Raw genomic sequence first — 247,717 nt, 5'->3', positions numbered from 1 at the left:
GAATAATGAAAATATGACAACAACCTCACTGTGAGACAGTTAAAGGAGAAAGTTCTTCCAAATGATTGGAGACACCTATCCATACCGAGTTCTGAGTGGAATGGTCTGTGGTAGACTTAATGGGACTGTACTCGGGTGGGTGTAGCAACCTCTACTAGAAGTCTATAGAACTTACTAAATACATACAATAAAAGCCCTTCTACTGCAAAAGTAAAGCAAACAGTCATTACCAATGTCATTTTCTATTTGGCTTCGTGAAGAAGCTGCTTCAGGATGAGATAAGCTGTGACATTGTAGCATGGCAGTCACTCAGTACTAACTCCACAAATGAATGTTTTCATTCTATACCAAGACCTTTGTGGTTTAGCTTATCCACTTCTAAAGAGAACTATAATGATTCCCTTAGAGCAGACCAAACACATAACTAGTAGAGGACAGGTTATTTGCAAAAGCTATGCCAGCCATTTTAAGTGCAGTCAAGCCTTTACGTTTGATGTCATGGTTTAAAAATTCTACAGCAAGAAAAAATTCCTGCTCTATCACTATGGATTTTTTCCATAGGAGCCATCTAGGAAAAAAAACCTGAATGAATGCCATAAATGGAGCATGCAATCTCATGGATGACTGTTACTATGGTTTCTTTATTAAGAATTGCCAACTTCCAGTCAGCCTGTAGCTGTTCTTGAGTTAAATATTACCCAATGAGTAAACATAGTGCTGCATGTCCCCTGAGGCAGCTGTAGGACTGTTTCTACTTCCAGTGAAATCAAGGTAAATTCCACATTTCTGTAAAGAATGAATTCCTTCACTCCCTTATGGATGTGTGCCCACAGCACATGCTGTCTGTACATGTAAGTTGTTTCTCCACTGACCACTTGACAGTAATCCAGGGTTTACAAACAGAAAATTCCTACCCTCCTATAAAGAGAAAAACATTAGTTTTGTAACAGTAAATAAACCCACCACTTCTCCTGCTTGTCAAACATGTTTCCTTACTGTAAGAGGAATTATATCACTGCACTGATGGGAAGAAGAGAAAAGGGATTTTTTTAAATGGTTCTTTTATCTATCACTTTCACTGACACAGAAATTCTAGACTGATTCAAATATGGAAACCCCAAATGCCATGCAGCAAAGCATTCATCTATGGACAGGAAACAGTATGGGTTTTATAGGCTAGGGTAAAGGTTATATCACTTTTAAGCACATTTTAAAAGACTGCACAGATGCTTTCCTTAATATTCAACTGACCAAACAGGCCACACATAAAAGCCTTTAATCATGTACAAGGTATACCAGTGAAGTGCAATTTCTATATGCTTCTGCAGATTAACCTTGATAATCTGTAGAGATAGCCTCTAATACTGATTCCATTAAGTGATGTTGTCACCAAGCGATGTAGGAAGGGAAGGAAACAGGAAGAAGGAAAAAAAAGTGGCACTATACAAAGGCAAATACCAAATGCAGATGAGATCAAGAGGCGTTGCAGAAGGAGCACTAAATGACAGTAACTGGTACCAGGGAAAAGAACAGAAAGACTGTAGAATAGGCTGTTTTAAATCTGTTTTTTAAAAGATGTACTTTTAGCAAAAATTCTGGATGAGTACATGATGTTCACAGACATAAATGTAAAGTAGCAGTGGGAAGAAGCAAGGCTTTCTAATAAGCTCTCTTGAGGTATAACAATTGATCTCTTTTATACTCACACAAACAATTTTGTGAAGTTTGACTTTGCCTTTCTGTTGATTTTTTTTTTAGTTTTGAAGGCTAAAATTATCTTTTTAAAATATGATCATTTTAAATCTGACCCAAAACCCAAAAGAAATTAATAGATAAATCGCTGAATTGGACCCAGTCTGCTCCTGGAATGAATAATTTTATCTGTGGGTAAGTTTGCACTAAGCATTTTGCTTCTCCATCAGTCACAGAAAATACAAAAAAGAAATCCACACCAGCTGAATCTAGACAAACTGTAACCTTCTCTGTGAGCCTAAGAGGCAAAATCCAGCTTTCTCAGCAGCCCTCATCTACAATGTGCATCCACAAACAAGACTGCAATTCACAGTATGCCTCACATGAACCACAACCCGAATGTATAAAAGATCTTCCCTACGTATCTGATTCTGAAAATCACGTGAATGCAATACAGACCACATTTTTGTGGGGAACAAGTCAAACCAACTGGAAGCTTTCTGAAGCTAGAGTATGTCAAGTGGTACTTTAGCCATATATAGGTATGAAACATTTTTTGTGATGGTGTAATACTCTGCTGCAAAAGGAGAGGTTAGGATTTGAAAAAACTCTCTGTTGTTCCTTAACAAATGGACCTTTTCCTTTCTGTTCTCCTTTCTGGTTCCCTATTCACGTAACAATTATCCCAGGCTCCAGAACACACTTTCTGTTTTGAGACTTCCTGTAAATCAATATTCTTATGAGCAGCTCCTGCAAAGAGTGTAATCAGTATGTATACATACCGATTGCTTAGGGGTACATAAGCCTGTGCTTTAACAGTTTGTTGTCCTTTTTGACCTATGATTCAGCCTTTAAGTTAATTCTACAAATATATCAAAATGTTTGAATTATTTGCCTTGGGACACCCGTTTTGCTCACTTCTTTTACTTGAGGATCCCAGCTGCCTTTGAACATTAGTCACACAGTATCCTGATAGGCAAGATGCCTTGGTTAATCTATTAAACAGAAGAATGATGCAAAAGGCCCTTTGGAAATATTGCTGGGGGAAAAAAGTGACGCAAGAAATTAAGGAGGAAGAAGCAGTCCGGGCTCCAGAGGGTTCAAAGCCTGCTGTTAGTAATGGAAATGATCCACAGGCTAGAGCTACACCCTGTGGTTGTGGGAAGAAACTGGGGAGAGTGAGGGCCCATGCGAGGCTCCCAGTTCTTCCAAAGAAGAGCAACATAACCTTGGAGTTGGGTTGCTGTTGCCATCACAAAACATTTCTGTGAATTCAGCTGTCTTCCCCTGTACACTCCAAGGCAGAAATCATGGACTAGAACTTTTATCGCAGAACAAGAATAGTGTTTGCTGATGAGGAGTGTACAGTAGAACTTGGATATGCCAAACGATAAACTGGAGTCAGTTTCTAGACAGATGTATAGAATAATAAATGTGTAAGGAGGAGGATTTTACACAGGGAACTAGATCTCTACTTCTAGAAGTAAGCATCTATAGGTCAAAAATCTTTAGAGGTTTCTGGTGGGATGGACTGTCTTGCATTAGGTTGTTGATCTTTCCTTCCATTTTCAAGGGTCCACAGGGCTCCATATAAGAGACCACGCTTTTGTACAAGTCCTGACCTCAACTAGATACTTTCCAGTCTCGGCTCAGTCGCACATACCTGGTTATGAGATGTGAGACATTCTCCCTCTGCCTCCATCCTAGGCTATAATGAATTTTTCCAGAGTGAATGTTGTTAATTTCCATCATGCTACTCCTTCTTCATTACATCTCTATTCTGCCCAAATTACACAGTGGCAGCCAGGGCCTGAATGAATGTGGATGTGTTGATGAAGATGCTCAAGACAGCTTCCTTTCTTAAGGGTGACACAAATTCTTTTGGGAACAACCTAATGAAATATTTAAAGAAGTCAACAGCTCATGCCTATTATCTTCAGTTTCTAGCCTAAAACAATGTCACAAGAGGTGGAGTTGACTACATCATTTCCCCAATTCTACCTTGGCAGTGATTAGCAATGCAACATTCTACTAAAGAAGCTTAAACAAAACCAAAAAAAATCAGACATTTCAGATCATGTTTTGCTGATAAACACTGTGATCCTGGCAAGGGGAGAAATTAATCCCAGGAGTTGAACTTAAAAAAAAATCCAAATGCTGAAGTGAGAGAGTTGGCAAAGGGGTGGAGCTTTTTATTATCCAAAGACCCTCTTTGACTGGAAAATACTGTGAGAAAAACCCTCTTTGCTGGATTCCAGGCTACAGCACTCACATTTCTAGAGCTTGACACTAATAAGAACCTTCAGAGAAAGGAATCACATTTTTCAGTACATTTCCCATTAACATTGTCATACTTCTTTTTTGTAACTAAAAAGAAAAATTTAAAGAAAACAAAGTTTTTCTTGCAAGCAGTTATCAACCACCTTCAGTGTGGACACAGAACAAAATGCTTACTGAACTCAATTTGTTCTATCCATGGTCATAGTTTTTAGTAGCAATAAGCAAGATGAAGGAAGGATAAAGATATTTGTTCATTTCCAGTGGGTGCCTAAAAAGTGTAAATTTTAAAATCTGATTTTTAAAACAATGTGAAAACCAGCTAACTCTGTTTGCTTTTCCTCCACACAGAGCAGACAATCATCATTAGAAACTGGTCAAGCCATATTTTGGGATATAAAACACTCCAAGAACTAATGTCAGCAGAGCTGATTTGGGTTAACAAAGAAATAAAGATAAGAAAACTCTTTTGTTACACACACTTCAAAAGAGGAACAAATGAAAAGGTGACAAGCAAATGATAGAACAACTGATGAGAAGATTAGCATTAGACTTTGGATTTGACCAGCAAAGAAACAGTAGAGATGTTGTAAAGACATTGATTATTGAAGAAGTTGGAGAACATAATAAAGATGGGACATGGCTTTTATTAACCAAACGTGTTTAGCGAGATAAAAAACAGCAGCCAGAATATGGTATACATGGATGACAAGTTACAAAGGGTCACTGGCAGCAGATGTGCAGGAGAAAGGCATCCCGGTCCGAGGTCGGCACTTTTCCCTGTATACATTCCATCGCTCGATAGTGGGCTGCACGGCACTTTGACATTTCTGAATGCAAAACCATGGCTTGAGATTCTACCAAATAAGAAGTTGCTCTTCCAATTATCTTTTTTCCTACTGGTGTTATCCTGAGATTCAGAGGACTATAACACTTCAACATGGAGAAGAGCTGCGTGGTCAAGTCCAGACCTCTTAGATGGAAGACTTGCACCATGAGTAGGCAGTTCTTGAACAGTCCTGTAAATGGCACTTCCACACATCACATTTAAAGGTGATTGAGGAGAGCACTCATCTTGGCAGGCAGCTGGCAAGTGCATCAGGCCGTGGTATGGTCACAAAGTTCATGGTGCAGTGCAATAGTGGACAGATCTTTTCATGATCCTTCAACACTTCACTCAAGTGTTTCATTTCATCTGTTAGCTTTCCAATTTCTCTTTTTAAGGAGGTATTTTCTTGCTCAAGAGACTCATATTCCTGGAAGGAGGGGAAAGAAAAATAATTTAGTCAAAACATTTATTTCAGTGCTTCCACCTTGAGTACATTCACATAACTGTGTGGTTTCCTACTACAACATGCAAAATGCTAAGGAAAGACAGACACAGCCTGGGTGCTATAACAGGGCAAGTGCTTTATAACCTGTGCCCTGACCACACTGCAATTTCTCTTGTGACCCTGAAAACCAGGAAGTGCTGCTGGCCCTCAGGAGTCCCCCAGTAGCCCAGGGCTGCAGACATGCATGGGTAGCTGTGTCCCCATGGTGGCCCCTTCCAGCCCCGGGCTGCCTCTGCTGGGAAGGGCTGAGCCGGACTCTGCACTGTCAGATCAGAGAAAATGAAAGCACTGACTGCAGATAGATGCTGGGAAAACCCGGTGCCTGGCATTGCTGGTGAGAAAACAGCAGCCCCTGCCTTGGGCCAGTGCAGGGAAAAGCCATTTACCCCAGAGCCAGCTGAGATGCACACCTAGCACAAGGTGTCCAGTGCTCTCCTCCAGGCTGGCCAGAGCTTGTAGCTCCCTGCCTAGATGCCTGAGAACTCAGGAGCAGGAGGAGGGGAGTGTTATGCCAGCTTGTTGCCAGACTCTGTCACCACAAGGCCTTGGTTATCCCTGACCTGTGCTGCTTTTGAGCTAAGGCTTCTCTGGCAATAAATAAGCTGCTGCTAACTGCAGGGGAGTTTTGAGTTGTTTTGCAGCCTGCATCTGTGATGGATGCAAGGCTCCCATGTCACATTTTTTGATAACTGTATGTCTCAAGTGTTCCTGCTGCCAAGCCTTCTCATCCCAAAGAGAAGAGAGTCAGCCCACTGAAAACTTGCAAGTGTCTTGCTGCTGGCCCAAGGCTCAACACTCACCCACTCAATCTCACCTCCCTGGGAAAGCTTCAGAGCAAACTTCAAAGCCTACACATGCCTTAAAAGGCTTGTTTCTCAGGCAGGAGGGAGAGCCTCTCATGCAATGGTCCTCTGGGCAGCCTGGCACTGCCTCTGCTACCCTTTGCATCAGAACTTTGGATTCCTTGCCCTCCCTCACACCCCTCCTCTCACACACAGAGTAAAACAGGCACAGTCCTCCTAACACACTACCGTACCCAAACTCCAGCCAAGTGTCCAACACTGATTCTGGTTGTGCTCATCTCTTGTTGCCCCAAACCCCATGGGGTTGAGTTTTGGAATATGTTACTCTCCTATTTCTCTGTCCCATTTTCAGGGGTGAGACTATCAAATTGTTCTTCCTAAGAATGAATGCCTATTCAACCAGATCTGCCTGCAGCCAGAAAACCTGTGTGCCTGGTAATGAAGATTCCCAGCAGAAGGAAGATGCTCAGGTCCAGGAGGAATATTTGAGAGGCTGCAGTCTGGCACAGGGCCCAGAAATTATTCCAAAAAAGCCAGGGGTTACCCCTTTACAGAAGTACTCTGCACCTGGCTTTTTCAGGCGCTGACTCAGAGGAGATCTGGGAAAAACCAAACCCAAAACTCCCCACGTTGTCCCTCTTGGTCTCTCATGACTGTTGGTAGATCCTTCCACACTGAGAAAGACAAAAAGCCTGTGATGAACCTTCAGAGCTGAACAACTGACTGAGCCACAGTTGCAGCAGCAAAACTGACACCCTAAAAACTGACACTCCAAAAGCTGACACTGACCTGGCTACAACAGAAGCATTTTTGTGAGGCAACATCCAAAACCAGAGAAAGGGGATTCCTGTCCTCCAGTGTTTGTACTGGGGACACAAGAAAGCTACACTGCATTGTGATATTAAGAGTTTCTGGAAGAATCAGTTACTTTTTTTTTTTTTTGAAACATAAAATGTTATTTATCAGGGCATACAAGTACAACGGCTAATCGAGCCGAGCTCTCACAGTTGCAGGTGATAAAGTTCCTACGAATCCTTTTGAACTGTGTATTCTGGGGACCATGTTGATTAGTGGCCGTGGTAGCACCATAGTTATAGAACTGATTCAGATCAGCACTGCCACTGCATGGTCGTCTCCTCCTCCATCGCCTTCTCCCTTGTAAGGCAACAAGGATTCATCTACTACCACAGCAAATAGGGCAAACTTAACCCTAATTTAGAGGAAAATGGGTATGTTTCATCACAGAGGAAGCCTGTGATCTCATTCATTGGGTGGTCACAGGAACAGCAAACGAGGGAGATTGAGGTGAGGGCAGGACCATGTCTCTCTCCCCGGTAGTGTCCCTGATGGCAGAGCTGCACTGTCAACAGGAGCATCAATATCTGGGAGTTCCCAGCTAGGCATCCCACAGCCCACCCGTCTCTGCCTCACACCCACAGATATCTGAGCTGGGTTAGCATGAAGACTGGCTCACACCTGCTTAAGAATTCCCATTTACTGTAAAGTCCTGTGCTCAATACCCGAGCTGTGCTTGCAAAACACCAAGTACCCATTCACCTCGTGAAGTTTATCTGCTTTCTGAGTTTGCTTCTTCCGGCTCCTCTGTGCAGCAACTCGATTTTTTTCTCTTCTCCTTACCTTCCTGTCATCTTCTTCATGACTCTGGAACACATCAGCCAGAAACACTTTGTTAGTTTTTAAAGTGCATGTGGAGATGCCCTAATTCAGGCGTGCAACTGTTTCTGGGAACGAGCATATACTCTAAATAGTACCGACCGCCGGCATCCCACTGATCCCATAGTCATTGCAAAGGGCAGAGCATCCCCATGACCCACTGCACAGGTGGGACCCGAGGCGGAGGGATGGAAGCCCGCAGGGCTGCCCGGGGGGAAGCCGCAGAGCCCCGCGGGCACACGCGCTACCGCCGATGGGGGAACGTGGGCACCGCCGGCACCCGCGGCAGGAACCTGCCCAGCAGGCAGCACTTGACACCTGCTTCGCCCCAGCGCTGCCTACGGGGCGGAGGTGCGAGCAGCGCGGAGGGAAGCCGGGCTCCCGCTGTTCCCGCGCCCGCTGTCGGCGGGGCAGCCCAGCTCCCTTCCCGGATGCCGGCGCCCGTGGAAAACCCTCTGACCGCGCCTTGCCCCGGCGGCTGGCAGCTTTCCGCGCACCGCCGGCGGTTCGCCCGCTCTCCCACCTGGAAGAGCCAGCACCGCGGCCGCCTCCCGGGAAAAGAAGTGCCGATGGCCAGGAGCAGCGGGCACCCCCGAGGCGGCGCTGCCCGGCGTGACTCATCCCCATGTGCCCGCCCGCCTGCAGCGCAGAGCCCCTCGGCCTGGCCCTACCTGCTGGCTGCCCTCGGCCGTCGCGCCCCGGGGCAGCGCGCTGGCCCCCGCCGCAGCCGCCGGGACGGCGCACGACATCCCGCCGCTGCGGAGCCGCCCGCAGGGCTCCCCCGGCCCGCGGGGGGTGGGATACAGGGGAGGGGAGGGCAGAGAGTAGAAGGACAGGGCGGGCTGGGGCGGGACAGGGCAGGGGACGCACCGCCCCGGCACCTGGCAGCCGGCACCCCCCGGCCCGGGGGCGGAGCTGCCGCCCCGCCGCCCGCATGGCCCTCACATGGCGCCTGCCGGGAGCCGCGCCGCGCCCGCGGAACTGGGAACTCCGGGACCGCCCGGATCCCCCGGTCCGCACTGCTCGCCCCCAGGCCTGAGCCCCCGGCGACGGCAAGAGCGTCCAGTCCCCGGGACCGCCGGGGCTGCTCAGCCCCCGGGAGCCGGGGGAAAGCCCGCACCCCTGGGGCACGGCGCTGCCGGGCAGGAGCTACCTGTAAATCCCCCGGAGAGCCCCGGCCTCTGGGGCCGGCTGGGCTCGACGCCCCTCCGGGCGGCCCGACTCGCTCTTTCGCCTGCAAGAAATAAGCTCCCCGCAGTTTCCCTTCTCCCCGAATTTCCTGCCGGCGGCGGTGCCGGGAGGTCAGGCTGCCCCCCTGGGAGCCGGCTGTGCCCCCCCCATGTGTCCCGCTCCCGGCTCACCTCCGACCGCTCCTGCCCGCCGCGCTCCTGAGACATCGGCTCGCGGCGGGAGCTCCAGATACGGGACAGCCGGCTCAGCCCGGGGTCGTGGGCGTGAGGACACGGCATCCGTGCTGGGATAAAGAGATTTTCACTTTCGCTACTCGCCCTGTTCCTTTAAATAATAAGGAAATGCCACAGACTTCTTGTAAAGGCGAAGCCAGACAGGGTTTGCTGAAAACACAGTTGCTGCAGACAAAAATCTGTTTCACTATTCTGTCGAGAGTATTTTAACAGACTTAACAATGTTTCTTTTACCCTTTTGAACACCTTCCTTGCATTTTAATTGCACTGTTACCTTGGCCTTCTGCTCTGAAAGGGATGTTTGCACTGACAGGTACTTCAACAACATCCATGCTCTACTGCAGAAGTATTTGTAACTAATGTGCCCTCATGACTGTGCTCTACTCACAGGGGCAAACACATGGCCATGCAAGGAGGGTACACGCCCCCAAACTGCAGGGCAGTCAGTCATAAAGCCCCAGGTATCTTAATAAATCAGATACTTCCCTATTTTTCTGGTTTCCTCAGAAGCCTGAGTCATCTAGCTTAGACGAAGATGAGGTTAAAATGTTTGAAAAGTGAGTAAATATAGACTATCCTTTCAGGAAGATCTGGCTAACAGTTCATGCTGAAGGTGAAAGAACTGTGCTGCCCAGGAGTCCAAGAGTCAAACAGAAGTTTGCACTCTGCCACATGTTTCCTGGTAGGCTCTGGGATCATCAGATGACTGAAAGACCTGAGCACGACTTCCCTGGTGGGAAGCACTTCTCCCCAGCTGTTCCACCTCAAAGCATCTTGTGTCTCCATCTTCCAGGCTACCCACAACTTTGCTTTTGCACTTTCTCAGAGCTCCTCCAATCCCAGAGGAGCTCTGAGAAGCTGTGAGTCTCTCCCACCCTTATAGCCATGGGGACCACAACTGGGATGGGCACCCTTGCCAAAATACCCTGACCTCAGCTACGTCCCCAGGCTGCACTGGGTCTCCCACACATCATACAGGATGTTCCTTGGTTACTTTAAAATCATTTTTGCTTCTTTTCTCCTTTCCTCTGTCATCTAACATGCCGAGAGCAGGATGTTCACCAAGGGGGTGCTCATGGAGGTGGCAGAAGGTGTGGGTTCAGTGCCATTCTCCAGCTGAGGGGATCCAAACCGGCATCTCCTGGAAGGCAGTCCTAGCCACCAGGCAGTGAGTTATTAGAGGGTGAATTGCTCTCAACTGCTCCTTCAAAACAGTGAAACAGTCCAATTTTGCATTAACTACACGTCATGCACTTAAAGAAGTGTGGGCACAAGCAGAGACTTAATCGGGACAGTTGCATAAAAAGGAGCAACTGAACTCTTGCTGCCTTTGTAGCTAAAGCACAGTTGAAATTAACAGGACTAGGAGCTGGTATTTTTGTAAGCTCGAAGAACAGGTATAGTCTTTTGCAATAAAACCCATGAACCATGCAGATAAAACACCTCAACAGCCCTTCAGTGTGATCTGTGGGACAACAAAGCCTGTTCCACAGAGGGACTTTAGAACTGATCCCACATGAAGCTCTCGGGCTGTTCTAGGAGCAATGCTGCCAAGCATGCAGCCAGCAGCTGCAGAATAAGGTTTCCAGGACACCACAAGTATGGGACAAGCCAGGGGACAGTACCCTTGAGCCTGAATAGTCTGTTCTTGTTCAGAACAAATGGCAAAGGAAATGACAAGTCAAAATTTGCTTGTGGGAACAAGTTTCTACTTAGTATTAAAGCTATCTCTGGTACATCTGTAGAAATGCCTACACAGTAATTCCAGGTAGTGCAGCAGTAAAGGCAGAGTGTTTCTGTGCAGGAGAGAAAACAAACCCAGAAAGCAGCCTAGTCAGCTGAGTTTACATTTTATAATGGCAGTTAATCAGTGAATTTTGTCTGCACTGAAGCAGCCTACACACACACAGACTAGAGTCACTGATTGCAGCGTAGCACAGCATGGCTCTTCTGGAGAAAGGCACAGATCAGAACTGGATCTCAGAGTGCTGTCAGTGTCCACATGAAGACTTATAGGAGAGGAGCTTCCCTGCACCATTTGCAATCCCCTTTGTTCAGAAACCATACACAGCAAAAGTGTGCTTGGATACTGCTCCAATTTCCAAGTTTTTCTCGGGTGGGGATGGCCCAGCCTCACCAGCAATAAGCACCTTACAGACAGCACAAACTAACGAACAGCGAGATGTGCCACCTCACCCCAAAAGGCAGAGAAATGCAAACTCAGTTTGCAAATGTTGCCAAGCATCCATCGCCATTGAGCTGTCTTACAAAATTCAAAGGCTATATAAAGAAAAACTACCAGACATTTCTTGATGCAATACTGATTCGCCCCAAGTTAAAAATAAGAAGGTTGGATGTTGTGACATTTCAGTAGAAGCCTGATTAGACACTTGTCTTGCACAACACTGCCAATTCCTATGAAAAGTTAACTGAAGGACATAAGGCTACTGGAATGGGGAAAAAATGAAGTCTTTTGTGTATTTCTGCTAGTGGGAAGAACAGACCCCAGGCACAGCTAGCTGCATGTATCACTGGCTGTAGAAAATTTTAATAACCATTTGAAAACCACCTGAACATTCAGGTGAACATTCAAGTGTTGAGTTTAGCTCATCACAGAATTTGTATTTAAAGGGAAGTTCTCTGACACCTTCTAGTGCTGCTTGGCCAAAAGTAGTCATCAAGAGATTTTTAAATTCATAGTTTTTATGTTGCACTTAGAATCTTGACTGGTTTATCTTTCTTTACACTATTCATTTGGCCAGGGTTTCCAGATGCATTTGTTTTCTTTTTCCACTCAGTATAGTTGAAACAAAGGCCATGGAACAAAGCCCGACTGCCCTAGCTCGGGGCATCCATTCCCACTTACTTCAAATCCTGCACAGACCAACTATCCCACAATCTCTTAACATGAACACACACTGTAGCATGAATCCAGTAATTCTATTATTAAGTCTTCATCCACAGTGCTCTCTCTGTATTTTGTAAGGATTTTGTCCTACCTTGGCCATTTTTGATGGGACTCCTTCAAAGAGATGCACCTATTTTCTGTACTTACCTATTATTCGCAGAGAAGAGCAGAGAATCTTCCTATTAAACAGAGAAAATGTTCAAGTACTATAATGGTAGCCATGCAAAATCCTGCAGGGCTCACTTTGTCTGGGAACACTCAAAGAGTATCGGTGGATCTTGGTGAAGAAAGCCATGGTGGGGATTTTCAACGCCGCACAGAGCACAGGCACTCAAAGCAGCTAAAATAGCAAGTTGCTGCGTGAAAAGCCATCTCAGTCACACGTTTCACAGCTCTGCACCTCCAGTCCCTCTCACATCCTGTCCTCTCTTACATTAGATGCTTTGTAGCCCTGAGATTAATAACAGCCATGAGTTCAAAGGCAGTAAATGGAACTACTTCAGTTACTCAAGCCAAAATTTAACTGTCTTCTGAAGTACTCTCACTGCTCAGTCACCATCTATTCCAGGATTAGAACTGACAACATTATTTGAAACTCTGATCTTCCTCAATTGATTTTATTTACTTCATATAAAAACACACATTTGTATTTACAAGAATGACGGGAAAAATATTTACATATGATTACATACATAAAGTCTAATAACAATGCTAAAATCTGTCACATTCTATTGAGAATTTTCAGTCTCAAACATCGGGTTGGACCTATCTTCTTACCACAGTACATTTCATTAATAAAGCATCTAAAAACCCCCTCCATTTACTGTGTAAGGAATGTTACATATCAGCACGTGAAACTATAAACCAGAAAAGTTTATAAATAGTTAAGGCACAATGCTCAATCTAGTAATACTGTGCAATCCTCTAGGTACTAATGGGTAAAGAAAACAAAAGTGAGCAAGCTCAGCTGAATACAATTTACTGGTACCCTGTACTGATCTTTAGAGTTTAGTCAAACATCAGAAATGCATACACGACCCAAGTCAAGATCCTGTAATGTGTAGACACAGTGCCCAGGAAACCCCCAGAGTGCACAATTGGATTACATGAAATGAAACATCACACCCTAAAATGTTGATGGTTAAATTTCTATTTAGAAGAGCACACTGCAAGTAAATACATACAATTACTAAAAATCCAAGTTTAAACAAATATGACTATAAATAAGCCTAAATAACCTATATTCAGGAAAGGCAGAATAGCAGGGACCAATGTCACATTTGTGCATGGATTTTCTAAAAACTCTAACATCCTATGAAATCTGGTATTTGCAATATGGTCCAGTGTGAATTCATTTATTAAAATGAAAGCCACACGACTCAGTAATTAATGAAGGTGCATTAGGAGAACTAGACATCCTCCAACCTCTTTAGAGGCACGCTGAATGTAAATGAGCATTCAGTGGTTTCCTAAAGACTGCCCACATACAAAAAGCATGCGCATGAACTCTGAGAAGCGCAAGGAGTCGACCTAAGTGCTGCAACATAAGAGCAAAAAAATGAGAGCTAAATGGCGATACATTTGCTGGATATTGAATGCTACTGGTATGCACAGGCTTTCATACACCATCAGCATGACAGTAAAAATACAAATATTGAAGGATACAAAATACAAGGGATTGAAGGCTAATTAAGGAAGCTCCCATACACAGCACTGAGAGGAGACGAGTTTTAAGAGAAACGATGGAGCAAACGGAACAAGAGTACAACTGAGATTCCAAACTGAAAACACAAAACGAGAAATTCACGCACGGAGAGCAATCTTCCTCTGTCGAAGAGGGTAGCGCTTTCTTTCTGGTGAATCTGCAGCTTTTCTTCTTTTTAGCAAAACATAAGGATTTTTACTGGTATTAGCGTCTGTTGGTGTGACTTCTCCTGGTGGTACAAAATTTTGGACATTATTTTCTTCCTTTGCCTGGCCACCAGCAAAGATTTCTTGCCGCAGCTTGCAGAGTTCCAAGGTTGGTTGCCAAGTCAACACATGGGAAAGACCTTCTGCTCTTTCTGTGAGTGCTGGAAGAGACTGCAAAAACAAACCCAAGTATCTCAAGTTACATAGGAAAAGTAACAGTTACAATGAATGAAGTATGTTTATTAGATTCTGACAGGGACAAAAGTTTCCAAGTCTGCAGAGATGATCCTTAGGATGGTGGGTGAAGGTTGGGAATGCAGACTTACCACCCCAGTGGTGACAAGAGTCTGTGCCCAGAGGCAATGCAAAGAGTATGCCAAGGTTAAGTGTTCCCTCATGACATCTCTAAGCAGAGTAAGTATCACAGGAACACCACAGCTGATGCCTAAGCAGGTACTGAAGTAACACGTCACACTCTACATGATGTTGTACAGGTCTTCAAAAGATGTGTTATTTTCCAGATGCTGCAGGTTCCAAAATCTCTGTAAAAAGTATTTCCTATAGCCACAGGGTAATCTTCCTTACTACCACGTGACAGGGAATGCTTTATAGACAACTTCAGCAGTTGTACCTACTTCAGAAGTACACGCACAGGCTTTTTTGTAAAAAACTATCATGAGGGTGAGTTAGAAAGCCTGTTTTGTGACATATTATCAGATCAAGAAAATAAAAACATGTCCTCTTGGAGCACACAGAGATCTCACCTTCATTGCTGCGCTGATCTGTTTGGATACCATTTCTGCCACCTGCTTCAGATCCGCGATGTGAGCATCTACAGAAAAACATAAAGCCCAAATCACCTTCTGAAACGTAGCTCCCTCCCTCCACTACTTGCTATCAGAAACTGGACAGAGAAGCAGTGGAGTCCCTGTATAAAACTTAAATCTGCAGCACATGGCTTTCATTATAGCGCTGAGGATGACAACTGATATGCTTTATCTCACTAGTATTATTCTTTATCACTCAAAATGCACTACTGTCTAGCAGTCCCAACTATGACAAGCCACGGAGTTCTTCCCTAGAAAACCTACAGCTTATGCAAACCATGAGACACAAAGCCATTATTTGACATAAAGGAAGAGAACAGTTGTTAAGAAATAAATAATTATACAGAAAGATTTGTTTTCAAAACTTTCAAGCTCACATTACATTTGATAAAAACCACACAAAAGAAGGCAAATAAACGCAACTGTGGAGAAAATGAGACGAAGGAAATCCTTTTAAGGAGGGGAAATAAATAATCTTATGTCTCCAGCAAGTTGGCTTTTACAATAAAGGCTACTTTTTTTTCTTCTGGCTTAATTTACCAAGGATTACCACCAAAAAGAACCAAGCATAAGCAACACAAACTGCATGAATTCTGCTGTGCTAATGAGGAAGGAAAGAGGAAGGGGAAAGGGAAGGGGAAAGAAGCTTTCAGTAACACTGAAGCAGGCAGCAGGTGCAGAACACTGGGAGGAATATGGCATATATTTGATTGCAGTAGCAATATGATAAGATCATCAACACAATAATTCTTTATTCAAGAGTTAAACCCTCAGCTATCATAAAACTGTTTTGCATGTTCTCCACCATCCACAAAACTTAAAATAAGCAGACCAGTGTGCTTCTGGGAACTAAGCAGCCTCATCTCCACTCCGATTACTTTTCTGTAGGGTTTTAGTGTCTGCAGTAGGACACAGTGTTAGAGGGTGCACACACCCCTAAACCCTGTCAGGGTTAAACACAGCATTCCACTCTGAAGTCAATCTCTCTACTGCTGCTGGAGATAATTTAAGTCAGTCAGTGTATTCCAGCACAGGGTTACAGTGGTTCCCTGCTGAAAGGTGGTGAGCAGCGAGAGACAGTGTTTGTTAAACTGTCAACATGTCCAATGTGCAGATCAGACATGGTTTAGGAACATATAATCCATATATGAACATGAATACTAAAATGTATCATCAGAGTTTAGAAGAATAAACAGTCCAACAGCAGCCTCATAAAACACACCCCAGAGGCATGGACATTCCCTAAAAGAAAGCTATATCCATAATGAAGCAATCTTACATTAGAGTGCTGGGATGAGAAGACTGGTGATGCTATGAAATGGCAAGAAAGGAGTTAAGTAAAAATAGAAGTAATTATTTGGATTATTATATGGAAAGGCTGACACACAGTTAAATGAAATTTGCCTGCAGGAGTTCAGCTTGACATAGATGGCATTATATTCCTCAGTGTTCAAGGCTTTCCAAAACATAGGGAAACGAAAAAAGGAAACGAAAGGTACTGAGTAATCTAAACATTTTTAGTTTCTGGCCACTGTACTTGCTAAACTGGGATACACAAACTTCCCAAAGAGTACCTAATACTAAAATTCAGCACAAACTCTATGCTATCTTTGCTACAACTTTGCTGTTACCAAACCTAAAAAGACAATACCATAGTGCAAACTGCTACTAACTTTCAAGAAGTAGTTAATTCACATCAGAAAAGCATAGATCTTGGAACCCAGATATGAACTGACACTCCTACTAGCTGCTCTGCACAGGCTGGCATTTCTGGAAGCAATGTCTCCATTTACAAAGAGGAAATGATGCTTAGAACGAAGTTAGATTAGCAGGGTGAGAACTGGAAGATTAAGCTCAGCTTCTCAAACTTTTAGCACCACTGCTTGTTACACCAGCTTTACATCCTGGCAGTAATCCGTAGTGAGGGTTCTCTAACCAAGCTTTTCAACTTAGAACTGCACGGGCAAATTCTGTCATTTTTTCATACTTAGGAACAGGCAACACAAAACTTTCCATTTCTTAAGGCCAGCCTCAAGAAAGCACATCCCAATCACCCACTGCCAAATCCACCACCTTGTTCCATAGACTTTGTACAAGGCATCTTTCACAAGCATGCAGCAAACTTATGATGCTGTTTGCAGTTTTGTGCCTTCATCAACCCTTACATGTGACACAGGCAGGATAAAATCTGTGTCCTACTCTGCAAGTTACTCCTACTTTGCAAGCGACGTCAACAGTGCCATCACTGAGTACTGCACAACAGCTTTCAATTCCCTGAAGAAACTGTCTGATTAGGAAGAGAGATTGAAGCATTTCTAGTATTCATGTACAAGGAACACAAGAATGGCCAAAGTATAATGTCAGTGATCCAACTAGTTCCCCATCTGGCCTCCACCAGTGGTGAAGGAAAGAAGTAAGGAAAACTACTGGGGGTAGCTCTGTGACAATTCCTATCCAACACACACATACAGAGTGGCCAGTTTTTGCCTTTAAGTACTGCAGACTGCACTTAGAACAAGAGAAATGGACACAAGAAAACTGAGGCAGCAATACACTAATTTATGAGAAACTTGTAGCTATTTTAGTTAATTATATTAACAGCCAATAATTTAAACAAGTTCAAAGAAAGAAAACTTCTTAAACATTTACAGCTAGCCAGTAAGTAGGCAGTGTTTCCTAGTACAGCTGCTGTCCCCACGAAACCTTTACCTTGAGAAGGCTGAGATCTTATCTCTTCTGGTGTTACCACGGGCTTGTAGAGCTTCTACATATTCAAAAAAAAAGGGAAAAATTCTTAAATACCCTCTTGCTTTAACAGATACCTAATATACACACAGCAGTCAGAACAATGGAGACGGTAGTGGAATTATTTACATCAAGAATATATTAGAGGTTCAGTTACTGAAAACAGTACTCTGGTTAACACAGTTACATTCTCTGTAAACATATCTCCAGACTCTGCTTTAGTTTGCAGAATTCTAATTATTAAAGCAGAACTGAAATCCAAGCATTTCAGAAGAAGCATTGCCACCTGCTGCATGACCGAGGAACAAGAGCTGCTCTGGCTTCTAAGGGGCCATTCACAAAACCAGTGCGCTTTCACAGAGGCACAAACTCCAACAAAGGGTACATTAAGACAAAAAGCTAAGAAAATGACTTAAATGACTTCATTCTAGCCCTGCAATTACTTATGCAAAAGTAAGAACACTGTGCTTCACAAACTGTGAGTCTTGTGACTTGACAGCAGTTAGTTGAGACGTGAAGTAAACTAATAATAAATGAACACAACCAATATTTAGCTATATTAAAGGTGGAATTAGAACTAACTAACAGAGAAGAAGGAAAAAATACCAAAGATGTGGGAACACAAGTTATATCATCAGCAAGTTAGTATTCTCCAGTTCAGGAGCTGTCCCTCAACCTTCTTCAAGCAAAAACAATTCCTCCTCGTAGTTTTCCCAGAGAAATTTTTTCACAGTTCACACATCTTTTCAGCAGAAGAACAAACATCGCTTGCATTAGCCTCAAACACTAGAGAACATATTGACTGAAAACCCACAGGGTGATTTCTTGCTTTGGCAATTACATGGAGATCACCACCATAAATTAGTAGTTCCCTCCAGATAAACCAAATCTTCATAGTTGCTCTTTATGCCTCAGAAAACACGCACCACAGGGTTAGCTAGGGTCAAGAAAGAACACAAAACATCCTCAACCAAAAGCAGAGAAATCACTAGTACCTTCACAGAAGTAGCTCTGAGAGGAAAAAAAAGACACTTCATTTACAGAGACAGACTAAACTTTCTCTATTTCTATACATACTTACAGAGAGATAACTAAACTTTCTATATTTGCAGCCACTTTTAATTGAAATAATCTAGCTGTAGAGTGATGTAAACTTTGAAGAGATCAGCAAGAGTAAAAAGGTAGCATGAGAGGCATTCTAAATAACTAATCCACTGTGGAACTCAGGTAGCATATAGCTTTCCTTTTGCAGAAAAGTTAAATTGCCTTGCTAAATCTTGATGTTCCGTAATAGCATGTTTTATTTGAGCTGACTTTGTTTGTTTAACACACTTGATATAATGACAAAACAGAGATTTTCTAACATATATTGCCTTTTATGATATCTCAGGTTTAAGACAAATATGTACCTATGCCCTTTTCCTTACTGTAAATCATCTCTGCCTGGCTAACTAGAGAGTTAATGTTTGTTTAGTCCTCAGAAATGCAATGCAGGCTCTTAACTTTGGAAAAGCATCCCCATCTTCTTTAGTACAGAATAACTGAAGTTGGAAAGGGCCTCTAAACACCCTACAGAAAGTAGGGCCAACTGGTGCAGGTTGCTCAGAGCCTGAATCTCTCCAAGGATGAAGACTCCACAGTTTCACTGGGCAACTTGTGCCAGTATTTGCCTCTAGTCCCTTTTTTTTTTGCCAAAGGAATCCTAATTAATCAGGAGGTAAGCAAATGGTAGGCCTAATGTAACTGCAGGGAAGAAATGTAGCAACCAAAGACAGGACTGGGTTGTTTAATGTCAGTAATAACTTTACACTGAGTGTCAAAATGTTACAGTGTAGCAAAAAGCACTTAAGAAGTCACAGACATTCTTTTTAACCACCATATACTGTGCATGATACTATTTATCTGTATGTAGTGTAACATTTGGCACTTCAACCAGCCTTTGGGCAAGGACTTCAGAAACATGTGACAATAGGTGCATACTGGCTTGTAAATCATGAGGCACCAGATTGTTTCAATCTGCTTAAGTAACTCGCTGAACTGTGCCACAGACCCAATTCACTCATAGCTTTGTAGAAATCCTCATTTTACTGAAGAACCAATTAATGCAACAAACCCATTTAATTATATGACAAATAACCGAAAGCAACCATGGGAAGAAGCTTAAAGGTCAATATCAGATGATTTATTTCTTCAAGTTACGCATGGTCAGCAGCTACTATATGCAAAGTTTTTCTGAAAATTTTAGGTTACTCACCAACATCTCTTGCTCAGCTTTCATGGTTTGGATAGCATGCACCAGTATCTTTTTAGTCCACTGTTTACGCTTTGTTGCTGTCACTACTATTAGTTCATCAAACTGATCTTCGAGATTTTCCATGTTGGAACCTAAAAATGACAAACACACAAAGTTGTTGCAGGAATTCTCCTACAATTTTTTTTGGAGACTAATTTGTAGGAAAAAAAATTATATCTGAAATAAAAAAATCATGCATTATTATCAACAAAGAGATGCATATATGTCTTGAATCTCCTTGTTAAGACAATACAGAAATTGGAGCATAACTTGATGCTGGCCAGTTATTTTGAAGTAAATGCGCTGCGGGCATGAAGGGGGAGAATCATCTGGGCAAAAATAAAAAATGTTTTATGAACATTCTATGAACTCTGAATCTACGAAGAAAGTCTTAAAAAGAAATAGCTGTCTTTTGAGATCACATGTTTTTCAACTGAAGAAAAGCAGTGCAAGATGCAGAAAGAAAAATGCTTTATCTGTATGATCTACAAGTATTAAACAAACTCCAACTGTACAAGCAGTAATTTGAAGCCTGACTGATTTTATACCACACAGAGCACAAACATACAGTTTAACATGACAAAATACAATGCCACCTTAATGAAACACACTTCCTGGAAATACTCTATATCCTGACAACATCTACAATTTCTAGTCACAACGAATTTGCAAAATATATACATGCCTGCTTTAAACACCTGAGGACCAAGAGAAAACATAGTAGGAGCTACCTTTCATAGCTCTGTTTTCCAATGTCAGGGTCAGACTAAACACCTAAAACATATTTTCAGCTGTGAACTAGTGTTTTTATTACCGCTACTCTACTAAAGGCACTTAACTTCTCCAGGACTGCAAATTAAACTTAACAATTTTAAAAGCTTAAGATACTATTTTAAAACTAGTCTCAAAATTTAGACAAGTAAACGTCTGCACTTTCCTGACATCACACGTCATTGTTACAAACCGCAAAAAATAAGTTACAGAAGAAAGCAGAATGAACTCTCAGGGTCACTCTGTGCAGAATCAGGTCGTTGCAAACCTCCAAAAGGCAAAATCAAGGTTTTAAGAGTTTATGGGTTTGTTCTGGTTGTTCGTTCAAGGATCACCATGAAATCATTTAAGTATAAATAGAAAAGACTTGAGCCACTGGCTAATGTAAACATGGAAGGCACAAAATGTCAGATCTCTTAGTGATTCAAACGACATCGGAGATAGGCACACAAGTAAATTTTTGCCAAATTAAAAAGCACAACATAGTCCTTACATCTGTTTTATGCCAGCTGCAGGCGGATGACAGTACCTCGGTTTAGCATTTTGCATCATGAGACCAGTGCATTTTTGACCTTGTAGTCAAAGGAGTTGGAGTTCTGTCATTCTAGAACAACAACTGCAAAAGCTTCATAGAGTCAGAGAGTGGGCTGGAAGGGACTTTTAATGGTAATCTAGTCCAAGCCCCTTGCAACGAGCAGGGACATCAACTAGATCAGGTTGCTCAGAGCCCAGGTTTGCTCAAAGCTTCCTCACTAAAAACCAGTTCAAGGAGCTCTTTCTCCATAGTTAGTTCACTATATCTGTATTTAGCTTTATGCAACTGTAAAAAGCATCAGGTTGCAGGTAAAGGACATCTCATACCAATACAGGTGAGCAAATGAACCACACTGAAACTTTATTTGGACACCAGACTACCAAGAATCTCCACTAATATTATTTAAAAGACAATCATTACAATCACACTGTGTACATTACATATGTTTATATATTATTATACATCAATAATTTTCAACACTTACTTAATTTGTATATTAAATAGCAGCAACAGACAATCTCTTAGGGTCCCTTCATAGGAAGGTATCTTGGACAATGCCTTCAACACTCAGGGCTGGGAGGGCCCTCAGCAGGTGACTTAAACCTCCTGCTCACAGTAGGGCCAACACCCAGTTCAAAACAGGTTGCTCAGAACACTTTTGTCCAGCTAATTTTTGGAAGCCTTCTGTGCTGGGGACTACACAACCTCCCTGGGCAGCCTTTTCCAACGCCCAATTAACCCAGTAGCGAATTTTTACTTCCGTACATTAAGGCAGAACCTCCCCCTTCAACCCCACCCTTTGCCTCTGGGCAAAGCCAAACCGAACCAAAACAAACCCGCCCAGCAGGAAATCAATGGAAACCAGCGCGTACCGCTCGGCGGGCTGGGGTCATCCGTGGCCTCCTCCCAGGGCTGCCCGTTAATGGTCACGTTCTCCCGCAGCGCCGTCTCGAAGTTCTGCAAGACACGGGAGAGGCTGGAATCCATCCCTCAATCCCTCCATCCTTCCCTCGGGAAGGCGGGAAGGGCCACCTCGGGGCGAACAGCCTCCCCCGCCCCGCCGGCCGAGGGCCGGCCCCAGGGCCGCTCTGTGCCGGCACCGGCCGAGCCCGCTCCTCGCTCACCCAGAGCGCGTCTCCCTCGGCGGCGGCCCCGCCGGGCTGTCCCTCCAGCACGGTCCGCACGAAGGGCGCGCACAGCTCCATCACGTCCCGCAGCCTGCGCTGGGAGCAGCACCGCACCCGCCGGTCCCGTCGCGCCGCCACCGCCCCCTCTACATCCATACCCGGCCCCGGCCCGGGCTCAGGCGGCGCCGCCATTTCCCGCCGGGGACGCGGGGAAAATGCCGGCCCGGAAGCGGAACCCGCGGCCGCCCCGGCGCTCCCCCCGGGGCGCGGCATGGCGGGGCCGGTGGACTGTCACTGCCACCTCGCCGCGCCCTGCTTCTACACGGTGAGGCGCGGCGGCCGGGCGGGGCTGGGGGTGGCGGTGGGTGGGTGGGTTGGTGGGTGTGCGGGCCGGGCGCTGAGACGCTGCGTGTCTCCTGCAGGACGTGGCGACCGTGGTGCGGGCGGCGGAGCAGGTGAGGCGGCCGGCGGGGACCCCCTGCCCGCTCCCCCGTGGCCCCGCCGCCCGGGGTGTCTCAGCAGGCCGGGGGTCTCTGTGTGCCGTAGGCGGCCGTGTCGGCGCTGGTGGTGGTGTCGGAGCAGGCAGGCGAGTTCCGGAGCGTCGTGGAGCTGTCGGAGAGGTGCGAGGCCGGCTGGGGGGTCCCGGCGCCCACCCGTGTCCCGGGCGCGGTGTCCGCGCCTCGGCGAGAGGTGACGGGGGACGCGCTGCTCTCCTCCTCCTCCATCAGGCCAGCCCTTTTTGGCTTTAAGCTTGGGTTCTCTGGGGTTTCTTGGGCTTAAACTTGGGTTCTCTGGCGTCTCTCACACTGCCTATCCCTGTTCCGTGTCTAGGTTCCCAGGATTTGTTTTGCCATGCCTGGGCGTTCATCCCGTTCAAGAAGTTTCTCCAGAGGAGCAGCGCAGTGTTACTTTGAAGGTAAAACACAGGCTATAAAATACAGCTGGGACTTTTCAGGACAGACGACAGGATGCTCCAGTCTGCCTGATTTACCTTCAGTTCTGCCCAGTGATTTTTCTGCTCCCTGTGATGCAGGAGACCCAGTGGACCAAACCCCAGGTTTGTCCATATTAGTCCTAAAGCAGAATTGTTCACTGGAGTCATCTGGCCCTATTACTGCAGTGAAACAGTTTAAAAAATCCCGAGTGAGTGCTTTGCTTACAGCAAACAGCATTTGCAGATGTCCCTTTGTTAACATGGGAGCTGGAAGGCTACTGTTTGTTACCTTAACCTGAAAAACTCAGGGAGCTGTTTGGCTGTTTGCAGCCATTTAATCTTATCGGATTGTTTATGGGCCTCGTTTTAATTACCTCTTCTGCTACTGCGAAAAGATAGCTAGAAATTAGGAGTATTTCAAATAAATATTATATACATATATGACGAGAGGGTTATTAAGTAAAGAAGTCAAATCCTGGAGTTTTCTAAAATCTGACTGCAGAACTTGCAATAATAGCAAGTTCTAAAGTACAGAATTTAAGAACAATGAAGAACAGTTTAATCATCATGCTGAGTTCATAACCCTTCCCCCTTGTAAAGGCATCTTTAACTTGTTCCCGCAGGATCTGGATGCTGCACTGCCACTTATAGAACTCTACAAAGACAAATTGGTGGGGATCGGAGAAGTGAGTAGAATTCCACAACTTGTTTAAACCTCTTCAGCAGCAGCTGTCACCAGAATTACAAAAACTTATCGAATGCTTGGTTTTGTGTATGCTCGTATAAGTATTGCTTTCAGTCTGAACAAGCACTAAGTCTGATTTGTAATTCTCTTAATGTGCTTTCCTCCATAGATTTGCCTGATTCCCTCCTTTCCTTCCTTGTTATTATTAGAAAATAGATGGAATTTATGTTGGTGGAGTAGTAGGAAGATTGCGTAATTATGTTGTATCGTCTTACACCTGAAGGCAGAGCCTTCCTGCCTTCTTCCCTGACAAAGTTAGGCTAAGCTGTGATTTCAGTACACCTCACTGACTTGTACAGTTCTTTTTTTTGATTCCTCATCTATTTGTATCCACGTATTGTCCCCTGTCTAACATTTGTTTATAAAGGAATTGAAGCTTAAAAGCTTTAGGGTAGACTGCATTTGTTTGAGTGTTGGTACTGGAGGGACTTATATCTGGTTCTGCAGTGGCTGCAGAAAAAGCAGTTATTGGCAGAGCTTTGTAGCTGAATTTGCCATGTTGTACTATATATAAAAGACTTTGGTTGGTGTAATTGAATGGGGCTGCTCTGACAGACTTTAAATTTTGCCTGAACGTGTTTAGATCAAAAAAATATAGAAGTAATGGGTTATTTTTGCTAGAGTTTGGACTAAAGCTATGGATTCAAGTCAGAAACTTTACTTATACTGGAGATCCAGATTTGAGACTTATTCTGAAATAATATTCAATAGAATATAAAACCCAAGAAAACCAGTTGCGGATTAAAGTGTTAAATACCCTTGTTAGTAACTATCTGCCCACCAATGCTTTTGCAGTTGGAAGAGCTTATGGTTGAGAATGGATTTTTTTCTGAGTTAAGCTACAGTTGAGCTTGTTTTAATTTCAGTCTCTAGTATACATACTTTGAAATGCTTTGCAATTTTGAAGCATTTTTTGCTTTTATATATGAAATAATGGTTTTGTTAAGTGTTAGGTCTGTAAAATTTTTTTCCCTTCTCCTCTTGTACTGTAGGTTGGACTAGATTTCACTCCCAGATTTGCCAGCACCGATGAACAGAAGGAAGGACAAAGACAGGTTTTGATCAAGCAGATCGAGTTGGCAAGAAGACTGGATTTGCCTTTGTAGGTTTTATTTATAATAGTAGGAGAATTTGCCAGATCTCAGTAACATGTGGAAATATTTCCCAAGATTTATAGTTAGTAAGTGCCCACAGAACTTTTCTTAGATGGATTAAACTGGCATTAGTGTCCAGTCAATCTCCAGTTTAAGATTTAATTATAGAATTTTCTCTGTGTTTACACTTCAATACTGTCACCTTCTGTTTCCTGTCCTTGGCTATGTTGTCCCTATATCTTCACTAGCTACAATGATTCATACATATATCTCCTTTTTTTTTTCCTGATAAAAGGTGTAATACAGATTAATTACTTCCGTGCCAAGGTGCTGTTAGTTTGTTCATGTTTGCAAAAAAAAAAAAAGTATTTGGCTGAATTTCCTAATGCCAGGCCTCTCCTTGCTGTGCAGAAATGTTCACTCCCGCTCAGCTGGAAGACCAACCATTAATCTCTTGAAGGAACAAGGTATGCTTTTAATGCATTTTCTCTGTCACGGCTTTTGTCAACAGAATTTCTTCAGCTGTGCCATGTCCTCACTTCAGTTTGTGTGCAATAGTGCAGATATTCTGTATTCATTCTTTGTGGGACCAAGGTCCCATTGGAAGCTGACACAGCAGCCCTGCTCTGTAACCCTGCCGATCATTTGTTTTGCTTCGTTTCTCCAAGGTGCTACAAAGGTGTTGCTCCATGCGTTTGATGGGAAGCCATCTGTAGCGATGGAAGGGGTGAAAGCTGGATACTTCTTCTCCATTCCTCCTTCCATTATAAGGAGTGAACAGGTAACATTTTGTCCTGATTGCAGCTGGGGTCTGCTCCTTCTCAGTGCCTGGGAATTGGAGGTAGTAGCTGACAGCTTATCATGATGGCTGATGAGACCAGCGGTGCCTGCATACAGTTACTGTAACCTGACACTTCTCAGGAGAAGTTTCAGTTGCTATAGCATTGCACATTTTTACTTTGGCTGAATGTCTGTCTGGGACTTTTGCCTTAGCTAGGCTTCTGAGGGGAAATTTTGGCTAAAAGAACTCAGCTGTTCCTGAGAAACAAGGGGGTTTTTTCTTCTCATTTAATGTGGTTTCTGGTGAACTCTTCTTTGGCAGCTTCTGTCACTGTACTGTTTTAGAGTAGGGACATGACACATGGAAAACAACTAGTTTCTGTCTCAGAGCTGTGGCACTTTCTGTTCTAAATGAAATCCATTCACAATTGGCTAAGTTGCAGACTTATGAAGAATTCTGATTATCACAAGTAAAGAAGCAGCTAAATTGCTTAAAGATGGCATTGTTCAGATTCAGTGCTTTATATGGTGAGAGTGCTCTTTTAATTTCTATTCTGGGCTGCTACAAACTTTGCTAACCTCTTATTTTGAGGTGGCAGTCTGTTTCCATCCTGCACAATCATCACTTTCTGTCATAAGCTCAGGAAAAGGCTTCATTCAAGTGGAGGAGGTTTGAGAGATGGATATAGATGGGGTGAGGTTGGAAACTTGGAGGAAGGAAAGCAAAGGTACACACATATATACACAGAGAATAGCAAAATTGCATTGGTAGCTCTAAATGCAGTGTGTTTACTGCAGTATAACTGCATTATTATATAACTGCATGATTTAATAAGTAACAATGGATTCAGTGTTGAGATAACAGTACTTCAGATATTTAGGAAACAGGAGAATCCTAATTTGAAGGGACTTCTTGAGCAGCTCCTGGTATTCTTGTTTCCATTCAGAAATTGTTGCTAAAGTGCAGGCAGTGGCACCAAAGTCTTTTGATGTTGCTGTTAAATGCAGGAGATGTCCTCCTTTCATAATTTTTCCCACAGGTTTAAGTACATAAAGCAATTAATAGCTGTCTTATTTTCTTCAAGAAGCAGAAGCTTGTGAAACAGCTACCTCTGGAAAATATGTGCTTGGAAACTGACTCTCCTGCTCTGGGGCCTGAAAAACAGGTAAATGATGAGGGGGGAAGGACTTCTGTGTATGTATATCCAAACCCACACCTCATGGAGGTCAGTTACTGGTACAGGAGAGTGAAGTAGTGTAAGCATGGATACAAGAGGTGAAAGAGGTTACCAAGGGAATGTAATCAAGAAGAACAGATTCGTGTAATTTTTCTGGAACTCATGCCGCAATGTGACTGAAGTTGTGTCAGGAAGTACTGACTCTGAAACACCTGTGGTCTGTAGGGATCTGTAACTTGGTTGGTTTGTTTCTTTGTTTTCAGGTGAGAAATGAACCCAAAAATATTTACATTGCTGCAGAATATGTTGCCAAAATTAAAGGAATTCCAGTTGAAGAAGTTATAAAAGTGACTACGCAGAATGCACTAAAAGTATTCCCCAAACTTCAGAACTTTCTTCGGATATAGATTCAGAAACTGAAACATATGATATTGCAGAAAGTATTATTTATATTGTAATTAATAAAACCAACATGCATCTTGTGTTAAAGTGGAGTTTTGCTCTTGGAAAGTTCAAGAAGTGAGCAGTGTTATATAGCTGTATAGGGTGAAAATAGGGAATTTCTCAAAGACCTTTGGTATGCACCATACTAATATCTTGAATGTGATAAAGACGTGGTGTTCATTTGCATCTCTCATGTCTCTGAACAAGTACTTCATCTGCCGTGGGTTGATTCTGCTACTTTGGCCAGTGTCCTAAAAGCTGAATCTTGTACTCCCTCACAGCACCTGTGTGCATGTGGGCCTGCGAAATATTGATCAGAATTTTGCTGACTATAAACCAGCAATTGAACAAGGTGAGTTTTGCATGACACCTAATTATTCTAAGAGCCACTAAGCAAGTGGAGATGTTGTCTCTATGGGGAGTTTTACCTGCTCAGCCAAGAAAATACACAAGTACTGACTTAGTCCATAACCACCTCAGGTATAAAATCATGTATCATAGCAGCTGATGGTGAAAGAGTTTGGCTTTAAGATCTGGGCATGTTTCTTTAATGTCTCATGTGCCTATGTGATTTTTTTTTTAATTGTAATCCTTTCTTTCTTCCCAGTTTAAGCTTCTTACTGGTTGCCCCTTTGCAAAATGGTTTTATAATGCCCTGTTCTGAAATCATGTTGATGTCTGCCTTCTGGGGTGGAGGACTGCAAGGCAAGAATTTGGGGTTTTTTCCTGTTTTGAGGAGCATGTGGTTAGAGAAGAGATCAGCTCCCAAATACGGGGAAAAATAAGGAGAAAAAGCTTGTGATGTAAGTGATGCATATTGAAGTTTTGTTTTCCTCTACGTTGTTTTCCTCAGTTTCTTAAAACTGCATGGTCAGGAGGGTTTTTTGCTGTCTTTATCAGAACAGCTGTGCTGTTCTGCTTTTTGACCTGAGTTAGCATACTGAGTTTAAATGTACGTTCCTAAACAGTTCTTGGCCTGCAGCAAACGACCAAACTTGCATGATTTGTCTATATTACAACATGTATTCAGAGCAGCAAACACCTGAATCTTTGCTGAGAGTTTGATCTGGAGGAGCTGGAGCCATTTGTTATCCTGGATCTACAGGCACCATTTCCACTAAATTGGGCGAAGGACTAAGTTTGCCTCCAGATGGTGCTAGGGAACAGGTGTGTGATAGTCTTAAGAATATTAATGCAATTGACTTAATGATTAATAATCATGTCATTGGAGATACTAAACATGTGAGGCAACCTTACCCGTGCTTCCTGCTGCCTGTGTGATGGGAAGGCTCCCACTATTGCTTGGGAATGCAGTTATGTATGGAGATGCTCCAGGTAAGAAGTCAGGCAGCATCCAAATGTTTGTGGAGTTTTGACCTAGTTATTTTTCTCTATGGAGTTCTCAGCATTGCATGAAAACACTAGTTTTGCAAAAAGGGGAATATTAAGTATTCAGACTGCTCAAAATCCCTGTCTCTGCAGGGAGCATTGCTCTGGTTTGGGTTTAGCCTTGCAGACGGGTGATACCTGGCTGAGCATTTGAATCCTTTTGCTGCTGCAGTGCTGCAAAAACCTGCAGACATGCCCACATCCTGCAGCTCCCATCTGGGATGGCACTGCCAAGGGTGGCCAGTCCCATATGGGCTGTGGGGGCTCTGTGGGACAGCCTGTGCCCCTGGTCCCTGCATCAGCAGAGTCTGGCAGTGCTCATGGTTGTCTGGGAGCATGGTTGGGGCTTGGGAAGGAGACACGGAGTTGCTTCCCCCTGGGCCAGAGAAAGCTGGCATTGCAGCAGCCTTGGGCAGGGCGAGCCTGGCAGAGAGCCCACAGCAGAACAGACCGACTTTGTCCTCTCCTTAGACCTGCGGCGCCTCAGCTAAGTCATGGAGTAGATGGCCTGGTGCTCCAGAAAAGGAAAATGCAGTGTCATTCCCACTCTGCCTTGGCATCCCTGACACCAAACAAGGGTCAGAAGCACCACCCTTTCCCTGGTGCCATTTTGCTGTATGAGCTGTGCCCAAGTCCCCTGCAGTCAATGCTGGGGGAGCGGGCAGCAGGCACTGAAAATAAAGTTGTTACTTTGCACAGGAAGCCCAACTTTTTAAGGTGCTCACTCAGGACTGATGGCACTAATGTGCGTGAGAGAGGAAGTGGGGTTTCTAAGCTGGAAAACATCACTGATCCCTCAGCAGTCATCCTGTGACATACCTTGAAAGGAGAATTTAGCGAAGAGCTTGCATTTCTGCCTGCAGTCCTGAGCTGATACCTAGTCCCGAGGGGCTTGGGAAGTCAGGATGGCTTTTGGGGAGGAGCTGTGTGGCTGTACACCATGAAGCCCTCCATCCCCACAAAGGTTGGCCTTAATATCAGTGTGTGCTGAACCCTGTTGCAGCTTCTCAGATTGTATCAACAAACCATGTCCCCTCCTACATAGCATAAGACACTGAGGTGGTCAAGGACATACTGGAGGAAGGACCCAGTGCAAATTTAGCTGGATGGCATGTTTAGCTCTCAGGAAACCTGAGGAGAAAGGAGAGAAAAAGTACGGAATTAGTGGGGACCCAAATTTTGTTTTCAGTTATGCCATTAATTTTGGGGGACATAAATGGCCCTGGTGACCTCTCACTGAGAGAGCTGGAATGGCACAGATGTTCTGCAGCTGTATGGAAAGTGGTAGGTCCCAAGCTCCATCTGATACCTATAGCCATCTGGTACAAACAGCAGATCTGGTTGCACTTTGTGTGACTCCTCATGTCTCTCTACCTTGCAGGATGCACGTGGTGCGATAGAAAAATCAAGAAAGGTTTGTGATTTCTTTGACATAAATAATGCCTTCAGAGTGCCTTGTGTGTTAGTCAGTACTTGTTATTGATGCAGCTCTGGCTGTTACAGCTTCTGCCAGAAAAAAAAAAGCCCCACATCTCTTTCCAGACTTAAAATAATGCTCACAGTGCCCCAGGACTCCCACACGTGCAAGGGCTTACAGTGAGTGTGTAGCTCAACACCAAGGCAAAGAAATGAGGGGGAGACAGGGTGACAGTAATAACGTGAAGGTACTTTCCATAGGCTGAGATGCACAGCCTGGAGATATAGAGAGCTTCTAAAGTGGATTTTATCTGCTGATAGAGACAAAATATTGGATCAGTGTATATTGTCAGTGGCAGAGGTACTTTGCTCAGTGAGCACCATGGGTCAGCAGCAAGGGTTGGAAGGACACTGAAATTGTGACTCCTTGGCAGGCTGGTGGCATTGCCCTTTTGCCACCCATGCCAAGCTGCTTGCAGGGCTCCTGGGGAACAACACTAAAGTGATTTTTCCTGAAGGCCAAGTGACTTCTAAGAATGGAGTGGGCATAGAAATAAAAGGTTGCATGTGTCACTTGAACTCAGATTCTGAATTTCCTCTGAGTTCAGGCCTGACAGCTAAGAGTTTGTCTAGGGACTCTATCCGTGCTCACTTAAATAGTCTTTGGAAGGCTGCAGCTGGATCATCCTCCCAGGGTCTTTCTTCTGAAACTTGTTTTCAGTCATGGAGTTACAGGACCTGAATCTGCTGAATTTTGGGACAAAGTGTACTGAGTTTTTCCAGGCTTCAACATGGGAATAAGTGAGGAGATGGTTATGAGGCCTAGTGGATGAAATGCTGTTTAATGTTGCTGTTTATTATTATAAGAGTTTAAACAAATTGACTAAAGACTTTTACTGGAGGTGCTTCCAACAGACTCCTATGCAATGCATAGATAGGCTCTGTAGAAGCAAAAGCAAATAAATAATTGCCTGGAAATGCAACTTTTATCACTTATGAAGTTATGCTTGTGTTTGTTTTTTTCATTAATGCAGGCTGGGAGTCGATCCTCTGTTCCCATTATGGAGCAGGAAAATGAATTTGAGAAACTCAGTGGTTTAGCATAAAGCTTAATTGTTTTTCTCTTTGCTTTCTATATGCAGTACAAAGATAAAGCTGAGATCAAAGGAAGTATACAAATTGCCATAACACCTAGTTGTATCAACATTTTCCTTTTCAGCAGGTGGTTATCCATCTGTTCATTTCCCCTGCTGGGCCTGGCATTTCTGTCAGTGTGAATGGCTCAGGACATGGACATCACCCTCACTGCACTGTGTGGCGGCCCCACCATGCAGTGAGTGCAAAGTGCCTCTTCCAGGGGCTGGTGAATTTTTATGCCGCTTTGAGCTACTGTGAATGACAAAACAGTGACAAACCACAGTGAGGATCGTGGCCCTAACGAACCTGTGCCTGGAGCAGGAGCTGATACCCATCTCCCCAAATGCTTGGTGCTGTTCTCAGAGAGATGCTGCCCATGGGCTGCTTAATGCAAACATAGGAGACCAATGCCACTACCCCACCCGCCTCTGCTGGTGAAAGTGGTGGTGTGGTTCATCTGCAAAAGCAGAAAAGATGAGGCACTGGGACAAGGAATCTGCAGGAGCAAGGGCCTCTCTTTGCCCTAGAAAACAGCATAATGAGCACTGCTGATATTCATCTTGGCTGCCTCAGAGAGCCTCTGGCACATGGAGCACTTGTATGGAGTGGGTGCACAGGTGGCATCAAGGAACTTAAGGCAAAGCTGAAAATAGGTGTAGAGCAGTGGCACATCAGCAGAACAGGAGGTTCTAGGATGTTGTCTGAGGAGCAAACAAGTTCTGCACTGATGCCTGGGGACATATCTGGTGTCCTACCAAAGTGACAGAGTCAAAATATATGGATTTTGTCTGCAATGTCTGGGTGAGGCGATATGTCTAGTTACATTGCCTTCAAGGACAGGTGAGGCAGCTGCGTGATGTCCATGGCTGGTGGCTGCATACAGATGAGCCCAGCCTGCCACGGCAGAGCACCAGTGTTGTGTTGTGGCTGAGCAAACCTTCAGCTTCTTGGCACAGGAGTGAGTACAGCTGCCTGAAAGACCATGGAGCAGCACTGACATGCGGGGAAGCAGGGCCACATCCCCCTGTTTTGGAAGTGCAGGGTGTGAGACGTGGAAAAGTGATGGTATTGGCAGTGTGATTGAACCCCTGATGCCCCAGAGGTACCACCTGGCAGGCAGGCTGGGTCAGCACACAGACTGTGCCTTGGGCTTGATGCTAAAGCCTGACTGCAGAGCGGGGAGAGCTGTTTGAGGTCCCTATTGACAGAGCCCATAGTGCTGAACTGCAGCAGAGCCCTGCCCTGTGGCACCATGACCACTGTTCTCTCCATCTGCTGCAAGGTCTCTGCAGCTGCTGGCACTTACTGCACCTGGGCCATGCTTGCTGACAGGGAATAATAGCTGACATGTCCCTGCTGCCTCCTGCCCCCCAAAGGTATCCTGACTCCATCACTGCATGTTGTGGGGTTCATCCAATTTGGAGCAGAGCAAAAGGGCAGTGCAGGGCCACATTCCAGGTGAGGTGCCTGGCTCCTTCCCACATGTATTTTCTATTTCTGTGACTGAGTGTGGACACCATGTTTAACTTCTTTAATATGCATATTCAGATTTTGCATCCACTGTTTTGGCTGTGCCAGGGCTGTATGCTTTATCACCAGAGAGTGTAAACAGATGCTTGGTACCTTGTTAGTGTCCAGTGGCAACTTAGATAAAGCACATGGCCCCATATTGATAGAAGTTATTTCACAAGCAGCACAATCAATAATGCTTTTTTGCCCCAGGGATTTATGATCTCCTCGTCACATCAATCCCAATCTCCTACTCTCCTACTGGGCTTCTATTACAGCCCAGCACCCCCAGTGCTGCATTTCCAGCTCCCTGTGTGTCTCCCAAACCCCTGCCATGGTATCACCAGCTCCTCCATGTATGTTCTGGGCTCTGCCCCCCACAGTACCTTGGTTTTCTTCTTTGTCCCTGTGACCTCCCTGTAATTCCCATTCTCTCTTCCATGTTGCCTCCCTGAGCTTGTTGGATTGTCATTTAGGCAAGATTAGTCTGGGTAGATCATATTTGGATGGCTGCTGGCATCAAACCCAGCAGCTGGGTGTGTGACTTCTCTTGCTAGCCTTGAGAGGGAATGAAGGGGGTCGGTGTCATCTACATAACAACCAACTCTCACAAACCTTGTAGGAATTTTGCATCTCCAAAAGGTGTGTGGACAGGGGGACGGCATGACCACGTTAAGTGAATTCTGTAGAAATATATTGGATGCTATGTTTTCCAGACAGAATTGGATCTGTTGCTTGGAGCCTCCTAGTTCTGCTCAGCATATGACCACTGGTGAACCTGTGAAATGGACCTGGGATTATCTAGCAGGAAGGTCTGCCTTTGTGAAGTGCAATGCCTGGAGAGGGCAGCTTTGAAGTGCTGATTGGCACTGGCTTATTACTATAAATATATAGAGTATTTTTGTGCTCAGAACATTTCTGGATGCACAACAAAGGGTAAGGAAGAGAAAAAATGGAACAAGTTAAAGGGAGCAGCATGCAGGGAGTTCCAATCAAAGCATCTCTAGATAACTTCCCTTCTCTTTAGGCATCATTATTCCGCCTGGAAAAGTCAGGGTGGAAACTCAGCTCCATACTACACAGGACCTCTGTGCTGATTTGAAGCAATGGCAAGTGCATGTGCAGAGGGCTATTGTGGTATATAATATAAACAAGCAGAGTTTAGCACTTTCAGAAATAATCCCTTCTGCACTCCCAGTGAGTGTAGCACATCCATTGACAAACTCTGTGTGTGTGATGCCATTTATCCAAAGATGATGTTTCTTGACCAGCACATGGAGGCTGCTGTTGTTGTCCCAAAACAGGTTCTGTCATGCAGTGTGCAAGGGGCCAATCCACACACTGAGTCGAGGTATTTGATTTATTTACAGTTCTGCACAGAAAGGGGTGACAGGTGGCAAATGCACAAAGCCAGCATGACGACTACCAAAACTTTTTGCTAATTTATACGTCTTAGCAAACAAAGGCATGAATGTTCATTGGCTACAAGTTACCTATTTCTCTTAGTAATTAATATTCTATCTTCTCTTGGTTAATAATCCTCTCCCTTCTCATGCTAATTAGTCTGCTTTCTGAGCCTTTCTCTTTGTTTGGGTTGGTGGGTTTCTTGCATCAGTGGGCCATGAGTTGGCAGTCATGCTCTCCCCTTGTCAGAATTACCTTTTACCCAGTCGGAGCTGATCCAGCACAGTTGTTGTCTTTATTAGTTTCTACCTTATCTTGGAAGCTCTTCCAAATATCCTTGTGGCCTATAAGTTCTACATTATTTATGTTCACCTAGGTCTGAGATGTTTAGCCCTAAATCTTAACAAGGCAATTCTAATGACAAGTAATTTATCTTTCTAACACCTGGACATCACTAAGAGCTTGCTTGTTACCTACTATCTGTTTCATGGATTAAATCTCCTTCCATGTTGATTAGGCTTGAAAGTATACAAAGATCAAACATCAAAGAATATCCTTTCTTAAGAAAATTTTTATATATTCCACATTTTGCAACACTGTGGTATCAGGATGATCAGAGCTGCCTCTTGGCATCCTTAAGCTGACCTGTTTTTTGGAGAGGTGCAGCTACACACAGTGGTGTCACTCCATCCCTGCTGTCTTAGTGAATGCATATTGTGGTAGACGAGGGTGAATGCTGGGGCAAAACTCGAGGAAGGGAAGTGCTGACCCTGTGGCAGACAGCATTGAGGTTCACCGGAACAGTAGAGGCTGTCTTGCTCTCATCTCCCAGGGATCAGAAGTCTCCTTCCTTCCTAGCCTCTGTCCCGGATCAGTGGGGGTCTCACTGCTGGAAGCCCACAGTGAAGTTTTACAATTGCTGAGGGCAGGTGTATTCAGAATTGTTGTGTCTGTGTGCTGTTGGCTGGTGCAGCTCTTGAACAGGAGCCTGTGCTCTTGAACAGCTATTGTGGTTTAACCCCAGCCAGCAGCCAAGCCCCACACAGCCACTTGCTCACTCCCCCACCAGTGGGACCCGTGAGAGAATCAGAAAGATAAAAGCTAGAAAACTCTTGGTTGAGATCAAGACAGTTTAGTAGGAAAGGCAAAAGTCATGCACACAAGCAAAACAAAACAAGAAATTAATTCACTGTCTCCCATGGGCAGACAGGTATTCAGCCATCTCCGGGAGAGGAGGGCCCCATCATGTGTATTGGTTACTTGGGAAGACAAATGGCATTCTCCAAATGTCCCCCCTCTTACTCTTTCTTCCCCCCTCTTTAGATCTGAGCATGATGTCATATGGTCTGAAACACCCCTTTGGTCAGTTTGGGCCACCTGTCCTGGCTGTGTCTCCTCCCACACTCCCATGCACCCCCAACTTGCTTGCCGGTGTGGCAGTACGAAAAGCAGAAAAGGCCTTGGCTTTGTGCAAGTCCTGCTCAACAATAACAAAAACCTCTCTATATTATCAACCCTGTGATCAGCACAAATCCAAAACACGGGCTCTTTCTAGTTACTGTGAAGAAAATTACCCCAGCTAAAACCAGCACAACAGCCCAAAGTGATGAAGAGCTTGGCCGAAAAGACAGTGATTCATGGGACTGGTATGGGAGGTTGGTTCAACAAGACCTGTTCGCTGGCACTGACAACTACCTTTCCTCTGGAAAGGACACCACTCAGGACCAGGCTGCCAGAGAGCTATTAAAATGCCTTTCTCAGAGGTTTCCCAGCTCTTAGAAGATGAGGCTCGGTTCAGCCAAATGAGGAAGAATGGGATCTTTCTTCCTCTGCTCACTAGCAGAGTTACCTGGACCAACATCACTCCAACCCTCTTTGAATCTATCTTTTAATTTTGTTCTGAAAAGGATGAGTAATTAGGCTCTTCAGAAGCTGTTAGTAACACAGTAGACTGATCCCCTCTGTCCTGGACTATCGTTTTCAAGGTTTGCTTTTCAAGATGAACAATAATACAGTTGTGTGTGGTTTTGTTACAGTTGTGTGTGGTTTTGTTTGCGATGGCTCAGCTTAGCACTCATCAGTCTTTACAAAACACACAGGCTAGTTTATTACAGGTCATGGAATCTGTCCTGCTCTTCAAGAAACACAAAGATAAGCTGCTGACCATTGGTGAGGTAATCTGCTCTGATTTCTGCACAGCCAGATCTTGCTTGATTTGACTATATGGAAACTGTCTGAAGTTGCATGTAACTCATTGTAATCTCTGGCTGCTTACATTCCTCTTCATGGATAGATAGGAAATGAGTTGAGATTAAAACCCAAAACTTTATTTTCCTGGCTAAATACCTATGTAGGAGTAAAATGAAGGTTGCAAAATCCTAAAAGGGGAGCATATTGTCATATGTCTGAAACACTGGTTTCCTTCAATGAAGATATGGTAGGGATGCTAGAGAAGTTACTTTAGATCTTTACCAGGAGTGTTTTCATAGCTAGTATCACATTTTCTTGATTTTTATTTTTCTTATATTAATATATTTCCAGGTTTGTTGCCTTTTGGAGGTTGCTGTCTTTTATTCTGTTGCTTCATTGCTAAAAGCTTCTGCCACTCTCCTGAGAAAATTAAACTAGCGTTACATCCCCACAGTTTGAAGTTCATCACATTTTGTTAAGTCTTAGGTGACTTTTTGTGTGGATTGGGTTGGACTTCATGAATTGTGTCCATGCCTCAGCAATGTGAGGAACAGCAGAGAGCCCTTGGCTGCGGCTGGCACAGCAAAACAACTGGGCTTGCCAGTGTGAGCCAGAAAACATTCACACAGTGTCTCCTTCATACATAGGACTTTAACTTGGCTCAACACCTGTTTCCTGCATCACAGCTCCACAGGCATTCCCTAAAGAACACTAATGGTTGTTTTGAAGTTTGAGTTTATCCAAGTGTTCAGTGTTTTGAGTTGAAAGAAATAACAATTCTTTGTAAGCACTTACATTTACGAGCATGGTGTCTTTGTCAAATGTGAACTAGAAAACTGTTCCTTTCTGGCTGTGCTTCTGGTGAGGATGTGGGAGACTTCCTAGCCTTTTCACCAAGACTCTCCCAAAAGAGACTTCTTTTTGTGATTCTACACCCCAGGGGCTATAGGGTGCTACTTAGTACTGACCTAGTAACATAAGGAATTGCAAAGTCCACCTGAACAAGTATGGCAGATGGAAAATTAGTGAAACAGAGACAAGTACTGTAACTTTGTGGGGGACAAGTGGTGAAGGTAGTGGAACAAAACAGCTACTGCCCCAGCATTACCCAGTACAGTGTGGTTTTTTTTTTAATTAGGATAGGAAAGTATGATTTCATGAAACATTTTTTCTTCCTGGGGATTACTTTAGGCAGATGCGTATATTCCAAATTTTACTTACCTAATGGGGAAAAATATATCCTTTCCACTCATCTAAAAACAATTAGGTTTATGCATACCTTAAAATAGAGCACGGCAGAAGACAACAGGACAGAAAAAAGGCTGAGCTATTGCAGCAAAGACTTTTCCTGTATTTGCAAGTCCCATTGTGCACCAGGTAGGTGCTAACTGAAAAATGTGCCCATTACCTGTCCTCTGGTGACTGGTAAGTTAATTTGGTGGTCCTTGCCTACCTACCAGTAGGCTGAGGGAATCTCAGTAGCCATTTCAACACCTGGAGGGCAGGGTTGACAAATCCAAGCTTTGTGGGTTTTTTGGTGGCTTTTGTACTGCCTATAATCTTGAAGTCTTCTTGTCCTGCTGTAAGAAAACCTGATACACGGGGTTTGGGCTGCTCAGCTCTGCAGCGTGATCCCAGCTCCCTGGCTTTCTTACGTACATCACAGATGTTCAGGACATACTGCTCCGTAACTTTGCTAGGACACAGTCTGTCACTCTGGAAAGGGTACAAACTGCTTATTATTTTTCTTTTACTCTGGTTTATATTTTTCTTTTCCTCTTGCTGTTACAAGGCTTGATCAGTATAGTCCTTGCAGAGTTCCTGGAAGACATTTCAGCAGAGTTATAACTGGATTGTGTGAGCTTTGGCCTTTTGCCTTCTCTTCCAACTATCATTTTCACTACTGAATCGATGTAGAAGGAAAAGTGATACTAGCAGGGATGAGGGATTGGCTGTGCCTGTCTGGGGGATAACTTCAATACCATGAAGTGTATTAATGCCCATGTTTTCCTTTGGAGTGAAAACAAAATACTGGGATTTTTTTGATTTTGGAAAAAAACACGTGAAATACAAGTCACATAGCAGTTTGAAGCTAAGCCTCCTAACAGGCTATGGGGTTTTCAAACAAAACTGCTCATTTTGAAACAAGAGGCCCATTTATTTTTCTGTATTTCCCAGATGAAAACAAACAGTCTCACACTTCTCAACAGAAAGCTCAGTATGACTTTCTCAGTAAAGTGGTTTGATGTTTACAAGTAAAAGAAAGTTTCCCAAACATGTAAGTAACTTTGGTCCCTTGAAAAATGCAGCTTCTCCCAAGCCAACCCCTTGTCAGGGAGCAGTGTGAGCTTCACTCTCACTACCAGCCATCCCAACAACACCCAGCTCTGTTTTTGCCCCAGGCTCTGGCTGCCCCATCACTACTCTCTGACCTGATGGGGGACAAGGGCAACAAAGCCTTCTGATTCCAGCACTCAGACATTTTTCCTCAAAATAGCTGAGCTAACAGGAGAGTCATCAAGAGTGCCAAATCTGCCAGGGTAAAATGAGGCAATAATGAGCTCTCTCTGTCCTTTCCCTTAGGCTGAGAGGAGGGATGCAGGACTGTTTCTGAGCACAGCACTCTGAAGCTGCCAGCAGAGTCATGGCTGTGCTGGTTTTTCACCTGTGTTAAACTGCCCTGTGTCCTTTTAGCAGCTTTGTGAGTCTGCTTTCTGGCATCCAGCATTACCTTTGTCCTGTGTGTGGCTCCCAAGGTTGTTGTACAGCCAGCAGGGAGGAATAAGCACTCAAAGCAGAGTTATTCCCAGAACCCAAGTTATTTCCACTTCATTCCCCTCCCAAGGTTTCTAAAAGCTATAAGCCTCAACTTGGTACTGTCTGAAGTCTAAAGGGACACAAATACTCTGTTCTCCCTGTGTTTGCAGTTAATTGGAAATACAGGATTATCTCCAAAGACTTAAACAGTCTGAATGCCATTCTGGCAGAACTGGTATGTATGGGCTATTCTGTCATGTTCATTTTCCTGGTTGCATCGATGCAGACGAGAGTAGATGGCCTCAAGTTACACCAGGGGAGGATTAGGTTGGATATTAGGAAAAAACTCCTCACTAAAAGGATTGTTGAGTATTGGAACAGGCAGCCCAGGGCAGTTGTTGAATCACCGTCTCTGGAGGTGTTTAAAAGACATGTAGATTTGGCACTTAAGGACACGGTTTAGTAGCAGACCTGGCAGTGGTGGGTTAACAGTTGGACTCGATGATTTTAAAGGTCTTTTCCAAAATAAATTCTGTGATTCTATATATAAGAGCCACAGGGTTCTCACAAGACAGAGAAACAATTTATAAGGCAACAGTTCAGCTGTTGGGCTGACATCATATGACTGCTGCTCCAGTAAAACACACTGACGAATGTATTTGTGGATGTCTCAGGGATATCAGGTGCTGGGTGAGTGCTGGAGGTGCTGAGTGCCCTCCATTCCCTGTGGTGCCATCACGAGCTGGGCATAGTGTTGAGTTGGTCACTGTGCAGGCAGGAGGTGGAAGCAGAAGGCCATGCTCTCCCCTACTCTCTAAACATGTGGATGAAGTAGATGATGTCACTCACATGCAAAAAGCTCTAGATGCTCCGGGGTTGTCCTGGCAGAGGAGCTGTCCACTGGCCAGTGGTTGATAGGCACACTAAGTTTGCCTCTCTTGATAATAAAAAGGTGGGGAATTTTCTGTGAGAAATTCTGGGTTTACAGCTGATCTGAAACAGTTTATATCTTGTAGCTGTGCTGCAAAAGACAGCAGTTCAAAACGGTCTTCGGAGAACACTTGGAGTGCTTTCCCAACAGAGGAGCTCCAACAAGGAGAGTCCCCAGTGTCTTTCTGTCTGTCTGACTTCCTGTTAAAATGATTAAAACTGTTGGAATGTTAATGCATTTGCCATAATTTACTCTCACAGCCAGGGTCTTGGGCAGGCATCTTTTATTGTTATTCAGTCTAAACAAAAAAATTCCTGCTGATTTTTATTTAAGCTGAGTTAACATTCCCCATCGAATAGATGTAGATGTTTAAAGAACGTGAGTCCCTTCCGGCTGATAACCTCTTCAGAGAGAAATTGGGAACTTCAAGCTGTTACTAAATGTTTGGTTTTCCTCAATAGTAAAAGCAGCAACATTTCTCAAGCTTGGGTGAGCAATCTGTCTCTGAAATAGAAGCACATTTCTGTACTAGGCCCTTAATGGCCTAGTATGGAATGTCCCTTCCATTTAATTTTCAAAGGATCTGCATGCATGGACCAGGCAGGTAAGTTGTAATGAATCAAGTAGTGAAAGAGAAATGGGAAATTTAAGACGTATACATTGTGGTGTTTTTTCGAGAGTATAGTGCTTTTTGTTGTAACTCTGATCTGAGATCTCCTAGAAGGGAAAAAAACATTTTATCCTTGTTGCTCTGAAGGGTAATTTCTCCAGCTAATTTCTTCAACATTGCTGTATATTCCTATGTGGATGGGGCAGGGAGCAGGAGCTCTCAGTGGACTTTGCATCCATGGAACACCACTTGTGATCCTGCTAGAGCCAGCAGAGAAAACTCTTATGGAGTAATTCCTCTCACATTACTGAATTCTTATACTCTGAGTTGCTGACTGCATTGTGTTAGTGGAAACCCGCATTATCTCCCAGCTGTAGAGCCAGCTTGCTCAAAATGCAGCTGGCAGCATCTGTGTGGCTTCTCGAATCACTTCTGTCCCACAGCCCTTTGATGGGTCAGGTTGGTGTCACTCAATCTTTCTCACAAAACAGCTTTGTTGATTATCTTTTAGGAAAGAAACAAACCCAACAAATCAGGATTGCCTGCCAGCAGATTGCTGTGGTGAAAGGCATATCAGCTGAAGGAGTTTGTGATGTAACAATGAAAATGCCTCCAAGCCCTTCCCCAAACTTAATAACTTTTGAGGGAATGAGTGCTGGCCAAAAATAGGAATGTTCATCCAAGATAACTCTTCTGCAGATTATGCATTTTATTAATTTTTTTTTTGGTAGGCATACACATTTTTCTCATTGTTTATAAAGGATTCAGATGGTAGTTACATTTGTTATAATATATGAAGAGCCTGTTAATCTTGGAGAATAAGAATCACTTTACCTACTGTATTTGTTCATATTATTTTTTGTACCCAAAATTTATTTTACATACGTATGTTTTTCCTGCTTGCTCTGGTAGGAAACTCAGGGGTAAAATTCCATTACATATATGAAATTGATAGCTGACTACAAAAAGAAAACCAGATGGCAGCCCAACAGAAGTACCAGATGTACATTTCTGCAACTTTTTTGTGAATTGAGACACTCAGAAACACAAATATCTGTTGTTTACAGTAGAGGAGTTCACTACACATATTTCAAATTCAGAACTTTTCTCTGATACTTAAGAGTACGCTTCTGTACTTCTGTCAGTTCATCAAAAATTGAATCCAGGTCATTGGCAAACATACCTACTGTGGGCAAATTCCCAAATTGGAGTGGCCAGGCAAACCCTTGGAGATAGATACAAACAAATTTCAGACAAGTGCCTTCTGTTGCAAGTGCTTTTTCTTCAGGTGGGGTTATGACTTTATCTTATGGGGAGACTGGGCAAATTTTGCTGGAATGAGGACTGCATAGGAGGAAGAGGATGTTTACATTTTCCCCTGCATTCTCTCAGAGCTTTCAATTAAGATATTTAAGGCATATGACTCTCCAACTAATTTCTTTCAAGTGCAGCTTATTGAAGTTTGTTTAATATCCTGCTAAAATAGTTCATTTCTAGCCCAGTTGGAACTTCAGATCTTTTGTTCTGAAATCCCTTTCTTAAACTGCTGTCGTTTTCTTGTTTAAACAACTCGTCTGGAAGACAAGTACCTGGTGGACTCCTGCCATGTAGGTTTTCCCTGCATGAAGAGGTCAATTTTTGCATTGAAAATCATAACCAAGACTTAAATAAATAAAGTTTAATTTGTTTCATTTAGAGACTGATGTACTTGATTTGAAACATTAAAACTAGAAAAATCTGGAAGTCTTAACTGTGTGCCTGGTGTACATAAAAATTCTAGGTTTTTTTAGAAGTGTTGATATTTTGGTAACATCCCATCTCTTTGTTTCAGACTCCTAACCTTGGTCTCAAGTTTTACAAAGATGGATTGACATGTGTTTTTTGGGTGGTGGGCTTAGATAACATTTTGAGATTTGGAAGAAGGATTTAACTAGGAATTAATACCACTGAAATAACCCAGCTAGGGATATCTGAAAATTAATTACACCCTGAAAGCAACACTGTAGCTGAGTTTCCTTTATTTTGTGAAATTCCCTGGACTGAAACAAAAAGGCTGTTTCTGAGCCTTTTTTTTTTGTACAAAGATTCAGTACCTGCAAGATAAAATTAAAGTTTGGAAATATTATGAAAATATATTTTCTTTTGATGGACCATATCCAATAACACCACTACAAGTAAGGATACTGCATCTCTAACTGCCTTTTAACTTTCTCCAACTTGGAAATTTGAGTGCTTGGCCCCTGCCTGACTTCTGGAATTTGGGTAGAAGAAAATAATTTCTAGGGAGTAAATTAATATCACCTGCTTCCCAGTGACTGGGTGATACATAACATATTTTAGCGTTTTCACAGCGTTCAGGAAAACAACTTCACTAACATTTGGGTATCCATGAGCAATTTCTGGCACTAACACTAATAGGAATATTCAGGAGAGCCTAAATTTTCAGTTAGAGGGTAGATTTAGAAGGGACAGCAGCAGTTTTAAGCTAAACTTATGCTGTAAACCTTGACATCAGTGTTCCATTTTTAGCTTTATAAATTGTCCATGAAATGTAGAAATCCAGGGACTCACATTTTAATGCCATAGACATTTTCCAAGGGCTAACATTCTCTTGCTGGGCAACTATGTCCTTGGCCCTGCTTCTCATACAAATGGCTATAAATCAGAAGTAATGGTTGTGAAGCTGATGAAATACAGCAGTGTCAAAAGACAGAAGATAAGTATCAAGGCGTTGCCTTGATGCTGTCAGTTTGGTTTGCCTTTTCTTTTTTTTTTGTCTAGGAAGATACTTCTGGAGATAAATGTTCCCGGGATGGAAATGTATTGGCCGCACCTCATCGAAGTCAACCTGATTTTATTTCACTGAGACCAGTGCAGCTGTAGCAAAGGTGGATTTGCCTCCACGTTGATCTGCTGTAAATAAACTTGTTTCTTTCTGGAAAAAAAGTCTCTTCTCCTTATAGGAGTTAGCTGTCATTGAGGTGCTCTTTCCACTACCAGACTTCACCTCTTTTTATCTACAGTTCCGTGGTGTCTAGTTATTTCTTCCATGTGGGAAGCAGATGATGTTGTTTTGTGCTGAACCACTGGCTGGATAGAGAAGACAGATGATACTCTGTGGGCACTGTAGCAGTGAAACCCAAGGTGTGCTGGCCATTCTAGCACAGGCTGGATTCAAACCTTTCACTGAGTGTATTAGCTGGCAGCAGCTCTGCCTGCTGTATGCAGCCAAGGGTGTAACAGTAGGAAAAGAATAACAGAATCAAAGAATCACAGAATATGCTGAGTTTCAAGGGACCCACAAGGATCACAGAGTCCAACCCTTAGCCCTGCACAGGGCCATTTCCAAGCGTCACACTATGTGCCAGTGAGTATCATCCAAATGCTTCGTGCTGTGACCTCTTTTCTGGGAGCCTGTTCCAGCACCCAATGGGTGAAGAAAATTTTTCTACCTAGTATCTAACCTAAACCTCCCCTGACACAACTTGGGTCCTGTCACTGATCACCACAGAGAAGAGATCAGTGTCTACCCTTCTACTTCCCTTCATGAGGAAGTTGTAACTGCAATGAGGTCTCCCCTCAGACCCCTCTTCTCCAGGCTGAACAGAACAAGTGACCTTGGCCACTCCTCACACAGCTTCCCCTCAAGATCCTTCACCATCTTCAAAGCCCTCCTTTAGACACTCTAATAGGTTAATATCTTTCTTATATTGTGGTGCCCAGTATTGCACACAATATTCAATGTGGGGCTGCACTAGTGCAGAGCAGAGAGGGACAATCCCCTTCCTCAACTGGCTGGTGATGCTTTGCTTGATGCCCCCCAGGACACGGTTGGCCCTCCTGGCTACCAGGGCGCTGCTGACTCATATTCCCCGGGTTCCTTTCCAACGTCTCATTCCCCAGTCTGTACGTACATCTGGAGTTGCCCCGTCCCAGATGCAGAATCTGGCACTTTCCCTTGTTGAACTTCATACAACTGAGGATTGCCAATCCTCTAATTTGTCAAGATCTCTCTGCAGGATCTCCCTGCCTTTGAGGGAGTCAACATCTCCTCCGAGTTTTGTGTCATCTGCAAACTTGCTTAGTATTCCTTCCAGTCCTGGGTCCAAGTAATTTATGAAGATATTGAAAAGCACAGGACCTAAGATAGAGCCCTGTGCAACCACACTAAAAGAATGAGAGAACAAAGCCTACTTTCCTCTGCTTTTAAGGAGTAAATGTTATCTTTGGATGAACTTTGAGGTCATCCAAAATTCAGTGGGAAAAAATGTTAAATAAAATTGGATGTAGATCAATGTTTATACCTTCTTCCAAAAGAACAAGAGTAATTTAGGATGTTAAAGCTACATTTATGCAACCCAACCAAAGTGTCATGGCACTTTTCCTGACCCTAAAGCCAAGCTACAGCCTGTGCCAGGGATCATAAACAGCCACTGCTGGAAGTACTAGCACAGACATAGTCACAGGTGCGTTTTCAGCTTATAATGTATAATATGGACATACATTCCTGAAGTGAAAGCCAGCTATTCTGTTGCTTTGATACTGTTTGTTTCAGATCCCACTACACTTCTTTCTCCTGAACACGTGTTTGAAAAAGGCTCCATTGCTACAGTATATAGAACTTGAACTGTCAAGTCAGGCAGAGGATTTGGAAGAAATTTACCCAGCATCTGATCTCACACAGGAAAAGTAGAAATAAATCAGGCTTTTTCTTGGAATGAATGACAGAGGCAAGAAGAGCCTGAATCTGTCATGGGTAACTTTATTTTTAAAGAGCCAATTTCTAGCACATACCTCTAATCTGCAAATTCGGGATATACTTCCAGTAGTCTCTAAAAATCCATGGTGTCTGCAATCATCACTACCGTTGCTCAGCTAAGTGCTCAGGGAAAGAAAACATAGCCAAATTAATAGTTTGAAGCATGTGTTCATATTATTATTCATGCTGTAAATAAGATCAGGAACTGTGGCTTACATAGGTCAACTGATCCTGAGTAAAATACCAACTCATAATTAATGAGGGTACTTAAGACTGGTGGCTAAGCATATCTACCACACAGACAGATCTGATTAGGCTCTGACATACCCGTGAACAATGTGCGATGTGCTATTTGCTGAACACACGCCAAATGATTTCCCACACAAACCAGTAAAATACTATTAACATTGTTAACAAAATTAAATATTTCTATATTTTCCTGTTGCTCTTTGGAGAACAATCTGTCTTTTTATTAGGGGACACTGTCTGCAGGAAGAGAATTACAAACTGTGACAGGGGCTGCCAGACACTGCTCCTGTGTGGGCACATACTGAGTGGGGTTTGAGTGAAGATTGCTTACTGAAGAGATATCTACCCGCCTCTGCACAAGGCCAGATGGCCAGTTTTCTGGGGTATGTGTCAAATCAAATTTCAGAGGTTGAGTGGAAACAAGGAATGTTTTGCCTGCGGCTCTGGAGGCAATGAAGGGCTGGGGTGGATGCACACACCCTGGTGATGCACTGTACTAACCACCCTCTGCTTCAGTTTGGGTCTCTGTCTCTGCCCATCCATCTCTTTTCACCCCAGTACATTTCTCTGCATCACTGTTGTGAAGAGACGAATCTTATTATGGCAGGGGATGGCCAGGGATCTTATTATGGCAGAGGAAGGCCAGGGATTTTCTCAGAACGTGCTGGGAGTGGTGTGGCCTGTGTGTCTGACACAGATGGTGCAGCAGCCGAGGCGACCTGACCTGTGCCAAGGAAGAGGAGCAAGGAACGAGCCACAAAGCACTGGTCTGTGATCACCCAGCCTTGCCTGGGTCAGGCACACCAGACACCAAAATGGTTACAGGAAGGAAGTGATGTTGCTTGTTCCTTGGGGATGTCATGGGGATTATTTACACCACTGCCATCTCCCTATGATTTTCAGTCACCCATGTGGACAACCCTTCCAAGTTCAGCTTAAAAGACTGAAAGAAGTGTGTGCGTGTACATATATATATATGTACACACACACATATCACTTGGATGTTGAGATGTTGGGGTTGAAGTGGTGCAGGACAGGAGCAGGAGTGCAGGGATTGTGTGAATAGGAGCTGTGAGAAAGATGGATCAAGAAAATGGGAGCAGAGGTGTGAACAAAATAAATACCTCTATGTATATATGTATATATATATAGATGTGTATATACATGTGTGCCTATATATATAGATATATATATAGAGAGAGATACAGATGTATATACATACATCCACACTCCCGACAGCCTCCCAGCAATCAGGGCTGCAGTCCTAGCTTTCTAAGATCACCTCTGCCACAGCAGCGCCGCCCCGCCCGGCGACGCCCGCCCGTGCTCGGGGCCGCCCCCCGCCCCGCCCGCCCTGCCGAGCTGCGGGGCCCGGCCCCGGGGCGGGGCGGCGGCGCCGGCGGCGTGGGCTCGGCAGCGGAGCGGACTCGGAGCCAGGTGACCTTGGCCGACAGAGCCGGACTGCGCCCGCCGCCGCTGCTCCCGGGGAAGCTGGGTGGGGAGACGGCCGAGATGGTGGAGGACGGCGGCGAGGAGGAGGCGGAGGGGGAGAGCGGGGAGATGCCGGCAGCCACCGCCGCGCCCCCGCTGCCGCGCTGCAATGGCTTCCTGCCCGGCAAGGAGGCGGCGGACGGCGGGCGGGCGGCCCCGGCGGGCGGCGAGGAGCAGCCCGCAGCCCCGGCAGCGGCCGAGGCGATGCTGCCGACGGGCGGCGGGCGGGTGGAGACGCGCCTGTCGCGGCGGCGGCTGGTGGTTCTGGCCGTCTTCAGCTGCTACTCGCTGGTCAATGCCTTCCAGTGGATCCAGTACAGTATCCTCAGCAACGTCTTCTCCGTCTTCTATGGCGTCTCGTTCACGCAGATCGACTGGCTCTCCATGGTCTACATGGTGGCCTACGTGCCGCTGATCCTGCCGGCCACCTGGCTGCTGGATGCCCGAGGTCTGCGTCTCACCGCCCTCCTGGGCTCGGGGCTCAACGCGCTGGGCGCCTGGCTCAAGTGCGGCAGCCTGGCCCCCCAGCGCTACCCCCTCACCCTGGCCGCACAGACCGTCTGTGCCATCGCCCAGGTCTTCATCTTGGGGTTGCCGTCGCGCATCGCCTCCGTCTGGTTCGGCCCCACCGAGGTCTCCACCGCCTGCGCCGTGGCTGTGCTGGGAAACCAGGTAGGGGAGGAGGGGAGCAAGGGCGGCTTTGGAGAGGTGGGCTTCCTTGGAGTTTGGTATTGAGTTAAAAATAAGGTGCTTAAGTGGGAAAAGATATTCTCCAGGAAGCGGTTATGGGGCGACATTGGAGAGTGGAAAGATGAGGGAGTGGGGACAAGTGTGCGGTGATGCTGCGCCGCGCCCTGCCCTGCCCGGCCAGCCTCGCTGTGCCGGACCCCGGCCGTGTGGCAGCGTGTAGCAGCTCACACGCTTCCACATCAGCTGCCGGGAGTACACCAGTCAAGACCCTTTTCGGAAGTGGTCTTATTCCACTTTCTCTTCCTCTTGCATTTTGACATTTGGATTCATATGACTGAAGCCACCCCCGGTTGGAGGGGTGTGAAGTACGTGAACTTTCATGAAGAGCCCCAGCGCCAACATATATTAGTTTCTGCTTTTTAAAATATGGCCTCTAATTGCCAGGTGCCAGTAGTCAATACCCTGGTGGCTCGTGAAGTTTTCTGTTACGCTGTGATAGTTCACATCACTGTGGGGAGCTGATAACTGAGTCCTGGATTTCCTCAAGCTCCCTGGTCCTGGCCAGTTTCAGAGAGCTGGAACAGGTGCATCTGAAAGCACAGGTGCAGGTATGATACTTGGTTTTTTTCCTCCTATAGCCTTGTTCTCACACTGTGCCACTGTCCCTGCTTTTTTTTTTTTTTTTTTTTTTTTTTTTTTTTTTTTGGTGGCAAAATATTGCTAAGGTTCCAATCAGCGTCACTGGTGCAGGCTGAGGTCCTAGGTAGAGTTTGATTAAGGTAGTGGGGGATTTCTTTTTTCTCATGTGAGAAAAAATGATTTTATGCTTGTGCCACTTTGGATTATTACAACGGTACCTTTAATGTTACATATTTACGGTTAGGGTTGCTCATTAGCTTATACCTGTCTGCAGTTTTTTCAAAACAATGGTTTTTTCCGTTCAGGTCTTTCAGTGTACAAGTCATCTATTCACTTTGGACTGAAGATTTCAGGCGTTGTTGGTTGTTTCAGCAGTTGAGCAAAAATTTTGGATCTACATCCTGGAATTAAGTTAAAGGTTTCTTTGGCAGCTAAATTTCCACTCTTCGAAACATGCACCAGTCCTCTCAAGTACCAAGGAGTTACTGGGTTTTCAGTTCTGCAGTACAGTGCCAAGGATCCAACTTGAAGTCTGAAACTGATGCTTTGTTTGGATGCTGAGATGAGGGGGTCGAAGTGGTGCAGGACAGGAGTAGGAGAGCCGGGATTGTGTGCATAGGAACCACGAGAAAGATGGACAAGGGAAACGGGAAGAGAATGTGAACAAAATAAGTCATAGTTATTTCTGGGGCATATTCCCCTCCAGAAGGTAGAACTGATCTCAGTGTGCTGAAGTGCTTGCTGGTCCTCTGCCAGGGAAAAACCTGTGAAATGCACTGACAAGGTGTGTTTCGTCTCCCTCCAGCAGTCCTGTGCAGAGGACAGTGGCTTATTCTGCAGCTGTGTCACACACTGCTACCTCAGAGCTCTGTGCTACAGAGGTCTGAAGATCCTGGTTCTGCTTGTGACGCATGAAGTCTGATATGGTGTCAAACAAGGAAATTTCTCTGTTCTCAGTTTTTGCTTTCTTAAAAAACAAACGCCAAAACCAAACTAAAAATTCCTCCCCTCCCCACCCAAACCCTCAAAAGCTAGATCGAAAGAGTGAGATGGCAAATCAGAAATTAGAAGTAATGTTGTCTGTATATTCTACTGCAGTTCACTTCTTTATACACATTCTGTTAGGGTCTCAGTGTATTTATTTAATTGCACAAGGCAAACTATGTAACAGAACATTTTGCTATAATCCACTGTGCTGTTGGTCATGCGATTTCTTATCAGAAACTTTTTATAACTTCAGAGCTGCAGCAAACAGGGCTGGGACTGCAGGCAGGGGAGGACAGGGTAGTTATGAAAAATCAGATTGTACCCATTACCTCTTTAGATGCTGATCATTTGCAGTTCAGCGCAAATCACTGGGAATGCAGGGATGTACCTGCCAAGGGTTGTTAGGAGTGCCAGATTGCCTCAAGTATTTAGCATCTTAAGCAAGGCATACCAAAGTCATTGGAATGCTTGATCCTTCTGGCCTTAACCTCTCTAGATGTAAATGGTGAAAAATGGCATCACTCCACTTTGTTGGAATATTGTGGGTGCTGTATTGGCTCCTACGGGGGGAGAAAAAAAACATACCTTGAGGAAAAAAAAGTAACTGTGTACTGTGTTCATGTTTGTAGAGTTATATACTGAAGGGTGAAGACAAAAAGAGACACAGTCTTTATGTGACCACTGGATACTGTGTAAATCCGATGGTCTGTGGGGGGAAAAAAAAAGTAGCAAACCACACATCAGGATATGCACGAAGGATGCTTTGTAAGCACTGTGGCACACCTTAAATGTACTTTCTAAGTGTTAGACTTCAACAGTCTTTTGTGCCCTTTTTTTTTGTTTTATTTTACCTAAAATCGATGCAGGTTCTTTAATTACAAAATAAATGTTCTAGCACTTTAAAAAGCAGTTTAGTTTTGGAGGAGCAGAAGAGAGAAATTGGAGAGTAGTCCAAGACGGTTGTTTCTTCATGTTTTAAAATGCTTTATATATATACCCAAAATTTCAGTCCTTGGTTTTTTGTCTCTTTAATACAAAATCGGTTGTTATGTTGGAATTTACTCCAGATACAAATCAGATACTAGTTCATTCCGTGATTTTTCTTTAGGGTTTTGTTTTGTATTTCTTAAAAAGGATGATCCTTTTCTCTTGCTCTTCTCAGCTCAATCAGTAAACACTGCGTGTCAGTCTTTGTTACTATGGCGGCAGGAATGTGACATCAAATGGAGAAGAGCATTTCTACAAAAGTAGCTTGAGTGTTCTGTCAACTCCAGCCCTTCAGTTGCAGGATGACTGATACAAATTTATGTGCATGCACAGTGTTTTTCAGTGAAAGATTCTTAGATATGTGCTAGGTGTAGTATAGATATACACAAGGTGTAGTATTGGAATCTAATTTAGAAATGAAAAGGTTAAAACCTGAGTTATGGAAGCTCGGATTGTAAAACATCATCAAGAGAAGATGGCTCAGAAGTATGATACCAAAGGAACACTTTTCCTTGATAGTTTTATTAATACTTATTATGATAAAAATTCTAAATTCTACCCGGTAAGACTTTTCACTTCTGTTAATTTCCCTATGAACATAAAAATTATTTTTGGTTTTCTTGCTTTACAGCTTGGCACTGCAATTGGGTTTTTATTGCCACCTGTTCTGGTTCCAAATACACCTAATGATATTGATCTTATGGCACATAACATCAGCATCATGTTCTATGGAACAGCAATAGTGTCCACACTTTTGTTCTTCTTAACAGGAGTTGGTAAGTGTTTCATTCCTGGAATTTAAATGCTGACCATAGGGAGTGTTAACAACATCTCACTTAAAGCATGTGACTGTTCAAAGTATTTGAGGTTACATTTTCTTCAGTTTATTTGTGTACACTCAGCTGTTGTGCCAGAGTTAAGCAACAACCACTTCACTGTATGTCGTGCTTCACATGGGGTGATGTCTTTCAGAATATTTAGTTCTCTTATTTTTTTTGCTACAAGGACATTATGATATAATGTGAATTCCCTCTGTTAATCTAAAAGTTCAGATTGTTGGTAGCAATCAGATGTGACTTGTGGCTGTGACTTGATCCTTTAATGACAAAATCTAGAATATTTTTTTATGGAAGTCTTAGAATCACAGGTTAGTCTTCTGAAAATCATCACGCTGAAACACTTAAAAAACAAAAACAAAAAAACCCCACATTAGTTTGGTAAAGATAAATCCAAATTGTTTTTTCTTCTTTTTCCCCAGTGTTTGAAGAAAAACCCAAATATCCTCCTAGTCACTCTCAAGCAGTCCTGCAAACCAAACCTCCTGAGGATTATTCCTACAAGCAGTCCATTACTAACTTGTTCAAAAATACTCCATTTCTACTTTTGCTGATCAGTTATGGTAAGTGGTGCTGCCCAGCTGTAGTCTGGCAGAACAGTTCAAATGTGTGCTGAAAGCACACTGAGTTTTAATTGTGATGGTGGTTTTTTACAGGGGAGGGAGTATCAAACTTTTATTTATTCAGCTGCCAGTTCTGGAAAATCTTGCAGGATGCAAAATACCATTTATAGGTCCAGCGAAGAGATTTCACCTGGCAAATAAAAGGTCTTGCCTCTGACATGGGTCTTAAATGTCAGAAGAATATTTCTTTAGGGCAGCAGATCTGCTTGGCTACCCCTGGAATGACTGAAGTATTTATTTTGGTACTGCAGGTATTATGACTGGGACATTTTATTCTGTCTCCACGTTATTAAACCAGATGATAGTAACTCATTATGAGGTAAGTTTCTCATATCTTCTTTGTCTTTTTGGGTTTTTTCACTGTACATTTGCAGAGGTGATGTTTGTTATTATGTAGGTGCTATGTGTGCTCAGATGTTTGGTGTCCTTTATACATCTCTACAGTTTCTTGTACCATACTGCTATGGGAGTCATAGAAATGTTTGTTTGCACTTTTGACTGCCATGAGGTCTGAACTTGACTCTGAGTGGAAGCAAGTTATTAATGAGCACCATATAAATATTTGTTGAAAGGGAGAAGAAGTGAACGCTGGGAGAATTGGCTTGACACTGGTGGTGGCAGGAATGGTGGGTTCGATTATTTGTGGTTTGTGGCTGGATTACACTAAAACATACAAGTAAGTGTGGGTAGGCATGTCTGGGGTCAGGGGTAGGAGAGTGTTGCAATTGCATTCGAAAAATACTGCAATGTAAGGGCTGAAATGAACTGATGATAAAATGCAGTTCATCCCTGATCTTTTAGTGGCCTTGATGGACACAAGTTTCTGAGGCTACAGTGAAAACTTGAGGCTCTTATTGGTTCTTGACCAAAAGAAATGAGGGAGAGGAATGCAAAGATGCAAAGGGGTTTTCCATCTACCCCTGTCTCTTCAGGAGTATAAGGCTATCGAGGAAAGCACTGTAAGTCCTACATACAATGGCCAGGTGGCCCAGGGGGCTTCTTCTCCTAGGAAAGCATAAAGGCTTAAAGCCTACTCTGCACTGTTTTGCAAGATGGACAGGTGATGGATTCTCAATTTTTTTATACTGCTCCTGGTCCCATTAGTAAGCATAACATCAGCTTTAATTCAGGAGGTGACCATGGAGCTGAACTCTGTTCAGCTAGAAGGCTAGGAGCTCCCAGGTGCAACACCCAAGGCCCCCAGCAGCAAGCACTGGCCTGGAGCACTGTTTGTGATGGAGTAGTTCTCCCCTGTGACTCATAGCACATTATGTGCGAGAGCTCTAGAAACCTAATGGATGTTAATGCTGTAGATTGGCTTTGTTTCTGCATGTGTTTTGGCTTATAAATATGTACTTTAAGAGTTTGGATGACATCCCTTATTCCAGATTTAAAATAAATAGAACATTATAATGAGATTTGTTTGACTTGCCTCTTAGTGGGCTGACTTTTATTGTTAAGAGTGTTCAATTTGGCTGCTCCTATGTTGATGTGTCATGTAAAGGGCAGCACTGCAGAATGATTGAGAGGTACAACATAGCAGAGAACTTAAAATAGTCTTGGGGTAGTAGTATCTACTGTGATTGTCCACTCTGAGAGTCTGAGTACTGAGTGTCTTAAGCCTTGAGTGAAGCAGCCATATAACCAAGGCACTGAAGAGGTCAGGAAGGAATCTATTCTCATTGCATGCTATGTTTGAGTCAGAATTGGATGAAGCAAATTTTATAGCTTTGGAATGTCTGTTGTTAGAGAGTAAGTAATGTTTATGTTGCTCTTCCATGCTTCAGCAATGTGCTATGACCTTCTGTTAAGAATGTTAACTTTTTTTTTTTTGGTTGGGTTGCAGGCAAACTACTTTGATTGTTTACATTCTCTCTTTCATTGGGATGTTGGTATTTACCTTCACCCTGGACCTCGGATACCTTATAGTAGTGTTCGTGACTGGAGGAGTACTTGGGTGAGCAATTAAAGAGCATTAGAAGACTTACTTTTGTTCAGAAACGGTATTTAACTGTTTTAATTAGATGATTCTACTGTGTATTCTGTCACCATGGTCTCAACCTACGCCTATAGCTCACAGTACAGGTAGGGTTTACTAGGATTTCACCTTCCGTTAAATCAGAATAAATCTAAAGTAACTCACTTTTCAGTAAATTTCATTTAACATTTTTATGGACCTAAGTCTCTATACGGTCAGTTCATTTGGCTGCAATTCAAAAAGCTGTCTGCAGTAAAGTTGCAGCTTCCTGTTGACCAGTGGAGAAGTGATTAGAATGTGAGCAAATCCAGAAAGACTGGCTTCTTTGCATTTTGATTAATCTCTACTTTGATAGCCCAAGCAACATGCTGGTTACTTTGATCACTCAGAAGAGCATGAGCTCTCATCATAGATACATGGTCTAAAAGCCTCAAAAGGTGCTGAGGGAATGGTGCTGTATTTAGACACAGCAGACCAGGTAAAGCCAGAAATGTCTTGACACAACCTTAACTGCATTAAGCCCCTTCTCTTCCTGTCATCTGTCAGTCCCCTCAGCTTATTCCATAGCAGCTTCTAGCAGATGTTCCAGTGTACAGCCTCACTCCCTACTGATAGTCTGTCTTTGTCCTTCAGCATGGATATCTGTGCTGATCAAATGATGATGATTCTGTGTGTCTTTCATTTGAGAGGAATTGGCTTCAATTATGGAGTGGCTTGTGGACTGGTCAGAAAAGGTTGTTTCGTATGTATGGAGTGGAATGCAGGTGGTTATGGGAGATAGGACAAATATGTTAAAACATCTTTGTCCTAAAGAGAGAGATATGTTTGGCTAAAATTCTTGGATGTTGTTGAGGGAATGAAGCAAACAAAAGAATTATTGAATTATGTTGTCATGAAAACATGACAGTTCAGAGTACCAGCTAATTCCTAATACCCAATGTGTATGTTAGATTTTCTTAGCTGTAGTAATAGATGAAGGCCACACCTGCCATCCTTCTACTCTCCTCTTCAACAGGTTCTTCATGACTGGCTATCTTCCACTTGGGTTTGAATTTGCTGTGGAAATTACGTACCCAGAGTCTGAAGGCACTTCCTCAGGTCTCCTTAATGCATCAGCACAGGTTGTATCATTTTATTTCTTCAAGCAAAGTAATTTTGGGAAGACCACTATGTTCAGGTCTAGGAAGGCTTTCTTAGACTTGGCTACTAAGTTTCTGTTGTGTTGCTGTAGCCCTTGTTTTTTGTAATTTGGTTTCTATAAGATGTGACCTGAAACTTTTAAAGGTAAAGTGATGACATTTTTCTGTGTGATCCTGACGAACTGACTTGTTTGTTTATAGATATTTGGAATTCTCTTTACACTTGTTCAAGGAAAACTCACAACAGACTACAGTCCTCGTGCAGGAAACCTCTTTCTTTGTGCTTGGATTTTTGTGGGCATTATCTTAACAGGTAATTAATTAGAAATACAAGTAATGTTTACTCTTTAATGTAAAAATGTGGAGGTTTTAAGGATGATGTTGCTAATATAGCAACAGCCATTTGGCATCCATTTCTTGGGTCATGCCTTGAATTGGAGACATAGATATCTATCTCCTGAGTAGGATGGTAAACGGAAAGAAATGCATAAAGGCAGTTTGCAGTTTTCCAAATGCAAGAAACTGCTGATGTGTTCCAGAACTGTACCAGTGACTTACGCATGTTGATACTTCCAAATGTGCTGAAAGTGCTAAAACTATCAAGCTTTGCTTTAAGTACTTGTGCTTTAAAAGCTTTTATTGTCATTTTCTGCTTTGTATGCTTTGTGGGGAGCAAGTTCAAATGGGCAGTGAGTTCCAATCGCAAAAGAGTGAATACAGGTATTTTGAAAATGTGCTGAAAACAGCTTTCATGTCCTTGCACTGTGCAATCATTTCCCTTGACATGCATGTCATTGCAAAGTTGTGAACCAGCTTTCTTTTTTCGGTTTTTTTTTTTTTTTTTTGTTTCAGCCTTAATAAAATCAGATTTGCGAAGACACAATGTGAATTCAGGGATTATGAATTTGGATGTTAAAGCTGTAAGTGGTGACTCTGTGATTGTATTACCTACTTGAATGCTTGGCTTCTATTGGCATAACAATATTAACTGCAAAAGAGTAAATACAAAATCTTATGACTGTTTCCATGCTGTTTTGGAACAACAGAGCCACATGGGATGCTGCCCTCAGATATCTGTTTTTCCCCTTAGCTCCCATGAAAAAACCCTAAAGTACCTTCTGCTCCCAGATTTTCCTGAGTTTTAAGTGGCTAATATTATATTTGATTGTATTGCTTGAATCTTGCTTTTTCATATTTGCAGGTACCATTGTAAATTGTGAAGCCTTTTTGGCCATCCTATAGACTGTGCATTTTATTTAAAATATCTGCAGTCCCTTCAAGTGAAGTCAGTCTGCTGAATAAAAGCCATGCTGCAGTTTCTGTACTGTGCTGCATAAAGAGCTGGGTTCTTATGCTAAGCACCCTCTCAATTTAAATGAAGAGTGAGCATAGCCCTTTCTGCTGTTCATGAGGTTCCAAGACCACGTTTCAGCAACTTTTCCAGATTACCACAGTTACTAGTAGAAATAAAGTTCTCACTGAAAACTTTTTTCAGTGGATCAAAACATGAGACAGCTTTTTAGAGTCAGATATTGCCAGATCCTCTGTCGTACTTCTTTTTACGTGTAGGTGTCTTACATGTACAGCAGCTTTTGATCATCTGTGATCAACTGCACGCAGTTAGTGTCTGCAGGAGGTTCAGAAACTTCTAAGCTGGTGCTGTATGAGCTAACTTGAACCTAAAACCTGTGCAGCTGTGTGTGCAAAGTGTGGCATCCTGTGGGTTTGCCGGCCTGAGTCGGGGCTGTCTTGGGGCTTATATGCTGCTTAAAGGCAGTGGCCCGTGACTCGTCTGATTTCTGTTATCACCTTCCTAATTAGCCTAGGTTGTCACACAACTTCATTTATATTAGCCAAGATAAAAGAAAAGTTGGAGTCTTTGCCCTGGTATTACCATAAATAATTGAAAACTGTCTGTGTTAATAATGTACAATAGCACTTTGATACCAAACCTTGATCATCGAGATTCTACAGTGTTTAAATGTAATGGAGAAAAAAACTGGAAGTTAATCCATATGTGCCAGACATCTATATGCTATAAATCCATGCTTTAGATTTATACTAAGAAACTAAATTCTAAGGGGTTTTTTGTTTGGGTTTTTTTTGGGGGTTTTTTTGTTTGTTTTTTTTTTTAGGGGAGAGAGAGAAGGGAAAATAGGGCTTTCTATAATTGCTTAATTGGTCTAAATGACTAGATATACTACTAGAGTTTAACTTAACAATTAACTAAGAATACTGAGGTTGGGAATAGTTCTGCTGCATAACAGCCTAATTCCTGTTGTGTTTGTGTTTTTTTGTTTTTTTTTTTATCTCTCCCTAGGTACCAGTTGACAGTCCTGTAGAACCTGAAAGCACTACGTTAAAAATTCAGTCAACTTTATAAAGCTGAAGGAAGGTGACTTAGAAACGCACAAGTTTGGTTGGATATGGAACAGTATGAACTAGTATAATCACTGGATTTGTGTGTATGAGTAGTAAAATGTGTTTGTTGATATTGGTGGTAGATGTGTGGTGGAAGCCATGAAGATGCTCAGTTCATTTTGCCCACGATGCAAACAATTCATCTTTGTATGGAATATTTATTTTAACGGTTTTCAAGTTTTGCAGTTTCACTAGTGAAGAACTGTGTGAACACTCTCCACACTAGGGAGACATGTACATTCAGGATACATACTTGAAAAAATCTGGAATCCTGAAGTACAATTGTCATGATTGGAAGTATTTAATCTTCTCTTCTTGCTCAGTCTTTGCTGGTGCATTTGAAAAGTCAAAGAGTAGGGAGCTGCACAGCAGGAGGATGTTCACGAGTTCCTTTTTTATTTTAAATGTATCTGTATTTTAATATAAGCCAATGATTCCTTCTGGGAAACTGATAGCACAATACTGAAAACAAGAGATGATGTGTATGTTTCATACTGGCATCTGACATTTCCTTTGCCTTGAAACTTCTTGATAGGTATCAGAAGGCAGATAAGAGAGAACACTGTCTCATACGTTCATTGTAACATTTTTGGGGAGGTTTAAAGAGTTTCCCACTAGATAAATTGAAGAAAAAACATTTCATATTAAATATAGTAAAAAGGAGGAGAAAGGCCTTTGATATCTCTGTTGTGAAGTACAGGCAATAAGGAACACTACCACATGGGTTTCCTCCATGGAATATTTTGAGTGCTTTCTCAGTTAAAGCGAGAAGAGTACATGTTTACAAAGAGCTGGTGCCTTTACTTTGTAAAGATCTTTGCCTCATCTTGAGTTTAATCAGTGCTGCTGAAGAAATTCCATTTTGTCTGTTAAACTTTCTCTGAATATATGTGGAATATCAGAAAATGTTTTCTATCCTTTTTTTGCATTTATTTTTCTTTGTTATGAATTGTATCACTTGTCTCGTGAAATTTTTGTGCTTGTATAACCTAAATCATGTCTTTTGCAGTTTGTTAAAAGCTGTAAGGATGACTGAAATGAAAATAGTGATATTTTCACTTTGTCTGATCAACTGTTTGCTTTTATACATACATCTTAGCTACAAAATGAGCAGACTGGTAACATTCACTTTGTGATCACATTTATCTGAATTTGGGATGTGGGTTTCTCACTGTAGGGCTTCTGAAAAGTTTCTCCTTTACCTTGTGCTTTACCTACACACCTACAGAACTGATAGCACTACAATAATACTGAGGTCCTACTATTACTGGAAGAGTCAGACCTGAGCTAGCGGACTTTTTGCAAACATTTAAGTTTTAGCAGTTTGTAAGCTGAGCCTGCAGATTCAGTGCCATCAATGATGCTGTCTCTTTAAATTCCCACAGATGTAGTGCCATCCAGAAGGTAGAATAGAAGCCTACTCGAAGTTTTCCATGGATTGTTACAGTTGAGTATGGGGAACTATTTAACTCTGTGCTGGTTTCAACAGGGGTAGAGGTAATTTTCTTCACAGTGGCTAGTTATGGGGCCGTGTTTTGGATTTGTGCTAAACACAAGGTTGATAGTATAGAGATGTTTTTGTTATTGCTGAGCAGGGCTTGCACAGAGCCAAGGCCTTTTCTGCTTTTTGTACTGCCACTCTGGCAAGGAAGTTGGGAATGCATGGGAGTGTGGGAGGAGACACAGCCATGACAGGTGACTCAAAATGACCAAAGGGATATTCCAGACCCTATGACATCATACTCAGTATATAAAGTGTGGGGAAGAAGGAGGAAGTGGGGGCATGTTTGGGGTGGTGACATTTGTCTTCCCAAGTCACTGTTACATGTGACAAGGACCTCCTTTCCTGGGAATGGCCGAACATCTGCCTGTGGGAAGCAGTTAATTAATTCCTTGTTTTCCTTTGCTTGTGTGCATGGCTTTTGCTTTCCCTATTAAACTGTCTTTATCTCAACCCATGAGTTTTCCAGCTTTTACCCTCCTGATTCTCTCCCCTGTCCTGCTGGTGGGGGAGTGAGCGGGTGGCTGTGTGGGGCTTGGCTGCTGGGGTTAAACCACACCAAACTCCAAGATAGCCTTTCAGTACAATAAGTATCATGAGATGCTTTTCTTTTCCTTGTTTCACTGTAGACTTAGAGAATCCTTTTGTATGAAAAGGATCCTGAAAACTTATGTTTCTAAACTTAGCCTCTAAACTTGATGATCTTGATTTAAACATTTTGTATGGGAAGACCTATTGGAGTAAGCTAAGCATGCTTGGAACACTTGCCAAATAGGGTCCATGTGTCTTTGCCAGGTCAAGTGCTAGCAGGCCTTGCTGGTCCTAGAAAGGTGAGCTCAACAAGAATAGTCTGCTACTGAGGTAGCTGAATATAGGAAAAGTAAATCATGGATACTGAAATGGCAGGCAAGGGTATAGGAGTGGAAGTAGAGATGCTTTCATTATGTCAGTTCTTTACATTTAATGACTTGCAGTGGTATAAACTGCCCCATCAAGGGATGTACACATTTTCAGCCTGAGTGAGAAAAGTGAAAGTTTCTCCCTTCTGATATATGTGGGTGGCTTTTCCTCTGGAAAATTTATAATACTGTGTGCCAAAGTATATTTGTGTTCTTCGGCAAGATACAGATTCAGAAAATATTTATGTTCATGGCCCCTGGGTGCTTTGACTTTTGCCGTTGCAAAATCCTAACAAGATAATATTTTTGCAGTTTTGGGGAATTGTTTTCAAATATCCAGTAGAAAGTCTTTGGCAGTATCCAGAATGTTTGCTAACCTCTCCAGTAAACACTGTCCAAATTCAAAGATGGAGCCTTTTTCTTTCTTAAAATTTATTTTTAATTCCTTTCTTCACTACTAGTTTCCAGTTTCTTTAGTTATGTTCAGCTGATTGTTGAAAAAATATTCTAGTTCTGGTTCCCTGTGTTTTTATCTCCTGCCAAATTACTTGGCTACCCTCGGAAAAGGTTCAAACAAGATTTTGGCATGCTGGAAACCCTGTTGGGTCCCTGAAAAGAAAATATTTCTAATAATAAAGGCTTAATTATATCCTGGATTTAAAAAGAGCTTGAAAGTTGGAAACCTGTGAGCTATTTCCAGGCAGTGATAAAAGGCTCAGCAGCAAAATAAAGAGCAAATAAAGAGCAAACCAGTATTTTATGCAATAATCTTATCATCTGTCAAGAAACTGAGGTTCTAGCTCATGGCAGAAACAAATTTGGGGTAGTTGAGGCTTTGTGTTTTTTGCTTTCCACTCAATCAAACATAGAATCATAGAATGTTAAGGGGTTGGAATGGACTTTAAAGATCATCTAGTTCCAACCCTGCTTGCCATGGGCAGGGACACCTCCCACAAGACCAGGTCGCTCGAGGTCTTGTCCAGTTTGTCTTTGAACACTGCCAGGCTTGGGGCATCCACAGCCTCCCTGGGCAACCTGTTCCAGTGTCTAACCACCCTCAGAGTAAAAAATTTCTTCCGAATATCTAACCTAAATTTTCCCTTTTTCAGTTGGTACTCATTATGCCTTGTCCTATCACCACAGTTCCTGACAAAGGATCCCTTTCCTGCTTCCCTATATAGGACCCCTTTCAGACACTGGAAGGTTGCTATGAGGTCTCCATGCAGCCTTCTCTTCTCCAGGCTGAGCAGCTCCAACTTTCTCAGCCTGGAAATTCCACATCCATCTGGCACTGGAAATAGGGTTTCTGACTCTCTTAGCCTTGAGATCCTGGCTCAGCTGTCCAGTAAGAGTAGAGGTGGGTGCTAAAAATCATAACTGTTTAAAGAGGTAATTGTATCATGAATGGAATAACATGTCAACTACAAGAGGATGGCGTGAGAAACCAAGTGAGGAGAAGCATTCCAATCCCGTGCATCAGTTTTTGCTTTTCAATTTGCTTTTCTTTTAAGTGTTTCAAGAGAGCTCTAGAGGATGAAAGAGAACTTACGTAATGGAACGTAAGCAAGGGGACTGCCCCCAGGTTCCCAGGGGCCCACCAGGGTGTGCAATTGATAACCTTCAGCTACAAGATTCAGAGATTAGCCTTAAAAATAACTCTTATCTTTGCATTTCTTCCAGACCGTGTCAAACTTTTGATAACCTAAGTGGGAGAGATCCAGCAAACATTGACCCATTTTTATTTAGCATTCCTAACATGGCCTTAAACCCCTCATTTCTGTTGCCTGGGTGTGAAAATATCGGATCTGTAAGGCATAGTCTGGAATTGCTGCAGTCAGGAGCTTTCTTAAGCTTAGGACTGAGATAAGTCCTTCAGAGCAAGTATTTTGTAGATGGGTGCTTGTCTGTAATAACATCTCTTTCTGTTGCTGAATGTCCGTGTTTTACAAGGAAGAAAGAACAAGGGAAGAAGTAGGAAGAATTAATGTGAAACAATTCAGGTTAATAGGTCTTTCCTAACTTCATCCTCTTGATCATCTCTTTTGTTCAAGGCAGTCTGTTGTTTCAGAGACAATCACTGGAGTGTGTAATTAGAGCTGCCAGCCCATGTTGCCTAATGAAAAAATGTTTTTTGAGAATTATTTGGACTATCTTGTGCATCTACAACCAAGTGAAATTGGGTTAAGCTGTAAACAGTTATTGTTTTCATTTTTCATTCTGTGAACTCACTAGTTTTCCTGTGTAATTGGGAATGTGTGCCCTTTTTAGTTGCTGTCTTTCAATACTTGGATGTACCACCTTCCTAAGTGTTATAGGCTACTAATGTTTCTTGGACCACAAGCTGTTATTGTACCCCATGTGATTGCTCCCAGCACCACATTCAGTCTGAAGTCTGTAAAGAGGGCAAAGTGGTGTTAATACATGAACTAGAATGAATTAAGCAAAACAAAATTCCTAAAAGAAATGTATTTTTGTGTAAGACCCATGTTATTTACTGCTCATGTCTTTGTTCTACTCATGAAGATAACAAATATTTTTGCTGTAATATTTCGGGTTTGTTACTGTACCATTCTTTGTTTCAAGAGAAAATTAAAAATTCTTTAGGAATATTCTCTGATTGCAATATTGTCTGTATGTGTATATGTGGATGGCATCATTACTTACTGTTATATGTAACTAATAAAGTGTATAATGCAAAACTTGATTGAAGCCAAGATTAGCATTTTTGATAGCTGCTGATACAGCTGATGATCTAAAAATGATTCATTTTTTTTCCTTAGAAGCTGCCTTTTAATCTAGGGGAATTTAAAGTGAATGACTGACTGTGTCATGAATAAACATGCATGCACATGTACATGCAGAGTGCATGTATGCAGGGTATATAGATTTATTCTACATAAGAGTATTGGCATCCAGAGAAATTTTCTCAGGGCATGGAAGGAATTAAATATTAGCAACAGCTGAGTTGCTCCACTCTAGCATAGTGATTTCTCCTTTGCTTTGAAAAAGGTCTGTGAGGAAAAGGAAGTTTAAGTTAACCCCTAAAGCAGAGCGATCCAAAGGCAGCTTCTTGAGGGTAGTGCAAATATTATTTTAACAAAGCACTTGGTTGCAGAGAGATTATCTGGGGAGAGAGAGTAGATTAACTTCTTAGAGAGGATAGAGTGAGACATTATCTTCAGTTATGGCACAACTTTTGTTTCTAAACCCAGAGTTGTCTTCGGTGGTAGCACAGCAGAACCCTTGTGAACACTCTGCAAGGGATCTGTCACTTACCCTCAGACATTTAGCCCAGCACATCAGCTGTGAACCAGGTAAGTTTGAGTAACCTGCTTCAAAGAAAATAGAGTCAGTGTAAGAAAATGGTTTAGGGTTTTTTAATCTCATTTCTCCACAAAACTGGGATTCTCTCTCAGCTATTTTTATATAGAGATTCTTCTCAGAAGGAGGTTGCAGGTGCTGCAGAGCACAGCAAACACAAGCCTTTTGTTATATAAAAATGCTAACTTCCAGTTCAACACTAGGTTGAACTTTTAGATGGGTTCTTCATTTTACAACCATGACTACAGGGTCATGTTCCTCTATGAAATCTGCAGGCAGTATCTCCATTTAGCATTGTAATTTAAACATTCATGCAGCTAGGAAGGAACAACCCCAGAAAATTACTATTGTCTTAAAATTTCTTTTGGTTATTTGATTTTTTGTTTTGTTTGTTTGTTTGTTTGTTTTGGTTTTTGTTTTTTATCAGATGCTCAGTCCTTCTTGAAGGAAAACACCAGAAGCCTCATCAGGTAAGTGGAAGATGTGAATCCACCCTGACTATGATTAGTCAGATAATCATTTCTGTAGTTGGGAGGAGGGCCTGTTTATCCAAAGCTAACAAGTGCTACCCTTTCCAGAAAGGGATGTGGTTTGTGTATGGATAAAATAGGCAGACGCTTAATAGTCCAGCTGCTTCCTGGGCTGAAAGCTCTCTTAGAAGCCTGCTGGATTTCCTTCTGGTAGTACTTCACAATGAGCTAACCTTATCTGACTGTGTTCTAAATCAATATTTATAGCTTTATTAAACAACAACTTTCAGAAAATAAAACAATAATATCCTGAACTTTACAGAAAGGACTTCAGCAGGTATGTCACAGTAAAAAAAATAGGCTAAGTACTGGCAATGGTTAGGCATAATTATTGATTTGTGAGTAATTTGTGAGTAACTGGCTAATGTCTGCTTAATAGCAGGGATCAAAATTCAGCCTCTAGGATGCTAATTTCCAGTGTTTTCTCAGTAAACTGCTTCTGCTTGTAATAATGCTGAGACCATCCAAAAGGTTATAAATAATATCTAAAGGACATTGTCAGTATTGTGGCCTTGCGTTACAAGTTTCCAGAAACAGACACAAGACCCTACAAAAGCTATAAACTCCATGCAGATGGAAAAATCCCAGGGAAGTTTTGCTAGACTGCATTAGGCTGACCCAGAAAGTTCTGAATTTCTTTTCTCAGAATGGGGCAGTCCTGAGGTTTCTCGGATGCTGATCACTAGTTTGAATAAGGTAAAAGAGGGAGTGCAGAGGAGTGCAAAGTTAGTTATTTTTTTAGAAATCAAATTATCCAGCTTGCTACCAAGAGAAAAAGAACTTAAAATATAACAGCACAGTTTCTAAGGCTGTGCATGCTGCTTTCTCCATTAAATATTGGAAGGCAACTTGATTTCTTCAGAATAATTCATCAGCTGATTCTGAACAACCCTACGGCCATTAGACAGAATGTACATCCTGTGCGGAATGAAGAAGCACTGTCCCATGGGGGTGAGAATGACTCACCCGTGGATGATTAACTGTCTCTATGGGACTTGAATTTGTGTTATCTTCTGCTCCCAATGAACAACTGAAATTTCCTTAGGGCCCTAATGCTAAAAACCTGAAGTTCACTAAGAGGCCACTGCCTAAAGCCTAGATAGAAATCCCATGATTTTGCATCTTGTCACTGCTCCACAGAAGCTTCAAAAAAGTAGAAGAGTCTGCAAAGGCTCAGAAGCTTAACAAAGTTATCCAAACCAGGCTGTTGCCAGGGGAGATGCAGAGGTTCCTTGGCTTTTGGGGAACAGAATGCCCCACAGTTTTCCTCTGACTTACTCCAACTGCTTAGGCTAGAACTGTAAGAATCTCATGAGGGTTGAAATATCTGTGTGCAGGAAGAGTACAGAGAGCATTATGGAGCCTCCTCCAAGTTTGCAGCTTGCATGATCACACAACATTCCCAGTTTTGATTCCAAAGTCAGAAAATGCTCTATAGGCTTGACTTTGCGAGTCAGTGCCGACAATGAGTATCATTTCTGTGATGGCAAATAATGAAGATGACTGAGAAAAAGTAATTTTGCTCCAGATTACTATGCTTCCTTTAAGAACTTTGTTTATAAAATGACCACAGTGTTTGAATTTTACTGTCACCTTCAGGTGCTTCTGCAGTGTTTTGATTACTCTTCAATCATGCTCTAGAAAGGGGGACTCAACCTGCGGAGCACTGTTTCCTGGGGATGCTTGAAGTGATGCTTCAGATCAAAAACTGTTTGATGAAATCATCAACTGATGACACCTTGTTGTACCATAGTATTGAGAACATCACACATTTCTCTTTGCAGGTTTCACACAGCATCTAAATTCAAAGGCTGTTGTTTTTTGGGCTTGTGATATGTTCTACTGCTAGATTTAATAACTTTTTCAGTCCACTTCTCTTTCTTCCTAGAAAGAAAATGTGTTTGAGGAATTTTAATATGTAAGGGTGACATCTGGTCAGAGCATTTCTAACTAGCATCATACTGTTCATAGAGGGCACAGAGTATCCCATAACAGAACTAGATTGATTAATTTATTTCTGAACAGCACCAACAATTATGCTTCTAACCTTAAGCAGGCAGAGTTTTATTGCAGTACATTCCTCTCTCCACGCAGGCAGGGATGACTCAGGTGCTCACGTGGCAGTGGAGGTAAGTCCTGACTCTCACCTTTGGTGCTGCCACTGGCAGCTCCCTTGTAACAAGGGCTGCAGCTGTGAATGATTGCTGAAAAATCTCATTTCTAGTAGCAGATTTTTTTCAGCCACCGCCTTTCTTTACTCCCTGCATTTTTATTATGCAGTTCCACTGAAAAAAAAAATAAATGATTGTGCTGGGTAGTTTACCCTCTGACTAAAGGTTAAAGAAGTAGTTGGTAAAAAAAAATGGATTGTTGATATTTATGGAAGGTTGCATTAGTGTTTCCTTGTTTGTATAAGCAGAGCTTGCTGCAGAGACCAAATCATGTGATATGCCATCAAAGTAAGACCTTCGCAGCAATCTGTTTTGATGTAATTATTTTCCCAAGCTACTGCAATGTTTGAGACTGAAACTTTGCAATGAGACAAGGATTAAGGCAGGCTAGCAAAGGGACGCTGATGTTGTACCCCTCAGAAACAAGTTTCACTTGTATCTGGTGCTATCTGTTGTAGACCAGAGTGAGGTGACTATAGTAATTATGGAAGAGGCTATTTCACTGTCAGCGAAGGATCAGTCAGGCCAAGTGGGACATGCTGACCTGCCAATGGGGAGTGGAAAGTGAAAACTTGCAAACCAGTTTTGGGGGAAGCCTGATTTATAGGCTTTTCCCAACACTTTGATTTTTTTTTTTTTTATCTTTGTTAATACAAGCAAATCTTGCCTGTTGGATTAGTCTGAGGACAACTGGAGCCCAGTTAAATCCATCTAAAATAAACACTGTAACAATTTGTTGCAGTAGAATTACTGCAGGAGGTCCTGGACTTGCTCATGCAGAAATTGAAAGATGCCGCTGAAGTTCTTCGTTGGTTCAGCCAAACCAGCTGATGGCTGTTTTTTCTGCTAAACCACTGTAAAATAAATAGTGTTAAGAGTTCCCAGAAAGGGTTACTTTGGGGAAAGCTCCAAGGAAGCACACCCTCAAAGCATTCCTTTTGTAACTTGCTTTTTTTTTTTTTTGTTTAAGTCTGCCTCACATTTTTATTTTCCCAGTGATCACATGGAAGTTTTATGAATACATAAAGTTGTTCTTAGTGGTTACGCAAATCACTTCTGCAACCTTGCATCAACAGCCCTTCCCACATTACCATGGTTACATCCTTATCACAGTTTGACCTTGCATTTCATTACTAAAAATATCCCCTTCCAGTATAACGTCCAATTTAGGAAAAAGCCCCAAACAAACAAATTTTATTTTCCTTTTCAAGGATCAAATGAGGTCACTATGGTCTTTCCAGGAAACGGGCTCACGGTTGCATAGGAATAATGCAGTTCATTGACAGCAGGCAAACTTTCCTGACCTCTGTTTTTCTGCTTCCCCCTGCAAAACTAAAGCACCTTTGTACGATTAACCATTTCAGACTGCAGCTGCTCTTCTGGTTCCTACGTTCAGAAAAAGCCATTAAGATCACTTGACCCAGCTTTAGTAGAACAGTGTGCCCACCCTGGGAACACTTTGTGAGGTACCCAGGCTTCAGGCTTTTGACCACTGCCAACTGGAGGCACTGGGCATATTTCCTGCTCCACCAGTAACTGACCTGCTCTTGGGTACTGGTACAGGGACGTTCAGTGAGTGCAGAGCACTTCGCTCCACTTTTGGTGACCTGGAAAACAACCCAGGTCCAGAACTGTAATGTTGTCATCTACCTGATGCAAAGAAAGCTTTTGATTGGTTGCTGTAAGACCATTCCTTGACTATTGCTTCCCAGTCCTGGCTTGGACAGCAGAAGACTTGAACACCCTCTTCTTGCTCAAAAGAAATCTTCAGCTCTCCCTAGTGGGGTTGTAGCAATGTCAGTAGTGTGGGTCCAGTGGACTGCTGGACCAGCTCCCCACTGCCTGCCTGCAGAGGCAGCAAAGAAAACGCACCAGGAGAAGATTTATGGCATGGCTATGGCACTGAGAAGGGCACTGGTGTGGACTAGGACCAGGAGAATTGCCGTATGGCCTGGTCTGAAGGAGTCCAGAAGCCAGGCAGGGCAGGGTCAACGGCAATCTGCCAACCACCCCATCTTTAGCTGCAGTGCTGCTGCTGGTCTTCTTCCACTTCTGGGTTTGGTGCTTCCCTTATGTGCTCTGGGAGCATAGAGTAGCATTCCCATTCACAGTGAGTATTTTAACACAGATGTGTTGATAGTGGAGTTGGGACAAGGCCTTACAAAGATCTTACAAAAGGCTGGAGCCGTACTGTCAGAAGACCTGCAGAGCAGGAACCCACTGAATTTCAAAGCAGAAAAGTGGGAGCATGGGCAGTGCAAGAGTCCTCACAGGCGCTGATCACACCGGTGGTCCATTCCCAGCCTGGCTGCAGCTCCCTGTTCTGAGGCTGGGTCAGGCTGGAGCTGCTGGCCAGACAAACCCTCTCCTGCTGGCTCCTAGCTCAAGAAACGCTGTTTGGAAACAATGGGTAATAAAGGAAGTGTTTTCTCAAATAAGCCCAAATAAATACATCAATGAACTGCCTCTGTCCATGAGGAACATCAGAGGGCAGTGAGGTTTTGCTACACGGCAGGGCTGATTCTGTTGCTGTGTGCAAGAAAATGCTGGGGAAGGGGCTAGTGGGACTCCTTGAGGGGGTTGGGGGGGGTGACACTTTGGAGAAGTCTGCTTGGAAAAAGTACCAGTGCTAATATCACCTTGCTGCCATGGTACAATTAAGAGCTATTAATTTTCCCACAGTTGATTTTGTAATTGCACTGCAGGGCCTTTTGAATATTGCATTTAAATGAGTCTGCAATTGGAAATAATGAAGGTTAAAACCCTCTTACATGATTTTATGATCAAATTAGTTCCTTTGACCCAGAAAGCAGCTGTGGTAGCAACAAGCCCCACATTAGGAGAAAGACTGTAGGTTTGAGGTGTTGTTCAGAGCTAGCTTTAGAAAGGTACATCCGTACAAAGTGACCTCAAAGTCAAAAAGGTCTTGTGCTCCAGGATAGAAGCTGGGCAGGAATCTGGTGTGAGAGTAAGAGCTGTGAACAGAGTGGGGAGCAAAGTGTCTCTGCTGAGACTTACGGTATCAAAATTAGGTGATCCCATGAAGTGAAAGCCATTGGATGCTGGGGACATGCTGCATATCTCACCCTGCTCTTACTCATCTTGAATATCTCTCTGTTTGTAACTAATACCAGGGAGGACTTTGGCTAATCCAGAGCAGCGTTCTTCTATTTTTATTCTTAATTTGTAGCTGGCAAGAGAGTTATTAAGATGTTCCCTTAGTTGTTGGGACTTGGGGATTCTACTTTTATCTCCTTAGGCTGTTGTTCCAAAGTTGCTGTTGGCTTCAGGACCTCAGCTAATTTCAGCCCTGCCTGTCCAGCCCACAGCTGGCCTTGGACACATCAAGTGACCTCTGGGAGTTCAGATTGTCCCTCTTCATCCTGAGCATCAAGGAGTTGGTAATAGTTTCTTTTTCTTTCAGTCCTGATTGGAAAGGGTCTGAGTGCTGCAAAGGGCTGCTATGGACAGAGCTGTGGTGTCCCAACCTCACCACACCCCTTTTTTGTCTGGCCAGGGAGAGTCCATCCCTCTGGCATGGAGCACGCCCTGACGTGGTAGATGCAGGAGGCTTTGAACTGCAAAGCACGTAGCATCACTCTAAACTTCATCCTTTCAGGGTGGGTGTAGGAAAGCATGATCTGACAGCTCCTGGCTGCTCTGGGCAGTGAAGCAGCACTGAGTGAGGCTGTGACAGCCTCACCATGGTTGCCTGTTCCAACAGTGAACAAGGCTCTGGGACATACGTGACTGCCAGCTTGTGTATCAACATCCTCGGTGATGACATTCTGCTGTGTAATCCCAGTGCTCCAGGCTCTGTCACATGCAATGTGCCCCTGGGCTGCTCACACATGGATGCCACCGCCTGCACAGTCCCATTGGTCCCAAGATCCAGGTCTGAATGATTTTCAAGCTTTCCCCTGGCTCTGCTCCAGTGAACTTACAGACTTCCTCAGCATTCCTTTCCTTACATTGCCTTTCCTGAGCCTCCCTTGGCTCCTCGAGAGCCCTCTCCTCCATGTCTGCAGCCATCTGCAGCCTCTCTGGGTCTCTGTGCTTCATCAGCTCCCATCTGGAACTCATCTTGGTGCTCTCACATCTTGCTGATGTGCAGCTTCATCTGTGCTCTAGGAGGAGAGACTGTGCTTCCCCTGGGATCCTGCTTCAAAACCCAGTGGGGGGTGTGTGTGTGGATTGCCTCTGGCCATCACGGGGGCATATTTGCCCTCCAGTTGCAGTGTTTGCCTGATGATGAGGGAAACGCAGGACATAGTGGAGAAGGTGAAGGCTTCACGGTAGCTCTAAATCCACTCTGACCTTTCCTCCTGTCCCCCAGGTTGTGTTGCCACTTGCACACAGAGCCCCCACATTCAGCTCAAGGGGCTCCCTAGACCAAAATCTCCTGGGCTGAAAGCTGACACTTGGCAAGCAATGTAAGCTGGAGCTCTTAGTTTGCTTTAGCTGATGGAACAGCTTTTCTTGGGCCTCCCTTCCATTAAACCTCCTGATGAGATTCTGGCATATGACAGGGCCAGGGTACAGCAGGGAGGATTACTGGTAGGACTCACAGAGACATTGACTCCTGCGGAGAGTGATTAGCAACTCAGCCTACACTCCTGGCTACTGAGAGCCTTCAGGAAGCCGATTAGGGCACTGCAGAAATTTATTTATGTCTGGGAACTGAGGAGATCAGAGTGGCAGCAGTATTTGAGTTGCATGGGTAGGGGATGGGACTGTTTGTTTCTGATGGGGAAGTCATCTCTAGCTCCAGAAGTTCCATTACATCGACACTTTTGTGCTTGATATAAAGAGCTGCAAAATACCCTCTGAGCATGGAGGGTATAGCCATCAGGGAGCAGCCATCAGGGAGCAACCAAGTGCTGGAGATGGCAGCAGCATCAGGGAGCTGTCTACCCGACCTGGGGCGCTCCTTTGCCCGCCGGGCACAAGAGCCCTGGTGCCTCCCTCGGGAGCGCTTTGCCTTTAGGCTGGGATCTCACTGCCACCACCTTAACACTCAGTCCTTAGCAATGGATTGTCCAGCTCTATTGGGAAGAATGGAACAGCCCAGCTCTCTCTGATGAAGAGTTTGATCCTCAGGCTCCCGTCATGCAGTGTGGGCCGGGATGCACGGTTCGGCTCGGGCCTGGCTTGGTTTGGCTCTGCTTGGCGTGGCTGGGCTCAGCTCAGGCTCTACTGGGTTGGGCTCGGGCTGGGCTGCGATGGGCTCGGCTGGGTTCTGCTGTGTTCGGCTAGGCTCAGCTCGGTTGTGATCGGGCTCGGCCGGGCTCTGGCTCGGCTCGGCTGGGTTCGGTCTGCTGGCTCGGCTCGGCTGGGCTCGGGCTCGGCTGGGCTCGGCTGGGCTCTCGGCTGGGCTCGGGTGGGCTCGGCTCGGGCTCGGCTGGGCTCGGGCGGGCTCGGCTGGGCTCGGCTGGGCTCGGGTTCGGCTGGGCTCGGGCTCGGCTGGGCTCGGCTGGGCTCGGCTTCGGGCTGGGCTCGGCGGCTCGGGTTCGGCTGGGCTCGGGCTCGGCTGGGCTCGGGTTCGGCTGGGCTCGGGCTCGGCTGGGCTCGGGTTCGGCTGGGCTCGGGCTCGGCTGGGCTCGGGTTCGGCTGGGCTCGGGCTCGGCTGGGCTCGGGCGATTCCGCCCTGGCCGCGCCGCCGGGCTCCTATGGCCCGCTCTGCCCGGCAGGGGGCGCCTCCCGCCGGCCCCCTCCGCCGGCCACGCCCCGCTGGCCCCGCCCCTCTTTGTGTCGGCGGCCAATGGGGGCGCGCGGCGGGCGGCGGTCGCGCGGTCGCGCGCGGCATGGCGCGGGGCGCGGGGCGCGCCCCCAGCGCGGCCGGGGCCGGTACCGGGGGGAGCGGGGCCGGGACGGGGCGCCCGCGCTGCCACCGCTGAGCAGGGGCCGCCCCGCACGGCCCTGATATACACACACACACATACATACATACATACATACATACATATATATATATTTATTTATATAAAGAGGGACCGGGCGGCGGCGAGGCCGCGGGGCACCTCCCGGCAGCGGTCCCGGGCTCGGGCATGGCCGCGGGGCCATGACGGGCGCGGCGGGCGGCGGCGGCGGCCGCGGGAGCAGCCGCCGTGCGGCGGCCGGCAAGGAGGGGGGCCGGTCGCGGAGCGCCCAGCCGCGGGCGGCGGGCGGCGGCGGGAGCGGCAGCGGCGGGGGCTCGGAGGAGGAGGAGCAGGAGCAGCAGCGAGACGGCGGGTCGCTCTTCCTGGTGAACAAGAGCGGCTTCCCCATGGACGGGCAGACCTGGGAGCGGATGTGGGGGCACGTGGAGCGGGTGCATCCCGACGGCGGCGCCGTAGCCGCGGCCATCCGGAGCGCCGCCCGCCTGGCTCGGGTAAGGCGGAGCCCTCGCGTCCCCCTCGTGCGAAACGGGAGGGTGTCACAGAGCCCGAACCTCGAGGTCCCGCGGCTGCTAGCTCTGAGGTCGTCCAGGGGCCGGGGAGGCTCGAGGGCGGGTTGGGAGGGTGTGACAGCTCCGCCGAGAGCGTGCTCTCGGGGCTGCGAGGGGCAGCCAGGAGAGAGCTGGAGCGTCTGCGCTCCGAAAGCGTCCGGAACGGGCTGCGGGATGCTTAGGAGCTGGAGTTCGTATCTTGGGAAACGAGTAGGAAGAAAATGACTCTTTTTTATCCTGGGGAGGAAAAAGTAGAAAACAAGAGTTAAAAGGAACTGAACGAAGTGCTTTGTGCAGTTTAAATCACGTTTTTCTCAGCTCTTTGAAACACAGGCATTTTCTAAAACACAGCCTTGTACCCGAAGTGTAACAAGAAATTTAAAACTCAGACATTTCATTTCCAGTACGTGGAAAGATTCCAAACGCTTTTGTCTTGTACGTTCCTCAGTACAAGCTCCCAACAGCTCTGCCTAACCCAAGTCTTTTTCCTCCAGCCAGGAAATGAAATGGTATCTGCTGTTGTTCAAAGGCTTCTCACCACTGCGCCGCATTACTGATCACAGTGTCTTTTACACACTCTGCTTTGGCAGACTTTGAGCTTGATTCATTCCTCCCATCAAGCAGCATTAATCTGAGCTGACCACTGAAGTCGGGGTTGATTTGCACCCCTCTGCATGCTAGGGTGAGATGGTCAGGCTGGTGCTGTCACAGTCCAGATTGTCAGTGATATTTATATACGTATATGCCTTTTCTCTGTGGGGTAGAAAGGAAATTTTGTGTACAGAGAAGTTGAAAGAGTATTGAGTAGGACTTTTCTGAGAAGGTGCTTGTCAAATAAGATGCAGGCTGAAAAGGCCTTTTATCTCTTCTGCAGTGTTTAGTTCAGTGTAAGTGCAAAAGGGACAATCTCTTTCTCTCTGTTCTACTCTCCTTGTTCTGGAACCAGCCTTTGTTTGGATAGGCGAGTAGATTCAGCTAAAGAATAGTCTGGTTGTATTGAGTTTGTTTGTGGTTCCTTAGTGTGATTAATCTTGTACTTGTACAAGGGCTTGAGGTAGAACTGAAGGAGTCAGGGAGAGGGTAAAACTTGTTTCAGCAGCATGACCGTCTTACAGACAGCCTGCAGATCTGTTTGGTGTTAAGGGATGGCAAAGCAACCGCTAGACTTAACTTCCATCCCTTACTTCCCAGCACTGGCCGACTCTCTGTGGCATGTGTGCATGAAGTCGATTTGGACAAAAAATGTTTTGAAATCTGCTTGGCAGAATCGTTTGTTGTTGGTGATCAGTGGAGGGTGATTTAAGAGTTGTACTCCTCCAGTACTGTCTGGAAGGAAACTCCCTGTTGCAGTGATTAATTCCCTCAGGGACAGGAGGACTTGGTGACCCCTGTGACTAAGTAGCTCTTGCTGGCTACGCCTGGAACCCCTGGGGTCAGAGGGCAGTTTGAGGACCACCTGGTCCTTCTTAGGGCCAACACAGCTCAAGTGAGCAAATGAAGGTTAGGAGCATGGGGTTTTGCCACAAAGTGATAGTGGATTGCTAAAGTGATGATGGTAATTTCGGGTTCAGAATAGAAATGTGAGGGGAGACTTGTTCCTTAAATAGTGGTACAGATTTTTTAATTGACTTGTGCTGCTGGATATGTGCCACCCTACAAAAGACCATGTACTGCTGATTGGGAGTGACAAGAGAAACTTGTGTCTGTGAGAAGATGATTTGTAATCCGCTTGCATTCATAGTTGGTTCAGGCTGAGTGAGTGGTGTGTGCAGCTGCTCCATTTCTGCATCTGATCTGTTCTTAATCCCTAGTGATGGGGAGAGTTTTCATCAAGAAGCTCCACTTGATTGCTCTAATCATCTTGGTATTAGTCTCAGCAATCATACACTCAGAGCGGTTAAGTAGCTTCTTACCGTATTGGTGAGGTTGTCCTTACAGGAACAAAAACAAACTGCAGAGATGGAGAGCTGCATCTCTCTCAAGAGGCAGAATCCTCTCAAAAAGCTGGCTTGTCTGCAAGGAGGCCAGTTCTGGAACCTCGGGGATGTCCCACCTCTGACTGCTGGCTTGAGCTCTTGGAAGAGTTCAGGCTTATGGTTTGGAAGGACTGTGCAATGCTTTACGTGTCCTGTGATCATGGAGATACTTGAAGATCTTAATGAATTAAACCTCTAACCAGCTTTGAGGGCTCTTGCCTGTCAGCTTCATTCGTGCTAGCTAACAATGTACTTGCAGGGTGAGCTTGTAGAAAATTACTTTATGGTCATTAAATGAGACAGTAGAATTGGGCAAGACCAGTTTCACACAGGATGTCTGTGGTGAACTGAGACTACAGCATTTCCAGCCATAGGATGATGGTGTCGGCTCTGCCACATGGTCTTGTGCTGCAGTGCCTTTACTGTCTCTAGATCTCTGGAGCTGCTGTTGCTTGGAAATACTGATATAAGGTCAAGGCTTTTCATCTGCCTCGTCTCAGTTTCACTCGCTTCACAAATTCATGGTCTGTAGTGCTGTGTCTGCAGTTCCTCTTGACGTCCCTGATCTCCTGCTACAAATCTTCACCAGCGCCTTGCCACTGAACTGAGATGCACACTGTTAGCTGGAAAGCTGCAGCCTCAACAGCATTCTAATGCTGCACGTTCCTTTGCTTGTGGTGGTGTCCTACAGCCCTGGCTTCTGCTCCATGCTGGGTGGGTGCCCAGTATTGGTGCTCCTGCAACTGGGGCAGGAATTGGGGGGTGGGAAATGTGTTTTGTATGGAAGGAGTGGGAGTGGCAGGTGGCTGTCCTCTGCCTGGCCTGGCTGGTGGCACAGTTTGTGTACTGCCCAGTTGCACTGGAGAGATGAGAGCAGTGCGATATCCTGTGTGGGGGAAGACTGATGGCTTCTCTGTCGTGTCCTGAGATCTGGAGGGACTTGGGACTCCTGGCTCAAGGAGTTACCTCAGGCCTGCTGAGGTAACTTTAACAATCAAGTTATGTGTCAGCCATTGGGAAAACCGTGGTTCTCTTTACCAGATCATACCTTGGTGTCTGACATGATCATGCTCCTTGGATGATGTATCACCCACCTTGGAGATGGGGAGCACCTTGCCTGGAGGTCCAAACCTGATCCCTATGGTAAGGGTGGCCACTCTGGGTTACAGGAAGGGCCACATCTGTTCATGCTGGTGTGATCCCTATGGCATCCTGGGTCCCACAGCTGTGCGAGGGCTGGAAAAAGGATGCTGTCTGTGCCTCTGCAGCAGCTGGGCCTCTCACTGACTGGGGCTCCCATTGTCGTCTTGTATTGTGTAAGTGCAAAACATGCACCTAAGAGGTTCTGTATCTTCAAAGAAAAGGAGTGTTTATACTGGAGCAGCCCAGCCCTGGGAAGGTGCGACAGCCCTGCTGTAATTCCCTTAATCAGCTCCTTGCTGCTCCTGAAACTCAAGCCTCATCTGGTGTGTTGAGTCCAGGTCTGCCTTCATGCTAGGAGGGACAGGTGAATAATTTGTCTAGACGAAAGGGACTGAGGGAGAAGGGAACTTGTGAAACCAAAAAAAAAAATGCCTCTAATGAAGAGCTTGGGCATGGAAATCATGATTAAGAAGTGCTATTGAGTCTTGCTTGTAACTCCCACTGGTGAGGAGAGAAAGCCCATGTGCGTGCTCAGGCCCGTGTGGGGCTGGAATGGCGGGAGCGAGCTGGAGGCCTCGCCATCTGCTCGCTGCTTACGGTACTTTTCTGTGTGCCAGTAGTGTAGGAGTCTCTGGTTTTTTTTCGTTTGGTGTTTCGGTTTTTTTTCCTTTCTCATAAGTGTATTTACTGTTTGACTGTAGTAACTAGCTACATGTAGTAAATGCTGGGTTTTGGTCACCTTGGTATTACCGGTGCTCACTCCCTGAAAGCAAAGGCACAGTCCCTCCCTCATAAGTGGAGATGGGAAGTGGAGAGGAAAATCTGTGTGGTGGAAATGACCCTGTATCACCTGAACTTGCTCTTCTTACCTGTGATTGCTGCCTTGAACTGTATTTAGGACAATGATATGTCACTTTATGTGTTTCAAACTATTGTAGCAATGATGTGGGACCACAGACGCTGCAAGCTTTACTTTGCATCTTGTGTCACGGCTACCCAAATTGCTGGTTCCTGAATTTGGGTCTGCATTAATATTCAAATAAACTGTTTCTTCCATTGTGTTTTTGAGAATTGTACTAATCTCTTTTTAGCCATGCTGCCCACTTTAATATCTGCTGATCCCATGTTTTGCAATGTCACCCCCAAAATAATGGGACTTGGGACAAGGCTGTGCCCCTTTCCTGCCTGGCTGCAGGCTCAGGAGCCACATAGCTTTGGGGATTAAACATGGATTGAGGGCCTGGATTCTTAAAATGCTTAGGCACAAGCAGATGTCGTATGAGATTTTGGAAAAATCCCATTATGTTGCCAGTCTATATCTTTACGTGTCTTAATATCATTAAATATCTGGGTCGCAGGTGGTCTTCTAGGTACCATGCATTCCCTGCCCAGCAAGTCTGCTGCAGACACATGGCAGATGGGAATTTATGCAGCCTGGGATCCTTATCCCCTTTTCTCTTGTGGTAAAGGAAACCAAAAATCAGACTTGAAATGGCTTCTTGGGGAAGGGGGGACAGCAGAGCCAGTGCTGGGACTCTGCTCATCCAAACTGCCCTGTGCTAAGGGGGAAAAATGGGTAGTATTGGCTTTCTGTGCTGGACTGCCTGCCCACACAGGGATGCTGGTGGCTCTAACGATCAGCCTGCCGTGGGGGGGCCTGCGCTGGGCTCTCTGTGCCGGCAGGGATGGGGCTGGCTTTGGTGCACAGGCAGCCCCCATTGTCAGCAGGATGACTTTGCCTGATGCTTGAGTTCACGTGGGGTTTAAGCCATCTGTGCTGCTGCGTTGCGTTGCACTAAGCACATACCGCTGCCCGAGTAAATCACTTATCCGCTCTGCGGGGAGTGGTAACTATCTAACCTCTTTATCTCTTTTTTTTTTTTTTTTTTTTTTTTTTTTTTTTTTTTTTTTTTGTGTCCAGCCCTCAGTGCCACCTGTGCCAAACTACAAGCTCTCCATGTCAATCCCAGAATGGCTTCAGGCAATACAGACCTACATGAAGATGCTGCAGTATCCTTCTCGAGTGTGTGGTTCCTGGAGAGAAGGCTGACTTGTGCCTGGCATGAGTTAACAGGAGCTTAACTGAAGCATTAGCTGGTTATGAGGGCTTGGGATCATTTGGGGGTAAAAGGACGCCTCCAAGGATTTGTGATAGCACCAGCAGCGCTGAGCTTGTCATAGCAATCCTCTGGGAGATGTAATTAGCTTTAAATGATACTGAAAAATTTAACTGAAGTGGCGTTGGTGGGAGTAGAAGTGCTTATTTTGAAGTTGATTTATGCAGATATTATGATTGGATCATGATGTCTGGAGAAATAATATGGCATCTTGTCATAAAGCAATGGAGACGGTGTTGTGGCAAACCCTTTCTCCCTCTGCCTTGGAAGCCCCTGTGGGCTCACTGAGGACTGCCCGTGTGCTCAACTTGCAGGAAGTGCTTGTCATTGGGGTGAGGGGCATAAGCAGCTGTTCTGACCCCAAGGTGGGCAGGCTTGCCTTTGACACAGGAACTTGCCTGGTGTGTTCATCAGGGATGGACACATCTATCTAGCTTCCCTGTCACTGCCCCATGCCTAATTCCTGACTGTTTCCCTTGCTGACTGATAATATCAAAGAAGGTTGCTGGCCCAGATGCTGCTCTTCTGGTTTCCTTTTATTCTGAACTCTCCCTTTTTGTGTGTGTGGGGAAGCTGTGGGGATGAGGAATGAGTGTAAAGTCCTGGTAAGGATTAAGAAGGGATATGGGTGGCAGCTGAAAGAGCATCCAAAAATAGCAGGCGTGGTTAGCCTGCTGAGGAGCAGTGGTTGGGATCAAGGCAGCAGCAGGGCTTGGAGCCGCAGCTGCGGTGGGGAGGGAGGCTGGGGCCTTCCTGCTCTGCAGGGGGGTGGTGCGTTTCTCTTCTGTATGTCAGCCACTTGGGCAGGACAAGAGGCTTGTTGCTTGCTGGAGTTGTGCCAAAGAGGATACCATGTCGCATAGAACTCAAAAAATTGTACTTTTCCCTACCTCACTCTGCAGTGGTTTTGAAATCCTGCACTCTGCTATGTAGCAGGAGCAGGCCTCAGGGGACAAAGTTTGGATCTGTGTTCAGAAAAGCTTCAAAGTGGGCTGGGGGTTAGTGTCTGGGCTTCCTTTGAGGGCTGAAAGAGGATGTATGCTTTGTTCAGAGCACCCTGAAAGGGCCTCATGAATTAGGTTTTGAAGGCGGGAGGGGAAAAAAACCCTTGTTTCTGGAGAACTCTGAACTCTAATTGAAGTCAGTTCAGAGCATCCTGGTGCAAGCTGGAGTTTTTATTTAGACCATGGTTATGCAGCCAGCAGCTGTGCTATTTATGCCTTGCAAGGCACCCTTTGCCTCCATGGGGTAAACTCTTTCTGCTCTTGTATTGCCACTATAATTTTACTGGCATGAATATTCTAATGGCCATGTTATGAAATAGGTTAGGAAAGAGATTTAGCTGGAAAGATAACCTAGAAAATGTAAGTGAATAGTCTTGGGGTTTTTTAGTTTCTTCTTTTTCTAATTTTGTTGGATTTTTTGTTTTGTTTTTGAACAGATTGGTATCTTGATCTGATTTACTACATTGCTGCTTGAACAGCTGTGCTTGAGGAGCAAGGAAGAGGCTGCTTTTGGTGATGCTGCTGCATGGTAGCTTGTGCTTCTAGGCAAGTGGTGCTGAGATTTGGTTGACTGTCTGCAGGCATCATTTGTGATGAACTTTTCTCCTATCCTCATAGTGTTAACTAATGAGCTTGAGTTGCATGTAGCTGGTTATTTTAATTTCAAGTGCATTGTGGTTTTTTAGAGAATGATTTCTATTTCCTAAGTGTAAATGGATGCACTTGCCATGGTTTTGGTTTACAGATCATATGTGAGCTATGTGGCCAAACTTGTAACCCAATAGTGAGTGAGACCTGGGAGATAAGTGACTTAATAACCCTCAAATGCCAAATTTGAGTATCATTTTAGACAGACAGCCTTTTTGCTTGACTCTGCACTGGATGGTGGTTAATAGATCATACAAGAAGACAAGTAAAAAGTTTGCTTTATTTCACTTGCCAGGGTTCCATCTCTGAGAGTCAATGGCTTTTACTGCTTGTTCTATGTTTCAGCAGGAAGTGAGAACTGAAATTCACCTTTAGAGCATTGTCATCTTATTGTTTGACTGTTCAAGTTACTTTCCTTTAACAGAGAAAATTCAGATATAATCACACAGGAACACAGTTCTTCGAGATCAGAAAAAGCAGACCTCTAAGTGGGTAAGTGTCTCTAGAATTGGTCTAGTGCCCTTGTCCCACATCCTGCCAGTTGATCCCCTGGCATTTAAGCATCTGTGGCACCATGGCACGGGAGGGCTGTCTCCTCTGTGCCATGGCTCCTCTGGCAGGGCCAAAACTGTGTATGTTGCTGAGTGGAAGGGCTGGCCTTGCTTGGCAGCTGTGTGGGAGCTGCATAGTTGCAGGCCAAAACTGCATGCACGGGGTGGGAAAACTCTAACTTTGTGCTTGTTGGTGTTGGGTTGGGAGGGCTGGGCTGCTTTTATGAAAACTATGTAAGTCCTGATATTCTGGTTGTGCTGTAATGCCCTTTGCTGATGGTTGGAAGAGATCAGATTTGAAAAATGCTGTAGGAATTTTGACGTCTTGGGCACAGTCCTTTCCTCTGGAGGCTCACAGTAGACTGTATTAAGTTGCATCTGTGTTCTCCCATTGCCTCTCATCTTGCTCTTCCTTCCATGTGGTGGACTCCTGTGCTGAGTGGTGATGGGTTGTGCAATGCAAGTACGAACATGTGCCCAGGGAGCCTGCCAACAGAGAACTGGGGTCCCTTGCATGTAAGAACTGCATCAGACTTAGGATGATTCTTTAATAGAACCCAATAAATTAGCAGGTTAGGGCAGGAAGTGATGTTGACAACATTATGCTTTTATTTTAGGGTGAAATTTAGATAAGCAGAATATAATTACTTCTGTAGACTAGCCTGTCTCTAGTTCTCCTCAGCTCTCTGTCATTAATCTAATGGTCCATCACTGTAAATTCCGGTTCCCACCCCAGCTTTGTGCTTCAGGTTTTCATCTTACTGACAGCAATCTTTTCCCACTTCCTTTTTTTAATGTTCACTGCTCTGGTGGAACTAGTTTAAAACAAATCTTGTGCCTTGAATGATAGATAGGTTTACAGAAGCTTAAACCAGTTTTCAAGCTGCTCGCTCATTTTTAAATTTGTCCCATTACTTTTTTTCACGGAAGTGGAAGATGAAAATGAATTGTGTTCAGCACTTACCACTTAAAAGGCTGTCATCTTCCTGGGCTGGATGAAAGCCTGGCTTATGAGGATGGGTACTTTTTCCTGGAAGGGAACCAATATAGTGCTCACAGCTGGAGACCTACCCCTGGCTTTGGATCCTCTCCATTTCCTGTAATTATCTGCCTTACTGTGTTGTCTGGGGACTTGTGTCTGACTTGTCTCCTGGTTTTGTTGCTATTAGGACTTCTGTGAGTGACTTGAAATGGGGTTGCAGGACTTCTATGGAGTTAAGGAGAGTACCCCTGGAAATGGTCCAACTCCTCAGGGCAGCTGCTGCCAGATCTCCAGGCACAATAGTCTGAACCTGGTGTATGCTGGACTTGCACAGTGAAGAGTCCTAAGACCTGTGCTGCTTTGCTCCTTGATCGTGTAGGTGGGAGTGCTGCCCACATCCTGTTGTACTGCAGTATGGCTCAAATGCTTGCCCTGTCTTGGTTTCTCCAAATTTGAGAAGGGGAACACATAAAAGACTATCTTAAGTTCCTGTCATTTTTATGAAACTAGGTTTAGATTTCAAGTAAACAGATAATTGTGTACTCACATACTAGCATTTACTGTGGTCAAACAAATACAAGAAGAAGTGAGCTTAAAGGGTCATGTGTCCTAAACACACATAATACTCTGAAGACCCAAACTTTGATTAGCTGAGATTTTTTTTCTGAATAGATAGCACGAAGATACAATTAGCTTTTGTGAGAAGTAAATGTAGCATACTGAATGCAAATATACTGAAATGAAAAGGAGAACTAACTGATCTTTTTAAATTTACCTGGGCGGGTGTCAAGGAGGATAGGGCCAGACTATTTTCAGTGGTGCCCAGTGACAGGACAAGGGACAATGGGCACAAACTGGAACACAGGAAGTTCCATCTGAATATGAGGAAAAACTTCTTTACTTTGAGGGTGACAGAGCACTGGAACAGGCTGCCCAGAGAGGTTGTGGAGTCTTCTTCTTTGGAGATACTCAAAACCTACCTGGACATGATCCTGTGCAACCTACTCTAGATAAACCTACTCTAGCAGGAGCGTTGGACAGATGATCTCCAGAGGTCCCTTCCAACCCCAGCCATTCTGTGATTCAGTGTGAATAATGCATTGATTGCCCTGTAATGTTGAGTTGTGCCTGAAAGCTTTCCTTTCCTTCATCTGGTGTGCAGGTCAGTTTTCATCAAAGCTCAAAAATAACCTACACATGCAAGTTTTTTTTCTGGGGGGCGTGTTCCACTTTGCAAGAAATCCGCTTCCAGCGTGGTGACAACAGGCACCTTGCACTGAGGCAACAAGCGCTGCTCTGAGCAAGTTTCTGTGGTGTGAGAGGCCTCACTTTGCTGCAAGACAAAGTTTGCATTTGCAAGTCGGTTGGACAAGATGCCAATTGCCACTGGCTCTTGAAAAATGAGACTGTTCCCAGAGCTTTATTGATACGAAATGTATTGCTTATTTCATAATGCGAGGGCTCAAAGCTAATGGAAGTATTACGAGATCTTTGGCAGCCTTTCTTCAAGAGAGCAGTGGCTGGACACAAAGAAGCTTGAGTACTAGATGGAAATTGAATATTCATAAATTCATGTGAAAGTGTCCTAAAGCAGCTGGGGCATATTAATGAATTTTTCTATTATGGAGGGATAACTAGATATTACAGAGATTTAGTGCCAGCATCAGTGTGATGTATGAGAAAATAAAAATGTGTGGCTGCATGTAGAAAGACAAGCATAAATTATCTATAGGAACTCATTAACGGACACAGTCTTGCTATAATTCAGTATTTAAAATCTCTTTAAGAAAAAGTCACTCTTATTGTCAGCTTAACTTCTAGACTGCCAGACACTCCATGGATTTGTCTTGACTACAGATAACACTTTCGGAAATGTTAGATTTCTGTTGGCATAGTTGTGTGAGTCAGGGTGGTAGAGCTGTGAACCTGTAAACTTTGTGTGGTATTCTTGTTGTACTGGCAGACTGTGACTGAAAATGTGTCTGTGTCTAACCTTGCCCGAGTTTGCTGTATTTGTACAAAATCCAGAATTACAGGTGTAGCTACATCCACCATAGGAGTGCTTTGCTGATAAGACTGTACAGGTATCCTGACCCGGGACAGTGACCTTCATAGGCTTCGTGATGTAAAGGTAAAGGGCACTCCATGGAGTTCAGCTCTCATGATCCATGGAATGTGTGTGTGCATATGATATGAGTGTTTCAGGCATCAATAGGGCTGGTTTTCCTTTTCCCACACAGGATTATGCTGGTCAAACCTATATTACAGCTTCCTGTTGGTACAATTAATTGGTCTGATAAAAAAAGCCAATTTTAATTGAAATAGTCATTATTTTAAAAATTTCCAAGCTTAGATCACTTAAGAACTTCAGGAAAAAAATGTATTTCTGGATATCTAGTAACTTCTGTAATTGTGTATGCAATGTCAACAAGCTGTTATTACTGGCTTTACAAAGAGTGATAAGCCCTCTGGAAGCTTCTGTTCTGAGATGCAGGTATGAGCCACAATGAGAAACAAATACCTTTGTCCTGCACAGAGTATCTGGGGAAGTGTGGTATTGTACTGTTCCCTCCAGTTAAGTGCCAGCTGATCAGTGGGACCTACAACTGAAGCAAAAACTGATGTTTGAGTAGGTTCTGGAGTCTTTGAGGAATTGCAACCCTGAAGCTGCTGTGTGAGGATGGAGAGACATTCAGTGACTGCTGATATAATGGGTAATCAATTGCAATAAAAGACTGTGAGAGGAGCAGTCACGTGGGAACGGTGCAACCAAATAACAGGGAAGGGGGAAAGGAAATTATACTGTTTCAACACACTATGTTATTAAGGAAACCTGATGGGGCTGCAGAGAAAAATAGGCTCATACCATTTCCAGACAATAGACTGCAGAAGGCATTTGAACATCTGCTTCTCTCTCACACAAAGGGGGAATGTTACAGATACAGTGCTATGTGCAGCATGTGGTAGAAATGCTTTTGCTGTTGAAGCAGACTGGTTTTGAGAAGATTCATGAGATCAGTATCTGCTCTGCTGTTTTTTCTCCTTTTAATCCTGTTGGTCCCTTTCACTTCTTTCTTGGCTTCATTGTCATGAATAAAACTGCCAGGAGTTCTAGAAAAGCTTGGGAGAGGGAGATTTTGTGCACCTCATGCAAGCACAGGGGTCTGGGAAAGGAGAATTTTGTGCAAAATGTGCTGGAGGATCTCACTAATTAAAAATGTTATTGAAGTCTATGGTAGTCTTTCTGGTGAAGGTAATAGGCAGCCTCTCCTAAGCATGGTCATCTCTGAAGGGAGTCCAGTGTGACGGGTGCCAGCTCTGACATCCTCCTGTTTTGGGCATACTAAAAGGTTTGAAGATTTTTCTAACCTCTATATGAAACTGGGTGCCTGAGTGAAAAATGTGGGAGCAAAAGGAATTCATTCTTCCCATGAGTTGTCTGGAGACACTGACAATTTAAACAGAAAACATCCTAAAGAGGCAAACCCAACTCCTTTACAGGCCCTCTCTTACTGCAGAAAGCAAGGGAGTTAGTCAGGTGGGCTCCTGAAAACACTGAAAGAAATTTGAATCAATTAACAAAGAAATATCATCATCTGCCAAGGACTAGATCTCAAGGCAGGAACAAGCAACTTGTGCTGTTGGCTGCATTTGTAAGAGGCAGAAGTGTTCACTGTGGTCTGGAATAGAGATCTGTGTGGCAGACTTTAGATAGTGTTGTAAGTGCCATAAAGAGGGAAGCTGCATGACACTTGTCTTTGACTGTAGCAGTCTCCCTTGGGTTACTGGAAGTGATGGGCTGCCCTCATGCTCACTGGGGTCTGTGGAGAGGGTGACTGTGGGCGAGTTCTGTGATATAAGGTTGTAAAGATTAGCTGTACATGTGGAATCTTTTAAGGTAACTGCCAAGATTTAAAGAAAATCCTGGAAACAAACCCTTCTCAAGTAGGAAATTGAAATGCTTGATGCTATTTTTAAAATTCTTTTCTGCCTTCCTTAAATCTTCTTTCATGAGTTTAACTGTGCGGACTTTTTGGTCCCTGTTAACATCTGAGACAGCATGGTAAGAATTCAGGAGTGAAAAAAAAGGGGGAAAGGACAAATCAAAGAGCATCTGTCATGAGTTACTTTCAAATGAGCTGAATGCTCTGTCATTTGTTATCTCTTAGAGAACTGACAAGTGATGTCCCACCATTAATACTTGTGTTAGAGAGCATGGGGAGGATGGGTATTCTTGGAAACTGGGGAAGGCAAAGATATCAGCCTTTGAAAACAATAAAGGAAAAGGTAAGTTTGGGAACTTTCTGAGTTTATCTGCAGTTTCAGGGGAAAGGCAACATTAATTTCATTTGGCACAATTTGTTTCTGACAATTTTCTTCTGTGAGAGTGTAAGAGCTTTTGTCAGTCAGAGAGAAGTTGTGTGTAATAACTCCTTGCTTTAGTATGGCATTTGGCAGCCTGAGGATAAGGCAGGGGCCTTGAGTCTAAATAACACTATTCAACATAAGGGCCCAGCTTGGTGAAAAGCAGCATGTAGAAAGTGGTACTTACCAATAGGTTGCTCTTGCCCAGCAGAGGTTGTCAGTTGTGGTGTGTCATGTCTGTCCCAGCTCAATGGGCTTTTTACTAATGGTATGGATAACACTAATGGTTTGCTGATGGATGGTGTACAGTCCAGGCTGGACAAGGTGACAAAGCTTTGCAAGGTGAAGTTGGGATTCAAAGTGATCTCAAAGGATAGGAGAAAGCTGGGCTGGAACAAACAGAAGATAATTTAGTAAGGGCAGATGCAGAGAAGGGTTTTGGGAGTAGCCAGTTGTGGAGAACAAAAGGCTGATTTTGCAAAGAAGGAGCTGATCTTAGAAACCAAACAAAACTTATCAAAAAAAAGGCCAAACCAAAAAACCTCACCCCTAAAAAAAAAACCCCAAAACCCACCAACTCAGCCCCTCCCTCCCCCCCAGTAAAAGAAATCCACAGAGCCCCACAAAAACCTATTCAGGGTGGGCCAGGAGGGAAAAAGCCAACAGCACACTGGGTTGGTTGCAAAAATGCACTGAAAGTTGGATTCAGAAGGAAATTGGTGTTTTTCTACTGTGGTGGACTTAGTTGAAGGACTGTGAGAAGTGAGTTGATTGAAGGGACTCCGAAATTCAAAGCAGCAAACTTTTTGTTTGAAAGGTATAGAAAACATAACCTAAGGGGGAAGTTTTGGGGGGAGTGAGGGAAGGATTAAAAAAAAAGAAAAGATTGGTGTCTGCTTTCTCATATTTACTGAGGAGAGGGTGGATTATAATCTGTTGCATATCCAAACGTCTGTAGCAAGAGGAGAGATAATAAATGGTCTCCATGCTCACTGTGCAGAGCAGAAATAGCTCCCGATTTAATTTGCAAAAAGGGAAAGATTTAGTTTAAACATTAGGGGACCTTCTTAGATGCAAGGTTAAGTATAGGATAGATTAACTGGTGGGTTCCCAGGCCTTTGAGAAGCCAGTTGAAAGTGGGTTGAAAAATTGTCTGTGAGCAGTGATTTAGATTTGGCTTATGCTACCTTGGGCAGAACAGTGGCTTGGGGATTCTCCAAAGGCTCTGCTTCCAGTGCAAACACAGGGTTTAAGGCCATGCTTTGTCTCAAGCTTGTTAAAAGTGGAAGAAAAACTCTTAAGTGGCTGTTGAACTGGATCATCCATGCAGAGATAAAGCAAACTGTTTGTGGAGTATTCCCCAGGACTGTGGGATGGATGTGTGCGAGGGCATGACCTGCCTGTGGATGTAGATGGACACTTGTTCACTGACCACTGCTGATGCCTCCTGACTGATGCTCCCCTTGCACAGATCCTCATCCTTGTCCCGGTCCGGAGCACCTGCTGCAGCTCCTGGACCCGGGTGCAGGTTCCTGTGTGTGCCTGCAGGCAGCAGGGCCAGCGCAGGTGCAGACCTGAGGAGGAGGTGCTGGCCCTGCCCCTCAGATTATGTTAACCAGGCATATGTCTCACTAAATGGCTTGAAGCTAAATAGCTTAACAACTCAGAGCTTTTTCCTGATGATGCAGGAAAAAATGTTCATTATCAGCTATGACTTTTTTTTTTCTTAACTTTAGAAGATAGGCAATTCAGTGGGATGCCTCCCATGCATCATCTACATGTAATGCCTCCGGATGGAGCTGGGCCTTTGCAGAGGCTCCTTCTGCGACCAGCACTGAAGAGCCACTGTGGGGGATGAAGGAATCCCATTGTGTGCCCTTGCTGGAGCTGCTCTGTGCTCTGTGGGGTTTCTGTGGCTGATTGTGAGTGTGTAGGAGGCAGGCAAACTCTAATTAGTCTTCTGTACTGAAGGCCGAGTGTAAAGGGTGGTTGTTTACAAATGAAAAGATAATTTCTAACTTGGATAAATGGGACACGGAATGGCTGTGACAGACTGTAATAGCAGTGGAAGCTGTATTGCCATTTGCACTCAATACAGGGTTTAAAATGCATGAAGAGGCTGAATTAGAAAGTGGGAGAAAAAGACTGATGATTTCAGATGCATATTTTCATAATCTTGTCTAATACAAATATTTTTGTCATTTAATATTGTGTTTCCTTAGAGTAGGGATTTGTTTACAAAGCTCTTCCCAGGGAAAGGATATGGATAGAGAAGACTTCAAAACAGACTTCATCCATTTGGCTTAGTTTTTAGCTGCCTTTTTTTTTTTTTGGGTGTGTCATTGGATGTGACTCTTCTGGCCTTTTTTAGTCTCCTTCCAGTATTTTTCTTAAACTATCCTAAGGATTTCAGGATCTGCTTGTGGAAGGAGATAGGTTACCTAGTTGGTTAATGGTACAGTATCAATCTGGGACAACATCTTTCTCAGCTGAGCTTGTTTCTTGTCACAATGTTGTCCCTGTCAGATAACTGTACTCCAAAGATAGTCTAGATTGTAACTAAACTGAACTTGCAAAATCCTAGGCATAATAGTTTCCTGCACTCATGCAGGAAATGGTGTGGTTTTTGCCTCTTTCCCCATCCACAGGAGGTGAGGAGCAGCAGCAAGACAATACCTCAGCTTGCAGTGGTGTGAAGTGTCTGTGCTGGTAGAGTTTTCTGTAGAGAAGGGTGTGATAAAAAGGCATTACATTCTTGTCCAGCTATAGCTATAGACTCACAGAGGCATTTGTAGCTTTCAGGGGCCATCATGTAACCATCCTCTCTCCCCTGTTATTGTTTTGTTTGTTTTTCCTTTTTGTTTTTTTTTTTTTTTTGCAGAAGAGAAGCAGGGTTATTTTGAAAATAAGCTACTCTTAGTCCTGCTGTGAGAGCTTACATGTTTGCCAGCTTTTCCAGTTCAGCAGGGATTTGTATTACAGTCTGAAGTGATGCTCATGGAGTTGCTGGGAGAGGCAGCATTCCTTCAACCCATCTTCAGAGGCTGGAAGGCACTGGGATGCCAAACATTTTTTTTTTTCTTTCTTTTTTGTTTTTTCTCCCCCCAGTCATCCTCCAGAAGTCAACAGGGCTCTGACAAGTCACTGTAAAGGATAATCAAGTTCATCAGCTCTTGCAGAGATAAGAACTGGAGGCACCTGGCCCTCAGTCTACGAGAAGGCCCTTTGATTCCAGTCAACTGCTCTAGATGGAAGGACTCAAAATTGTTTTGTTTCTGTTCTAGGTTAATGGAGACAGCAAGAGAAATGACCAGGGAGTCCTTACCTATCAAATGCCTTGAAGCAGTTATCCTGGGGATGTATCCTTTCACATGCCTGTCTGCTGCAGTGCTGTTTAATATATTGCCCTTCCTGAATGGTGTTTCAGAGGGTCACAGCCAAAGGTGAGTGCCAGCAGCTTGTTAAGCTGCCATGGTATTGGTCAGCAAGTTGCTGAATTGCCTGGGCTTGTTGGTAGGAGTTTGGATGCTGTATGCCCAGTTCACAAGTGTTATGATTTGGCTGTGCAGACTTTGCCTTCTGCCCTGGTAATCTGCATAACGTCAGGATCTGACCCAAAGTGCCCAGATAAGTATCTACCTACACAATCTTTGTTTTCTTTGTTAGTATTTCTCTGTTGGTTATTGTTGGAGCTTGGTAACACTTGAGGAGCGTGGGTTCAGTTCTCGGTTTTTGATGTGTACATGGCCAAGTCTTGTTAGTTTTTGTCTCTCAACCCACAGCTGTGCTTTGTGCAGAAACATATGTGTATTATAGTTAAACATTTAAGCTTTACCTTAACATAATGCTTGCTTTCTGTTCAGGCTCAGAAAAAAACCCAGAAGTATTTTCATTTAGAGGCTGACTCCTTTCTTGACCCTCTTCTGCTGTCACTGATAAATCAACCTGCACCATGCTAAACCACTACAGGGGAGAGCAAGGCAGGGCTACAGGAATAGGTTGCCAGATAAATCTCATCACAACTGGTCAAGTTTGATTTAAAACAAAAACACAACCAAAAATAAGCCCCGAAAACAAACCAGCTTCTGGGATGTCTCTGCAGTGTTTTGCTTGCTGCTGCTGCCCCCTCCTGTGGGAGAAGGAGCTGGCAGAGCCTGGCAGGTAGTGCCCGCTGTTGGCTGGTGAGGAGGGGTGGCTGCTGGGGGAGGGGAACGGGATGTGGGCTGACCAAGTGCAAGGGTATGGTGTGCCAGACTGGTTGCTGGATACAGTCCTCACTGTGCTGGGAGGTTTGTGGTGTGCTGCTGTGGCTCCGCTTTGCTCCCTGTGCACCAGGGATAAGCCTTGAGTATGAGTTGAAAGGTGGCTCTGGCTGACAGCACTTCCCCTGCAAACGCTGGAGGGTCTGCATGCAGCTAGAGGGATGGGGTCCTGGGGGCTTGATGTCAACAGAAGACTCAAACCAATGCCTTTCCAGAAGCAGAAATCATAGAATATTCTGAGTTGGAAGGGACTCACAAGAACCATTGAAGTCCAGCTCCTGGCCCTGTGTTGTCCAAATGCTTCTTGAACTCTGTCAGGCTTGGTGCTGTGGCCGCTTCCCTGGGGAGCCTCTTCCGGTGCCCAACCACACTCTGGGTGAAAAAAAACATTTCTTAATATCCAACCTAAACCTCCCCTGACACACCTTCATGCTGTTCCCTTGGGTCCTATTGCTGGTCACCATAGAGAAGAGATCAGTGCCTGCTCCTCCACTTCCCCTCACTAGGAAGTTGTAGACTGCAATGAGGTCTCCCCTCAGTCTCCTCCAGGCTGAACAGACCAAGTGACCTCAGCTGCTCCTCAGATGGCTTCCCCTCAAGACTCTTCACCATCTTCATTGCCCTCCTTTGGACACTCTAATAGCTTAATATCCTTGTTATATTGTGGTGCCCAATATTGCACACAGTATTCAAGGTGAGGCCGCAGCAGTGCAGAGCAGAGCAAGACAATCCTCTCCCTTGCCCGGCTGGTGATGCTTTGCCTGATGCCCCCCGGACTGGGTTGACCCTTCTGGCTGTCAGGGCACTGCTGACTCATATTCCCTTTCCATGGTGCTGCTCTCCAGCATCTCATTCCCCAGTCTGTATGTAGACCCAGGATTGCCCTGTCTCAGGTGCAAACTCCAGCACTTGTCTTTGTTGTATTTCATATGGTTGGTGATTGCTCATCTCTCTAATTTGTCAAGGTCTCTCTGCAGGGCCTCTCTGCCTTTGAGGGTGTCAACAGCCCTCCTAATTTCATGTCATCAGCAAATTTACTAAGTATACCTTTGAGTCCTGCATCCAAGTAATTTATGAAGATGTTGAAGAGAACTGGCCTCAAAATGGAGCTCTGCAGGACCTCACTAGTGACTGGTCGCCAGTCTGATGTAATCTGAAACCTTTATGTTTGACCCATGAGCCTGTTTTTCACCTACTGTGTTATGTATTTCTCTAGCTGTGTGCTGGACATTTTGTCCAGGAGGATAATGCAAGAGACAGTATTGAAAGCTTTCCTCAATTCCAAAAAGTTTACATCAACTGTTTTCTCTTGAAATGATGTCAGTGGATATGTTGTGCTTGTCCTTGTGTCAGGGTTGTGTCCCAAACTATTTGGGGATGAAAGCAGTGGGGGAAATAATCCCCAGGTGGAGTTGATGCTGCTTTGCAGCGTCAGTGTGACTTGCAGTGCTCTACTTCTAGTAGTGAACTGATTATTCCCCATAACACTTGAACAAAAGGTGATTAGTGGCCTACAGATAACCATGTGTTGTGGTTTTAAGCCCAGCTGGATATTAAGCACCACGCAGCCCCTCACTCAACCTGCCCTCTCTCCCACCACCCTGGTGGAATGGGAAGGAGAATCAAAGTAAAACTTGTATCTTAAGATAAGAACAGTTTAGTAGTTGAAAATAAACTAATATACAGTAATAATGATAAATGATAAGAATAATGATAATAAAGAGGGGAAAACAAGTGATACACAATTAAATTGCTCCCCACCCGCTGACCGATGCCTTTCCTGAATGCACATCGCCCCCCCTTCCAGGTAACTCTCCCCAGTTTATATACTAGGCATAACATTCTATGGTGTGGAATATCCCTTTGTTCAGTTTGGGTCACCTGTCCCAGCTATGCTCCCTCCCAGTTTCTTTTGTGTACCTCCTCACTGGCAGAACATGAGACAAGAAAAAAAATAAATCTGTGACTTAGGATAAACCCGACTTAGCAAAGAAACAAATCATCAGTGTATTATCAACAGCAATATCATTCCAGATCCAAAACACAGCACTGTAACAGCTTCTGAGAAGAAATTAACTGTTCCCTAGCTGAAACTAGGGCACCATGATAACCTAAAAGCGTTGCTGATTTTTCTGCTTGCTTCAGACCTGACTTGTGTTCAGTTTGGTGGGTTTTGATTTTGGTGGGTTTTTTTTGAGCAGTGAGGGAAGCAAAAAAGTTGAAAACTATGTTTTATACTATTTGGTGTCATTCAAAGTTTCTTCAGAGTTAAGATTTGTATGAATCTTTCTGTCTCTAGATGCTACTTAAAAAACCCCAAACTTATGCTAGACTTTTAAATTGAGAAGGTTTAGTCAGGGGACAGTATGGGGCAGGCTTGTCTTTCTAGGACTTGTACTTATTGTCTTGGAAGTCTCTGTGTGAGAACAGGGACTGTCTGCTGGGTGGTGGTCCAGTAACAGATGCATTAAAGTTTAAAAGATTCATGCAATAGAAAACCTATGTATTTTGCTTGAGATGTGGGTACACAAAGCATGTAGAGCGGTGAGGTGATGGGCCATCTGAATATGTGTGTCTGGAAAGGGGCTGGTACGAAGCCTGTGCAAAACCTTGTGCTGTTATGCAGGTGCACCATGAGGGTTTTTGGGAGGCATCTTTGTCATGGTACATGGCGAAGTTTGCTGGTTTTTCTCAGCTGTGAGATTTTGATCTTCGGCATTGCCTTCTCTATGCAAACACGGTGAGGCCAACAGCTTTCCAAGGTCAGGTGGCTTCCAGAGAAGAGGTGTGCTTACCCTCTCCTAAGTGTCCAGCCAGTGTCTTCACGTAGACCTGAGCTGAGCAGCCCTGCCTGTGTTTGTTAACCTCTGACTCCATTCCATATCTCTGGAAATAAGGTGCTGCTTGTAATTCATGTGCTGGCAGGCTTTGCCATGTTGCTTGGATACCAAAAAAAGCACAGCCCACTCCGGCGGACCCTCGGCATGAGCCTTCATTCAAGGGCCAGCTCTCAGAGCGGCTTAGCGAGATGTCATTTTAATTGAGCTGCTCGCTGGCTTGTGCAGCTGCCTTTTACTATGTGACTTCTTATAAAATGCTTCCCTAATCCCTCTTGGTGCAGAATTAAGTTTGGCATAATTGCCTGTGCACTAGATCTTGAAGCGTTTTTATAGGGCAGTGAGTTAAAATACTGAGCTACCCTGTCTGCATGCACCAAGGAAGCAGCTGCTGTGAGATGACTGAAAGCTCGTACAGATCTTCCCATATTATTTTGCAGCAGTCTGCACAGCTCTTTTTCTCTGTGTAGCTGTCTGAACTGGCTTCATATCTCTCTGCTTACATGATCTGCTTGTCAGTGCCTAAGCAGAATCATTCCTCCTGCTGTCTTCCCCAGGGCATTTCTCAGTTCATTTGTAAATCAGCTGAGTAATGGTGCGTTCAGCCCACTCTTTCTGAGCAAAGATCCAATCCACTTGAGCTCAAGAAAGGCAGTAGTAAACCAGAAAGTGCCACGGGAATTTTACGCATGCTGTATTCACTTTATTAAAATGTGGAGAGCAAAATATCAGCGGGGGAGAGAGAAGCGGCACAGGGCATCCATCCTAAGGTGTCCTGTGGAGCATGTCTGCGTCAGCTGAATGTAACTCACTCCCATTGCCTTCAGCATGCTTCTCCCAGTTCATGTGAGGTAATGGTTAGACCCATGCAGGGTATTAGAGCCCTTGTCCAATAATATGATTAAACAAGGAAGAGGAGAGCAAAAGTGTCTCACGAGGGAGAAATTATTTAATACACATATACATAAAATATATATATATATTTAATATATATATACACACTCCCCTATACCTTCTGTGCTTTTAATTGTGGATGATGGTTATCACCACTGGAGACCTGGGTCCATCCAGCTCCTCTAGCCTAGCAGGTACACCCCTCAACATGAAATGTTTTCAGTAAGGGGGAGAGTTTCTTGCAGTTATTGCAGGATATTGATGTCCTTGTAGTGCCCCTCTTTGTCTCCTGCATGCTTGTCTACAGCTTAACCCACTTGTTATCTGAAATGCAGGAAGGGATGATCCTGCTGAAATAGTCCCTCTGGTAGCTGGGAAAAGCTGGGAGAGAGCTTTTAATTGCTTGCATTGTCACGGTCTAATCTTATGATAGTCTCCTCTGACTGCAGCCAGGCACTGGAGAGTAGGTTTCTCAAAATGAGGAATGTAAGCCTGGCAGTCCACTTGGGGAGTCTGAACCAGATGCTCAGGCCTTTCTTCCATGGACACTGGAGCTGCCACGGGGAACTCTGGGCCCTCTGTGTAGACAAAATCTATATATGGGCTCGGTAGTACTCTGCCTTAGAGTGAGCAGTCCGAAGCCTGTGGGAAATCCGTCTGACTCCAGGCTGTGGCTGGAAACTTCTCTCAGTGTTTACTGCTGGTGGTTGGAGGTCCTCTGAGCAGTTGCTTGGTTGCTCAGAAAAACAGCTCTTCTGTTTCTGCTGAAGCCTTATCTGATGGTTTTGAAGCTGAGGTTTATTTTCCTCCTGTTACACCTCCTCACTCTGAGCTAGCAGCTTCAGCATTGCTAGTGTAAATAAAGCTGCCTCCTCGCTCCTCAGCCTGCCATCATCCCTCCAGCTTGCTGGTGCCCAGTGGCACAGCCTGCCATGATGGTTTGGGGCACCTGCTCGTGTCTCCCCAGCCCATGTGGGTGGCAGAAGAGGAGAGAACCAGACACCCTGTGGTTTTCTGTGCTCATCTCGACCAGACTTCAGCTATACCCACCCTTGCTGGGCTCTGAGACATGAGGCACTGCCATACCATCTTGTCTGATTTAAATAAGGGAGAATTTCAAACTAATAAATAACAAATTGATTAGCACAAGCAGTGCAATGGGCACTTATTTGCTCAGTAGTAGGTTCATCTGGCTTTCCCTTTTTTGTCTTTGGTTTGCAGCAGTGTTAGGTATGGTGCTGAGTCTTCTTGCAGCTGGAAAAGCACTTATGAGTCTGGGCACTGGGACAGCTGGTGCTTAGATTCACTCGGGCGTCGGTGTTGATGGGCTGGGCTGCTCAAACAGTTGATGCTGGCACTTCCATCTGGAACCTGAGCAGGCCTTGGTTTGGCTCTGCAGGGCCTTGGTGTGCTCTGTTAACGTTTGGGCTTTTTCCCTTTGGGGATCAGAGGAGGGTCTCGCCATGTCCCCTGCCCCAGCAGTCTCTGTTGATCTGGGTCCCTGTTGGTGCTGCAGGCACAGTGCAGGGACAGCATTAGTCTCCTCACCTGCCACTGGCACATCCCTTGCACAGTTGTGGCCTGTCACCTTGTCAAAGGCTAAAATCCCATTCAAGCTGGTTTAGACACAGGTGGGCTGTAGTGCTCACAGTGTGTTCCCTCACCTGCTGTACAGCTGGCTGTGCTTCCTAGCAGTGGTGGGAAAACTGCTGGTAGCAAGTTACCTGAGCTCACCTAGCCGTGGGGAGCTAGCTACTCTCTGGTGGGTGCTGTCAGCTTCTAAGACAGAGTTCCAGCAGTGTTCAAAGCCCAGAGACACGGTGCTGGCCACATTGAAAGATCCTGCTCTGATTATTTGGTAATAAGTGTCCTGATTTAGGAAAGGTGCTTCTCAGTTCAGTGCCCCTACTGAGGGGGGCTCTCCAAACCATGGCTCCTCTCTCTCACTCCCCTGCATTCCCCTTCCCCTTCTCACTGCCGAGGGATGGAGTTGAGAATTGAGGGCAAACATAATGGGTTGAGATAAGAACAATTTACTGGAAACAGCAATGAGATAAGAAAATGAACAGTAACAGCAACAATATTAATAACAAAAGTGAGGGTGATTCACTTGCAAAATGCTCACTGAGCTGGACCTGACTGCAGTCATGCCACCCCACCACTCTCTGGCTCAGGACCAGTGCCACACTACACCAACTGTCCTGTCCACCACATTTTCTTGACTAGAAGGAACCCCTTCCCCCAGGAAGAGAGTCCATTTCCCTGCCCCTGGCAGTGACATGAAGTGTTATAGAATAACATCTGTGTCCTAGCCATGCCCCCTCCTGGCTACTGCAAAAAATGAACCCTGTCCCGGCTGGAACCAGGACAATAAGGGGAAAAAAAAAAAAAGCAAGGGAGAACGTTTTTTTTCTAAAAGATGCTGCTGGTAAGTAAACAAGGTGAAGGGCTTCAAGTCTCTCTTCTGGCTGGGACCTGCTCTGTGCTCTGCAGTGGGGGCACCTGTGTAGGGGAGGGTCTCTACTGGGAGGAAGATGGTGGGACTTCTTTGTAGGATGTTGTTTATTTTAGAGTCCACCAGGAGATGAAGAAAAAAAACCAAAACAACCCTAAATCACAGAAGGCCATTGCTTGAGTTATTATGTGAGTATGCGGATTTAAAGAAAACCCATCCAGATGCTTTCTGCTCCAGAGTTTTAAAACTGAGGGGTTGATTCAGCTAACACCTTAACTAATTCTCCCCTTTGGAACTGACTAAGGATACTGCTCTGCTTTTCCCTACTGCCTAGGAAGATCCAGGTGATGGCCAAAGGGCAGGTTTTGTGTCCTGGGTCTTGCTTGTACTTGAGTCTGGGATCTGAACGTCTCCCAAGTATCCATGCTAGGTTGTGCATGAGCCTGGGTGTTGAAGGCGAGGGGACTATGGGAAGCAAAACAACCTGTGGCTCAGAGGGTAGTATGTTTGGAGACTTGCAGATCCCTAGGATCTGCATGCTGCCATGGGAAATCTGGCCCTTCCTGCAGGCTGCTAGCAGTAATGGTGTGCTCAAGAAAGCCTACTTGTTAATAAGCCTTTTTTTTCCCAAGTCACTGTTAAGTGTGATGGAGCCCTTCTTTCCTGGAGAGGGCTGCACACCTGTCTGATGTTTGGAAGTGTGAATGAATTCCTTGTTTTGCTTTGCTTTGCTTGTGTGCACAGCTTTTGTTTTACCTGTTAAACTGCCATTATCTCGACCCACAATTTTTCTCTTCCGGTTTTGTCCCCCATTCCACTGGTGGGGGTGTGAGTGAGCAGCTGTGTGGTGCTCAGTTGCCAGCTGAGGTTAAACCATGACAGCTGAGTTTGGGAATCTCCGAGGGATGGGGACATGCCATACTAACCCATTCTGTGAATACTCAGTGGAGCTCCAGGTATTGTCCTGGTGCATATCCTGGGTATGGGGAAAGAGGAGGGATACTGGGGCAAGAGGTGGCTAGCCAGAAGATTAGAATCCCTCTTGTGTGATCTCCAAGGAGATCAGTATCCCTCAATACTATTTTTCTGCTGCTTTGATTTACGTGAAGACCCAGGATCGAGAGGCCACTGAGCTTTCACTACAGCTGCTTTTGCCCTCTCCTGCTCTGCCCTGCTTTGCTATTGTGGCATGTAATTTACTCCCCGACTCTCCATCCTGCAGTTACAGTCCTGGCTCAAAAGTGTGATTACAGCTGCGGCGTTGCTGTGTCGTTGCCTTTTGTTTGCCACAATACAGCTCTCCTTGGGCAGAGCAGAAAGGAAAAGATATATAATGATGCATGGATGGAGGGGAAGATCTGACGTGCCTTTCCAACCCGTTTGCTGTGTATTTCATCTCGGGTGGGGACTCTCGTTAACTATCGCTCAGCGAAGCAACCTGTACCTAAAGGTTAATTTCCACAGCAGTTGTTGCTGGGTTATTTGATGGTGGGTAATTTCTGCCCTCAAAAGATTCTTTTACTCCTACTTGGTATTTAATGAGATTAAATTGCAACTTCTCTGAGACCTCGTGGCAGAAGTGTGTATGTGTAGCAGGTGGCCACCAAAGCTTTGTGTGGACTTAATAGAAAGGCACTCGGGGAGCAGAGAGAAAACTCTTTCATAATGAGGGGGAAAAATAGTGGCGATGTTTGAAAGCTTCACAGGTGTTAATAAAAGATACTGCTTTGTCAGTTACATAGAATGATAAATATAATGGGCTTTTGCAAGAATCTGTAGGACACAAATTATTGTAACTTGACTTTGATGTACACAGGATGCTCCTTTTAAAGCCTGAAGCAAGGTGACCTTTTGTATGAGGTGACTGTGGGCTGAGTTTTCCAGTTGACATAATGGTGCTGGGCCCCAATCCTGGCTTTGCAGTGAATTTATTTAATTTATTTAATTCTACTGACTGCATGTTTTTTTTCTTGGAGAACCTAGTCCTAAGGCAACAGTGATCCAGTGAGACCACCAAAGGCAAATAGAGCTGCTTCTGTTCTGTGTTGATGTAGTTGATAGCGGAGTGGGCTTTGACAGTTGCTTCAGGGTGTTTGTGTTTGATGTAGGTGAGCAGGAGGTGGGTGCACGTAGCCTTGGTTGAGTGAGGGATGTGTGTGTGTTAGGGAGGTCTGTGCTCTGCTTGCTTATCCAGGCTTGTGATCTGCAGACAGTGAAGTGCACCGTGAGCTGGGCCCGTAGTGTTGTCCATTCCTATACCCTCTCTTACATTTTCTCCAGGCTGCTAAAGCTGATGACATCTAGCATTGAATGTAGTTAAACTTGTTTGGCATGGAACCGAAAAGCTTTCCTGTGGCTGTTCTGAAAGATTTGTGCCAATGTGTTTTTCTTGACTGTTGGGTTTTTTTGTTTGTTTAACTACTTGCTCGACCTCGGATTCTGGGCAGTTCATAAATCTCTTATTAGTTGGTTTCTGCATTCACTTGGGGGGCGAATGTTTGAATATGTGAAATTCAACAGGGATCAGGTGAGTGAAATACTCCCCTGAGAAAATGCTTTAGAGACAGATGAGAGCCACTGGATGCTTTTCCTGCATCTCTGTAGAAGAGAAGAGGTGAAACACTGGGTGTGGGTGGGCAGGGATAAACATCCCTGGGAGTTGCACTGGTGGTGAGGTGGTGGCATGTCAGGCTGGTCAGAACCAGAACTGAGCCCGAATTGTGTTTTATGGTGTTGGTACAAAGGCTTTTTCTGTTCTCAGCTTCCCAGCAGTTGTCAGGCAGCCATGCTATGCAGGCAGGGGAGGAAGGCTGGCCACAGTAACATCCCCGGACATCTCAGCTGTGCAGTGGCTCTTGTTTCGCTGCCCTTTTTGGGTATGGGGTGGGGAGAGGAGGGGATGCTGCAGATCCCCAGAGCAAAATCCCAGTCTGAGCTGGTTCCTGCAGCTCCAGTAGAATGTAATGCCACTTCTCCATCCGTCAGGATTCCCTGACACTATCCTGGCAGCGCTGCCCTTTGGGGCAGTGTATTTGTAGTGGCAGCACCCTGACTGACTGCCTTGACTGCATCTGCTTCCGGGGGCGGCTTCAGGGTTGCAGCAGGTGCCTCTGGCTGGAGTAACCCCAGGCTGGGGAGTCTTGCTGCAGCCTTTTCTGGTCATCCCTCCTCCATTCCCCAGGCGTGGGTGGGGGCCTCAGCTGCAGAGGGGAAGGGCACCTGCTGTCCCAGGGGCCAGGTGCCAGCCCGTGGAGCCAGGGTGAGTTTCAGCTGTCCCGGTATTAGCAGCAGGGAGCTGCATGCAACGTAAGTGCTGACGCAAAGCTGTTTGCATGAGGGATTCTCAGCCGGTCCTTTCCCTGGCACAGGCCAGCAGCCTCCCAAGGAGATGGCCCCAGACCTGTGTGTAGTTCCCCTCTGAGATCACATACTACAGTGTTATGGAGCTCGTTCCTGGACTCTGCATGTGCTGCATTTGAAATGGGCAGACAGTGATTCCGGGGACAGGTTTTGCTTTTTGAAAGCCTTTGTTCCTGACCATGTCTCTGTGCTTATCTAATTACCCATCTGGTGATTTTGTTCATCTCAGCTATGTGTGACAAGGGTAACATGCAAAAACACTATTGTATGAGGTGTGGCAATGTTGAGGGCCAATTTACAGAAGGGAAGGCAGGCTGTCACCTTGGAGAGGAATAAATTCGGATTTTTTTTATAGTACTTGAAGATGTGAGAAAATGAGGCTCAGTAACCTGAGTCGTACCAAGCCCCCCGTGAAAGGTAAACACTTTTCTCTTTTGGGAGTTTGATGTTGGTATCAAGTGGGGGAGTTCCCACAGATCTAGGCAGGGTGGTCTCTCTTTAGTCATGCTGACTTGAACGGTGTTGTGGTTTTTTCCCTTCCCCCTAAGTGTGATTAATAGTCAGGCCCTTCCCTATCTGAACCATCGCGTCTTATTCTCCAAGCAATGAAATGGGCTTTGGCAGCATTGACTGTTTCTGGATCAGAGTGAGAATAAATTTGTGTTTGCAAGAAAGCCCTTGCCCTGGCAGTTCAAAAAATCAAACCAAACTGCTGAACATGTTTTACAGGTATCATTGTGAGGGCCCCTTTCCCAGTGCTGTTGTTGCCTTAACGCAGTGCACATCAGATACTTAACGAACGGGCAGCCCTCCGTGGAACGATTCCCCATCAGCTTTAAAACCCACTTCTCAGGGAACTATTTTCATCATGTGGTGCTTGGGATTTACTGCAACGGCCGGTACGGCTCGCTGGGCATGAGCAGACGATCAGATCTGATGGACAAACCTCTAACTTACAGAACTCTGAGCGACCTCATCTTTGAATTTGAAGACTCCTATAAAAAGTACTTACATTCAGTCAAAAAAGTAAAAATTGGATTATATGTCCCGCACGAGCCGCACAGCTTTCAGCCCATCGAGTGGAAACAGCTGGTCCTCAATGTATCCAAAATGATGCGCACAGAAGTCAGAAAGGAGCTGGAGAAGTTTGCCAGGGATATGAGGATGAAGGTAGGCCTGTGCACCTGGGTGGTGGGCTCAGGGGCAGCTGTGCCTTGTCCCATCCCCCAGAGATGGGTCTTGCCCTGTGTCAGCAGACTGATCCCAGCCTGAGATGAACCAGATATCAGGTGGACTGGGCGTGTGCTTAAATCTGTCTTGGTGGTGCTCCCCCAGGATTTGGTGCATTTTCAAACCCTTGTAGCTATTTAGTTCAAGGATCTCCCCTTCAGCCTGAAAAACACTTGAACCCATACTTGTCCCTGGCCATCAAGGACCTATTTCCCACTTTGCTTTTCTCAATGACTCCAGAAGAATGTGGCTGGGAAGAATCAGCATGGCTGGGGCTGGAACTGGTGGGAAGGGTGGCCTGGTAACAGGTAGGAATCTGCTCTTTGCACCTGAACTGCAAGGGATGCCACAGGACATCCGTGTCAGTGGTTACCTCTCCTTGCAGGGCATGCCAGTGGGCTTGCCCTGTGCTGCCTGATGTCCACCACCCTCAGCTAAATCACAAAGTGGATTACATGGGAAAGGTGAGTAAAGCAAGTCATTGGCAGACTGATGCTTCCCTGCCAGTTGGTTGGACTGAAGAGCTCAGAGAGAAACAACAGGGAGATAGGGCAGGCTGCCAGGGTGGAGGAGATTTTGGCTGCCCTTGGGGATGAGGGGTGTCCCTGACCGTGCCTCTGAGCCTGGCATAGGCCAGGAGCTGTTTGTGGTCATGGTGGAAGGGGATTTGGTGCCTTTCCAGCCTGCTGCTGGCAGTGAGAGCAGAGCAGGTGTGTTGCTAAGTATGGGTTCTGGCTCTTGTGGAGAGGTATGTGGCATCGTGTCCAAGTTATTCTGGGTTCCTGTCCCCTTCCCTGCTAAAGAACGGCTCCTACGTAGCAGCCACGTGCCTTCTTGGCTGAGGCACCTGCCCCTTTGCCCTGACCTTGGGGTGAACATTTCCAGTGGCATCGTAGCCCCTGTGTTCTGCTGCCATCTCTCCTGCCCTGCCAAGGAGTTTTGAGGGCTGTCTTGTATCATACTATCACCTTAAGAATGTGGTCTTGATTACTGATGTAATTACATTTTTTCTTCTTTTCGCTTCTAATCTATTCATACACTTTTAATACTACCTAGAGAACAAACAGCTGAAGCATGCTCTAGTTGAAGAAGTCCATATGGGTGGGTGGGTGACTGAATTTTATACTTGCTTTTGATAGAGGGACCAGCTCTGTCTGTGTGCTGAGCTGTGACGTTGAGTCCAGTCCTTTTGAGCGCCTCAGGGCCAGGACCAGAGCCCTGAACTCTTGAAGGTGGAAGGCCCTGCATCTGACCTTTCCCTTGAGTTACTTCAGAATTTGAGCCACTTGATTCAGAGGGCTCCTGTTGTGAGGGGGCTGACTTTGAAGGGTCAGGTCTTTAAAAGAGCCTGAAGCACGAGTGTCGTGCTGATGGCCTTCTGAGGTTGGAGGGCCTGGAAGATGTGGGCAAGGTGGAGACCTGCTGAAAAGTCTCACTGTCAGAGAGTTCAACTGCCAGCCTGAGAGATGGTCACCTCTGTGTAGAGAAAAGCTGGAGAGGGCGATTTGGCTGCCTGAGTTTCCTTCAGCTGAGGCTCAAAGTCATTTTTCTTATCCTTTGCTGTTGCCAGCTCTGAAGAAAGCCGTGGATAAGACAGTATTCAGCTGGGAACTGAATTGGTGACACTGAATTTTTGCAGGAGGCCCCAGAACAGCTATCACATGATAACAGCTTTGGGTTCCTCTTAACCTGGGCAGGGTTTGAATAAGCCCCAAGGGACTGAAGGCTCTTTGTGTGCCATCCCTGCTACTGTATGAGGCCCTTTATTTTAATTTTTTTATTTTCAGTGAATCATTGCCTTTATTGAAGGCCAATTCCTTCCCTCCCCCATCTCTCACAGATTCTGAAACCCTCAAGTGCCCATTCTCCGATGAAAGAGAGATCACGGGGTAAGTCGCTGTCCCCTCGTCGAAGGCAAGCGAGCCCTCAGAGACGGGCATGCAGAAGAGATAAATCGTGAGTATTCCTGCCACCATCACTGCTGGGTCAGAAATGGAGGGTGATGATGCGTTGTTTGGCTGTACAAAACTTACATGCTCAGTGGCATATATAGCAAAACTGCCCCAGGTACCCTTTGTTACCAGAGAGGCTCCAGAAGCCGCTGGTACTGCTGGTCTCCTGGCATTCCTGCTGCCCGATGACCCCTCTGTGCAGGGTCCTTGGACTGTCCAACTTACAGGGATGGTAGAAAAGTAAACCTTTTCTCTTCTTTCAAAAGGGGAAACATCACTTGCATTGCATTCTTTGATTTTAATCACCTTAAAAAAATCCCAGACCACTTCCCTTTTGTGTTGTAGCTAACAGTTGTTCCTTAGCTGTGTGGGGAAGCGTGGACTAACTGCATGTAATACCTCTAAATGGATAAAACTGAGCTTCCAGATCACAGGCCTTTTACAGCCACTGGCAATTCAGACTCCCTTACCTTACATGTGGAAGAGTTGAGTTTTAGCTATACTGCCTCGTGCCAGGAACCTGACAACTGTGAAAGCCTATACATAACCCGGATTAGTCACATATTTATGATCATCATTTTTTAAATAGGCTCCCAGACTACTGTCTCAGCACTTATTTATTTATTTTAAAGCAGCTAACAAAGACATTAGACTAACCTTCTAAAGATAACTTCAAGATACTTTGGCAGCACATGATTTCACAGCAGGCTTTTATTTTTACGTGTGAATTCACACTCAGTCCACGATGCTGTACTTTGGGCTTCATCACTGAGAGCTCCTTGTTTAGTGCAGAGATAATTATAGTTGTAATGGGCTCAGCTGTTCTAGGCTTTTTTACCTCCTGGATTCTTTTTGAGGGACAGTTTCATTTTTGGGTTTCTGATACTGTTTCTGCAGTTGCTGGAGTGGATTATGTATTTATGGAGAGGAGTGTCTCACTGAGCTTGGAGACTCTCCAGTTGGGCTGGTTTCCTGAGAGAGCTGCTGGGCATGTGGCTGCTCTGCAGTGACTGATTCCTCCTTGGCAGCTTTGCTTTTCTAGGACAGAAAGGCAAGTGACGTATGGATGGCCTTGCAGTGGCTTCAGCACCTGTTACCTGCTGTGTTGCTCTGTATCTAGAGCAAACCCTGAGTCACCATGACACAAGATCCAGGACCCAGCTGTAGCATGATGATCTCTGAGCTCTGAAGGGGGAATGGCAGCCCCTCATCAGGGATGAGCTGAATGACACACACCAGCTTGTACAGCAGTTGACACGGGGTGAGAAATACAAGAGGAGAAACTGGGTATTTTCTTCGGCATATTGATGGATCTCCAAGAACCTGATGGAGTGAGAGGCCTTTGTGTTACACAAAGAAGAGGAAAGGCTTTCAGGTTTGCTAGGCTTTAGGCTGGAATCCTAGCTAAAGAATGGCTGTGATTATCAACACTGTGTTTTGTTTCTTTGTGGATGTCTTACTCACATGCTTTAATTGCAGCTTTTCCAAGCTTGCAGGGGAGGGGGAGAGAAGTGTTTTGCTCTAGTGTGAGCTGGCAGGGGCTGTATAACACATTCATTTGAAAGGCTTCACCTGCTGATGACAAGCTGTTATTACAGCCTGCGTTTTGTCAACAGTAAAATTATATGGGCCTGCTGGGAAAAATCTCCCACTGAAGAATATATGAACTGGAATGGTGAACTGGAATGTCTTTGCTGGATTGTTTCTGAAGGACAAAGACTGAAGCGGTGCTTCAGGACAGAAGGGGATTTTACAGCCTCAAACCTTTTAACTTCTTATCCTGGTTCCTTGCTAGATTATTAGGTGGTGGCTGCTAGCAAGCCCATGATAGCCTTTTAGCCTGGAAATGCAGCTACAAGGCAGATAGGGCGCATTGCAGGAAGCAGGTGGTGATGCACTATGCAGTACATGCCTGTCTAGGAGGCTGGTGTGTGGTCAAATTGCAGCTCATTAACTGAGCTATGTAAGAGTCCATGTGCTCTTAGCCCACAGCTGGTGTGATCCTGCTAAGAGGGGACAGCATGAATACAGAGGATATAGGGTGGAGTGAATCTGGTAAGTGTGAAGCTTTACTGTGTCCACTTGTCCATCCTCTGAAGTCCCAAAGCGGGAGGGTCATGCAGCAGCCTGGAGAATCTCTGCTCCTAAATGTCAGTTCACCAGCTCTATTTCCTTTCAACTTCATATTGAGACTTAACACATGCATGCTCTGGGAGTGTCATGGCAACACTGGCCTTGTGTGCTTCCAGCCCAATGTCACTGTTGAAAATTCTGTTAGTCTGTTTTATTAGGATGTGCAAGGAGGCAGGATTATATTAGGATCATGTAAGGATGTGCAAAATCAGGCAGATCCAGTGCAGACAACTCATGAATACTGTGTACTCAGCAACTAGGCACAGCTTGCTCACCTGCTCATGGTCAAGGCACTTTGGACAGGAGGTGTGATCTGACAGGCTAGTACAGCAGAGATCCCTCACTTCAGAGGACAGGTTTGGTGTAAGGTCATTTGCCAGCCAAGAAGATTGGGATCTGTGGTGCCTCTGGTCCAACAAATTCTTGTCTTTTCCTAAACCTCATGGAGGACAGTGTGTTTGTAGCTAGAAGCTACAGAGAATTGTGGTGGATGGGTGAGTGGAAATGGGTATGTCACCAGGGGTGTGCAGGGACTCCCCATCTCTGTTGGATAATCAGAGAAGGTAGAACCATCCAGACATACTTTAATTAAAACCATATTCTAGCTTTAATTAAAGGGAGAAAAGGGTGTGAAGAGCATCCATAAATTGGAGGGAGGGAGGAAGGATGCTGGAAATTTCATACAATGCATCTCTTGCTGGTCTCTGACTCTCTGCAAGCTCTGATGGATGCAGCTTGTAGCTTGTTTACTGGCTAGTCAAATCCCATCTGCTCTGAAGGAATAAAGTGAAAAATCCAAACTATCTTACAGTGATTTCTTTAAGTGTGATTCCTTCTAGCAAGTGAGAGAGACCAGTGAGGACTCCTTCACATCTGTGAAGTACTTCCAAACTGAGATAAACACAAGGGTGCAGGGCAGTACTGCAAAGAAGATGATGAGGTTATTATTAGAGGTGCTTGGGTAAGTGGCAAAACAACAGGTTTCATTCATTCAGTGTGACTAGGCAGAAGAGCATTAGCTGTCCATAGCAATGTCCCCAGCTCTCAAATGCTGTGTAGAATCTCAGCAGAGATCTGGTGTTAGCAGTTCTGCTCTTAAAAATAAATATCAAAAAATTCCCTATTGAATTAAAGAATTAAAAAAAGATTTTGGAGGCTCTGCCATACGCGTGTATGTGTAAGCTGTACACCCTCACCTCTTAGGGCTGCAGCAGTACAGCTCTTCCACCAGTGCATGCACCCAGCACACTCCATGGGCAGGGCCAGGCTTTCCCTGGCCTGCCAGCCCGCCTGTGGCATGCTGCCTCTCCTGAGCTGCCTCTCCCGAGCCCGTGCTGGCTGCCCTGAGCAGCTTCCATGGAAATGGGCCGGCAGCTGGAATGGGGAGATAAGCGCCAGCCTGGCAGTGCAAACTCAGGGGTCACAGCTGCTGCATAATGAGCAAAGAGTGAGTGCACAGAGCTGAAAGCCAGGTCTGAGGAGCTGTAGGAAAGCACTGGAGCCATTACCAGCCTCACATCGTACTACTCTGGGCTTTAGCTGTGTTTCTGCAAGGAAGCAGACCTGCTGTAGAGTACTAGGAGAAATGTGTGTTTTAAACAATATCTGCCTTAAGAAAAGCAAACGTACGGCTTAGTGTGAAAGCAGCTAGGAGCCTGGAATAAACTCAGATTAGACACTTCCATGGACTATAAGTCAGCTGGAATGTTTTGGTTTGCCAAGTGTTGCAGGAGCTTTTCCACTGCTTTCTAAAGAGGGATAGACTGATTGCTCAAGGTTTCATTTGGTTCAGGCTGTTGAGACACTTAAATGATCTAATAGCATCTGTGTGTGCGTGATTGCTCAAGTGAATGGCTGGACGGGGTCAGCATGTTGGGTGCCAGGAGACCCCTGAGATTAGCTCAGTTGGTTAGGGCATAATGCTACTAACACCAGGGTTGTGGGTTTGATCCCTGTATGTGCCATTCACTTAAGACTCGATGATCCTTGTGGGTCCCTTCCAACTCAGAACATTCTGTGAAATGAGAGGAGGGGGAGACTGAAGGAGTTCACCTTGTGTTTTCTGTTTGGGGGGCTCTAGCCCTTCACACAGACCTAGCCAAGAAAGGCCAGGCTCGGAGAGAAGACACAGTGGCCATGTGAGAGGCCCTGCCTGTTTGTTCTCAGCTGTTTCACCTTTATTCTAAAAGCTGGAATCCTGCTCTGGGGTAGATGACAGAGTAGTAGGTGGAATGTGTCTAGTCCTGTCTACTCATTTAGGCCCTCTCCCAAGTCAGGGATGGGTGCTTCCAGGCTCAGATCATGGACCCGAGCATAGGACAGCTTGTTCTTTGCTGGAACGTGGCTTCAGAGGCAGCACACAAGTAGCTCAATCACGTTAGTTCCATTGGCAGATTCAGCAGGACTGTGCTTATGATGAGAAAATTAGAAGTAGTGAGGCCTGTTTTGAAGTGAACCTTTCCCTGTGTTCCCGTTGTGCTGTCCACACCTGTGGCAGCATGGGATTGCTGGTCAGCAGCGCCCTCTTCCCTCTTTTGCTCGCAGGCCTGCGGTGGTGGACAAGAAAGGAGACCTGGCGACGCTCAATGAGGTGGGCTACCAGCTCCGCATCTAACAAAGCCATACTGGACAGAGGGCTTCCTGCTGCTTCCCACTGCACTTTACCTGCACTCCGTTGGAAAGGAAAAGGAATGGACTATTTATTAACTTATGTACTCCCACAATAAAAGTTTTACCTAGAAAATAGAAGGGGGGGATTTTTTTTTTTTTTTTTGGTGGCAGTATTTATTTCAATTTATAGAAAAGGCATCAGCAAAGGGAACCTAAAATTAGGTTTGCCAGGATAGGAGATTTTTCTTCCCCTCCCATCATGTAGCAGGTGACTCTGTGGTGTGAGTTTCTTCAAATATCATTTCCCTGTACAAGTGTTAATTGAACTTGGCACTGTGCTGGGTAGTAGCATTGGAATAACTAAGGAATCTTAGTTTTAAGATGTGCTGGGGTGCAGTGCAGTTAAAAGAAAAATCATATTCAGTATTAATCTTTAATTCAGCAATAAAAGCAAGCAGTGCAGAAGTGGCATAAGTTTTTAAAGTATCAACATTACCTCACTAGACTTAATAGATATGCAAAACTGTCAGTATTATTGTTTTCTCACTAATTTGTACTGTCTCCCAGCATTTCTGGTAGTATTAAAACAGCACTGGATATTTTACTGCCACCTGTATTATTTTCTGCATGTTGCTGTAAGATGTTAAGTAATAGTAATATGCAAGTGTATTCTTAATACTGACATCTTATTAGGCAAGATATGAGGTTTTGGGTTTTTTAAACGATGACAATTGATGAATAATGGATTTTTAAACTTTCATAATTTTTTTTATACTTTTGTCACAAACTTTTAGTCTTTCCTGACTACACTGCTAAAGCACAAAACGTAGAGATTGCTGTTTTGGAGAGACAAGTGTTCACCTATTAGTCAGTTTTTTTCTCATATATGTACCTGGAATAATGGAAAAACTGTCAGAATTGCTAACTTGAGTCTCTGTGCTTTTCTTTCCACATTTGTGTGTAAATTTGAACCTTGTCTTTGAAAGGCTGAGCAGTCTCCAGTGGTGATGCTTTGTCATCTTATAGTAAATCAGAAATGGCAGGCTGAAGTTAACCTTCTGCTGTGCTGCTGTAAGGGGGTTTTCCTACATGTGTTGTAGGTCTCACTGCTTAGTGAAACCTGAATAAGGAAGTGTGCCCGAAATAGCTGCAAATCAAGCTTTTCTGCTTCTTTCCAACTCAATCCTTTTGTTCTAAGACTTGGCTAAGGACCTGTGACCGACAGCAGCGTTCTCAAGTGACATGGTAAGACTTACTGGGGTTCACCATTCACATTAGTGAAGTTCTCTGGAACCATTCGAGTGCTGCATTCCTGGAAATATTTCATTAGGTGCCTAAACATAAACTGGATTATTGTGCAAGTCCAGCCTCTACCCTTTGTGCTGTGCTTACAGATGATACTGCCATGGGCCTTGTGTACCTCCGCTCCTGGGCACGCACTTTTTGGGATCTCAGTGAAGACAGGACATTGTAACAGACAATGATGCTTATTCAAATGGAATGATTTAAGCTCCTAGAACACTTGTATCAGCCAGCAAATGAATGAACACAGAAGGAGACAACTGCTTGTACACAAACCTCATTGCCCAAAAAAGTCAATGAATTTCACCTGCCTAGGACAGGAAGAAAAACACCAGGACCCTGCAACCTTCTACAACCAGTGAAAGGCTTTGTACCAGTTAGACTTCAGAAGGTCGAAGAAGAAAACTTTTCAAATGTATAACTCTTCTTTATCCAAGTTTACCATATCAATTACAGGGAGGCCTTTCCCATCCCTCTTTCTGTAAACTTTTCCACTCCCGTGTTCACAATAGGGATTTTTTTTAGTTAATGAGTGAATTTGAAGAGAGGGAAATACTCTTTTAGTAGAAATTATTGTGTAATTTGACATCAGCTGCAGAGTTTCAGTTTTAAACTTTGTGCTGCCCAGTGTCTTGCGACCTAAACAATGTTTTTTTCATGTATTCCTTAGAATTTCTCATGCATAAAAAACGTGGAAAAACGTTTGATAAGCTGTATCCTATAGCACAAGATTATCTGATATGTGGCAAGTTTTTTCTATGAAACCATGGTTTACTTCAGCTCAAGTAATGTCTGTATATAGTTTTTACTATTGTCCAGCACAATTTATTTTCTCTTAACTTACACTGAAGCTTTTTAATGCTGTAGAGGTGTTTGACAAAGTGCTTTTGGTTCTTGTTTTGACGTTCAGCTGAAATATTCTCTTGAAATTTGCTTATGATGGCATTTGTCTTAAGTGTGGTTCAAGTGACAGCAAAGTGGTCAAATAGTGTAGAAAACATGCATGACTTTTTGGGCTTTTTTTCATCACTTGTATATGCACAGCATGAAACTTCAATAAAAATATCATTGTAGTCTTTTTTTTTAATGACTTACTTTTTTTTTTTATTCTTGCTCTTAACACAGACTGTAAAAGTTGCTACAATTGAACAATGTTTTTAGCTGTAACCTGGATGTACCCAGAAATTTGTTGCATCTGTTTAGATATGAGGTTCAGCTTTGAGATTACTCAGATACTTGCAATCAGACAGCACCCAGTATCAAAGAGGTAGTCAGCATTAACCTGACTGTTAACAGGTGAAAGAAATATCTTTAACTGATACTACCTCAGAGTAAAATAGCCCCCTCCAAATCTCAGCAATTTAAGCTGAATGTTTTAGGTTTTGAGGAACTTTTTTAATTCAGCTGGTTTTGTGATTACTACCACTGTACTTCCTGCGTTATTCTCAAGGCACAAAGTAATTGCAGTCGTTTGCCTGTAGTCAGGAAAAGGGAACAGAGATGAAAATTCTACAAGTGCTCCTGAGAGACAACTGCATCTGAATGTGATTTCATGAACATGGGTGCAGGTTTTCCAGCACTACACTGAAATGCAATTCTGTTACTTTTAAGTGGGTTCTACATACATATCCACATGTAGTTTGACCTGTTTTCAGCCCCTCTCAGTTTCCTATGCAGGAAGTCTTTGGTGTTTTTTTAATTACTTTGTAAATTTTATTTTGCAAAGAATGTTTATGAGTCCATCATGAGAATAAAGTCTTGATCATGTAATACCTCAGGATCTGTCATTTCAAGATACAACCTGACATTTTTAAAATGGAAAAGAAACCCTGTCCTCTAGTTGTTCAATATGTATGAAGCCTCATGATGTCAAGAATTGTTTTTTTTTTTGTTGTTCTAGAATATATTAATTAAGTTTCCTGTAAGGTAGTGTGCTTGTTAAGGTTGGGTTTATTTCAAATATTTTTTAAAAGATTCCAGTGAATGCTGCCCATATTTAAGCTTTTAGAATTTTAAGAAGCAAATTCCAAAAGCATAAATATGCAAAGCTGTCTTCTTCCTTTGAAAGTTCAATCTTGCAGCCTCTGCACTGACTACACTCTAAACAAATTCCTTTGCAGATGTGTTTAGACAGAAGTGTCCAGAGCACCGTTGCAGTAAGACATTATTTTCAGCTCATTATAGAATGTCACAGGCACACAAACACGTTCCCCTTTGATTGAAGAAGCACACAGTTCTCAGAGCAGTCCTTTTTATTATGATTAACAATAAAAAACATTTACAACATCTCCATGAAAAATAATGCCATTTTGAGTCTAGCACAGATGTTTTCCTTTATCAAAGAGAAAGTTAATGCAAAATCTTTTCTTTTTTGCCTTAAAGACTTTGAATGTTTAAAAAGTAATTTGAATGTTTAAAAAAAAAAAAGTCTCTTTAAAAAGTCTACTTTACACAACACTAACAAATCTGCATGCAGGCAAAGTTATTTAAACCGAACCAGCAGTGCTTGAATTAACCTTTAAAAAAAAATAATAATCATCCCATGAATAGAGAAGGTGAAGGTAACTTTACCTACACAAAAAGTCCTTTGGGTATTACCGTTCAATAAGCCTGAACTCTGCTAGCAATGGCAGGTGGTCAGAAGAGTTATTTTCATTGGGAAGACCATTAACAGTCCAGAGATCTTTCTCTGTTAGAAGTGCCAGCCTGCCAAGAAGTTTTAGACCTCCATGAGAAGAATCCTCTGCTCCTGGTTAAAAAAACAAAACACAACAAAAGGAAATGTTCATCAGTGTGGGCTAATTATCACACATTCATACATATGTAGAAAGAGGAAAACAGTATGGGAGCAATAATCTGACGTTATTATTGTTCCATGCAAGATCACCACTAAGTTCAGAAATTCTTCTTGTTTACTATGACTTTCACAGTAGAGCTTATAATCAGTAGAGCTCCAAGTATTCAGAAGGACACTATTTTGTGGAGAGATAAATTGAGGTAAAAAAGAAAAGGCATGTATTTGTTCATTGTAACTCTCCTGAAAAAAGCCTCACATAATCCAGTCCTTTTAGCACAACAGCACTGCAAACAGAGCCAACCCTTGCAAAATTAATTATCTTTTTAGAGCTACTGATTCACATGACATTTTGTTTCTGTATTCTCAAGTACACAGTTCTCCAGCAGGCAGGTCATACAGAAACTCTTACTCATAAGGATGAAAGTCTTATAGCATTTCCCTTTCTAACTGTTCATCATAGGAAAGGGATCTTCCTCCATTATTTCCTGCTACCTATTTCTATAATTGCCCCCCCTGACGAAACACCCTATTGCTCGTGCAAGAGGGGAAGGTGACTCACAACCTTGTCTTTATTACAGAATTATATAGAGTGGTTTGGGTTGGAAGGGACCTTAGAGATCATCTTGTTCCAACCCCCTGCCAGAGGCAGGGACACTTTTCACTAGACCAGGTTACTCAGAGCTGCATCCACCCTGGCCTTGAACACTTCCAGGGATGGGGCAGCCACAACTTCTCTGGGCAACCTGTTCCAGTGCTTCACCACCTCACTGTAAAGAATTTCTTCCTAGTATCTAATCTGAACCTACTCTCTTTCAGTTTAAAGCCATTCCATTGTGTCCTATCACTACCTGCCCTTGTACAGTGTCCCTCTCCAGAGCCTTCTCTTCTCCAGGCTGAACAACCCTGACTCACAGCCTATCTTCACAGGAGAGGTGCTCCAGCTCACTGATTATCTTTATGGCCTCCTCTGGATTCACTTCAACAGGTCCACATCCCCATGCTGGGGGTCACAGAGCTGGACACAGCACTCCAGGTGGGGTCTCATGAGAGTGGAGTAGAGGGGGACAATTACCTCCCTCGACCTGCTGACCACGCTGCTTTTGATGCAGCCCCATATACAGTTGGCTTTCTGGGCTGCAAGAGCACACTGCAGGACTCTGCTGAGCTTCTCATCAACCAGCACCCCCAACTCCTTCTCCTCTGCGCTGCTCTCAATCCATTTATTCATCCCCGCCCTAATACTGGAGTTCTCCTGACCCAGGGGCAGGACCTTGCACTTGGCCTTGTTGAACTCCCTGAGGTTTGCATCACTTCAAGCCTGTCAATGTCATTCTGGATGACATCCCTCAGTGTGTCAACTGCACCACACAGCTTGGTGTCATCAGCAAACCTGCTGAGGGTGCACTCGATCCCACTGTTCATGTTGCTGACAAAGGTGTTAGACAGCAACAGTCCCAATACTGATCCCTGAGGAATGCCACTCATCACTGGTCTCCACTTGGAAATCGAGCCATTGATCCCAACTGTTTGTTTCCCACCAATTCACAATGTGGTTCACCCATCAAATCCATCTCTCCAGCTGTCTTGCAGGACTGTGTAAAATGCTTTGCACAAGTCCGGGTAGATGATATCAGTTGCTTTTCCCTTATTTACAACTGCTGTAACCCTGCCAGAGAAGGCCACTAAATTTGTCAGGCACAATTTGCCCATCAGCAAAGAACAACCAGCTTTTTCAACTCTGGTCAAGAAATTCCACTGCGATCCTTCCATGATGTGTCAAACTTTTAGACTTCTTAAGCTATGTAGTCAAGTGAGACAACTATTTGTCAACCCTAGCTACTGCTTTCGGAGTGCAGAGATGATACCGAGCCAAGCTGAGTGCCTTCAAGACCAGCACAAACAGCAGCTGTTAACTTTTGACAGAAATGCTTTCTGTATGAAAGTGATCAGCAATTTCAGAACTTCCTGGCTGAGCCTGGTACTGGCTTACCATAAAACATACTTTAAAGGACTATCTAGCAACTGCTAAACTCCTCAGATCAACAGCTTCATCCTTTGCCATCTGCCAGCTTTCCAGCCCTCTAACAACCCAGCAGCTGTCAACTGCTGCTCTGAAGAAAAGCTTTATTAGTGCAAAGATGTCTTGGCAGCTCCAGTGCACACATCCACCTGGGTCTTGAGTCAAATTTATCATCTGAGGCAGCACCTGCATGTCTACAAAGGAGCAGTTTGTCGCCACAGAGCTTGGTCCGCGTGCAGTGATTAATGTCAGCTCAGAACACTCTGGAACCAGCAAAACTGTGCTCTGCAGGACTCAGGTAGATACTGAACCCTGATTACATGCAAATCCTGAACACCAAACCAAATACTTGGCTAAGCATGACAGATTGAAGCACAAAAAATTTTCAAAAAAAGCCCCTTTAAAAAAAAACAACAGTCAACCCCGACCACATTTAATATTCACCTGTTCAGACAGTGGCAACTTTTAATACAGAGGCCCATTAAAAAACTGAAAATCCAGACCATTACTTAGTTTCTAAGACATAGTGACTAAAAACTATACCAGTTTAAACTACTTGGTAAATTCATTCCGTACTCTGATGTGGGGAGAAGAATCTATTTGAAAAACAAGTGCAGAAAGAAAAAAGTGCTATTATCTCTTCTGGGGCAATGATGGTGCAACAAAATATATAAGCAGATGAATTAGGATTAAATTTTGTGCAGGAATGCACTCTGAAATCACACTGCACTCTGTTAGAACACATGGCATTCAGAAGTCATTTAAATACTTCTCATACCTGTTTTTCAGTCAAAGCTTTTATATTTACTATTTTACATTAATACAGCATTTACTGTGCATGTTATGACAAATGAGACTTTCATGAACTGACTCAATCAATTTTAACAATCAGGTATGAGAGTTGAAGGTGGTATTTTAATTTTACATACTGAGAACAATGTTAATTTATAAAAATCAGTTGCAATCTACAGTGGGAGCAGGAAGAGAATCCAGCTTTCATTGCTCTGAGTTCTGCAGAACCATTTATCTGATAGCGCTGCACTGTGGAACGACCTCTGTCGATGGCATAAAACACAGAACTAATGAGGGCATGGGAAGCACACTGCTCAGAAGTACCCACGGTTCGAATACAAACACAGTAAAGGATAGATAAACACTGCGTTCCCGTCACGAAATTCCCGCAGAGATACCGTGACTTTCTTGCACCATCTGGTGAGTTTTAGCTGCAACTGCAAACCAGAGAGGGACAACTGGGCATGTGTCAGTGACCATGCTCAGAGCAAAGGCCACAGAGTCTGTTACTTGACAGAAATTACATCAGGACAAGCTGAAAAGTAAATTGCCAAGAAACAGTTCGTTTATCAGTTTTAATGCACATCATAAGTTGCTGCTCAGCAGGTTGTTGATTAGATGACTGGAAATACTGCTTTGTTGTAGGTCTGGCCTGAGCTACTGACAGCAATATTTCTCAGGTGCTACTTACATTGCTGCTTTTCTGTACCCTCAAGTCTTGTCTCCATGATGACAACTACAGAGATGTTCAGTCAGGTAAAACGTTTGCCCTGTGTGGCACTACAGGTTCATCTGTGGTGAGCTGACAAGGCCAGCCACATTTCTCAGGGAGCAGCTGGCATTGAAAGCACCACCACGAACCTCTGAAGTACTTCATATGGATTGAATTATCACTACATTTCTCTTAATCTCATTTAGCATTTGTGGAAAATAATGACAAGTTGGTTTCTTTACCTGGCTGGGCAGCAGCGTCATCGTTTGCTGCAGAATAGAAAATATAATCCACAGTGACAGCACTTCGGGAATGACAAGTTGTTACTTCTGGTACCCCAGTTTCAGGAAGGTAATGAGAATAGACTGAAGACAATTTAAAATGGTGCCGCAATTTTGAAGACAACCTAAAGCGGAATCAAAGAAAATAATTTTGTTTTCTTGTGTGTCCTACAAGGTGTAAGCAATGAAGAAATACCAAATAGTTCCTGGTTACAAACAAAATGAATTATCTGGATATGCAAACCAGTGTTTCTCTCATGCAAGCAATAGCCTTTTGTGTGAGTGGCCTAAACCTCAGAAGGCAAAATTCAGGCAGTATTTTCAAGGCAGAAAAAAGGCAGATACCTAAGAGCTTATCCAAACTGGCTTAACTGACACTTTAATTACAGGTAGCTTTCACCTCCATATACACTTTGTAAACATTCATGTGCTCTCATTCAGCAATATCTCCCTGACACACAGGTAGAGACATCCATGAAAGCAGCTTATATGAAAGCAACACTCATGCATGAACTCATCTAACCAGGCCCTTTAGCATATATAGAAATCAAGATTTTTAGCATTTTTTTCTCCCCTAAAGCTACTAAGTGCTTCCAAATTAGGCTATGTCTAGTCATCTTTCCTCCACTCATGCTCCCATTTTCTGTCTCCCGGTTACTTGCTTGCCTGTTCCTCTTCAGTTCAGCCCATCTTGCCTCACCTGTCTTTTCAATCTTGAAAGCAAACTGCACCTTCAGCAAAAGAACTCTCTCCCAGCCATTTGCTTCCATCGTCTCTGCAAATCATCCATCCCTGAGCTGTACCTGCCTCATCTCGCATTTTAAACCTGAGCTGCAATGTGTTCTCGTTAAAAACCAAGCAATTAATAAAAAAAAAAAATCAGCACGTTACCTGCCTGATTCAGAGAAGAGACAAACATGCCAGTTGGTACAACACGGGCAAGTAATAATTTCTGCTCTTGTTGCATGACATCCTTTTTAAGACAAGGGGAAAAAGCCCTGCCAAGCAGCATTCAACACGTAGCATGCTATGGATTTACACCACAGCGTAGGGCCTCCTGTCTTTTTATCTACTTCTTTACTCAGAAATGCCATTGCTCACCTTTTTCATCCCCAAGAATCACCAAGAGTTCTAATATAACTATCTGCAGTGATACCAAGATCTCACATCTGATAAGAAACAGCTAACTTGTAGCCTGACATCATACACATACGGTTAGGGCAATTTCCTTCTTCTGTGCCTTACTTTATAGAGTCACAGATTATTCTGAGTTGGAAGGGACCCACATGGATCATTGAGTCCAACTCCTAAGTTGATCCCCCTGTAGGGGGATCAAACCTGTGACCTTGGCATTATCAGCACCATGTTCCAACCAACTCAGCTAATCTCAGTTGTTATATGCCTTTTCCAGTTTGGTAAGTGCAAATATATTCTTCCTTTCAAAAAGCAGTTACGTTTTCCTTCCCAGCATTCTAGTCATGGCTTCCTCCTTCAGTTTAACAAGCAAATGTTTTGATCTGAGCGAGAGTTGTACTACCAAATCCATAATACTCCACACATTTCTCAGACTCAAAAAACTTAGATGCTCCCACAGAACTCCCGACAAGAAAGATTTTATGACCTGTCCAGTTCCTTTCCCTCCTTCATCCCAATTTCACGTTGTAATATAGGATTTAATATAGGATTATAGAATCCATAAATCAGTGTCTCAAAAACAATAAAAGAGGGAAGTGCCATCACTTAAGCAGCTGGACACTTGATTATGTCAAGAAGTGACAAAAAAATGTCAAAAGCATTCCTTTAATAAGACAGAAAGTACCCTCTAAACAGCACTGACTCCTTGCCCCGAATTCTGAAATAATATCTGCAAGTTCCTGAAAGAACACACACTCCATTATTTCCAGTTCTAGTCTTTTGCTGTCTGATCAGCCTTTTCATGTTTAAATGGACAATGTTTTTTTTCCAAAAGGGCAGACTGGGTTGGGTGAGCATCTTGTATCCACGTCTAGAATCAAATACAAGTTTGGTCTAAAATCAAAACCAACCCCCAAGTAACCAGCCAAGGGTTTCCATATTTTTCCCTAACACGTACTTTTCAGATGCTACTACAATCTCCTGAGTGTTGCCCAGTTTTGCTGCTTCCAATTTTTCTCCTGCAAAATAAAAATACATTCAATTTACATTTTAAAATAGGATACAGCTGAGACCAATACTGAAGAGCTACATAAAGAAAAGCCACAGAAAAAAAGTATCTGTAAGTACACTTATTTTTTTGCAGCAGGCAAGATACAATTCACAAGGCTGGATTGAATTCTTCTGTTCCATTAGTAAGATCCCCTCTAAAGACTCTTTCAAATTATGTCCCATTCATTTAAAATTGTTTTTTCCGTCAAAGAAAAAAATGGTGGATGAAAAATATAGCAATACCCAAAAAGGAATCACTTGCTTTTCCCAATTGCTCCATAAAGTGCCAACACCATAACACATACACACTGAAGCAGAATGTAGGTTCACACTAGGTACATGTGCTGCATTCCTTTGTCTCTCTCTTCCCAGTCACAGCACAACTGGCTTTCATGATGCAAATACAGGAGTTTAAATATTATGCATCGAGTCCTGAATGGCAATTTCTAACTATTATCTTCTAAAGATTCAACTTTGCAAATGTTTATGTGAATAAATCACTTTACACTCCAATGAGCCCAACAAGTAAGTTTTGCAAGCTCAAAACTCACTGTTCTTTCCCCACTAGAAGAGAACATCTGGTTTTCAGTGCTACCTGAATGATATTTTTAAAGGTTCACAAAATTTGTCAACCCAGAAACTGACCTGCATTTTCTTCTTTTTGTTGCTGTTTTATTTCATATACACAGTTTTGTGAAATACCTAATTTTTTTGGCCAAATAGGGATAGATAAGATTCTCTGTCCCCTTGGAAACTGTTCTTGTCCAGAGACCTGAGAAAGACAACATGAGCTTTTTTTTAGACAGAAATCTTACTTAAAAAATAAAGAACCCCAAACAAACCTGAAATAAGTGAACATTTTTTGTAAAGTTTAAAGCAAAAAAAAAAAAAGACCCGGCCCCTTAGAATAAATCTTTTATAAAGGCTTGCCAAATCCCTGTAAAAATACCACCCTTTATGTACATCCTCTTTGTTTATGCTTTGCAAGTTCTTTGCAGCTACCCAGTTTTTCCAGATAGTTCTTGTGACAATGAGAACTACCCAAGAACATTTTTAGCAACATGACAGGACTGGCTGAGCATATAGAGCTCCCTAGCTGACACTTACTTTAGCTTCAAGATGCTTATTCTTCTGGGAGCAAGTCAAGTCAAAGAGGGGCTTGAAACAACTTCCCACTAGCAAAGAACACCAGTGGGGGTATTATTTTGTTGTGTTTTCTCATTGTACGTGTTCCAGTTACTTGCTGATAAATAGCATGTGACACATCCAACAGCTAGATACAAGAGCTCACAACAAGACATCATTTAACATAAAACAGTTGAGGTTCAGCATCTAATTGCATTTCTGCTCTTACAATTATTCCAGACACCAAGTTTATCTAAAGGAAGAGTCATCCTCCCATGGAGTCCACAGTAGGTATTTGATTAAGTAGTTATTTTCTCCTACTTAAAGACTGGGACACAAACATAGTGATACAATGATCCTGTGGATAACTACATTTCAGGAACAACTGTTGCTGAGTTTTGCCTTTCAGAATACTGGAAGTGGAAACAATATTTTGTAAGGCACGGTTAATACACCCAAGCTTATTTAAGTAACTCCACAGTAACTTTTGCTTTGAAGGCTGTGTAGAGGGCACTAAGATAGGCACTGCAATGGAAATAATCAGAGATACTGCATGCTAGCACCACTCAAGTATTTCTCTTCTTAATTTTTTTCTTGGTGAGAAGTGAGAAGCATAGCCTACCTTCCCTATAGCAAGTCCTTCATAATTTAACTTTCCTTCCTTTATAAATCTGTACAATGGAGAACCAGGAACAGAATTGAAGTCACCACAGATGATAATTGGGCAGAAGGAACCATCCTTCTGAGGGGCGACACTCGCGATCTCTGCCAGGAGCATTGCCAGCTGGGTCAGTTTGATGTCCCCTCGCCTGGGGTTGTACAGCAGATGTGTGTTGGCAACACAGATTGCAGCATTAGTTTTACAGTGAAATCTAGGCTGCAAAAGCAACACCAGTCCAACGTTGTCCCTGTCCAAGAGTGGAATATCACGGCGAAAGAATTCCACGGGGTTTGATGAAATCAGGCTAAATTTGGAAGTTTTGAAGCAAATAGCGCAGCCATCAGGTTTTCTGCCTGTCCTCATTTTATACTCACAGTGATACCCTGCAAGAAAGGCAATTAAAAACATAAAATACCATAGTATAAATAGAGATTTTAAAACAAAAAAATTAGAAACACCTCATGCTACTTTTCTCACGACAGCCAACACTCATTCTGAAGTACCAAAGCCTACATGAAGTTCACACAGAAAAATGAACACAAACGTCTTTCTGTCCTATCTAAACTGAAGTGAGATGGGACAGAACGCCTGGTCTAATACCTTTTGTGATGTATAAGCATCTACATACATTAAGACACCACCCATGTTCTTCTCTCCTCACGTGGAAAAAGCTCAAAACAAAACAACAAAAAAACCCCACAAGTCTCATAGAAGTGGACTTGTGTATTGAAGATTTTTCTGGATGTTTACCAGAATGGTTTAGGAATAATACCAATGAAGCATTCCAATCAAAAACCTTAATCACTCTAAGTCATAAATCAATGTCTGCAATCATTCCTAGAACAAAGGTCTTGAATACATTTACAAAATTATGCAATTATCCAGTTAGCAGCAAGTGGCAAGCTTTCAACAGGGAAACTGAGACACTTGTCAAATGACAGCATTGGAGTTCAAACAAGTCCACCTAAAAATAGTGATTTGCCAATTTCTTCACTTTATGTAGAGATGAAACGTAGATATGAGATCTTATCTATGTAAGGAAAAAAAATTAAATCTTGAACCAATGTCTAGGTTTTTTTGCCATTTTGAAATACTTCTCTGTCCTGCCCATACCATATGATTTCACGTAGTACAACCTCAGTGAAGTGGGGCAAGTTGACCTCTAAGTTCACACCAGTGCCGGAACAGGGGAGTCCCACTCCCCTCTCCCAGCTTCAGGCCATGTTGCTCCTGCCGCTTGTTGTGGCACTTTAGTCTGGATAGTAGACTTGATTCTATAATCTAAGAAAGGTTTTTTTTAGGAAAATAGTACTGGGGCAGGGGAGAAGACGATGTTTTGGTCCTAAGAGTTTCATCATACCCAGGGATTCCAAACTTGACTTGATCTCTGTTCTATAGTGGTCTTCTTGGACTTCTTGTAAACAGAGCACCTAAGGCAAAAGTTTACAATTAAAATATATTAAGTACATCGAAATATTACCATAGCATATCTCTACATTTGTTGGCCAGTCTGAATAGGTATTAGAATAAATAAATCAGAAGCTTTTTGACTCCATAATCCCACAGTAGGATTCACTCTCCTACAGAAAATGCTCCTCAAAATTATGAAGAGGGCTCCAAGTTCCTCCACCCTTTCTCAGACATATATTTTCAGAAGTGAGATTAAATTTAATCAAAATAATGACCTGCTGATACATTCTCAGCAGTCAAGGGGAGGGCTAAGTGTTAGAATGGTGAGATGAAGAAGCCAATGGCACACTTCAGAGTGGACAAGCAGCTTCCATATTACAAGAACCCGAACCAAAGATCAACCTCAAAATATTCTATTAGGAGAGTTCTGAGCCTTCTCCCTGCACACTGCATAAGACACAGATTTACAACCACCTTGGGACTGTGATGAAGGACTGAGTTCCCAAAGGGTAACAAGTAAACCCCGCTTGCTGAACTGCAGCAACAGACTCCACTCACCCAGCTGACACTAGCTCATTCAAGGGCTCAAGGGAGAGCCAAACCTCCAGCAACATTCTGAAGTCTCTGCTTCACTTTCAGGTTACAATTCAAACCAATGAAACAGTTAAAAATCTATGTGCTTTAGCAAGAAATTTCTCTGTGGAAAGGGCACTTGGACCTACCAGGGTCTAAGAGCAGCTGCTCACCATGACTAGTGCATGCAGTACAGGGCATCACCTCTTTACCCCAGTGCTGTGCTCTGTGGCTCTGCAGACTTTAGCAAGTACCCTGAACTGAACTGCTCTTGGCTGGAAGGACTGGCTTCAGCTCCAACCCTTCTCTCCTGAAGAATTGTCTTGTTGCCTCTAATAGTACCAGGCAGATCCTCACCAAAGTCCCTCTGCCTGATGCTCCTCTCAGAAAGCCCTCTAAGGTATGTCACTGTAAAGATATATGTATATATATATATATATATACACACTATGTATAAATTTATTAGGAAGAAATGAAGAGCGTGAAGGGGACTTTAATTTCCAGATTCCTGGCTACGGACCAACATAACTGCATTTTTCAATTTTTCAAGGCTGTTTTTCTGTGTTTTCTCTAATACAACTACAGTACTGTTTTCTAGCACAAAGAAGTTGGATTCTATCACTGAACTTTTGCTGGTCTGAATAATGACTGAAGCAAAAAGTTTACTGACTTGATTTCCTGATTAAGACTAACAATGTGTCCTCAAAACCAAACAAAAAACTCCAACCAACAAACAAAACCCAAACTAACCAAACCCAAAGCAAAGTGTTCTTCCAGACCCCAATATAAGGAGAATTTGCTACTCCAGTTACCAGTTCTTAAGAAATATCCACATGCTCATTTTCTACTCACATCTGCATCCAGCTGTTTGATTTCTTGTAGAATGTTGGGAAATCTGTATGTCCAAAATAGCAATCGTTGCCTGCAGTGTTTGTACAGGTGAGAGTTGTCTTCCAACAAATTCTGTGAGAGAATATTGTAGGACATGACCGTAAAGTCAAACGTTGCCTCACTTCCTTTATTGCTTTGGTCAGATTCTTTATTTTCAGAGATTTTCATTGTTCTACTCTGCTGACAGAAATATTCCCAGTGTCTTTTGATGGTTCCTGTTAAAAGAACATGAAACAGAAAAAAGTTATGCAATGGACCATATGACTTCTTACCGCTCTTAGAAATCATTCTATTGAAAACTATTAGTCTTTCAAATTGCTTAAGCAATTCTAAAAGCTTATTTGATGAGCAGTGATTTAGACCCTCTGTTTAAGATGAACTTTATATAAGCATCAGTAAAAAAACCAAACAAACAAAAAAATCAAACAAACAAAAAAAACCAAGCCCAAAATACAGCACAAAACCATTTTATGCCCTGGATTTCAACTGCTTTGAAACTGGGAAATTGGCCCCATTCTAAGGAGATTGTTGCAGTCAGACAAAAGCCCCCTGCTCCCTGTAGAAGGGCTGTCAAACTGGTAAGCCAAGTCCAGTCTGTTGAGAGACTTATGCTGCGCTCTGCCACTACCTCCTCAGCAGAGACGGTGTATGTCAGTCTAGGGTGCACTCCTTGGAGCAGCATATGGGCATCTTGTTGATCCCTCTATCCATAGCTAACAGGGTTAGCAGTCAATCAATCAATCACCTCTAGCCTCTGTACAGACTGTAAACTTCAGCCACAAACTGCAACAGGGTCCACTACAGGGATCCCAAACCAAATAATGCACCCAACCTTCCTCAGTGAGGTTGGGAAATAAAAAAATTAACAAGCCTCAGAATTACCAAGAACTTCTGAAAAGGCTTCCTTTGCCTTTCTGCCATTTCTAATTTCATACTTACTATTAGTATCAAGATATGAAAATTTATAATCACATAAGTGCCCATCATTAAGAATCCAATTACTTTTTAAGATATGTATTTCTCCACTTACAAAACTCATGCACAGAGATGCCTTTCACCCTTTATATCTGAACTCATGTGAGAGCAAGCGAAGGTCCAGTTACCCGTGATACCAACCAGTGGCAGACTGCAGCTATAGCTGTCACCATCTGCCCTATTTGGGTAGTAAATCTCATCAGTGTGCTTACATTATTCAGGACTTTATCTAGTGTTTGCAATGAATACAGCAAAGCTTTAAGTACTGTTTCTACTGTGGGAGAGAAGCCCCACTGCTCCTCAGCAGGCATCTTTAATTACCATCACCTTACAATATGTGAACAAAAGGAACACAATGCTAATCATGCTCTCAGATAAAGGTATGTCAATGAGGGTTAAGAGAGGACTCAGCAATTTAGGCACAAAGCAAACTCCCTTCCTTCAGCTGCTAAAGATGGATATGATGTTTCTAAGCCTTATGGATATTTGTGTAGAAAATTCCCTTCGGGATGCTGATAGCATCTGTTGCCCTTTTCAGTTGTAATATACCTTCCAGTTTTTTTTGCTAAGGAAGTGATTTATACAAGTGGGCCATATTTTGTCTGTGTCCCTCAATTTGCTCTACAGTAGACAAAACTGTTAATATACACAAAACTCGGTAAAATACTTGGATGCTATGTAGAGGGTTGTATCTGTAATAAGGTAACACAGAACTGTAGTCTCAATAAAGTCTGCTACTGAACTGGGTAGACAACTCTGCACTTCCTACTGTATTTATCTGGATAAATGCACTTGCTGCTTGCTCTGCCACACGTGGTCTGACACAAAACTTGCGAACATGCCAGTGGCAGAATACAATTGTAAATACAAAAATCACACAATCACACTGGAAGCAAACACCATTAAACCTCAGTCCATTAATTCTCGGTTATCTAGGTCATAGGTAACTCAACCGGTCTGGAAAGAAACCAATTCAGGTCCAGCAGGGCTGATGAGCTCAGCTAGAGTACAAGGAATGAAGCTACACAACTGCCAGCCCAGCTCAGCCCTACAGCAAGTCAGCCAAATCTTTGCTTTTACAGAGTTCCCAAGTTAACAGACTTGATCTGGCGACAGACATCTGAGTGTTCTTTGAACCAAGCTCAAGACTCCCCACGTTGGGGAGTCCCCTTACCCAGCTGACTGTGTTCTACTGCCAGATGCAGAGAAACTAGTTCTAGTAAACTGTTTGACAGCATAAAATACAACTTTACAGACCAAACAGCATTACAAAACTGGAACATTTTCAAGACAGATGTTTTCCCGAGAGGGGTGCCAAGAAAAAGAGTAACTAAAAAGGAGCCCGCAATATTGCTAAAAACTCCTTAGGTGTATTTAGCATTACAAATATTCCTTGGGTGTATTTAGATTACAAATAAACAAGGAAAATGAGCAAAAAGCATCTTTTACCTTTCTTGCTGCTATGTTTTTCTTCATTCTGTGCTACAGAAAGACACGATGCTTCCTTTTCGTTAGAGAAGTTCGTTTCCTCTTCAGAAGCTGAAGTATCATGCTGGCCACTGAGTCTTCTCTTCTTTGTCAATGGTTCTTCTCCCTCAGGTTTCATACTGGGGTTAGGTAGGTGAAAGCAACAACTCTGTGTGTAGTTATCAAGATGCCAATTAGAGTTCTGAAACTGTCTCCAAGGTCCAAGAAATGGAGGGAGTCTCCAGTTTGCTGAGAAATCAGCTGGGATAGGAAGTGGAAAGGAGGCCCAGGGAGGATAGTGTCCGGCCCATCTCATACAGCTGGAAACTGGGCTGTTCAAGGCGAGGATCTGGGAGCCATTCCAGTGGGTGATCCAGTCTCTGCCCAGCCTCTGCACATGGCGGGGCAGCATGGAGTGTCTACCAGAAAAGCAGAGGTTTCATTACTTGCACGCAGCTACATCTGCCTGTACAAGGCTGCAGATGCAAGTCATCCTGGTCATGGCTTACAAAAGATATTCCTTCTCAATAAGTTAACACACAAAAGATATTCAAACCTTTTTAGATATATACAAGATACTTAAACATTTATCTAAATGATATGCAAAGTGGGACTTTACAAAGTGATCTTGCATCCTTTTTCCCGCCTTCAGATTTATAAATACCATTTAGTGTCCAAGCCCTATCCATCTGAATAACTATTTATTTTCTGCCTTATTGAATTCAACTGTCAGATATTTCAAGCACTCAGAAGAATGACCTTTAGAAAAGGTCATTTTTGCATGCTGCATTAACTTTATCATAAGGTTATATGAAAGAAATGAGAAAACCACTTTCCTTCAAGCTGTTAGAAAGCCACTGACTTGGCTCAAATCACAATGCCAACACGACAGGGAAATAAAGGTACTAACTCTCATGGCATCTCTGGCACCAGCTTAAAACTTAATTTGTATTCTCATTTCTTTTCCAGGAGGGCAAACCACAGCTTAGCTATTAAAACAATGAAAATAAGGTGGGTGGGGTTTTTTTGTGGTGTTGTTTTTGTTTTTGTTTTTTTTTCCCCAGAAGAAAAAAAATATCTGTCTCAACAAAATTGCAGGGAGAAAGGCTGAGTGACAATAATCTGTTTTAGCTTCCTCATTGTTTAAATAAGAAGGTGTATTTTGCCCTTAAAAGCAAAAGATAACAAAGGTTGATATGTCTGAAGTTGAACTGAACTGAGAACCTCCCAGCTGCCATTCAGCCTAGCAAATAAGCTGAAAATACAGAATCACAGAATACTCTGAGTTAGAAGGGACCCACAAGGATTGAGTCCAACTTCTGGTCCTACACAGGACACCCCAAGAATCTCCCGATGTGCCCAAGAGTGTTGCCCAAACACTTCTTGAACTCTGTCAGGCTTGATGCTGTGACCACTTCCCTGGGGAGCCTGATCCAGTGCCCAACCACCCTTTGGGTGAAGAACCTTTTCCTAATATCCAACCTAAACCTCCCCTGACACACTTCAGGCCATTCCCTCAGTCCTGTCACCGGTTACCACAGAGAAGAGATCAGCGTCTGCCCCTCCTCTTCCCCTCATGAGGAAGTTGTGACTGCAATGAGGTCTCCCCTCAGTCTGAACAGACCAAGTAATTTCAGCTGCCCCTCGTACGGCTTCCCCTCAAGGCCCTTCACCATCTTCGTTGCCCCCCTTTGGACACTAATAGCCTCTACAACTTCCAACAAAACCAGCTTGTCCTGGAACAGGCTATTTCCGCCACCGCGCATCACATGCAGCCCGACAGACATATAAGCAAAACACACCCCCGGACACCACGGCAGCACGATGGAGCAGAAAGCGGCGCCGCTCCTTTACAAAAGCCTCCTGAAACATCTGTTTTACGGAAAAGCGCCGAGAAACTGCCCGCTTCCAAAACCCCGGCCCCACCGCCTCCCACCCCCGGCAGCGGAACGCCCCAGCCCGCGCCGTGTTTTGTTTACCGCGGCCCTGCCCGGCCTAATGGCGGGTGTTTGAAACCAGCGCCCCCCGAGCCCCGTTACCTCCCGGCGGGCCCAGGCGCGGGCCCGGCCCAGGGGGGCCCCGCTACGGGCCCCGCGCAGCCCCGGTGCCCCCCGAAGGGGTCACCCCAGGGCAGCGCCAGCTCCGCCCGCCGCGCTCCCGGCCGCCCCGCCGCCTCGTACCCCGCTCGGGTGGCGGCCGCGCCCTCCCGCTCGCTCCTGGGACTTGTAGTCCGAGGGCCGGGCCCGCGGCCATGCCTGGTCCGGAAGCCGACGCCGAGGCCCGGCCGCCATCCCGGCCCCGGAGCCCGCGCGCTGCTCTCGGTGCCGCTCCGCGGCAGCGCCCGCTCCAGAGCGCAGCAAAATCGCCGCGTAGGCAGCTCGACTAAAGGCTTTTGAAGCATTTAAATGGACGTAAAACTGTGATCGTGCAGTGGTTTCTTCACCCAGAGGGTGGTTGGGCGCTGGAACAGGCTCCCCAGGGAAGTGGTCACAGCAGCAAACCTGACGGAGTTCAAGAAGCGTCTCGACGGTACTGTCAGGCACCTGGTGTGACTTTTGGGAATGCTCCTGTGCAGGGCTAAGAGTTGGACTCAATGATCCTTGTGGGTCCCTTCCAACTGAACATATTCTCTGATTCTCTGATAGTTTCAATAGGCAGTCTTCTCCCTGGGATCACCGTGTGTCCCTGTAGGGTCAAAGGGACTTAAGGAAGAGCAGCCGTATGTTTGGAGGTGCTGTGTCAGGGCAGCAGCACCTTGCTCACTGTTTGCAGAAAAAAACCCAAAAGCCACTCACCTGAGATAGTATTTTAACGTTCTCAGGTTTTAAAATGCACCCGAAGGTGCTCTGCCGAGGAGACCTGCCTGCCCTGCAGACACAGAAAGACACCCCGCTGCTTACCAGCTGCATAAGCAATCCTCTGTGTCTGTCGATGTTGCTTGAATAAGCCGTTAAAATGCTTTCTTGAGGTCTTCTGAGGACAGAGTAAATGCTGGCCCTGTTTACTGTAAGGAAACGTAGTACAACACATGAAAAATTATAGTGCTGAATAGTGCAGATGCTGCGCAGGAACTGTAATCAAGTAAAACACTGTTTTTCTGCATTCCTTTTATTTGTGTCATAAAAGTGACTTTAAATAACATTTGATGTTTTTCCAGGAGTGGTAGGGAAGACTGGAACAGGAATAATGTAGTGATGTTAAAAGCGTGCTACTTAGACAATTTGTCAAATCCACTTTAGGTTTTCCATTTCTTGGACACAAGTTACTGGCAAAAAGTAAAAATACCTATCCATTTTCTGTTACTTTCTTTACAATATAATAAGAGAGCAGAGCTACTAGTCACATAATACAGAGGTAGTCAAAGATCTCCCAACTGTATTTTCAAGACCTACTTATTTTTGTTGTTTGTTCTTCCCTGCATTTTTGAATTATTCTTATGTATTACATATATTTCTAAGAAAAAAGACAGCCATAGCTATAGGAACAACAACAACTGCTGTTATTTTTAGGAGAAGACTTCACATAGAATGGAGTTATTTTCTGTATTTTGAGCTGCACAAGTCACCCAAGTTTCTCTATCACTTCAAAAGTTTTTACATAGTAGCAATTCCAGTAGCAAAGTGTCAGTAGTGAAGGACTGAACCTTTGGGGTTTTTTAAGGAAAGCCTTAATGAAAAGAAAGATATGTTGATAAGCATGAAAGTTAATTGTCTAACAGACAAAATATTAGATAAGAAAAAAATTAACTTATTAATATGATGCAAATTGTCTCTCATCTGAGTGATGATTTTCTTTTCTGATTTTGGTGAGAGATTTTATTTTCTTGCCTTGACCTAGGAAAGTCTTAATAAGCCAGGAACACTTAATTGTGGATTACTCTAATTATTATTTTGTGTATCTCGGTTGGCTATACCATGTGAAAAGATATTTTTCAAAATTAGGTATCTTCAAATTCTGATTTGTAAGTAGAAGCCAAATTATTTTATGAGTCATTTGAGCTTCTGAAACTCTCTAGCGAATGGATGCTATGACTCACCGAGGGATGCTTTGATTGATTACACTGCACATAAGAACAGCCACAGTGGTTCAGATCAATGGTCCACTGAGCTCAGTTGCCTGTTTTCCAAATGCAGTTAGCAGCAGATGCCTAGAAATGTGCAGGGGCTGGGCTAACTTCAAATGAACACTCTCCCTGTCTCTAGCTGTTTTCAGCTCAGTACATTTCCTAAGCCTGATATGTTTGTCTCTTTAGTTACTCAGTGACTCTCTCCCCCAAGGACTTGAATTTGCAAACTTTCTGCATCAGGAACATCCTTTGACAAGAGTCCTGCAGGTCTGTTTTATTATTAATTTTATGACCTCATTCATACCAGCTTCACTGGCCTTGGGTTCTTGTGTTAAGAGAGACTGAACAGTCCACCCCCATCCACCTTCTCCATGCCACTCATGATTTCACAGAGCACTACCATGTCCCCCCACATTATTCCTTCTTCCATGCCACTCATGATTTCACAGAGCACTACCATGTCCCCCCACATTATTCCTTCTTCCATGCTGAAAAATTTCAGACTACTCTATTGCTCTGCATGAAGATCTCTGTTAATTTTTATTGCCCTTCTTCATTCAGCCATGAATTTACACAGTTGCAATATACTGTTCTCTGTCTTGTTCTTCACTCCCACTTCTTCTCCCTTCCTACTCCCACCAAATTGCTAACTTTTGAGTTAGACAGCATTTCAGGATGGATTTTTTTTCTCAGAGGATGCATCAGTTGGCTATTGAAATTTAAATGAGATCTATTATATAATTCAGCAGGGATTTGTCAATGATGGTTTCAGTCCCATTGATTTCTGTTTATACCATTAAAACCTCACAACTGCCGTATCTTATGAGGCATTACAAGCAAGTGTGGTTTCATAAGCAAATTTTTATCAGAACTAGTTGTCTAATCATGTTATTACACTAGAAGGTTCTACAAGTAATTGATATCTTCATATGGTATCAATTAGTACATTGTGCTAGAAAATACTCCTTGCTTACTTGAGCAAGTGCATTTTCAACCAGCTGTTTGGTTTTGGATATGACACCACTACATCTGTAGCTGCAAGTTCCTATAGATAAAGTTAGAGAAGATGAAAACTAAAAAGTATTCTCGAGGTCATTCTGTTCAACCCCTTCATTTCACATCCTCAGATTAGGTCACCTCACTTGTACATTAAAATTACTCCAAACAGAAGATCTCTTCCTGTGAAGTCTCTTCCAATGAAACTTCAACTACATCGTCATTGGTATAAGAAAACAGTCACTATCAAATGGAGTTTGATGTGTATCTTTTAGCTTTTTGAATTAGAAACTTGCTTTGAAAGAATGATGATCAAGACCAAATTATCTCAGAGGTACTCCTTTTGATAACATAACTTCCATGAAGTTCTGTGTGCTGACACCTTGCCAAAAGATGTAAAAGATGCTCTTTCTCTCTCAGAAGACTGAGAGTGGCAAGTGAGCTGCTGACAATCAATGTTCTCTTTCTTCCCCCTTCCTTAAGAAAATGTTCCTCATGCAAAATAGACTAGACTTATCAAGCAATTTTTAGAGATAAAAAGGATGAAGAATCTTTCTAATAACTTGGTAGCTGGCAGTTTCAAAGTAATTAAAAAAAAGAGAGTCAGGATGCTATGAAACTCCCATTTGGACTATTTCTGTCCTATGACATGTTAGGAAGAGTCATGTTCTCACACAGAAAATGACCTTTCTCTAGGAGAGCACCTTTCAAAGAAGCAGCTGTGTGTGGATGCTAGAACATGTCAATGTGGAGCTCCTCTGATGTGACTTTGCTGGGCTCTCCAGGATTGTCAAAGCAACTGTTTTGTGTCAGACTAGCACTGGGAGGGGAATGGCCGGTCCACTCATGCCTGCCTCCCTGACTCTGTTTGCAGAACCTATTTCCATTGTACTGAGATATGAATTGAATGAGGGCAGTGTACTCACTAGGAATAAAGACTGAGGTGAAACAGTGGCAGTACTTCCAAACAGCATCACACTGAAGCTGCTTAGAAAGACTCATTAGTGAGCTTGTGCTTCCAGATCTGTAGAAGTGAATCAGGTCTGGAACTCAGAAAATGAATGTCATTATAGAAGATGACCTTTCATTTACCTAGTAATAATTTGGAATGTTGAAAAGATTCACAATGCAGCTCAGTCATCCTCAAAGGAGAGACACTTGCATACTATGAGCTTCAGTACAAAACTCTCATCTTTTACAAAGACATGCAACTAAGTATTTTCTTTAAGTCAAAGACTGTAATGCTGGGGGTACCCCTGAGCTGGACTTGATCCACAGCTGAACTTTCCAACCTGATATTATATTTAACCTAGTATTGTATTTAGCCATATATCTTCTTATTAACCAAGATTCTATATAATCCTTAATAATGCTTTAAGAGTAGACATTTATGTTTTTTAGCACAGCATAGTATTAATAATTAGTAAGGTCTGTATGGCTATAAATGTGCCTTTTTTTCCAGTCAAGGCCATGAAAGCAGTAGGCCTCCATGGTCGCAGCTGGTTCATATTTGAGATATAAATGTAGCCATAGTTCTGTATTTAGAGACTGGTCAAGGCCATGGGGCATTTGGCAGTAGTTGGTCCAAACTGATTCCCTGATTTTGCCCTGGGCCCTCGCCAGGCTACAGGGGAAAACTAAGGAGATAATAAAGCCAGATTGTTTTCTGCACAAACTGAGTGATGTAAGCTTGTTTAACGCTACATAAGCTGGACCCTCTCACAGCAAAGATGGAGGCCTCCCCTGCAAGTGGACGCACGTAGGATTTCCCAGTTAGCGGAAAGACATTCTCCAGACCTTTGCCTGTGATCGAGGCCTCCCCAGCTGAAGTGCGATCTGGATGATGGTAAAGTATTATAGGGTAACTGGTGATGGATCTCTCTCTTAATCACTATAAGATTTTCTTCGTAGTAATGATTAGATGCATTGCTAAGTGTATCCTTTCATAAGCCACTGTTTCTTTTGTAATTCTTTACTGTTTTGCACTGTAGTAAACATACACTTATTCTTTAAAGCTGGTGTCTGTGTTCCTTAAATCCACCCTCATTCCCGAGTCAAAACAGATTGGCAAAACAAACACCTGCATGAGATCAGAGATATTAATAACCTGGTAATGAAAAGCTGATTTTTTAACATCTTCAATTAAATGAATGAAAACACAGTGATGAAAAGAATAATCTTAACAGTTTATATAATCTGAAGTGTGAGATCTACATTGGTACAGATCCCACTACAGACAAGAAATCAAAGGTAATCTTACGAAAGGAGAACATCTTGCAATACAAAATTGTGCTCCTTAGAACTGAAGGAATGCACCTCAAATGCTGAAGGGTTTCCTCATGCCGAAGTGTTCTGCAGACGGGTGTGCGCATGAGGGCCTATCTGCAGGGAGAAGTCCAGGCACAGCTTAAAGAACCTGGAGAAGACGAGACACAAAAAATGTGATGACTCAGTAACCATGAAACTTGCCTTTCTGGTAGCATTCCTCCTTAAAATCCGTGAGTCATTTCTGCTTTATAGGCCTATGGATTTAGGGCAGCATATCTCAAAATAGCCCACGACGAGCGCTGGGAGCGGCCCACCAGCTGTGCTGGTGGACGGTCTCATCTCGGATTTGTAGAGGCCACGGGGCGCCTGTGTTAGGAAGGGGCTCGGCGTTCAGCCCCTGCCAAGTGTAAATCCCCACGGCAGAACACCTGGAATCTGCGCTGCCGCCGGGCCGTGCCTGCCGCGACTGGGCCGTGACACCTCGGCCTCATCCGTGCGGTGCGGACTGTCAGACCCGGGGAAAGGCGGTCACGTCCACGCTGCCTGTCAGGAACCGGGGGTACCCAACACCGCTCCCCAGCTCATCCCTTCCCGTCCGGGCGGGGCTCCCCGGGCCGGGCCCCCGGCACCGCCCGGGCGGGGCGGGGCGTTCCCGGGCGCCGCTTCCGCCTGGGCCGGGCCCGGCGGGGGCAGCGGCGGGAGGAGGATGCTGAGCCCGCGGGAGCGCGGCGGGGACCTGGCCCGCTTCTACACGGTGACCGAGCCGCGGCGGCACCCCCGCGGGCACACCGTCTACAAGGTCACGGCGCGGGTGAGTCAGCGGCCGCTGCCCGGCCCCTCGCCCTGCCCCTCGCCCCCGCCGGTCCCCGGCCTGCCCGGTGCTCGGTCTTTTAAAGCCGCCGCTGTGTGCGGAATAGCGCCCGTGGGGAATCCTGACGCGCCTGGTCGCGACGTGGAAGCCGCTGTCAGGGACACGGGTGGGAGGGAGGGAGGGAAGGTGGGACACGGCCCCTCCCGAGCCGAGGCTCTGTCGCCTCCTGCAAACTTGTAGCTTCAAACATAGCGCTGTAATGGCCTCAGACGCGCTTTGCAATTGACTCTCAGTTTCCTTGCTGTCTGGTGCAGGGCGTGCGAGAGGAGCTTAAAACCAACCAGCTCCTTCTTTTCCGCCCCCCTTCTTCTGCCCCAGATCCCTTGGATAGGTTGCGGTGGAACTGCCCAGCCTTCCTGCCGGCCCCGCGGCGCACTCGGTTCGGGAGCGGAGCCCGTGGGCTCGGCACGCCAACGCTGGCAGCGCGGAGCTGCTTGGGCTGGATGTTTAGGCGGTGTGCGCCTGGGAGAGTCCACCCCTCTTTGGGCAGGAGGGGTCTGGGTAAATCAGAGAGGCCTAGTAGAGAAGAAGGAAAGCTGTTGCAGATAACTGGCTATTGGGAGAGCTGGTGTGGTAGCTTTGCTGAAAGCTCCGTCTCTTCCCCTAGGGAAATTCCTTGCTTTCTTTTCTCCTCCACTTTCCTATTTAAGCCAAAAAGAGGAAGGAGACTAAGTAAATATATGGAAGTAGGCGCAAGAGGAGTGGGAGTTCAGCTCACAGGTATGGTGGGATATACTGAGAGCATCAGAAAGCATCACAGAGTTTATTTAAATGGCCTCTGATCTTGTAGTTACTGCAGCTATAGACATCCTCCTTGTAAGAGCAATATATGCTTATATGCATCCTTCCCTTAATTCAAAGTATACAGCATTCTATATGTGTATATATATTCTAGTGCTCAGGTTGTTAGACTGTGATAAGTGTGTATGATTTGTGAAATTAAAAATATTTTAAATTTTTTTTTTCTGGTCAAATATATATATATTCGTATCCACCAAACATGAATGTGTGACATGTTTAAACCATTCTTTTTGGTCCAATAAAACTTAGTATTTGTTAAGAGAAAAAAAAAAAGAGTTTTTTTCCCCTATGATGTTTTAATTTAAAAAGCCTTTCTTGAGATAGAGGCAAGGAGGAAAACAGTGCCATCACATCTTTATATAGTAGCTCACGATGGGCTAAATCTCTATGTGTATTAGGGACTAATAGTAATGAACCAAGACTTCTGCTTATTTTACTCTGATGACTTTGTTCTTATTGACTAAAGCCAGTTAAAATTCTCAGTGATATTTTGGTTTCTGTGAAATTGTTAAAAAACAAGTTGTGGCTAACTAGTTAGGGGTGTCACTCTCTCTCCTTGTCCCATAAGTTGTGGATACGCTGGTGCTTTTCCAAGTGAGGCAGTGCAGAATCAGGTGGTGCGCTGACTGCGTGTGATTTAGTACAGAGCAAGGCACTGATCAGTCTGTGAGCTGTCCAAATTAAACTGAGCTGACCAGAGATCATTAGTTCTTTACGGTATTTTGATAGCTAAAATCCTCAAAGTGAAAAATTATTTTGCTTTTATGCAGCAAAAGATGGTTTGGATTCACAAATGTAGAAGTATAAATAACTTTTGTTTCAGTAGGGCACTATCTGGTAATCTGTTATGTATTACTTCAAGTGAGGATTTGGGGAGTTAGATGCAGAATAAAATGATTTAAAAATAATTAAATGTACATACCAGGTACCCTCTCTTTTTCTTTCCTCCTATTCCTCCCTCCTGTTCCTGCAGTGATCTGGCTCCATGCTTGATATCACAGCACTCCAGCTGTATTTGCTTATCTGATGCTCAGCAACTTTAGGGGACCACCAGAAAAAAAGTGAGGTGGATCTTCCAGTTGTATTGAAGATCATTCTGACTGAGATCTAGGGTAGTCAGTACATGTTAGTGGAGATTTGTAGTTACTTAGTGTGGTATATGAGTGAATCTTTTGTGAAATGCAGTTATATGAATTTTGTGTTTCAATGCAATGATAGATAAATAATCATGGATGAGAAAGCACTTGTTTAGCATGTCCCTAAACACCTGACCCACAGCATAACTACCCATGCAGTCTCTTCTGAGTGCTAAGGAGGTCTATCCTTATTGCAGCTTGTTCTTGAAGGTTTTGTTTGTTTAGCAGAGAATATATATTTTATTTACTTGTAAACTGTGTAATAATTGGAAATGCAGACAAGATTAAATGAATATTGGCTTTTTAATATCCATTTTCAAAGGCTAAGGAAGAGAAAGAGATATTAGCAGGTTGTGATATGAGGAGTATTCTTTGATGATATCTGAAAATATAGGCCACTAATAAAAGTTCAGCTGATTTGGAAGATTACAATTATTAATGATAATTAAAATTCTAATGAGTTATGTTGGATATCTGCAGGTCAGACAAGGAACGGTATAATCTGAAATACTTTGCTCAATGGTTAGTATTCTTGTAGGATCTCTGTTTTTCAGAGCCTAATGCAGTAATTGTGCATTGCTTAGCTCATTGGTGGGTATCCTAGTGTTATTTTTAAAAATAGGTTAAAGTTTCTTGCATTAAGGATTTGTGGAAGGAGCTGACTGCATTGATCTGCGTGGAAGGATTAAAAAAGTACACGGAAAATTTGGGGGATTGGGTTGTCTTTGCCAAGTCTCTAGGTTGATTATAGGTTGGATGGAAGGGGCAGACCTCTTCTGAGATGATTGACCTTCAGGAAAGGATGTGAAGAACAAAGTAGGACAACACATAAATTATTGCATACTGACTTAAAGTTGGCATGGCTGGTAGATATAGAAGGCAATGTAACATTAGAGCAAGTGTGAAACAGGGCCTCTGGGTTTTATTCCAGATTCTTACTAACTGGCTGGGTAATTACTCATCTCTCTGGGTTTCCTTCTGCCCATCTGGTAACTTACCTTGCTGCCAAAACTGTTGCAAGGCTTTAACTAAAGGTGAACTGCAAAGCAAAGCAGTTGGTGTCTGCCCTTTGGTGTTCTTCTGTGATGTGTAGCCATGCCTGTGATATTTTCATCCCCCAGCTCTACGGGCTCCTTATATCAAGTACACCAGCTATTAGAAAAGAAGATTAGAAATATTTCACCAATTATACTTATAAACTGCCTGGTGGTCAATGAAAGAGCAACAGCCACCAAGGTTAAAATTTGGTAAAGTTGCCAAATGTTAGATTACTCAAGAGTGAGGAAAAGTTGAGAAAGGTTTTATCAAAAGATAGACTACGCTGGAAGAAGAGGACTTTGATGTGCTGAGGTGAGAGAAAGAACTTAGACTTGTGAAGGAAAATGTTTCAGGTCTTTCGGAGGATAGCTAGAAAAGGTAACACTTTTCTGTTTTGTGTCCTCCACAATGTGTGAAAGATGACAGTGACTGGGTTGTGTAGTAAACTGATGGTATGAAATCTGGGAGGCTTTGGCAAGGATTCTTGAAAAATGGAAGGGAGGAAGAGAGCTAATTTGTGGGGAATGTAAGGGTATGTTACTGTCATGTATCAAGAGGAAAGTGTAGATTCAGTGACTTCCATCTCAGAGCAACAGCTGCCTGGTGCTTGTGGTACAGTGGGATGGAGTGTGAGTCTCTGGGGTACAAGTAGTGTGGACTCCTTGTGCTTGCCTACACGCATCACCTGTTCACAGCATCAATTATTCTGGGGTGTGCCACTGTGAGGATAGTCCCAGCTGGATTGAGAATGCCCTATTTTGCTTTAGCTAACAATGGACTAATTATTTTGTTAAACAGCTTTGGCTCTTATAATGAAGGACATACTGACATGCACAAGATAATTGCAGTTATGAATTAAAGATGTCTCTGTTTGGTTTGTATGTTTGTGTGGATATGCTCTTACTGCTGTTTATAAGACCAGTTCAAAACTTGGATTACAAAGGCTTTTGCAATCAATATTTATTTAAAGAAAAAAAAAAACCCTGACAAAATAGAGGCATCTTTATGGTGTGCAGCCAAGCCTCGCTTTTACTGCAATCTTCCCCTGGACAAAGTCGTTTATAATTAATTAGGCAAAGAGTATTTAAGGAGAAACAAATACGCAAGGGTAGAGTCAGATGGCTTTGTCTGCGCACTGATGGTTGTAAGTAAAGTGGAAATACTGTCTTAGTAAATGAAAAACCTCACATTTAGAGTGAGGTGGTGTGCAGCTTATGTAGCTTTATAAAAGCTTTATAGCCTGAACGAGCTCTGCTTATTGGGAGTAATGTGGCCCTACTAAGAATTAATAGGAAGAGGCTGGAGAGACGAGTGAGGATGTGCTCTACCTGGCTTTGTTTTGAGAGATGCCTTTTGTGCCATTCTGCCTAGAATGTACATCTTGCTTTGTGATCATGACTGACTCTGCTGCTAAAATATCTCACCATGTTGTATTTGGGTATTAGGCTTCTCTAAAACTACCTGAAAACTTTTCTGAATGTGCAGGAACATGCAGCTGTCTGCCTTTTTCCAGATTTTTCTCTTCAGCAACAAATCATTATATGTTACTCTTTAACTTTCAAACCGAAAATCCAAGTGCTTATTTTTTTTTGTTTGTTTTGCTTTTCAGATTGTTTCAAGAAAAAATCCAGAGGATGTCCAGGAGGTAACAGTTTAAACTTGTGCAAATGTCTTTATGTATCACACTATGCCTTTTGAAACATCTTTGATGTAATTTAGCAGTTTCTGTGTGTTTTGTCATTGTAATTGAGCGAGCAGTTTTCGTATGTTTTCCGTTTGTCTTCAGCTCTCATAGTTGAAAACAGTAGCTGCTGTAACATGTTGCATTTTATCCCTCAGTGATGAATCGTGACTTGAAACAAAGTCTTAGGGAGTAAAGTGTCTTTTGATGACAAAACTGCTTTGATAACTTTGCAAGCTCTTTTCTCGGGGCTGGAATTGGCAAATTGATGGTTACTTAACTCCTACTGGTAAAATTAGAGATCAGTCCACAATTCAAGTCTTAGGTCTCAGCTGTAGGTACTTTTTTCCTCTTTAACCACTTCACTGAAAAGCCTACACCATTACTGTCTATTAGTGAAGAGTGAAAACGGAGGAGCATAGGAGTAGTTGAGAGAAATTAGACTGCAAGTCATACATTATGCCTATATCTCTGAGTCTCCTTTAGTATTTTTCCACTGATATGCTTTGATAAAACTTTAAAATTGCTTACACTTTGCCTCTTCTGAAAAGTCTATGAATAAGGATCTGTGGTATTCTTGTGCCTCTTAAATGCCTCAAAAGTCTGTCACAGAAGCCATTTATTGATACAAAAAAGTACATCCTATGTGTGGGTTGTGAAATTTTTTTTTTTTTTTAGATTAAGAAACTTTTTTTCCCCCCCCTCTTGATTTTTTTTCTGGAGTAATGACTTGACGTGGATACTATTACACTATGTACATGCAAAATCTTCCTTCAAAAGCACAACTTTATGGCTTTTCAGACACTGTGTAACTTATGCATATGTTTGATTTGCGGTGCAGTCTCTTACTACAGTTGAGGAGAACCTGCATAGATGATGAAAGAAGAGCTCATAAATGAATTCATTGCGTCTCTCTGTGTGGTCAAACATGAGTTATTGATTAGTGGCTTGGCAGAGGTGAGAATTGGCTAATAGACCTAACATGCCTTTATTGCATCTTTTTTTGAAATCTCGAGAATCAGACAAGCATGAGCATTCCTGCTTTTTGCAATTTTTTTAATGTCTAGAAGATTAAAATAACCTATCAGAATCAGAGATGATCATGGATCTAGTTTTAGAGCTTCATTACTGTAGTTTGTAGCTTGATGTTCACCTTTTCCAGGAAGACTCCTGAATTGAACCTACCCATGAGCACATTCTGCCATTACCTAAATCTTCATTTGTGAGGAAAAACACTTTATAGCAGCTGTTGATGAGCCCATTCATCAGAAAAATATATTGTAAGTGTCTTTCAGTTAGAGTATTGCATGAATGTATGTTAAGGAGTTTTGACACAGTAGCAAAACCGTATCTTTTAGTTATTGCTTTGATCTGTGGCTGTAGGTGAGCCACGCAGAGTTCCACGTTAGACAATAAGAGGACATAAATATGCTATGAACCTGTTGATGGTTGTCCTTTTCCACCCTTCATTGTACCAAATTAATGATTCTGCTTGTGGCAGCATGTGGGGTGATTCTGTTATAAGCAAGCATCTGAAAATAATGAGTTATTAAAAGGAATATCCTAGATGGTAGTTGCCATAAGGGTGAATTGTAGTCAGAAAACTCCATAAATTGGGAGCTTTTCTGTTATAGGAACCTCTTATGATAAAAATAGAATTGTGGGCAGCCTTCCAAAGAAAAGGAATATGCCCCTAACCTGCTCCCACTGGAAATAAATTTACCTCAGTTTTCCAGGATTAGAAATTGAATAGATAATTTTGTGCACACAACCACTCCATTGCTTTAGGATCTGTCTCATGCAACCCCCTTCTCACACCCAGATAGGACCACATAGCTGTGCCTGCCTCCTCATTCAGAAGTCTCTGTCACTGCTGTGATGTTAATACATACATTACATATGTACAACTGCACATGAGTCTGTGTGCTGTGACCTCAGCTCTACCTGCCAGTTTTCCATCACATCTTTTAGCTGCCCTTTGGGACACAAACCTTTACTACAGCATCTCTCCCACTGCAGCCAATTACAATTCAATAGAATCCCTGCTGTTGTTGTTGGGGCAGGAAGGACGATAACCTTGTAAGGGCTTCCTTCTCAAAAGGATGAAAGAAATTAACGTGGAGTTTTGTGTGAGGAGTTATTAGATACAAAAAGGCTGGCATACTGAAGTTTAATTGCCTTGTTTCTGGGGACTGATGGTGGCAACATGGCATGTAAGGCCATTGCAGCTAGGGTAATCTTGTGGGTTTTTTCCCCTTTTTAATCAGGGAGGAGAAAGGCTTGTTCATTGTGGAACAGACGAGTTGCATGAGTTAATAAGATCCACTGGCTCTAGCCATGACAAGCACCTTATTGCGTTACAAGTGTAACATATGTTTTATGATATACTTGCTGTGCTTCGTTGGGCCTCGAAGTACAGTGTGTCCTTCCTCAAAATCTGTTTTCTAATGAGCGTGTTAGAGTGGGAACTGCTAACTTTGCTGAACCACATGTGTGCAGAGGCATGTTTTCCGTGAGCTTGTGAAAGGTTTTAGGATGACCTTGACTGCTTTTTGCTATGCAAGTTACTTATGGATATTTATTTTTTTCCTCTTGACTCTTGGGTGATCGTTTGCAGCATGAAAAATGATGCTTTTTTAGTAGAGCAGAATCTCATGCTTTTGTTTTCCGGCAGCTTTTCATGTTGTCCCCAAATATTGACAATACAGTTACTTAATGTTTAAAGAATTCACCATCTTAAGCAATTTTACTTGCTATACGTACACTGCTCAAGAAGTGCTAATCATCCACTTTCTAGATATTGGATTAGATAGAAGTACATAATTGAAAAATTATTGTTTCTGATAGCAAAATGACTAGCAGGCCTTCTTGAGATTCCCCCGTTTGTTGAACTTCACCAAGTACCAGTTATAGTTAAGTCCTGAACATGCGTGCCAATAAGTGAGTCTGAATCAGAACTGCTAGTTTCAGTATAGCTGAGTTGATAAGGTGGATAGAGTGTCACCATACTAACACTTTGCATATCCACTGTTAGTAGTCATCTTGCCCCATATCTGCATTGTTCTGTAGGTAGGGCTTGCATCTGCTGAAACTTGGAAGGCCTCTGATCTTAGTGTTTAAAAATAATCCCCAAACAAAACCCGTCCAAAACACCAACAAAACAACAACAAAAATGTGCTAAATCTAAATGTTTTACTTAGCTTTAACTCTGGTTTGCTTGAAAGAAGTACCTTTTCAATTTTGATTGCTCATGAGGGGTCAACCTGTTAAATCATTCAGAAATATTTGGAATATTTTAAATTGTGGTTAGTTGTATTAAGCTAATTGGGATATTTGAGTGATGCAACAGGGGAATCAACTGCTGAATGCATTGCAGTTTCTCTTTTTTTTTTTCATTCTGTTCTACTTTACATTACTGTTGAGGTTTATTATGATGGCTTAGTGAGTCTGACCAAAAACAAGATCAAGATATAAAATATCTTTGTTAATTTTTTTTTCATCCTGATAGCAAAACGGTTAGCAGTCAAGCATAAATTTTGTTGTTTAGTTCTTTCCTTGGCTTGATTTTCCTATTGGGTTCTCCTTCCTTGAATGGAAAGAATAGAAAGAATGGAATGGAAGAATGATAAGGTAGATACTTGACTGAGAGATGACTACTAGGTAAGGATAGATAGAAAAACCTGGTATAATGAACCAATGCTGTCTTAACATTCCTAAAGTTGGAGATTTTGTCCAGATTACAAAAGGAATATATTCTTTTTTGATCAACGTTACTACTAATAAACCGTTTAAAATGGGGGCTTGCATTTACATCTACATTTTACATACGCAATTTAAGAGCTGTTTTGTAGTCCTGGGTGCTTAATGTGCTGTCCTTAAGAATCCCTTACTGGTATTGATTTCTCTTCACTCCTTTCCTCTTTTGTTGTTGTGTCTCTTCCCCCCACCTGCAGCTGCGCCAAGCACAGCATGCTGTTGAATGTCGGATAGTGCAACACTCCTATTCAGCGTTTTTTCCTCTCTTACTGGTTCCCTATGTAGGTCTGGATCTCAGTGTGACCGAAGCAGTGCTGCCTTTGGCCTCTCTTGTTTCTTTTTTTTCAGCTTTGCCTTAATGTTTTTTCTATGCACTGTAGTGTTGTTGCTAAAATACGGGTTGGGGACAGATAATGACCATTTTTTTTATGCCTGTTACAGCTGACAATTGAGATTGTATGTGTTTGTTAAACAAATTTGCTCAAGTTGGTGCTGTGATATGATTAAATAGGTGTATTTGTGGTGTGATGCAATGGGAACAATGAACCTCACTAATACTTCTCTCCCCTTTCTCTGCTTCAGATAGTCGTTTGGAAGAGATACAGTGACTTTAAGAAACTGCACAAAGATCTCTGGCAAATCCATAAAAACCTATGCAGACATACAGAGCTCTTTCCACCTTTTGCCAAAGCAATAGTATTTGGTAAGCATAATATCTCCCTGACCTGCTGAAGTTCTTTGATAACTCAGTATCTATAAATACATCTTGTTTTGCAGCTGGATGGGAAATTTTCCATGTGCTTTTGCTACCCAACTTACTTGTAGGTGTGTTGGTATCACCACTTGATACTTTTATTTATTTTTGTAACAGGGATATTTGTGTTCTTGCCTCCATGTTAGACATAGTAGCTGAGATATCTTTACAAGGTACATTCCCCGTTTTCAGGAGAATAAAGTCTGTCTTAACTTTGTGAACAGCACTTGAACAACGAACAGTTTTTCATATATGAGCTGTCTCATTTTTAGTGATGAGTTACAGTAAAGTATCAAGTGCTTGTTACAGAAAAAGATTTTTATTTTAGGAATTGGAGTGCAATTGTCAGTTTTATCTAGATAGGCTTTTGAGATCACTTTTACATATGCCAGTTAAATATTTCACCAAAACCTGTGGATTGTGACTCTACAGGAGAAACAAGTGACAAAAAGGAATTAGATCTTACAGATCTTAACTTAATCCTGATGTATATGTTCTCATGAATGAGCTACGGGTGGATTTCCAGTGAAATGGTGTGACTCCATATAGAATTCCACCTTACCACACATTTTTCAGCAGTGCTGTGTTTATAAAATAAACTTTTTTAGTGTGTGTGCTTTGTGTTCAGCACAAACTGGTGCTGTTTTTTTTTTTTTTTTTTTTTGTGTACATATATGTCACACATCCATTGGGTTTTTAAGCATTTTTCAGCGTTTTTTTTGATGTATTAAGCATATTTGGCATCTCTTTTGATGCACCTACTGAATGCTTTGTGAGTGTTTCTGAAGCGTTTCTGTGGTGTTGCTACTGTCTGGAATGGGTTTTGTGCTTGTTGGTGTGCATCTACTGCCTGCTTTCCAGCCTTTTCCCCCAAGCATTTAAAAGTTGTTTTTTCTTCTTAATTTATGGTGTCCGGTAAGTGTTTGACATTTCTTTACATGCATCTATCATGTCACATTTGGTTTGGTTTTGTGTAAGCTTTTTGGTTTCTAAAGTGCTTTTGGGGTTGCTATAGCATTTCCATGGTACTTATAAATTGTTTTAGTCTGTTTTGGTTTTTTTTTAAGCACCCAACCTGTGGTGGCTGTGATGTTTGTTGTTGTTGTTGTTGTTGTTTTTTTTTTTTTTTCTTTTTGCATATTTTTAAGCATCTAGCATATTTGGTGGTTTTTTGGCAAATATCTACCATGTACTCTCTTTGTCGAGATTTTTGGTGTAAATTTTGTGCTTTTTTTTTGGCATGGTTTTTGGTTCCTAATGCATCGCTGCAGCATTTTTGTGTGGGCTTTTTTGATTTTTTTTTTTTTTTTGTCCAACATTTCTTAGGTGTATTTTTTTTTCATGCATATACTGCAGGTTTTTAAGCATTTTTCATCATTTTTTTAACAAGTCCAGCATGTTTGACTTTTTTTTTGACTTACATCTACTGTGTGCTTTGCAAGCGTTTTTGAGGCATTTCGAATTCTGTAGAATGGGTTTGGTGATCCTTTATAGTTTGTTGGGTTTTGGGTTTTTTGGGGGGGTGTTTTTAGGTGTGGCTTGGTTCCTAGGGCATGGCTATGATGTTATTTCTGTCCTGGATTTCTTTGGTGGTTTTTTTAGCATACGTGTACTGTATGATTTTTCAGTGCATTTTTAAGTTATACGGTGGGACTTTTTTGTGTGTCCAGTATATTTAGTGTTTTTTTTAACATGCATTTGCCATGTGCCTTTTGTCATGAGCATTTTAATGGGTTTTTAATCTTTGGACATCTGTTTGGCATTTTTTTTTTTTGCATGAGTCTACCACATGCTCCCTTTTTTTTTTTTTTTAAATGTGGTTTTTGGCAAGGTTTTCAGTTTCTAAGATGTTTTAGGGTAGGCTTTTGGGTTAAGGCCTCTTCATATTGTTTACAAGTTGGTTTAGTGTGGTGGTGTGTTTTTTTTTTTTGGTTGTTGTTTGTTTTTATTTTTTATTTTTTTATTTTAATTAGCATTCAACCTGTGTTTATGGCTTTTCTGTGCACCTTGTGTGCTGTTTAGTGTCCAGCCTGTTTGACATTTTTTTGAATGCATCTACCATGTACTGTATTTTCAGCAAAGTTTCTGGTCTGGGTGTTGCATGATTTTTTTGGTGTGGGTTTTGGTTCTTACAGCATTGTCACTGCATATTTGGCTTGACTGTGATGGTGTTCTGAGGGTCCAGCATGTTTGGCATCTTTTGGCATGAATTTTAATTTCCCATGTGCTCCTTTTCTGTCCCCCCATTTAGGTTTTTGCACCTTTTTTTTTCAATGTTTTTGGTTTCTCAGGCATTGCTGCAGTGTTGTTTTCCATTGTCATTTTGTTTCTTATGTGTTTGAAATGTACAGCACACTTCAGCATGGGGTTGGCTTTTTTTTTTTTTTGCCTCCTGCTGCCACATGCTTTTTTGTGATTTCTTCCCATATTTTTTTAGCATTTTTAGTGTTCAGCACGTTTGGCATTTTTTGGCACACATCTAGTGCATCCTTTTGTATGTATTTGCACATTTTCAATGTGTTGGGCCTGTTTTTATTGTTATTGTCATACATGCTTTTGTATGTTTTGATGCGTGTCGCACATTTTAGCAACCAGGCAGTGTTTGGTGTGTTTTGACACGTATCTAGTGCTGATTTTTGCAGGTTTTTTGTGTGTAACATATTTTAGCAGTGTTAAGCATGCATCTAGAGCATATTTTCCCACGTTTTCTCTGTGTCTCACATTGGTATATTTTATTATCCAGCATGTGTTTCACGTTTTTTGGCATGCATCTATTGCATCATGTTTTTTCATGTTTTTCCTTTTGTAATGATTTTAGAGTGTTTTAGTGTCTGGTATGCTTTTGGCAGTTTTTTGCATGCTTTCAGCATAAGCTTTTGGGCTCCCTAGCATTTTTTTTTGGGTTTTCTGTACTTTTATTTTTTATTTTTTTGTTGAGTGATGATTTTTTATTTTTTTTAATTTTCTCCTCTTTGTGTGTGTTATGCTTCTTGGTGTGGGTTTTTTTGTTGCTGTTGTTTGGTTAGGATTTTTTTGCTATTTACTATTACTTTGGAATAATCAAGCCTGCCTGTTTGGACAGTGCCAAACTGAGGTTGTTTAGTCAGCCTTTTTTCCACCACTGTATGTGACAGCACTGTAATACTGCCACTATCTACTCATCCTGTAGCGGTGTTTGCTGGCTCTTTGCCTTGAGTGATGGAGAAACTGTATCAAACTCCCCTGGAGGCCAAACCTCAGTCTGCAAAGCACAAATTTTGCTTTTGATACTTCAGGACCAAATACTGCCACAGACATGTAATTTTTGAGAGAGAGGGGTAAAAAGAAAATCAAGGTGGAAGAAGGTATTGGCTTCTAATATCTTGAATAATTTTAAATTGCCATAAATGCAAATTAGCTGTTTTTATAGTAGCTCTGTAAGCAAGGACAGAATTGAGTGAAATCCTTTCTAAAAAACATCCTTCTTCTATTGTATTTAGTGAACAAAAGTGACTGCAGTGTGCATGGTGAGAGAAGGAAATCCACAGAAATATTCAATGCAGTTATTTATAAAAAAGCTCTTTGAAATTAAACAAAACAGACCTCACTACATTTGAATGAAACTGAGCCACAGAAGAATACAGGAAAGTGGAGATAATGTAAAAATGAATTTTAAATGATAGCTGGAAGGAACAGAACTGTCTGACTCTTCAGTTTAAGAATTATTTTTCAATTTACAGCGTAAAATTTTACCTTTACAGCATAACATTTTTCCTTCCATCTCACTTCTACACATAGTAACCGCCACATGATTTATTTTAATTTAAAGCATTTGTGCTCCGAAAAGTCCTAGTATTTTTTCTACTAGAGGAAAAATAGAATCTTAGTAGATTTTGAGGTTTTGACAAACTTGTTTTCAGTCTTGTTCAGTTAGTGGTAAGCGGCAAGGTCCATCTGTCTTAAGATCTTTTGTTTCCAAGCTGCATTGAGGGAGCATTTCTGCAGTGTTTCTTCCCTGTGGTGATGTTACATTTGTTGCAGCTTTTAAACTAGTTACTAATTAGAAGTGCCAGTAGTTGCTGGCAACCGGTTGGTTTTTTATTTTTTTTGGATACCTGTGCTTTAAGTAATGCACCTACATATTTTTTTGCAGAGAGTGCACTTTACAAAATGAGCATTGGTGGTTCTGACAGTTGTACTACTTACCTGTAGTAGAACTGTTAAACCTGAGCAGCATCTCCAGCGTTCGGAGTTTCAGGAGACGGTGTGGAGAACTGAGATGTATTTAAAAACAAATGTGTTGTGCTGTGCTTCCATATTTCCTGCAACTAAAGTCTTGCCACATCTGCAGAACTGAGCTCTGTTGCATGCTTTACACCTCAGCTATTAATACGAATGCAGGTGTGTGTATTTTTTATGCTGTTGCAATAGAGCTGCTTGCGTCAAAGCAGGAAACTTGTTATGGATGTGACAAAGAAATCACCTGACTTTTTCTGTACTTCACTTGAAACTTTTGTACCCATCTTATGGGGAAAAAACCCAGTGACCTTGATCTTGGAAATCTAAAATGTCCTAACAGATCCAGTTGTTAAAATTATACCTATTTCTGTGACATGATTAGTGTCCTACCCTAACACGCATCAACATAATTTCTTCAGTACTTTCAAACTACTTTTTTTGTTGTTGTTGGACACTGTAAGTATTCCCACATGTTAACTATACATGGGATTTTACCAAAATATGGGTAAATCTGTGTTCATCATGTCTCTTATCTAACAGCTGCCAAAGTGTACTCTAGTATAAAAAAACCCTACAGCCCCCAGCCCTGCCAAAAAAGAAACAACCCCCCCCAGATATCGCTTCCGTGAGTCAGAAAGTCGATGTACATTAAAGTAGCATATTTAAGAACTTGGTGTCATGTACAATAGGAAGTCTTGTGAGAAACTAACTGAAACATGAACACAAACCTTGCCAGGTATTTTGTTGTTCAAGTCTGCTCCACAGAATTAATTGTGGATTCTCTTTACAGGAATTTACATTTGGCTTTCATGTATATAAGAAGTTTTGAATGGATCATCACTGGAGGAATAGCAGAACTGTGCTATTGCACGTGTTGCTTGCTAAAATTGTAGCTGACACTTCTTAAAAACCCTGGAAAGACATAGTCCTATAACGAAGTTTACATGTGTCTGAGAGATGTAAAGAATAGCAGAAATAATGTGGATTTAGATGAAAGATGACTTTTTGAAGAGTCATGCTATGTAAGCATCTTTGAACATCTCATTGAGAAGGGTGATAATTAAAGTATTGAGCAATACAGGAAAGTATGAAAAAAGGAAGAGGGGGAAGGACTTAGGCAGGGTTGCCTGGGAATTAAACTGCCGGCAAGATGGCAGCTAGTCTGTGAACTGAACCAGTACTGAATTATGCTCTTCCTTCCCCCAAGGTCCTCTAGTTCTATGAGTAGTTGTCCTGATGGTGTATCATGATGCTGCAGGGCTGGAAAATGTGACAGTGAGTGATGTTTCAACAGCTCTGTTCAAACATGTATTTTTATTTTCCTTTTTAGCTCAGCTTCCTAAGAAACTAAGACTTGTGTAACTGTGCTCTCAGAACGGAGAACCTCTTACTCATGTGGCTAATATAATCTAAATCTGAGAGTGAAGGTGGTTGCAAATGTAATTATATTTCTACAAAGTCTATGAAACAGCAGCTGAGTAAGAAGAGAGCATGTGCTTTGGTGCTGGTGAAGGCCAGGCAGGCTCAGCTCATACCTGTAGGTTTGTAGCTGCCTGGCAATAGGGGAACACACACTGGTTAGCCTGGCAGTGCTGATCCTGGTGTGTGCTATCTGGGGCCCAGTGGGAGTACTGAGAAGATGTGGATAAGAAAAATTAGTTTTTGTTGGGTTTGATGATGACTTGGAACAGGGAGAGATTTTTGGTAAATGAGGAAACGTATCTTACAGAATTACTTTCTTGCAAAAGTTATCTGTTTCTGGTGTTGTTGCATGTTTACTTCTTCATGATTGATTTTGTATTGCATTATAACTGTTCGTGTTATTCTGTAGATTCATTTAACTGGCCCATGCTGCTGTGCTTTGCTGAGAGAAGTTGTTTTTTTTTTTTTTTTTATGTCCAATTTTGCATGGAATGAACCAAGAGCCCTAATGCACCCTCAGTGTTGCTCTGAAGACATAGCAAGTTTGATGAGCAGTTTAATAAAGCCTGATTTCAGTGTTGCCACTCAGTGTGGTAGCATTGCTTTTACCTTCTTTCTGCTTGCTTGTTGCTCACTCTTTTGTACAGCTGATCATGTTTGTGCAGCTGAAACGGCAGGGTGAGCAAGGTACGGAACCAATCAAGCTGAAAATTAGCCCAATGATGTCTTTTCTTTTCTTTCATGGAAAAAAATAAGCCCCAAAAGCTTTGTTTGTGATCTTGTGAGTATGTGTGTGTCTTTTTGGTTTTATTTTCTTTTTTCTGGTACCGCATGGGCAGGAGCTATTTACTTGAAGAATTTCTGGAAAGAATCCTGCTTTGATACTTTCTTCTGGGATTATTTTTTTGCTTGCTCTAAGTATAAATGAATTTTGCTTTTGTATTCAATGTTTCTTTTGTCCTCTTCAAAGGTTAATGCCACAGAGCTGTCACAGGTGGTTCTTATTTTTCTGGTCATGCTGTTATAGCAATACTGTTTCTTGCACTTGTCTTCCCAATCCTTTTTTCCCCCTCTGTATAGCGGTTCCAATATCTGTTCTATTTTCCTTCAATTATTACTGTTAACCTCTGCCCTTTTTCTTTTGTAAACTTGTAACTATTTCAACAACAAAGTGATGTTGATATAAAAAGCTAAAATAAGTTATGTGCAATTGTGAAGGATGTGAATGTAAGGTAGCAATCCAAGGGTTTTCTCCTGAGAAGCAAATCTCTTCAGGTGAACTGTGGGATTGTTTTTTAAGTATGTTTTTTCTAATTGGAATGTTTTGGGTGCTGGGTAGGGAAAAAGGAAGGCTCATACATTTTAGTAAATGAGCTGCTTTCCGGCTCTGTTTACCTCTTGAATCCAGAGGGAGATGAGATCCTGTCTGCATGGAACTACTTCAGAGGAAGGCTTCGGTGCCTGGTGGCAGGGCTTCACCATCTCCCTTACACTTTGTCTCCTCCATAAATGGCACCTTGGAATTGATGATCTGTTTGGGGGCTTTTAGTAATACTTTGTTTACTATCTGCTCATATTGTGCACTGTTCTTGAGAATATGTGAAGATTGCTCAGCTCCTTACAGGATTTGGGCCGTAATCAGGGCTGACACTGACTGGCATATTGTCAAATTGTGCATGTATCATTTGTTGTTAGATAACACTGGACATCCGTTAGTGTCTCTTGGCTAATCAAGAGTGTTGCCTCACATATTCTTACGATGAGAGGGCGAAGGATTCTTGTCGTAGCTGCCAGCTTTCATCATCCGAGTGGATTGCAGAAGACGGGACTCTAGGGACAATTGAGAATAGGAAGTTTGAAGATTTGCTATATTCTCCTGAAGCATTGGAGTGACTTTCATAGACTCAGGGCATTGTCTCCAGAAGGTTGCTTTTGTCTCGTTTGTTTTTTTTCTTTTCCGTTGTAGTTATTATTGCAAAATAAATGTGTAGTTATTTCTAAAACTGTCAATCTGTGTCTCTTCCAGGGCGATTTGATGAGACTGTGATTGAAGAAAGAAGGCAATGTGCTGAAGATCTGTTGCAGTTTTCTGCCAATATCCCTGCTCTCTATAACAGCAAACAGCTGGAAGAGTTTTTTAAGGTTGGTTAGCATTTGCAGAAGTATTTGCTTCTTACCAATGTAAATAAAATATAGTGCTGATTCTGTTTTACTTTATAAACTGGGTGAGAGTGAGCTGAACTGACATGCTTTGTGAAGGGACTGGGGGTTTTCCGTTCACTCTAGAAATGTGGCTTTAAAAAAAACCCCATGCCACACCCCTACAAGGTGGAAAGTTTTACAGGAACTTCAGGTGAAGGGATTCAAAATTTATTTTTTCATTAAATGATGAGCAAAACCTGTGATGATGAATCTAGGTGTTCAGTAGGGAAGTAATAAAATATTGTCATTGTTTCTGTATTTTAAGTAGGTGTTTATAGTTTCAAACTAAAGGAACGAAGACTGTTTAGACTGTTTCCGTATGGTCTCTTATGGACTCAGGTCCATGACAACAAATTTGGCATATAACTAGTCCAACATGCTGTGTGTACAATGTTGTGAAAACCGCTCTCCATAACGTATCTAACAATACATTGATATGGACTTCCTCTTTATTACAGCTGAAGCAGTTTGTTTTCAATAGTTCCTTCAAACCTCTTTATTTTCAGTAGCTTAGTCTAACATTCTGAAAACTCATAAGCATGAATTTACATGTAACAATAATAGTAACTCCCTGGAATTAAGGAAATACTCATCTGGCTGAGATGGGACTTAAACGTATGAATGTGTTAAGTATATTTAAAGGATACATATGCAAAAGCAAAATTACACTGAGGCTTAAAATTCTCATTTTCATGATGAAGTTATTGCAGAGTTCTTTATAATACTTAAAATAATTTTCTTTAAGCATTAGTGGCAACAATAAGTGGGAGACTGGGTTAGAATATTTTACTTTTAGGTTAATTTTCACTTGCATTTTTTCAGTTCTTTGGAAATACTTCTGTGTTTTTGGGTACTTTTTCAGAGCTCCCTTCCGCCCCTTTGCTTAATAAAAGTATTACTTTTAGCCTCCCAATGGACCTTTCCTGGCTTTGCAAGGAAATGAATAAAACTAGAAAAACGTTAACTTTTTTAGGAGCAACTATGTCTACAAGGGGAATTATGCAAATGTAATAATTGAGGCTCATTTGTTAGCTGATGTGGTGTTATGCTTTCCTGTAGGAGAGCCTTGGGTTTTGATCAGCTCAGCCCGTGTCCTTTAGCTCTGTTCATGGGTGATTTTTGTTTGTTTTCAGATTTTTGTGCAAATAGCTGTGGAGAGAGAGACTCGGACAATAAATTTTTAGAAACAACTAAAGGGAGTGCTGTGTGTATCAAAAGAATGAGCTGGCTAGGTTGAAAATGTGCTGGGCTAGTTCAAGACAGATTAGCAGTGTCCGTATGTAACACAGCCTTGAAAATGGTGCAGTTTCTCTTAAAGTTACATGGAAAGTGTGCACCCAAGATTTGAAGCAGAAATTTAAAAAAACCCCATGTATGTGGTTTCTAGTGCAAGTAATTGTTCCTGTTATTACTTCACTTGTCCTTGATTCCTTTCAGGCTTGAGAGGGAATAATGTGTCTTGGTATCCTTGTCCAGTCTTGACTATGACTGAACTTAAGACAGTGGGTCGTGGGTAGGACATGAGTCTGACAGGCAAACAGTCCTGTGTGAGGGACCTGCTGAGCTTAGGAGCACCACTGGATGGCACAGACTATAAGTGACACAGGACAGCAGGAACATGATTGTTCTCTTCCTGTTAGATTTGAGTGTGCAGGCAGACCTGCTGCAGAACTCTGAAGTTGCAGTGGGCTAACGGTTTAGATCAATAGGCAGCCTGTGGGAACCAAACATGACCTAACTAAAAGTCCTTGTTTAATTTTACAGGCTTATATAGTTTATTTAAATGCATTAACTCTAAAGTAACAGAGCATTCACTGGTTAGGAAATTTAATTTTGACTATCACTTCTATATAATGAGAATTTCCATAGAGTACAGCAGCTAAATAATTCCTTTCCCTCTTCCTTTTCAGGGTGGAGAGGTGCATGATGGCTCTGAACTGATTGGTCCTGTTGAGCCTCTTTCTGACTCTGTGACTGACAATCTGTCTGACTGCAGCTCTGAAGGTTTGCTTTCTTCTCTCATGTGTCCTTACAGTGTGCTCTGTTTTAAAGCAGCTCGTAAATGACAAGTGCCATATTTGTTTATGGAGTGCTGCCGTCCAGTTTATGTTTGCTTGGTATGGCAGATATGTCAGAGCTGGGATTAATGAAAGAGAGCTTGGGGTCAGCAGAGCTCTGTCTGCAGCTCTGGAAGTTTGCTTCTAAAGATGTACATACTGGCTTGGATCCCACATGTAGAGTAATTTTAGTGGCACTTCACCTGCACTAAATAATAGTATAGCTGTAAGGAAGGGTCAGTCAGCCCAAATAAATATTGTACCGGGGCTTCTTGCCTGCCTCTGGAGGCTGTGCTAGCTTAAACTTCTCTGTGTACCATGCAATCTTTCAGATATTTATGTGTTCCTGAGTTACACTTGGTCCTTGTGATTTCTAAGAAATTCTTCTCCAGTCCTTAGGTTTTCCATTGGAATTGTTTTGCACTCATGTATAAATACACATTATTATAGAAACACTCGTTATGCTTATATGAGAGGGGATTTTTTCTTAACTATTAAATTTCCTCTGGTTTTTCTGGCATAGAACTTGCTTTGATAAAACAATGCTTGAATAATGAAAACTGCTTGTGTTTTCTAATAGGGGTAATAGTGGTTGTTTCTTTTTTCCTTGAGGTTGTATGACTTGCCACTGGGATCTCTCTGTGTCAGTAACTTTGTGCTCAGTTGTACAATATATTATATATGAGAAGTGAGCTTTGCATTTTATTTTGTAGTATTTTCTGTGATGTTTATGGACTAATGTCCTCACGATATTTCATTCTGTGAAGGGAAAGGCATAGAGCTGTTTAATTACAGAGGATAGTTATGATAAATACCACTAACTAGTTTTAAAGGGGCATGATTTCTGTGAAATTTAACATTCTGACAATGCACTCACGTTGCACTGTGCCTTATAAAAGAAAAAGTGCTTCTATAAGTGCTTAATGTGAACGTTTCTATTCTTTATTCACAAGGGCATCATTTTTAGAAGAAGAAAATCACTTCCTTTATGTGAGATTAAATACTGAAAAGAAAAAATGCTGTTAAGTAGAAAAATTCTTTGATACCTTTCTGAATCTGCTGGAGTGCTTTTACGGGATACTTGCAACGACCATGAGCACAGGACTTCAAGATGCTGAATGAGACTTTTGTGGAGTTATATTTTCTAAAAACCTATGTGTCGTCCAGCTCATTTCTTCTTATGTTTGAAACCAGGTTTTGGAGGGGGGGAGAGCCGGGGACAGAAGGAAACATCTGCTTTTAAGGCCTCTAGATGGCAGTGGTGGCAGTGGCAATACTCTGCCTTGAGTCTCCTCCCTGCCTCTCCTCAGGGCTTCCTGCCTGCGTCTGATTTTTCCCAGTCTGATTATGGTAGTTAACTGTGACTGGTTCACTGTGCTATGTTTTGTGAGCGTTCAAGGGCCTCCACGTGGGCACTGCTCCTTCAGGCTGTTGTACTGAGAAGTATCAGACCCAGTTCCCAACAGGTGCTGCTGTTTGCTTTTAAGGGTGGGTCGTGTTTTCTCTCTTTTATCTGTTCTTTTCAGACAAAGTTATTTTTGTAGCAGGTGTGCACATTAATGGTAGGAGATGGAAACTGACAGTAGCAGAAGTGTTTTTGTACCAAAATAAGCAACAATTATCTTGCTTGTAAAAATGTTTTGGCAGTTCATACTTTTATGAAAATCTCCTTTTCAAGAGGCCAGGTTACCCAGGCTTTCCAAAAATTTTTGGAAACTGTGTTTACTCCTAAGATTCCTGGTGAAATTTCATAAGGCAGAGACAAGAACAGAAACTTATGTTCAATTTCAACCTTATTATACTCATCTGTTATTCCTGAAAAACAAGCGCTTTGTCTTCCTCTCTGAGTACATGGGATGACGTTCAAATGTCCAACTTCCTCTCCATAAGTCTTTCTATACCAATTATCAGATTCTTTAGAGCACTTCATTGGGAAGCTAATTTCTCTTTTTATTTTTACCCCCCTCCTTTTTTTTACCATGTATACATTATCTTCCCAGAAATAAGCCTGTGCAGTTCAGACCCTTGTTGCTCCATGAGCTGAATGGAAGCCCCATGACTGTGTTTGTGTGGTGCCAGATCTGGGCTCTAAACCTGACCTTAAGAAAAGTTTATTAGCTCAGGCTCTATGCCATACTAGCTGTGTTTGGACAGCTTTTGGTCAGGTTGGCTACAAGAGAAGAGCAAATGTAGTTTTGTGTGGCCTGTAGGGAAGGGAACTTGAGTCTGTGTGAAATTTGCTATGTGGATGGATGCTAATTCATCTAGTCTGGGTGGCCAGAACAACCTTCCCACAAAACTCAGCTTTTCCATTCATGCTCTCTATTTGCACCCTTTATCCACCAATCAGCTCTGCTTCCACCACTTAATTCCTCTAAGTGTAATTGAATTCGAAGTCCTCCACACCCGAGTTTTGTTGCTGTCCCTAAATTGAGCAGGTGAAGGGGCCCATTATTATTACCCTAGTTAATGTATCCTCTGTCTTCCTCCAACATTTCTGTTGGGAGTTTTCCTTCTTCCTTGCCAGATTTGGGGCTACACAGGCAGTTTTCTTCTCTGTGTGGACACTTCACTTTATGTCCCTTCTGTGAGAAGATCAGGAGCATTGTCTTCTGTGTGCCTTGTCCCCTCCTCTCAAGTAGTCTTGGGTCACTAAGTATGACTGTCCCTTGCTTTTCAGACAAAGAGTGGCTGGTAGTTTGTTCTCCTTCATGTCTGTTTCCTCTCACTCATATTAAAGATACTGCTAGCTTTTAGAAAAGCAGTATTTCTACAGTGCCTTCTTACTCCTCTTCCATAAATTGTAAATTCCCTATAACTCTACATTTGTGAAATGAACAAGGAAGTGTTAGTTGCCTTCGAGTCACCTTCTTGCTGCTGCCACATACTTTTGGAATATAAATCAGAACATGTTACCTGGAAATGTGGACAAACTCTTCACTCAATAATACGGGAGAAAACAGACACCAGGTTTTAGCTTAGAATTTACCTTCTCTGTGTGTACAGATAGCTAAATGTCTTGACCTTGTTGCCTGTTTTATTGCCTCAGTGGGCACATGTGCCAAGTGATAAAACAAACTGCTACTTGATATCCAGGTGGCACTGCCAAATTCGTGGGTAGCTCGGTATGTCTCATGCAGGGTACTGTTCTGGAACAACATACTTGATACTGAAAGCTGACTTCTTTTTTTTTCTGTGGTGTGTAGATCCCAGCCTTGGAGGCTCTCCTCTTTAAGGTCTCCTTAGCTGTAAATCATCAGGGCAGTGAGAGATAGGGATTATGATCCTACTGCTGTTGAAATTAGGTGAGTTGGTAGGTTTGAATTGCCCCCCCCCCAAGCAAACATGCGTGTTTTGTTTTAAAAACTGCGGAAGCAGTGAGAAATGGCAAATCTTATACCAGTCACAATTCTAATGGTATGTTACCAAATGGGTATCTCTGATAGCCAGTCAAAAAGCAGGTTCATATTATGTACTTTTACCTGTAGGAGGGTTGTGCTCTTACATTTTGATGGCAAGTGCACGTGTAATCTGCTCTACCAAAGGATGTCAGAAACATTTTTGTCGTTCTTGTTCTTTTCAGTTCGGAAGGATTTAAGTGGGCTTGATGACGTGACACTTACGAGCCAATCGGAATGTGGAGGTGAGATCTAGAAGTTGTTTCTGTTACGTTTGTGGAATTTAAATAGGCATAATTGAAAGTCAAAATTGAGTGAATGCTTTTTGTGGATGATAATCCTTATGGAATGAAATGGTGTGTGTGTAAAATATCTTTGTTGCCTTTTATTCCCAAATAACCTTGCAAAATTCCTGTGGTTTAGTTACTGAAGGTCAGCTTGCAGCAAAGATATACTGACTTGTAGCAAATGTAAAATTAAATGTGTTACCTCAGATTTGAGTGAAAGAGGTGTTACCTAATTCCTTTTACCACGTGTCAGCAATGAAAGAAGGCTGTGTGTGTTAGATGGGAGTTAAGAGTACTGCGTGATACATAAGCTGACACTAACTGTGTTAATTTAAACTCCTAATTTACTGTTTTTGGATGCTTCCCCTTGCTGATTTAAACAGTATGTTGGGATTTCTTGCAACAGTAATTTGGCTCCTGCTGATTGACTTTTCTAATAGCACTCACTCAGAAAGGGTTAGTTTTGTAATTTTCTGAAGCCCAGTGGTGAACTGGCTTTGAAAGTTTAAGTTGGGTGTTAGATGTTGGTCTCTTCATTCTCAGCACTAAATTCAAGACCCCTTGCTCTGCAGAGTTTGTAGTTAATTTTGAAAAGCATGTTTCTATAGGTACTAAAAGCTTTTTAAGACGGAAAGCTGTCTTAAACAGGCAGGGAGTTTCTGGGCACGGTCTCAGGAAGCTGCATGAATGAAAAGAAAGCTAAATCTTTGGAAGGGATAAAGAATTTTGAAGGTTCCTAAGGTATATGAGAGATCTAAAGTAATAGATACCTTTCTGACTTTTAGGCTTCTCCAGTGACAGCGACCTGATCTCTCTGACAGTCGATGTAGATTCTCTTGCTGAGTTAGATGATGGAATGGCATCCAACCAAAGTTCTCCCAGTAGAGCTGTTGGCCTTTGCGTTACTTCTGAACCCCCAGCACAAAGCACGCTGGCACCTGAGCAGGAGTGGAGCAAACCCGAAGGAGAGAGGGAAAGCCATAGTTTGTTTACCGGAAGCTTAAAACCCAAGCCAGGCAAACAAGATTACTTGGAGAAAGCAGGCGAGTTAATAAAACTGGCCTTGAAGAAGGAGGAGGAAGAAGATTATGAAACTGCCTTAAGCTTTTATAGAAAGGGGGTTGATCTGCTTCTGGAAGGTGTTCAAGGTATGGATCTTCCCATTATGTTTGTCTTATCTTTGGCTGTGTGTATTTGTTTATGGCATTTCCTTAGTTGACATCAGCTTACTGTGTTGCAAAGAGGTGATATGAAATGCAGAATGATGTGTGCTTGGCTTTCATGTACTTGATAGCTGTGTGCATATAAGAGAGGGAAATCTTTCTCTCTAAGACTGAATAGTAATTTAGGGTCTCATCTTGCAAGTGCCAAATATCTCCTCTTTTAAAATTGCAGCACAACCTTTGACTTGCAGGTAGGTAGCGAAGTGCTTCGCTCCTGCCTCTCTCCTTTTTATTACCTAGGCATTAATTAATATGTGGCACTTGCAGCGCTGTTGAAACATTATTTAATTTACATGGTTAAGTGAGGATTAATTATCCCCATTTTATGCATGGGGAGAGGCAGACTCAGGTTAGCTTCCTAATCACAACAGGATTAGAATTACTCTTCGCTCACATCTTGTTTTTTCCACTGAACTGTTCTCCTTTTCTAACTAAAGGATGCGTACAAACATACCTGCATTACTAGAGGAGAACGGGATTTTTTCTTTATTAAAAGACTGGCACATTAGTATGTGTGCAAAAACTGTTGTTAACAGACAGATGCAACTACATGCAGGTTTCTGTGTAGTCTCCTTGTAGCTTGTCAGTGAGGGAGCAATTTTTTTCCCTTCCTTCTCTAGTTCTTGAGAATCTGGAGTGATAACCTCATATATTTGCATTTTGTCCAACAATTGCTTAAGACTATAAAGCACAGGAAAATATTTGTTCTTTCCTGGAGTGAATTCAGGGTCTGTGTATTGTGCTTCTGTCCCACACAGATCAAATGAGTAAGATTAGAATTGTGGCTTTGTTTGACAGCACACAGCACAGATGCATTATGCTGCTCCAGATCTGAACTTAAATGTTAATGTACCAAAGCACACACAAGCAGAAGCCTTTGCTGCATCTTGGTGTGATGCACAGCAGTGGTCCAGGCCTTCTGAACAGTTCTAGGAATGGAAGTTACCTGCTGAGCTGATTTAATGGGTTCTGGCAAAAAATAATTGATAGGTTACTGATGAGAACTAGAAGTGTGGGCCAAGATATGTGCATAGCCTTTGCTTAAAGTGTCTTACACTTTTTGGCAAACGTAAATCCACCTCTTTCTTTTCAAGTCTCAGTGATGTCAGTAGGGTTGCTGCTTTGCTGCTTGTTGTGGCTTTTCAATAGCATCCTGTCTTTTCTTGCCTGTGTTGTCAAAATGCTTTTCATTCTTGATGTTGAATGTGCTGGCAATCCTTCTGTTGGAGAGCCCAGCTATTCTTTCTTTGCCAATGTACTTTTTCATAGACCTGTTACGGTCTTCTGAAGGATATCCTGTTTTGTCATAGTCATTTCTGTCTTCCTGCCATGATGCAAGGCTGCCATGATGCAGTTTTGAACCGACACTTCAAATTTCAACTTCAAAAACTTCTTTATTAAACAGTTTCAAACTGTTAGGGCATGAACCCAAGTCAGGCTATCGTACGTCCTTTTTGCTGTGGTAACTGTTGTGCATACTTGAGTTGTGGCAGTGGTTAAACAGATTGGCTTTGAATCTGTGGTAATCGTTATGGTAATATGTTTACCTTGAAGATGTGAAAGGCTTTTCTTGCATGTATTATAGGTCTCTTGCCCAACTGATGCATATTAACATGTTAAACCAGAGTGGGTTGAGCTTCTTACTTGCATTTCCCAGAATTTCCTCCAAGGACTTTTGCTTTTTTGCTGCAGAGTAGCCACTCATCCAGCTTCCTCAGATGACTGTTAACCCTTTTCTCTCACTCACTGGTATCCATGCTTTTCAGGCTAGGAAGAAATTCAGGATGTCTTAGGAAAGTGTGATATTCTGCCCTGTTTTCTTGATGCCACTCAAATAGTACAGGCGTTATTAATAAATATTTAGTGGTATTTGTGCATGTATGTAGATGTTCCTGATGGATGAAGAGACATGTAGCCAGCACCTGCAACTTTTCCTTTGCAGTCCCTGACATTCATCTGTAAAGCACAGAAGAGGGAATAATGGCAATAAGTTGCTTTTTAACTGGCATCTTATCCCTTGTGAACATAATTGTGCACAGGCTAGATCCTAGCAGTTAGCTCTTCTTTTTCATTTCTCTGTGTTACCCTTCATGGCTGTGAAGGCGGAAAGCAAATGACTGTTCATCCTCTGCTGGACACTTGCACTAAATTTGGGTAAATCCAGCTCATTTTGTGTCCTATTCTCCTTGGAGCTTCTGCAAGCTGGCAGGCAGACAGTGATGCCCTCTTTATCATGACAGGGCTGATTCAAATGCCTTCCTAAAAATATATGCCTTCTTAGGATCTATGAGGACAGTAAAAAAAAACAACCTCAAAAGACACACAAAACTTTTTAATGTAGCTACTTTGTGAAGGCACTACGTTTAGCATTGATATGTGAATATTCACTTTATGTTGCAATAAAAAACGACAAACCCGTAATGTAATCAGTTATTTAAACACCCCTGGTTATGTATTTCATATGGATAATAACATGCTCCTTTCAGAGATAAGGATGGTGCAATTATTACACAATGCTTCTGGTCTTCTGCCGTTGATTATTTTCAAGCTATTTTGTCTAAATAAGTATTAGTAACAGCTGAAAGTGAAACAGAGTGTTCATACATATTAGACCCGTGTAAAGTGTCATTGCTTTTCGGTGTGCAGCCGTAGCAGAATGTGTGGCCTGTGGAATGGGCTGCAGGTGGCTTTTTGCATTGAAACCGGTAATACAGATTTTTGCCACGTGGTGGCACCAAGGAAATAGAAATTGACACCTAAGAATTGGAATCGGGGAAATGCAACCAGCCCGCGGAGTGGTGTGGGTGAAGAAACATCGCCCATCCTCTGGTTTTGAAACTTTGAGTTTGAAACATTGCATTACCTCAGAAATGTAATACCTCTGTAAGCTGGTGAGATGTATCCAAAAATTGAGCTCCTTTAGGCTTGGTACAAGGTCTACTTACTTCTCAAGGCTGCCTCATCAAAATCGTGTTTGAGTAAGTTTCTGACTGCAAGTTTATAGACCTCTGTTGTTTGTTTTGAAGTAGGTGGCTTCTGTAAAGGCAGTTGGAGCACACTTGAACCTGTTATGTTCCTGATGACTTTCCAGCTCTCTGAGCTGATGGCACTAATGCTGGATGAGGCAGGTGTCACATATGCTTACGCCAAAGAAACGGCCGTCTTGGCTTTGTTTTCAGCTGTGTGCACATGCTCTCAGAAGCGTGGTAGTGTTAATTATCCTGTGCAAGGTACATATGTATTTTCATTGCTGTGTGCAGAGTTTTGGAGCTTTTGGAAGACAGGTCTGTCAAGGTTGTGTAGGATGGTTAAACAATTCTCCAGGAGCTGAAACCGCCTAGAATTCAAATTTTCAGCCTTTTTAAGCATACCAAGTATACTAGGTGATAGAAACTTTGGCTCACAATTACAGCTGTTCCTTTGTTTTGTTAGCATGTCAGAGCACTTTGAGGTCAATGCATTGCTTCAGGCCTAGTGATGGAAAAAAATGCGCTAATCAATAGCAAGCCACCAACTTCTAGGCTGGAAGTTAACTGTGTTTTATGCAAAGTAGTGCTTTCCCTGACTTTGGTATAGGGCATAGTTTTCATTAGGACAAAAACAGATCATGAGGCTGAAATTGTGGAAAGAATTTTTTGTAATAAAGGAGGGAGTCCTATTTATATAAATTGCTCCTCTTTTTCAACTTCAGCTATTCTTCAGTTATATCCATTATGGATCTGTGCAGTCTGAGCTGTGTGAGAAACACAAAATTAATTCTGTTGCTTATTGCTAGGTTTCAATACCTTCAGGCACCTGATGAAGCAACAATGCTGCACAATATGGTCAGTCTAATTCATGTAGAAAAGTACAGGATCTCTTCCAGGTGGTTTAGAAAGCGAATATGTTCGTTGCTGGTCCATCCATATTGCACATTAACATCCGAAGGGAGATGATCCATTTACTCTCTCAGAGTTTTGGAATGTTTGTTTTCACATGTGTAGCAGCTGTGGCTGGGCAGAACGAATATTTATTTGGTTTAGACAGCATGAACCTTGTTGCATGAAGTATGTGATTCCTCTTGAGTCACAGCAGCCACAAACTGTATTCCAGGTATCTGTGTTTTGTGTTAGGTATCTACAACTTCTAAATAAGCTGCTAGTGCCTTTGAAAGCAGACTGTGAATGTCAGTTTTTCACTGTTCTGTGCTATTTTAATGTTTATCCAGTAAACAGAGCTGGAACAAAAATTACACAAATTACTGGAACCTTGCTAAAATGACTTTGACTTTTAACCCAGAAATGCATATACAATGAAATGCTGGGAATACTTTGGACAACTAGATGATATTTTTGGATATACTGAAAACAAACCAACTTGTGTCTAATTACTGGGATTATGATGAGCTATGATTTGAACTTGTGATGGAGCCAGGGATGCAAACAGGAGCATGCTTGACAGAATGCCAAGAAGACAGTACTTTATGAAAAGGGAAACAGCCATGGCATTCCACCAGCGTGTTTCTGGCTTCCTTTACTTGTTTGTTGAATGACACTTATGAAGACAACTTCTGTTACCACACAGTAGCTATTTTAAATTCTTTTCACTCGTTAAGTTCTCTGAGTAGTGTTTCTCATTGATAGTAACAATCTCTTAGACACTTCATGAGCTATCCACTAGATGTGCCTGACTGGAGCAACATCTTTAAGGAAACAACAGACCTGTTTTTTGAGAAGGTGCACTGGGGTGTGAGCTGATGTCTGCAGGGAAACCCTGAACGTTGTGCTGGACCTCACAGGGAAAGATTGGTGACAGGTTGACTGATGGAACTATAGTTCTCCCCTGCCTGATCTCAGACCTCTGTGCTTCTGTGGTATATCATCGCTTGCCTTATTTGCTGTTGTAGTTTTATACTTCCACTGAGGCTGGAACCAGTCAAGTTCCTGCCCTGGTTCCTACCTGAGGAGCCTGAAAACCATCTCTGTTTCCTGCTATTGGACTGTGGGGATGCTGTAGGACTATTTGGGTCAGCTTTTTAAGCAACAATACAAAGTGCTCCCTCTCTCCTAGTGCTTCTTGAAATCACAGCTGCTGCTTCAGAAGAAAGGTTTGTGAGAAGACTTGTGTGTTGATAAGCAGCTAGATTAGGAATGGATGTTGGAAATATTGTGGTTGGTGAAAAAAAGAGCCATCTTATCCCAGTGTGCTGCCAGTGATGCTGAAACACATATTATTATGGGCTATGAGCTGTCCATAACTGTGTTGTCTTCCAAGCCCATTGCAGACCATACAGAGCTTTAGACAAGGTTAGTCTTGTAGAATCCATTACTGACTCTGAGATTAGCTCAGTTGGTTGAAGCATGGTGCTAATAACACCAAGGTTGTGGGTTTGATCCCCATATGGGCCATTCACTTAAGAGTTTGACTCGATTTGGTTACTGTATATATGCAGGCAGATTCAGCTATGTAAATACTTAAGACAAAGTTCCACTTCAATTGCAAGACCTCTCTGCACCAAGAGGCTGATAAAGGTCTGAGGTTAAATACCTGCTGCACAGCTTAGAGCCTTGCAATAAATGTAAAGGTGAACTGTAGCAATACCTATAAGCCAACATGTAGGGTCTGATGCAGAGATGACTCTGAATGGGGTTGCTTAGCATGTGGCTGTTAAAGAATTAATTAATATGTGACCACATGAGCCTTAGAAATCTGTTTTCTTCTGTCTTCTGGGGCACACGACTAGCTGCATTGGCTTGGTATTCATCTGACCTTTCCAAGATTTCTGAATCTGTCCTCATAGCAGTACCTTGCCAGGTTGCTGCTTATTCCTGGCCTCTTTGACAGACATCTCTTCCTGCCTGCACAGCCTTTTATCTCAGCTGTTGTTAGCCAGCACTTAGCTGCAAAGTGCATTAATCTTTTTTTGACTGTTGCTGTGTGGAGTTTCTACCTCCCATCAGAAGACCTAGTAGGGTTGACACACTTCTTCCAGCACATAGTGGAGACAGAACAGACTGATCTGGGTTACAGAGCCGCTTCTGTCCTCAGGTGAGGAAATTGAAGTCCCTGGCTGCAGAATTAAATGCCTCAAACAGTGTAGGTGAATTAAGGCAAATTACTAGCTGGAATAGAAAAATTGCATAGGTATGTTTAAGGGCATGATGCTGTATGATAATCAGTGCTCTGATTCCTCCCCCCAAACAGTTCTTGTATATACAGCTTCTCTCTTTTCACGTCCTCCTTTTCTCTTTTCCTGTCCTCTTTCTCTCTTTACTCTTCCAGTATCTTAAAATAGCCCCTCTAGCTTCAGAGCTGCATTGAAGAACTAGTATAGGTTTGATCTCTACAAGGCCTGCCGCTGGCTCTTCTGTTTTAGAGATTTTTGTGATTGCTCAGGGAAAGATACCATTTCCCATAGTAGTATATAAAAGTACATATGAATTGTATTTAATACATAAGTATGAGAACTATTAGACTGTCAGGATTTATGAATCTCATAATTGGTTTTTCATCTGCCTTTTTCTTTTTCCCCCTCTGCAATACTTTATGCTTCAAACTGTTCTTACTTGTAGGTATCTCTGCGCCTGGGTTCCCTCTGCTCTGAAGCAAGGAATGTTTGTGGCTGTAATTCATATTTGAACTTGTCCTTTTAGTTAAGAAGGAAGAGTGCAGAGAACTTGGAAACTTCTTCTCTTCTGTGGTGGTGGCCTGAGCAACTTCTTTCCTTGCTCTGTCAGTGCTTTCCTCCTGTTCCTGCGGTGCTTGCGCTGAAGGACCTGCTGATCTGTCACCATAGTGTTTTTTCATCTGTTCTAGAATGCCATGGCTTGTCCTTCTGTCTTGCAATGCTCACAGGGTTTTTTTTCCTTCTTACATAGTTCAACAGAAAAATGTTCAAGGATATTTCTCGTAATAAGTCTTACTTTGGTGAAACACCTTGCTGTTGAAGACTTCTAGTTTTAGTAGATAGGTGGGAAGTTAAGCTTTGCCTCCATGAAATAATGTGTGCTGGGTGACTGTTCATTTTATTTTTTTTCCAGTTAGTCACACAAGCGCATGAAAAGCTGCCACCACCTTGTGGATTTAACATGAGGGTTTCTCTATAAGCAGATGTTTGTTGGTTAGCATTTCTGGAAAATTACAATTCTTATTATCTGGAGTGTTACTGACTCCTGCTTTATTGGCCACTCAAACACATTTCACCCACACCATTCTTCTATGTAGTCTTAACTTTGGCATAAATGCCAACTTTTTTTTTTTCCCCAGAGAAATGTTTACCTAGAAATGTTTACCTAGACATTTACATGACAGGTATGTAACCACAGGTTTTCTACAAGATGCAGAACTTGTAACTTCATAGGAAATGTAGATCTGTAAGTGTCTTAAACAACCTGCAGTGAAGACGATGTATATAAGATATAGGCATAATAGTTATGAGCACACTGGAAAGCTGGAAGAAGAATTTGTAGGTGCTCTCTCACTGTCACAAATTTGTGCTTCAGCATGAAAGGTTTAACTTTTAAGTGGCTTTTCTTTTTGGTTGATAGAGTACGGTACTGTTCTGAATCTTCAAAAAATAAGAAAATGGTTCTGATAAGTGTGTTGCATTTTAATAAATTTTGGCTCTCTCAAAATGTTAAGAAAAAAAAGAGGAAAAAAGATCACCTCAAGCTGTTTTACTGTAATGAGTTTAACCTTTGTCTTGTTTTTTAATATTTACAGGATTTTTTTCAGCTGCAGAATTTGACCACCACCTCAAAGGAACTCATTGTTGATATAATATATAGCATACTAGAGGCGATGAGCTAGTGGGCTTATTTCACAATTCCAAACTCCCACCTACTGCTAAAATCTATAGCTCTTCCCTTGATGCTGCAGTGTCCATCTACCTCAGCACCTGCCACATTTCACTTAAGTAATTGTTTGAAAATTAAAGGTTACCCACTCTCCTGTGAAAGTTGGTGGAGACTTGTTCCAAAATCAGCAGCTCTTCCCCTTCCTGAAATAAATTTTGGGGTTATAAAGCTGTGTCCAAAGTCATCACAAACCTGTGCTGGATTATGAGTCGCATTGTCATTTATGGTGTGCCTGAGCTTTTGTTTGGCTATTATGGACAAAGGAGTCTGCTTCACATGATGTAAGAAGTGTTTGCCCTAAGAAGAACAGAGGTCCTCTTGAACCAATTAGGCAAAAATAACAGCTGGGCTACCCACTAATAAGGAAGGTGCTGCTAAACCTCTTTTCATTGTGAGAAGAAATAAATCTTTTAAGGCTTACTCCCTTGCATTTTTATAGAGAGCAATTCTTTGAAAAATTCAGCAATCCAGCTGGGTGATATGTGCAGGAAGACTGTGAAGAAGATAAAGAAACTTTTAAAAATAAAAAATGGTATTATAGCTGTTAGATTTGGCAATTATAAATGTTTCATTGAAGATTTCAGTATTTAGAGAAAGTTTTACTGTTTAAATTGTTAAGAACATGGAGTTTGGGGTTAGCACAACAGGCAGTCTCCCACAAGTTCCTTGTAGCTTGTTCTGCAAGAGGACATTCCTTCCTGGAGCAAATCTCTTCTGATATCTTCTTTAAATAAAGGCAGCCCACATATATTTTTAGTAAGTCTGAGAGAAAAGCAGGAAGAGGAGGTTACAGAGGATTGGGACAGGTAATGCTAACTTTTTAGCCTTACCTTTTCTGTGAAAATAACCCCATCCTGGCCAAACAACTAGTTAGGTAGGGAGACCACCTATGTTGCCCTGACAGATTGACTCTTCCTGAGAGAATCTCTAACGCCTCAAGGGGGATGATGTGGAAGTGGTCAGGCACAAAGAAAGGAAGGAGTATCTAGAATTCTTGTGTGGGTGCTACATACTGTGATTTACTGTATATTACTGTGATTTATTGATTATTTTTTTTTTTTATATGGTAGTGGCAAGTGGCAACTAGAGCAATCTGTGCTACTGTCCTGTAAGAGGCATATCTTCTCCAGGACTTTATCCTGGATCTGTGGAGGAGATTAGCTATGGAGCAGAGGAAGTTTGACAGCCCTTCTATGTGTCTGAGATGCGTTCTGTTAGTACCCCAGATTATTTTGGGGAAAAGGGCAGGTTTTTTCCATGGTCTTTACTGCCCAGGTGTTGTTTATTTGGTTTTTTGTTTGTTTATTGGATATGGCCCCCTTTCAATAGCTTTTTGCTATTAATATCTGAATGTAAGTAATTTTCCTACGTGATAGAATTGCAGAAGGTTTGATGCATGAATAAACAGTTAACTGAGCTGAACACTTTGACATTGAGTTAATTAATCTCTCAAAGGTGTGTCCCCTTCTGATGTGCTCTGAGATGTGAGTAAAGACTTTTTGAGCAGAAAACAAACAAAAGTATATGCTACTGGTCTGTACATTGTGGAAATGCTGCTGCTTTGTCTTTTTTCATTCAAGTCAGTGGACTATGGGAAAACGAGCAGGCAAGTCACAGATGAACTCAATGGCAAAATTATTCTGATATTTGTGGTTTTCCTCTATTCAACCCTCAAAATAATTTGAATGTTGTTAGGAACGTCTGTCTTTGTAAATATATCGTGGCTGAGCCATCCTTAGAAATAAAAATTGAAGAAAAATTTTAAATTATTGGCTGCTGTCCTAATTTCCTGGCTACTGTTACTTTGGTCAGTGGGTGGCCTGGTCAGCCTTTCCAAAGCCAATTTTCATTTTAAGATATTTTTCTTTCTTTGAAATAGGCCAAGCCTTTGGAAAATGAGGGAGCAGCCTGCTTGTGCTTATGTGGATGAAGGCTTATATGTGCAACAAAGTAGCTGTAGAGTTTTTATATTCTGTTTGCAGTAATAGTAAACAGAGCATCTAAAATAACCACTTGCACATTGCAACAAACACATCATCATTTGCTTAAAAAGAGTTATAATTACAGTTGACGAAGCATGGACACCATAAAAAATGCATTAGTTTGGCTTGACACATTAATTACCTGTTTTTGCAGATGTTTTTATATATTGTTGTGTGAACAGTTTACAAAATAATTACAGGAAAGTCATATGGAAAATAAACTAAGTGGGTGGTTTCTCGCCTTAATATTTTCATTCATGTGAATCTGTGTGAGGCACAGCTGCTCCGTAGCAAATGCAGAGGGAGAGAGAGAGACGGGGAATCTTGAGGGGGTTTTTATTCTGAGGTCTCTATGATCAGCCTTGCTGCACTTTTATATCTTGCTTTAGCAGTGTAGTTTTTAAATGTGTAAAATGACATTGCTGATTTAATCCCAGTGATCAGGAGAGGGGAGAAGCTTTGATCCTGATCAGATGAAACATAAATCTTCTAGTATCTAGGAAAATAAATGAAAAATCAATATTATTTTAAGCAGGATGATCTTTTATGAGCAGTTGTAAAGATTCATCAAAGGCTTTGACACAGTTTAAACATTTCCTGTTTGCTGCCATTTAAAGAAAAATGCCTTTCAAGTTTAAATTGTAATTAGAGAGATACCTCTTTAGATTATTGTGGGCTAACCACAGAATGGAAATAGGAGCTCAGTATGCTCAAGCAATTTTTAAATCAGAAGTTCCTAACTAGGAATAAATTATTATTTCTAATTTATTATAAAATAAAATAGATTCTTTTGAGAATATACATTTTGCATAACTAAAAACACTATTCCATGGCAAAATGTAGCATTGCATTTTAAAAAAAATAATGCATAAAGTCTGAATCACAGCTTTAACATCTGTCAAATATAAGGATTTGTTCTAGTACTTTGTTTTAGTGATTTATTTGGTTTTAAGTGAGGAGTTCTATGACCTCAAATTTGACATAAATGCTAAAGATTATTTTGAGTTTAATGGGGTCTTTATTGTTACTCCCTGTGTTTGAGGCTTTTAAAGTAGCGTTTATTTGTTTATTAAATTAATATCCTGTATTTATTTACAGATTTTTGTGGGATATTGGCTGTTTAAATGGGAATTTGTATAGGAATGTAGTCTTTTTCATTTTCTTGGTTAAATTAATGCAAAGAATAAAAAGCCAAAATCCTATTTCCATAAATCCAATTCTTAAACACTCACCTGTTAAAGTATTCAGAGACTGAACTGTTAATGATCTTATTCACAAATAAGATGCAAGAACTTGATGAATAAATCTTGTTTAGTGAATCCACACCCTTTTTATGGCTAAAGATTTTAATGAGGCAACAGTTTGCAAATGTTATTTAACAAATTACTCAGGAAGGAAAAGTAGAAGGAAAACTGAAATTAATGTCTTGTGAAAGTAGGGAGAACAAAGACAGCTCTAAGGGGACATCCTAGCCTGTTTGCATTAATTACTGTAAAATTACTGAAGCATCGAAAAAAGGCAATAAACATCCAAAATAAATACACATAACTAACAATTAAGCAGTAAGCTTGACTTTTATGATAGCCTTAGACACTAACGTAGCAGTTTTCTACCAGTCTGCTTGAAGGAAACACTGGCCGAAGAGTTTATTGTTGCTGTGCAGATGTGTCTTGTTTTCCCTGAGCGACTGCCACTTTGTGTGTCAGAGAGAACGTGGGTGCTCACCAGTGGATCGGCACAAGAAAGTTTTATGGTGGATTAACATTATGTGCAGAGATGAAAGTAAGAACGTTAGTCACGTTTTAAGGAATTGCAACACACACGTATAAAAAAATACTGTTTATCTGTTCTCTTCTGATAAAGACAAATTCAAGTTCAAACAGTTGAGTGATGTTTTTTGTTTTGTTTTTTTTTTTTTTAAAATCCTGGATGAGAACAAGACTGGCAGTCTCATGTAGTGGACTCTAGGTACAAAGTGCCCTCTGTCTTTAGAAAGAGAGAAATTACTGAGAAATCGATACATATCCGTAATATTGAATGCTAAAGTGCACTGAATTTCTGACTGTCCTGCTTCTTCCCGAACCAAGTGTACACAAAGGTTTTTGCAGAGCAGGGCTCTGAGTCTCTATCCAAGGAGGTGACAGCACTTTTTCCTCCTGCTGTGAGGTGGATAGTAAGATTTACAATAGATCACTTACCACAGGATTTGGAGTAGATCCAAAGTCTCTTCTGCTTATTCTTGATGGAGTCTGTGTGATAGTTCCGTGTGTTCGGGTAGTCTCTAGTCATGATATGAAAGAAGTGGGAATCTCTATTTTATAATGAGGTCAGAATGACTAGTGGCACGTCATGGCAACATAAAGTGAAAAAGTGCCTGTGCCGTCTTCACACTCTAAGATTTGTTCAAGGCAAAAGCAATGATTCATTTTCTCTTGTTTGGGGCAGGGGAAAAACAGCAGCTCTGATAGCTTACAAGAGAGGAACTCTCCATGAAATTTCTGAAGAGATATTGTACTTAATTTTTGATTGTTCTCTGCCATCTAGAAAGTGTTTTGGGAAAACTGAACAGACAACCTGCCTATTTAACCCATCCAGGGTTCAAGCTAGCCAGCTATGGTTGACTGAAGGATCAGAGCGAGTCCTCCTGCTCTGAGCTGCTGGAGGTACACGGCTGCAGCTCATCTCTTCTTCAGGTCCTGCCAACTGTGAAGCTGAGTGCAAGTTGCTGAGGGGCTTGCATGTGTGCACACATGCTCTGTATGGACGTGGTTCAGCACAGATGGATTGGCACAGGCAGAAGGATATGGCCTCTACAGGCACCTGCATAACCACTGGCAGCATGAACAACCCAATGTCTTTTGAACTATTGCTGGTCAGGGAAAGACTTGCTGTTCAGCTCTCTCTGGTAACTCTCCCCAAGGTCCATGGTCCAGCTCTCAAGACACTGTCTGACTGGCCTGCTTATCGGTCTTCAAGTTTGTTGGCGTATCTTATGCACAGAGAATAAGGAGTACAGTAATGCAGAGAATAGTGAGAAACAGTTTTCTAAGAAGGTGAGACAGGCGCTGCTCAGATACAGGGTTCAGTCAGACTAGTGTATTGACCAGCAGCCTGCTTATTCACAATTTACCCATGAAATTTCCGCCTCTTTTCTCATGCTTGTGCCTCACATCCACCTTGACCCTCCCTTCAATCATGCTCTTAAAAATTTCACAATGTCTTACACATTGCCACAATTGCCCCCTGAAAACCTCCCGCAGTAAGTTTTGAATGCAAGCTTTTACACAGTAAGTTCTCCCTTGGAAATTCCATAATAAACTTGCTCTTTTTTATGAGACTCATTCTTGATAACCCACAATAATCCTATTTTTTTTTGTTATCAATTACCAAGTTGCTGGTTAAACTCCTTCAAGGTTACACTCATGTTCCTTTCATGGCCCGTTGATCAGTGTCTTAGGAGTTTCAGCCTTCCTTATTGACTGTTATCTGCTGTTGGTTAGGATTTGTGTGTTTAATTTATTACCTCTCCTGTTTCTTGCCTTGTCTTTCATGTTGAGTAGCTGTTAGGCAGATAATCTTGCGGTTCCTTGCCCTGTTGGAGCATCAGTTTGAGGGGTGCTGGCTTGCACCTGGCAGTGCAGAACCCGTTGCAGTCAAGGCTGTGCTTCTGCAAGTCTTGGATGGCCTTCGTGAGGGCTGGAAGAGACTGCCAGGACTGTATGAAGTCTCTGCCTCTGGGACAGTTGTCTCTATCTTATTTTCAGCATAGTAATCTCAGTTCTCTTTTGTAACAATTGCGTCTCACAGTCTTTTTATCTGTGCCTGGCAGTTGACTGGTTGGGCGTTGTCATCACAAATTGAGTCAGTTATAACACTATACTGCTCATGATGTGAATGCCTAAATATAAACTGTAAGTTTTAGAGTGAATACAGAATTTGTGTGGTATCATGGGATTCTCACCTCTTGTAAGAGTCTGGGTAGATTAGAAATAACACAGTGGTGGTTCAGCTATCTGGGAAGTGAAGTAATTGGCGCAAGTGCTTATTCCTTTCTTCCCGTGTTACCCTAAGTCAAGAGGCAAGGAATGGCTAGCATTGGAAAGCTGCGAGCAAGAGTTCTTGGGGTCTCTCATGTTGCCTTCTGGTTTTTAATATCATTTCTAGACTTAATTTGTACTTAGGAAAGTCCATACTGGAAACCTGAGGAAAAAATAACTTTATTGTTTTGTTGTAAATGTCTTATTCTGTCTTTCCTAATTGATTCTGCTCTTTTAATATGACATTTGGATCAGTGGTTCATTTCAGTTCTTACTTATGTTACCATAGGAACATATACCAAATCTCAGAAATATTAGGTAAGGCTTTTTATTTACCTTAGTCTATGGCAAGGCTTAAATTGTTATTTTTGTAGAATTCTGAGGTCGTAGTACTGGATTTTTAGAAGATGTATGTCTGTAGGTTTCATTATGGATAAGCCAAAGGAAATCAAAAAGGTAGAATCAAAGTAGTCATGTGCTTTGATTACTTAGTACCTCTCTCTTTGTAGAAAACATAACTTTTTTTTTTCTCTATTGAGGTGAATCAAGTCCAACTCGTCGAGAAGCAGTGAAAAGGAAGACTGCAGAATACCTTATGCGCGCTGAAAAAATTTCCAGTCTCTACCATAAGTCCTCTGAAGATGCATCTGTTTCTATGGTAGGCTTTAATTTATTTTTTCAAACCAGAATTTGGTATAATTAAGTTGTCTTGTCTTTAGCAAAGCATATTCAAACTTAAGGTTCAAAAACTAGCTAGAATTTCTCTTTTGGGAGGCCTGAGGAGTATTTTGATGTTACACTTTTGCTAAGTTGCCATTCTTTTCTGATTCTTGTTGGTGTTTCATAACATTATGAAGAATTTTTGGTTTAATACAGGGCTGGTTTTCACATGCTTTCCTGCTACTTACAGTTGATGAGGTAAACATTTTTCATCATACTAAAGAATCTAAAGGTAAAGCAAAAAACCACATTAGAAGTAACATTTAATTTGACTTTTCCATGAGAATATTGCTTGGCCCTGTAGGGAGTGAGAAAGCTGTTGGTTTCTTCAGCTTAGCACATAGTGGTGTGTCAGAAGTGAGTCGAGCACATGATAGAAGAGGTCAGATGAATTTTCCACAGAATAAGTACTTAATTGTGCAAAGGTTATTCCTGATCCTTTCAAATGTCTCTCTTGGATATGCTCGTATGATCAACTCCTTCTTGATTTTTAGGAAGTTTCTGTACTATTCCCACTTTCTTAAGCAGAAACACCCTTATCTGTACTTGCACAAAAGACAAACACAGCTTGTTCCAAGATACCCTCAATAAATCTCTACTTTGCCCTTCCCCAAACAGTTCCTTTGGGACTTATCTGTTCTTACTTTAGACTTTTACTGCAGTCATGCTAAACTGTCTGTGATTGTCAATGACTGCCCTATTGTAGTAAGTACAAAAGCTACCAACTTCCTGACTCTCTACTTTAATATCAAGTGAGGACAAAAGGCGCAGAAGATTATTGCATCTTACTTTGCACAGATCTAAAAGTGCTTTAAGGAGACCACTGCTGCAAAAATGGGAAGGCTTCTAAAATCTGTCTAATAAGTAAATTAAAAAAGCAAAGACACTGTTCTGTAAGGGTAGCTTTTTTTATGTAGAGAGCCCACAAGTACAATTTTGAGGATGTTCCAAATGGGATACATTTTGTGAGGTTTGGAGTCTTGCTGTTGCTATGAATTGTACTTTGAACAATTTAGTATTTTGGACTGATATGAACTCCTACCAGGTACTCTTTTCTTTGGGTCAAACGCCCCTGAAAATGGGGAAAAAAATCTATATTGAATGGAAACCTCAGTGTGTTTGGAAAGTGCAGAACAAGAGAAAAAAACCCACAAGCAACCTATTTTTGCCTTTTTATAAGTTTAAAAATTAATTGTGGTTGAGAAGGAGGAAGAAATAGGTTGCATTTTTGTATGTGAACTTGAGAGGTAAAGTATTTCCTCTTTTATGCTGTACTAAGACACATGCCTTCTTTGCAGATCCAAAGAAAAGCAGATTTAATTGGAATAAGACAAGAAAAAAGAAGTGGTGAGAATAGAAAACCATTCTCCTGTGCTGAAAATCAAAACGGACAAGTTATGGCAAACCTGATTTTGCACAAGCAAGATGTTGCACCTGGCTGATTCTCATTTTTACAAAACCCCCCCCTGTTTCTATGATTTAGTTTTGGTTTTTTCCTAAGTTTGTACATTTATTTTTATGTCCTTTATTTGCTGCTCTTCATAATGCATACATTTTACTTTTATCTTAGAGCTTTGGAATTTTCTGACATCAAGGGCAGATGGTGCTGATGGGTCATGATGGTTGTGTTGAGGAACAGCTTGTCTCTGAGCTGATAGCTGAAAGTTAATCAGGAGAAGGACTTCTCTCCAAAAGTTATTCTAAGGGTAGAGGTAGGAACCACAAAGAATTGGCACTCTCTGTGCTTTGGCTTAGTGGCTTAAGGAACATGAGGAATGTGACTCTTCCTTCATGTTAATTGCTGAACAGACTTGAATTCTTGCACCGTAGTTACTGCTTATTCTTTGTACTGCCCAATATAGTTTATGTTAAGAGTTTGCATGAATTTTTCCCCCTCATACAGACAGTGATAAGTACACTGAAATGACCTGCACTTATATGCAATGTGATTCTTAGGAATCGAGACATGCAGATACTTTGTGTCCTTCTCCTAAAAAAACTAAGTCCATATTATGCGAGGTTAGTGCAGGACCTGGGCCCTATTAAGACTGGAAGAGTGCAGTTTTGTTATGGTAAGCATGGTTCAGTGCAGGGAATGTCAAGGGCAGTGAGGATGCTGAGACCATTCCTTACAGGAGAAGGTCTGACTGATAGACAAGCCTGGGCACTTAAGGCAGAGTGCTCTTGTTCATGACGTGATGTTACCAGGCAGAACTGCTTTGTCACCCATGTTTGCTGTAGATGGCTTTGTGTTTCCTATTGTGCCCTTACAAGGAACCATCATGGTGATCAGCATCAGAACTAGGCTCACATGCCTTTCTTAGACATGGAATTCTACTTCTTTTTCACCCACCAGGCCAGGGAACTGTCCAGTAAGGGAAGAGAGAAACTCAGAAGTGCAGGTTGGGTTATTGCCCTGCACTTCTCAGCCTCTCGTATCTCCCAAAGGCTCAGGCTGCCAGCCATGTGCTGAGCCACATGCAGTGGTCTCAAAAGACTGTGCCCACTACCCATACCCCAAGCTACCCATTTGCCATCTGAACACCACATGAAGGCAAAGCACAGTGGCTTGCTTTTCTCTGAGGTCCTGGGGCAGGAGAAAGTGAGCCATTCTTTCATGACTGGAAATGCCAGACACTTGCCTCTTCGAAGACCAGATTTCCCTAGAGGCAAAAGTCTGGCATTTCAGAGCTGAGAAGCAAAAATTATCTTTGGTGCCATGGAAACCAAACAAAGAACAACAGTATTTTGTTACTTTTCTTGCCTCAACAAAAATTCAGCAGTGTAGCCCTCAAGGATAGCATCCTTAGCAACCACCCTGCTGCTGGCAAGTGCGAGTGGTGAAGAAACACAAGAAGAGGGTGTTTGGAGAACCCTTGGCACTGTTAAAAAAAGGTTGCGGATAGAGGGCTTAATGATGGATAGAAGATTTCTTAAAGCTGGAAAGAAACACAGGGAGCTGATGCAACTGTGACCGTGAAGTGGGAACTCACTTGACAGAGTCTTGTAAACACTGAGAAAAGCCTTGCTGTGACCCATAAGAGTAGGAGATGTGGGGACATCTTCTGGAGCTTGTAAACAGACATGTAGACCTTCTGGAAAAACAAGCTGCAACAAATGCTGTCCGTCTCTTCCTCCTTTGGCACAGCATGGCAGCTTCCAGGACCTTCTCTTCGACAAACGCTCCAGAGCACTGTGTAATGGCAGCAGCGGGTCATTTTACTCGTTCTCAAGCTGCATTTTCTCCTCTGCCCCTTTATAAGTAGCAGCTCTGGGGAGCCACCTCCAAGCCTGAGAGGGGGCTGTAGCAACAGCCTCTGAATCACGCTGGATTGACTGTCAGAAAGGTGAAGTCTTACATAGCTGTCAGCTGCAAAGCCCAGCGCAGCTGTCTGTACAGGCTGTGGGTCCATTTTAACTTTGGTAGTTTTATAAAGCATACTTTTTCCCTCTTTGAAATTAGTTCTGATTCTACTCATGCCTAACTTCTTACATTCAGAGTTGTTTCTTTTTGCACTGTTATGAAAGCTATTGTCTTTTAAAATGTCAATTATTTTTGATTTTCAAAGCAATTTACTAACAAGAGGTACATGCAAGCCCGATGCCCAAACAGAAGAAGCAACTTTCATTCTTTGTGGTTTTCATAAGATATCTTCCTAAAATTCTCATTAAATGTGCATGAAAATTACATGAAGTATAAAGAAAATGCACTGCCATAGTTCTGTGAGATATAAATTTAACATAAAATAAGAAATTCAGTCTCAAGGTTTCCAAGATCACATCCAAGGTGTGTCTCAGCTTCAGGGAAGATGCATTCTCCAGTTGGTTCTCACTGAGGGCCTTCTGAAGCACACTGTAGTTTTCTGTTGTTCAGATGCAGGCAAAAATGCATCCTGCTTTTCTCCTGGTGCACAGGTAGGAAGGGGCTGGGATGTTCTGCAACACCAGGAGAGCTGGAAGCACTTTCATACCCATGAGGCAGTGTATCTGCCACAAAACAAGGCATCTCCTTGCTGCCATTGAAGATCTGGCTATGCTACAGGTAGATAGTTATTGAAGTCATCAGACTCAGACCTCTGAATGGCAAGGGGAGATCGTATTTTGATGTGCAGCTCTGCGCTGGTGTTCATGAAAGTTCTTTTTTCTTATCCTGAGGATCTGTGGTGAATGCTGTCAAAGGTGGCAGCATTAGCAGTTAAAATTAGCAGAGCTTTCTGGGTGAAAGAATGAAGAGATTAAAATAAAGATAAAATAATTTATTAGAGGAGATCTGGGGAAAACGGCAGTTGTGCTGAGAAAGCTCTGAGGGGGCAGTGCAAGGTGCGTCACTGCTGGAGCACATGGGTTGCTTTGTGCAACCAAAGGAGGACCAGGACCTTATTTTTCACTGCATCCTGGGAAGTAGAGGGATGTAAGGAACTCCACAACAGGTGCTGGTATACCCCAGCCTGAGATGTGCACGTGATGTGGTTCTTGGGATTGTCCTATGCAGAGCCAGGAGTTGGATGCGATGATCCTTATCGGTTCCTTCCAACTCAGGATATTCTATGATTTCCCATCAAATGGTGTTTGTGTTACTGGGCTACGAAAGTGCTCTTACCTTAAATGAGGTTAATGTGAGAGGCCCTTTCTCTTGCCTGGCTGGTGGTATATTTCTCTTTCTCCTTCTGCTCTTATAACTGCTGGCCATGATGCCAAAGCTGAGGCAAGAGCTATTGCCACATTTCCTTTTGTGGCTTGCAAAATTAGAGCTTTCCAAAGGCAGGTGGTGGCCACAAGCTGCTGAGTCTTTGCAGAGACATCACAGTCAGCATCATCCTTTTCTATTTGCAATTAGCACATGATGCTGGCCAAAGGGTGATGGTGGGAGAGGAACTGGTGATGCCAATCCTAACTCAGATAAATCCAACAGTGCAGCTCAGAGTGTAGTCTGGAAATAAAGGGCCTGACCACAGGAGAGATGATCCTGGGATACCTGTGCAGCATGCCAAGCATTCAGATAGGATGCTGAAGGTCTTTAGGCAGAGGTAGCCTGCCACTTTCTTTAGAATACAAATGCCTTATTTCTAAAGGCAAACAAAGCTTTTGACTTTTTGTTACCCTCCTTCCTGTATTATTATTTTTTTTTTGGCCCTCTGTTTTTGATGAGAGTGGTGTTTTTTAGTTATTTTTATTATTGCTGCCTAGATGCTGAGCTTGGATTTTTACTCTATTCAGAGGAGCAGGCGGTTTCATAGAGTGCTTAATTGCTGCAGTTCTGGGAATTGGGTATTTAGAGTTTGCTTCCGGCTTGCCTCACAACAGAATGTGATGCCTCCCCATCACTGGGCCCTACTATTAGACTTTGCAACAGTGAAACCAAAGTACTGTAAAGGGCAAAAAATAACCTGAAACTGATAAAAGTGGAGAAACTATTGGGAGCTGTGGAGAGGTAGATGTGATTGTAAATCCTTTTAAAGTAAGAAGTGACTGTAGAGTGCATATATGAAAAACAGTGTGTGTACACAGTATTGCGGACTGTGCCACCACTGGTCATACATTAGAGAAGGACCTAAAATATAAATAATGGGTTTTTTTGAGCTCTTAAGACGTAATGGGCGCAGGAATCTAATTGTATAGCATTATTAGACAACTATTAACTTCTGTAGAGATGTATGAACTTAATTCATGGTTGAAATGTTATTCATAAGAGAGAATTTTAAAAGCTTGATTATTGAGGAATAGTTATAAAATGTAATAGCAAGCAGATAAAAGTGGAAATCTTTTATAGTAGTCTAGAGGATTTGGAATTGTTATCTTCCATTTAATGTATTCCTTAGAATGCTTTTGATATCTTGTCATGCATAAGTGTTAGCACAACTCTTTGTTTCAAAGGAAATATTTGATTATTGCCAAAAAATTGCACATTCTCAGAATGCTTTCAACAGCTTACTAGAATGTGGAACGTAAATTAGGTTTGGAGAAAAAAGTTCATGCAGAGTGTTCTTTTTTTTCTTCTTCTTCCTGCTGCAGCCTTCAGTTTTAGATTGTAGAATCTGGGCTGTTTTCTCCTAACTGCAGTTGGTACTTCTGCTTGACAGTGTTTACATTATGAAACAATTATGAGATCCAGACAAATAAATGAAGATAAGTAATGAACTCTTTTAAACATTGAGCCCATAAAAGCACACTTTTCTCCATGCTTTCTGAACATGTATTTATAACCCTTTCTTTTGGATTTTGTGTGCAATGCTTAAATAGGTACTGAGTTTTAGGAAGGAATTTGGAAGGAGAGGTTATTGACTGGCAACACAAAGGGGCTCAGTTTTGGGAAAGGCTTTGGCCTTTGAGGATACTGCAGTAAGGATGTCAGAGGGGAAAAACTAGGGGGGGAGCAAATGGCACTGCCTAGTTCAGCATCTTGGAGTTTATGATCACAAGTGAAAAATTTTCATTTTCCCTGATAGTTAAGCATTTCATCCACAGCATAATTGCTTAGCAGCCATTTTCCGATGTGACGTAACTGTTACATATTGTCTCAGGATGCTGATAAATTAAGTAAACAACTTTTATGTCTTAGAAGCCTAAAAATCAAGGAGTTTCACCTTCCTCTTCCTTTCCACCTTTGTGTGATAGAAATGTACTTGGGGAGGCCAGGTTATGCTTAAAAGGAGTTTGGCATTCAACAGCTCTGCAAATGAAATTACCTTATTTATGAGGAAGAGGTTCTAGTAGAAGCTGCATGTTGAATTTTTGGAGGAAGATCTAATGAATTCTCTCAGTTGGCAACCAGAAACTTCTGAAAATGTTTGTTAACATGCCAGAAGTATATGGGATGCTTAAGAGGTTGGTCTTTGTCCCAGAAGACTTCCATTTGAAATGCTGTTCCTGCCTTGGAGATGCAAGCTTTGAGGTTGCCCTGAAAAACTGCAAAACATAGCATGGACAAAAATCCATGCCTATTAGCATATTAACTACTTGAATAGTTAGCACATGCCAATTTTCTTGCTGTGGTGTTAATTTCTAGATTAATGATATCTAGCTAGCTACCTTTTTCTAAGGCAGTTTTAGGAATAATTTCTGTTGTGCACCTTATTATTAAATGGATTTCACAAAGCTCACCAGAGAGCAAGAGAACCCTGTTTATAATTCTATATTTTATGTTCTTCAGACTTTAAAAGCCTCTAATTTGCTTTCTCCTCCTCAGTGATCTCTGAATTATTTTGTACCCAGAATACCTGTAAGGCTTTGATTGATTATTATGATGTGGTAAGAACCGAGTAATCAATTGCCAGGTTCCATTAAGCATAGCAAATATAAAAATTCATTATTTTTTTGTTTTTTAAATTTTTGTTTTCACTGTTATCTCGACTTTTATTTACTTGCAAGTTGTTTTTTTTTCCCCCACTAAGGACAAACAGAAAACTTCTCCTTTCATCTTCACTCTCTGTGATTTATGATAAATTTAGTTTCCTTCGGCCTGGCATTTGCTTCAGCAGGCAGTCTTCCTTCAAGTACCACCCTGATTGATGTATAATCTTTGATATCTTCCATTAGCCTCCAGGATCACTAAGTTCAAGGCCCTCTTGGAACCTAAGGAGCCCTGCCGAGGAACTGAAGACCTTCAGAGTCCTTGGGGTGATTGACAAGGTAATTCTTCAGTGTCTCTTCAAGAATTCAGTCATAAATCGACTGCATGCTGACATTTTGTCTTTGAAGCTGTGGATCTTAAGGATATGAAACAAAAGGGGAAAATGACTCAAATGCATCTGCACTTTAAAATAACAAAAGTAGAAGAAAAAAAGGCTTTTATCTAAGCAATTCATGTAAGGTCATGCAAAATGTATTTGAGCTAAAGGATAAGGTACATGTTTGGTGGCATTCAATAGGATGAGGCCTGTTTTTCAAAAATGAAGTCATAGTTACAATACTGGGGTAAGGACGAGTTGATGTTTTTTCAGTTGAACAGTCTGGTGGATACTTAAAATATAGGAGGATAGAAATTCCTACTTTTGAACTCTTACTTGAAATGGGGACTGGGGACACATACAACTGTTCTCCTTCCCTGAGAATTTGGAATTGAAATGTATTGCCAAGACAGAGATTCAGCAATGAAGCCAAGCTTATTTTTGAGTCATGCAAATAATGTCTTCCAAAATCCCAGGATAATACCCCTCTGCAAACAGTAAAGGACCATACGGAGTTTTTGCAAGCCTAATTAAGAGACCAGAAGAATTGTTGCGTCTTTTTGATAACACTGATTAGCATTACCTTACCAAATACTTTTAAGATTATGTATTATATTCAGCAATGTGACAGTGGCTAAGGCAGACTGTAATGGCTTGTTTCCTTTTTGCTGTGCCAAGTCCCTTTTGCCTTTTGATAGTTCCTAATGTGGTCCGTGGTTTGTGTGTGAGATGGTGGTGCATTTGTAACTTGCATCAGAAAACCTGTAGCTTATCTCTTAAGGTCTGTATTTCTTGGTTTCTTTTTCCTGTTGGACTGACCCTAGCTATTGGGACTGATTTTTGGTTTTCTTTGCTTGTTTTGTTGTAATTGTGTGTATAAGTTGATAATTTCTCCTCAGAGGGCTATATACCTTTAGGTATTATGGTTACTTTTATAGCACACAAGGTTTTCTCAGCTCTGACTTCATATTCATTGTATCTTCTTTCCTCAGCTGTAAGTACAGAATTTAACCTGTATTTCACTCTGTATACATATCAGAGACAGGTTGGAAAGACCACCTATCTGTTGCATTAGTAGGTGCTAGCTAAATTAGTAGCCATTAAATGGATGCAGTAGGCATGGATTTTGTGAATTAGTCTGACAATGTAAGCCTGCAGAAGTACTAGAAATGGATCAAGAAAGACCTTCTCAGTATCTCTGTTCTTGTATAAGAATAATGAACATCTACTGGAGAAGATTCTTGATCACAATGAAGCTTTTGGAGTTCTTGGTTGTACCAGGTCTCCTTAGATCTCTCTGAGCAGAGTTTCAGTAAGTGTTCCAGGTGTGAGCTAAACGTGTCCAGATCTTTGAAGCAGAGTTGGGAAGAATCAGGCTTCTAAAGATGACAAAATAAAAGATCTGTAGTGTCGGAGATGTGTGTGAGGAGCAATAGGCCTGTGGATACAGCTGGTGTGCTTGTGTGCAAACAATATCATAGGGCTCAGAGTTCATGTTTAATTATTGTATGGAAAGGGGAAATTCTTTCAGGTGTCTTTGTACTCTGCATTCCTGCTTCCACATACTCCTTGTCACAAACTTAATCTTATTCTGAGTATGCTGCCTTTTTTCCTTATATTTCTAGGTGTTTATAATGTTGTGAGCCAAATGAAAAACTACTCTAAGCCCAGATGTCCAGAGCATGTTCTATTTGGTTTGATAATGCATACACAAAATGCTCGTGAATATGAAGCAAAAGTGTGCATGTGTGTCTGTGTGATGGAGATGATGCCCCTGCCTTTGGTTTCAAGCACCATCTTGCTTCCTTCCTCACCATCACTGTTATTTGCCTTCTTCTCTGCTTGCATATGCCCTAAAGCTCACATCATGGAGAAATCCAAATCAAAGTGTAAGTATACTTACTGGAGCCAAGTAGATGACATAGCATGCTTGTTCTTGAAAATGGATTTTGATTTTCGTGGCCAGCATTGAAGATGCCTTGCTTTTGGGCACGAGGCTGTAACTGGTTCAGCGTCACGCAGAGTTTTACCTGAAAATACTCTCCTATTCTAACCCTGAGATAGCTGCTTTGGTTTCAGCAGAACATGGGTGTGTGGATAGTAATGAGCCACTGGGATTGTAACTGCTGGCTTGCCTAATCCTGGGCAAGACTGGCTCAAACACACTGTGTTAAGAAATGGTGTTGGTTGCTTTGCAGACTTTTTCTCCCACTGCTGAAGCCCAGAGTGGTGTCTGCCTGCTACAGTGCTGCCTCGAGAAAACCAACTGTTAACCTTCCCTCCATCAAATGCTGAAAGGTTCAGTGCCTTCCCTTAGAGTAATGTCTCTCTTTGTTCTTTTTTTTGAAGCCTCTTGAAGTGTTTTGAGTTGGCTTCATTTTCACAGACAAAATGCTTGTTGCAACCTGAAACTCTGGGGTTTTCAACCTGTTTTAGACCAGGCAGAATGATTAGATATTTAATTTTAGCCTAGTTTATTCCCAATGTGCAATCTTTCTTTCCTTGTCTGCCCTTTCACCTTTCTTGTCACCTTAGTAATTTTTGTTGTGTTGACCCTTTTCTGTTGAATCTGAGGGAGTTAGAGATTTTAGGATTATTAAACTCCTTAAATTATTGTGAAAATTTGGAGAAGAATGACCATATCTGCGCCTTGCCTCCCATTCTTCTGCTTCAGTTCTCCTGCAAAGGCTGTGGTATAAATCTGACTATTTTAGTAGACCAAAGAGAACCTACACTTTGCTTGAGAAAAGCAGTTTTCTTGAATTCTGCTGCTGCTGTGTTTGCTCACTTCATGGTGTCAAAAGTTAACGAGGTGGTGTTTGCAGGTATTTTATATGTTTATTATGTTAAGAGTCTGCCTGTGAGTAGGTTTCTGAAAATAAAGGTTTAATGTAATGATAGAGGTGGCTTTTGTCCTGCAAACGTTGTGGAATCTGAGGTGCTGCAGATTGGGCAGCAAAGCTCTCATTAGTGTTAACAGACGTACAGCACTGAAAACAAACTAATACCTAAATATTTTAGCTGCTGTTATCACCAACCAAGAATGATCAATTATTTAATCAGTTCATGTACCTTAAAGCAGAAAACTTCTTTTTTGAATAGGAGAGAGTTTTGCTTTCAGAATTTGCCTAATTAAAAATCAAGGTTGCAGATTCTGTGCTGAGTTTCTGCCCTAGGCAAATCTTTCCTTTGAAGCTACAACTGGCCCCTAAAGAAACGACTTTGTTATGGTGCTGCTGGATACTTTCACAATGCTGTTTCAAACCCAATTTCTTATTCTTTAGAACCCTCTGTTATTTAGATTCATTCAGTTTAAAGATTCATCTTGAAAGCAGAGTGCATTAAGTAATAACTATGCCTCTGTAACCAATGACTGTCTTTTATGTCTTTTCTATCCCCTCCCCTGGTCCCCCATCAAGCCACACTGTCCGTACTGGCACTGGTGTGACTGTGATCAGTTCTTCCACAGATGTCTGTACATTTGAGCTTGTTGTCCAGTACACTGTTTGTCAAGCTTTATTATGAAACCTTAAAAAATAAAATACTCTCCTCAGGGCCTTGCTAAAATTCTTTTGGGAGTTTCTGAAAAGGATTCTGTGGGTAGATAACTTTTTTTTAAGAACTGGAAGCAATTCTGTTAATCTTGAGTATAGGTTTTCTTTGTGGCTGTTTGTACTATCTTCAGAAGTCATAATTCTGGTGGTTGTACATTTTGGTGAATCGACTTTAAAAACATGCAGAAAAACTAACTCAGTATTATTAATTATTTATAAAGTGTGATTACTGCTTTTCTGCTTGATGAGTGGCAATGCCAAAAAGCAGAAGTATTTAGCATGTATGTCAGCTTCACGTGCATAGTGTGCAGACCCATATTTGAATTCAAACAGGTTATGACTAGCTTTAATAGAATTTAATCAGAGAGTGGGAGAAACAGGCTCTTCTTACGGCAGCGTGTGTATTGTGCAAGAATAACGTAGGACATAGGTAACTATGTTCTGTTAGTATTTGTCAGAAACTTAAATATTTGGCCTTTTGAGGTGAGATTAAAGACTGTTGCAGCTGTGAACCTGAGTTGACTGTAGCAGATGTTTTCTCTCACCTGGCTCTTGGGTGCACTCTACCAAGCATCTTTAGATCATCTTATGGGTTTGAATGAGTGGCTGTGTGTGCATGAGAGGTGTGGGGGGAAGGGAGCTGTAATAAACTTACAAACATGGCATAATGGAAAATAGCAGTGGAAAAAATGGTTGAAAATCTGAAACTGAGTAGTAATAGTAACTATTCATACGAATAAACTTATAAGAGCTGGTTTTCTGTTTTGATAACCTTGTCGTTTCTTAAGTGATTTGCCAAGTCCTACAAAATCAAATCAACTACAGAGTTATCGGCAAAACTGATTTCTTGGCTCACTAACTTCTTTTCCCTGCTGCTGTGGGATTATTCCTAACTGCAGTCGGGTTTCAAGCCCCATGTAACAAAGCTTACTGAACTTTAAAACACAGTCTCTCTGCCAGCTAGTAAGAGTCCTGTCCCTTCTTCCCTACCCTCAAACACCTGCCGCTTGTTTTCCTGAAATCGTTCCATTTATACTAATCTGAATGTTTCTGAGTATTTGTTGGTATAACCCTAGCTTCCTTCTTGTTTGTCTCACTAAAATTTCTTTTGACTTTAGTGAATGTTTTATTTCATCTGACATAAAACAGTCTTAAGATTTGATAGAGTAACACAAATTTTACCCTTGCCTTTAGAAAATAGAAATTAAAATATTGGATGTTCCTGTGCAGGCCGAACTATATGTATCTTTTGGCCTCCAGAAAGAAATAATTTGTAGAGATATTTTCTTTTAAATCAAAATTATTTTAAGTTTATCTTCGTAACTGTTACAAAATTGCTTAGTACCATGTCAGTGGCATTTCATATTCTAAAATGCATTCTCTAGTAAAACCTGCCAGGTATATTTTCTAGGTTAATATTTCACTATTTTTAATTTATTGGCCAGTTTTTATTTTGCTCTAAGAAAATGGACCTTCCTCTTTGCTACCAACCAACTTAAAATATTTAAAAATTTGAATTTGAATATATGCTTCTTTCTTAGCATTTTCATTATTTAAAGCTGCACCATTTGTCTTATAAGTACACTATTATTACAAGTCATAGAATACACAAGCTATAAATTCCTTAGAATAATGATTTGAAAGGAGGAGTAATTGCAAACTGAAGATAATTCATATTGCACAGGTACAAGGATAAGCAATAATCACATTTTCCATACATATTAACCAAATGTAATCTCTTTTTGTAACGACAGAGGGAGACGAGTGAGAGTCTGGGTGGTGTAATCTGAAAAGTGACAAGAATAAATCTGTGCTAAGCAGATCTTTTAATCCTGGTAGCCTTGTGACAGCCAGCACAGTTGAGGAGAGTGAATTGCAACCCTTCTTCTGCCTCATCACTGCAACTGTGTCCTGAGAGCAGCACCAGCTGTGTGCCAGACCCTGCTGAGGTTTTCTTGCGGTCTCAAATCCTCACCCCTAGGATCAGGTGGACAGCTTGTCTCGTTCCGTGTTGTCTGTCACAACCTGTAACTGGATTTTCCAACTGGTGGGGTAAATGCAAGAAAAAAATCATAGATGATCATCTGATACAGATTCAAGTTTGTAGGACTTCTGTTAAACTATCTATCCAGTGATAAAAGTACATTTGTTTAGCAGATAATGACCAGAATTAATAGATGGCCCACTGGTGACATTATTACATGATGTGTTTTCAGTGTAGAGTGGCAATTTAATAACAAAATGGAGCTGGTTTTAAAGTAATCCCTTAGCTCTGGTTTGTCTTCAAAATCTTTCTGTTGTCTGGTACTGCAGTAAGAGATCCTATTCAATTTTCTTTGATCAGTCATGAGCTGTTTTTCAATTGTGTCAGTGAACTTAAAGTTACATTTTAGCAAGCAAATGTGTTAATGTGTTTGTTTTGATTAGTGTTAAAAGCTGATGAAGTAAATAAAAAGCACAAGTATGTTCTGAACGATGTCCTGAAAGAGTGGAGGCAAGAAAAAAACCAGTATGATATGCTGGACAGGGGAGAAGGAAGGGGAAAAAAAATCCCAGAAATGAAAGAGGAGCTGGGGAAGCAAATGTCTGCAGCGTGACAGGATTTATGCGTTTGTTAAAGCCACCCGCAGGAGAGCAGTGCAGTTAGAGCAGCCCTTAGTTCTTCCAGAGCCGTCCCCCGCGACCTTGGTTGGGTGCTCGGTAGGGTAACTAATGGTTCACCATGTTCTTTTTTCCTGGTGACTTGCCTGTTGCCTGCCTCTGGGTCTGTGCTTCCCCTTATGCTGACTTCTGCAGTATTCCTTCAGTCTCTTATCTCAGGGCTTTGATGCATATGTTCTGAAGGTGGCCACCGTGACTTTGGGTGGCAGCAGATGGTAAACCTTCAGGCTGCCACCGGCTATACTGGTGTTAAGTTGGAAACTTAACGTTTGATGAAGAATCAGTAGTGCATATGAAAGAGCTTTTACTGCAGAAATATCTTTTAATTAAAAAAAATTAGCATACTGAAACATTTGCTAATTTCTGTGCATTTAAAGGATCCTAAAATTAACTGTTTTCTTAAAGCTAGACTATGGTTATTTACCAGGCAGGTTTTATTTTATTTTTCTCCAATTAATTGTACCTACTATATTGAATTGAATTTAATTTATTTTCCACTAAGCTGTTGGATACGCTGTAAATCAAATCTAAGAAGCTAATTTTTTTAAGTAGCTGCTGTCAGCATCGGAATTAACCCTTGACTTAGGGAAAAAAAAAAGGAATTCACCAGTAGAAAATCCTATTTGGCATCATGGAGGGGTATTGCTATCTGCCACTTTACTGAGATGTGTCATGCACCGCTGCTGTGTTCACTTGTATTTTGGGATGTACCCGAGAGCTCAAGGGCTTGTACAAAATTAGGGATGTCTGTGCTGCCGAAGACACTTGTTTACATTAGATATTTATTTGTGGTCATTGCTTTTTGCATGTCACTGTTTTTGACCATGCTGAAGTTGTCATCAATGCAAAAAACTAGGAAAGAATAAGCAACAGTGCCATGAAAGCCAGTGTGATATGTAGACCTTGACTCTGTTCATACATTACTGTTACAAATAGGATTTTGCCTTGTCTCCTTTTGTGTCCCAGTGTAGTTTGCTCAGTGGCCAGGAATGCTCTGCTGTGCGTTCTCCCTCCTCTCTGAGATAGAATGCTGAATGTTACAGCCGACAGCTCACTGTTAGGAGATATCAAATATTACAAGTTACTCAGTAGTCATCACTGGTGAAAGAGGTTCCATCAGTTTATGTGAGCTAGAAGCAGCCTAGTCTAATCCCAGCATCTCTGTGTGATCTGCTCTGGAGAATAAGAGTTATGTCATAGGGAATGCTCTGTGGAATTCCATTTTGTCCCATTGTGCCACTAGTGTGGAGACTTGTCACTTTACATTTTAAAAAGAAATTTTAGAAAAAGAATTACTGAAGCACTCCCTTTTGCAATGGGAGAGAAGTGTGAAGGAATGCCAACAGGAAAGACTTGTTGCACCACTATCTAGAAATTGGCTGTAAAGCATGAGGTGAGGAGAGTGAGTTTGCATCTGGGTCAGTGGCAGGCTTACAGGTATGCCCTTCTGCAGCAGCCTGGCAATGCATCCAAGAGCTGCTGACCTTTCTCTGCTCTGGATGCACGATAAAAGTCAGTCAAATATACTTGTGACCCCCTCTTTCCTGGACTTATCCCTTTCTGAAATGTCAGTTTTCTGATAGCAGTTTGTTCATTCATGTAGCCCTTTAATTATCTGAAAGAATCTGGTTAAACCACGTCTTTGTAATATGCATGCAGGCTGCTTTCCCTTGAAGCAGGTTTTTGACTTGGTAGGTCCATGTAAAGTCCACAGTCTGCCAGGGCCAAATGGAACATCACTAGATGAATTTCTAAAGTTACTTTTATGGCTCTTCCTGGGGCTTCTTGGCATCCGTTTTGAGGGAAACAGTCTTGCAGAAAGGTTGACATTGAATCAACAAAGAAATAATTGGCCATAAAATGAAGCGGAGCTGTAGATGAGATGTTAGTCACTTGGGGAAGGTATGGTGCTTGATGGGAAGCAGAAGAAAAGAACCTGGTTGGTTAGACTGGGTATGTCTAACCTAGTCCAGCTAGGTAGTTAACCTCAAAGGCATGCTGATACCAGTTGTTGTTATTAGAGTTATAAAACTGTAGCTGCTACATCCATTTTGATGTTATAATATAACAGCAGATGAAACCAGCCCTAAAGGGACCTGTTGTCTGCTTTGTTCACGTTACTGGTCCTCATTCTATATGTCGTCTTATAGGGCAAGGGCTCAGTAATCTGTTCTGTTGCACCATATGCTAATACAGTGCTGATAAGCAAGTATGAAAAATGAAAGGGAGGAATACATTAATTGTATTTGTGCAATAAGCTATGCTATCAAAGGTAATTATTTCATGACAGTTTTAGTTATAGCAGTTGTTTTATCATGGAATAAAAGATGGCTTTAGGAGCCTTTTATTGGAAAGACAATTGTATCAAATTAGTACCAAATTAGATTTTTGTCTTTATAAAGGTGAGCAAACCCATGAGCAGTTTTTAAATTGGTGTCTTCTACTCTACAAATGAACAAATCCTGTTTGAGGGTTAAAGAAGCTATTATTCTGTCCTTTATGCTGACAGCTTCATTACTGATTGGCCTACTGTTGGTATTAAAAAAATGTTTGGCTTCTTATGATCTTTGTGCATGCAACTATCATATTAATACAGACCATGGAACTGTTCATTAAGAAATGACTTCAAATGAGGTTGATGCTTGTAAATCTGGAGAGATACAGATGTTAAATGCTGCTATTCCTTTTCATATACAGCCGTATGGCTAATAATTTCCAAGTGGCTAAAGCTCTTGTTAGCAAGAGTGCTGGTGTGTTAAGAATGGCCCTATAAATAACTTTAAGAACTGAAGTTGAAGGTGCTTCTTTTAAAGACTATTGTTAACTAAACATTATTGCCAAACAGATGGAAAGCATTCACCAGCCTGATGTTTTTAGGTCTAATTATATTATCGCCAGTCCTGTACGGCTCAGTTGAAGAGGTGTATCCAGAGGCCAATTTATAATCATTTAGCCAACACCTGTTTGGGAGATATTGACAGTCAAAGGGCACATTTAAAAAAAAATCACATATGTTCTCGTATTTATTGCCTCAATGTGAACAGTGTAGGTACAAACAAACTTGGGAGAAGAGGAAGGAAAGTGACTATAAACACATAGATGTTTCCAACCCATTTTTATCTTATTTTGGCACCTCTTGTGAAGTGGATTTTGCTTTTCTCTTGTTCTGTTGGTTTTCTTTGGTTGGTTGGTGTGTTGTTTTGTTTTTTTTTTTTTTTAATTTTAATTTTACATCTTTTGGTTAAGCAAGAATAACAAAACCAGTTGTACAGTTACTTATTTAACTATTTTTCACTCTTACTGGAAGACCCAGGTAAGAGGCCTGAAGAGTTGTTAGGCAAACTCAGTGGTCTGGGAATATCTGTCTTTCCCTATCATGCCCTTGACATGGAACCTGTATGTCATTCTTTTGTCAAAAAATCTCAGTAACACCAACTTCTGTTTGGATTTTTTTGTTTTGGCTTTTTTATTTGTTTGGTTTGGTTTAGTTGTGGTGGTTGTACTTTTTGTTTGTTTGTTTTGGTATGTTTGGGGGTGTGTGTTTTTTTTTGTTTGGTTGATTGGTTTTGGTTTTCGGGTTTTTTTTGTGAGAAGATACAAACCAGATTTTAAAATTACGTGCAGCTCTAGTAAAAGAAGAGATCTTTGAGATGGAGGTGTCTGTGACTTTATTTCTGTTGGTGAAATTTGATGAGAGAGAAATGCTTAGAAAAGACTTCAGTTCTTCATCTCTTGCTTGAGATGCAATAGGGAGAGATGGAGGGCAGTGTTTGAAACGTGGCCATCCCAAAGGGCAAAGCCCCTACCTGCGAGGAAGCCAGCACAGCCCTTCCCCCGGAGAGCTCCCTTCTGGCCGAACTGCCGGGCCTCTGGCACGTCTCCACCTCACCTTGCTGTGGGCACTGCATGGGACAGATGTTCCCACAATTCCCTTGGCGTGAGGAAAGTCAGCATTTCAGCCTGGTAGACATCACCCTTTCAGAGATAGCAGGGCATGGCTGCATTGCTGCCCCACACAGCAGGGAGATAAGGGAGACTATGTGTTGTGTTGCCCTTCTGTGACCTGGTGAATCCAGCACCCTGTTACTCCTGACGTGACATTCCTCTGCAAGAAGTTCTTTTTTTGACGTGAGCTGTCTTGGGCTTCGCTGCACCTTGTCTGTTGACTTGGAGTTGCTTCATCTTGTCTTTTAAACTCAGAGATCGGTAACGCCAGTGCTGGCAGTGGAAGCCCTTTAGAAGTTTGATTTTGCAGCCTAAATATTTTGGTATAACTGTATGTGAATATTTATACTGGAAGTTTACAATGTATGTTGTAAATAAACAGTGAGCACACACTCTTGTTCTTGTTCCTAGAGGAGGGTTGAGCTCATGCTTGTGCTGCTCGTGTGGCTGTCTTGCAGCTGGTGCTTTTCAAGCACATCTGTGTTCTCAGAGTTTGAAAACAATTAATTCCTGACCAGGGTGATTTGAAGATGGAGATGTGGAGGGTTCCAGCTTTCTAAAGATGCGGTTTCCTAAATGTATATACACATAGATATTTTTGTTTGTTTTGTTTTCAACGCATAAACAAATGCAGATTGCTAAGAGTGTAGTTGCTGTTTAGTGCTTCTCTCATTGCCATGTTTAAAGTGCTTTCAGTAGGGGTGATGCACTGCTAACAGAGATGCTATTTGCAGCTGTAGGTGTTCTCGTCTCTGCAGCAAACCCATCCACAATTTTCTCCCTAAGTAAATCCTCTTTTTTGTTGTTGTTGTTACATTAATACTAGAGATCTATAGCCTCAGTCATATTTCTTTCCTAGGAAAAAACCCTGGTTATCAAGTCTGTGTGCTGCAGGGGTTTAATTTATTTATTTTTTTTAAAAATCATTGCTTATAACCCTTTCTTTTTAAGAATATTTAACATTAGATTTAAGATCTGTATTTTGTTAGCTTACTCATATGAATCTTAAATATTTATCTGAATACTTTTTGCTTAGGTTTTGCTTGTAATGGACACTAGAACACAGCAGACTTTTATATTGAAGGTGAGTAAAATCTTTTATTATTTATTAATAATCTTTTATTATACGGCCTCCTAAATTACACCACCACACAAAGCTCAATTTGTATGTACTATATAGAGTTATGCCTGCAATATATTGTTTTGGTAATACATATATCCCTATTAAGGGCACTGGAATTCTTTTTTGCCGGTATTCAGTTGCATTCCCTTCCTTTTTCTGTAACATCCCTAGTGCTCGGATATGCTGGTTTAGTCACTTGAGTTGCCACTGGTTATTGCAGCCAACACCTTAGCAGGCTTTGGTAAAGAATCAGAGATTTAATGTGCTGCTTAAAACATCTGTAAAGCCCTAGTGGCTCAGGACACGTGCAGGCTACTGATGAAGGTGAAAAATCTTCTTAACGCAAGTACATCCATTGTACTTTGTGTTTGGTCTTCTTTAGCTGAAGAATATGGTCTTGGACGAAGTGGATTCTGGATGAAATGTATGACTGGGCTTATTCAAAATTGTTTCCTTATGTTTTACATCGGTAGGCTGTGAAAACTGAGTTTAATGTTACTAACCAATTGAATTAGTGAATAGTTAATTGGTCAGAATAAAATTTTTCCCATTACTCTTTTATGTTTCAGAAAGTGTTCAGATCAAGATCCCAATATGCTCAGAGCATCTGTGATGCCGAGAATTAGTTTAGTTATGAGTATTGTTATTGTGGTCATTATTTCAGGCTCCCCTTGACATGAATTCCACTGCTGATGGCAGGAAGGGCTGAAAAAAACTGTATCCCAAACATGAAGCTCTAATTAGTCGTTAACATTTTGTAACTTTGCTTTGGATTTGGCTTACAACCCTGCCTTAACTTTGTGCATCTGGCCTTTGAAATTGTTTTTCTGAAGTATGTGCTGGATACAGCAAACCCCTTTGTTCCTCAGAAAGGTTTATTTGTGAATATTTTATATTAGAACCTCACATTATCTACTGGCAGATAGAGTAACATTGAATTTCCCATTTAACTGCCTATGTTTATCAATATTGTAATAGGTCACACTATTGACATAATTTTTTTTCTCTTTTTCTCCCCCCTCCCTTTCACCCTCCCATGTCAATTTTTTCACTTCTGGCAACTTCATCTCTGTGTTACCTCCCAAAAATCATTGCCTCTCAAGGAGACTAATCCTTTCCTTTGCTTTTTGTTGTGGTGCTTGTTGTCTTTAGTAAAGTAAAATGGAAATGTGAGGATTACCTGTAACACTAAGGCATTCTTTTGTCTTTAGAATTTGAATTGAATTTTTTTAATAGTGTCTTTTGGTCACACACAAAAATAAAATTTTAAAAAAAGGTCACAGGGAAATAACTGAGTGTCATCCTGATGACTTAGTTTGAGAGAGATTCTAATAAAAACATTGACCCATGTAATTGATTTTAATGGCAGCTTTGTGCCATCTTCTGTTCTCTGGAAATGCGCCAGATGCCATCAGCACAGCCTCGGGGGACCGAGGGGCATAGAGCAGCAGATGAGTGGTTTCTCTGAAGCCCAGAGTAACTCGGATAGATTAGTTTGGTTGATAAACACAGAGCACAGCAGGCTCCAAAGGCAACTGAGGGTACAACTGACCTTTTTGTTCTCTGTCAGGGTCTAAGGAAAAGTAGTGAGTACAGCAGGAGCAGAACGACCATCATCCCCCGCTGTGTGCCCAACATGGTGTGTCTGCACAAGTACATCATCTCCGAGGAGTCCGTCTTTCTCGTGTTGCAGCATGCGGAAGGTTTGTCTCTCATTTAAGCATATTGTTGAAAAGAGTCAAAGGTTTAAGTTTTAATCCATGGTACATTTCATTGTCAAATTAATCTCTTATACATCTAGTTAAAATATTTTTAGTGTGCCTAAGAGATGTCATGTAAGACACCACACTCCCTTCCTCTGTCCCTCCCCCTCATTCCCCTCTCGTTCTGCGGTGGATCTGATTCCCATTTCAAATGGCCTCAAATCCTGATGGGTTACTTGAATTGTAGCAATATTGAAAGTTTCCAACTGTTTATTTTCTACAGAAGAGGAAGTGCTTTGAAAGCAACAACTATCTGCATTATTTACAGTCATCTCCCAGAGATACAGTCTTTGGCTACTTTTGTAAACTTTGGATAGTTAATCTTTTCAGCATCTTATAGTTAAAATGACAAGTATTTACACAAGAATTTAATAGCTCTGCTAAATACCATGAACATTTGCCTGTTGGTTAATGGTGCATAGTTATTCTGATCTGGATTTTTAAGAAAATAGCTAGTGGCATCACACAGGAGTTCAAAGCAGAACCACAGAGTTGTGCCTTCAAACTATTTATAAAATTCCTGTTAAATGTACAGGGAACAGGTGGCACAAAATAATTACATTTTGATTTTTTCTTCTAACACCTGGATTTAAATATTCCCTAAATGTAATTACCCATATTTGTTTAGAATGAGTGGGGAATGTAAATTGTGGGATTGCTAATAGTTCTTTTTTTTAGGACATGTTAATAATTCAGTCACAGTGGATGATGTGAAGGAACTGAGCTGACTGATAGAAAAGATAATTTTATTACATTGAATATTATTTCTTTTTTCCCCCAGTAACTTAGATTTTGGCTTTTTCATGAACAGTTTGTCATATGAGACCAGTTAAAGTTAACTTTGCAAAATGAGTGACTGTTTCTGCAATGTGTGACTTGATTTTGCCATGAGCAGTGATGCATGAAGAAAAGCCTCACATTACAGTACTGCCTGATGGTGATTTTGAGAATTTACAAAGCTGCTCTGTACAATGCTACTTTTCTCAAGTGTGTGTGTTTTGGCAGGATAGCTTGGAGACTCTCACCTGAACTGTAATCTCCACATAAGCTGGTAAATTTTGTTTGGAGAAAAAATATTTTTAAAAATCCACAACCAAAGAAACCTCAAGCCATACAAAAAACCTCACCCACAACCCTTGTCAGATACCAAGTGCTCTTAACCTAGCATAATCAAAGGGTTGGAGACTGGATAAGATAATAATTAAAAAAACTGTTCTTAATATTTCTGCAGTTTCTGAAGACCTACAGGTTTGAAATTCTCTTCAGGAAGAACGTTTTTCCTCAAGACAAATGGAAAAGTGGGTGAAGTAGTAGTGGAATTTGGGGGCAGATGTGTCAGATGTAAGAACAAAAATTTTAACTAAGCCCTAATGTGACCAGTTGACAAAGATGATCTCCTGGAAGTCATAATTTTATTGTGACAACAGTGACAAAAATTAAGACATTACATGATCAGAGTTCTATCGTTTAAGAACAGAAACCTCAACTTAACATTTGGAATAGACAAGATGTTATCCTTAAAAAAGGAATGCCTTTCTTCTGGTTATCTTTGACATGGTCAGAAATCTCAGTGAAATGTGCTTTGCCTGAATGTCTTGCTTTTACCAACGTTGGCTGTAACATTTTGACTTCTGTGGCAGAAGGATTTTTAATTTACTAAGTGCCTTCTAAATCAGGTTTGTGCAACACACAGCCTTGTGCAGCACCCCACACCATTTGTTTAATTTGCCAGCAGTGAAGGTGGTGTCTGTAAAGCATCCTCATTTCAGCTGGCCAGAGAGGAAACACATACTACTTGGAGACAGCCACAGCTGTGCTGCCTCTCTCTCAGCTGTGGGTCAAAGCCATGCAAGTGGGAGGGAGATGGGTTATTTTGAGGTGGAGTTGGGAGAGGAGCACTGATGAGATACGAGTACTTCCTATAGGGAGAGCTTTGAAGAACAGTGCGTAAGGAGCATGGGAGAAGTGGGAGAGCATTGCAGAGAGGATGGAGGACTGGCAGGCTGTGCTGGGGTGGAAGGGGAGAGCTGCAGGGACCGGAAGGGATTTTGATGTGGGTGAGGGCTGTGGTTGGTGATACACAATACATGGATTCACTTGACTTGGACACTTTTGGGTGAGTTGTGAACTGTAAAAGGTTTTCCCTCACTTTCTGGTAAAGCAGGAAGTAGTCTGGAAGCGGATTAACCTCTATTCTTGTTTGCAAACCATTCAAAAATTATGATGTGCTATAAGGACTTTTTCCTGATTATCAGGGAATTAACAAGGTTTGTTTCATTAAGGAAACTCTCCTGCTTTCATGATCTTACTGTCTGGGCTTGGAACAGGCAAAGGGAGAGGAAGAGCGATATATTGTGTTGCAAAGAGGGATAGCTGGGGTACAAAGTGATGAGTAAATTGCCTGAAAATGCATGTAAAAGGTGTATTGCAGGCATAGGGCGTGATCCCAAATCCCTAACTGTGGCAATGGCCAGTGCACGTCGCCCTGTCCCAGGAGACTGATGCTAGAAAGTGATTCAGGAGAAAGGCTTCTACCTTTATGTGAATACAGCATGAATAAAATAGGGCCAAAATTATGCTGTACAGTATGCAGGGGCTAGTCTTGCTCACCCCACTGATGATAGTCTTGATCATATCACTCTTACATAAGTAGCACTCATCCTTTAAATTACAAGGATAATAATATTGGGAATCCCTACAGATAAAGCAATCTTAAAATTTTGTCCGTCTCAAACCAAAAATAAATAGAGAAGGTGCTTGCAGTTAATGTTGGAAAAAGATAAAAATTTCTAGGATTTTAATTTTTAAGTAATAGTCTCTTGAAATTTTATTTTGTGGCTTTATGAACGCTCTTAACATTCATACTCCAAGTAATTCTATTCCAATAGGAAAAAAGATTCTGCCAGTCAGATTTATAAGTGGTGCTGATTTATGATGTTAGGTATCTTAGCTCCACCATTGTGAGGTTCAAGGGTAAAATACTCATTTAAGTGGGCACCAAATTCAGATGTTTGAATGTTTTGTGTGAGCAATATATGTTTGCTAATCAGCTCACTGTTTCCTGTTCATAGTGGATTTTAACTATATTATTAAGTGCAGCACTACTGGGTTTCGTATGGAATTCTACAAGCTTGACCACAGACACAAGATTAAGACTTTTTTTACTTTTTTTTTTTTGGTAAATCGCGATACTGTTACCTGCTCAGAATTGGTGAGTGAGGTCTTGAGTTCTCCTACAGACTTTTCTCTTGGCCACAGTTGGAGGCTTCAAGGATACCTCAGAAGCACAAAAGTCCATAAAGTTATCTTGTAGCTTTGTTGGAAAGCACTTGGCAAGTTCTAGTGTGGTAGGGAGCCAATCTGGTGTTAATAAGGCCTCGCTTCTTCTTGGCACTACTAACTCCAGAAATTTTAGAAACAGATGCTTCAAAAATAGGCTGGGGGGCTTCCATGGGACATCAAAGTTTAAGTGGCTGTTAGAAGCTGTCAAATCTCTTTAAGCATAAACAAGCCTGAGTTCCTATCAATCTGGAGAGCACTCAAGAAACTTCCTGCTGAAGAGGGTTGCTGCATGCAGCAATTGATAGACAGCAACACAGTAGTGTTCTGGCTTGCAAAGCTGGGGATTTGTTGTTAGGAAAGCAGATAATACTAGCTGTAAATATTTGACGGGAATCGGAAAATGTAGGAAAGGTGATATAGTCCTTGGCAAGTCACTTTTTCAGGAGGCTGCTTTGAAATTTTGCTCCAAGTGCATTGAAGTGGGAGCTTTGCCTAAACTAGCAAACTTTGTAGCAGAGATTCACCAGCGGCAGTGGAAACAGCTGTATATATATGACTGGTGCTTGTAACTACTGTCATGTTAGAGATTAGGCAGGAGATTAGGTTCCCATTCATGTGTACGCTGCAGCTCCACTGTGGCTGCCATTGGGATGCTGTGAAACATTGTTGTACCATGGCAGTGCCTGTGTGTCTGGTTCCCTTTTGGCTTAGAAACTGGACAAGCCTAATTTTATGTAGTCATTGCATTAACATGATGAAGTTTACCAGGAGGCATGTCTTTAGTGAAAAGGAGGACAGTGATTCTTTGAAAATCATAAAATTGTTCCTTTTCCAGTGAGGAAGGCTATTAATTCACATGAGGTGCATGATTTAGGATTGGTATTCCTGGCCATAAGCAAATTCTTATGTGGTGATGTAGAGAGTTGGGCCCAGTTTTGGAGAATAATTCAAGCAGATGTCTTTCAATACTCTGTTTTTCTTTCCTATCAGATTACAGTTATTTGGAAGCCTGGATTGTTCACTTTGACTTTGTTTGGGATTTCCTAAGTACAGTGACTCCTGCATTCTTAGCTGCATTCCAGTTCTGCAGAAACTGGAATATATTATCCTTCAGAGAAAACCTGTGGGCCAAGCTAGCAAAAGACATTGATTTATTGTGGAATATGTCTCCTTAGTCAGCCAGTCTTTCAGGATGTGAAGCTGAAATGTAACTGAGCACCAGGTGATGAAGAATCCAACTAGTAATGAATTTTTCTTGTCAACTAGAACAAAAACATGATTAGAAAGCTAAATTTGCTGATTTGTTAGGTTTCATTTTATCCTGTGATATGTACTGTATAGTCCCCGTATTTTCTTTTTGATATTCCTGTATCAAGTGCTATTAATAAGCAAAAAAGCTGCAGAAATGTTTGAAAGATTATAAAAATATTATGGAACTAACAAGATTCCTAGTCAGCTTCATCACTTGGTCACTTTGTACTGAATTTCCTGTTGATTATTTTGGACACTAACTTTTTAGATTCTGCCTCTAGAAGCAGAGGTATAACCTCTAGAATGCCAGAGTATGAAATGCTGGTTAAATATGGCACTGCTAATAAGAAATTTTTCATGGAATAACTGCAGAAGAATGTAGAGCTTGATGATTTTCATGTGCTAATAAAACCAGAAAGAGGGAGCTATACTGGCTGTAGAATCAGTTCATGGTAGTACAAAACAAACTTAATAATTTGTTATGTTAATATTGAACTTCTGAAATTGTATTAAACACTAGTAAACTTTAGCTTTATACTGTAGCTTTTATAGTTATTTAGTCTATTGGACTATTTGACAATGACTGAAGCTTACTTGTTTGGATTGATTTCTGTAATTTTAGTTTTTATAGATTCCTGATACTATATTAGCATGGCTTGCTAATGGGTTTTCTTGATCTTACACAACACATGGGTAGAGGGGGAAAGATTATTAGTATGTCATTCATAAAGACATAATTACATACGCAGATACAAATATCACTTTTGTTTGACCCTGGATTGGACATTTTCAAAAAGGACTAAAATGGTTGTTTTTCCATGTAGAACACAATTATTGAATGGCATTTATTTACGTATTTCCACTTGACCAGGAGGCCATTCTTGAAATATTTGTATGTAAACATATTTGGATGTAATAATTTTTTTTATTTACTTGCATTTAACTCTTAAGTTGGAGTTGCAGTAAGTAGTCATTTCAACTGTGATTTCTAGATAAATACAAGTCATTATTAATGAGCAACTTTTTAAAAAAAAAGATAATAGATTTGCAAATAGAAAATGAGTTATAGTTGCAGTTCTATCTATTTTCATAAGTGGACAGTGAATTCCCAAACAGTGTAAGAATAAAGAGAATTTTTTTTGTCTTTTGCAACTTTTATGTTGAATCTTCCAGTGATTTTTCTGTGGATTTTTGAAGGATTGATCCTAATCTGTCTCTTTTTCCTTCCTTAATTCTTCTTGGGTCTCCTTTCTTAAGCTGCAGTAAGACTCTGAGTAGAGGCCAAAATCTAGTGGAGGTTGCATGAAATCTTGCATTGAAGTGAGGTGGAGGGAGCAGAAGACAGTTGTCATCCTGAGAGCAGCTTGACGTGTCAATAGGTGAAAAACTAAGTTGTGCAAGGATAATTCTTGCATTTTTCTTACTGCTGGGCACCCCAACCCTTTCTTACCTTAGAATAGGGCTACAAAACATTTCAGGTCAGTGAGAGCTGTTCAGGTGTCATATGTAAAAGCACACCTGGTGTCCAGTAATGACCCAGGAAAAAATGTGACAGAAGATCACAGGAATAACATTTTGAACTTTCTGCATCTCTGGGTCAAAGCTCAAGGCAAGGCCTCCACCTTTTCTTACTCCTTGCCTGCAGCCTGAAGGACTGTTGTGCCAGGCATTGTCCAAAGCTCCAAAAATCTTATGTGAGTCTTCGTGGGTCATGATCTCTTTGAAACCTGAGGTTTGTGTTTTCATAAGAAATTTGTGAAGCACAAGTATAAACACTAGTAATATGTAGATGGAAATATTTAACTTGTACTAATTAATCTAATGCAGGTGGGATGGGGAGACTATAATATTTTTTATTGAAGGCAGCAGGGGTGTGGTTGTCAAATGAGATTTTATTGTTTGGTATGAAGTGAACCTGAATAATTCTATGCACAGTTAATAAATTGAAAAAAGTTATTTTATTATATTACTTAAAGTAATTTAATTGAAATTTTAAAGGAAAATAATTATTATGGATGAGAGTGTGGAAAAGAGGAGAAACTCTTGCGCTATATATATATATGTATGTTCTCACTCTTATTCTCTTTTCTGTTGTTTTTTCTCCCTGCCATTTCATAGCAGAAGCATGAATAAATGTAAAAGTGTAATAATAGAAAAGAATCATCGGTGACTACGGGATGAACAACCAAATCAGTTTAAGAGCAGTAGTTCTGAAGTCCTGCACAAGCTGCAGGGCTCAGAAGGCAGGGCAGGGCGCCTTTGCCCTGCTGAGCTCCCGTGCAACGTGTCATATTTAAAGCAAGCAGCCTCATCTTAAGAGTCTGCACAGGCTCACAGCTTCTCACACAGGTGAGGTCCTGCTCGTCAGGCACCTCTGGCAGGACCAGGGCCCTTGGTCTTGCTGGCACAGGTCGTCAGGTCACTTGTGTCCCAGCAAGCTCAGTCAGTCGCTGCCCTGCTTTGCTGCTGCTGCTCTGCTGGGAGGGACTGATGAGCTGTGTCTTGCTGCTGTGGCAGGGCACACTTGGGGCTATTTTGAACATATCTCTGGGTAAGTATTTAAAGTGCTTATGCAATACAGTGGTCAGTATAGCAGTTTTTACTCCCTTCCATTTGCTCCTGCTCGTTTACCTGGCATCCTTTCTCATCATCTTCTAGAAGGCGGCAAGGATCGTTCTGACCTGGTGCTAAATCCATTTGTAGCTTATGGCAGAAACTATGTGGATTAACAGATCTAAATTGTCATTTTTACCGTTGGACTCAAGGTGTTAGAATTCTCTCTTAGTATTTTTAATATACTTAGTTTCACCACAACCAGTGAGATTTTTTTCCCTGTTTAAAAACAAGTCTTGTCTTAGCCAGGGGGATGGAGAGCAGGAAAACTCCACACTATATTATTCAAATTAATTTTTAGTGTCAAGCTTTTTCTGCCTTTGATAAGTTATGTTTGAAATACCTGGGAATACAGAAAACCTGTTCCTAGGCAATGATAAATACTTTTTTATTGTACTTTTTAAAAGAATTTTGCCTGATACAGAGAGCATTAAAAAATCCCAAATTATTAGAGACTGTATTTTGGAAAAATACAAAACTCTGTTTTCTCCAAATAAGTAAGAAAAAACCCAACCTCCCAAAACTTTGCAGATGCCCAGTGGGCTGGATGCTTACTTTTTTCTTCTACAAAGATTTTGTTAGAACTCCAGCGTTTTTGAGAATTTCTGTACTGTCTTTTAAATTGAAATGTCTTGACATTGCATTTTTCTTTAAGTTATCAAAGGAGACTTTCTAGCTTTAAGCCAAATTCTTTAGCACAGGCAAGAGATGCAGTACCTTCTTGATTTATTTTGCTCAAATTATGTTTTGAAATCTGTAAGCTTTTTTAATTTGAACAGTATTTGGAAACATAAAGAGTCCTATTTTGTATTTTTTAAATGTAACTATTACTTTTGGAGTTGTAAGTTTCTTAGAAGCTGTGAAGGAACTTGTTTGCCAGTGTAACTTAGAGTATTGATAAATTCTTGTGTGGTGCAGCAAAGCATAAAAAACTTTTCTGAAGTTAATGGGAGAAATATATCAATATTTAAATAAAAACCCATCTTCTTCAAAGAGATAAACAGTTCCTTAAGATAACCTGCTAATATGAGGTAATTCCCTCCCCCTTACTGAACTTGCTAATTAGTTTTTAGTACGTTTCCACTGATGTTGCTCATGAACTTAGAGCTGTGATACAGAATTATTCATTGTAGGCAGAACTGGTGATGGGCCCTAAACCATTTGATCTTCCCTAGTTTTTGCTTCTTTTGAGACAGCAGATGGAGAGTAGTAACCACCACGCAACTTGAGACAGACTCCAAAATAAAAATTTACTGAAGTTTAAAAACGCAAAAGCATCAGCTTAATCTCAGATACAGCTCTTTAAATATCTACGTAGTAATACAAATATACTTAAAAGGCAAGTTGTTGGTCTCTGTAATTATTTCCTCCTGAAGTAGCGGTTCCAACTTTGTGGGCATAAGGATATATAGTGCATAGTGACAGTGAGAATATTTTCCTGTTTCATAATGAAACTGATTCTAGTTTGAGTGAAATTAAGAGTTCCCTTCCCTTTTTTTTTTTTCTTTTTTTCAGGAGGAAAACTGTGGTCTTATGTCAGTAAGTACTTAAACAGAAGTCCTGAAGAGAGCTTTGAAATTCCTGAACCCAGGACAGCCAGTTCAACTAAAATTTACCTGGAACAACCAACACCTAGTCCTAAAGAAACTGGCAGCAGCACCGATTCCAGAGAAAGCTATGGGGAGAGCATGCTGAAGGTGGTCTCACTGAAGAGCAGCCTAACACCAAGCTCTCAGGATGACAGCAGCAACCAGGAAGATGGCCAAGAGAGTTTGAAGTGGATGGACTCAGGATCCAGCTCAGAAGAAGAGTGCACTACTAGTTATTTAACATTATGCAATGAATATGGGCAAGAAAAAGTTGATTCAGGCTCTCTAAATGAGGAACCAGTGGCTAAACTGGGGAGTGAAGATCTGCATACCAAAGAGAGAAGCTGCTTACAGAAATGCAATGTCGTTGGCAGCGATAGCTTCATGTCTCAGGTGGTACCTCAGGAACGAAAGCTTTTCATCGATGATGGTGAGCCAGAAATAGCTAGCCCTACTAGGATATTGGACTCATTAACTAAATCAAAGAACAGCCCTATGGAACTCTTCAGGATAGACAGCAAAGACAGCGCTAGTGAGCTCCTGGGGCTTGATTTTGGAGAAAAATTATATAACCTGAAATCGGAGCCCTTGAAGCCATTGTTTTCTGTTCCAGATCATGACAGAAGCTTGGATGCCCTAGAAAGCAAAATGGGTGTGAGACCTCATGACACCGTAAGCAGAGGTTCAAATGACTCTGTGCCAGTTATCTCCTTTAAGGATGCTGCTTTTGATGATGTAAATAGCATTGATGAAGGAAGGCCTGATCTCCTAATAAACTTACCTGGTATGTCTGATGAGACAGAAGAGGCAGCAGTGTCAGGGCCAGCAAAGTTTACAAAAACTGATAGGGATGTGTTGGAAGTGAAGTTATTAGAAACACCTGATGTCTTGCAATTAAATAATTCTGCAGAACCAAATCGTGTGGCACCAGAAGTGAGTGATCCTTCCCCCAAGGAAGCAAATGGACAGAGTGGTGTCACTCAGGGAGCTCTTGGGACCCTCTTTACATCTGACCAAGAGGTAGGTAGTTCAGAAGACAGCGCTCTGTTTCAAGGACTTGTAGCCTGCTCCTTAAACATGACAAGCAAAGAAGAAAGTTTATTTGTTTCCAGCTCGCTCTCGGCTGCTCAAGATGTTAGCTTGGACAGAGACACATTAAGAAATGAAGCAGTGTTGCTGTTTTCCAATCAAACTGAAGACATTGGGAAAGCGGAGACAGACTCGGCTTCATCACCAGCAGCTGAAAGTAAAAAGACAGCACCAAAGAGGGAAGACAAAATAGCAGGAGGAGGGGAGAAGGAAATACATCAAATTTTTCAGGACCTCGACGAAAGATTAGCGATAACCTCCAGGTTTTATATCCCAGAGGATTGCATTCAAAGATGGGCAGCTGAAATGGTTGTAGCCCTTGATGCTTTGCATAGAGAAGGAATTGTGTGCCGCGATTTGAACCCAAACAACATCTTATTGAATGATAGAGGTCAGGAACTTTTGCAAATGCATTTCTTTTTATTCGCTGTTGCTTCCAATTAACTGAGTAGGCGTTTTATCTTGTAATTAGTATCTTCATTTCCTGTCTAGAGCTTCATTATCAGTGCAGCAAATTCACCCCCAGTAATAGCTTCTAGTACTTAATGATGCCATTATTCTTAATGATACTGTTTTTAGCTACAAAAGGAGTAATTACAGTTCACTTCTGCAGAAAATGGAAGGGAAAAATGTTTTGATTTCTCCTGTCGTTTTGTTTTTAGGACACATTCAGCTAACGTATTTTAGCAGGTGGAGGGAGGTTGAAGATTCCTGTGACAACGATGCCATAGAGAGAATGTACTGTGCCCCAGGTTAGAGCAATCACCTACAATGTTTCACATGGAAAGTAGATTAGCAGCTTTCATTTTCTCATGGAGTCTCTGTAGCACAGAGCTCAAGATCATGTAGTACCTGAGTTTTCTTTGCTTTCTTTCTGAATGTCTTAAAAAGCTACAGGGCTCATGACTGCTTTATTGTTGAACTGTGGTGGTTTTTGTTATGTCATTTCCATAAAGTGTAATTGTATTGAATGTCTTGTTTAAGCAAGTTTAAGGAATGTTCTGTTTTCCTGCAGTTTTTTGCTGTGCGTAAGTACATCTTGGTAACTGAAAAGATGGCACAAAGAGCCTTAAAAATACAAAAATTTATACTTGCAAAGAACATGGGGGGCAAGGGGAGAACGATAGTGGTTTGAAAAATAGAACCCTAATAGGCTTAGAGATGCCTCTGACATTTTTGATGAGCTACGGTGGGCTTTGAAATAGTTTAGAGAGCTCTTTTCTTAGAACTGCTTTCATCAATCATGAGGGTGATAAAATCGATCTCTCTCATAGCAAGGATGGCACTTGAAACTGAGTCCTCCCTTTTTTCCTTTTTCCAATTTATTTTCTGCTAATACAGTGGTCAAATGGTAGTGACAGCCAAAAATCAGGTGTTTCACTTATAGCTTCATATTTTAAAAATTTCATAGCTAGCTTAGAAAAGCTACTTTTAGAGTTGAAATTACTACTTCTTTATTCCGAATTTGAAATGCCAACATAACTTTCTGCTGAGTGTGTGGTCTGGCCAGGCATTGCAGCTTGGCATGCAGGTAATCCCCAAGTTCAGTCTGCAAATGTGCTCAGAAAATTTATAAAAAGAGTTACCAGCAATGGAAGCTCTGAACTTAGTTTGGCGTCAGGTGTTTATTCTGTTTTTGTCCCACAACTGAAATGCAGTAAGGAACTGTCTCCGTGCATACAGGGGGTAGGATCTCAGCAAAAATTTGAATGCCAGCTTCTTGAGATAAATAGTAAATAAAATCTTTTCTATCCAGGTGCAAGTCAAAAGGGCTGGTATTACAGAAAATAATTCTTTTTACCTATCAAAGCAAATCCAACACCTTTATTCTACCCTCGCACCACTTTAATGCAAGAACAAGAGAACCGGGGAATCCCAACAATTCTTGTGGTTGTTAAGTAGAAATGTGTCCTGGTTGCTAACATGCATGACAACCTGTTAGAAAGAAGTGTTTTCCTGCCTCCCTAACCCAGCCTCCAACAAAGCACTCCCTAGTTGAGTAGTAGCAAAGATGGAAGTGCAGCCTTTTCCCACCCTGTCATCATTAATGAGCTGTGAAAGTCAAAGCTTAATTTTTCTGTACTTTAATGAGGATCCAAAGAGAGGCTTTTTTTGCCCCCTAAGCCCCAACCAGCCAACTCCTGCAGTAATTAAGTGTTTAGGGAGCAGTTGAAATAATATTTAGAAGTCCCCAAATGCAAGAATAAAGTTTTCCACTATGTCATTATTTCCACCTCACAGCACAGGTGTGGTATCCATCCGGGCTTTTTTTGGTTAAGTTGCCCTCTCCTCTCCGCCCTCTCTGCCCTACCCCAAGCTGTAGTTTGCTTTGTGTGTCTGTAACTGGCGAGCTACAAGTTGAAGATTTGCAAATGCAAATGTTGATCCTGCTCTATGATTCTTACCTTTCATATTTCTTGATCCTAATGTTATCTCTGCAAAGCATCCTTGTACTTTGGTGTAGCTATTACATCTTAATTTTTATATAGGGGAGTAATGCTCCCCTATATAAATTAGCACCACAAAATATATTTTGGAGTTAAGTGCCATTCTGTTATGAGCAAGGATTCAATAATGGTGTATAGCTGAGTCCAAAGCAGCTTTCTTAAGGCTACTGCTGCTAGTAAATGTTGCTTTAGAACTTTTTGGCAGTGTTAAAAAATAATCATGTCAATGGACTTTCTCTGGGTTCCAATGTTACAGGGGAAAAAAAGCCTTATTTGGATGTTAATTTTTTTTTGTTTTAAGGAGTGTACTGTGTCCCTGGAACCCATGTCTCCCCTTTATCATGACAACATTGCTCCTCAAGCTGGTTCTTGGAATAAGGATTTTGAAATTATACTTGTGTGTCAGTTCAGTATACTAAGAGAAATCGGCAAGTTTGAGGGTTTTTATATTATTTTAAAGTTACTTTTTAAAATTGGTTATAAATGTTTCTCACAACGGTTTTTTTTTCTGCTGAAGGAAGGGCTGTAGTTTTGTGGAGGTTGAACAACTGATCTTCACAAAATTTCATCAGGTCTTATGATTTACCATAATAAAACACAGTGAATAAATGAGCTGACTCAAAGTGAGTCTTTATCTTGTTTTGAATTTTCCTGGGGTTTTCAGTATTATATGCTGTGTTACCCTACCTCTGGGTCATCAGCCTTCCCTTTCCTTTTCTCTCCTGGCTGAAGGATTCAGTGGAACTTGGCTTGTAGAGTTTTGTTTCCATGTGTTTAGCTTGGTGTTTTAAACAGAGTTTGAGATATATTAGGGTTTGGATATGGTAACTTGTATGCTACCTGATTTCAACATTTTGTTATTTAAATAAGTGCACTCTTTAGAAGTATGCAGGAAAGGGAAGGTGTCTTTTAGGGTCTGGTGTTGGAGACTGAGAACAGATGATGAGTCCAGGGCTGCAGTTCTTCTTCTGCATTGATTTTTGAGGTACAAATTTTGGAGGCAGAAAAAGAAGAGTATGAATGTGAAATTTAAACAGATTTATTTCAATTTAAAATAGGTACAAAATTGTATTGCAGAATTATATGAAAATTGTAGAAATTTATTTGAAACAGTTGTATCTTTTAAATTGACCAGGTGTTACTTTTTTACAGTGTGAGTTATAAAGTGCTTTGCAGTGAAGTGCATGAGGATGTATTTAAATATTAAGTTGTTTTATGTGTTGAAGGAGAACATGGAATCTTAATTCTACAATTTATGTATCAGAAACTAATTCCTGGATAGGGTAGGGATAACAGTGTATTAGTGTGGAAGTTTTTCAGACGCAGGGCAGAATGGAGGTCCACCTATGTGGAGCTTGCTTGCGAGATCTAGGATTTTGTGTTTAAGGCTTTCAGTACACTAGAGTGTAACCTTGCATTAAAGCAAAGCAAGGTAATATTGGTACAGAAACAGTGATCAGATCTCTGCCATGGTAAATAGCAGGGAATTGCTCAGCTCTTGTTATCCTGAGAAAAGTGGAGAGGCAGTGTGACAGCATATGTCGAAAAGACATTATGCAATGTATGTATAAAAGAACAAACAACTGCACACATTATAAATGCAAAAGTGTCAAAAAGATGAGGGAAGAGATGGTTTAAAAAGCTGTATGCTGTTCCCTGCGAGCAATATAATTACTTTTGTATGAAATAGCAATTGCCATAAATTAAAAGCAAGGCTGCGTCTTTTGCGAGGAGCAGCACTTCCCCTCTGCTGACGGGAGGTGGCATTATACCATTAATGGATTTTGCTGTTGCACTTGCTGGCGCTAATTTGCCCGACTTCTCCTAAGAACTGGAAATGGAAGATGTGGTTCATTTGTAATGATTTGCATATCGAGAATTGTACTCGCAAGCTCAGAGTTGTGGTGGGTTGTAGTGCTGTTGAATCTGTTGGTAAAGCTGGATAACTCTTTACTGCTGTATAGTTCTACTCAATTTAAGAAAAAAAGAAGTTCATGCTGAACCAACTGCAGCAACAACAAAGCTGTCTGCAGATGCTTAAAAGTAGTGCCTGTGCTATACTTTGATTAATGGCCAAACTAAATCTTTGCTGTTCACCTATGATAAGTCAAATGTTGTTTCTCTAACCCACAAGGGAAGTGATGGATTATAAATCATCCCCTATAAACTCAACACCACTTCAAGTAAAACCATGGGGGGTTTGGCCAAGAAAAACCTATTTGCTTTTAAAGAAGAAATTAAGCACTTTTAACTGAGAATTTCTCCTGTGTTAATGTGGCTAAGGTGACTATTGTGAGGTTTATGTGTTTTTTTTTCCTTTAACTTTTCACTTAACTAAACCTTTTTACTAAATTTTGTTTTCTGAATGTTTTAAAGTGTGCTAAGCAGCTATATCTGAATACAAAGTTATTAGTAGATCAGATGAGAATGATTCACTTCTGTTTAAACAGCCCTTTGCTCTCCATGCCCCCTGAGAACTCTTATCACATATTTGTCCAAAAAATCCCCTGAAAAACTAACAAAAAATCCCTTGCATTATCCACCTGCCTGGTGGCTGATAGTATCAGCAATGTATCTCTTTATCTCTTGGTTAATGTGCCTTGGTATTCTGAAGGGGGGAAAATTCCAGTAACAGATTCAATTTACATGGACAGAAACTTGAGCAAATGCCAGCCTAGCAGGGGGGCCATTATTCTGCTCTATAAATAAGTTTAAAAAAGAAACACACACACACACAAACCTGTGAATCAACATGTTTTGGTCTAATTGAGGGAAAAGCAAGACAGATGAATTTTGAAATGCAAATGATCACCTTCTGTTATTTAAGTATTGGTTTTGCCAACATTGTGATCTTAAATATAAAGAGTTGTTAACTTTTAAATGCAGTAATAATTGTATACCAGTCTTGACTTTTAAAATCAAATCGGTAACTTTGAAAAAACCCAAACCCTTCATAGTATGCTTAATACTTGTGAGAAAGACATTTGTCTATAGGCATAGCCTAGTCGAGACTGTCTTCAGCTAAAACAGATGAAGTTGAGAATTTACTCACAAAGAGAAATCTCTAAAGTACTTTTTCTACTAACCTGGGAAGTGTCATGTTGTGGAAGCAGCTTGCTGGTCTAACATCTTGTGTAAATATGATGTGTGAATGAGATGTTTTATTTACACTCTCCAAGTTCTTGTTCTAGCAGCGGGGATGCGTTCTGTTGCATCCCTGTTTTTGGAGGATGAGATTTCAGAACTGGGCTGCCTTTAGTGTCTTTTTTCTTGTTTAAACAACGAGTTTTCACCAGACTGTGTTTAATAAAAACTGGAGATTTACTGCTTGAGATCCTAAAACCAAAGGGATCTTAGCTTCACAGAAAATATAAGTAGTAAACTGGCCATCAGTAATGCACTGTATTATTCTGATGCTTTCATAAGCTGTGTTTGTGTAAATAAGCCTTATTTATACAAACTAGCCTTCACAGAAACCTACACATAAATACGTGGTAAATTTGGTTTTATCTAACCTGCTGTTACTTGTTCATAATGCAAAACCTAAGCAAAATGAAGGTTCTGTGTGTACAGGATTTTTTCCCAAAGAAAGGGCAAAAACGTTTTAATGTGCAACCTGATTTTTGTACTCCCAAATGAAGATGTCACTTCTGCTCTTAAACAATTGAATATACAGATGCAAAGTGCAGCTGATAACCTAAAATATATGGCATGAAAATAAAAATTGCTAGGTTGCTATTATTAGCCTTCATGCTATAATTTTTATTTACTGAATAAGGAAAAAAAATATTTGCCTCTGTTTACCAAATAGACATTTGATGCTGGAAAACCTGCATGTTATTTGTGTATGTGTTTTTCAATAGGAGTTTGCAGGCACTCATTAAATCTGCTGTTCTGCATTATAGTAATTTAATTTGAGTAGATTGTTTAAGAAGGAAAATAACTGTGGTAGATTAAAGTGCCATTGACCCTGAGAGGTGTCGAGGGGTGGGCTGATCTTGTGGTTAATAGTGGAAGACTGGACTTTCTACTTTTTATCTCTGACTCTGTCCTAGCTTTTTGTGTGACATTAATGTCTCAGGATAATCCTAAAAAGAAAAGCACTGGGCAGGTGAAGGAGCTTTGGGCATCAAAATCAGAAGGATGGCCTAGCTTGATTTAAAAAGCCCTGGCAATAGGAAACAGGACTAAAAACTAGCATGAAAAATATGACTGGCTTGAATAACAAGGAAAGGTGGTCTGGAGGTGCCGAAAAAGTACTGATTATTGTGAGGCTGGGAGTAACAGTTTTACAACAACCATTTGGAGTGGGACAGCTCTCCAAAACCACTTGAGTGTCCCACAGAAAACAATGACAACTGACTGCTCCCAGAACAGCAAAATGTCATGAACTTGGAGTAGGCAATTGAAAGCATAGGTCTGGGGAGAGAATCAGGTATTTTCTGAAAAGAATCTGATGTGATTTGGCACTTGGGCTTGTTGTGAGTACACTACATGTTTCTTGTGGTCTTTCATAGGCTTTGTAACTAGAATAAGCAGTAAGATGTACCAAAGCTGTTGATTTGTAAAAATCTGGTGTTTTAGTCTGGCTGACATAAAAGCCAGTTGTTAACTCTAGAAGAAACTGTATTTTACCTGGGTTTGTTTATGTGTTTTATTATTATTAATTGTTGTTACAAATGAGGCTAAAACTTGATGACAGTGTAGAAGATGCCTTGTGAAAATAAATGGAGCTAGTTGAAAGATTAATTAGTGTTTGCTTTGTTTTGATAACAGAGCAGTAATAAGTTTCTTTGTCTCTTTAGTCACATGATTAAGAGGAAGTTTTGATTCCATCATGGGCTGCTAAAAGAAGGAAAGAACACAGTTCCCTCTGTTATTTTTTCTTTTTTTTAGTGACATGAGGAAATTTCTTCCAAAGAGGAACATAGATGCTCATGTGTTTTTGAACAACTTTAAGATGAAACTTCCTATTTTCATACTCCATTTGATCTTAGCAGATGTTCATTGGACTTGCCTCACTACTTTATTGTTTAAAGACCATGATAAACTTCTTATACTTAACTATAGATGGTTGAATACTGTGTTTTATAAATTGCTAAAACATTTTAGGCAAAGCATTATGACCAGATTGCTCGTGTGATGTGTTATTTAGTGACTGTAGCTTACAATATCTTGGCTGACTGAGTTTGCTGAGAGTAAATTAGCTTAGACTCTTTACTTGATTCTCTGCAAATGATTCTTTACATATATAGATATCAAAATATGATAAAATAGTGATTTTTTAAAATTAAATGAATGTAAGGTAAACAGAATTTCCAAAGCGTCTCTAATGGTTTTTCATGCAATGCTGTTTGTCTTAATGACCACAGAAGGGGAAAACATTGTGTTTGTTTTCAGGATGTTGAACAAGTCCAATTCCTCCTGAACAGTTTCAGACACCTCGTGGTAGTTCATAGAGGTCTCTTTGTGCAGAAGTGATACTTGAAAGTATGGTGTTTCTGCTTGAAATGAGGGGTAAGGGAAAGGACCTCCTCAGGTTTTGGAATTCTTATCAATCCACTCTTAATTCCAAGAAAACCATCCCAGTGCAAAGCCCATCCTGACTCCTAGGTGTCTGGAGAAACAATACATCCACCTAGAGCCTGTTGTCATGTAAGCTGACTTGAGATGCTTTTTTTTTTGGATATTACCATTTGTCCAACAAAGTTTTTGATCAAGTTTTTGTTCTTGGTGATTCGGAAGCCGTCTGGCCTGAGTTGTGCACTGAATGTCTAAGTCCTCCTTTAAGCCTGACTTCTTTCATGTTAATTAGTGTTTGTGTGTGCTGGTCGTGAAGCCTTATTGTCAGCCCTGTAGGAAACTGGTTTTGGAAGAAAATGTTGCAGGTGTGGTAATAAAAACCTTTGAAATCCTTCAGCACGAAAGGTATATTTCAAGTTAAGGTGCTGTAGAAAGAATGAGAAAATGAGCCTTGGTTTACCATCAATGACTTTATTGAGGGTGTGTGTTCAGGAGAGGTGAAGTTCTGCTTTTTACTTTAGAACTGTCACTTCAGTTTAAAATACAGAGTGTTGTCAGCTACGCATCCCTTATCAGGAAGTAAGGTATTACTGTGTGCAATGCAAATATTGAGATAAGTATGAAAACCATAAAGAAATGGCCTTTCGGTTGAGACCAGCTGCTCTGGAAGGAGGACAGTGCAGGGTGGTGAAGGTGTTTACCTGTCCCATCTGTTTTTGTCTAAACTGATAGCATTTTACAAATTTCCCTCCCTTCAGTTATCGCAGTGACTGCTCTTGGGATTGTTTTTGTGCGGCAATCTAGCGTTGCTGTTGACTTGTGCTACTTGGTGCTGGATGTCATGGCCGTGCACCGGGAAGAGAGAAAGAGGAAAGCTTTCCCTTTAATGAAATTGCAGTAAAGTTGGAAGAGCTACTGACTTTTTCTTCACCCTACTTTATTATTTCTCTGATTTGAAAGGATTTTTTATTTGAGGATGATATAAATGCTTTTTTTCTGCAAATTTGGTACTGCTGTTCCTAGAAGCACCAACACTGTGCACATGTGTGCACGCATTTATTTTTGTACAAATCTGGGTAAGGTCCTTGATTTCAAGGTTCATGAAGGAAAGATTTGGCACAAATATCCCTGTGTTATTTACTTAAGCTTATGTGTTGCTACCATTTATTGTCTAAATTACTTTGCTGATGGATTGAGATGAAAATGTTTTCTTGGTGAAGGCAGATATTGTAGTTCAGATTTATTGTAATATTAAAGCTTTAAAAAAAGCATATGCCCTGTGTGGTATATTACATTAGCCAGCTACTCTGTGTCCCTCAAAAGCACTTAATAATCTATAGTTTCTAGATTTTCCCATGATGTGTAGTCAAGATAAAATGCAGTAATATTGATGTGGTATCCTGAACTTACTATGATTGTAATGTGACCTGTTTGAAGTAAGGAAATGTAAACAACATGTGTATTTGTAGTATACACATTTTTAAATTTTATTTTTTTTTTAAGGAAAACATTTATTTTAACCTGAAATAAGGAAACTTTGGAACCTAGAGAAAGCATCAGGAAAGCAGACATTGCATAATAGGAAAAAAGATGAGCTAAAATCTATTTTCTGTAAAAAAGGATACTCAGCTGAGTTTTCCATTTTCTGTTCTGTGTTGATTCAGATGACTTGTCATGCAGTTTATGCTGTGTGCATGAGAACCCAGCCAGAGCCCTTCAGCCCTGGGAGAAATCTGTGTTACTTGACTGTTCTTGATTTATCCCACTTGTGTCATTTTGGTCATGGTCAGAAGTGGGTGGAAGAGTTCAGTGCTTCTCTGATAAAAGAACTGTAGTGACATTTGCTTTGGCTAGGCATATATTGAAAGTGTTCTTACAGTTGAAAATATGAGGCTGGATTTTGGAGAAGTGGACTGTAGTTTACTTTTTGACTCTTACTCTGTCCATTTTTTTCATCAGTGAAGAAAATTACATCCTGTAATGAACAGTGTGTGATTCTGTGAAAGAAGGCAGTGTAACTTTGATGCTTCAAAGAACTGAATCAGCATCTGTGATTGACAAAATAAAAGGAAATAATACCAAAACTGAGATTTTTTTTTTTTTGGTAGAATTTCTTTTTCTTGTGCTCTGAATTATTATTATTTTTTTTTTTACAATATTTTTTTTCTATTGGGCTGTCACTCATAAGGCCCATCCCCGCTGAATGTCTTTAGGGAAGAATGGTTTATCTCCTTTTGTGGCAGTATTATTCTAAAATTTTAAGATGTGTCAATGTGGGGAAGTTAATGGTATTACAGAAATTGAGAATGTAATAGTCAAGCTTAATTAATTTTTGGCTTTGTTGTCCTTATTTTAAAATAAATGTGGAATTCAATTAAAAATAATCACTTGCTGGGAAGAAAACTCTGCTCTAAAGAAATCTAAAGCATTTGGGTTTATATTTTACTCTCCATTCACGTTGTCTTGTTTTTGAATGTACATTATTGCAATATACAGCACTAGGAAATCACAATCAGACTGGAAAGGCGTTTCCATTCAGTAGGTTTCACTGAGAGGTGCTATGAAAACCTTTCATCAGCTGGTTTGTGTGGAAAGGCCCAACTTCAGGGGGCATTTTTTTGTTTTTCTTTTATTAAAACACAGTTAACTACAAGGTCTGCCTTTCTGAAGGGCTTTAAAAATAAATTGCAAGAACAGATTTTGATTTTTACACAAATTTTCTCAATTTACCATAGCTTCAGCTTCATCTGGATGCTTGCCTGAGATCTTAAAACATTTTAAAAATGCATGTAATTATGCTGATACAGTTCCTCGTGTGGTTGCTGTTATATCTCTGTAAAAGTTTCTTGATGCTGATAGGAGTATTAATCTGTAGGGAGTGGAATAAATCCTGATGTGTGGCACCCTTGTAGTGATGTATTGGTCATTCAGAGGCCATTAACTGTAGTAAACTTTTCAATGTGAGGGATGTCCTACCTAAAGAAACAATGTCTGAGCCATCCTTCCTTGTTGCTCTTGCAGTGACAACCTCAGGCTAGTTCAGTAAGGTGCTGAGCATCTTCCAGCTTGTGTGGCAGCTGCCCGAGGGGGCAGCCCTCTGCACATCCCTGTGCCCAGCATGTGTGTGCCTCTCTGCATCTGGGGAGGGCTGGGACTGACACCTTTCTCTCCCTGACCCTGGAGAGTGACTCATCTGTAGCTCTCCTTGGCCATGCTCATGCTAAGCTCCATAAAATGATGAGCAAGATTTTTCCACACATGCCGCAATGCTTTTCACAGCAACAGCTTATGGCTGTATGCTAATTGTTGTCCTCTGCTGGGAAGCTGGTGTGGCTTTTGCCACCAAAGCTATTTTAGTGCAGCTTCTGCATTTTTTTGACAGTCAAAATGAAGATTTCATCTTCGTTGCAATCTGTTTTTCTGCCTGTTTTAGAGCAGACAGCGTGGTGTATTTGTATTTAATAATTTTTGTGGTTTAAACCCTGAGTCAGTGAAGGCCAATTTTTCTGCATGCATCATGCTACTGAATATCTCTGTCACTCCCATCTCCCCTCTTCACTGTCCCTTGTGCATGTACAGCAATAACAGTGTTGGGTGCTTGCTGGGTGCAAGGGAAAACAACTTTTCATACAGAGGTACAGTTTGGGCTGAGCTGCCACAATACATAGTTACTGGCTGTGGTTATGCTATGTGAAATAGATTTAACATGTCTGAGACCAGAGTGGCTATTGTGAAGAACCTCCTGTGGTGATCCCAGTGAAAGGGAATAGATTAGCCATGAGACAAATCCTGCCCTCTAAGACAAAATTGAGACATGCAGTAGGCTATTACAACCTCTCTTGTGCTGCTTTTATGGATACTTCAGGCCACTCTGGTCAGTCCAGCTCTTCTGACCACAGTAAATTCTCTAAATATGTTTTGCTTTACTGTCTGTCGCTGTCCAGTTTTGTCCAGTATAGAAGAATCATAACTGTAATGCCTAGAAGTCTTGAAAGTGCCTATGTGTGCATGGAAAAGGCAAATTATGCATGAAATGTATAGTGCTGCTGTGTTTGAACAATGCAATCTGTAGGTGGCTAAAGGGCTAACTAAATTGCAGGCATAATGAAGGCTCTGTGGTATTTAGTATATGTTCTGTCAGCATTAAGCAGTCACCTTGTAAATATATGTTAATTTTGAAGGAGTAACTGACCTTTTTAATATTAATTGAAATGTCTCGTGTTTAGAGGTTGGTGCTATCCTAGAAGAGACAGAAGCCTGTGACTGGTGGAGCCTGGGTGCCATTCTTTTTGAACTCCTCACTGGGAAGGTAAGGCTGGGGGCTAGTTACTTAATAAAACTGACTTCTTGGCCAGTAGTTTCTCACAAGTGGTATGCCCAGTTGTCGTTCCCTTGCTTGTCTCTCTCATGTGTTTTGCCAACTTGAGTATGCTCAATTTACTTAGTCTTCAGACCAAAGAAACAGGACATGCTCAAGCTTCATTAGAACAGCTTGGTAAAGCCTTATCAAACTCAGGACTGAAAAAAGAACCTAAACCATGCTACCCTCTTAACCACAGTGAAATCAAAGTTCTCTAACATTCCACCTGTACTTCTACAAAAATTTTGCTCTGCTAGTTTCAGTATTATTTCCTGGGACTGCGTAGAAGCCATGTGTTGCTGTTAGACATTAATTCAGTATTTTGACACAAAGATTGCTCAGCCAAATCAAACCGGAGATTGGTTTGCAGTTCTGAACAAAGAAAGCAAAGTCCACCAAATTCCCAGACTTTTCAAGTTTGAGAAATAGAACAGAAGCTCTAAGACGTAAATGTTCTAAAGGTGTATCTGCAGGACATAAGTGCCTGTAGACATTCCTCCCCAGATCAGTACCTCATACTAGGAAGCACTGAAATTTCAGCTGTTTGCATGTATACTAGGAGATAATCCAACTCTACAGTTTTTAAATTAATTATTGTGTCTGCCTGTTTTGATTTTTTTTTCCTTATTTTCCTTTTCTTCTCCAGTCTCTGGTTGAGTGCCATCCATCAGGAATCAATACTCACACTTCTTTGAGTATACCAGACCATGTATCGAAGGAAGCCAGATCACTGATTCAGCAAGTAAGTGAGGGGAAAATTTGTTTTCTATATGTACACGTGTAGATGGGACAAATACTTACCTACCTGAGTTGGTCTGGTGAAGTAAATGTAGAAAGAGAAAGCTGCTGGTAGGAATGTGGATGGCTCTTTTGTCAGGGCTGATGAATTTTGCCCAGTTGTCTTGTTGCATCTGGAAACGTTTGACTTCTCCTACCAGCTGTGTCTGTAGAAAACTAGAGTACTTTGCCATTTCTTCAAAGAACAAGCTTGGCAAATGCTGAGTGCTTTGGAAACACCTGCTGGTGAGGCATGAGCATTTTAGAAGTTCTGCCCTAAATGCTTGTGGAAATATTTGTCATGAATTAATCTAAAAAGTTTTTATGCCAATTCAGAAAGACAGCTCAAAGTACTATGAAACCTGTAACACACTGATTAGAAGTTATGACCTTGGCGCAGTTGAAAATCTGTAGCTGTTCTCCAGGAAACCTTCTGGATGCCATTTGTTAGGAAAAGTACTGTGAACACAATGACTTTTGTAGTGAGAAGATAACTGGTAGGTTGGATGAAAGGCAGAGTAGGAATCTGTAAAATATAGACAAGCTTCCAGACTGATACACCATTTTCAGCCTACTGGAAATAGTATTGTCTGATGGTTTTAGTTTACTCTTAGCTTTAGGTATTCATGACTGAACTTCTAGTACAGGGTCTTGAAATTCAGGTAGTGTGATCTTCCTTCTAGTTAATTTTGGTGTAACTGAGGAAGTGGTGTCTAGATCTGACCTGTTCCACTTGAGAAGAATAAGTGATACATGTGAACTGTGCTGCTTGGCTTTGAAGAATATATTGCTAGTTGATGCATAAATAATGACAACACTTAGATGAACACTTAACAGAACAGAGTGGCAAAAGTAGTTCTTGAGGAAAACGAAGGAAAGAGATTTTGAAAATTCAGTGAGTCAAAAGACCCAGTGACAGATAGATTTCTGTGCCATTACTGTGAAATGATTAGTGGAAATGGAACTAGATGGTTGGATGCCACCTATTTTGACTAGGTGACATGAAGTCACTGAAGGTGAAAGCATGTGTCTGTGTGTTTCTGGCAAAGGTAGAAAGGGAAATGACTGAAGAAAAATCCCATTTTTATGTAATCTGCATTTATGCTGTTAGATGGTAGCAAATTGTTACCCTTACCCACAGGTGCTATAGAACACAAATGGCTGAGGGAAAGCGAAACAACACTTAATGAAGGGAATTCTTCCCATTAAGACGAGAAGACAAATGAAGTTGTCCAGTTCATGTTTCCCTGCCAGTGTAGGATTGTTTTTTCACGGTAGACTAATGTATTGCCTATTATCACATATGCCAAAGAGTGTCTCTTTTGCCACTTGTGGTTTAAGTAGCAAATGTACTTCTGCCACTCGCAGCTATGTTACAAGGCCAATTTTTTCTCCCCAGTGCCTGTTAGGTCAAGTGTCTAGTGTAGGGTGGTGACTTATCTGGGGGAGGTTTGGCTGTATGAAGCAGTAAATCACATTTTTGTTGTGTGACTATCCAAGGAAGCTGCCATTCATTGCTGAGGAAGCCTTGTCAGGAAAAGGAAGAGAGCTCTCTTGGCATGGATAGCAATTTGTCATTGTGACTTTCCTTCCCCCCACTGCCAAGGGTAAACAGGTCAAAACATCACAGAATAACTCTCCAGAATCAATGTTCAGCTATACAAAAAATTGAGTCAGGCGTTGTCTCCTGCTGTGGCTTCCAGTCCAGGTGACTTAATTGTAAACACCTTCTTCATTTAGCCAGTGTCTAAGAAAACAGAGATCTCTTTATTTCTGGTGAAAGATGAAGTTTTTGGGCGTTTCTTAATGTTTGTTTGGTATTTTGCACCCAATATTTTTTTCAGGCACCTTCAGGTTTTTCTACCAACAACATATGCAATGTGACTTTTCAATAGTTGCAGTTTGTGTTGCATTTGTTTTCTAACATTAAAGTTCTGCTGGAAGGACAAACTCCAGAAAATAAGCGACCATGCTTACTTTCCGTATGCTGGTGCTTCTTGCATTTCAGCAGAAGGCAGAGACACCCTGGCTGCATCTGGGTGTGTGTGCTGGCTTGTGGGAGATACTGGATCAGCACCATTCGTTGTCAGCGAGCTACCTTTACTATGTGACATTATGACTGCAAATAGCTGAGCCGTCTTAAAATGTGAAAATTCCTATGTTTATGGATGTAGGCTCTCTTAGATGTTGACTGCATCAAGATATGAATACACCTTTTTCCAAGTGACAACTGGGAGAAGTTACCCTAATAGCTGTTGCAAGAAAGAAATCATGCCTTTGTACTGGCTGTAATTGAATAGAGTATAAACAGTTCTCTAACACTGCAAAATATTTTTGTGTGCCTTTATTAGTCTCTTTGGAGTTTATCTTTGCATTCCCTTTTATATGGATTGGTATCTTTAAACAGATGTAAATATTGTGATTTCCTTTTCACATGAATTCAGCATGTGATGTACAACTAAAAAGCAAACGAGGTGCTGAATTTCAGGAAATTTCCATTAAACCATTACACTGTTTTGTTTCTTTCACTGGGGTTTTGATTTTTCAGTTTTAGGCCATTTGTAGGACTCTCTAAAACTTTTTTTTTTTGTTTTTTTTTTTTTAGGAAATAGAGAACTGGCTATGTTATCCTGATATTTCAGTACCAACTCACAGTTTATGAAATGGAAAGTTACAGACCACTATCCCCGATGTAGCCAGAACGCAGTGGTGTGAGCAAAGGTTAACATGAACAAACGCAGTGTCCAGAGTTCTACTGATGCAGGCTCAGGCTGCTGCTGTCTCTTTTTTAAATGAGGTTGCACTTAAAATGAAGTCCCAGTGTGCAGTGCTTTGGGGAATTGCATGCTGTGATCAGTAGTCTCTGAAGACTGTAACACTGAGACTCAAGGAAAGGAGAGTCTTCTTCCTTTTACTTGATTTTAGGAATTTCAAGTATGCTTTTGCACTCTTGAAAGTAATTCATAGAGCAGGAAAACAGTAGGATGTCCCTTACCTTAGACCTTTCTGGAACTTTTAAGCAGTTGTTTTTGTTCTTACTCACTGACTCATATATATATGTTTCTTTTATATCAAGCTTTTGCAGTTTAATCCTGCGGAGCGTCTTGGTGCTGGCGTTGCTGGTGTTGAAGACATCAAATCTCATCCATTTTTTGCCCTTATAGAATGGGCAGATCTGCAGAGATGAGAGACACATGCCCTCTGAACAAACTCAGGTCAACTGGACAAGTTTCTCTGGCACAGGAGCACCCTTACTTGCTTCCTTTGGATGTCTCAAACCATTTGGATGTGGTGGCTAAAGGATGCTGGAGCAATTGGGCCAAAAGTGAACACTTTTAACAGAAATCACTGGTTGTACAGGGTGCTGACTTATTTTTATGACAACTGGTTGCTATGTGTGTGTAAGTCCTTTCATCAAAGGGAGGTTTGTGAGGCAACTCCTGGGCAGCATGTTTAGCACTGCCAGCTTGTCAGCTGAGTAGAAACAGGAATGTCCTCCTGATGGTTTGTCTGATGATGGAAGTGTCTACAGACTGTGCCAGTTGAAAGTATTTTTTTATAGTGTCAATAGACCATTTCCCTATGTTAAGTGCAGCTCTTTGGGGGGGTGGAGAAAGAAGAAACAAATAATTTATTAATGGTATATGCTAAATAAAATACTAATATGCTTTATGCAAAAGTTGACATTAAAAATAATATATCCATTAAAAATTAAGAAAGCTGTTGCATAATACTGTGGAATGTGTCTTGAAATAGCATATCATTTCCCACTCTGGAAGGAGCATATAAAAGGCAAATAATGCTGTCAGATGTTGTACTTTGTTGGCTGGCAATGTCTGTTTAAAACTCTTGACTCTGTTGTATTTGATGAGCTACCTATAAAGTCACTACAGAAAGGGAAATCTCTTCCTCAGCCGGATAAACACTGCTTTAGCACTCTCATAAGGAGCAAGAAAACGTAACACTAAATAAATGTATAGATAAAAAAGGAAAAAACTCTTCTCTCATCACTGCAGCCACTGCTTTATCACTTAATGAACTTTACTTCCTCTAAGTGTCCTATTTTTAGCTGATACTTCAGGAAAAAAACCTTTCTGCTCATGTTCTTGTGCTTGAGGAAGCTTCTGAACTCCCCTGTTTGTTTGTTAATAGTCTTAATAAATCAGAGAAAGCCTTCACCCACTCTGCTGCTTGAACAGGAAGAAGCCTGGGATTTGCTCATGCCAAATGACTAAGTGACATCTCTGAGCAAACCCTAGTGGGTAAGACTTGGGCATGAGCCAATTAGCTGACCTGTTTGTTTGTTAGAAAGGTCTGGAGAATGGGAGAAGAATACAGGACATGCAGAATATTTTGCTGAGCACTGCTGTTACTGCTAAGCAGCCATGCTTGTATGGGTTCCCGATGTACTGCAATGCCTGTACAGATTATGGATCTGTGGGGTTTTTCCTAAATGTCCCCTTTGCTCGCGCTCTTTTTTTTTCTCTTTTTCTTCTCCCCAGCTTTATCCGGAGAACAAAGGGCAAATTCCTTTGGGAAAGTGAGGTGACAGCAATGATTATTGAATTTACAACCCAAAAAAAAAAAGTATCCCTCCATTTGTATTTTAGCAGTGTATTTTATGGGCACTCCCAAAAGTGCATCTGCACAATCTCCATCTGTTAGACACCAGTCGGTGTATTCAAATAAAGTGGAAAAGGAAAATGCTTCACTTAAACAAAGGAAATCTGGAAACTTTTTTTTTTCCTTTTTAAATTATTCCACTCCCCTCTTTTTTTTTTTTTCTTTTTTTTTGTCTTCCCTTTCTTGTGATCGCTAGGCCAGCAGAGGGGCTGTCACAACACTGCAGGTTGTAACCAGGTCACTAGTATCACTGCCTACGGAGTGCTGTCCAAGATTACATCACTTTCAGAAACTGTGTTTCAACCTACCACCCTCTGGCTTCATAACAGGAACTCCCTCAGGTGAGCCACAGGAACAACTTCCTGCGCCCATCGGGTCGGAAATCTCTAATGCAGAGACCAAGCTGATCCGGAGCTTCCTTCCAGCACTGCCCTGGCTGTGACTTTGGAGAGGGCTCACTGCTCAAGGGAAGCCTCCCTCCATTTAGCCACCTGACTCCATCCCTGAGCCTCTCTAGCCTAGCCACTAGATAATGTTGTTGCCCGTGTTGATCTGTCCCATTGCATTTGCCTGGTGATAACTGTAAAAAAAAAAAGTATTTTCCATGTTCCTTTGAAATGCTCCCTTTTTCAGGTTGTGCCTGTGTGCCAGTTGCAAGCAAAGGCAGGATAAGACAGCGCAGGAGCATGAGCTGGTTTCCGTGAGCAGCAGAAGGAAAACCCTGTTCTAGCAGAAACCAGACGACCAATCACTCTCACTGCAAAGCATTCAGTTTAATTAATGACACCAAAATATTCTTTTTCAAGTATGTTAGTAGTGAGGAAATCTAGACCCCAGAGAGTGGAAGGATTAGGACACTTGGCAAGATGACTTGCCAGAAATGAACATTTGAGATGCTACAGGTTTCTGTAACATTACCAATGACTCAGCTAATGGTTTTGTCAAGGGAAGCACAGTCTTGAGTTTATTGCACAAAAACAATCCTGCCTCTTATCTTTGTTTTTTTTCTTTGAACATGCATTATGTTGTATTAGTGTTTACATGTATTCCTTTAATAAACAAAACCTTTCAAGCCTAATTCAGACTTTGCATTTCTGAACTTTATGTTTAGTTCTTGAAGACTCACCTTCTTATCTGATCAATGCTTTTTGTCCTTGGCTTTAATGACTTGAAATGTTCTAGATACCTTCTTTTTGGTGCCTCTTCTGAAGCCCTGTGGTGCACATCTCCATTTTGCTGACCATCCATTCCCACTTCCTTCTGTTACACCTAATGACTAATAGCAAAACAAATCAGTGCCTTTTTGTTCACAGGAATTAGTGACGGTTTATGTAAAACACAGTAAAATAAACCTGTAAATTTACCTATTCTCCTGTTGGTATTCAGCTAAGGCAGATGACACGCTTAGGGCATCTCGAAATGGTAATTCATTGCACCCAGTTGAACCACTCTGTAATGTTCTTTTGTCCTACTAGGAAAAACTGGGAGACAAAATATTTGAAGGCTTCCACTGGGTGGAATTGCTGTGAGGTGAGGCAAGGAACTCACAGAAGAAATTGCATTTCATGAAATGCAAGGGGCATAACTTTGAATGGCTGTGTTCACAGCTTCTGTGCTTGTAGCACCGCTCCTATATCTCCTGTTGAAAATCACCTCGCAGACAGCAGTCACTGTCACGCTGACTCTCCGCACACCTTTGGGATGCTGAGTCGGCAGGGTTACCCTCGCTGGAACATCCACCGGCTCCTCTCTCCAGTGCTAAACCTGTTCCTTGGTGTGTCCCTGCAGCGAAGGGCACTGGGATGAAGAAGGCTGGGGAGGTCAGCCCTCTCAAATTAAGCACTCAGCATAACAAGGTACAGGGAAGTGTGAAGTAAACCACTATGGGATTTTTTTTTTTTATTTTAGTGTGGTGTCATTTGTTTTCTCAAGGACACTGAGTAGGAAGCTGGAGAAACAGAAACTTCCTCTCTGGTGAGATTTATGGTAGGGATTTTAGCAATAAAATGAAAAAGTACATTTGTTGATTTCTTTGGGTTTGTGCTTTCTGTGAGGGCTTTGCTGTGAGCTGAGCGCTGTGGCTCCGGGCTGCTGCCTGGCCACACGCTCTGTGTGAGCCTGCGACTGGTCTGTCTGGGTCTGAACACCCCAATGTCCTCATCCAGTCAGCAGCATCTGCGGCTGCAGAGCACCTCTCCCAGCTGGCCCTCAGCTCTGTGCATCTTCTGAGCTGTAGGTAGCTTTCAAATCAGAGCTCCATGGGTTTTTGCAGGCTCTAAGATGTTTGGTGGACAGGATTTCTTTGCCTGCAGCAGCACCCTGTTAAGTGCAGCCCAGTCCCCCACCTCAGCAGCTTGTTATGTCAGGGCTGCCTAGTCTCGCTGCATGGTGTCTTTGGGGTACTGCTGGAGGTGCTGCTGGAGAGGCATTTTGTGTGGCCAGTGCCTGTTGTGTCCTTTGACCATGCTCCTGCCCAGCAGACTCCTGCGTGGTGTGGTGGGCCAGACCTCCCATGGGCTCTCTCTCTGCAGCGGCATGTGGCACCACGCACGGTAATGGTCATTGTTTAGTGTATGCCCACCAATAAATGGTAGGCTGGGGCTTAGTGAGGACCAGACCAGACCTGGGGCTTTGGGCATCCCGAATGCTTGAGGACTTTCTGTGTAGTTGCACCTCCGGGGCTGGACTGTATGCGGGTGCTGCAGGAGGACAAGTGCCTTGACAAGGTCACCCAGCTGGGGCACAGCTTCTGCTTAGGTGAAGGGGGTGAGATGGGGGAGCGAGGGACTGGGCCAAGCAGCTGCGGGGGCCTGGCAGCCACAGCGAGGGTGTGGGATGTGCATGAGGGGCTGAGGCAGCCCCCAGGACAGGGTGCCTTGTGTGGCTCCAGCTGCCGTTTGGGAAGGGGTGGCAGAGCCAACTCCCAGAGGGGGAATGGGACTTGCTTAAAAGGTGCCGAGCAGCTGCTGCTGGCAGCAGTGGTTTGGACTGGCAGCACATGGTTGTCTGCTGAGCCGCGGGGCCGGTGGAGGGCTGGTTGCTTCCTGAGCCATCTGCATGAGCAGAGCTGTGGAGCCCTGGCCCAAAGGTTGCAGTGTCCTAAAGAAAATCTCAACTTCTGAGGGGCAAAGCGATGGAAGCGATCCCACCGTCTGCTAGGGCCGTGCGGTGAAATCTCCCGCACCCCTGCTGCTGGGCAGAGGAGGCTAATCAGGGTGCAGCAGAGAGGATGCTCCAGACTCCTGGCAGCGGGTGACAGCTTGATGTGCTGCCCCAACAGGACCTCACTGTCTCTTGGCAGAGCAGAGGCTCTCCTTCTCCAAAGACAGCTCTGCCTCTGTCTTCTTGGCCCAGGGACCCATCAGGAGGGATTAGAGCTGCTGCCAGATGACTGCAGTGGTACTGTGAGGCACGGGAGGGCTGGGGAAGTGTGCAAGGCTGGGCAGTGGGGAATTGCTGTCCTCTTGGGAAGGCTGCAGGTGGTTACCTTGATACTTTTCTGTTGAGATCCTAAAGTTGGCAAGTTTGGGAGAACTCCTTCTGGGGGCTATAAAGTTAGACCAGCCAGTTGGCAAGTGATAGAGCTGGATGAAGATGGACTAGCCAAGGAAAGAAGAGATGTTGTTGAGGTCAGTGATCTCTTAGCCTTGCTCACCTCTTTATGCTTTGCCTTGGAGGCAAGAGACATTTTGCCTTGGTATAACCTCACTTCTGCCAGTTTCTGCCATCCCCCTCCATAGCTGAGCTATTTATTTCCAGGATATTTTCTCGCTTTGCCCAGCTGTCTTCATCCATGTCCTGTGTTACATCCTTCAGCCTTGGTCACAGATTTTCTTGCCCTTTCTGTGCTTTTGATTCTGAAATGTTGCCCCAAAATACTGGGACACAGGAGTAGATTATTAGATACAGCTGTTATCCCCACAAAGTGATGAAAGCAGAGAGAGGATTACTCCCACAAAATGAAAGCACAGGGATTGTAAAAGCGTTAGGAAATTGGTTATCCCAGCAGCTTGTGAGTAATGGGAGTTTTATGGCACCTTGCACAGTGGTGGGATAACGAGGAAGGAGCCTCCATGAGAGGGACCAGTGCTGCGCCATGATTTAGAGCATGATGCTGGCCAGCTATGCTCCATTTGGGGTCTTGCTTGTGCTCTGTGGTCTGACATTTGCCAGCTCATAATCTTGCTTTACGAACCAGGCATGGAGAGGAGCTACTTCAGCAGTGTGGATCATGAGCCAAGTGGCATATATCCTTTCTCCAGATTTGAAAATTTGCTACTCTGCTGCCTTGGTCTCCTTCCTTTCCAGCTTCATGCCTGCCTTGGCCTCAGAGAACTCCTCTGCGACCAGCTCCTGGTCTCTCATGGTGTTCTGCCTGGCCCAGCAAACCAGGCAGGATGAAGTAAGTTCCCATGAGAAGGACCTTAGCTGCTCTGGCTTCTTGCAGGTCCCTCATCAGGTGCTCTGTGATACCGCAGAGTCTTGAGTTAATCACCTTTCTAGGGTAAAATAACTGCACAGTGTGAAGTTCCAGTCCCATTAACATCACTGTGAGTTTTCACATTGACTTTGCTGGGGTCAGGAGCTTACCCTTCAATTACAGAAAGAAACCAATTTCATGGAAACGGGTCTAGGGAGCTTGTTTGCTTTCCTACTTTGAGTGTACCCATGTAGTTTTAGCCTTTGTGTTAGTGAAATAAGCTGTTCTCTTTCTTTGGTCTTTTGTTCTGATTTTTTTTTGTGTGTGGTGGTTGTTTTTTCTTTGGTTTTTTTTGGGTTTTTGTTTGTGTGGTTTTGGGGGGTGGTGGTGTGTGTTGTGTTGTTTTATTTTATTTGCTATTCTGGTGGGTGCAGTTAATATGGCTGTCCAGTTACTGTCCCTGGCTGGAGTGAGGTCTGCAGTTCTTCTCCCTCAGCCCTTGCTGTGCCGCTGGTGGACTGTGTGAGCCTCCTTGGAAAACAGGGAGGGCATTTTGCAAAGTGGCAGAGATGGGAAGAGTTAGTTAGCGCCTGCTCTGCGTTTTAAGGCTGAGAAGTCTTTGATGAGCAGCGTTGCACATGCCCTGTTAGAGTGACTGGAGCGCAGAGGGCTGAGAAAGGCAGGCATCTGGTTTCCTCATTATTTCTTTTCATAAATAATCCCTTGTCCTTGCACCCTGGACTCTGACAGCATTTAGAATATGCCGGGTGGGGTTTTTTTCTTCTCCTCTCCAAAACTTATTCATTTGGAGAGGGATGAAACAATAGGTTTTTGTCTAAATCTTTACCAGTGAAATTGTCAGGAGAGATTTCCGCCCCCCTCTCCCGTCTATCTTCCTTTTGTCTCCTTCAGTCGTCGGGGTCAGGATTCGCCGCCAAACGGAGACTGCAGTTGCTTTTCCAGGCCCCAGATGCCAATATGTGGCAGCATCTGGCTGGTTGGCAGGCGCCGGGGCAGTGGTGCTGGCTGTGCCACTGCCTGTCATGCGGCGGCGGCAGCGCTTGGTGGGCGCCCTGCTTCTTTGAGAATATGGTCCTAACCAAGAAAATGGATAATAATTAAATCTGCTAAAGGAGGTGAATTATCGGGTAGAGTGGCTACTGTTGGAAGCCGTGCCGACTCCTGGCCCTGGGTTTTATTTTGTCCTCTTCAGCGGGATCTTGTGTAACCTCACCTTCTTGTGCTGTGAGCATTTCAGGTGCCTTAAGGCATGGAGCTCCTTGAAAGAGAAATACAAATCACTAAAAATGTAGAGATAAAACCCTCTCCTTAGAGGCCATGTGTTTGGCATGGGAAACACATGATAACAGCTTGCTTTAGAAAGGTGACATTTCCACTGAAGGCTGAATAATAAAAAATGCATTAGACTTTTGTAATGAAGACAGCTTCTGGGACCGGAGAATCTACTGCTTCCTTGAAATATATGCGTGGGAGCTCTCCGTGGCCCTAATGGGTGTCACATGTGGCTCTGGCTACATTAATGTTGCAAGCTCTATTAAAAGGGATTGTCAGTAGCCCATCACGTGCTGTGAATCAAAGCTGTCTTTCCCTAACTTTGTTTTAGCTCAGGCTTGTAGACTGACTTGCCCAGGGTTAAGTCACTTTTAATATTAAGATGGACAGAAAAGACTCTAATACGTGGTTGTTGCTTCCTCCCCCCCCCCGCCCCCCTTTTAATTCAGAGCTTGCTGGTGAAGGACTCTGGAGGGATGGGGAAGGAGGAGACAGCCAGGCAGTTTAAAGATGCCTCTGAGGGTCATGTTGAGTCTGTGCTATTATGTTCCAGCGAGGAGAATAGCTTTATTGACAGACAGCTGTTTGACTCCTGCAGCCATACAGTATTTGCTGCAGAGCTGCATAAATACCAAGCCCATGTTGACAAATTCCTCGTCAGTGCAAGATAGTTAAACCTGCTTGTTTAATCATTTGTGTGCTCTTACCTCTGCTGCTCTGAAAAGAATGAGCTGCTGTTTTACAATACAACACATGAGAAACCTTTAAATGCTCAGAGCTGTTTCATGGGAAGGTTTCAGGGTGTTTTTTTATTCTGACCCTCTTGGAAATAGATTACTCTATTTTTTTATTATGGTCAATGAGATTTTTTTTTTTTTCTCTTAAAGGTGTGTAATTTTTGGCTTTCAAATAAAAAATCTGGCAGGCTGGTTTTACAATAGAGGTAGCAGCTCTCTTGGCGGACCTTAGGTCCTGTCTGGGATGTGACACCAGCACTGGCACAGGCCCTATAGGAGTCCCACACCTTGGTTTACAGCACGTGTGTGAAGGCACGTGAGGATGTGTGTTTTGGTTTGGCTTTTCTGGCACGGGGGTATGGAACCTGTGCTACTGGTTGCCTCCTGTCCGTAGCTCAGAGGGTGACTTTTTGACCTCCTTCCCATTTCACAACAATATCCACCTTCATACCAGCATACTATCTTGTCACATTGTTGGCCTCATCTCTGGAAATGTAGTATCTAAAATTAAAGATTCGTTTCCGTTTTGGAAATTTCGAGTTGACCTTTGTCACTTAAATAAGCAGAGTGGTGTAAGTCAGGGCTTCTGCTGCACAGTCAGTGGGAAAAAAGAGAGATGTCTTTTGAGATTTTCTTCAGACCCTCTTTTCAGTGTGGCACCTCTGTGGTCTTTTCAAAATGTTTCTGGTGTGTAATTTTCTAATCAAAAGTTATGTTATTGAGAGGTGACCAAAAGAGAAGGTCTCACTGAAAGGGGAACCTATTCTTCAGTTGGGCAAAAGATTTAAACTGTCAAGTTGGTTTCTAGAGAGATCAGTCACTGTATGTTTATGTGGCTGTGAAGGAGATGTACACTTCTTTCAGGATCACAAATAAAGCTGTGGATGCTTGAAGTGGTCGGCAACAGGCAAGCTGTCTGTCCTATGGCTATAACTACAGATAGAGCTGAACCTGATGGTGCTGCCAGTTTTTGAGACTTTTTATCAGTTTCCTAGTAAGTGCAGGGGAAGCCAATATTGTCTGACATTTTCATTTTTTAGGTACTGGTGTTGGTGCAAGACATTAGTTATAATGGGATTTACACTTGTGTGATGACACTTGTATCCTATGGAAGGACATTTAACCTGGCCATCTATTTTTTATGAGGTTGCAGAGATCAGCATACAGAAGAAGTAAGGTTTCCATTGATTTCAGAGAATACAGGTACCTTTTTTGCATTGATTTAACTAAAAAAACCAGCATAAACATACAGTCTTATGAGTATGGCATAACTTTGCCTGTTGGCCAGACCAGGCGGCTTCACTCGAAGCATTAGGAGCCTGGACAGCTCCTACATTACTTCCAAGGGAATACCGCCTCCTCCTCCTCCTCCTCCTCTCTCCATATGTATGTTTCCTGGGGAGTTTCTGTTTATAACCAACTAATTGATTGAATGTTGTTTTTATCTTTTACGTGACAGCAGTTTTGACTCTCATTTATTTTTCGGTCTTTTTCCAAGGGGACTTGTTTCTCACTTGTCTCCTAGCCACCAAAAGGGTGGTTTGCTGCAGAAATGTTGGCTTTCATTCCATACGAGTTTAAAAAAAGCATGTTCCCTTCTTTTTAGTATATCCCTATAACATATATCGAGGCTCAAGAGCTGTACAAGTTCATTTGGCTATTAAAATATTTCTAGAGGAATGAGAAATATTTTAAAAAATCCCAGCACCTTGAAAATAGTTAGGAGCTGTGGAAGAAATAGAAACACTTTCGGCTTAGGGCATAAGCCAACCTTCAGCCAGAGGCCTTTTTAAATAAAAAATTTCTTTCTGTCTTTCATATTTCGTCATTATAAAAGACTAACTGCAGTGATCTGACATATTTGGTTGAATTTGGAGTCCACCTTCAGAGCTGGGTCCATAGAGCTTCCAGAAGATGGCTGAAAGAAGCTCAGGTTTCTTCAGGTTTCCACCTTTGAACCCTGCTGTGGGTAATATGACTGTTGTTACCATTGTTTTTTTAAACAGGATTTTTGGATAGAGGCTAACTTTTTTCATGGTATAAACCCCAAAGCACAAATGATTCCTACTAGTAGTGGGGCCAGTGTTGTCCCCATTCCAACCAAGTATGAATTGGACCAGCTGATGAAGGACACCAAAACAAGAGTCTGATGGATAAGAGAACAAATCCTCTTCTGTGTTCAGAGAGAGACCAATATTTTGTCTTTACATTATGATCTTGTACAATGCATTTGCAAACCTGAAGGAAGGAATATCCTTAGAGAGCTGACAGTTCAAATAGCCTCACATCAGAGAGCCTGAAGAAATGGGGCTGAAGCCACAATGTTTGGTACTATTGATCATGCTGGGATTGAGCTCTTCAGTCTCTCTTTATGTACTTGATATTTACCAGGTGCTTCCCAGCCCAGTGCCATGCTCATCCTGATAGAAAGATGTAGATGATTTATATGTACAACAACCTTCTCCCTTGTTTTTCTTGTTCCTGAATGATGAAAGCCCCATGTGCTGGTGTCCAGGTGTCGCTGCGGTGGGAGTCCCAGAGGATGACGTACAGCAGATCTACCCTGAGCACTGGGCACCTCTGCTGCCAGGAAGTCTGAGAGGTTTTCTAGCATGGGATGTGACAGGGCTCTTTTGCAGTCACCGTGGAGAGAGCGTTTTCCTTGGATGTGTGCAGGTCATTTGTTGTGAAGCAAGCTGTGTTCCTGATGTGCCTCTGTATGCACAAAGCTTATTTATTATGGCCCTTAATCAGAGCTGGGTCAAATCCATCTGAGGAAAACGTAAGTGTGTTACAATGGTTTTTGTAATAATTAGAATTGTAACTCCTTCTATGAAGTTTTGATTAAACAGCATTAAATGTCACAATGCTGTGAGAAATAGCCATTATAAACAATACTCAAACCAGGTAAAGGCCGTTAAAGGAATTTCGTGTGGAGTGGTCAAATTTCAGTGCAAACACAAAGGGTCACCTTGTGACACTTGGCTCCTGTATTCTGCTCATAAGCATCCTAGAGTATTTGCTTTGCTCTCTCTGTCTTTTTCCTCCTCTGTTCCCCTGTCCATATATCAGTGTCGGGGAGTTCAGACATCACAAGGACCGGTGTTTTTTTTCATTATTTTTGTAGAGCCTAATGTGGAATTTTGCATGAGCAACACTCCTTCCTGTCGGTACTTGGAAACTCTTTTGTGTTACGTCCGTTCTTTCTCTGAAGTAATCGCTCAACTATTTCTAGCAATAAAATATTCCTCTGTAGCCCCATCAGATATGTTAGAAAGATTAGTGTGAGATCTGAAGGCCCTGTCCAGCTAAGTTTAACAACACTTTCATGGCCTCTAATGTTCTCCTTCTTAATTTCACTGCAGATATCGCCTGAGGATGTGGAATAGGAAAAAGGCACTATAGAGAGGCTGCACACTGTCTGAGTGACACAACTCACACCAGCGACGTGCCAAGGGTCAGGGACACAGTATCTGTGCATGTCATATACTTCTCTATATTTCTTTGTTTTGCCTTTTTTTTTTTTTAATTAATTTTAAAAGCACTACACCAAAGATTTGTCCAAAACTTGTTAGGGTACTGCGAATGGGACCTGCCTTTGCTATCAGCTGAAAAGACAGTACAGCCTCTTGTTTCTTCACAGTTGGAGAACTGAGGAAAGCAACCATTTTCAATAAGGCAGTCTGAAAACCTTATTTGGTGCTTAAGAGGCATTTTAGGAGAGGGAAGGTTTTCCTATGATATTTAAACACATACCTGACTAACAGTGGGAGTATTACTTCCTTTGCTCACTGCTCAGGGGCCAACACTAGCTGAAGTAGAGCTGACACTCCCAACAGTTATGAAGAAATCCTTAAACAATCAAGAAGTGACAAAAGTGACAGTTGTACTGTTTTCCATGCCACCAGTTGCACCAACTGGAAGTACACGTTCAAAATGAACTTTTCTGCAGTGGTTGCTTTGACCTGACTTTGGGAAACAAGGAGTGAGTCTGTCAGTGCTTGTTTGTGGGGAAAAAACAACTCCTCTGGCTTTCACAGTGGAACCAGCTCCTGCATGAGGCACAGTGCTAGGGATGAAACAACTGCTTGTTCCTTAGCCTTTCTTCAGTCTTTCTTCAACTGGACCGTATGAGGAGGCTTCATCCCATATGGAAAAGTCTCTACTCCCTGAGAAGGAGCCAAGTGTAGGCATGGTTGTCTGACTGCCCCACTTGCTGCCTTACTCCTCACTGCTGTCTCTTGTGGCTTTGGCTCTAAAAAAAAGTTTACTTCAGTTTAAGAGTATTTTTGTGCAGCACCTTTTTTTTTTTTTTCCTGTTATGTTTTGTTTGACAGCCATGACAGCCTGTCCTCATTATTATGGAAAATATAGGGTTGGTGGTAATTACTATCTGAGTATGAATGGGAGCAGAAGTGGGCATAGACTGCACTGGCCTTTCTTTGACAAGGTATAACTTTCTTCTGAATTTCTGTGTTAATTAATGCTTATTTAAAAACCACTTTAATTGGCAGTAAACACCTCAACTTTTTGTACTCATTAAAATGCACCCATTGATGTGTGATGGATTTTTTAAAGCTTAATTAACTTTCTTCCTGTATATATAACCTATAATAATGACAAATACTGGAAACTGCTTCCTCTCCCCCCTCACATTTTTGACCCTCCCCCCAGTATTGCTATCACTTGAAGAAAGGCTATAAAAATGTATCCTGACTTGGCCAGGATGGGGAGGCTCCCTGGGGACAGTAATTTAGCCCCTCTTAGAGCCCCCAGAGAGACAGTGGCCAGGACAGCTGCCCTGCCTGTCCATGTCCTGTCCTGTGCCTGCTCTTGCAGCCTGACATGCCTACCCTGCCCTCACCCTTCTCTCTCATGAGCAGAAATTTGATCCTTTTCCCATCTTCACTGTGTGTTGTTCGTTACCTGTTCTTTTTTTTTTTTACTAAAAACACTGTGGAAACTTTTTCTCAGCTAAGCTTACAGGCCTGCTCTTCCCTGAAAAAAAAACAAAATCTTTTTTATTAATAGATTCAGATGAGTTTATCTGCATGCATATATGTGAATGCCAAGTCCAAAGAACCAACGAACCTCTAAAAGTACTTTCCTTTTTCTCCAATTTTCAGCCCACACCTAAGCCACGGAGCAGGATTTAGGGCAAAGCTTTGTAGTGTAATGAAGTGAACGATGATTTCAAGTTCTGCTTTGTAAATGTCTCAGCATTTTGGACCATGCAATTAGACTCCTGAATCTCTTTTGAATGTCGGATGTTGGTACTTTTTGCAACTGTCATCCTTTGTATACAACAGAAATTACCAACATGCAGAGCACATTATAGTAATTAATGCAAAATATGCAATTTGCTTGGTTCAGCCATTGCACACAGTCTTTCTTTGCGTTTCTGAAATATCCTTGTTTAAAGTGGGTAAATCAGAAGTTTTAAAATGGGAAATCTGGATTGTGAAGACACCTCTACTGAGTACAGTTTAAATGCATGAAGCAATGATTTAATTTCCACAAGTACTTAGTTTCAAAAAACTCCTACTGTCTTCAGCAAAATATAAACCTGCTTAAAATACCTGGTAAAATGCTCTTCATTATCCTTTACTCTGTGTGCTTTCTCTAACCCAGTTGATAACTGTACTGCTGCCCAGTTCCTTTCTCTTTACCTGTCTCAAGGAGCCATTAGGGTTACTATCTAAATTCCCCACTGTAATAATAAATATGCCAAGATATTCCCTCCTGCTTTGTAAACTGTTGCGTGGCCAAGCCAGCACCAATATGTAATGGCCACTGCATCTTGTCTGCTTCACAGCAATCTGCCACTCTCTGACCACCGACACAAATCTTTATAGCCACAGCTATATTCAGTAAAGCACCTGCTTATTGGAAGTATATAAATAAGTATTCCTCTGAGGGCATCCAATCTTGTTCACCAACATTTTAGATACTGCCTTGGCTGGTGGTGTTCAGTGAAAGACTCTTTATTCCTGACACTCTCACTTCCACTTGTCAGAATTTGCTCCTTCTAGCAGGCAGGGATCAGGCCTGTGGCTGTACACACTTAAAACCATGAAGCTTGCTGAGTTTGTCCTGCTGGGTTGTTTGTGGGTTCAGCTTGGGAACAGGGCAGACAAGATATGCATTGATTGAGAACTGGATTTCTCTTACCTGCTTAAGGTAACTTAATTAGAATGATAATATTGAATTATTATTTTAAAATATACATTTATGTGGCTAAATGGAAATGGCATGCAGTATCTGAGCATGAGTGCTAACTTTTTTCCTGGGCTGATTTCAAAGCTATCATTAAAAATAAATGCTGCTGCCTGTTAATTTGACCGTGTCAATAAATAAAAATGTCCATAACACGTGTATGAGGCTAATTAGGATTTTATGGCTGTGTTGTTCTGGTTGATGGCTGTGCTGTCGGCTTGCTGGGTCTTTATGTTTTGGTGATGTACACCTCATTGATGCATAACGTATAACACCTGTTGATGTGTTAAATGTTTAGTCCTGGCAATTGGCCCTCATATAATTTCTGGGTGCCAGAGCTCTGTGCAGCAGACTCGGGTCTCATAATTAGGCTTCCTCAGTTTAGAAGAGCTTTTCCTAAAGGAAACCTTTAAACATTCTGTAATCCTGGTGAAGTTCCCTGAAGTTTGTGGCAAAGGAACAAGTTCATAGCTGTGGGCTTGTTTGGTCCTTGCCTGTGAGGCAGGGCCACCTCTATAATAGGATACTTAATGGTCCAGGCACAGCTGCTCTTTCTCTCCCAGCATGTCCTGGCAAACATGCAGCACAAACGATGCTGATGCTTCCTTAGCTTTAGATGCCATGTAGAAGCTTTAGGTGCCATATAGAAACATAGGCATTCTGAAATAAAATCAGTATTCACCGACTTGAGCATCTGCTCTTTTTTGCCTGCCTAAGAATTGCATACATATAATAAAGAACAGTGAAATAATTTTCTTGTATGTGGAGTTCCCTGCAAAGTCCAATTAGTTTCAGACTTTGCTTTGATATGTAAAAGATTATATGCATCTCACCTTTGTTTAGTTGAGCAGCTTTAACTAGATCTGCTTGAACTGTTGTTAAAATTTATTGGGTTTAAAATATTTATTTATGGTTTTTAAAATCCCGTTAATGTCTTGGTTTTAAGGGGATTTTCTGACTGTACATTGCACAAGCCCATTTGACGCTGTGCTTAACTAGAAACATTGTCTTTTGCTTGGAGTGCTGGCTCCCAGGCTGAGCTCTGCAGCAGTTCGTGTGTGGTAGGAGAGTCACCCTGTGCTAATGAAGGGGGCAGAGGCACCTCCCAGCACAGCTAAGTAAGGACAGCCAGGGTTTCATAGCAGCTGTAGCCACATGCCTTGGAGTTTCAGCTTTGTGGAAGTTCAGAGTGAGTGAACAGGTTCCTTTGCTTTCTATGTAAGAGCATTAGAAATACATTCTTTTAATTCTATTATTATATTTTTAAAAAGTATTAATCATAGTTTTAAAATAACTCATAATTAATAGAACAACAGTGTTACTCATCAGAAAAAAAAAGCAGGTAAACAACCTAGCTTGGTATCAAATTCAATAAATGAACATAATAAATAATTCCAGCAGTTTATTCTCCCTGCCTCAATCCTGTCATTCTATAACATTTTAAAACTTCGTTTTTCAGACAAGAGCATTGTTACTAATTGAAAAATAGGTGCTGTTGAAGGCTCTCCCACTTTCCTGTGTCTTTCAGCACAGGAAAGACATAGGACTGTTGGAAGAGGTCCAGAAGAGGGTCACAAAAATGTTCAGAGGGCTGGAGCACCTCTCCTATGCAGACAGGCTGAGAGAGTTGGGGTTCAGCCTGGAGAAGGCTCCAGGGAGACCTTACAGCACCTTCCAGTATCTAAAGGGACTGCAAAAGAGATGGGGATAAACTTTTTAGAAGGGCAGGTAGTGATTGGTCAAGGACTAATGGTTTTAAACTAAAAGATTCAGATTAGATATAAGGAAGAAGTTTTTCAGTGAGATCAGTGAAACATCGGAACAGATTGCCTGGAGAGGTGGTGGATGTCCCATCCTTGAAAACATTCGAGGTGAGATTGGACGGGGCTCTGAGTAACTTGGTCTAGCTGAAGAAGTCCCTGCTTATTGCAGAGGGGTTGGATTAGATGACCTTCAAGGTCCTTTCCTACTTCTATTTGATACAATTGCAAAAATGTGTGAGAAGGCAATGACTAAAGGAGAAAAGAGCGAGAAAGACTTGAGTAATCTATTTCAATGAAAGGTAGGTGTATTCAGATTTCTCTTCTTTGCTTTTTGGCAAAAGTTCTCTCCTAAAGGAAATACCGTGTCTTTGACTGCAAAACAACTTGAAGGGAAAAAAATGGGCTTCTAGTTTCAACAGTGGCTCCTGAAATAGTGGAAAGTGTAGTCCTGGGCAAGCATATCCCTGACCTGTGCTTGCTGGTCATCCAGCACCTGCCATAAGAACCTGCCATTGGCCCTCAGGGCAGTTTGTTGGTAAGATTCTTCTGCCAGAGTCATCTCTTTTCTTAAAATGGATGTCTTCTCATCTTCGTCTTTGCAGGTTACACAGAATAAGTTTGTGCTTGCCTATTATTTACTTGTTACGAGAAGGTTAATGACTCAAATTGAGAGAGTAGTTGTGTTAATTGGCATGATAATATCACAACCCCAACTGGCACCTGATACATCAGCAACCAACCAAACCAGGTACCTGATTTTATGGTTCAAAATATAAACCCCGTATCCCTCCCTTTGCAAACTTACTTGATGAGGAAAATTGCTGGATTGAATGGGTCAGGGTTGTTCAGGAATCCATTTCGGTAATCTTAAATTCACAAATGTCACTAATTTTTCAGATTCTTTGTCAAATCAAACAAGTAAAGATTTTGATTTTTGAAAACTTGAAGATAGTGGTTTCCAGATTCTTTAAATAATTTCCTTAAAAAAATTCTTTTCCCCAGGCTAGAAGGACAAAAGCAGAAAACTAGAGTGAAAGTTAAAAGCAAAAAACTTTGTATTTTTTAACAAGGAAATGGTAAAAAAAATTAGAATAAAATTTCATTTTATGGAAATGAAAATTTTTGATGAAAATTATTTTGTTTAACAGGCCATTTTGATTTGATTACTGTTTTTATCTTTCAATGACAAGTTATTTACTGTTTACTTTTCTCCTCATTGTGTGGCCCCAGGCCTTACTAAATGTATTCTATTCAAACCCTGCTCTGAAGACAGAAATATTAATTTCCACATGGGCTTTTCTATAGAACTCATCACTATGGTAACTGGATGTTTCATAAACATTAATGAACTTATTTCCACTGCACTGCAGTGAGGCGTTGGGTGGTAGTATTATCCCCATTTCATGATGAAGAACTGAGGCAGAAAGAGATTAAGTACAAAAGTATTCACTAATTTTAAGTTCTTGATCTGAGATGCATGGTCTGATTTTTCAGAGGACTTAGTTTGTTATCTGTTCAAAGCATAGCTCCCATTGCCTTCAGTTGCAGCTGTGAGTTCAAATTTCTTTGTGCTTTCTGTAGTAGGATAGAGACTGCTTTAATCTTGTTCATGCATAGCCTTTTTAATTTCTTTTCCCCAAGATAATCAGAAGGAGTTGAAACTTACTTGGTCCTGGCCACATATTTTTTCTATATATTCACTGAAATGATGATGGTTTACATAACTTTATCCAGATGCCAATTCGTAGCTTTTGTGTTACAACAAAATAATTTGTAAGATATTAACTTCTCTAAGATTAGAAAAGCATTGGCTTTGGTGGAGTTTAATTTTCATTTTCATGAAAGAGAGCAAAAGTCCTGATAACCCCTTTTTTGTGGATAATCTGGGGCCCGCTGATGTAGCTACCAACAGTTAAATTGGAATAATGGATTTTTATGCAGAGTCACTCATTTAAAAAATGAATCTTACCCTCCCTGAAAGCCAAGATATCAGTCAAACCGAATGTATTAGTTATATTGTTATATGGGATTTTCTGGCAGGTGAATCAAGTCTCTTGTTTCAAAGACACCTGGGCTTTGGCAAAGTTCAGATTTGCAGTCACAGACCTGCAGTCATATCCCTACATAGGAGAGATCCTAATAAAATTGTCTTCTGTCTTTAGGCAGGAGGGCTTTATAGTAGCTTAGAATATCTTGAAGAGCCAGGACTTAATTTGCCTCAGAATATATCACTGGACTCTTGGGTCCCCTCATAATTTTTCAGTCCCCTGTCCCATTCTTTCCTTTTGACCTACAAGTTGCAGAAGTTTACAAATGCAAAGCCTACTTTCAGATTTTTCCTGAGATATTTAACTCTGGAGCAAATTGTTGTAGGTGTTTTTCTGAAGCAGTGGTTCAGAAAGCAAGCACTGACCCCATCTTAACCACAGAGGTGCAAACAGGCGGCTGCAATATCATGTTGTTGAATTTCCCTTCCAGTGCCGAATGAAAGAGAGCTTGCCCTTTTCCTCAAATCTCTCCCCGATCGAGAGATGAGTGAGCTGGTAACTACAATATCCAATGGCTCCACCAAGTTGAGAATGTGATGTCTGTGTAATAACGCTCAATTTTGCACACTTCAAATCCATTAGTAGCAATTACCTTACCTGAGGTGTTTTGAGTTAGTTTTAGCACAGCATTCTTGCAGTTGGTAGATAATGAACATAATAATGTATACAGCATTTTCAAGTCTCTGTTTTTAGCTACAATAATGCCATTAGGATTCTATTTAGCAAATGTGTGCTTCACACAAAAAGTTAAGACTTTTTTGTTCATGTTTTCCCCGCCACAATTTCTGTTGCATCTCACGTCCTACTCTGTGCAGCACTGGCTTTCCTGAAAAAGCAGGAAAGTGTTTTACCCACTGCACTTGTGCAAAGGCAGTGAGGCCTGGCACTCTGAGAGCAAAACAAGGATGCAGGAGAGCAGGGCACCTCTGGGCAAGCTGTGTGCCTGCCCTCTGCTGTGTCCTGGTTGCCCAAGGGGTGAGGATGCAGACAACCTTGCAGCACACCACAGCTGGTGTTCTGCTCACCCCAGGATGGGCTGTGACACTGCTGAAGCTGTTGCTGGGCTCCATGGTGGTAAGAGATGCAGGTGGACTGTGTGGTGGTGAGAGATGCAGGTGTTGCAGCACTTCTCTCTTGGCATGCTGCCTCAGTCATCTGCACTGGGGGTCCTTGGGCACTGCAGATGTGCTGTGGCTTCCCTTCCCCACTGACCTTTTTTCCCCTCTCCAGGAAAGTAATTTATAGTCCATGTGGGGAGTTACAGCTGAGAGGAGCCCAGCTTGGGCCTTGGACGTAGTAAGGGCTGGATGGTAAAGCAAAGGTGGCTGCAGTTTTCAGGAGTCAGTGATGTCAGACAGCTGTTGTGTATGTGGGATAACTCTGCCCTCCCTCTGGTTTGGGGAGCCACTGCAGTACTCCAGCCTTACAAGATCCCTCTTCATCAGATAGGCCCTGCCATCCTTGTAGCAATATAACTATGAAAGTTTGGGTTGGGAGAACCAGTACTTCAGCAGGTTTTTATTCCCTCTGCCCACCAAATCGGAAAAATATCCTGACTTTTAGCTATCATCTGAATGAAATGATACTGCTAAGCTAACACACAGGCACATACATAGAGTTGTTTTTATCTTTCCAAAGAATTCCTTACCAGAGAACAAGAAAGGGATGAGGAGATATAATTGATAACTTTGTAGGTGTCACTGATAAGGTCTCTGGCACAGATCATATCAGAACCTTAAAAATAGTTATAAAATGTTCCAGCTCTCGTGTTGTATTAAATTGACCAAACTTAAGGAGAAAAGAGTATTTGAGCAGCCACCCAAAATGTTTCATGAAACTAACTTGTATTTCCTGTTCATGTGTTTAGAAACAGAGTAAGAACTTGGAGAGCCTTGTCTGTCTTAGAAGGGAATGTGTGAACATGTCTCTGGCAGACACAAACCTTCTCTCCAGTTCTTTCGCACTTAGATGATCTTTTGAAAAAGCAAACTGATTCTTCAGGCATTGAATTAATCTTTCTCACCTTTCAGTTCCTGTGGCACACTGACCGCACGCCCATCCCATGCCACCTCCTATCCTGTGAGCACAATTTCACAATAGGGAGATACTTGATGGAGAGTGGTGAAGAGCTGTCCTGGCAATGCTTAGTAGGGAAAACGATGCTGAATTTTAGCACCCCGTGAACAAGGACAAAACAATGGAAAAGCACCCATCTGCATGAAGATAACAAAGTGCTGCTGGCTGTGGGGTAGGCGAATTGAAGGGGAGCAGAGCATGTGCATCCTCCTCTGTTGCTGCCCCTTCTCCTTGCCTGCAGCACCTCCTGGCCCCTTCAGCTGCGAGAGTGACTGTCACCTCCATCCGTCTGCTGCCCTGGATGTCTGCTTACTTGACAGCAGAGCCCAAAAGCTGACCCCAACCGCAGCCTGCACACTAAAGGGGAGCTGGGGGAGGCAGATATCACCTCTCAGTCACGATGTGCCCAGGCTGCTCCAGGGGCAGCACAGCAAAGCGCTGTCCCTGATCTTCTTGCCTTGCCATCACCTACCCTGAAATTAGTAACAGCACGTCCAAGGTTAGTGGCAAATTCAGATACCCAAGCTACACAGGCGGAGGGTGAATAAAGGACAGTGGTTGCATACAGTATAAGCGGTTGCCTTAGACAATGTGTGACCTCTGAATTAAAAGACCAGGATTAGCAAAGAGCTTTTTTGCATTATTGGGCCCATTTACAAAAAGCTTTAGCCCTAATTGTATGGTACCACAGAGCTTTAACTCGAGCACATATTGGTTTTGTAACCTGATCCCCACATAAATCATAGCTGGTGAGAGTGGAACAATTAGTGCCTTAATCTACTGGAACTACACAGTATCTTTAAATCTGAATTTTCCTGATCACTATGGGTATTACAAGAGTCAATTAATTTATATTTCACACAAAATGTAATTAAATCCCATGATAACCTGACTGTGAAATGAAATGGGGGGGAGTGAAGAGCAGGGTTTGAAAAGCCTTTCCTTATGGAGCTGCCATCAAGCACCATGGCGTGCTATTGACAGAGGCAAACTGGCTCCTCTTCAGCTTCCCAAAGTGCAGAAGTCTTGTGGTGAGGGAGTGTTCTTCCCTGATTTCCTGCTGAGCAGCCGTGCTGTAACAAGAAGTGTTTGCTGCTGTGTACTTTCAGTCCAGCCTGCAAGAAATGTGATCCATGTTTGCTAACCCATTTAAGTGCTTGAGAAAGGGGAAGGCCTTGATGTTGCAAAGAGCCTGATGCCTGTAGTTGGTCACCTAAGGGAATCCACTTATGACTCTATTACCCAGTAAATTAGCAGAGTGGTTCAGTCAGGTATATTTATCATGAAGAGAACTGAAGATAATTAATACACTGCATTGAATGCAAATTGCACCCACAGCACTTATCTCATTTTCAATTAGCACAAATGTTACAGCACTGCAGGCTTGTTATGGTTTTACCATGGGCTGGGTAATTAATTTCTGTGAGCTACATATCAGACACCTGATAATGCCGTTTATTAATAAATGTCACCCCAGGTATCTGTTAGGAGAGGTAAATAAATTAAATGTTCAGTTGTCTGCCCTGTGCAAATCTATTCTTACACCTCATTGCATCTTTTCACTTGTTTGTTTATCAAGGAGAATGACTGCGGAGATTACAATGGCAAACAAAGGAATATGAGGAACAATAATCTGTACCCCAAAGCGATGTTTCTCTCACCGCTGCTGATGGCAGGAGTCATGTCACTGCCACCGTCATGTGTCTCCCTGCTGGACATGGCTGTGGGTCCCAGGACCCACGAGAGGAGAAAAGCTGAAGTGCCCCTCGAGTCCTCCACTTTCAGGGAGTTTGCCAACCACTCATTCATTGGTGTGTATTTCTGCCTGTAACTCTGTCCCTCAGAATGCTTAACCGCCCTCCCTGGCCAACGTCCAGACGGATCCCTGTGGCAATGGTGCTCATCAGATCTTGAAGTGATTCAGGTTTGTGTTTTTCCCTTCCTTCCCAAAGCTTCAGAAAGGGAGGGTGGAGGTGGGTGAATCTCCTGGTTTGTCCCCTGCCACTCCATGGGGGCCATGGCCCCTGGAGGAGGTGAGGGTCCCTCCAGCTGCCTCAGGGCTGGGGGCAGCAGGCCATGGCCTGTGCCGGGGAGTTTTGGAGGTCTCTCCTCTCCTTGGGAACAAAATAACAAGATTATAGGGAGATGAAACAGCCGGATACTCTCTGATCTGTTCCAGGCTTTGGGAAAAGAGAGGAGAAGGAGATATTGCAATTCTGACAGACTGATGGTGGATAAAGCTGTGTAAGGCCCTTATGCAGGGATACGGGAAAGTAAGGAAGCACCATTTCCCCCAGATCCTGCGCTTTCTTCTGTTGAGTGGGTAGATTATATCCAGCAAACTTTCTGGCCAACTCCTGTCTTCCAAAGTTTCAACATGAGTCTCGTCACCTTTACGAGGAAAGGTCCTTTGGTCCTTTTTCCCCCTCTCATTTGATTTTGAAATTTCAGCAAGTCACACTAACAGAAATAATTGAAAATGCTCCAGCTAACATGAACTTTGGTGATCCCTCTCCCCAAGGAAGATCACAGGCAGGTAGCTGCAGTCACTTTAAGCAAGCTTTGCATAATCTGTCTTAGATCATTTGAGCCTGGTTAAATTAACACAACCTCCATTGTGTGAGCGCAATTAATTGATAGAAAGATGCTTTATGTTAGTGATTTCTTACTTATAATACAAGTAGAGCTGTACTGTGTAAATATTCTGGTGTACATTAGGAGTTATACTATTTTGAATACACTGGCAAAATAAATACATCTAACTGACCATTATAGAAATCTGAGTATGGAACAAGCATGAATCTTTCTTGAGGATGAAGAGTATTTACAGCAAAAAATTTAGGCATGATACAACACTCAGTTCCCCAGATACAGACATATTTAGCCACATTATGAATGGCTTGTAAGTTAGCTGTGGGGAAGAAGCCTCTAAAAAGTGACTGTTGCCACAATAATTTAATCAGTGTGAATTTCAGTGAACACTGCTCCTAAGCAAAGTGTCTTCATCCTTTATGCAGATCTTCATTATATTTCCAAGTTTTTATACTGTAAAAAATTTCCATGTGCCTCCTGGTAGCATGACCCACCATTTTACCATCGTTTGCTGTGATTTTTTCAGATTACAGGACTCGGAGATAGCTCAGTATTTGAAGATGGGATTTACAATTATGCTTTAAAAATACTGCAGCACTTGAAAAATCCACTTAAAAAAGTCATATTTGGATTGAAGTTCATACTTCAGGGAAGGACACATGATTTTAAAGGCCAAATGACCTGCCAACATCCTTTAAAACCACGTTTACTCTGCTGAGAAGAAAGTATGAACTCTCAGTTTAAACAATTATAATATCCATCCTGAGGAGCTGGCAAGGTATAGAATTAATGCAAATTCCTTATTTGGAACAACATGGACAACATATAAAATAAAAAGAGAAATAGTGAATAGGCTTTAGAATCTGGGTGAGACAGGTTTGGTTTCTTTCCAGTCAGATCCAGGTTAACTCCTAGGCATGACAAGTCCAACGTGGACTGCTGACTTGGTTGTGTGTCCTGCACATTGGTTGCCCCTGGGTAGCCACCTTGCCCTGAGAGGGATAGTGCAGCCGGTGCCAGGGGCGTGCCAAGCCAGCTGTACCATACTGACCAGGCTTTGGCTTTGCTGGTGGGACTGGTGCCACCTGCAGAGTGAGGTTCTGTCATGGCGAACAGGCATTGTGGAAAACGTTTGTCAGAGCCTTCTGATGGGATCATGCAGCACGACAAGGATGTTTTTACAGGGAGAGAGGCCTAGGAAAGGGTTGTGGATGGCTGAGGTCAGTATTGAGCTAAGTGGGCAATGAACTCATGTGGGTCATCTCCATAATAGCCAGCTCCCTGCACCATCCAGGGAGCCTTGTATCCGTTTATCAGTTGTGCATTGATTCCCTCTCCCATCGTCCTTCCAAGGGAGAAGCTGGTGTAATGGAGCATCTTGTTTCTGTGTTTCTGATGTTATTATTTATGCAAGTCAAATATGCCATAGGATGGAGGGGAAGTTTGGTGAAGGTTTGCATTCCCTGCAGGTATTCAATCCACAGGCTGAGGGCTCTGGACAGATGTGTGTGATTCTTTCTGCAGAGAGCTCATAGAGCTGGTGGAGCAAATCTTTCAGACATTTCTTTTGCTGCAGCCTTATACAGTGTTAGATGTGACGAGGATGATAAGAACGATGACCATGAACTCGATTAGCAATTCCGTGGGAAGCTGGTGCCAGGCCCAATGCCAGGTTTGATATACCTTTGTCACTGAAGAGATGCATTGCAGCACTAAATGAAGTTTTCTAAGCATGAATGCTGCATGTTTGCATATTTCAAATGACTATAGTCCAGCTGAGAAGTGACACAGCCATGAATAACAGAGACAAGGTCATCACCTGCCAGGGTGGCACAGAGCCTTCTAACCAACGGAAAAGAAGTGTTTCTTGCAGAGGTTGCTATGGGAAAACTTGGCTTCAGTAGCAAATCCAAGAGCACTCCTAAATTATGAAACCAACACATCAATTGTGGAAATGCACCATCACGCCAGGCTTAGTGCACTCAAGTGACAAGCTCTTAAAGATGTTTTCCTGTCTCCCATCTGTCTTACCTCTGTTTTGCTTGGATTTAACCAGTTGCCTTTCTTTCACTGCCATGTTGGTGGTAGCAGTATTTGTATATACACAGAAATTTGGGTGTAGCTGTATTTGAGCTGTCTGTTTCTGGCAATTCAGTCCATGCCGTATCACCCGGCAGCTTCATGTAGACACAGGGAGGCACCACAAAGAATACAGATCAGGATTCCACAGGAGAGAGGAGTGTAGTGCTGGAGATAACACTTCTTCAGAAGTCACAAGTTGTGTACCAGCAGGAGTGACTCAAAATAATTTTAGTATATTACCCTGGTCTTCTGCCACCCATCAGGCGAGACAGTAATATCTCATGGTTAGTGCTAAAGTCAAGGAGGATGAGGATGGATGTCTGCCCTCTCTCCGCTGACGGGAGGTTATCATCCATCAATGCCACTCGAATAGCTCCAGTTCCACATCCTGGCTTGAATCCAGACTGTGACAGATCTAAAAGATTCACTTCTAGCAGGTTAAGTTAAGCTGGCCTTTGGCTAGAAGCCATAGGAACTTTCTTGGTAATTGGGAACCCTCCTGGATATTGGTTAGGAAGAACTGAAGTCTGCAGGGTAGATTTCCTCAAGGCTGGGTGACAATTGATTCCCAACATGTTGGTAATTCCCCAGCTGGTGTTCCCCGTCTTCCCTCTTTCAAGACTTCAGCCTTCTGGGTTGGACTCTGGAACAACCCTGGGCAGATGGCAGCATGAGGAAGCCAGACAGCATGGCCAGGTTAAATCCAGGACAACTGGATACTGAAACAGAGTGACCTCTGAGGTGGAGCCCTTGCAGCCAGAAGCCCTGTCCTGTCAACACACTGGTAAACACTTATTCCTCTGATCAGATGGGTGATAGCACTTTCTAGGATTTTAAAATGAAGATAACTTTGGCCATATGTAAAGGAATGCCTTTGCTTTTTCACAGGATGGGGAGGAGGGAAGAGGAAGTATTTACAGAAGATAAAACTATTTGGTCTTTGGATCCTGCAATGAAGCTGAGTGGAATTCCACTAATGGGGCTGTCACAGTCCCTTCTTGTTAAATAAGTTGTAGGAAAGGACTGTGGGAGGGGACAGCATTGCATCCATTCATTGGTAGGATTCCTCCTGCGATGAATGAAAACCAGGTGTCCGCTATGACACCTGCAGTAGGTGCATGTGCTGATCCTGGCGATGGCAGTGAGCAGGGGTGTTTCTGGCCCCAGGGCAACTGTGTGGGTGCCCCATCCTCAGGTCAGTGCTGCAGGGCAGAAGTGAGGAGTGCTGCCTTGCACCACATAACCCTCACCAGCAGGACCCACTTGTCCATTGTGCTTTGCTCCAGCTTGCAGCACGCTCAGCCGTTCCGGCTGTGCTTGGTTGCTGTGGAGGCTGAGTAAGCCAGAGCTGTCTGTGCAGATCAGTGTGTTCTGAAGTGCCTTGAGAAGAGAATTACAGAAAAGAGAAAGTCTATTAGCTGCCTCACTTTAGGTCCCTATCATTATTTATGTCTATGTGTGAGATTTCTTTTGGCTCCTTGGTCACTTTTGGATGTCAGTATTGTAATGGAGGTCCATGGGGCTGGTTAGTGTGTATCATCATGTCGGGACCAAACGAAAGAAAATAATCATGAATAGCCTCAATATGCAACAACTTTTTCCTTCTTGCCTTGTGGATTAATGTCAAAGCCTTTAAGTCTTTATGTTTGAGTAGTTTTTCTGCAGCTATGTGTTAATTACATGTTTATATTCTTAGAAATATGGATTTACATTTACCTGTGTTTCAAGATGATTAGTGGGTACCAAGCAACTGATTTCACTTGCAGCCAATCCTGTGCCATTAACAGTGAAAAACGGCAGGCATTTCAAATCTTGTTTGGTTTGGCAAGGGTATGATGGTAAAAAATAACAGCTAAACCAATTGCTCGAATATACAGCTTTTTTCACCTTCAGGCACCTTTATCAGCACAGTTTTGATTAATAGCTGTACAGCGACTGGCACGTTTTTATTGCCATTAGAGAAAATTTAATAGATTGTTCACTATTTATCTCCAAAAGGTGAATTGTAGAAAATTAAAACACAATTATCTAATGTTTATTCTTAGAGGAAGTCAGTTCATGTTGACGATCCTAGTATTGGACTCACAATCTGAAGAATTATTTGAGAAGATCTGTAAGCTGTTTCCAAATTGCAGTACTGACTATGTTTATTTTTTTTAACAAACAAAAATTCCAGCAAAGTATGTTTTCCCCATTACAAACAGGTCAGAGTTCACAATAAGCATACGTGTAATGAAGGTAAACTAGCATTAACCAGCAGAGGAGGTGGTCAAATGTTTAATCTGAAATGGAGTTCTTGATTGAAACATGCAGTTTTCTATTGAACAAAGAGAGTCATGAAGTTTTGCTGCTTTTAGTGAATTGCTTCAATTTGATGAAGAAGGCAAAAAAAATGCCAAAAAAGACTGTTTCATTTCAGCATTTCTAAAAATTCTAACATGTTCTAATGAAATACTTTGATTTCACAACTAAAAATACTGTTTAATTTTCAAAATTGCTTCCAGTTTATTAAAAAAATTAAAATTAAAGAGATGAAATATAAATTAAACTATGGCTTTTTTGCGTGAATAAAATGTTTTGCTGAAATAGCGTCATAATTTGCCAATTTTTTTTTTTTTTTGCTAGTACTTCCTTTTAACAAAGAAAAACTTCTGGAAACTTATTTTGAGTCAAGGCAACTAAAGATTACGTATTATCTTTTGATTTGGCTTTGATTTGATTTGGTTACTTACAGCCACTCGAACAAATCTTGAAGGAGTAAATGTCAGTTTCAAGTTTCCCAGTTCCCAGGAACAGAGTGTCCTGATTGTTGGAATCAGTTAGGAGAGTCAATGGGATGGTGTGGACTTCACTTCATCTGGGGTCAGGAACTTTGCAGTTTTGTCTTGCTACCATGAAAGTCAATGAAAATAAAAAAATATGTGTGCAGGATCTGGCCCATTGTAACTAATCCTGTGCATCAGAAGGTCTGCACATCGAGGTCCTTTACAGGTCTTGTTGCTGATGAATCTATGGCATAATAAAATTACCTTGACCCTGTAGCAGGTGCACTTCTTTGCTATCATTAACTCTTTTAAGGTCCTTGCAATCCTGCTCAGTGCTGTAGATATCACACTTCACCACCTAAGGAGTTTTTTTGGTATTCTTTTCTCTAACAAGAAGCAAAGGTTGTTGTGAGTGAAGACGAAGATGGGGGTGGGGAGGTTTTTAATCCGCAAGTGATCTGAGAATAAAGAAAGGTTACCTGTTTGTTTGTCAACAGGATGAAGTAAATAAGAGTTAAAAAAATCTGAGACACCAGTCAAAGGCAATCAAATATGTATTTAATTAAAGCAAACATAAAAATTAAAGTTACATGTTGAATCAATAAACAGCACTTTTTTCTACATGCATTTTGAACAAGACAGATCAGAATCTTGCATGATGAAGACATAATGTGTCATAATAATTAGGAACACAGACAAAAGAACAGCTAATCAACATGCAAATTTATGCAGTTCTGGCGATTCAGATGAGGCAGATTTCTACCTCTTTTTTTGCTTGATTCATCTTCATTGCTAATCATCTGAAGGCTGCCAAATGTTCACTGACACTAATGTATTATAGGTCAAGAGAGGCAGGTCTTCACCTATTACCCCCACAAACAATATGCTTTCCTTCCCTGTTTCCTCTTCAGGATTTTCAGCAATTACTGCCAGATGCAATCAGACTCCTTGAATAGGAGCAACTGGGGCTTGTTTGTGGCTTGGATTCATTAGAATCAGGAGGATGAAGAAAGGAATAAATTACTTAATTGCACAAAAAAGTTGAAGCCAAAGTGATGGTGAGAGAAGCTGATTGTGTAGTTGCGTATTAGGCCACTCTTGGAATGGAGGATCTTAGAATAGCTGGTAGTTTGGCCTTCCTGATTCAGACAGATTTGGGTGTCCTCCAAAACAGATGGCTCCACACACCATCTATTCTTCTCTTTGTCAGGTTTTACCATTTATTTGATCTTGTTCATCTATGATGCTAGTTGTATTAGATGTAACACAAATATGCATTCAGATCATATCCATTTAGTCTTGCAGCCCAACTTTTATTCTTTTAGCCTTGTTTGATGAGATGATCGAGTTGAACAAAGCCGTTGTTGTCCTGTTCCCACACAACATCCATACATAAAACACCAAACCCCGTGACTAAAGCCTTGCACAGACAAATAATCCTCCTGTATCACAGGTTTTAAAGGTTTATTTCTCCCTGCTTTACCAAGCAGTCCCCAGTTCCGACAAATGATAACCAGACACAACAAATAGTTAATTTTTATTTGATCCAGTAGAAGCAAACATTTGCATATGCCCAAGCAAAACTGCCCTCCTCCCATCCTTATGCTGAGACCCCTGTTCAGATATTCTCTTCAGGTTCCAGGCCATGTGTTATGCTTGTGGGTGGTCTTAAGATCTTAAAGAAAAGCTTTGCTCTGTGAAGTCATGCAGCACTGTATGTAATTAAGAGGCTTTTTTTTTTTTTTTCAAAACCTCTCTATGTTTCCTAATTTCATTGTTGTTGCGAATGATCAACACTTTGTGGAAGAGTTGCCTTTCAGGTAATGGTTAACATTAACTTTATAAAAATGAGATGTGTGGTTAGGGATTCACTTTCTGGGTGTCCCGCTGAGCACGTTGCTGTGCCGCAGTACTGCTCACTCGCAGGGGCTGGAGCGGGGTCACACGTACCTTCTGATCGCTGGGTCTGAAGTGGTGCTGCTGTCTGTGTGTTTATGGGAGAGCCTTGGCAGCTGCTATAGGTCCTTAATCTGGGGGAGGTGGGGTACTCCTTGTTTGCCTGATTATTGTGGGGGTCTATGGTAAGAGAGGGTCAGGTCTTTATGTAATACGACGCGGCCCTGGATTACAATGAACTTTTAGGGTCTGTGTTCATTTATCCTTTGGCCCAACATCTGTTGCAGCCTGACAGATGCCCAGGAATGCTGCTTTACTCTGCAATCATGTTTAGGTCTTGAGTGCACAATGCAGGCTTTTTGGGTACCTTTGAAGCCAAAATTGGAGTTTGTAAAAGGCCTTAACATTTTTCTGAAGTAAAACAAAACACCCATGGGAATGGCAGTGCAATTGCAATGCTGGAGGGAGAGCTCAAGCTCACAGTTTCCAAGGAAGCTAGCTGGAGACCCACCTCTTGACAAGGCTGGCAGCTAACAACTATTTGCATTGCCCCTTGAGGGCAGCAATTCCAAAAAAACCTGAGATACCTCCCATAGTCTTTTTTAGAGACTATGTAAT

At 42.2% G+C, this 247,717-nt stretch overlaps 7 protein-coding genes across 11 annotated transcripts; 4 read left to right on the top strand and 3 right to left on the bottom strand.

Annotated features, from left to right (window-relative positions):
• Positions 1 to 3,906: 3,906 nt before the first annotated feature.
• On the bottom strand, positions 3,907 to 8,529 carry BATF3 (basic leucine zipper ATF-like transcription factor 3). Its single transcript, XM_027723720.2, has 3 exons — positions 8,452 to 8,529; positions 7,664 to 7,768; positions 3,907 to 5,225 (listed from the first exon to the last, which is right to left on the bottom strand). Exons 1-3 carry the CDS (start codon positions 8,527 to 8,529, stop codon positions 5,040 to 5,042), a joined length of 369 nt encoding a protein of 122 aa, XP_027579521.1. The 3' UTR covers positions 3,907 to 5,039.
• Positions 8,530 to 12,700: 4,171 nt separating this feature from the next.
• Positions 12,701 to 22,709, bottom strand: NSL1 (NSL1 component of MIS12 kinetochore complex). Its single transcript, XM_027723718.2, has 6 exons — positions 22,319 to 22,709; positions 22,067 to 22,151; positions 19,850 to 19,980; positions 17,560 to 17,614; positions 14,788 to 14,855; positions 12,701 to 14,194 (listed from the first exon to the last, which is right to left on the bottom strand). Exons 1-6 carry the CDS (start codon positions 22,592 to 22,594, stop codon positions 13,916 to 13,918), a joined length of 894 nt encoding a protein of 297 aa, XP_027579519.2. The 5' UTR covers positions 22,595 to 22,709; the 3' UTR covers positions 12,701 to 13,915.
• TATDN3 (TatD DNase domain containing 3) lies at positions 22,245 to 31,297 on the top strand. Its single transcript, XM_027723716.2, has 10 exons — positions 22,245 to 22,646; positions 22,744 to 22,776; positions 22,868 to 22,941; positions 23,153 to 23,237; positions 23,879 to 23,941; positions 24,993 to 25,102; positions 25,506 to 25,561; positions 25,763 to 25,875; positions 26,960 to 27,040; positions 27,316 to 31,297. The coding sequence occupies exons 1-10, from the start codon at positions 22,593 to 22,595 to the stop codon at positions 27,457 to 27,459; spliced, it is 813 nt and encodes a 270-aa protein (XP_027579517.2). The 5' UTR covers positions 22,245 to 22,592; the 3' UTR covers positions 27,460 to 31,297.
• A 15,941-nt stretch (positions 31,298 to 47,238) lies between these two features.
• Positions 47,239 to 59,201, top strand: FLVCR1 (FLVCR heme transporter 1). 2 transcript variants are annotated; one of them, XM_027723763.2, is made up of 10 exons: positions 47,239 to 48,010; positions 51,273 to 51,417; positions 51,900 to 52,040; positions 52,352 to 52,419; positions 52,673 to 52,776; positions 53,947 to 54,057; positions 55,094 to 55,199; positions 55,419 to 55,530; positions 56,070 to 56,137; positions 57,538 to 59,201. In XM_027723763.2, the coding sequence occupies exons 1-10, from the start codon at positions 47,360 to 47,362 to the stop codon at positions 57,598 to 57,600; spliced, it is 1,569 nt and encodes a 522-aa protein (XP_027579564.2). In that variant the 5' UTR covers positions 47,239 to 47,359; the 3' UTR covers positions 57,601 to 59,201. The 2 variants fall into 2 exon arrangements, with proteins under 2 accessions (XP_027579564.2, XP_039237350.1); XM_039381416.1 differs by lacking the exon at positions 56,070 to 56,137.
• A 12,695-nt stretch (positions 59,202 to 71,896) lies between these two features.
• VASH2 (vasohibin 2) lies at positions 71,897 to 110,080 on the top strand. Of its 2 annotated transcripts, none has more exons than XM_027723752.2 (7): positions 71,897 to 72,430; positions 77,528 to 77,616; positions 79,811 to 79,867; positions 88,558 to 88,632; positions 99,870 to 100,251; positions 102,152 to 102,267; positions 106,941 to 110,080. In XM_027723752.2, exons 1-7 carry the CDS (start codon positions 72,122 to 72,124, stop codon positions 107,008 to 107,010), a joined length of 1,098 nt encoding a protein of 365 aa, XP_027579553.1. In that variant the 5' UTR covers positions 71,897 to 72,121; the 3' UTR covers positions 107,011 to 110,080. The 2 variants fall into 2 exon arrangements, with proteins under 2 accessions (XP_027579553.1, XP_027579554.1); XM_027723753.2 differs by lacking the exon at positions 71,897 to 72,430 and adding an exon at positions 72,604 to 72,697.
• A 465-nt stretch (positions 110,081 to 110,545) lies between these two features.
• Positions 110,546 to 132,184, bottom strand: ANGEL2 (angel homolog 2). Of its 3 annotated transcripts, XM_039381417.1 has the most exons (11): positions 131,955 to 132,184; positions 131,575 to 131,674; positions 127,097 to 127,200; positions 124,179 to 124,615; positions 121,716 to 121,969; positions 120,241 to 120,310; positions 118,842 to 119,263; positions 117,740 to 117,866; positions 117,003 to 117,063; positions 114,872 to 115,035; positions 110,546 to 111,057 (listed from the first exon to the last, which is right to left on the bottom strand). In XM_039381417.1, the coding sequence occupies exons 4-11, from the start codon at positions 124,606 to 124,608 to the stop codon at positions 110,903 to 110,905; spliced, it is 1,683 nt and encodes a 560-aa protein (XP_039237351.1). In that variant the 5' UTR covers positions 124,609 to 124,615; positions 127,097 to 127,200; positions 131,575 to 131,674; positions 131,955 to 132,184; the 3' UTR covers positions 110,546 to 110,902. The 3 variants fall into 3 exon arrangements, with proteins under 3 accessions (XP_039237351.1, XP_027579549.2, XP_027579550.1); XM_027723748.2 differs by lacking the exons at positions 127,097 to 127,200; positions 131,575 to 131,674; positions 131,955 to 132,184 and adding an exon at positions 126,377 to 126,612; XM_027723749.2 differs by lacking the exons at positions 127,097 to 127,200; positions 131,575 to 131,674; positions 131,955 to 132,184 and adding an exon at positions 126,176 to 126,295.
• Positions 132,185 to 132,212: 28 nt separating this feature from the next.
• Positions 132,213 to 220,289, top strand: RPS6KC1 (ribosomal protein S6 kinase C1). Its single transcript, XM_027723745.2, has 16 exons — positions 132,213 to 132,337; positions 136,982 to 137,017; positions 141,392 to 141,512; positions 149,230 to 149,345; positions 151,316 to 151,409; positions 155,046 to 155,105; positions 155,933 to 156,295; positions 170,764 to 170,882; positions 178,481 to 178,573; positions 189,808 to 189,855; positions 191,465 to 191,597; positions 200,319 to 201,872; positions 202,144 to 202,233; positions 213,678 to 213,760; positions 214,458 to 214,553; positions 217,665 to 220,289. The coding sequence occupies exons 1-16, from the start codon at positions 132,233 to 132,235 to the stop codon at positions 217,773 to 217,775; spliced, it is 3,222 nt and encodes a 1,073-aa protein (XP_027579546.1). The 5' UTR covers positions 132,213 to 132,232; the 3' UTR covers positions 217,776 to 220,289.
• The last annotated feature ends 27,428 nt before the right edge of the window (positions 220,290 to 247,717 follow it).

Source organism: Pipra filicauda, unplaced genomic scaffold (genome assembly GCF_003945595.2).
Source record: "Pipra filicauda isolate LSUMZ 115617 unplaced genomic scaffold, ASM394559v2 scaffold221_size1283894_pilon, whole genome shotgun sequence".
Lineage (NCBI taxonomy): Eukaryota > Metazoa > Chordata > Aves > Passeriformes > Pipridae > Pipra > Pipra filicauda.
The sequence above is the reverse complement of the archived record's forward strand: the minus strand, read 5'-3'. Positions and strand labels throughout refer to the sequence as shown.

Bases quoted from the DNA above. Each gene is read 5' to 3' on its own strand.
- VASH2 (XM_027723752.2), top strand. From the start codon at position 72,122: ATGACGGGCGCGGCGGGCGGCGGCGGCGGCCGCGGGAGCAGCCGCCGT. The intron at 77,617-79,810 runs GTATCCTTCTCG...GAGAAAATTCAG, and splicing joins ACCTACATGAAGATGCTGCA to ATATAATCACACAGGAACAC. The intron at 79,868-88,557 runs GTAAGTGTCTCT...TTTCTGTTCTAG, and splicing joins AAAAGCAGACCTCTAAGTGG to GTTAATGGAGACAGCAAGAG.
- RPS6KC1 (XM_027723745.2), top strand. From the start codon at position 132,233: ATGCTGAGCCCGCGGGAGCGCGGCGGGGACCTGGCCCGCTTCTACACG. The intron at 155,106-155,932 runs GTGAGATCTAGA...TCTGACTTTTAG, and splicing joins GAGCCAATCGGAATGTGGAG to GCTTCTCCAGTGACAGCGAC. The intron at 170,883-178,480 runs GTAGGCTTTAAT...ATCTTCCATTAG, and splicing joins AAGATGCATCTGTTTCTATG to CCTCCAGGATCACTAAGTTC.
- BATF3 (XM_027723720.2), bottom strand. From the start codon at position 8,529: ATGTCGTGCGCCGTCCCGGCGGCTGCGGCGGGGGCCAGCGCGCTGCCC. The intron at 7,769-8,451 runs GTAGGGCCAGGC...GATGTGTTCCAG, and splicing joins CGGCCGAGGGCAGCCAGCAG to AGTCATGAAGAAGATGACAG. The intron at 5,226-7,663 runs GTGAATGGGTAC...CCCTCCTTCCAG, and splicing joins AAGCAGATAAACTTCACGAG to GAATATGAGTCTCTTGAGCA.
- FLVCR1 (XM_027723763.2), top strand. From the start codon at position 47,360: ATGGTGGAGGACGGCGGCGAGGAGGAGGCGGAGGGGGAGAGCGGGGAG. The intron at 52,041-52,351 runs GTAAGTGGTGCT...TTGGTACTGCAG, and splicing joins ACTTTTGCTGATCAGTTATG to GTATTATGACTGGGACATTT. The intron at 52,777-53,946 runs GTAAGTGTGGGT...GTTGGGTTGCAG, and splicing joins GATTACACTAAAACATACAA to GCAAACTACTTTGATTGTTT.
- TATDN3 (XM_027723716.2), top strand. From the start codon at position 22,593: ATGGCGGGGCCGGTGGACTGTCACTGCCACCTCGCCGCGCCCTGCTTC. The intron at 22,942-23,152 runs GTGCGAGGCCGG...TTCCGTGTCTAG, and splicing joins GTCGTGGAGCTGTCGGAGAG to GTTCCCAGGATTTGTTTTGC. The intron at 23,942-24,992 runs GTGAGTAGAATT...CTTGTACTGTAG, and splicing joins AATTGGTGGGGATCGGAGAA to GTTGGACTAGATTTCACTCC.
- NSL1 (XM_027723718.2), bottom strand. From the start codon at position 22,594: ATGCCGCGCCCCGGGGGGAGCGCCGGGGCGGCCGCGGGTTCCGCTTCC. The intron at 19,981-22,066 runs GTACGCGCTGGT...TGTCATTTTTAG, and splicing joins TGACCCCAGCCCGCCGAGCG to GTTCCAACATGGAAAATCTC. The intron at 14,195-14,787 runs GTGAGATCTCTG...TTGTTTTTGCAG, and splicing joins AGATCAGCGCAGCAATGAAG to TCTCTTCCAGCACTCACAGA.
- ANGEL2 (XM_027723748.2), bottom strand. From the start codon at position 126,597: ATGCTTCAAAAGCCTTTAGTCGAGCTGCCTACGCGGCGATTTTGCTGC. The intron at 124,616-126,376 runs GTACGAGGCGGC...CTTTTCTGGTAG, and splicing joins GCGGCCGCCACCCGAGCGGG to ACACTCCATGCTGCCCCGCC. The intron at 111,058-114,871 runs GTAAAGAAACCA...TTTTTTAACCAG, and splicing joins TGACGCTGCTGCCCAGCCAG to GAGCAGAGGATTCTTCTCAT.